The sequence below is a fragment of the Taudactylus pleione genome, unplaced genomic scaffold (genome assembly GCF_031769625.1).
Source record: "Taudactylus pleione unplaced genomic scaffold, aTauple2 ptg000040l, whole genome shotgun sequence".
Taxonomy (NCBI): Eukaryota; Metazoa; Chordata; class Amphibia; order Anura; family Myobatrachidae; genus Taudactylus; species Taudactylus pleione.
In genome coordinates this window covers 21,405,722-21,694,079 of record NW_028284442.1, presented here as the reverse complement: position 1 = coordinate 21,694,079, position 288,358 = coordinate 21,405,722, and the positions used below count along the sequence as shown (strand labels likewise).

The 288,358-nt window shown below is 44.5% G+C and overlaps 3 protein-coding genes across 3 annotated transcripts; 1 reads left to right on the top strand and 2 right to left on the bottom strand.

Annotated features, from left to right (window-relative positions):
• Positions 1-103,239: 103,239 nt before the first annotated feature.
• On the top strand, positions 103,240-139,113 carry ORAI2 (ORAI calcium release-activated calcium modulator 2). Its single transcript, XM_088454685.1, has 3 exons — positions 103,240-103,405; positions 124,157-124,395; positions 131,968-139,113. The coding sequence occupies exons 2-3, from the start codon at positions 124,171-124,173 to the stop codon at positions 132,514-132,516; spliced, it is 774 nt and encodes a 257-aa protein (XP_088310811.1). The 5' UTR covers positions 103,240-103,405; positions 124,157-124,170; the 3' UTR covers positions 132,517-139,113.
• Positions 139,114-156,954: 17,841 nt separating this feature from the next.
• LOC148538416 (3 beta-hydroxysteroid dehydrogenase type 7-like) lies at positions 156,955-236,673 on the bottom strand. The gene is made up of 6 exons (XM_088455530.1): positions 236,526-236,673; positions 234,173-234,328; positions 229,042-229,150; positions 213,044-213,143; positions 197,816-197,978; positions 156,955-157,373 (listed from the first exon to the last, which is right to left on the bottom strand). The coding sequence occupies exons 1-6, from the start codon at positions 236,671-236,673 to the stop codon at positions 156,955-156,957; spliced, it is 1,095 nt and encodes a 364-aa protein (XP_088311656.1).
• A 13,186-nt stretch (positions 236,674-249,859) lies between these two features.
• Positions 249,860-287,122, bottom strand: LOC148538415 (collagen alpha-1(XXVI) chain-like). The gene is made up of 11 exons (XM_088455513.1): positions 287,118-287,122; positions 281,048-281,097; positions 272,045-272,143; positions 270,466-270,618; positions 269,044-269,136; positions 268,099-268,151; positions 266,660-266,722; positions 265,696-265,740; positions 255,740-255,784; positions 254,836-254,920; positions 249,860-250,008 (listed from the first exon to the last, which is right to left on the bottom strand). Exons 1-11 carry the CDS (start codon positions 287,120-287,122, stop codon positions 249,860-249,862), a joined length of 840 nt encoding a protein of 279 aa, XP_088311639.1.
• Positions 287,123-288,358: the final 1,236 nt, after the last annotated feature.

Below are 288,358 nucleotides of genomic sequence, written 5' to 3'. Positions count from 1 at the left end.
CAGAATGTGGATCCCAGGTTTTACTATTTTGGCCTTGCCATTACAGGACTTAGGGCCTCATTCAGAGGCGGTCGGAGGATGCAAGCGGTCGCTCAGAAACTGGGCGGCCGCTTGCATCCTGACCGCCCACCTCTGTTGTGGTCGTTAGGCTGTGGGTTAACACCCACAGCTCTAATGACCGCTCCGGTGATGGTCCGCTCCGGTGACCATCGGGGCTTACGACGAGACCCTAGGGTAGGGTCTCCCTTGTCGTAAGCCCCGGAGAGCTTCTGGCTCTGTCTGAGCCGGAAGCTCTCCACTGACATCACCCAAGGGAACGCCTCCATTTGGGCTGGCACCCCCCCGGCCCACCTTCCAAATGGGGCGAGCTGTCAATCAACATCGACAGCTCGCCCCCTTTGGATCGAGACCCGCTATGACCAGTGCTGTCGGTCGTAGCGGGTCTCACGCATGTGCACGATGGTGCCGGTGCCGTCATGCGCATGCTCTGTGGGGGGCCATCGACCCGGTCCAAGTGCATCGGCGCTAATGACCGGGTCTGAATGACCCCCTTAGTCTCTTCCTCAAAGCCAGATCGTTTCATACACACAGAGGAATCAGAGCAGGCTTTCCTTAATCTTAAGGGTAGTCTGACAAGAGCACCTGCATTGGGAATACCTGATTATGAAAAACCTTTTGATTTGTATTGTACGGAAGCCGATGGTTGTGCAGCAGGTGTCCTCACACAAAAACATGGTGATGCCAGTAGGCCCGTAGCATACTACAGTGCACAATTGGACACTGTGGCAAGATCACTCCCAACGTGCTTAAGAAGTGTAGCAGCAACTGCTCTATTGGTCAGTAAGAGTGAGGATGTGGTACTAGGCCATGATATGATTGTCTATACCCCCCATGCTGTATCTGCTTTGCTAAACTCTGCCCAAACCAGACATTTCTCCTCAGCTAGGTTCACAAAATGGGAACTAGCCTTAATAGCACCTGCAAACATCACCATCTCCAATGACCCGGAAGTTGGGAGGTGACTGGAAATAATCAGACGATGACCTTCTCACAAAGAGCTGACTGTGAGCCTATGAATTATGAACTGTTATGCAAAATTAGGTCAGGTGGAAGACACTTCCGGTATAAAATACACTGAGTAACACCAAAGAAATGGTTGGTAGAATACCAGAAGGGTACTGTGCTAAGGTTATACAACCAGAAACATGTATTTGCCAGATGGGAGAACCTGAGATAGGATTATTTGTAAGGGAAATGTGTCTAATGATCATGATGCATACTATTCCTTATGTTCTCCCCGATGATTTATATTTTATATGTGGAAGGAAAGTGTATAAGTGGCTCTCTCCGAGTTCTGAAGGTTTGTGTTACCTGGGAAGAGTAGTCCCAGAGGTTATGACCCTCACACATGTTGAAATGCTTGGTATCCATAAAAACACACCATCACCATATCTTCACACACAATATGAACACAGAGGCAAAAGAAATATGATACCTGGTGATGTGCATAAAGCCACACAGTTAATTAGTGAGACAGCTGGCTTTCAAGTTTTGGTAGCACTGGATCCCACCTGGCTCGGGGTGCACAAAATTTTAGATATAGTGAAGATCTTGCTAAATTAATAGATAATATCACCGAGATGCATACAAGATGCATACAAGAAAGAACTCGTGCAACACAGACTAGTGTTGAATTATTTAACAGCTGTCACCAGAGGGTATTGCGTAACTTTGGCCACCCAATTTGGAGTAAAGTGTTGCACTTACATTACAAATGATACCAGCGATCCCAAGGAGGTGATAGACCACAAGATGGATGAAATTCTGCAGCTAAAATGGGAATTTCGAAAGAACCATAATGCTTCAGTGGCTGAAGTAGAGGAGAAGGTAGAGGAATGGGTTCATGGTTGAACCCAGTGAAATGGTTCTCAGGTCTAGGAGAGTGGGTCCAGGAAATGATTGCGAGCATAGGTAAACTCCTGATCCTTATACTGGGTGTCATCATAGTAATTGGCATATGTGTCAGGTGTGTTCCTACTGTGTTGGAATATGGAAAAATGGAAAGATAAAGTGAATCAAAGGAATTAAATCATGATGGTGGTCAGTGGTAACAATATGAATACTGAGGTAAATAAAGAACTGCATTACAACCCTGAACTAGGAAATACCATCGTATAATGTATTATATTTAGACATGCATAAAATGTATTATTAAAATGTTATTTTAACACATCTCCAATAATGTAAGTCCCTATTCCCCCTCAAGACTTCCTTTATAGGATTGGTGCATCCCCACATCTTTCCCATGATCTCCCAAGATCTGCGGTGTGTGTATAAGGGTAGTTTTATGTCCCCTCCTAGAGACACATTATTGATGGATTAAGAACCACCTTGCGCTATCCCATAATATAACATTAAATAATATGTCAAAATGAAAGCCTAAAATTAATTTTAAAATCAGAGTATGATAGCATGTTGTTTGCTATCAACGAGTGGACTGTCGAAGCCGAATAATTGGCTGAGACAGGATCGGTTTAAAATTTTGCGAATGGCAATGAGACGCCATTTTGCGACTGGCCGCCCAGCGCCATTTTAGTGAAACTCGCAATAATAAGTACATACGGCGATGCTATTTTTTAGCGTCATGCGATTCCAACGCAATAGAAAGAAGTTAAAAGTCCTCACCATGTAAATACAGACAGTAACTAAAACATATAAAATAATTATCCATGCAAAACACGCACCATAGTGTACTCCACAAAACATATAGTCGCACAACGCTAACTAGCGTCTTTTCCCAATTCCCCAATACTTACACACTGCACACTTACATGAAAGGTTCCCTAGTATTAAAGTGTAAAAGTCAAGGTTTATTCAGTGATTATTAATGTTGTGTAATAAAGGTTATTTGACATCTAAGGTCTAGTACATGGTACGCAGACCGTGTTTGGTGTTGTACTGTCTCCACAGATTTCCGATATCATCGGTGAGAAGATCGGAACATGCGTCTGCAAACTATGGACTATAGAGAGTTAAAACATTAAAATGTACTCTGTAATGTTAGCAGCTTAGATTAGCATGCAGCGGGAAAAAGGACACAAAGGGTGGTTGGAGGCTGTTTGTGTCCATTTGAAATTGTCCAATGAACTATCCTGTAACAGAAACACCTTTAAGAAGAACCAATGGTATCATGCCAAACTTGTCTATTGTATTGTCTATCCCTGTAAGAGTATATATGTGCGCTCTCTGAGCCCCGTCTTGAGTCTTCTTGCTGTGCTGTTGACGGAGGTTTCTAATGCAGATGCCGGTACCTGGGCCCAGAGCGCGTGCGTATATAACAACTGTACCCTGGGTCTGTATGATTTATTTGCGCTAATTGTCTTTAGATCACAGCGTGTAACCATCTGTTTTTATATTGAATAATAATTTTTTGTGCTTTGGAACCACATTCAAAGTCTGAAGGCATTTATTTACTGTGCGACTCATTACGCTAAATTGCGACAATTTTAGAAGGTATAGGCAGGATTTAGAAGCTATAGTTAGGATTGCATAGAGGTTTAAATTAGGTATCAATAGGGACCACATAGCTGGGAACCAGTAATAGGTACTGTACATCAGGACGCATTTAGGGATGAGGAAAGGGTACTGAAGTAGAGATTTGTGAAAATATAACAAAGTGGTACTTATGCAGAAACTGTAAGTTATTTAACTTTTAGGTTTGATGATCACCATTCCTACGGAGGTCCTGTACAATAAATACATTTCATTCTGTTTTTTTATTAATGTGTAACTTTGAATGTACAGTATATCTGACCATTTGGTGGAGCATATGTTATCTGTTTATTCATATTAGAATATTTGATTAAGGGTTGACCCAAGCCAGCCTTTACATCATCCATTCCTTTTAAAGCTTGGGTGGAGGCACTTCAGCTCATATACTGTCATAACCAGGTATCACAGAAGAAGGAAATAGTATTATCTAGGGCAGTGGTTCTCAGACTCGGTCCTCAGGACCCCACACAGTTCACGTTTTCCAGGTTACCAAGCAGGTGCACAGGTGTATTCATTATAGATTTGGAGTATGATTGGAATTTAGGGGATGGTGTGTGTCTCGGATACAAATTTAATTTATTTGTGATTGGCTGTCGAATTTGGTGAATTATTGTAATTTAGGGAAGAGGGGGGTGTCAGGTCTGGGATCTGATTTTAAACGGAAGGAATTTATTATTTAGTTTACCACTATTTTGCTAACGTTGTTGAGGTAGTTGATACAGTTTTTAAAATGCACACAGAGACACACGCACACGCACATATAAATCAGGAACAAAAATATAGTGCTATGGATTGTTTGAGGAAGGGCTGGCCCAAATCAGTGTCCTGCTGAGGGCCCTATGAGGTCTAAATCCACCTCTGGCTTGCACACAGTCTGCCATAAATCACAAGTATTAAAATTGCATTTCTGTTTTCCTCTCAAAATTATACAATTTTTCTATTGTTATGTATTTAGGGAGATAATGGCTGATAGTATAGGGGGTGTACACAGCCACATGGCACTGGTCACACCTCCTTCCTTTCTCAGAATAGGCCCCTTGATCATTTTTAGCACCAGGCTGATGTGGCTCCTAATCCGGCCCTGATGCCCACCCATATAACCCTGCACATTGTACTCACTAAGTTTATTCCTATAGGCTGTGTGGTGAGCGCACACTCACATACACACAAACGCACACGCACATACACAAACACACACATAAAATCATAATTGTTCTAATTATTTGAAGAAAATATTGTAGCAGGTTGCAAATAATAAAGTTTATTTGAACAGTTATGAGATATTGTATAACAAAAGTAAAAATTTCAAAAGCAATCTACACCTCAATAATATACTAGACTCATACAGTATAAATATCTGTAATTCTTACCACTACTATTATATTTTACTAATGTATTATATTGTATAAACTAGAAAAGTAGAACAAAAACCTAACAAAGAAAAACCATATATAACATACTCTCACATAGACAAAAACTATAACTTGAACAATAACTACATTTTCATATTATGGTTTAAAACAGGATTTGTACAACTTTAGATGTTGTGAGTCTGTTTCTTCTCTCTATAAGTATTTATACCTGATCTCACAGGGAACTAAAGAGGCCATAATACACAATCGCCGCTTTGCCAGTTGAAAAAGTCTTATTTTAATATATTTCTTTTCTCTTATTCCACCAAAGTAGTGGATGAGTTGTCCTCAGTAATATGGGTAGTTGCCTATATCTCTCCAGCTCTATAATTCCCACTGCCACTGGATTCTGTACTGCAATAACTTTGCTAAATTCTGTATAACAATCATCCTATAGGCACAAGCTTCTTCCACAGTTGCTGTTGGTATTTATTCTGCAATTCTCAACCCACATTCTTTGCTCTTCAGATTAGCATATGCCATGTGACATTTAGCTTCATCTGAAAATATGTACCTTTAAAACCATGGGTCCAAAGCTGTTGCCTGATTGTTAAGTTTGAATCTTCTAGCAAGTTGTTCCTTCAATGTTGTCACCACTGATATAATTTCTGATGGAATTGCATGATTATACAACAATGACTCTATTTTCATGTTCATTATTTTTACAAACAGGATCACTTTTGATCTGGCCACAGATTTTTTAGCACTGACTTCCACTAAACACAGTATACTATATTCCATCTTGAATGGTTAAAGGTTGCAATATCTTTTGATTCTACTAGATGGCGCTGTCGTACATGTTTAACGTAAAGACTGTAACGTAAGCTACAAATGTAAAAAATGTAATCCTTAAAAAAGAAGAATGTAAGTGGTTAGAAAAAGGTTGCTGCATTATTCTGTATAGATACTGAATTTGCATCTGTGGTGCTTCAATGTAAACAGCTATAACATATAATCTAACATACTCTATATTTGTCCTTCCTGCTTTCTACAATTTTGTCAGGACTGTGTGAAATTATTACAATGGTACCAAAGAGTGTCATCAAACCAGGGACAAGGTTGTATAGTAGTTCACTGGTTAGAACTCAAGCTGGATCCAGTGAGTATAACTGTCATTGCATCCCTGATAAAGTCCGTAGGTACTCTCTGAATGTGCTAAATTTGTTTCAATAAGAGGCTTAGTGCACGCATTCATATGTAGAGCAAGCTTATTTATTATTGAGTTTTTTACTGCCTAATAGGTGTGAACTGATTGCACTGGTGTGGGTCTGTATACGGTTACTGCTGCCTTAGTAGATGTTACAATCTAATGTAGATGCAGATGGTGTCTTTGTTGAGGTCAGCTGTGACAGTGTGGTGAACCTGATGGTTTTGGGAAAGGCTAGAAGCATTTGTGATAGATTGGAGGCAGTGTATTTAGTTGGTACTTACCTTAGGTGGAACTATGGATAAAAACCTGATCTCTTAGTGTGTGGTTTAGATGGTTCTTATATGAACAGGTTATTCCCCACAGTTACACCTAAGGTAAGTACATACTAAATTAATGCCCTCCAGTCTACCATATATGCTTCCAGCCTTTCCTATAGCTAATAGGATTACCACGTAGTCACACGGCACCTCAGTACGACAATACCCCCCATTGACTACATGGATTCAAGGCAGCAGTTAGCTTATTCAGATGTTATAGAAAGACCCACACCAGCGCAGAGTCACACCCATTCAACTGATGTCCTTAGCACATTCTTTTGTATGGCAGGTCACTTTGCCAATACCAATGTATCCATCTTCATCCTATAAAGAGAAGAGAAGCCTTGTAAGTGATAGAGGTATAGGGAGTCATGTACACAATTCAAAAGTTTTAGAAGGCCATAAATATATACATTATGAGGGTAAGACAGTGGTAAAACACTTGAATGTGCTTACATTTGTCTGACACTAACACTCATATCATAGAAATGTAAAAATGACAATTGCTACACTCTACTCTGAACACAGAAAAAAAGGAGATTTGCCCCCCAGCACACTGCAGCAAAAACAATACTTAAATCCTACATGATAATAGAGATTTAGAGGTATTAGTTACACACATTTGCAAATATATGAATAAGCGCCAGGCCAATCGTCAAGGCTCCTCTATACTGGCGTCCCTTACATTAAGGGGCTCACGTCCGAGAAGCAAGGCACCCCAAAAAAATTCCAGCCAAGGGCCATCCCCAGGGCATCACACGAAAAAGGGAAAAAGGTGATAGTGAAGTATAAAGAAAAGATGTGTAAAGATAAATCAATAAGTGTTAATGAAATGATAAAAAATTAAAACACATCTTTTATTTATACTTCATTATCACCTTTTTCCCTTTTTCGTGTGATGCCCTGGGGATGGCTCTTGGCTGGAATTTTTTTGGGGTGCCTTGCTTCTCGGACATGAGCCCCTTAATGTTAGGGACGCCAGTATAGAGGAGCCTTGACGATTGGCCTGGTGCTTATTCATATATTTGCAAATGTGTGTAACTAATACCTCTAAATCTCTATTATCATGTAGGATTTAAGTATTATTTTTGCTGCAGTGTGCTGGGGGGCAAATCTCCTTTTTTTCTGTGTTCAGTGCAAACCCCGCCCTTTACAAGCACCTGTGTTATGCAATTAAGCTGATCTGAGCAACTACCATTTTTTTTGCATATTTTTTTTCTACACTCTACTCTGCAAGAGATATGTGATCACATTCAGGACCATTGAGACAGCCACAAAGTCCAGGTACTGAAAATGGCATGGCCAAAACCGAGAGGTGTAAAGGAAAGGAAAATACTGTGCTCAGCACCGGAAAGCGGCACCTTGCACTGTAAAAAGGGTCCCCCTCAGCAGATGTCATATTGACAATTTTATTGGTAGGGGCTCACAAAAGTTAGTTGCCCTTGGGCCTCCACAAACCTTAATCCAGCCCTGTACATTTGTAAGTATAACTTGGGCACCCTGTGTCATACTGCATATCACTGATTCTCTAATTGAACAGAAGTTACCCGATCTCTGCAGGGTACAAGCTTAAACCTTACACAGAAAATACACAATGACTGTTTATTTTGAATTTGACGTTCATCCTTCCAGTTGATGCCATAATACATATGATTTTACTAAGGCTTCAAAACTTGATTGTCTCATTAAGGGCAAATTTATTAATTATAGGGTAGTACTTAAGGTTTGTGGGTAACCCCCAAAATGGGTGTTTTGGGGGCATATCTCACAACTATTTAATAAATATGCTCATATGCAAGGTGGAGACAATTCTGTTAAAATAATACTCTAACCCGTCTATCCTTTCCAGGGTGTTGTGTGAGAGTCATGTCCCTTGTGAGGTATGAGCTGTGTTATGCCTAGTGACAGGGACCAGAGTGGAGGCTGAGGGCTCCTAATGGATCTCTTTTCACAATCCGGAACTCATTCCTATAGGAAGGAACAGGGCTCAGCAGCTAACATCATCCTACCAGGGAGACAGTTCCTGCAATGAGGCTTGATGAATAGTCATCCCAGGGGCATTTTAAGAGTGGAGGGGGCTGGATGTGCAGCCTCCGTGTGGGCCCCTCCTTTCTGGCAGCGCAGTAGACTCTGGCTTTGTGCGAGAGACTACTGCGCAATCGCAGGTATCTGGGAGCATGGCGTCCATGCTATTTTACTTTGGGATGTTGGTGGTGCTGCAGCGCATTAGTAGGGGTACCTGATCCTATTTTTCAAGTTGACATGATAAGGGTTGGGTTACACGTGCTCCTTGGTGGTGTGTGTGGGGATATATGGAGGTGGGAGGGGGGGTGAAGGGCGGGAAGTGGGGGTGGTCAGTATGTGTGGTAACAGGTGTGTGTTGGTGAGGTGTAAAGAACACACGTTAGGCTGGCATGATGAGTGAGTGAATTGGTAGATATTTATTTGTGTTAATGAATTGTGTTAATTGTTGCTTACACAAAGTCCCTTCCTTCGTGTGGAGGCACAGTGCTTCTCGGGATTTCGTTGTCTCTTGATAGTTCATGGGGGTGTGCTGCCCGGTTGATGTGGAAGAGTGGGGGGGGGGTGAGCAGGTGCAATCCACAGTTGGGGGGCTCCTTTAGCATGCAGTCCTGACTACTGCATGTTCCCCTGGGATTGCACCTGCTAACTCTCTCTCAAATTACCATCCTATCACCCAGCTACCTTGCCCCTCCAAGCTACTGGAGAGACATAGAAACAGACAAATCTCAGGTGCACAACTCCAAATTATTGATAATATATAAATGCAATAAAATTTTGCAATCAATAGAGGTTTTTAGCATAATCATGCACAATTTTAATACTTTGTTTGTTTCATTATATTTGTATTCTCACCTTTCTATGCAGCCATAGCTGCTCTTACTTTTTTTACTTCACTTTTCTCACTATTGCAATGCCCTGGGGTGGCTCGGCTGCGCTGATTTGGGGGGCCTGCGCTCTGGATTTGAATCCTAGTATGCTAAAGATAATCCTAAAGAGGTTACCTTGGATATGGTGGGTAGGCCCATAACCTTGGCCATGATTATGCTAAAAACCTCTATTGATTGCAAAATTTTATTGCATTTATATATTATCAATAATTTGGAGTTGTGCACCTGAGATCTGTCTGTCTCTGTGCCTACAATTAGTCTCATCAGGTAGCACATCCCATTATATATATTCAGGTTGTGCAGTCTAGGAATCTTTCCTATATACTCCATTTAATGTGCTTTATTGCACACCTGAGGGAAAGGAGAGGCCCTCAGTCTGGATTAGCACCCCTCTTTTATTGGTTTAAAAGCATGGAGTCTGGTATAGTATATGCACACTATTAATAGGCACAATTTTAGGTAAGTCCTACAAGTTTGTATACTGTAGTGCAATTTTGGGTTGATTTTTGGGGCGTGGGTCCCCTGGATTGCTTTGGTTGGTCTGCTCCAGGGCATTGAATCATAACACATTCTTTCTTTTCTGCACAATTTTAATACTTTGTTTGTTTCATTATATTTGTATTCTCACCTTTCTATGCAGCCATAGCTGCTCTTACTTTTTTTACTTCACTTTTCTCACTATTGCAATGCCCTGGGGTGGCTAGGCTGCGCTGATTTGGGGGGCCTGTGCTCTGGATTTGAACCCTAGTATGTTAGGGACCTACCCTAAAGAGGTTACCTGGATATGGTGGGTAGGCCCATAACCTTGGCCATGATTATGCTAAAAACCTCAATTGATTGCAAAATGTTATTGCACTTACATATTATCAATAATTTGGAGTTGTGCACCTGAGATTTGTCTGTTTCTGTGCCTACAATTAGTCTCATCAGGTAGCACCTACCATTATATATAGTCAGGGTGTGCAGTCCAGGAATCTTTCCTACATACTGGAGAGACTTGCCTACACTCGCCTCACACACTTTCTTAACACCCACAATTTATTGGACCCACTACAGTCAGGCTTTCATTCCCAACACTACACTGAGACAGCACTGACTAAGGTAGTAAATGATCTGGTCACTGCCAATGCTAAAGGCCATTATTCACTTCTAATTCTTCTTGATCTCTCTGCTGCCTTTGACACTGTTGACCACTCTCTTCTCATACAAACACTACAATCCCTAGGTCTTCAAGACACAGCCCTTTCTTGGTTCTCATCCTACCTATCTAATTGTTCTTTCACTGTTCGCTTTTCTGATTCTACCTCCACTTCGCTACCTCTATCAGTTGGAGTACCACAAGGCTCAGTATTAGGTCCTCTACTTTTCTCAATCTATACCACCTCTCTTGGCAAACTAATTAGCTCTTTTGGTTTTCAGTATTATCTGTACGTGGATGATACTCAAATTTACCTATCCTCTCCAGATTTGTCACCATCTGTGCTGGTCTGTGTCACTGAATGTCATTTCATCTTGGATGTCATCTCGCCACCTCAAACTTACTATATCCAAAACAGAATTAATTATATTTCCACAGGCCTATAGTAGTTACCAACCTGATATCTCTATTACTGTTGACAACTCGACAATCAACCCCACCCCACAAGCTTGCTGCCTAGGTGTCATCCTTGACTCTGAACTGACTTTTGTTCCCCACATTCAATCTGTCTCTAAATCCTGTTACATACATCTAAAAAACATAGCCAAAATTTTACCATATCTTACGCAAGACACTGCAAAAACTCTAATACATGCACTCATTATTTCCCGCAATGACTATTGCAATAGTCTCCTTATTGGTCTTCCTAAAAACAGGCTCTCCCACTATTATCCATTTTGAATGCAGCTGTGAGGTTGATCTTTCTCACCAAACGTTCAGTGTCTGCTGATCCACTCTGTCACTCCCTCCATTGGCTGCCGGTCTTCTACCGTATTCAATTTAAAATACTTAAACTCACACATAAAGCTATTAACCAAACCACACCAACATACATCTCTTCACTTATCTCAAAATATCTTCCAACCCGACATCTCCGCTCTGCACAAGATCTGCGTCTCTCATCCCCATGCATTACTTGTTCCCATGCACGGTTACAGGACTTTTTTCGGGCTGCACCCACCCAGTGGAATGCCCTCCCACGCACAATAAGACTTTCCACTAGTTTCCAAACATTCAAGCGTTCTCTGAAAACTCACGTCTTCAGACAAGCTTATCAGATTCCAGAATCGCTCACCTAACCTTTTTTATAGCTTCCCTATCTAACTCTCTTCTCATAGTAAACACCTATCACATCTTCTCTTTCTTCAATTTTACATCCTCCTAACCCTAGGCCAACTTTCCAGTGTGATTGGATTATACAGCCCACCAAGAACATCTGCAATCGGGCTGGACCAATTTGCAATATGTAGCACCTATCCTTGTGTATCACACCTATTTCCCTATAGGTTGTAAGCAGGGCCCTCTTACCCTTAAGTATGACTTTTACGTATGTCTTGTATGTATGTATGTATGTATGTACGTATGTCTTATACAACCCAGTAAAATGTTAATGTTGATTCAAAATGTAAAGTGCAACAGAATTTTCTGCGCTATATATATATATTATATATATTTCTTATATATATAAGAAACTGTTAATAAATAAAATACTAAAGTACACCCACTTCCCTCAATGAGCGAACGGTGAGACGCCGCTACATAAGGGGGTACTATCGTGCACCATCGGACCCATTCACACTGCTAAGGTAGACCCAAGACTACTGCAGGCACTGCGAGAGCTGCTGACTGTCACGTGAATGCTGATGATGCGTGTTAATTATGGACACCCTTGAATTGGCGTTGATGCTCTGACACGCCAGTGTTCACTCAACCACTCCTACGTCAACACCCCTTAATGGCATCTAATGTCACTCAAGCTTGCAGGCCTTTGGTGTGCTACGAGCGAACGCTTCTCGATCACCGTGAAAGGTTTGCGCACGCGCACTGAGTACTTTAGGCATGCGCAGTACTTAAACATCGCCGGCTAGCGAGCGAACGCCCACTTGAGAATGTGTCTGAATCGCCCCCTTAGTCTCTAGATTTAAGTCGGTCTTAGGTATTAAATCCAAATTTAGAATTCAACACAAAAAAATGATCTTTACTATTTCATTACATTGCATGTTCACCAATCTATCCAACAACTTATGACATAACATACATGACACTATTCTTCAATATGCTATACAGAACAACTTCTATTAGTTGCCAGTGGAACCAAATAACGTTAATAATGTTTTTATACTGCAGTATAAACTATTTCAGTACAATGTCTCTAGGGTTCAAACTAGGGGTGAGCGGGTTCGGATTTCTGAAATCCGAACCCCCCCGAGCCCCCCCGATCCGAGTCCGATCCGAGTCAGGCTCGACTTTTCCCGCCTGACTCGGATCTGAAATCGAGGCAAAACGTCATCATCCCGCCTTCCGAGTCTCGCGGGTTTTGGATCCTATATAAGGTACCCGCGTCGGCGCCATTTTCTCACTCGGCTGTGGACAGTGAAGAGGGAGGGTGGGAGTTAGGGCTGTGTAGTGTAGTGTAGTGTAGTGTAGTGTAGTGCTGCTGTTGTCCACTGCTTCAAAGTCCATAGGGGCTGGCTGTGTTGTGCTGTGCTGCTGTTGTTAATAGGGGCTGTGTCCACTACTTCAAAGTCCATAGGGGCTGGCTGGACTGTGTTGTGCAGTCAGTTCTCCATAGGGGCTGTGTCCACTCCAAAGTCCTGTGCAGTGTCCCAGTCCTAAAGGGGTGCTGTAGTGTTGTCCAGGGGGTGCTCTGTCCATCAGGGGTGCTCCCCCCAAGTGCTAAAAAAATAATATATTTTCTGTGTTTGTGAATTGTGTGCGCAGTAGCCGCACGTGCATCAACAAAGTAGTGCCAAGCGTGCGCCTGTGTCATAAGTAAAGGGCCGGCTGGCTTGACCGTTAAAGGGTGCTGTAACCCCCGAAAGTACACTCCAGTCCAAACCAAAAAAAAAATAATTTTCTGTGTTTGTGAATTGTGTGCGCAGTAGCCGCACGTGCATCAACAAAGTAGTGCCAAGCGTGCGCCTGTGTCATAAGTAAAGGGCCGGCTGGCTTGACCGTTAAAGGGTGCTGTAACCCCCGAAAGTACACTCCAGTCCAAACCAAAAAAAAAATAATTTTCTGTGTGTGTGAATTGTGTGCGCAGTAGCCGCATGTGCATCAACAAAGTAGTGCCAAGCGTGCGCCTGTGTCATAAGTAAAGGGCCGGCTGGCTTGACCGTTAAAGGGTGCTGTAACCCCCAAAGTACACTCCAGTCCAAACCAAAAAAAAATTATTTTCTGTGTTTGTGAATTGTGTGCGCAGTAGCCGCACGTGCATCAACAAAGTAGTGCCAAGCGTGCGCCTGTGTCATAAGTAAAGGGCCGGCTGGCTTGACCATTAAAGGGTGCTGTAACCCCCGAAAGTACACTCCAGTCCAAACCAAAAAAAAAATTATTTTCTGTGTTTGTGAATTGTGTGCGCATTAGCCGCACGTGCATCAACAAAGTAGTGCCAAGCGTGCGCCTGTGTCATAAGTAAAGGGCCAGCTGGCTTGACCGTTAAAGGGTGCTGTAACCCCCGAAAGTACACTCCAGTCCAAACCAAAAAAAAATAATTTTCTGTGTTTGTGAATTGTGTGCGCAGTAGCCGCACGTGCATCAACAAAGTAGTACCAAGCGTGCGCCTGGGTCATAAGTAAAGGGCAGGCTGGCTTGACCGTTAAGGGTGCTGTAACCCCCGAAAGTACACTCCAGTCCAAACCAAGAAAAAAATTATTTTCTGTGTTTATGAATTGTGTGCGCAGTAGCCGCACGTGCATCAACAAAGTAGTGCCAAGCGTGCACCTGTGTCATAAGTAAAGGGCCGGCTGGCTTGACCGTTAAAGGGTGCTGTAATCCCCAAAGTACACTCCAGTCCAAACCAAAAAAAAAATTATTTTCTGTGTTTGTGAATTGTGTGCGCTGTGGCTGCACGTGCATCAACAAAGGAGCAGTGCCAAGCGTGCGCCTGTGTCATAAGTAAAGGGCCGGCTGGCTTGACCGTTAAAGGGTGCTGTAACCCCCAAAGTACACTCCAAACCAAAAAAAAAATTATTTTCTGTGTTTGTGAATTGTGTGCGCAGTAGCCGCACGTGCATCAACAAAGTAGTGCCAAGCGTGCGCCTGTGTCATAAGTAAAGGGCCGGCTGGCTTGACCGTTAAAGGGTGCTGTAACCCCCAAAGTACACTCCAGACCAAACCAAAAATAAAATTATTTTCTATGTTTGTGAATTGTGTGCGCTGTGGCTGCACGTGCATCAACAAAGGAGCAGCGCCAAGCGTGCGCCTGTGTCCCATAAGTAAAGAGCCGGCTAGCTCATTTCTTAAAGGGTGGTGTAACCCACAAAGTGCACTACTCTCCAGCAAAAATAAAAAAATATTTTCTGTGTTTGTGTGCGCTTTAGCCGCACGTATATATCAATATAACATAAATGGAGGACCAAACTTTCTCCGATAAAAATAAAATAGGGAAAGATCAAGAACCACTTCCTCCTAGTGCTGTTGCTGCTGCTGGCAGTTGTTCATCATCCCAGAGAGGAAGTAGGAACATCACTACTTTTACTAAACAATTGACCCTCCAACAGTCCCTAGCGATGAGGATGAAGTACGACAGCAGTCATCCTGAAGCAAAACGTATAACTGAGGCCTTGACTGCTATGTTGGTGTTAGACGTGCGTCCGGTATCCGCCATTAGTGCAGTGGGATTTAGACAATTGATGGAGGTAGTGTGTCCCTGGTTCCAAATCCCGTCTAGATTCCACCTGCATCCTCAAAGCAGCAGCAACAAGCATGCGTCTGTCTGTTAAAGGATGGTGTAACCCTCAAAGTGCGCTCCACAAGCAATAAAAATATTCTTCTTTTTTTTTCTGTCTTTGTGAAATGTGTGGGCTGTAGCCGCACCTGCATCCTTAAAGCAGCAGCGACAAGCGTGCGTCTGTCTGTTAAAGGGTGGTGACACCCTCAAAGTGTGCTACATAAACAATAAAAATATTGTTCTTTTTTTTTCTGTCTTTGTGAAATGTGTGGGCTGTAGCCGCACCTGCATCCTTAAAGCAGCAGCGACAAGCGTGCGTCTGTCTGTTAAAGGGTGGTGACACCCTCAAAGTGTGCTACACAAACAATAAAAATATTGTTCTTTTTTTTTCTGTCTTTGTGAAATGTGTGGGCTGTAGCTGCACCTGCATCCTTAAAGCAGCAGCGACAAGTGTGCGTCTGTCTGTTAAAGGGTGGTGACACCCTCAAAGTGTGCTACACAAACAATAAAAATATTGTTCTTTTTTTTTCTGTCTTTGTGAATTGTGTGGGCTGTAGCCGCACTTGCATCCTCAAAGCAGCAGCGACAAGCGTGCGTCTGTCTCTTAAAGGGTGGTGACACCCTCAAAGTGTGCTACACAAACAATAAAAATATTCTTCTTTTTTCTGTCTTTGTGAATTGTGTGGGCTGTAGTCGCACTTGCATCCTCAAAGCAGCAGCGACAAGCGTGCGTCTGTCTGTTAAAGGGTGGTGACACCCTCAAAGTGTGCTCCACAAACAATAAAAATATTCATCTTTTTTCTGTCTTTGTGAATTGTGTGGGCTGTAGCCGCACTTGCATCCTCAAAGCAGCAGCAACAAGCGTGCGTCTGTCTGTTAAAGGGTGGTGTAACCCTCAAAGTGCTCCAAAAAATAAAAAACTATTTTTTTAATGTGTTTGTGACTTGTGTGCGATGTAGCCGCACTTGCATCCTCAAAGCAGCAGCGACAAGCGTGCGTCTGTCTGTTAAAGGGTGGTGACACCCTCAAAGTGTGCTACACAAACAATAAAAATATTCTTCTTTTTTCTGTCTTTGTGAATTGTGTGGGCTGTAGCCGCACTTGCATCCTCAAAGCAGCAGCGACAAGCGTGCATCTGTCTGTTAAAGGGTGGTGACACCCTCAAAGTGTGCTACACAAACAATAAAAATATTCTTTTTTTTTCTGTCTTTGTGAATTGTGTGGGCTGTAGCTGCACTTGCATCCTCAAAGCAGCAGCGACAAGCGTGCATCTGTCTGTTAAAGGGTGGTGACACCCTCAAAGTGTGCTACACAAACAATAAAAATATTCTTCTTCTTTTTTCTGTCTTTGTGAATTGTGTGGGCTGTAGCCGCACTTGCATCCTCAAAGCAGCAGCGACAAGCGTGCATCTGTCTGTTAAAGGGTGGTGTAACCCTCAAAGTGCGCTCCACAAACAATAAAAATATTCTTCTTTTTTTTTCTGTCTTTGTGAATTGTGTGGGCTGTAGCCGCACTTGCATCCTCAAAGCAGCAGTGACAAGCGTGCGTCTGTCTGTTAAAGGATTACATCGGTGACAGCACCCAAGTAGGCATGTCAGACAGTCCGTACCTGTACTGGCAGGAAAAAGAAGCAATTGGAGGTCCCTGTACAAACTGGCTCTATTTTACCTGAGTTGCCCCCCCTCCAGTGTGTAGAACCTTGTCAGCCGGGAACCTTGTCAGCGAAAGGCGTAGGAGGTTGCTTCCACAAAATGTGGAGAAGATGATGTTCATAAAATGAATTATCAACTCTTCCAGGAAGACCAGCCTCCAGAACGTACAGAGGGACCTGTGGTTGTGGATTCCAGCGGGGACGAATTAATACTCTGTGAGGATGAGGATGTACACAACACTGAAGAGGGTGAGGAATCGGTGGATGAGGAGGATGAGGACGACATGTTGCCTCCATAGAGCCAGTTTGTGCAGGGACAGATTAATTGCCAGCTTGTTTTGTGGGGGCCCAAATGAACCAATAATTTCAGCCACAGTCGTGTGGCAGACCCTGGCGCTGAAATGTTTGGTTTGTTAAAGTGTGCATGTCCTGTTTATACAACATAAGGGTGGGTGGGAGGGCCCAAGGACAATTCCATCTTGCACCTCTTTTTTTTCTTTGCATTATGTATAGTTTGGGGCCTAGTTTTTCAAACTGCCATCCTGTCTGCCACTGCAGTGCCACTCCTAGATGGACCACGTGTTTGTGCCGCCCACTCGTATTTCTTAGCATAGTCATCCAGCTACCTCAGTGCAACCTTTTGGACATAAAAACACTATTGTGAGGTGTGAGGTGTTCAGAATAGACTGGAAATGAGTGGAAATTAAGGTTATTGAGGTTAATAATAGCATAGGAGTAGAAAAACCCACAAATTCTGTGATTTTAGCTGTTTTTATGCTTTTTTTCAAAAAAATACAGATCCAAAACACAAAACCCAGAACCCAAAACACGGAAGGGTGGTTTTGGCAAAACCAATCCAGATCCAAAACACGAAGAAAGATCCAGATCCAAAACCAAAACACGAAAAGTGGCCGGTGCACACCCCTAGTTGAAACCCAAATTATGATTTGGAAGGTGAACATACATCCCAGAGCCTCCAGGAGGTTGTCTAGTACTGTAGATAATGCTCCAGATTGGTTACATCTATATGATGTCACTGTGATTGCCAGTGTGAGAAGACAACCCTTTGTACTTTACTTTGCACATTTGTCAGTATATATGTAATGTATATATATATCTCTATTGTAGTCACTTTATTTAATGTCAGTTTCCAGGTAGGTATTATCTTCCCGGGTCCGGTGTGATCCTCACATATGGCTGTTACATATATTTATATTTTATCTCCTCAGTGTGCTTCACATATTGCTACGTACCAGTGCAGGTAGTGCCTTCATATGCTTTATATGCTATACACAGGGGCTGCAGCACTATAGCCGGCTCCCTGTCACATCAGTCTAAGACCAGTCTGCCCCCTTCCCCGCATCTCGGGTCTGTCTCTGGCATTTTACAGGCTGCCTCAGGGCTTTTCGCCTTTTGTCAGCCTGCCCCAACACTTAGGACCCCCTCCTGCTGCCTCTCCTGTCACTGCGCCTCCACCTCACACCGTCCGAGCTGTCTTAGGTAGGCAGAGCTGCACGGCATCCATCTTCCTCTCTGACCATCACCTTAGAGGCTCTCTGAGTAACCGCTGCTCACTTCCAGCTGTCACACGTCTGACCACCTGACACTAGTCATGTGACCTGCTGCTGACCTCCTCAGTAGCTGCAGAGACTGCTGGAAATTGTGGTCTGCCTGTGACATAGCTTCTACATGTGCTGTAGCGAACTGCACTGTGTAAGATGTAATAACTCACATAGTGGGGGGGGGAGAGAGAGAGATTCTGGTTGGAAAGCTGATAGATGTGTCCTGATTTCATTTATAGATTAAATTAGCAGTGAAAGTGCATAATAATCTATGACAGACTGTACTCCAGGATATGTATTGCTGCTGTGAAGTGGGTGGACAGGTTATCAGTGCTGTACACACATTGCAGCAATTACTGTTAATTTTGATGATGTAAAAATATAAGATCTTCTTAAGAGGCAAACAATTATTTAACACAGACCCCACCAACAAACATTATTAACTATTGTATGTCAGAGCCAGATGGCACAATCTCCCTTCTCTAGACTGATCTACAGATCTTTATTCATGTACCTTCATGCTTGGGATATATTCCTTATATTCTATGAGGAGGTTTTCTACTTCTGTAAATAAAATGCAAAAGAACAGTCACACTGGTGTCTTGGATTCTGCAGCTGCTCATTAATGGGCATTGTGGCTTATAGAATGTTGCTTCATACTACAATGTATATTACACACTATGGGGGGAATTCAATGAGCCACAATAACCCATTTATACAGGTTAGCACACCTAAATTAAACTTAACGGGACCGGGCACAAATTTGTTGCTATTCAGTTAGCCACACAAATTTAGCCGGGTTAACTCACTATGGGATTTAGCCCCTGAGCAGGTGAAAAGTTTGAGAAAATCCCTATTTTAAGGTAAAAATGTCTGAACTTGGGGCCTAATACAGCGGTGCACACAAGTGCACTTCTGATTGTAGATGCCCAATGATTGACAGGCAGAGGCGTTTACTGGGCGGTGCGGGGACAGCCTCAGGCTTACTCAGTTGGCCGGCGCCATCCAACATCGTGATGGATAGTTGCAGTGGTGATTCTTGGCTGCGACCTTAGTCAGTGCCCCCAGTAGTGTCCCTTACAGTGCCCCCAGTAGTGCCCCTTATACAGTACCCCTAGTAGTAGTCCCCGTACACATAAATAAACACACAGACACATGGCAGCGTGTTTGTTTTAGTGTGTAGTGCCACGGACCGCACTGCCCTGGACGGTGGTGCCCCCCACACCGCAGAGTCCGACAGCACCCAGGGCACGTGCCCCGCTCAACCCCCCTAGATACGCCACTGTTGATGGGACAGGTCTTTTTAGACTTACAGGTGGGAGTAACAGGTATTTTTTTTTTTTTTTAAATAGGCAAAAATGACATTAAGAAAATCTACCTATAGGCATTTTTTTCTCCTCAAATTTATCTAGAGCATACATTTGCTGAAAAACACTTGCTTTCGATTATTTTTCAATGTTATTAAATAATGCAAAAATCATAAAGTTCACACATTTTAAGAGCACTAATAACTTTGTTATACAATAAAAGTTTGCACTTTTTTGGGTGCAGGCTAATACATTTTTCCCCACACTTTACGCGGCTAACATCATAGAAAAAAAAGCTTGGCCATGCCTCAAAATTTCTACCTTCTGAGAGGTGTTGCAAAGGAAAGATCCTATAAGGGTATTTATCCAACTGTGCCTGTGGTTGGCACTATTACTGTACGTTTACCAATTCCAGCAACTCACATACACCAGCCTTCTGCATTTATGGGCTAATTCAGTTCTCTGCGATGCTGGGTCATGATGTACAGATGCACCAGTCTTGCCTACTCTCCCAGATCATCCGGGAGGCTCCCAAAAATCTGGTGGTACTCCTGGATGCCCGGGTGCTGCCGCCACACAGACGGTATAGTTGGCCAATGATGCGATATGCTTCATAATGCTGGAATTTGAGGCATTGTATTGCAGGTGGTGAGGCCATGATGACGTGATCGTGCCATCAGCTTTTGTCATGCCACGCCCTGCACACTGCAGACCTGGCAGGACCCTCGCGGAGGGGGCAGCCCAATGGTCAGCAAATGTGGGATGTGCCCATTATCATATATTACAGTAGTCCACCATGCATGACCTTCCTGCTCACCTCTATGGGATGCGAGGCAAAACGGTTTGCCATGTGCCACTCCGGCACACATTGCAGCCATTGCACATAATTGAACAGCAGCTACATCTGTTTCAGCTACTGTAAATATTGGAAAGATTTACCATCTCCCGTCCTTCAGAATATTATTAGCTAAATTTGTAGATGGGAGATAAATTGAATTCACTCAGGGAGCCCAGTATAGCTATGTGCAGCATTTTATATGGTCATTTCTATGTTAATATTTATTGGCCTTGTTAATATCACTTCTTGAATCTACACTCAGCTATTTATGTAGACAAAGCTATTGTTTGCAGTTTATCTGAGGAGCGGGCTCTTCTTTAACTTCCCTGTTACCCACCCAGGTGTTCCCTTTTTCTTTTTACTTCTTCCCTTTAACCAGTTTGTTCATCAAAAATGACAAATTTGCAGTGAAATTATTAAATAATGGTTTAGATTCATGTTACAAATCGTTTTGAATCATGCCCTACATATACCTAATTAAAGTATATCATCATTTTTAAATAAAAATATAAGAACATAGAGAATTACAGTAGAATGCTGATTACCCAAATGCCAATGATCTGAAGCGTCAACTAGCCAAACACAAGCTACGGAAACCACAAATTATATTTGTTGGAACATTGGGCCTGATTCAGACCCACTCGCGAGCGGCTGCCCGCTCGCAAGTGGGTCGATGTTATGGACTGAGCATGCGCACGACGGAGGGAGCTCCGTCGTGCGCATGCGCCAGACGCGACGAGCGAAGGAAAGTCCTTCGCTCGTTGTGTCCGATCAAAGGGGGCGTGCTGTCAATGTTGATTGACAGCACGTCCCCTTTGGTGGGCGTGCCGGGGGCGTGCCTCCCTGACGGGGGCGTTCCCACGGGAACGCCTCCCGTCAGAAGCCGGCCCACTGACATCACTAGTGATGTCAGTGGGAGTGATTTTGGCTCTGATAGAGCCAAAATCACTCCGGAGCTTGCGGTTGAAAACCTCAACCGCAGGCTCCAACTCGCAATTTCGATGGTCGCGATGGTCTCGACCATCGCGGCCATCACAATGCACGCTCGTATAGCCTGTGGGTGGTGACCCACAGCTATACGAGCGTCCAGGAGGACGCTCCATGAAAATGGAGCCCGGCCCTCATTCATCGCGACCATCGAAATTGCGAGCTGGAGCCTGCGGTTGAGGTTTTCAACCGCAAGCTCCGGTGTGATTTTGGCTCTATCAGAGTCAAAATCACTCCCACTGACATCACTAGTGATGTCAGTGGGCCGGCTTCTGATGGGAGGCGTTCCCGTGGGAACGCCCCCGTCAGGGAGGCACGCCCCCGGCACGCCCACCAAAGGGGGCGTGCTGTCAATCAACATTGACAGCACGCCCCCTTTGATCGGACACAACGAGCGAAGGACTTTCCTTCGTTCGTCGCGTCTGGCGCATGCGCACGACGGAGCTCCCTCCGTCGTGCGCATGCTCAGTCCATAACATCGACCCACTTGCGAGCGGACAGCCGCTCGCTAGTGGGTCTGAATCAGGCCCATAATCCCATAAAATTAAAATTGTGCAATAAAATTACTGGAGAAAAAAAAACAACATACATTCATAGTTTAATGAACATCAGTCCCAAATCAGCGTTCTACTGTATAGGGCGTTTGATTTCAGCGCAGAGCTTCTGAGAGCAAAGCAACATGTACTATTCAGTCAGGGGCATAACTAGATATTTGTGGGCCCCATAGCAACTATTTGTAATGTATTTCTTATGTACTGCCAAGTTATGAAAAAGCTACATACACATGGAACTTTAACAGGAAACATGGGCCCCTCTCAGATGTGGGCAGCACCCCTTGAACCTATGGTAGTTATGGCATTGTATTCAGTATCCGGAACTGCATGATTCCCCAAAGGTGTATGCTTTGTAAAAGTAATGAGCGGGTTCGGTTTTCTGAAATCTGAACTCACCCAAAGTTTGCATATCTGAGAGCTCAGGTTTTCTCCCCAGACTCAGCATACAAAATGTCAACTTCCCAAAGACGGATCTCGCATGTTTTGGATTCTATAAAAATCCCTCCCTCGTGAATGCGGGTGGCAGAGGGTTAGGGTGGGCTGTGGGCTGCAGCACTAAGGCCTTCATTCAGAGGCGGCCATACGGTCTACGACCACACGGCCGCCTCGATGTTTGTCAAGTGCGCATGTGCACGAGGGAGCCGGCTCCTTCGTGCGCATGCGTGAGACCCGCTACGACCGACAGCGCCGGTCGTAGCGGGTCTCTTTCCAAAGGGGACGAGCTGTCGATGTTGATTGACAGCTCGCCCCGTTTGGAAGGCGGGCCGGGGGGGTGGCAGCCCAAACGGAGGCGTTCCCATGGGAACGCCTACCGTTTGGGGGAGGCCCCACTGACATCACTAGTGATGTCAGTGGAGATCTTCTGGCTCTGACAGAGCCAGAAGCTCTCCGGGGCTTACGACAAGTGAGACCCTACCCTAGGGTCTCGTCGTAAGCCCCGATGGTCACGATGGTCTCTGACCATCGCGACCATCACCCTAGCGGTCGTTAGAGCTGTGGGTGTACACCCACAGCCTAACGACCGAAACAGAGGCGGGCGGTCAGGATGCAAGCGGCCGCCCAGTTTCTGAGCGACCGCTTGCATCCTCCGACCGCCTCTGAATGAGGCCCTAAGTCTTTGTCAGTAAAGGGCTGTGGGGTGCAGCACTAAGGACTGTGTGAGGGAAGGGCTGGGAGATAGATGCTGTGGCTGTATCAGAATGTGAAGGGCTGTGTTGTGCGGCACTAAGGACCGTGGGCCGGATTCAGAGCCGTTCGCAAGCGGGTCGATGGTCCCCCACTACGCATATGCCGCCTCTGGCGTGCGCATGTTCGAGACCCGTCCTGCGACGGTAGCTCCGTCGCAACAGGTCTTGCTAAAAGATAGGGGCGGCTGACGATGTTCATTTACAGCTCGCCGGTTTTGTAGGCGGGAGGGGTGGCTGCACAAACGCAGGCGTTTGTGGGTGGCCCTACTGACATCACTCTTCTGAAACCTCACTTGTGATGTCAGTAGTGGACTTCCTGCTCTATTACAGCAGGAAGCCCACTTCCTGCTCTATTACAGCAGGAAGCCCAGCCTACCACAGGTTCTCGTTGCAAGCCTGATGGTCGCGACCATCGCGACCATCGCCAGGCCGCTTGTAAAAGCTGTGGGTGGACACCCACAGCTTTGCGAACGGCCTGGAGGCGGAAAAAAATAAATAAAAAAACGCCCTGATTCAGAGTGAGCGCTTGCCAGCAGCGAGCAGCTCGGAATCAGACCCAGTGTCAAAACGTTTTTGTTTTATTTTAAAACTTGTGTGAGTTCAGGCAGTACACTGTGTTAAAAATAATGGCCCTCATTCAGAGCCACTCGCAAGCGGGCGCACGTACGCTAGGCGTACGTACAAAATTATTTAAATTCAATGGCTCGCTCGTATTTTCGTTCGCATCTAAAATTCCTCCCTAAAAAATTCCTCCCTCTAACTAACGAGCGTGCGAAATAGCGAGCATACATCCCCGAAATGGCTTGAAGGGAACGCACGCACAAGTGAAACCGGAAGTGGCCTTGTCAGATGTCGATTACCTGCTCCTTTTCTGCCTACCTCCCTCAATCGTATCATGCCAATCAATGTATCAATTAGCTTAATTGTTTTTTTTTTTTCAACACAATGCAAGAAACTTTACTCTTGTCCGTGTTTGTGTTTACCCGCAGAATACGTACGGATGGAACATTCGCTTTTATTGTTCAAAAAACATGTGAACCACAATTAAACAATTGTTCTCTTGCTGTGGATCCCCGCATATTTTCCGGGGTTCATTTCTTTATTTAAATTTGCAAACGCATGTCACTGCATCAAGCCTATCATAACTCTCCAGAGATTTCTGGCCCTGTTGAACACATGACTCATACACTAACCAATAAAATTGCTCCTGTTAATTTCCAAAATACATTAGCCAATCAGAAATTTTTGCCACACTTTATCAAAAATGTTTTGTATGAAAAACTCCATTGCCATCATGAGAGCCTCCGCATTCACCAGGCGCGAGCTGCTGGTGCTTACGGAGGTGATGGATAGGCGGATCACCAGCCAGCCTCCACCCATCACCAACCGGCAGAAGCGCTCCGCGTATGCGGAGGCACGGTCCCGCCTGCGGTCGTTGGGTTCACGCCGCAACATCAGGCAGCTTGAGCGCAGGTGGTCAGACCTGCAACGGCGAACGCCCCGCTTGCTGGCATGCTTTCGCATGCAGATCCTTGAAAGTAAGTGTTATGTATAGTGGTCTTCATGTTTGTGTTTGTGGGGCAAACTGCGTGTGCATGTTTTCCTGTCTGTCCTATTAATTATTTGTCCTCATATCTGCGTGTGCATGTTTTCCTGTCTGTCCTATTAATTATTTGTCCTCATATCTGCGTGTGCATGTTTTCCTGTCTGTCCTATGAATTATTTGTCCTCATATCAGCGTGTGCTTGTTTTCCCTCTATTTCTGTTTTTTTCATTCGACTCCTTTTTGCATGTTTTTTGTTGCTGGTTTTTTTTTTTTTATTTGGGCCCCGGATTTGCCCAGAAACTAACCTCAATTTGTTTGACATATTTTAGGAGGACAGCCAAGACTACGCCGTCACCGTCCGGCCAGACGGCGTTCCCGGCCACTATCCCCAACCCCCAGCCAACACTCCACCCCAAATATTTCCCCTATACCCCACTCCTCCCCAGCCTTCCCAGACCCTCTCCCGGAACTGTCGGGCCTCCTTCCCCTCCGTCCCACTTCCCCCTCTCCTCCACCCACCCCTCTTCCAATTACCCCCTCCCCGGAGTCCATCATTACCCCTCCCCGTTCTTTGGGGAATGAAGGCTCCTCCGAGGAGGAACATGGAGGGACTTCCGGAGCTCCCGTTTTGGCTCCCGGTATGTTTTTCTTTCTCATTTTTTTTAACCACAAACTGTTTGTATGTAATCATGTGTCGTGCCTTTATTCGTGCTTGTTTGGTTTACTTTTGGTGATTTAGCAGTTTGCCTTTACCTCTTCCTGCTGATTTCAACATACACATATCACACCTGTGTGAATTTGTACATAGGCCTTGTATTTTTGGCAGCACCCCCTTTTTGTTTTTGTTTTTTTTTTTTCGGTTTAGGAGTGATTTCGTTGTGTTTTTGTTTTTTTAATGTGGATTCCCTATTGTTTTATTAATCCACACACTTTTCTCACCCACAGAGGAACAGAGGCGTCGACAAGAGGTGGACGATTGTGTTGGCCAGATGCGCCAACATGTCATTGGCATTCTTGTGGCCCTTGACCGGCTGTCTGGCATCCTTCGCCAGTAGTTTTTTTTTTTTTTTTTCGTTTTGTAAATAAATTTTGTAGTTCTAATATACGTTCTGGCTCATTCTTTTTGTCAAAAACAAAAATAGTTTTCCCTGACATAAGTAGACTGTTCCTGCAAGGATTTCCCTTTTTTAAAAGTTAGATTGTATTTTGTATTTGCATGTTAAACAGCCACAAGAAACACATAACAGTAACAATGTCATTTCCCTTTTTGGGTGTAGTGTCAATTAGATATTTCGCCATTTTACAGGTTCCTAGTTGGTGTGCAAGCTGCTTAGGCCAATCTTCAAAATCCAAAGGTTTGGACAGGCTTCCTTTTGGTGTGGGTTGGGAACCTGCAAACATATTTCAGTTTACATCAACTGGTGTCAGTACTGGATTACCCCTTAGTCAAATGTAAGGTGTGTTAAACTGGTTACACTTGCTGTTAACGTCCAAAAAAAGGAAGACCATTTCACTCTCCAAACATTTATTCACAACATAAATGAGAAATCAAAGTGGTCAGTCCCAAAAAAAAAAAACAGTGATAATCTCAAATACAACACATACAAATAAAATATTTAATTTAAAAAAACAATCAAGAACTGGTTGACGAAGGACCATGCCAACATGATTCCACAAACATGGCGTTGCGATATGGGTTTCAGAATATATGGACAAAATCACCAGATCCAGGTTTGGTAAGGGTAGCAGGAAGTAGTGAGCGTTGGAGTGGCAAAGATTATGTGAACAAACTAGGGGTGAGCGGGTTCGGATTTCTGAAATCCGAACCCCCCCGAGCCCCCCCGATCCGAGTCCGATCCGAGTCAGGCTCGACTTTTCCCGCCTGACTCGGATCTGACATCGAGGCAAAACGTCATCATCCCGCCTTCCGAGTCTCGCGGGTTTTGGATCCTATATAAGGTACCCGCGTCGGCGCCATTTTCTCACTCGGCTGTGGACAGTGAAGAGGGAGGGTGGGAGTTAGTGCTGTGTAGTGTAGTGTAGTGTAGTGCTGCTGTTGTCCACTACTTCAAAGTCCATAGGGGCTGGCTGTGTTGTGCTGTGCTGCTGTTGTTAATAGGGGCTGTGTCCACTACTTCAAAGTCCATAGGGGCTGGCTGGACTGTGTTGTGCAGTCAGTTCCAAAGTCCTGTGCAGTGTCCCAGTCCTAAAGGGGTGCTGTAGTGTTGTCCAGGGGGTGCTCTGTCCATCAGGGGTGCTCCCCCCAAGTGCTAAAAAAATAATATATTTTCTGTGTTTGTGAATTGTGTGCGCAGTAGCCGCACGTGCATCAACAAAGTAGTGCCAAGCGTGCGCCTGTGTCATAAGTAAAGGGCCGGCTGGCTTGACCGTTAAGGGTGCTGTAACCCCCGAAAGTACACTCCAGTCCAAACCAAAAAAAAAATTATTTTCTGTGTTTGTGAATTGTGTGCGCAGTAGCCGCACGTGCATCAACAAAGTAGTGCCAAGCGTGCGCCTGTGTCATAAGTAAAGGGCCGGCTGGCTTGACCGTTAAGGGTGCTGTAACCCCCGAAAGTACACTCCAGTCCAAACCTAAAAAAAAATTATTTTCTGTGTTTGTGAATTGTGTGCGCAGTAGCCGCACGTGCATCAACAAAGTAGTGCCAAGCGTGCGCCTGTGTCATAAGTAAAGGGCCGGCTGGCTTGACCGTTAAAGGGTGCTGTAACCCCCGAAAGTACACTCCAGTCCAAACCAAAAAAAAATTATTTTCTGTGTTTGTGAATTGTGTGCGCAGTAGCCGCACGTGCATCAACAAAGTAGTGCCAAGCGTGCGCCTGTGTCATAAGTAAAGGGCCGGCTGGCTTGACCGTTAAGGGTGCTGTAACCCCCGAAAGTACACTCCAGTCCAAACCTAAAAAAAAATTATTTTCTGTGTTTGTGAATTGTGTGCGCAGTAGCCGCACGTGCATCAACAAAGTAGTGCCAAGAGTGCCCCTGTGTCATAAGTAAAGGGCCGGCTGGCTTGACCGTTAAAGGGTGCTGTAACCCCCGAAAGTACACTCCAGTCCAAACCAAAAAAAAATTATTTTCTGTGTTTGTGAATTGTGTGCGCAGTAGCCGCACGTGCATCAACAAAGTAGTGCCAAGCGTGCGCCTGTGTCATAAGTAAAGGGCCGGCTGGCTTGACCGTTAAAGGGTGCTGTAACCCCTGAAAGTACACTCCAGTCCAAACCAAAAAAAAATTATTTTCTGTGTTTGTGAATTGTGTGCGCAGTAGCCGCACGTGCATCAACAAAGTAGTGTCAAGCGTTCGCCTGTGTCATAAGTAAAGGGCCGGCTGGCTTGACCGTTAAGGGTGCTGTAACCCCCGAAAGTACACTCCAGTCCAAACCAAAAAAAAAATTATTTTCTGTGTTTGTGAATTGTGTGCGCAGTAGCCGCACGTGCATCAACAAAGTAGTGCCAAGCGTGCGCCTGTGTCATAAGTAAAGGGCCGGCTGGCTTGACCGTTAAGGGTGCTGTAACCCCCGAAAGTACACTCCAGTCCAAACCAAAAAAAAAATTATTTTCTGTGTTTGTGAATTGTGTGCGCAGTAGCCGCACGTGCATCAACAAAGTAGTGCCAAGCGTGCGCCTGTGTCATAAGTAAAGGGCCGGCTGGCTTGACCGTTAAGGGTGCTGTAACCCCCGAAAGTACACTCCAGTCCAAACCTAAAAAAAAATTATTTTCTGTGTTTGTGAATTGTGTGCGCAGTAGCCGCACGTGCATCAACAAAGTAGTGCCAAGCGTGCGCCTGTGTCATAAGTAAAGGGCCGGCTGGCTTGACCGTTAAAGGGTGCTGTAACCCCCGAAAGTACACTCCAGTCCAAACCAAAAAAAAATTATTTTCTGTGTTTGTGAATTGTGTGCGCAGTAGCCGCACGTGCATCAACAAAGTAGTGCCAAGCGTGCGCCTGTGTCATAAGTAAAGGGCCGGCTGGCTTGACCGTTAAGGGTGCTGTAACCCCCGAAAGTACACTCCAGTCCAAACCTAAAAAAAAATTATTTTCTGTGTTTGTGAATTGTGTGCGCAGTAGCCGCACGTGCATCAACAAAGTAGTGCCAAGAGTGCGCCTGTGTCATAAGTAAAGGGCCGGCTGGCTTGACCGTTAAAGGGTGCTGTAACCCCCGAAAGTACACTCCAGTCCAAACCAAAAAAAAATTATTTTCTGTGTTTGTGAATTGTGTGCGCAGTAGCCGCACGTGCATCAACAAAGTAGTGCCAAGCGTGCGCCTGTGTCATAAGTAAAGGGCCGGCTGGCTTGACCGTTAAAGGGTGCTGTAACCCCTGAAAGTACACTCCAGTCCAAACCAAAAAAAAATTATTTTCTGTGTTTGTGAATTGTGTGCGCAGTAGCCGCACGTGCATCAACAAAGTAGTGCCAAGCGTGCGCCTGTGTCATAAGTAAAGGGCCGGCTGGCTTGACCGTTAAGGGTGCTGTAACTCCCGAAAGTACACTCCAGTCCAAACCAAAAAAAAAATTATTTTCTGTGTTTGTGAATTGTGTGCGCAGTAGCCGCACGTGCATCAACAAAGTAGTGCCAAGCGTGCGCCTGTGTCATAAGTAAAGGGCCGGCTGGCTTGACCGTTAAGGGTGCTGTAACCCCCGAAAGTACACTCCAGTCCAAACCAAAAAAAAAATTATTTTCTGTGTTTGTGAATTGTGTGCGCAGTAGCCGCACGTGCATCAACAAAGTAGTGCCAAGCGTGCGCCTGTGTCATAAGTAAAGGGCCGGCTGGCTTGACCGTTAAAGGGTGCTGTAACCCCCGAAAGTACACTCCAGTCCAAACCTAAAAAAAAATTATTTTCTGTGTTTGTGAATTGTGTGCGCAGTAGCCGCACGTGCATCAACAAAGTAGTGCCAAGCGTGCGCCTGTGTCATAAGTAAAGGGCCGGCTGGCTTGACCGTTAAAGGGTGCTGTAACCCCCGAAAGTACACTCCAGTCCAAACCAAAAAAAAATTATTTTCTGTGTTTGTGAATTGTGTGCGCAGTAGCCGCACGTGCATCAACAAAGTAGTGCCAAGCGTGCGCCTGTGTCATAAGTAAAGGGCCGGCTGGCTTGACCGTTAAAGGGTGCTGTAACCCCCAAAGTACACTCCAGTCCAAACCAAAAAAAAATTATTTTCTGTGTTTGTGAATTGTGTGCGCAGTAGCCGCACGTGCATCAACAAAGTAGTGCCAAGAGTGCGCCTGTGTCATAAGTAAAGGGCCGGCTGGCTTGACCGTTAAAGGGTGCTGTAACCCACAAAGTACACTCCAGTCCGAACCAAAAAAAAATTTATTTTCTGTGTTTAGCCGCACGTATATATCAAATCGATATAACATAAATGGAGGACCAAACTTTCTCCGATAAAAATAAAATAGAGAAAGATCAAGAACCACTTCCTCCTAGTGCTGAAGCTGCTGCCACTAGTCATGACATAGACGATAACATGCCATCAACGTCGTCTGCCAAGGCCGATGCCCAATGTCATAGTAGAGGGCACATACAATCCCAAATGGCAAAGTTCAGGAAAATGACCTTGAAAAAGACATTTAAATCAGCTGAAGAGAAACGTAAACTTGCCAATATGCCATTTACGACACGGAGTGGCAAGGAACGGCTAAGGTCGATCCCTAGTATGTTCATGACTAATGGTTCAGCTTCACATGACGATGGAAGCACTCCTCCCACTAAAAAAATCAAAAGAGTTAAGCTGGCAAAAGCACAGCGAAGAACTGTGCTTTCTAAGAAGATATCACAAATCCCCAAAGAGAGTCCAAGTGTGGTGGTGGTTGCGATGCCTGACCTTCCCAGCACTGGACGGGAAGAGGTGGCTCTTTCCACCATTTGCACGCCCCCTGCAAGTGCTGAAAGGAGCACCCACAGTCCACTTGCTGATATGCAAATTGAAGATGTCACTGTTGAAGTACAACAGGATGAGGATACTGGTGTAGCTGGCGCTGAGGAGGAAGTTGGCGAGGAGGATTCTGATGGTGATGTGGTTTGTTTAAATCAGGCTCCGGGGGAGACAGTTGTTGTCCGTGGGATGAAAAAGCCCATCACGGTCATGCCTGGGCAGAAGACCAAACATTCCACCTCTTTGGTCTGGCAATATTTCTATCCAAATCCGGACAACAACTGTCTTGCCATATGTACCATATGTAAAGGTGAAATAAGTAGGGGTAGGGACGTCAACCACCTAGGAACATCCTCCCTTATACGGCACCTGCAGCGCGTTCATAAAAAGTTACTGTCAAGTTCAGAAACTTTGGCTCAGACCGTAAGCAGTCCAGGGACACCTAAATCCCGTTGTCCTGTTGTATCCAAGCGCCTGCAAACCACACCGTCAACTCCCTCCTCGTCAATTTCCTCCTTAGTCAGGATCGGAAGTAGTCCTGCAGGCCATATCACTGGCATGACTGACTCTCCTATCCGGGATTCCTCCGGAGGATCCTGCATTGCTACGCCTACTGCTGCCGCTGCTGCTGTTGCTGCTGCTGCTGGGAGTCGTTCATCATCCCAGAGAGGAAGTAGGAACACCACTACTTTTACTAAACAATTGACCCTCCAACAGTCCTTAGCGAGGAGGATGAAGTACGACAGCAGTCATCCTGAAGCAAAACGTATAACTGAGGCCTTGACTGCTATGTTGGTGTTAGACGTGCGTCCGGTATCCGCCATTAGTGCAGTGGGATTTAGACAATTGATGGAGGTAGTGTGTCCCCGGTTCCAAATCCCGTCTAGATTCCACTTCACTAGGCAGGCGATACCGAGACTGTACAGAAACGTCAGAAAAAGTGTCCTCAGTGTCCTGAAAAATGCCGTTGTACACAATGTCCACTTAACCACGGACATGTGGACAAGTGGAACAGGGCAGACTAAGGACTATATGACTGTGACAGCCCACTGGGTAGATGTATCACCTTACGCAGCAACAGCAGCAGCGTCACCAGTAGCAGCATCTCAGAAACGCCAGCTCGTTACAAGGCAGGCTACGCTGTGTATCACTGGTTTCAGTAAGAGGCACACCGCCGACAACCTCTTAGAGAAACTGAGGGAAATCATCGCCCAGTGGCTTACCCCACTTAGACTCTCCTGGGGATTTGTGATATCTGACAACGCCACCAATATTGTGCGGGCATTACATCTGGGCAAATTCCAGCACGTCCCATGTTTTGCTCACACAATAAACTTGGTGGTGCAGAATTTTCTGAAAAGCGACAGGGGCGTGCAGGAGACGCTTTGGGTGGCCCGAAAAATTTCTGGCCACTTTTGCCATTCAGCGACTGCGTGCCGAAGACTGGAGCGCCAGCAAACACTCTTGAACCTGCCCCGCCATCACCTGAAGCAAGAGGTTGTGACGCGGTGGAACTCAACCCTCTATATGCTTCAGAGGATGGAGGAGCAGCAAAAGGCCATACAAGCCTATACATCCACCTATGACATAGGCAAAGGAGGGGGTATGCACCTGACTCAAGCGCAGTGGAGAATGATTTCCGTGTTGTGCAAGGTTCTTCAGCCCTTCGAACTTGCCACACGTGAAGTCAGTTCAGACACTGCCAGCTTGAGTCAGGTCATTCCCCTCATCAGGCTTTTGCAGAAGCAGCTGGAGAAAGTGAAGGAGGAGCTAAGACGGAGCGATTCCGCTCGGCATGTGGGACTTGTGGATGAAGCCCTTCATTCGCTTTGCCAGGATTCCAGGGTGGTCAATCTGTTGAAATCAGACCACTACATTTTGGCCACCGTGCTCGATCCTAGGTTTAAAGCCTATGTGGTGTCTCTCTTTCCGGCCGACACAAGCCTGCAGAGGTGCAAAGACCTGCTGGTGAACACACTGTCAGCTGAAGCGGAACGTGACACGTCAACGGCTCCTTCTTCATTTTCTCCCGCAACTGGGGCTGCCAGGAAAAAACTTAGGTATCCTAAGCAACCCGCTGGCGGTGATGCAGGGCAGGCAGGACCAAGTTTGGACATCTGGTCCGGACTGAAGGACCTGGCAACAATTTCTGACATGTCTACTGTCACTGCATATGATACTGTCACCATTGACAGAATGGTGGAGGATTACATCGGTGACAGCATCCAAGTAGGCATGTCAGACAGTCCATACCTGTACTGGCAGGAAAAAGAGGCAATTTGGAGGCCCCTGTACAAACTGGCTCTATTTTACCTGAGTTGCCCCCCCTCCAGTGTGTACTCCGAAAGAGTGTTTAGTGCAGCCGGGAACCTTGTCAGCGAAAGGCGTAGGAGGTTGCTTCCACAGAATGTGGAGAAGATGATGTTCATCAAAATGAATTATCAGCTCTTCCAGGGAGACCAGCCTCCAGAAGGTACAGAGGGACCTGTGGTGGTGGATTCAAGTGGGGACGAGTTAATACTTTGTGAGGATGAGGATGTACACACTGAAGAGGGTGAGGAATCGGTGGATGAGGAGGATGAGGATGACATCTTGCCTCCGTAGAGCCAGTTTGTGCAGGGACACATTAATTGCCAGCTTGTTTTGTGGGGGCCCAAACGAACCAATCATTTCAGCCACAGTTGTGTGGCAGACCCTGGCGCTGAAATGATTGATTTGTTAAAGTGTGCATGTCCTGTTTATACAACATAAGGGTGGGTGGGAGGGCCCAAGGACAATTCCATCTTGCACCTCTTTTTTTCTTTGCATTATGTACAGTTTGGGGCCTAGTTTTTCTAACTGCCATCCTGCCTGCCACTGCAGTGTCACTCCTAGATGGGTCACGTGTTTGTGCCGCCCACTCGTGTCGCTTAGCATAGTCATCCAGCTACCTCGGTGCAACCTTTTGGACATAAAAACACTATTGTGAGGTGTGAGGTGTTCAGAATAGACTGGAAATGAGTGGAAATTAAGGTTATTGAGGTTAATAATAGCATAGGAGCAGAAAAACCTACAAATTCTGTGATTTTAGCTGTTTTTATGCTTTTTTTCAAAAAAATACAGATCCAAAACACAAAACCCAGAACCCAAAACACGGAAGGGTGGTTTTGGCAAAACCAATCCAGATCCAAAACACGAAGAAAGATCCAGATCCAAAACCAAAACACAAAACACGAAAAGTGGCCGGTGCACACCCCTAGAACAAACAGAAGATGTTGAAAAAAATAAAATAAATTAGATGTTCGCAAACAAACACAAACACATTAGGTATAAACACTGTAGTTTGGGTCAAACTTACCTAAAAAATCTGGCCACCACATCATCGCGTATGGCCCCCCCACATACTGACCTCCGACCAACCTCGGGGGGGCCATCCTCAGGTAAGGCATCCTCTGGCTGCATTGGGACACCACTCCTTATGGTGAAGTTGTGAAATATCCCACACAGGACCACAATTTTCGACACCATATCCGGCAAATACATGAGCTCGCCACCAGAGCGGTGGAGGCATTTGAATCGGCCTTTTAAAAGGCCGATACAGCGCTCCACCACTTGCCTGGTGGCTGTAAGTGCGGAATTATACTCACTTTGTGGGCCTGGTGTGGGAGCCAAATAAGGAGTGAGCAGCCAGGACATGCAAGGGTATCCACTGTCTCCTGTGAAAAATAAGAGACAACATCAGGAACACTGTGTATCAAGCTTAACATTGTTATGTACTAAAGGTCTCCACTTACCCAGAAGCCACGCATCACCAGCTTGTAGGTTGTTTAATTTCTGCCATATCCCTGATTGCCGGATGACGAAGGAGTCATGTGCACTTCCTGGTAACTTAGCATTCAGGGACAGGATCTGGAGGGAGGCATCACATACCACCATTACATTCAGGGAGTGATAGTGTTTCCCGTTTCTAAATATTGCCTCCAGCTGTGCTGGAGGCTGAAGTGGTATGTGAGTACCATCCACAACCCCTATGATGTGTGGGAAGCCAGCTATTTGGTAAAAATTGGCCTTGGCCACACTAAGGGCACCCATATCCAAAGGCATTTGAATAAAATGATGGAGGTGCTTGAAAAGTGCCTCCATCACTGCCCTCAGGATCCGGGAAAAGGAGGATTGGGAGATGCCCGCCACTATTCCCACCGTTGTTTGAAACGATCCTGAGGCACAGAAATGTAACACCGCCATAAATTGCGTCAGTGGTGGTATTGCTGTTGGACTGTCAATTTGCCGCTCAAGATCACTTTCTATTAATGAGAGAGTGTCTATGATGATTTTGGGAGGTAGACGGTAGCGTCTTAAAACCTCATCATCGGGCATTCCAAAAAGGGTGACACGTGTTCGAAATATCTGGGGCCTTGCATGCCTACGATGCCTACGCCTGGGATGAGATTGAGGTTGGTCGGCTTCCGGGAGCATGGCCAGAACAATCCGCCCCAGATCAACCTGAAATTCAAAAATTTCAAAGTAAGGCTTTTGACCCACCCCAAAACTATATTAAAAGAACTTAGCTTGATGATACCATCCATTGCTGCTTACATGCCGGGGTATTGTCATGATACATCCAAACTGAAAATAAACAACAAAATTACTTGACACATTTCACTCTGTGCATTTTTGTTGATACATTTTGTGCTAGACCAAAGTTCAAATATGCCAAACACCCATTTAGCAAAACCGCAAAGCGACATTTAACACAGTACATCAAAACGGGTCGAAATGTTGGCTCAAAAAGCGAAAGCTAAACCATCAAAAAGTTAGAATGATTATTAAGCTGTTTAAAATGCGCTAATTAGTTCGCTAATACAAGTCACAAGAGTAACTACTAAAAATGCGCTAATTAGTTCGCTAATACAAGTCACAAGAGTAACTACTAAAAATGCGCTAATTAGTTCGCTAATACAAGTCACAAGAGTAACTACTAAAAATGCGCTAATTAGTTCGCTAATACAAGTCACAAGAGTAACTACTAAAAATGCGCTAATTAGTTCGCTAATACAAGATAAAAAATGGACTTACCAAGAGCAAATATCTAAGATGCAAAATCAAAAGGTCTTTGGGGTCGAAAATAAACAAAATCTAAAATAGAATAAATTAGGTATCCAAAAATTACAAAATATACGAAACACAATGAAACAACAATTGAACAAAAGTTAGACTTCACAAAACTTACCAAATCAACAAACGAGGTCCCAAAAATATAAACCAACAAAGATAACGGAAAAAAAAACGCAAATCTAACCAACAAACGAATCTCCAACCTCCAACTCCTTTCTACGCAATCAATAAACTCCAGCCAAGATAACCTCCAACAATCCAAAAACGCCACCTCGACTTGAGACACACCAAGCCATAAATAGTGTTTAGTTTCCCGCACAAATTAAGGAGGGATCATAGGGCCGCACAATCAATGATGCGGCCGCAAAATAAGGACGCATGTATAAATACGTCACGAAAACACATTCAAATTCTGGTGTATTTCTTGTTTGGACCTCAGACATGGCGACAGACCAGGGAAAAAATGGCCAAGAGTCAGGCGGTAAGTCTTTCATGCATTTTCGATCAACGAATAATTTGAAACATAAGATTAGGCAAGTTGTGATTTTGTGAATTCTGTAAATTTACACAAATAGGTGAGGAGGATGACATGGAAGAGGCTGCTGGGCCCAGTATTCCGGCCAAAGCGGCCAAAAAAAAAAGGCAGCCACATTTCACAAGAAAGGAGATGGAGGTTTTGATCCAGAAGTGTGTGGAGATCCTGCCACAGGCAGACAGGAATTTGAGTCTAAGCCAGAAGTGGAGAATGTGGGAAGAGGTAGCCGTTGCTGTCAATAGGGTGGGTGATTATGTCCGTCTAGCCCGGGATGTCAAACGGCGGTAAGTAAACCCTTGCCCCCCCTAAAAACAAACCCCATTTTAAACCAAAGGATAATGGCTTCCATTTTTACCCACAGATGGGGCGACTTCAAATATCGCCTAAAGCAAAAACTGGCGGACAGGGCTAGGCATGCAAGGGGGACAGGTGGGGGTCCCACCCCTGTGTCATTGGAGTTGACGGATTTAGAAGAGCTGGCACAGTGGTGTGTGCAGCATGTGGAGGTGTTTGGCGTGTCCAACATGGATACGGACATGCCAGACTTTGCGGCTCCTCATGTTGGCCCAGGTTATTGTGATGTCACCAACTCTGAAATGCTATTGTGCCAATATGTAGATTCTAATGTGACTCTTTTCTCATTTTTCCAACAGAGACACAGGCGGATGAGTCTGCTCCAGAGGGAAGCCTTGGCCGCCGAATTTCTGCTGGCTCTGCAGGGGAGGAACCAGTACATCCGGCTGAGGACCCTGCAGAAGCCAGTCCAGGGTGTGCCCCCTCGCAGGCAGTGGGCCTCCTCACAGAACTCAATTTAAAATCGGATTTCCATACGGAGATTCTGCAGAGGATGGACGCCAGTCTGATACGGGTGGCTGAGGCCCTGGAGCAAAATGCTGCGGCCAACGTGACCATTGGTCAGGCCCTGGCGGAAAATACCAGGGCCAACATCCGCATCGCCGATGCCCTGGAGCAGCTCGTTCGCCAGCACATGGTGGAGCCGACCTCCCTTCCTGCCGGAACATCAGGATCCTCCACCTCTGGCACAACATCAGCCAATCCTCCAAATGTGCCTAGCCCTGTGCCTAGTCCAGAGGCCACAACATCTGCCTCTGGACAGGCCAGCCCGATGGCATCCCGGACCCGGTCTGGCGCCCACCCTCCCCCATCCAAACGGGCGAAAAAACGGTGACAGCAATGGCGACTTTTCCCACACTCCTTCTGTGCTTGGCTCATATTCCTTTCTGGTCAAAACTTCCCTCTCCTTTCTTGTGAAATGTTTTTAAGTTATTTTTGTACGTTTATGTTATCAGTTATTGATTATTTATTTGTGAAAAAAAGTATCTTTGGCAGAAAAAAAAATATATATATTATGCCAATTGGTTTGTGTTTAAACAATAAATTTATGAAAAAAATCTGACATTGTATTGTGACATTATTGTACAAATGGGTTACATTTAATCCTGGCCCTAAAGGCAAAAAAGGACACAAAAAACCATTTCATTTGTATAAAAAAAAGGCCTCTTGAAGGAACGTTTAAACAATCACATAACGATGCAAATTGCACATTAAAAAAAAAAAGGGGAGCTAATTAAAACATGATGACATTATTGTCACAATAGGCCATAAACAACAAATTGAGGCCAAAAAACCCCCCCAAAAATGTACGCCAATTGATTGTGTAATCCTGACATTAGCAGGTATGATTTCCACCTGCGTACGGTTTTGTGCTATCCCAATAAACTGCTTTCCAAACACATACCAAGCCGGTTTTCAATACAACACTAATTGCTTTTGTGACCACCCGCGATTAATCGCTGCAACATCATGGAGTCCCGGGACGGAGGAGAAGGCCATCGCCAATGTGGTCGAGTAATCCAGACCCTAAACTGTGCGAGCATTTTGAAGGGAAAGAGGATGTTCCAGTGACGTATGTGACGGTCCGAGCACATTTGACGTTCGCATCTGCTAATGTATGTACGCCCCAAAAACGCCTCGCCACGCCTGCGTTTTTCCATCTCCACCCCCGTCAACACCCAAAAACGCCCTGTTCTGTCAATCACATTTGACATGTCACTTCCTGTACGCTATTTTAGGAACGAGAGAAAAAAAGCTCGCAATCTGCCGTACGCACATGCGCAGTGTAACACCGACGCATGCGTGGTTAGTCAACATCGGAACGCAACGAGCGTACTGCTGTTTGCGAGTGGCTCTGAATGAGGGCCAATGTTCAGTAGGTGCCGTGCCACCATTAATAGAAGTACTGTGAGTTGCAGTGCGAACTTGTGTCATTTGTTAAAAAAAAAGAAAACTTTTCTTATTCTGTTCTAAAACTTGTGTGTGTGTTCATACAGGCCCTCATTCAGAGCCGCTCGTAAGCGGTCATACGCTCGTAGTCATCCGATGTTGTTAAACCACGCATGCGTTGGTGTAACAGTGCGCATGTGCATACGGCTGATTGCGATAATTTTTTCAGTCGTTCGTCGAATAGCGAACAGGAAGTGACATGTCAATGTGATTGACAGAACTGTCCATTTTGGGGCGGGGACGGGGGTGGAGATGGGAAAACGCAGGCGTGTCGAGGCGTTTTTTGGGCGTACATAAATTATATGATGCGAACGGCCAATGTGAACGGAACAAGTGTTACGTCACTGTCTGATCCACTTTCCATTCCAACTGCTCGCTCAGCTTGTGGTCTGGTATTCTCTACCGCAATGACAATGGTCTCTTCATTCTTCCTCTGGCTCATCGATGGTTTCCCGATTTATCAATTGAGGCCTCAAAAACAATCAGTTTTGAATTGCAAAAATGCTTGTAAGGTGTTTAGCAAATAGCCTTTTTTTAGTAGCAAAAAAACGTACGCAGGTGAACTACTCAGCTGATAATTTCTGGGTTAGACAATCAATTAGCTTACAATTTTATTTTACATTTGCGTGTTTTTGCCATATTAGTTTTTTTATTTTCCGGGCAACAATATTGTACGCAGGTTTGTTGTTTTTCTTCATTTTTTAGGGCCCAAGAAAACAATCGTCCTTTTGTTTTTTGCTAAGTGTTAATTAAAACTCATAAATTGTTTTTAACCCTTGGTTTATTTTTCCCTAAAAATTTTTTTAGATTTCCGTGGTATTGTTTGTAATGTTGTTTGCGGGATTACCTTTTAACCATTTTTTTAATAAATTAACGATAGAATTGTGCAGATTTTCAACAGTATTTTTTATTTTTTTGGTTTATTTCTCAAACAATTTTGGGGAAATAAAAAAAACTTGATAACATAAAAACACACAAACAAAATAAGTGGCATTTGAAATCCATAAACAAACACATTTAATAAAAAATTCACAAGAAAGGAGAGGGAGGTTTTGGGCATTAAGGAATATGGGGCAAACACTGAGAAGGTTTGTGGGAAAATTAGCCAGTGCTGTCATCGCCTTTTGGCCCGTTTGGCCGGGGTAGGGAGGGAGCCTGAACGGGTCCGGGATGTCCTTCTGCTGGCCTGGCCAGAGGCAGATGTTGTGGCCTCTGGACTAGGCATAGGGCTAGTCACATTTGGAGGGATGGCTGTTGTTGTGCCATAGGTGGAGGGTCCTGATGTTCCGGCAGGAAGGGAGGCCGGCTCCAACATGTGCTGGCGAACGAGCTGCTCCAGGGCATTTGCTATTCGCACGTTGGCCCCAGTATTTTCCGCCAGGGCCTTAGCAATGGTCACGTTGGCCGCAGCACTTTGCTCCAGGGCGTCCACCACCCGTAGCAGATTGGCGTCCATCCTCACCAGAATCTCGGTCTGCTGATCCGTTTTAATATTGAGATCAGTGAGGAGGCCCACTGCCTGCGAGGGGAAATGCCCTGGACTGTCTGCCACAGGGTCCATAGCCAGATCTACTGCTTCCTCCCCTGCAGAGCCAGCAGAAATTCTGCGGCCAAAGCTCCCCTCTGGAGCAGACTCATCCGCCTGTGTCTCTGTGCGAAAAAAGAGAAAAGAGTAACATTATAATCTAGATATTGTCCCAAACACATTTCTGAGTTGTTAACATTACAACATTTACCTGGGGCAACATGAGGAGCCGCAAAGTCGGGCATGTCAGTATCCAGCTCCTCCAAATCTGTGAGCTCCAGTGACACAGGGGTGGGACCCCCACCTGTCCCCCCTGCATGCCTAGCCCTATCAGCCAGTTTTTGCTTAAGACGATATTTGAAGTTGTTCCATCTGTGGGGTAAAAAGTTGACATTATTCCTGCAGTATTTGGACCTGTAAACACTTTTTACTAAAATGTAGTTTTTACGTACCGGCGTTTGACCTCCCGGGTTGAACGTTCACAATCACCCACCCTATTGTCATCCCACATTTTCCATTTCTTGCTTGCACCCATATTCCTTGGTGCCTGTGGCAGGTTGTCATTGCACATTTGCACCAAAACCTCCATCTCCTTTCTTGTGAATTGTGGCTGCCTTTTTTTTTTGGGTTTAGTTGGCCTACTAGGCCCAGCAGCCTCTTCCATGGCATCCTCAACACCTTTTTTTAAAAATGGGATTAAAATTTTAAATGTAAAATTTGGCCAAAATTATTGTTAAACAGTATCCTTTAGCCCAAAAAAGAGAAATACTTACCTGGCGCCTCTTGGCCAGTGCTTTGCTGCTCTGTAGTAATTTTGGACTTTCAGGTCTCACTACAGCAGACCGATTTGGCTTTTCAGTGACGTTTTTATACATGCGTCAGCATTATTCATCCGCATCATTGACTGTGCGCTCCTATTGTCCGTCCTTAATTTGAGCGGGAAAATAAAGACTATTTATGGCTTGGTGTGACTGGAGTCGATGTGGCATGTTGTTTGTTGGAGGTTTGGTGTAGGAGTATTTTTGAGGTTTTGCGGTTGACTGAGTAGAAGGAGGAAAATTTTGGGGGGGTTTTTTTGGTTTATTTCTAGCCTCTTTATTTTCCGTCGTTTTTTTTTTTTTTGTTTGGCTATTTTTTTGTGATTTTTTGAGTAAGTATTTTAATAAACCACCGTAAAAAAAAAAGTAAATAGTTTACAAATGTTTGTAATATTTTTTTATTTTGCTTTACAGTTATTTTGGCATTGGCCCAGTTAAGTTTTTGAACTTTGGGATATTTGTCTGTTTTTGGTAAGTGTTTTGGTTTTCATGATTTTACAAATTAGATGTGTTGTTCTTAGCATATGTTTCGCAAAGTAATGTTGTTTTTTTTCTGGTAATAATCATGTCTTACCACTAAATGTAGCGTACTATTTAGCGCACTAATGTCTCCTTATTTAACTGTAAAAGTAGCGTACTATTTAGCGAACTAATGTGTCTTGTTTTAACTGTAAAAGTAGAGTACTATTTAGCAAACTAATGTGTCTTGTTTTAACTGTAAAAGTAGCGTACTATTTAGCGAACTAATGTGTCTTGTTTTAACTGTAAAAGTAGAGTACTATTTAGCGAACTAATGTGTCTTGTTTTAAGTGTAAAAGTAGCGTACTATTTAGCGAACTAATGTGTCTTGTTTTAACTGTAAAAGTAGCGTACTATTTAGCGAACTAATGTGTCTTGTTTTAACTGTAAAAGTAGCGTACTATTTAGCGAACTAATGTGTTTTTTTTTTCAGTGTAAAATCATGTTTTACCACTAAATATATCGTGCGATTTTCCGAACTAATGTGTGCTCCTTTCTCTTTTTTTTTACCCTAAAAAATGTGTTTACAATCCAAGTTTACCCAAAAAAAACTACAAATATTTTCTACTTTTGAAATGTAGGTTGTTCTACTCATGACAAGACCCCGGCCTGTAAGCATCTTTGGATTTCTTAAAAAAGATAAGTATATTTTTCATTACACATTTGTCTAAAACAATAACTACCTGTATTACCATTTCAGGTTGATGTTGGTCGTATTATATTGGCCATGGTTCCAGAACCCGACCAACCTCAACTTCGTCCCAGGCATAGGCCTCGTATGCGTGCAAGGCCCCAGATATATAGAACACGTGTCACCCTTTTTGGAATGCCAGATGATGAGATATTAAGACGATACCGTCTTCCTCCACAAATCATCCTAGACACTCTCTCATTAATAGAGAGTGATCTTGAATGGCAAATTGACAGTCCTACAGCAATACCACCACTTATGCAATTAATGTCAGTGTTACATTTCTGTGCCTCAGGATCCTTTCAAACCACTGTGGGAATGGTTGCCGGAATCTCCCAATCCTCCTTTTCAAGGATCCTGAGGGCAGTAATGGAGGCCAGTTTTAAACACCTCCATCATTTTATTACAATGCCAGTGGATATGGGTTCCCTTAGTGTGGTGAAGGCCAATTTTTACCAAATAGCTGGCTTCCCACACATCATAGGGGTTGTAGATGGCACTCACATACCACTTCAGCCTCCAGCAAGGCTAGAGGCTATTTTTAGGAACCGGAAACACTTTCATTCACTGAATGTAATGGTGGTATGTGATGCCTCCCTCCAGATCCTGTCCCTGAATGCCAAATTCCCCGGGAGTGCACATGATTCCTTCGTCATCCGGCAATCAGGGATTTGGCACAAATTAGACAACCTACAAGCTGGTGATGCGTGGCTTCTGGGTAAGTTGACACCTTCTGTTGCAACCACTGCAAAGCTTGTTACACAATGGTCCTGACATTTGTTTTTTCACAGGAGACAGTGGTTACCCTTGCACGCCCTGGCTGCTCACTCCTTATTTGGCTCCCACACCAGGGCCACAAAGTGAGTATAATTCCGCACTTACAGCCACCAGGCAGGTGGTGGAGCGCTGTATCGGCCTTTTAAAAGGCCGATTCAGATGCCTCCATTGCTCTGGTGGCGAGCTCCTGTATTTGCCGGATATGGTTTCGAAAATTGTGGTCCTGTGTGGGATATTTCACAACATCGCCATAAGGAGTGGTGTCCCAATGCAGCCAGAGGATGCCTTGCCTGAGGATGGCCCCCCCGAGGTTGGTCGGAGGTCAGTATGTGGGGGGGCCATACACGATGATGTGGTGGCCAGATATTTTAGGTAATTATTTTCAAAAATTTAGTTAATTGACACAATGTAGACATGTAAGATTTTAATGGCCAATTTTAATTTTTTTTTTGTCTTTTATTCCATAAAATTACCCGAAAAAACTATGCCTACTACCTGATCCTAAAAATTGTCTACATGTGGCCACATTGGATATAACTTCTGGAACAGTTATTTCTTCGCCTCATTTGTGGATTCATGTTGGCCTGCTACTTCTTCAAACAGTTCTTGATTGTTGTTTTTTTTTTAATTTCTGGTGTTGGTTGTTTTTTGGAGTGTGTTTTCACTGTGTGAATTGAATGTCACAATTCACTTTGTGTTTATTATTTGTGTGGATTCAATTTTTGGATTACGTTAAAAAGACTTTTCCTTGGTAAATTACAAGCAAGTGTAACCTGGTCCAAAAAAGGCAAACTTTCTTAATGGCTAATCCTGTAATGTGTTTAATAGTAAAGTATTTTACCATGCTTTGTGGCTAAAAACAAACACCAAAGGTATTATGGTGAATCAGTATGTTTTCTAATCTAGGCCTAAGCAGGTTTGATTTAATATTTACATTACCCACCCAAAAAAAAAAAAAAAATTGCTGGTAATTCTACAAACCTATTGGTATTGTTAGGTGTTTAATGTGCCAGCTTACATACTTACTTTAGCTTTCTACAATCAAATTTACATTACTTCAAAAAACATGCTCCAATAGTCGATTTATGTAAGGTTAAACAATCTAATATTTACAGACAAGGAATGAGACTTTAATAAATCAAAATATATTTTATTTCTGTTAACATTTTTATGGAGGAAAAAAAAAAATTATTGGCGCAGGAGTGCCAACATGTGATCCAGGACCACGAGCATGCCTACAACATGGCCTCTCAGCCTGTGCAAGCCCTCCTGCATTTCTTGCATCCGCCTCTGGTCCTCTGTGGGTTAAAAAAAATGTGTGGATTACTAAACTGACACCTTAATTTAGTTGTTACCAAACAACTTAAAAATCAGACTATACTTTAAAAAAAGAGTAAAAATTAAAAAAAAAAACAAAGTAATGGCAAACGCAAAGATTGTATAAATAGAAAGTTTAAAAATTACACATAAAAAGACAACCAAAAAAAGGGAGAAGTATGCAAAAACACTACATTTGTTGGTACCGTAAACTAGAAAGACACAAGTATGAGTGTTTGGACATGTGTGATATGTGTAAGGGGAAAACATCCTCGACATTGTTTTGCAAAAATATATATCCAAAACATTAGAAATACTTTACAAATTGGAAATGCACAGGCAAAAGGACAACATCACCCAAAAACAAAAAAATGCAAAAGCAACCATAGTTTAAAAGGGAAACATACCGGTCATATTGATGACTGGTCCTGGAGCCCCGACATCGTCCTCCTCTGAGGTGGGCCAGTGCTGGTCCGATGGAAGAGGGGAGATTTGACTAGGTGTGGAGGGGGAGGAAAAGAGAGGGGTGGGTGGAGGGTGATGAAAAGAGAGGGGGGTGGAGGGGATGGTGAATTTTGAGGGATGGGAATATTAGGAGAGGGAGGGGCCTCATGGACTGGCCGGTCTGGGGTGGAGGGGGAATTTGGGGAAGGTTGGGGAGAGGAGGTTTGGGTGGGAGTGGGGGATAGGGGACGAGGCTGACGACGTTGTCGTATTAGACGTCGTAGTCTGCGCTCAGCCCCTAAATGATGGATAAAAAATTTTAAGGGTTTTTTTTTGGGTTTTGTTAAAAATTGACACACCCAAAAATTTTAATTGAAAAAAAAAAAAGGAAAACATGCACACGCAGGTATGTCCTATATAAACAAACAGGGCTAGACGGAAAACATACACACGCAGGTATGTCCTAAATAAACAAACAGGTCTAGATGGAAAACATGCACACGCAGGTATGTCCTAAATAAACAAACAGGGCTAGACGGAAAACATGCACACGCAGGTATGTCCTAAATAAACAAACAGGGCTAGACGGAAAACATGCACATGCAGGTATGTCCTAAATAAACAAAAAGGCTAGACGGAAAACATGCACACGCAGGTATGTCCTAAATAAACTAACAGGGCTAGACGGAAAACATGCACACGCAGGTATGCTTACATTTAAAATTTAAAAAAAACCCACTTTCGCTAATTTGCTGATGCAAATTGGCCAAAAGGCGTGGGGACCTGCGGTGGAGATCCGACCACCGCCTTTCAAGCTGGCCGATATTGCGGCGGAAGCCCAAATTACGCAGCCGGCGCCGCACCTCCGCATAGGCGAGCCGCTTGTGGAGGTTTGTGATGGGGGCCGGATGATCAGTGATTCTCCGGTCCATCACATCTGTGAGGACCAGGAGTTCTCTGCGTGTAAATGCTGCTGCTCTCATGATGGCAATGATTTTTTCAACAAAAAACAGTTTTAATAAAGGTCCCAGAAAAAATTTGATTGGCTAATGTACTTTGAAAAATAACAGAACGCATTCTATTGGTTATTGTATGAGTCATGTGACCTACACCCTCACAAATATAATTTGAATTATGATAGGCTTGATGCAGTGACATGCGTAAGCTAATTTAAATAATATTAATAAAGATGAAAAATCTGCATATAAACTAACGCAAAACAATAGTAGCATTCAAACAAACTTTAAAATTAGAAAAACCATCCCCTTGGTACAAACGTACGTATTCTGTGGAAGGAATGACACACACGAACAATAATAAAGTTTATTGACATTGCTAAAAAAAACGGATTGCAAAGATGTGAATACCAATTAAGCTAATGAATATACTGATTGCTATTAATCGATTCAAGTATGTGGGCAGAATGAAATAGCAGGCAATCGAAAACTGACAAGGCCACTTCCGGAATTGACTTGTGCGAGCGTTCCCTGCAACCAAAGAGGAGACGGACGGTTGGTATTTCGAATGTTCGCTAGCTAGAGGAGGGGTTGGGAGACTATGGGGCGGAAGATTAGCTGCGAACGAAAATCCGAGTGAGCGGTTTAATTTACATTTTCCTGCTCGTACGCCGTACGTGCGAACAGCCACTTGCGTCCGGGTCTGAATCAGGCCCACAGTGCACTGTGCTAAATAATAACATTCAGTAAGTGCAGTGCCAATGTAACTAGAAGTGATGTGAGTCAATATGGATCAAGATCAGTTGATAGAAGAGCAGAAGCAGCAACAAAGTATTAGTGCTGCAGCTGCTGCCAGGCAAGATGATATTAGTACTTCAACATCTACTAAAGCCAATGCTCAAGGGCACAAAGGGTTTAAGACAGTGCACCTGAAATCAAAACAATATTTCACAATGTTAAAGAAAAAAACATTGTCTCTAATAATAAATGGAAAGTTTACTCCCGAAAAACATTAAATTGCCATCATGCCATACACCACACACAGTGGCAAGGAAAGGCTCAGGCCTTGGCCTATATTTACAAGTGGCTGTTCTAAAACTGCTGTCAGTCAGGCATCTTCTTCTGAAACCTCACATGATGATGCAACACCTTCTTACTCTGGGGTATACTGTATTTACTAAAGTGCGTACTTTTAGAAGTGGAGATGTTGCCCATAGTAACCAGTTAGATTCTAGCTATTATCTTCTAGAAAGTGCTAGATAAATGGTAAGTAGAATCTGATTGGTTGCTATGGGTAACATCTCCACTTCTAAAAACCTGCATTTTAGTAAATATACCCTTCAGAGTCTAGAAGAGGTGTCAAATGTAAAACAGGCAAATCAGTGCAGAAAATAAACATCTATGGCCGTATTTCAATTTATCGCCACTGATGACGTCATTTTTGCCTCTTTGAATTATCCCCATATTCAATTACATTGACTTTTCGCCGGTGCGAAAAAGTCGCACCGGCGACTTTAAAACGGGGATAAGTTTTCACCAGCTTTTTGCTGGCAAAAAAAAGTGCAGAATTGGGGTTTAGGGGTGCAGGCTTACAAAAAATAGCCTGCACCCCTGGGAGTGTCATTTAAAACAAAACTGCGGCAAAAAAAGTTTAAAAATAATTGGGACACCCAAAAACAATTAAGTTTAATTTTCGGGGTTAAAAAAAATATAGGGGAACAAAGTGCCGTACTATTTAAATTAATTCAGGTCGAGTCCCCATGTATGCGGCAGGTGTTTTCTTCATTGCGGGGACAAACGGCAGGTGCATTTTTGCAGAATTTAAAACATAACTTTAGGGACTTAAAAAAATGCTTACCCCCATTTTCATGTACCCAAAATTTGATAGTTATTTTCCCTCCAAAAAAAATCTAAGTGCTATTCTTCACCACTTCTTCACAGCCGCAAAAATGCACCTGCAGTGGCTATTACAAACCCCGACTTCCTTCAGCATGCAAAAATGGGGGTACCCATAGTGATCCCCCATGTCTGGACATCTTTAGGGGGGGTCCCACGCATATTTCCCAAAAATTCCTGTTTTTTTCGTAGATGGTGCAAAAAGTCATTTTAAAAAAATAGGGATTTTTTTAATTACCTTTAGCAGGTGAAAAAAAGTGCAGATTTGGGGTTTAGAGGTGCAGGTTTTAAAAAAATAGCCTGCACTCTTGGGAATGCCCCCTTAAAATGAAATGTGCAAAAACAGTAAAAAAAAAAAAATCGGGACTTTTTTTGGGGGGGGTACAAAAAACAAAAAAACACTTCTAAAATACACAAATTAAATCCACAGGGGTTCCATTATATGCAGTAGGTGTTTTCTTCAATGCACAGAGTAGCGGCAGGTGCATTTTTGCCGAATTTTGTAAAAATTACTTTAGAGACTTAAAAATATGCTAGGACCCATTTTCAAGTACCCCAAATTTGATGGGACCACTATTAAAAACAAAAAGAAAAGCTAAGTGCTTTTCTGTATCACTTCTTCGTGTCGGGAAAAAAGCACCTGCAGTGGCTATTTAAAAACCCAACTTTCTTCTGTAGACAAAAAACGAGGGTACCCATAGTGATTCCACAGGTCTGGACATCTTTAGGGGGGTCCTACAATTATTTCCCCAAAAATCCCGTATTTATTTGCTGATCCAAGTTTCGCTTGTTCCCATTTTTGACTACTTTGGAATTGAATACGGGGAATAGCGGGCACGCGCGCGATACTTTACCGCCTGGAAAACAGACAAAGGAGGCGAAAAGTCCAGCAGGCGAAAAATCTGGACTTTTCACCTCAAATTGAATATGGGCCTAAAGCCTGTATTCAATTTGAGGCGAAAAGCCGGAATCGGCGAAAAAGTTTAACCGATGACGTCATTTCGCCAGGCGGAAAAGTATCGCCGTATTCAATTTGAAAGACTTTCCGCCTAGGTGGAAAGTCAATGCAATGTAATAGGCGGAAAAGTTTTGCCTATGAATAGCAAGCTGAAAAAAGTGTAGAATTGTGGTTTAGGGGTGCAACGTTGCGGGAACCACCGTGCAGCCTTCAGACAGTCCCCCAAAGGTAAACTGCGTTAAAAAAAAACTGAAGAACACCCCAAAAAATCACTTTGAATTTGGGGGCAAAAAAATAAAAATGTTGGGGGACAAAGTTCAAAACTAGCGAACTAGACTCCAGGGGGGTCCCCAAGTATGCCCCATGTGTTTTTTTCATTGCAGGTGCTTGCGGCAGGTGGATTTTTCATGATTTTTTAAACTTAGCTTTATCAACTTTTAAATATGCTGGCCCCCATTTTCAAGTACCCCAAATTTGCTGGGATAAGTTATTTTCTGCAAAAAAACCCCCTGAATACTATCCTGCACAACTTATACAACAACGCTATTTAGCAGCTATTGAGCCTGTTTAAAAACAACAAATACCTTCAGCAAGCCAAATCGGGGGTAACCATAGCTAACCCCCATGTCAGAGCATCTTTTGGGGGTGTCAGGTTGATTTCCCCAAATCTGACAGGACTTTCCACTTGTTTAAGTTTTGCCGGGTCCCATTTTCGTGTACTTTCAAATTGAATACGGCGATACGCGAGCATGCGCGCAATACTTTTCCACCTGCAAAACACGACATGTAGGCGAAAAGTCCGGAAGGCAGAAAAGTATCGCGGGTCTGCTCAAATTGAATACGGCTTTAAGGGGTAAATTTACTAAAGTGAGAGTTTTTAGATGTGAGTTTTAAAAGTGATGTTGCCCATGGCAACCAATCAGCTTCTAGCTATTATCTTCTAGAAGGTGCTAGTTAAATGTTAAGTAGAATCTGATTGGTTGATATGGGCAACATCACTTTTAAAACTCACTTCTAAAAACTCTCACTTTAGTAAATTTACCCCTAAGGCTGAAGAACAAACTGTCTTCAGAAATGTCACAAATCCTTGAGGAGAGTCTAAAGGTGTCCATGAGTGCTATGTGTGAGTCTGCCATTTTTGATAATGTACATGCAGAGAAGCTTCCTTCCGCCATTTTTGTGCCCTCTGCAAATGTGGGGAAGAGCAGCATAAGTAAAGATGGTGGCATAGAAATTGAGGACACTATTGTTGAAGTGCAATAGTATGACCGGATATATTTGTGTAGCTGACACCGTTAATGAGGATGTTGATGTTGAGGATGTCGTTTGTGTAAGTCAGGCACTAGTGACAGCAGTTCTTGCCCGTGATAAGAAGAAGGACATTCTCATGCCTAGGCATAAGACCAAAAAATCCACCTTTTAAGTTTGGAATTATTTTTATTCAAATCCTGACAACAATTGTCAAGCCATCTGGTGCATTTGTAAAGCCAAAGTAAGTAGAGGTAGAAACGTTAACCATCTACGAACCTCCTCCCTGTTATGTCATTTGCAGCGAGTTCTTGCAACCTTTTTGGAAAAAAGCTGATAAATCTGGTAAAAGTATAACAAGCAGTCCAGCATCAGTTAGCTCTCATCTCTCATCTCATCTCTCATCATCAATCTCCTGACTACTCCCCTATCCAGGATTCACCATAAGAATCCTTGCATGCTATGGCTGCTGCTGCTGCCGGGTGTGAATCTTCATTCCAGAATGGGACCAAGAAGACTAGTTTTAAACAACAATTGACTGTGAAACAATCCTTTGTAAAAGGAAGCAAGTATGAAAGCAGCCATCCAGTCACACAGCGCATCACTGAAGCCACTGAAGCTAATGCTAGCATTAGATCTGCATCCAGTATCCACCATCACTGCATCTGGTTTTAGACAGTTAATTGAGATCCTGTGTCCCTGTACCAAATTCCATCTCTATTCCATTTTACAAGAACAGCAATTACTTGATTGTACCAGGACGTTAAAAGAAAACAAGTTCTTGGCCTATCAAGTTCTTGACCTATCCACTATCCACTTAACCACAAATATAAGGACAAGCGGTACTGGTCAAACGTAAGATTACATGACTGTGACAGCCCACTGGGTGGGTGTATCGCCTTCAGCAGCAGCATCTAACACACAACGCCAGCTCATTCCTAGGCAGGCTACTCCCTGTATCATTCTCTTCACTAAGAGGCATACCAGAGTCAAGCAGTTAGAAAAACACAGATATGTATCGTAATATGTACCTTGCAAAATAAAAAAATAAAAAACACAGATATGTAATAGCGAAATGGTTTATTACCCTGCTAGAACTCTCCTCAGGATTTGTCATTTTGATAACGCATGTAACATTGTGAAAGCATTACAACTGGGTGAATTTGAACATGTCCCATGTTTTGCCCACGCAATAAACTTGGTAGTTCAACATTTTTTAATAGATGAAAGAGGTGTGCAGGAGATGCTGTCTGTGACCAGAAAAATTTCTGTCCATTTTCGGCATTCAGCAACCGCATGTAGAATATTGCACCGGCTGCAAGAACAAATCAATTTGCCATGCCATCAACTGAAGCAAGAGGTAGTAACCAGGTGGAATTCCACCCTTTATATGCTTCTGAACCAGTGAGCAACATCCAAACCTAAACAAGCCATGACATAGGGAGAGGAGGGGGAATGTACCTTAGTTCAGCACACTGGAGAATGCTCTCTGTTTTATGCAAGCTACTGAAACCATTTGACGTAGTAACTAGTGAAATGAGGGTTCGATTCAGACCCACTCGCTATATGCGTTCGCATCCAAAGTATGCAAATCCCATGATCGCACGGCAAGGCATTAGTACGCCCACTATGTCAAGGTGTGTGATCGCGGTGTGTATGTAGATGCTCACCAGCCTATCTTAAGGCACCCACATATACATGTCATCTCCAGGATGTGTATGCAACTGACCATACTCTACCACAAGCACTGCGAGTGCTTCAGTGTATAAATCAAACATGTGATGTGTACTATGACGCTGCATCTTAATTATGCACGCCTTTGAAATGGTGTTAAGACGTTCAGACACACCTGTGTTCGCACCACCACTCCCCCATTTCCATTGACCATCCCCTATCACCACCCACAAACGGCTTGTCCTGTCGAGGTGGCTATGCACAGCGAATGAATGCTTCGTGATCACATGGACTAGTTCGTGCACTGTGATGCATACGCATGTGCACATTGCAAACATTGGCAGGCTGCTCGCGAACGCAGCCTAGCAAGGGGGTCTGAATTGGGCCGTGAGTTCAGACACTGCCAGCTTGAGTCAGGTGATTTCCTTAATAAAACTACTGGAAAATCAGCTAGAGAAACTGAAGGAGGAGATGAAACAAAGTGATTCCGCTCAGTATGTTGGACTTGTAGATGAAGTTCTTTATTTGCTTCGACTGGGCCAAAGGGTTGTGAAGATCTTGCAATTGGATAACTACATTTTGGCAACCATGCTTGATACTAGGTTTAAGTTGTATGTAATGTCTTTCTTTCCAACTGACATAGGGCCCGATTAAGCAAGGAACGCACGCTAGCAGACACACGCACCCGTCAGCTGCGAGAATATGCTAATCAATGTACACGCACGGAGATTGCAGCACAAGATGCAGACGCCCAGCTCCATATTAAGCCGCTCATCTCCTTTTACTTACAGCCTGATCAATACAAAAGATAGCGTAAACATCAGTAACATCAAGACCATCGGACTCATATGCGCAATAGTGGTTGACCTGACCTGCCGCAGGATTTTGGCTGCTTCCTGTGTGGTGGCATACACAGCTTACGGTATGGCTGTGTATGCCGCCACACTGCTTTAATTATGCATGCCCCTATAACGGTGTTATAACGCCTGCATTTGCCTGACCACCCCCCATAATCACAAATGGCACTCCCTGTCAATCAATATCGGAAGAGTCTGCGTACACACTGCGTGTAGTCTGCGTACCATAACCCGATCGCACTGGCTAGTTCACTGATGACATCTTCCGAGTGTAGAGATGATTAGCCGCCTTAAGCCCATTGGTACTGTAGCTTGTTTTGTGGGGGCCCAAACAAATCAAGCACTTTAGCCACAAAAGTGGCATTCCCTGTCGCTAAACTGCTGGTTTGTTAAACTGAACATGTCCATTTTTAATACACAACAGAAGGATGGGTGGGAGGGCCCAAGGACAATTCCACCTTACACCGCTTTTATTTTCATTATAGGCTTTTTGGGGGCATGGATGGCAGTCTTTTTTGCATAGACAAACAATTTTATTGGTTATTGCTCAAACTCATAACTAATTTTCAACACATTTTTAAGCAGAAATAATTTGGTGCCTCACAAAATTTATAAAAAAAATAACAGAATTATGGAGCATATTTAGTATTATTTAGTAATATGAAAAAGAAGCTACAAGGCCACGTCACAATTTTATTTCTTTTATTAAATCAATCGATCAATCTATTTTACTTGCCATCCACTACATACTCAACCTGGCCAGCTTCTCTTGCAACTTTTGTCAGGAATCCTTGGCTATATTAACATTGTATTCTTTTATGGCCTTTGCTCTTCTTAGCTGCTGAAAAACAGATTTTGCAAAATTAAATTTTCTAAATCAAACCTTTACCTGCCTTCCAGTAAATACTCCACCTCCATTTTCCTGTACTACCCTCGGGACTCTGAGCTACAGTGGTTCCCCTCATACTCAGACTATCTGGTGCACCTCATAAATGTACCACAGGGGTAACCTAATTAGAAAGGAGCGAGGGTGGTAGTATGGCTTGCTTCTCTTGCAACCCTTGTCATAAATTCTTGGCTATATTAAGAACAACATTGTATTCTTTTAAGGCCTTTTCTCTTTTTAGTTACTAAAAAAAACAGATCTCACATAACTAAATTTTCTTAATCAATCAATCAATCAATCAATCAATCAATCAATCAATCCTTTACCTGACTTCAACTACATACTCCACCTCCATTTTCCTGTACTGCTCTCTGGAATCTGAGCTAGTTCCCCTCATACTCAGATACTCTGGTACACCTCATAAATGTATTACAGGGGTTGTTACCCAATTAGGAAGGGGGGAAGGGGGTAGTATGGACATTTTCCCTTGCAACCCTTGTCAGGAACAAACAACAAATAGCCCAGGCGCTGAAGGGTTGAGGAAGGCTTAGCAGATTCAATATGGCTGTGTGGGGTAGTCACTCCCACTGAACAGAAAGGTATATATAGAAAATAAAGCAACCATAGAATCTGAAAAGCACAAATATGGATCACTCAAACCAAAGCAGAAAGTGTATAATAAAGAAGATTATATGTTTATTACAATTAATAAGCCAATAAACCAATACAAAGGTCAATCAAAAAACATGTAACAAGTGTGATGGTCTATGAGAGTAAGCGGTCAAAAATTATTAAAAAGTCCCAAACCAGAAACATTAAAAAGTTAATGGCTAATGATAAGCCCTTTTGGAAGGACCTTGCTTATTGTATATCAATAATTAAGAGTATTAAACTCTGTGCATCATCCGGCAATTGGACACAGAGAACGGATAATAAACAGTCAATTGACAGCTGATACAATGTTACCTTCCAAGTAGACGGATCAAACACACATGTTGTTGTGGTGATCTAATGGTAGTAATGAGGAATGCTGCAACCTAGGACGGATGGTCTCCAGTGCTCAACCCAACTGTCGGTGGAGATGCAGAGGGGAGTGAGGTGGCCGCTCCAGAATTCCGTGTCCGGCAGGTGAAAATCAGAGAGCTCCGTGCTCTGGGCCTGATTCAGAGCCGGACGCTATTTGCGCTCGCTCGTTCAGAAAAAGGGGCCAGCTATTTAAATTGAGCGCTCGCTCTTTGCGGTCTGTTGACACCTCTATGTCTGAGCGAGCGAACGAAATATGCGCTCGCTATTTTGTAAAGACGCCCCCTGGCCGCTCGCATCCTACGTCATCTCCGCTATTTATTAGATAAATCGAGTACATCGAAAGGCATCTGAACTGCTCGCAGTGCTTGTGGTAGGATTTTTCTACCGCAATCATGCGCACAGTTCAGGCTAAGAAACAACCAAGTGACGTGGTCGATGACGCTGCTTTGTTAATTATGCACACCCTTAAAACGTCCGTTTTGACCGTTTGCCACGCCTGTGTTCGGATCTCCTCTCCCCGTTTTCAAGCACCTTCCCCTGTTACTACCCACAAACGCCTCATCCTGTCACTCAAATTAGCAGGCACTCGCAATTTTGCGAACACACATTTTCCGACCGCACTGACTGGTTGGCGCATGCGCATTACGACCCATACGCATGCGCAGATGTGTGCGAACATCGCTCAGAGCGAACGAGCGGCCGCTTACGAGCGTCTCTGAATCAGGCCCTCTGTGTGGTTGGAAGTAACAGCTCTGACCGGCAATTCCCTGAACTGCTTTCTGGCCTTTGATCTAGTTCTTGATATAATGGAAACATTCTTGGTTTCTATGGGGTCATATAGTTTATTAAACATGTAATCCTGTCTGCCACTGCTATGTGGCAATGTTTCATAGATGTTCTATATTCTTTTAAACTGCCGTGTGTCTGTGCCACTGCTGTTGCTTAGTTTAGCTAGTCAGCCTTTGGCCAATATTGGTGAGCAATATTGTGAGTAGTGAGGTGGTTAAAATTGACTGGAAATTTATGTAATTGAGGTTAATCATCCTGTATGGACAAAAAGAGGCCCAAACTACATGATTTTAGCTGTCTTTATCATTAAAAAAAAATACAGATCCAAAACCAAAACATGTGAGGGTGGTTTTGGCAAAACCAAAACTAAAATATGACAGTGAATTAGAACCAAAGCCAAAACACGGGAGTCCGTACAAATTTCTAGTTTATAATCAAAGAGAGGGTTCGCATAATTTCATAGCTTTATCTACTCTGCTTAATGAGAAGTGAGTGATCAATACTCCTGGCACAGACCATCAGGAAATTCTCCCTGTTCATTTTTAGTTCTTTTTTTGGTGCCATTTTTCGAGCTGTTGAGTGCAAAAAAAAAAAAATAATAATATATATCTATATATATAAAATAAATTTGTTTCTTGTTTTGTTTCTTGGCAAATATGTTCCACAGTTCTCAAGATAAAGCTGCCAAATCTTACATAGTTATTTAGTGTCAACATGCTTTTGCCCAGGTGCAAAATTACTTTTTTGCTTTACTCTCATCTTAGAATCAGGCCCTATGCAATCTTAATGTATGTTCTGCTTCTACGTAAGGCCCTGCAAAACCCTTGTGGCTCCATATGAATCTATATCTATGTTCTATCTATATCTATCTATACATCTTATAAATGTGACAGTATGTTTGTTTGTTTGTCTGACTGCGATAAAGTCCACAATCACTGAACTGATTGTGATGCGGTTTCACCATTTTGTAGGTAACTTTCCCAGACAGGTTTTAGGCTAAGTATCATCACAATCAGTCATTAGGGGGCTGTGGGCGGGACTCCGCGGGGTGGGGTCTCCTGCACTGCTCTCGGGAAGCCTCAATTATTTTCAGCCCTGTGAGCCTTCTGTAAAGAGGGCAGCTGCCACCTGAGGCTGGCCCGGCGACAGGTGGGGACAAAGGGGACACCAGTACCGGGCCCCGATGGTCAGAGGAAGCAGATACAGAAAAAAAATGGGTCTGCAACACCTGCAGTAGCTCCTCCCACCATTACATTTGTAAACCAGATTCCCTGCAGTCACTTTATACAAGTTCAGTAATTGCGCTGGTATATTATATATAACTACAGCGGGTAAAAGAAGTATTGAACACATCAACATATTTCTCAGTAAATACATTTGTAATGGGGCTATTGTAATGACATTTTCACCAAATGTCAGCAACAACCCATGTAATCCACACATGCGAAGAAATCAAACCATAGATGTCCATAAATGAAGTTATGTGTAATAATGTGAAATGACACAGGGAGAGAGTATTGAACACACTTACAGAAATTTATATAATACTTTGTACAAAAGCCTTTGTTGGTAATGACAGCTTCAGGATGCCTCCTGTATGGAGAAACTAGTCGCATACATTGCTCAGGTGTGAATTTGGCCCATTCTTCCACACAAACAGTCTTCAAATCTTGAAGTGTCCGTGGGCCTCTTCTATGAACTCTGGGCCTAATTCAGACCCGCTCGCTAGCGCTGAGCGCTCGCAAGCGGGTCGATGGTGCCCTAATGCGCATGCGCACGATGGAGGGAGCTTCGTCGTGTGCATGCGCGAGACCAGCATAGCGACAGTCGCTATGGGTCTCGCACCAAAGGGGGCGTGCTGGCGATGGTGAGTGACAGCACGCCCCCTTTGGTGGGCATGCCGGGGGCGTTGCTGCCCAGACGGAGGCGTTCCCATGGGAACGCCTACCGTCTGGGTACGGCCCCACTGACATCACTAGTGATGTCAGTGGGAGTGCTTTTGGCTCTGATGGGGCTTGCGGTAGCGAGACCCTACCGCAGGGTCTCGTCGCAAGCCCGATGACCATCGCGACCATCTTTTTGGCCGCTCGCATAAGCTGTGGGTGGTCACCCACAGCTATGCGAGCGGCCAGGAGGCCGCTCCATTTTTAGGTATGAGGGCCCTGATTCAGAGCGAGCGCTCTGGTCAGAGTGTCCGGCTCTGAATCAGGCCCTCTGATCTTTAGTTCTTTCCATAGATTTTAAATTGGATTCATGTCAGGTGATTGGCTGGGCCATTCTAGCAGCTCTATTTTCTTTCTCGGTGTTGAAAGTGCAGTGATATAGTGTAGGGAGGTAGTATAGTGATGTAGTATAGAGAAGGTATAACAGAGATGTAGTGTGGGGAGGTAGTGCAGGGATATAGTCAGGGGCGGATTGGGCCACCGGGAAGTCGGGACATTTCCCGCTGGGCCGTGCTGTCTGCTCCCCCTCCAGGGCCGATTTACTACTGCCTCCGATCGGGCAGCATTCAGAGCTGCTCATTGCAGGGAGGAATAACCGGCAGTACAGCTGGTTGCAAGTTCTGAAGGCACAGCTAAAACAAATGACCCAGTACTAGTGTCTGCCGACAGCCAGAGCCTTGCTTCTCTATGATCATTATCATGCTCAGTGGCTGGCCCCGCCTACCAGACTCAGTGGCCAGCCCAGCCCTCCTCTGCCTGCTGCTCCTCCTCTTTAACTGGACTGTCTGGCTCTGCCTGTACTGCGGCTGCCTCCTTTCATCACACATTCAGGGCCGGTAATATGGGGAAGGGAGGGGGCCTGTGTAATACAATCTAATATGGTGGTCCTGTGTGTACTGGAGGTAATATGGGGGAGGGGGCCTGTGCAATTTAATATGGTGATGTTGTGTGTGTGGAGGTAATATGGGGAGGGGGCCTGTGTATAATATGTAATATGGGTGCTTTGTGTACTAAGGGGTGACATATAGTGACATAACTATAATGGGGCGCAGGAGCTTAGTGGGCATAAAATGAACCGGTAGGAAAATAAAGGGTACTTGTGTACTTTACGGACTCATTACCTTATTATATAGAACTTTTGGTGAAAGTTGTTGCCTCGCGGGCTCGCTGCGCTCGCTATGCTTCAGGCTCGGTGGCTCTCTACGCTCGCCACATGGTTATATTCCCCCTCTATGCCCACTTGGATGGTAGGGAATGACGCTGGACACTGACTGATGAGGTGAGTCCGTAAAGGGAGGTAACAGGGATTGCGAGTAAAACGCAGGCATGTCGTGACTTTTTTGGGAACATGTCTCAGACTGTGAATTCGTCATCTTAGTGCCTATAGCCTTTCTGAGCACCCATCGTGTTTCTCAGAAGTTCAACGTCTGTCCATTGCTGTGTTTCTGTACACAAGAGGCGGGTTAGAGATGCTGTCAGGCAAATCTATAAATAATTATATATATTTATATTAGGGGTGAGCGGGTTCGGATTTCTGAAATCCGAACCCCCCCGAGCCCCCCCGATCCGAGTCCGATCCGAGTCAGGCTCGACTTTTCCCGCCTGACTCGGATCTGAAATCGAGGCAAAACGTCATCTTCCCGCCTTCCGAGTCTCGCGGGTTTTGGATCCTATATAAGGTACACACGTCGGCGCCATTTTCTCACTCGGCTGTGGACAGTGAAGAGGGAGGGTGGGAGTTAGGGCTGTGTAGTGTAGTGTAGTGTAGTGCTGCTGTTGTCCACTACTTCAAAGTCCATAGGGGCTGGCTGTGTTGTGCTGTGCTGCTGTTGTTAATAGGGGCTGTGTCCACTACTTCAAAGTCCATAGGGGCTGGCTGGACTGTGTTGTGCAGTCAGTTCTCCATAGGGGCTGTGTCCACTCCAAAGTCCTGTGCAGTGTCCCAGTCCTAAAGGAGTGCTGTAGTGTTGTCCAGGGGGTGCTCTGTCCATCAGGGGTGCTCCCCCCAAGTGCTAAAAAAATAATATATTTTCTGTGTTTGTGAATTGTGTGCGCAGTAGCCGCACGTGCATCAACAAAGTAGTGCCAAGCGTGCGCCTGTGTCATAAGTAAAGGGCCGGCTGGCTTGACCGTTAAGGGTGCTGTAACCCCCGAAAGTACACTCCAGTCCAAACCAAAAAAAAATTATTTTCTGTGTTTGTGAATTGTGTGCGCAGTAGCCGCACGTGCATCAACAAAGTAGTGCCAAGCGTGCGCCTGTGTCATAAGTAAAGGGCCGGCTGGCTTGACCGTTAAGGGTGCTGTAACCCCCGAAAGTACACTCCAGTCCAAACCAAAAAAAAAATTATTTTCTGTGTTTGTGAATTGTGTGCGCAGTAGCCGCACGTGCATCAACAAAGTAGTGCCAAGCGTGCGCCTGTGTCATAAGTAAAGGGCCGGCTGGCTTGACCGTTAAGGGTGCTGTAACCCCCGAAAGTACACTCCAGTCCAAACCAAAAAAAAAATTATTTTCTGTGTTTGTGAATTGTGTGCGCAGTAGCCGCACGTGCATCAACAAAGTAGTGCCAAGCGTGCGCCTGTGTCATAAGTAAAGGGCCGGCTGGCTTGACCGTTAAAGGGTGCTGTAACCCCCGAAAGTACACTCCAGTCCTAACCAAAAAAAAATTATTTTCTGTGTTTGTGAATTGTGTGCGCAGTAGCCGCACGTGCATCAACAAAGTAGTGCCAAGAGTGCGCCTGTGTCATAAGTAAAGGGCCGGCTGGCTTGACCGTTAAGGGTGCTGTAACCCCCGAAAGTACACTCCAGTCCAAACCAAAAAAAAAATTATTTTCTGTGTTTGTGAATTGTGTGCGCAGTAGCCGCACGTGCATCAACAAAGTAGTGCCAAGCGTGCGCCTGTGTCATAAGTAAAGGGCCGGCTGGCTTGACCGTTAAGGGTGCTGTAACCCCCGAAAGTACACTCCAGTCCAAACCAAAAAAAAAATTATTTTCTGTGTTTGTGAATTGTGTGCGCAGTAGCCGCACGTGCATCAACAAAGTAGTGCCAAGCGTGCGCCTGTGTCATAAGTAAAGGGCCGGCTGGCTTGACCGTTAAGGGTGCTGTAACCCCCGAAAGTACACTCCAGTCCAAACCAAAAAAAAAATTATTTTCTGTGTTTGTGAATTGTGTGCGCAGTAGCCGCACGTGCATCAACAAAGTAGTGCCAAGCGTGCGCCTGTGTCATAAGTAAAGGGCCGGCTGGCTTGACCGTTAAGGGTGCTGTAACCCCCGAAAGTACACTCCAGTCCAAACCAAAAAAAATATTATTTTCTGTGTTTGTGAATTGTGTGCGCAGTAGTCGCACGTGCATCAACAAAGTAGTGCCAAGCGTGCGCCTGTGTCATAAGTAAAGGGCCGGCTGGCTTGACCGTTAAAGGGTGCTGTAACCCCCAAAGTACACTCCAGTCCAAACCAAAAAAAAAATTATTTTCTGTGTTTGTGAATTGTGTGCGCAGTAGCCGCACGTGCATCAACAAAGTAGTGCCAAGCGTGCGCCTGTGTCATAAGTAAAGGGCCGGCTGGCTTGACCGTTAAGGGTGCTGTAACCCCCGAAAGTACACTCCAGTCCAAACCAAAAAAAAAATTATTTTCTGTGTTTGTGAATTGTGTGCGCAGTAGCCGCACATGCATCAACAAAGTAGTGCCAAGCGTGCGCCTGTGTCATAAGTAAAGGGCCGGCTGGCTTGACCGTTAAGGGTGCTGTAACCCCCGAAAGTACACTCCAGTCCAAACCAAAAAAAAATTATTTTCTGTGTTTGTGAATTGTGTGCGCAGTAGCCGCACGTGCATCAACAAAGTAGTGCCAAGCGTGCGCCTGTGTCATAAGTAAAGGGCCGGCTGGCTTGACCGTTAAGGGTGCTGTAACCCCCGAAAGTACACTCCAGTCCAAACCAAAAAAAAAATTATTTTCTGTGTTTGTGAATTGTGTGCGCAGTAGCCGCACGTGCATCAACAAAGTAGTGCCAAGCGTGCGCCTGTGTCATAAGTAAAGGGCCGGCTGGCTTGACCGTTAAGGGTGCTGTAACCCCCGAAAGTACACTCCAGTCCAAACCAAAAAAAAAATTATTTTCTGTGTTTGTGAATTGTGTGCGCAGTAGCCGCACGTGCATCAACAAAGTAGTGCCAAGCGTGCGCCTGTGTCATAAGTAAAGGGCCGGCTGGCTTGACCGTTAAAGGGTGCTGTAACCCCCGAAAGTACACTCCAGTCCTAACCAAAAAAAAATTATTTTCTGTGTTTGTGAATTGTGTGCGCAGTAGCCGCACGTGCATCAACAAAGTAGTGCCAAGAGTGCGCCTGTGTCATAAGTAAAGGGCCGGCTGGCTTGACCGTTAAGGGTGCTGTAACCCCCGAAAGTACACTCCAGTCCAAACCAAAAAAAAAATTATTTTCTGTGTTTGTGAATTGTGTGCGCAGTAGCCGCACGTGCATCAACAAAGTAGTGCCAAGCGTGCGCCTGTGTCATAAGTAAAGGGCCGGCTGGCTTGACCGTTAAGGGTGCTGTAACCCCCGAAAGTACACTCCAGTCCAAACCAAAAAAAAAATTATTTTCTGTGTTTGTGAATTGTGTGCGCAGTAGCCGCACGTGCATCAACAAAGTAGTGCCAAGCGTGCGCCTGTGTCATAAGTAAAGGGCCGGCTGGCTTGACCGTTAAGGGTGCTGTAACCCCCGAAAGTACACTCCAGTCCAAACCAAAAAAAAAATTATTTTCTGTGTTTGTGAATTGTGTGCGCAGTAGCCGCACGTGCATCAACAAAGTAGTGCCAAGCGTGCGCCTGTGTCATAAGTAAAGGGCCGGCTGGCTTGACCGTTAAGGGTGCTGTAACCCCCGAAAGTACACTCCAGTCCAAACCAAAAAAAATATTATTTTCTGTGTTTGTGAATTGTGTGCGCAGTAGTCGCACGTGCATCAACAAAGTAGTGCCAAGCGTGCGCCTGTGTCATAAGTAAAGGGCCGGCTGGCTTGACCGTTAAAGGGTGCTGTAACCCCCAAAGTACACTCCAGTCCAAACCAAAAAAAAAATTATTTTCTGTGTTTGTGAATTGTGTGCGCAGTAGCCGCACGTGCATCAACAAAGTAGTGCCAAGCGTGCGCCTGTGTCATAAGTAAAGGGCCGGCTGGCTTGACCGTTAAGGGTGCTGTAACCCCCGAAAGTACACTCCAGTCCAAACCAAAAAAAAAATTATTTTCTGTGTTTGTGAATTGTGTGCGCAGTAGCCGCACGTGCATCAACAAAGTAGTGCCAAGCGTGCGCCTGTGTCATAAGTAAAGGGCCGGCTGGCTTGACCGTTAAGGGTGCTGTAACCCCCGAAAGTACACTCCAGTCCAAACCTAAAAAAAAATTATTTTCTGTGTTTGTGAATTGTGTGCGCAGTAGCAGCACGTGCATCAACAAAGTAGTGCCAAGCGTGCGCCTGTGTCATAAGTAAAGGGCCGGCTGGCTTGACCGTTAAAGGGTGCTGTAACCCCCGAAAGTACACTCCAGTCCAAACCAAAAAAAAATTATTTTCTGTGTTTGTGAATTGTGTGCGCAGTAGCCGCACGTGCATCAACAAAGTAGTGCCAAGCGTGCGCCTGTGTCATAAGTAAAGGGCCGGCTGGCTTGACCGTTAAGGGTGCTGTAACCCCCGAAAGTACACTCCAGTCCAAACCTAAAAAAAAATTATTTTCTGTGTTTGTGAATTGTGTGCGCAGTAGCCGCACGTGCATCAACAAAGTAGTGCCAAGAGTGCGCCTGTGTCATAAGTAAAGGGCCGGCTGGCTTGACCGTTAAAGGGTGCTGTAACCCCCGAAAGTACACTCCAGTCCAAAGCCAAACCAAAAAAAAATTATTTTCTGTGTTTGTGAATTGTGTGCGCAGTAGCCGCACGTGCATCAACAAAGTAGTGCCAAGAGTGCGCCTGTGTCATAAGTAAAGGGCCGGCTGGCTTGACCGTTAAAGGGTGCTGTAACCCACAAAGTACACTCCAGTCCGAACCAAAAAAAAATTTATTTTCTGTGTTTAGCCGCACGTATATATCAAATCGATATAACATAAATGGAGGACCAAACTTTCTCCGATAAAAATAAAATAGAGAAAGATCAAGAACCACTTCCTCCTAGTGCTGAAGCTGCTGCCACTAGTCATGACATAGACGATAACATGCCATCAACGTCGTCTGCCAAGGCCGATGCCCAATGTCATAGTAGAGGGCACATACAATCCCAAATGGCAAAGTTCAGGAAAATGACCTTGAAAAAGACATTTAAATCAACTGAAGAGAAACGTAAACTTGCCAATATGCCATTTACGACACGGAGTGGCAAGGAACGGCTAAGGTCGATCCCTAGTATGTTCATGACTAGTGGTTCAGCTTCACATGACGATGGAAGCCCTCCTCCCACTAAAAAAATCAAAAGAGTTAAGCTGGCAAAAGCACAGCGAAGAACTGTGCTTTCTAAGAAGATATCACAAATCCCCAAAGAGAGTCCAAGTGTGGTGGTGGTTGCGATGCCTGACCTTCCCAGCACTGGACGGGAAGAGGTGGCTCTTTCCACCATTTGCACGCCCCCTGCAAGTGCTGAAAGGAGCACCCACAGTCCACTTGCTGATATGCAAATTGAAGATGTCACTGTTGAAGTACAACAGGATGAGGATACTGGTGTAGCTGGCGCTGAGGAGGAAGTTGGCGAGGAGGATTCTGATGGTGATGTGGTTTGTTTAAATCAGGCTCCGGGGGAGACAGTTGTTGTCCGTGGGATGAAAAAGCCCATCACGGTCATGCCTGGGCAGAAGACCAAACATTCCACCTCTTTGGTCTGGCAATATTTCTATCCAAATCCGGACAACAACTGTCTTGCCATATGTACCATATGTAAAGGTGAAATAAGTAGGGGTAGGGACGTCAACCACCTAGGAACATCCTCCCTTATACGGCACCTGCAGCGCGTTCATAAAAAGTTACTGTCAAGTTCAGAAACTTTGGCTCAGACCGTAAGCAGTCCAGGGACACCTAAATCCCGTTGTCCTGTTGTATCCAAGCGCCTGCAAACCACACCGTCAACTCCCTCCTCGTCAATTTCCTCCTTAGTCAGGATCGGAAGTAGTCCTGCAGGCCATATCACTGGCATGACTGACTCTCCTATCCGGGATTCCTCCGGAGGATCCTGCATTGCTACGCCTACTGCTGCCGCTGCTGCTGTTGCTGCTGCTGCTGGGAGTCGTTCATCATCCCAGAGAGGAAGTAGGAACACCACTACTTTTACTAAACAATTGACCCTCCAACAGTCCTTAGCGAGGAGGATGAAGTACGACAGCAGTCATCCTGAAGCAAAACGTATAACTGAGGCCTTGACTGCTATGTTGGTGTTAGACGTGCGTCCGGTATCCGCCATTAGTGCAGTGGGATTTAGACAATTGATGGAGGTAGTGTGTCCCCGGTTCCAAATCCCGTCTAGATTCCACTTCACTAGGCAGGCGATACCGAGACTGTACAGAAACGTCAGAAAAAGTGTCCTCAGTGTCCTGAAAAATGCCGTTGTACACAATGTCCACTTAACCACGGACATGTGGACAAGTGGAACAGGGCAGACTAAGGACTATATGACTGTGACAGCCCACTGGGTAGATGTATCACCTTACGCAGCAACAGCAGCAGCGTCACCAGTAGCAGCATCTCAGAAACGCCAGCTCGTTACAAGGCAGGCTACGCTGTGTATCACCGGTTTCAGTAAGAGGCACACCGCCGACAACCTCTTAGAGAAACTGAGGGAAATCATCGCCCAGTGGCTTACCCCACTTAGACTCTCCTGGGGATTTGTGATATCTGACAACGCCACCAATATTGTGCGGGCATTACATCTGGGCAAATTCCAGCACGTCCCATGTTTTGCTCACACAATAAACTTGGTGGTGCAGAATTTTCTGAAAAGCGACAGGGGCGTGCAGGAGACGCTTTGGGTGGCCCGAAAAATTTCTGGCCACTTTCGCCATTCAGCGACTGCGTGCCGAAGACTGGAGCGCCAGCAAACACTCTTGAACCTGCCCCGCCATCACCTGAAGCAAGAGGTTGTGACGCGGTGGAACTCAACCCTCTATATGCTTCAGAGGATGGAGGAGCAGCAAAAGGCCATACAAGCCTATACATCCACCTATGACATAGGCAAAGGAGGGGGTATGCACCTGACTCAAGCGCAGTGGAGAATGATTTCCGTGTTGTGCAAGGTTCTTCAGCCCTTCGAACTTGCCACACGTGAAGTCAGTTCAGACACTGCCAGCTTGAGTCAGGTCATTCCCCTCATCAGGCTTTTGCAGAAGCAGCTGGAGAAAGTGAAGGAGGAGCTAAGACGGAGCGATTCCGCTCGGCATGTGGGACTTGTGGATGAAGCCCTTCATTCGCTTTGCCAGGATTCCAGGGTGGTCAATCTGTTGAAATCAGACCACTACATTTTGGCCACCGTGCTCGATCCTAGGTTTAAAGCCTATGTGGTGTCTCTCTTTCCGGCCGACACAAGCCTGCAGAGGTGCAAAGACCTGCTGGTGAACACACTGTCAGCTGAAGCGGAACGTGACACGTCAACGGCTCCTTCTTCATTTTCTCCCGCAACTGGGGCTGCCAGGAAAAAACTTAGGTATCCTAAGCAACCCGCTGGCGGTGATGCAGGGCAGGCAGGACCAAGTTTGGACATCTGGTCCGGACTGAAGGACCTGGCAACAATTTCTGACATGTCTACTGTCACTGCATATGATACTGTCACCATTGACAGAATGGTGGAGGATTACATCGGTGACAGCATCCAAGTAGGCATGTCAGACAGTCCATACCTGTACTGGCAGGAAAAAGAGGCAATTTGGAGGCCCCTGTACAAACTGGCTCTATTTTACCTGAGTTGCCCCCCCTCCAGTGTGTACTCCGAAAGAGTGTTTAGTGCAGCCGGGAACCTTGTCAGCGAAAGGCGTAGGAGGTTGCTTCCACAGAATGTGGAGAAGATGATGTTCATCAAAATGAATTATCAGCTCTTCCAGGGAGACCAGCCTCCAGAAGGTACAGAGGGACCTGTGGTGGTGGATTCAAGTGGGGACGAGTTAATACTTTGTGAGGATGAGGATGTACACACTGAAGAGGGTGAGGAATCGGTGGATGAGGAGGATGAGGATGACATCTTGCCTCCGTAGAGCCAGTTTGTGCAGGGACACATTAATTGCCAGCTTGTTTTGTGGGGGCCCAAACGAACCAATCATTTCAGCCACAGTTGTGTGGCAGACCCTGGCGCTGAAATGATTGATTTGTTAAAGTGTGCATGTCCTGTTTATACAACATAAGGGTGGGTGGGAGGGCCCAAGGACAATTCCATCTTGCACCTCTTTTTTTCTTTGCATTATGTACAGTTTGGGGCCTAGTTTTTCTAACTGCCATCCTGCCTGCCACTGCAGTGTCACTCCTAGATGGGTCACGTGTTTGTGCCGCCCACTCGTGTCGCTTAGCATAGTCATCCAGCTACCTCGGTGCAACCTTTTGGACATAAAAACACTATTGTGAGGTGTGAGGTGTTCAGAATAGACTGGAAATGAGTGGAAATTAAGGTTATTGAGGTTAATAATAGCATAGGAGCAGAAAAACCTACAAATTCTGTGATTTTAGCTGTTTTTATGCTTTTTTTCAAAAAAATACAGATCCAAAACACAAAACCCAGAACCCAAAACACGGAAGGGTGGTTTTGGCAAAACCAATCCAGATCCAAAACACGAAGAAAGATCCAGATCCAAAACCAAAACACAAAACACGAAAAGTGGCCGGTGCACACCCCTAATTTATATCAAAGACAAAAATAAATAAGGGGTGCAGATAGTGTAGTATGTTAGAAGCACATGTACATCAGAAAAGTAAAAACTGGCATATCAGGGGCAAACAAGCATGTTGGTAGAAAGTGCTGTAGCTCAGTTTTCAAACCAGGAACCAGCTTCTGATATCCCCTGGACCCACTTTCTACTAACAGGCTTGCTTGCCCCTGATATGCCAGCTTTTAAGCACACGGCTTGTGCAATTTTCAGAGGTGCAACCAATGGTGGAGTATAAAGATGCACAAACGATGGCTGCAGCATCTGTAGATACTGACAGTGGGCGTCTCATTCCTTTTCTATTAGGAGGCATGGATGTGCACCAGGGAAGGGCTGTGTAGTGGCATTTGCATAAAGTCTCAGACACAACTGTAGCAACAGACGCAAGTAAGACCACGACTGCCTCCGACTCAGAATCAGGTACTATGCGGAATAAGTATTCGCCCCCTCCACAGACCCACCCCATTTAGGGCTGCATCCAGACATTTCCCGGGCTGGATTTCCATCACAATCCGCCCCTGGATATAGTGCGTAGATGTAGTGTAGGGAGGTAGTGTAATAGTGATATAGGACCTCATTCAGAGTCGGTCGTTGCGGCCGCACGGTCGTAAGGTAAAAGGGGCCGGATATGCAAATGAAGCGCTCGCAAGTTGCGTCGTTAAGATGGGATCGTTAGCTGGACGAGCGAGGGGAGGATGCGGCCGTAACACTAAAAATATGCCCCCTTCTCGTTCCCATTACACGTCATCTCCGGGCATATAAGGATTAATCGAGACCATCGGGAACCATCGGAGCTGGTCGTAGAGCTTAAGGTTGACCAAACCCTCTCTTAAGCACTACGATCAAGTCAGTGTAAAAACCGCCCATGTCACATGTACCATGATACTACTTAGTTAATTATGCACTCCCATAAAACGCCGTTTGCATGGTCAGGCACGCCTGCGTTTGGATCTCCACTCCCCCGTTCACAAGCACCTTCCCCTGTTACCACCCACAAACACCTCATCCTGTCACTCAAACTAACGACCTGCCCAAGTTGAAGGAGAGAGCAATTTCTGATCATAATAGCTAGTTTGCGCACGCGCATTGTGAATTTTACGCATGCGCAGTTTAGCGATCATCAATGGCGTATGACCGTGCGGCTGCAACAACCGACTCTGAATGAGGTCCATAGTGTGGAGATGTAGTGTGGGGAGGTAGTTCAGATATATATTGCAGAGATGTAGTGTGGTAATGTAGCATAGTGATGTAATATGGGAGGTAGTATAGGGATATAGTGCAGAGATGTAGTGCAGTAATATTGTGAATGGATATAGTGTGAAGAGGTAGACCAGTGATATAGTGCGGGGATGTAGTGTGGGCAGTTAGTTTATATAGTATGGAGATGTAGTGTAGTAGTGATATAGGCCCTCATTCAGAGGCGGTCGGAGTATGCAAGCGGTCGCTCAGAAACTGGGCGGCCGCTTGCATCCTGACCGGCCGCCTCTGTTTCGGTCGTTAGGCTGTGGGTTTACACCCACAGCTCTAACGACCGCTAGGGTGATGGTCGCGATGGTCATAGATCATCGCGACCATCGGGGCTTACGATGAGACCCTAGGGTAGGGTCTCACTTGTCATAAACCCCGGAGAGCTTCTGGCTGTCAGAGCCGGAAGCTCTCCACTGACATCACTAGTGATGTCAGTGGGGCCTCCCCCAAACGGCAGGCATTCCCATGGGAATGCCCGCCTTCCAAACGGTGCGAGCTGTCAATCAACATCGACAGCTCGCCCCCTTTGAAAAGAGACCCGCTACGACCGGCGCTGACGGTCGTAGCGGGTCTCACGCATGCGCACGAAGGAGCCGGCTCCCTCGTGCGCATGCACACTGGACAAACATCGAGGTGGCCGTGCGGTCATAGACCGTATGGCCGCCTCTGAATGAAGCCCATAGGGTGGAGGGGTTGGTACGGGATGCCGGCGCTCAGGATCCTGGCGGTCAGAATCCTGATGCCGGCATTCCGACAGGGTTAGAATACCGACACTTGTCGATAGGTATCCTAACCCTCCCTCCCTCCCGCATCCTAAACCTAACCCCACCTTAGCCTAACATCCGCCCTGCTGCCTAAATATAACCTTCCCCCTAGTGCATACCCTAACCCTCCCACTAGTGTCTAACCCTAACCCCCTAACTCCACTACTTACCGTTGGGATGCCGGTGGTTGGGATGCTGGCCATGGGATTCTGACTGGTGTCGGGATTCTGGTACCGGCATTCTGAGCGCCGGCATCCCGATTATGACTACTACCCAGTGTGGAGATAAAGGGTGTGAAAGTGGTGTAGTGATGTAGTGTGGGTAAGTAGTAGAGTGCCACCACACCCCCTGCCCACCCGGGAGAACTTCTCTGGAGCGCTGATCACATCCCCTCCGGCGTAACACAATAGGCCCAACATAAATTTCAGCTCGAGGCCATGTGGACCTTAATCTGGCACTGCATAAAAAAACACAATGATGATGGTTTAGACTTCAAAATTATTTATCTTTATTAATAAACTTTTAATTTTTTAAATTATATAAAAGGTAATGTACAGCTACAGTATATATAGTATACTGTACTGTAGCTTATTTTTACTCAACATTTTGCACAGATTTCTAAAGACAGTTTTATAGGATTGTGTCAAGGTGAGAAAGCAGAGTGGGGTTTATAGATGGTTGATTTTATAGTTCCTGTACAACACCATCTACACACTTTCAAAAGTACCCAGCTATTTTTGTGAGGCTTACTAAAATAACAGTGTTGACTTTGTACTAAAAATGAAGTTCTGTTCAGTGTTACAGCTGTTTATTACTTTATACTGACAAATTTTATTGGAAAATATATTATGTAAAAGACCTTTCTGAAAGTAAAGGAAATGAGGTGGTGAGACATTGATGTTAAATGTAAGGAATGTTTTTAATTTAGACATTACAACCATCTGGAGAATTGTGTTTTTTAGGTCACTTTACAGGCCTCATTCAGTAGTGTTTAGCTTGACCAACTGTGAGAAAATTCATTTTTAATACATATTTTTTATATTATTTTTACAGCTAAGCCAAATAGACAATGTCATATTTCAGTGCATAGTATTATATAATAGTATAGTTTTTTAAACTGTATCTGTAGACTAAAGGATGGCATTAAGTGTTAATTTATCACTTTGCCAGAACAATCTTTGTAGATACAAGACCCATCACTTTGTCAGAGTTATAGACCATTTGTCTTTTTAAATACTGATGTAAAATTATATGCAAAATGTATAGCGTACAGACTTAATCCTCTTCTCCTTCATTTAGTTTCTCATGATCGAGTTGGCTTTTATTTGGGCAGACGTCCTTCTATTCGTTACCAGCATTGAGCACGCCTTACCTCCCCTTCATAATATTCTAAGGAAATACTCTGCACTCTCTTACTACAAACTGAATACTTCCAAATTAGATGCTTTGGTATATAACATTGATCAATATGTACTTCATTCTCTTCAATCACGATACCCATATTGCTGGCAGACTTCCTCCATTACCTACCTTGGAATACAAATTATGACTTGTTACTACCAGCCTTTACTTACTGATTGGTTGGTACTTTATCTCCGTCCACTCTCTCTCTCTCCAAGACATAGGGGTCTATTTACCAAGCAGTGTTAGGAGACAGAGTGAAAAGTGATAAGAAAGTGGTAAGGTACCAGCCAATCAGCTCCCATCTGTCATTTTTCAAACACAGCCTGTGAGATGACAGTTGGGAGCTGATTGGCTGGCACCTTATCACTTTCTTATCACTTTTCATTCTGTCCCCTAACGCTGTTTAGTAAATAGACCCCTTAGTACCTAGATCCCTTAGTTTACTAATCTCACCATATTGTGGATAAACGACTGGATTTTGTGGTTGAAGTATCTGGATTCTGTTACGATGATGTTACGCTATCTTTTTCGTGCTATACCCTATTTAACTCCTGTGCATTTTACCTGATTATGGGCCCGATTCAGAGCCGCTCGCAAGTGCTGTGCGCTCGCAAGTGGCCCGATGGTTGCCCACTGCGCACACGCGGCACATCCGGCAGGCACGTGTGCGAGCCCCGCTGAGCGACAGAAGTTCAGTCGCTACGTGGCTCGCAACAAGAGAGGACGGCTGTCGATGTTGATTGACAGCTCGCCCCGTTTTGTGGGCGGGTAGGGGGGGTGACCGGACAAACGCAGGCGTTCCCTTAGGAACACCTGGCGTTTGTAGGAGGGCTGACTGACATCACTACTGATGTCAGTAGTGGACTTCCTGCTCTATTAGAGCAGGAAGTCCACTCGGGCTTGCGGCTGCTAGACCCTACCCCAGGGTCTTGTCGCAAGCCTGATGGTCGCAATAATCGCGACGGTCTCCAGCTTGCTCGCATAAGCTGTGGGTGGTCACCCACAGCTTTGCGAGCGGCCGGAGACCAAAAAAAAACAAAAACACCCACATTCAGAGCGAGCGCCCGCCAGCAGCGAGCGGCTCTGAATCAGGGCCTATGTCCACTATTATACGGAGGAACAAATATGTTGTCTCGGGTTCAACTGGTCCCTTCTAACGCTAAAGGTGGCCTTGCTACTCCTAATCTAGAAATGTATCAACATGCCTGTCTAGTAGACCAACTGAAAGACTGGTTCTCCTCTTCCTCACCTAAGCCTTGGATACAAAATGAATTGTCTGCCTGTTACCCTTTGCCTTGCAGGATCTAGTATGGACTGATTCTGCCCACAGACCTTCTCATTCCCTTAGACTTAAAAGTAAATCTGACTATTTGTTTGGGATAAATTGGTTAAATTTTATGGTTACTTCTTACTCCCATCTGCTAATATTTCTCTCTTTAAAGTTTCTAATCTGATCCCTAACCTTAATATAAGCACCTGGCATAAGAAAGGCATAGTCACAGTTCATAACCTAAATGAAAACAATCAGTTTATCTAACTTCTTCAAATTCAGATGCAGTTTTATAAATATTTACATCTGTCATTGGATTTCTTTCTACTCTACCAACATAGGGCCTCTGCCTTCCCCTCCTCCCTACATATCTTCCAACTTCTCTTCCCCATATCATAAGGGTGGTATCGCACTATGGCATAAAACCCAATATTTGAGGATACTAAATTATCTATCCAATCTCAATGGGATGAAGATGATTGGATTTTTTTATTTATAAATATTTTTAAAATGTCTAAATGTAGCAATCATTCTGAAATAATTTTTAAGATAATACACAGATTATACCACACTACAAATAAATTAAATAAATTAAGTCAGACTTTTCCAAATTTTGCTGGAAGAATTGTGGGGAGGTTGACTCTTTGAGCCACATTTTTTGGACGTGCCTATCATTTAACCCGTTATGGTCTGAAATTTTTGATTTAATGTCCCAGGTTAGCTCTGAGTCTCTCCCTCTACTCCCTAAAATAGACTTTTTGCACCATTTTCCCCTCTTGGTACAATCCCATAATAAATACGTATCCTCATTGCTATGAGGTCAAAGTTAGTTAAATATTGGAAAAATCTTGTAGCTCCTCTTAAATCTAAAATTATTGCTAGTATTCAATGTAGCTTTGAGATGGAGACCCTTGGTTTTAAATATTCCACTTCAACCTTTTCTCAAAAATACTCCACTTCAACCTGTTCTCAGTTGGTTAAATGGAGACTATGGCATGACTTCTATACTATTCCTGTTGCCACGGCAAGTACTGCTTCCTCCTCTAACTTGTTACCTAGCTAATTTCCTTGGGCATTATGATGTTCCCGATTTTATTTCCTTGGATTGTGTGTTTATAATTTTGCCTTAAGTATTGCATATACCTTACTGTTCTCTTCCCCATTTTGCCCTTTGTTCTTTCTTTTCTTCTCCCAACCCAGTTTATATACCCTGTTAAAATGTTATGCAAACATTATTTTTGTACTTGTTGTGGAATAAATCATTATAATTGTAAAAAAAAAAGATCCTATGTTTTTCTATGCATAGATGTTCTTTTGTGTTTCATGACTATATTTAATTTCACTCTTTAATCTTCTTGATATGCATAATCATTATTTTTGGGGGTTTCACAGAATATTATCACATCAAATCTCAAAATCAATTAAATGATGTCAATGCCCTGCTGCGGGGTTCCCTAATTTAATGATAGTAATAATTAAATACACAGGATAACAGATGTTACTATTGATTTTTTTTAATTAAACATTAACAAAGTCAACAGCATGGTACCGTATGTGAAGCTGGCACTTGTCTCACATTATATATAGCACATCTGTAATGAAGAGTGAGATAGGGTCTGCCAGAGGGGTCTTACAGTGTAGTGGAAGTGCAGGTATATAACACAACGTGTGTAATTCTATTAAGACTGGTGGTCCAGCTGTGTAACCATTCACACCTGTAAAAAAAAATCTAACACATAAGTGATTAGTTGAAACAAAAAACATTAATTGCACATTTTTCGTCTGCAAATAGTGGAATATTTCATGCTTTAAACTAAAGGAAGGACTGAGCACGTATAGGAATGAAATTGTGTTTTTTACATATATTATTGCTCTTCAGGGATAGGCATATGGGGCCTATTCACTGTTTGCTCTATAAAAACCTTGAATAGTGGTTCCTGTTCCAAGCCAATAACTTTGTTGCAGGAGTACATGTAGTTATGATAAATGGGAATAAAATTTGAGGTTATAGGGCAATACTTTATAAAGTATATTACTTAAATTAGTTGCTGTTTGCTATGGGTGGCTGCCTCGTCTATACATATATTTAGATGCAAATCAGTGGTCTACTGCAAACAGTATGCAATTTAGACATTGTGTGTCTTCATTTTGTGTTTTTTTATTATTTTGTTTTTATTTTCTAATTTTTTTTCCTGTTATTGTTGCCGTTTGTATTAAATATTCACTAATTTATTTTGCTTTCTCCAGTTTCTGGTGAGCATCAAGGTGCAAAAAAATAGCAAATCTATGAGCAAGGTTATTGCTTACATGAGTAAAGAAAATAACACAACACAAGAGATACAGGAATTATAGAAAACAGTCAGAAAGAAAGACAAAATGGTGCTCCTAACAATGACTGCAGCCCTAACTGCAAATGGTTAAACCCAAGAAGAACCTTAAGGCGGAAACAAAAAAAATATTATTGCAGTTAGATGGCGCTGTCAAAGGAAATACAAATACTGTACATAACAAATGATAACTTGGTAAACAAAATAAAATTTCCATCTTACAGCAGCCACCCCAGGGGTTTTAGCAGAGTGCCTGGCAGGCTCATAAGCAGCTCAGCACTCAATACATTCAGACTGTGGCCGGCAGCATTATCAATCCACAATCTTTGATCCTGGCAAATCTTATCATTACAGAGATTACAAATTGCAGGGGAGATTGATCGCAGCCACACAGTCCTGCTGCGTGCAGGCTCTCTTCTGTCCGGGAATGGGACTTCAGTCCCAGCATTCCCCCTCTGTTGGCAGCCCAGCTAGACATGGTCTTTAATGTTGATCTGCAGAGTGATTTCAGGGGGTGATTCAGCTGTGAATGCAGTGACAGGGATTAGGCAGATTCCAGATTATCAGGAATCTGTGCAAGCGCCTGACCCGTACTGTGCATGTGCAGTATGGGTCTGCGATCCCACACGCACTCCGGCTGCAGACTGTCAGTTTGCTGCAGTTTCTGGGCGGGGAGGGGGCGGCGATGGAAATTTCCTGGCCTCTTTTACTCATTTGCGGCGGCTGGCTTGCATGACCCCATGGTTACTCAGCCAATTGAAGGTATCGCAGATGATCCGATACTGAGTGCTTGGACACAGCTCAGATCAGTAATGCATGCAGGAGGCGTGACGCCTCCTGCTGCATTAACCATATTACAGCAATTGCAGCTGCTAACATGTTAGCAGCTGCGATAGCATATCCATCCGCAGCTGAGTCACCCCCTCTGTTCTGCAGTGATTTCTGAAACTGAAGTGATTTTGGAAGCTATACTGATATTTGTTCTATAAGTCAGTCTGCTCCTGATATACCCCATTCCAAACAGTATGAGTATATGCCTGCCTGCACCGTCATTTACTCCTAATTTGCATAGTTGTCCAGGTTGTAGACGACGGGTATCCAAGCTAGTATATAAAAATGTAATTACGTTGTTCTGCTTGGGAAACTCCTGTTTTCTGCTCTTCTCACTGCTGCAGAGCCTTCTCCACCACTGCCTGCATTTGTTCTGTGAGGGAAAACAAAGCAAAATACGGTGTTACAAAACTGATATAAAGAACTTATACTTACTGTATGCATTGTCTTGTACAGCTGATTAAAATAAATGTCATTCTGTGGAATATAGTGACAGTTGGATGAACTCTAACCCCTTCCCCATGTTTCATCTGGTATACAGACCTCTTCGGATAAGAATCTGTATTCCAGATGAAACGCATTGGAAACTCCATGGTCTTACCTTTATGAACTTGCATTGAACCTTAACCAGATAGGCCAATTACAGAACATTGAGTGTATCTATTAGAATTGTTTTTTTCTCTCTATGTCTTTATGATCATTAACTCTTATTTGACTGACATCATTTGCTGAGTACTACGTGGGTGCAGATTTGAGTCTATATTTTATTTAAATAAATTTCTTATTTAGTCTACATCTTTCTAGTGATTCTTTATTGCGTGAATATACTGTGGTATGGATACTTAGGGCAATTTTCTCCTCCCCCAGTTTGAAGCTCTTTATTGCTATTTGTCACTTTATGCACCTTGCACTTTTTGAAATTGTTTACATAACATAATGATTATTACTTTATATATGAGTTTACATATTTATTTATATTGTCTTTTTAAGCACTGTTGGCACTCTTTATCGATTCCATTTTTTACACTTTTTACATATATAGCAGACTGCCACTGCTATATTTCTATCGATTGAGCTGACACCCACATGTATTGAGGAGTGCAATTTTGAAGCTACTACACAATAGATTACTACTGTTATAATTTAATTGGTTCAGTAGACATTCACATTTTATGAGAGAATATATAGATATTTTTAGTCATTCTTTTCACAAACATGTGACATATATAATATGTATATAAACAGTATATATATATATATATATATATATACAGTCAGGTGCATAAATATTGGGACATATATATATGTAATACAAACAATGGGCACTCACCACAAATTCATGAAGAAAAAGAGGATTTATTTAACTCACAGTCATATTGTATTTCAACGTTTTGATCCGGCTGGACCTCCATCAAGACCAAAAAGCTAGAGACATCACAGCTATCATCAAGGACTCATGATTGCCCAAAGCCCATCCTAACATAAGGGCGCCCACTTCCCTTAATCACATGCATATACTAGGGGAACATAGCGAAACAATTGGTAACATCGAACCCATATGCACACTTGCACAAGCCCTGACCTTATAGCATATCATTAAGCTGATTGAGCAACTACCATATTTTTGGCTTGCAGTTTGGAGGCATGAAGGGAGTCAGTATTAGGAGGAGGTGCTGATCCTTATAGTGCCATGTGGAGGTTTTTTGGGGTACCTCCAAGGTAGGTTAGCTCTCAGCTCATACATGTACTGTTATTATGCAGTACATCAATTTGTAATTATATGACCCAGAGTGGGTGCTACTATTATGTAGCAATAATTATTTTGGGGTGAGCATTTGGGAGTGGGGCCCCTGGGGTTGTTCTGGCTGGACCTTTCTCATGGCATCACCACTTAATTCACATAGAATATTATTTCACTTCTCTGTTTGTTTGTATATTATTTATGTCATTTTAATTCTTTTACATTTCATTAACACTTATTGATTTATCTTTACACAGCTATCCTTTTACACTTCACTATCACCTTTTTTCCCCTTTTCGTGTGATGCCCTGGGGATGGTCCTTGGCTGGAATTTTTTGGGGTGCCTTGCTTCTCGCACGTGAACCCCTTAATGTTAGGAATGCTGGTATAGAGGAGCCTTGACGTTGGCCCAGCGCTTATTCATATATTTGCAAATGTATGTAAACCAATACCTCTGAATTTGTATTATCATGTAGGATTCAAGTATTTTTGATTTATCTGCAGTGTGCTGGAGGGCAATTTTCTTCTTTTTTCTGTGTTCAGTGCAAACCCCGCCCTTTACAAGAACCTGTAACATATCATTAAGCTGATTGAGCAACTACCATATTTTTTGCTTGCAGTTTGGAGGCATGAAGGGAGTCAGCATTAGGAGGAGGTGCTGATCCTTATAGTGCCATGTGGAGTTTTTTTGGGGTACCTCCAAGGTAAGTTAGCTCTCAGCTCATACATGTACTGTTATTATGCAGTACATCAATTTGTAATTATATGACCCAGAGTGGGTGCTACTATTATGTAGCAATAATTATTTTGGGGTGAGCGTTTGGGAGTGGGGCCCCCGGGGTTGTTCTGGCTGGACCTTTTCTCATGGCATCACCACTTAATTCACATAGAATATTATTTCACTTCTCTGTTTGTTTGTATATTATTTATGTCATTTTAATTCTTTTACATTTCATTAACACTTATTGATTTATCTTTACACAGCTATCCTTTTACACTTCACTATCACCTTTTTGTGTGATGCCCTGGGGATGGTCCTTGGCTGGAATTTTTTGGGGTGCCTTGCTTCTCGCACGTGAACCCCTTAATGTTAGGGGCGCTGGTATAGAGGAGCCTTGACGTTGGCCCAGCGCTTATTCATATATTTGCAAATGTATGTAAACCAATACCTCTGAATTTGTATTATCATGTAGGATTCAAGTATTTTTGATTTATCTGCAGTGTGCCGGAGGGCAATTTTCTTCTTTTTTCTTTGTTCAGTGCAAACCCCACCCTTTACAAGCACCTGTAGCATATCATTAAGCTGATTGAGCAACTACCATATTTTTTGCTTGCAGTTTGGAGGCATGAAGGGAGTCAGCATTAGGAGGAGGTGCTGATCCTTATAGTGCCATGTGGAGTTTTTTTGGGGTACCTCCAAGGTAAGTTAGCGCTCAGCTCATACATGTACTGTTATTATGCAGTACTTCAATTTGTAATTATATGACCCAGAGTGGGTGCTACTATTATGTAGCAATAATTATTTTGGGGTGAGCGTTTGGGAGTGGGGCCCCCGGGGTTGTTCTGGCTGGACCTTTTCTCATGGCATCACCACTTAATTCACATAGAATATTATTTCACTTCTCTGTTTGTTTGTATATTATTTATGTCATTTTAATTCTTTTACATTTCATTAACACTTATTGATTTATCTTTACACAGCTATCCTTTTACACTTCACTATCACCTTTTTGTGTGATGCCCTGGGGATGGTCCTTGGCTGGAATTTTTTGGGGTGCCTTGCTTCTCGCACGTGAACCCCTTAATGTTAGGGGCGCTGGTATAGAGGAGCCTTGACGTTGGCCCAGCGCTTATTCATATATTTGCAAATGTATGTAAACCAATACCTCTGAATTTGTATTATCATGTAGGATTCAAGTATTTTTGATTTATTTGCAGTGTGCTGGAGGGCAATTTTCTTCTTTTTTCTGTGTTTAAGCCCTGACCTTACTCAGAAATTGCTACCAGCCACGTACGCTATCAGTGCATATGCACGCCCCTGCAACGGCGTTGAAACTCACTGGCACGCCTACGTTCGGCCGACCCGCCCCCCCTTCCGCAACCACCCACAAGCGGCACTTCCTGTCAATCACTGTGCTCTTTGTCTGGGTAGCCTCAGCAAGTGCAGTTTCCATCGCAATTGCTAGTTCGCGCACGCACACTGCGATGCATACGCAGAGCACAAACATCGACTGATTGTGTGCCTATTAGCATCTGCGTTCCTTGCTGAATCAGGCCCACTGATCTGGGCAAAGTACTTGCAAGTAGGTTCGTTGGTGTATTGACTTCTATTTGTGTGTTCGGCCGTGTTTTGCAAATAGAATCATGTTTTTACAACTGTGTTTGCCTTTAGTAAAACTCTGTGTTTGAAATCAGGGGAAACCTCACAGGAATGAAATCTCGGCCAGAGCTCGGGCTCACGTAACTGAGACTGTGATTCACAGCAAGCTCACTGAATAGTCATTATCAGCATATCACCCCAATTGAACTTGTTTCAACTTTTTTTAAATCATAGTTTAGTATGTTAGTGCGTGTAATTAATAGCCGAGAAAATGTGCCTAATGGAGAAGCAATCAATGTAATTGTTCCTTACTAAAAATGATTTAACATCAAATTATTTAGAATCCACTGCACTGTTTGCTTTCCATTATCCTGCTCATCCTTGGAAATCACTTATGGACCCACAGGAGGTATGATTTAAACACTGGCAACTTATTGACTGTAACAATATATTTTCAATGAAAACGATATTGTTCCACTGGGGAAAAGCAGAAGGATCTGCAATAAATCACCAGAGAACAAAATGTTGTAACTAGTCAAAATATAACAAGTATGTTAGTTATAAGATAAGAAAGCCAAGAATTATAAATATTTAGCATTGAAACAAGATGCTTTCTGATCTCTTTTAATGTGGTTGACGTTTGTTAAAAAAATACTCTACATTTAACTATATCAGTGGTACTGTAGGCAACTTATGCATGATCTTGGCACTAGTGCCATCGGGTGGTAATCTAGTATGTGTTGAATGGCACCCATGGGGTCAGTCAGTGTGTTGCACTGCTCCTCCAGACTATAAATTATCAACCTAATCTCAGCAAGATAGGACAGGGAAACCAGTGACATTTTTAGTAAATGTCTACTAGTTTTGTAAATGTTTGTATATGTTGTAAGGGGGGTAGCACTCTGGAAAGTTTTGTGGCTTGAAATGTTGAATATCTGGCACCCAAAGAGCAAAATGTTGTCTACAAGTATTCTACCTAGATTCTACCTAACATTTTATACCATGCACTTGATAAATAATATCTAGAAGCTGATTGGTTGCTTTGGGCAACTTCTCCACTTGTCCTAATTTGAAGGTTTGATACATCTCCCCCATAGAAACAGGGTATAATAACAGTCAATAATTCCCAAAGTGTATTCTGGAACAAATAGAATCCCTCCAAGGGTAAAGAACTGAGCTTTACTGACATGTGGCAAAAGCCGATATTACCTTATAGTAGTGGACAGGAGGATGATAACACCCGGTGTATATGCCTTTGGCACAGTAAGGTCCTCAGCTGTAAGCAGGGGCATATCTATGATGGGTGCAGGGTGCTCAGTGCACATGGGTCCCTGGGTCCAGGGGGCCCACACCGCACACCCTGTACCCATATTTTGAATACTTACCTCTCTCGAGCCCATGCCGGTGATAGTAGCTCCATACAAATCACCTGGGAAATGGCCACCATGACCATTTTCCTGGTGTTTAGAGCATGCACAGTAGGGAAATCACTGGGGACAGACTAGTGCACAGAATCTACTGCTGTGCTCAGTGCATTGCCGGGCGCTGGGGAGAGAGGAGGGGGCCCTGGACTCGGAATGCACACAGGCCCCCTCCTCTCTTAATACGCCCCTGGCTGTAAGGGATCTGTCCACTTTATGTGGCTAACAGCCTCTGGTGCACCAGCTGCTAGGACGGTTCAGAATATCAATAACTACGGTGTAAATGCAAACTAAACAACAGCCTTTAGACCACATACACAATCTACCATTTACATTAATAATTAATTTGCAATGAGAAAAAAACTGAACTCAAATACTGTATGATACTGATGATTTAAAGCCTATGCCATAAAAATGTTCCTCTAATATCAGTTCCAAATAAATGGAGCCTTGGAAATCTGAAAACAATACACTCTTAATAGATTCTGTGTTAATCTTAAGAGGGACAATTAAAAGCATTGGGTTTGTGTTAGCCCTCATTCTGGCAAGGTGCTTGGAAAGTAATGACAGCACTGTATGTAAGTGTAAAACACCAAGTCAGGGAATACTAATAATTCATCTTTACATGAGTTTTTCCATTTACTATAGATGCTAATGCATTTCCATGTTTTCCATCAGAATTAGCCCTGTTCCCAAGTGTTTACAATGATAGCATTTAAATCTTTACTTTTTCTGACTACAGATCTGATATTAAGCTGATCCATGATTATGGTATTTTCTCAATTAATTACAGACCTTTCTCCCCAAAATTGGGTGGATAAAGGACTATTTTACTGAGCACATCTCCTTAAGGGGTCTATTTACTATGCCTTGGATGGAGATAAGTGAACAGAGATAAGGTACCAGCCAATCAGCTCCTAACTGCCATGTCTCAGGCTGTGTTTGAAAAATGGCAGGAGCTGGTTGGCTGGCACCTTATCTCCGTTGACTTTATCTCCATTCAAGGCTTAGTAAATAGACCCTTAAATCTTTTCTATGCCTCCAGAAACAATTGGTCAGATGGACTGAAATCCCACTTCCTCATGCAGATCCCTACATAAGGATTCTCTATAATTGGTCCCCATAAATTGAGTAAGATTTACACAACTGTTTCCTAAATTGTTGGAGTTGCAGGTCGAAATGAAACAATTTACCATATCTGGTGGAGCTATGTATGCCACCCTTTGAAGTTGAAGGTTATATTTAGTTTTGTTTATAAGGTCTGTAGCTACCCTCTTGTCCAAAGGGTTATATTTGGGCCCATATATTATTTTCATGTGCCATATATTTTTCACAGATAGATTGCTCCTTGCCAGGTTCTATAAGCAAATGTCACTCATATACTCTACTGTACTTCCCTTCTGCTTATATAGTCTGCTCTCCTGTTTTTTTACTAGGATCTCTATATGTATTTCTCTGGTCTACTGTCCTTACTATGCTGATCAATAATACAGACCATTATGGATTACTGTAGTCTGCAGACCATTATGGATTACTGTAGTCTGCCTTTCTTCAACCTTTGCACCCCAGACTGGATGCCAACAATCTAAATACATTTGTACTTAACAGACAGTCTTTTTGTAGCATTGACAACATATACAGCCCTAGGCTGCTGATTTCATATACGTGCAATTAATGCCACATTTTGTGACAGGTTCTTACAGTAAACTTTTTACTGATTCTGTGTGTTAATGCCTGTTAACACGTCAATTTAACGGGCGTTATCAAAAAGGGAGCCTAATTGAATAGCCTTCGATGATAAAGCCCAAAGCTACCTCCCTTTTTCACCCCCTTTAAGTTATCAGGGCTAATTGTAAAACGCCATTAGTAAATTTACCCCTTAGTTTCTCAGTCTCCTCTTATCATTGTCATTGGAGCACTGTATCATTTACAGCACTAATTTATTATCTTTTTATTAACAGTTACTTATATTCGCTTTCCTTTTTAAATAGAGTCCTATGTTCCCTACCATTCTCTAAGACAAAAAATATCCACTAAAAGAAAATATTTGATTTAAATATAGCATCTAAAATAGTAGCAAGTAGGTTATCCTCTCTATGTTTAACATTGATATTTCATCATTTACCATCATCATACCTATTTTACGCTGCCTTAAAACAGGGCTTGACAAATGCCAGGGGCCAGGTCGCCATGGCTACCAGATTTTGCTGCCTGACTACCAGATTTTGCAATGAGGGAGGAAGCAGATCCTCATCAGTCCCCGCGGAGATTCGTGCCTATAGTATTCATTTCATGCACAGGAGTACATGTGCTGAGTGAGGTCTGCTGTGACTGCTGTGCCTGTGTCCGTCCTGCACTGACTTCTCCTGTCCATCCCATCCTGCGCTGACTCCTCCTGTCCGTCCCATACTGTGCCGACGACTCTTCTCCATCCTGGCCTGCTCTGACCCATGCTGTCTGTCTCAGTCTACGCTGATCCTCCTGTACGTCCTGGCTGTCTACTGTCTGCTAACTCCGGCTGAATAGAGCTCCCCGGTAATAGGGTCTATGCGTGGCCAGGGATTGCGGAGCGGCTTCAGAGGGATAGTGGTGTGACCACGAGGGGAGGGGGGTTCTGTTGTACTTTCTGGCACCATTGTTTTATATGAAATGTGGTCCGTTATTACCTGAGGGTGGGGGGTGGAGTAGGGGAGCTGTGCAGAGCAGTGAGGGGGCCTCCATGTTACTATATCCATTCTACTGCGACCATTTTGTGGACTAGTATAGTGTGTATGATAGTTGCATAACACACAGAGCTGAACTCCTCACTCACTCCAGTGATCTGGCTCCTACACTTTCATCCTGGCTCCTAGATTTTAGAAAATTTTGTCAAGCCCTGCCTTAAAAATTAAAATTTTGAACAGTAAACACACAGGGGGTCATTCAGACCCACTCGCGAGCACAGGACGCTCGCAAGCGGGTCGATGTTCCCCCACTGCGCATGCGCACGACGGAGGGAGCTCCGTTGTGCGCATGCGCGAGACCCGGCGAGCGACGGGCTCTCCATTGCTCCGGGTCTCGCACCAAAGAGGGCGTGCTGTCGATGTTGATTGACAGCACGCCCCCTTTGGTGGGCGTGCCTGCCAGACGGAGGCGTTCCCATGGGAACGCCTACCGTCTGAAGCCGGCCCCACTGACATCACTAGTGATGTCAGTGGGAGTGATTTTGGCTCTGATAGAGCCAAAATCACTCCAGGGCTTGCGGCAGCGAGACCCTACCGCAGGGTCTCCGTCGCAAGCCCGATGGTCGCGATGGTCAAGACCATCGCGACCATCATCATGGACACTCGCATATGCTGTGGGTGGTCACCCACAGCTATGCGAGCGGCCAGGAGGCCGCTCCATTTTCATGGAGGAGGGCACTGATTCAGAGCGAGCGCTCTGGTCAGAGCGTTCGGCTCTGAATCAGGCCCACTGTTCCCAAATCATGAGTGAACTGAAATCAAGTTTGAGGCCATCAAATTTCCTTTTTTTTTTATTAAATCATTGTTTGATGTGCAAAAACCTATATCAATTTTCTGGAACAGAACAGAAATATAACATATGTGCAACACAGGTTATTCTATTTCACACATATGCATAGGAAACATGAATATATTAGATTAATTACTTGAAAAAAATTGATTATTTGTACCTATTTGTAAATAGTGTAACTAGCCACATGAAATGTGTCATTCATAGAAAGAAGGCTCATATGAAAGCTTTCTTATGAGCCTTCTTTCTTTGAATGACACATTTCATGTGGCAAATTACACTATTTACAAATAGGTACAAATAATCCAAATATGGATTATAAAAAGGATTTCTTGTGGCCATAGAAGTGTCTTCCCTACAGGAAATATACTTGGATGGCCCATAGCTATTACCTTTTGTGAAAGGTTAAACTATCTGGGGACTGTGCATTAATACCAATCTGACTGGTCATCTGTGACACTCCAGCATCTCTGTGTAAAAATTTCAGCTAGGTGACACACAGCAGATCTCTAGTAATAAATATTAGTATTACTTAATCACTGATTTACTTACACACAGGACAGATGCCCTGGGGACACCCTAGATAGGGGCCTCCCACTCAGAGATGGTACAATCCCTTGCATTTCTGCATTTCCCTACCATTCCCACTGCTTACTTTAGCAGACAGAAAGTGGGGATGCTTGGTGGTGATATAATAACCAATAGGCAACTGCTATGATACTGCTGACCCTGTTTATACACTGTGATTCATATTTTAAACATTTTTATTTATCATTTATAATCATGAAACTTGTATATAAGAATATGCTGCAAGCAGGGAGCCGGGAGATGAAGCCTTGGTGTTCACTGTTCCGGCGACCAAAGCGTTCGGGTGAGGAACCTGACCGGAGCCAGTCAGCACCCATCGCTTCATTATCTACATCTCATGCCAATGGTATGTGGCAGTGTGACCAGCATATGTGGTGGAAGGCAGCAGCCACTGCTGGGTGCATGTGCTGGTACCGCTGTGTCAAATCCGGATAATTGGCTGAGACAGGATCGGTTTAAAATTAGATCTGCGCTACGCCATTTTGCGAATGGCAATGAGATGCCATTTTGCGACTGGCCGCCCAGCGCCATTTTAGTGAAACTCGCCATTATAAGTACATACGGCGATGCTATTATTTAGCGTCGTGCTCACGCAATAGAAAGAAGTTAAAAGTCCTCACCATGTAAATACAGTCACTAAAACATATAAAATGATTATCCCTGCATAACACGTACCATAATGTACTCCACAAAACACAGTCGCACAGCGCATACTAGCGTCTTTTCCCTATTCCCCAATGCTTACACACTGCACACTTACATAAAAGATTCCCTAGTATTAAAGTGTAATATTCAAGGTTTATTCAGTAATTATTAATGTTGTGAAATAAAGATTATTTGATATCTAAGGTTTAGTACATGGTAAGCAGATCATGTTTGGTGTTGTACTGATCCACTGTGTCTCAACAGATTTCCAGTATCATCGGTGAGATCGCAACATGCGTCTGCAAGTTATGGATCATGAAGATATTAGGTGATAGAAATGTACTATGTATGTTAGTATTTACCTTTAGATTAGCATACCAAGAGCGGGAAAACCAAGAACAAAGCAGCAACAGAAGACCAAGACTAAGAAACTGTTAAATGCTACTAGATTGTGCTTATCACCATATAATATAGAATATATAAAAAATAAAAACAAATCCTTATACAACTAGAACCAAATATATATATATATATATATATATATATATATATATATATATATGTGTGTAATTCACATATTCCAGAGGGGATCAGGTCCCAGAACAAGTTTACATAGAAACCAGTGTATCAAAAGAGATGGCTAACTGAAACTACAATCTAATTAGCATTTGTTTACCAGAGGCCTGCTCTCATACTGTTGGGACAGGAGTTTCAAGGTGGAGGTGTGGGATGCCCTTTTATGGAAACGGCCTCACAGGTGAGGGGCAGGAGTATGGTATTCACACTGGGGACACACAGAGAAATAGGCTGAGAACACACATGATAGCAGACACACTTGGAGCAGGGAACTGGAAGAGAGAGGTCTTCCTCTCACAAGACAACCAAAAATGGGACTTTGTACTCCTGGAATATGGGTAAGTATATTGTAGTTAAACTGAACAGTAGTTAGTCTATTTGGGTATCTGTAGCTATTTGTGTGTTAATCTGTAATGTAGCTTATAAAGATTGTATGTAAGAAGTTTGTAGTTAAAGGAATTCATAAGTCAGTGTTAGCATATAGTGGATGATATAGTGTGATCTAGCCTGTAAGATTATCATCCACGCTGCAGTGTACAATTGTCTGTTTATGGCATTTTTGTAGTATGTGAAACAGAACTATGGTATTTGTAATGATTGGTGCTGGTTGATATAATTGTTTGAGATCCGCTGGTGAGCTGTGTTAGGGCCTGGAACCAAGTACTTGATTCATTGGAATGGTGAATTACTAGTAGTGTGATCATGGCAATAAGACTGGCATAGGTTTGGTGTTATTTCAGTGTTATGATAGAATTGTGTACTGTGAGTACTGGTATTTTGGCTATTATATGGTGCTTACTATCTGAATAAGTTTGTATAGTATCATGAATGTAATCATAGGCTGGTATCAGTGTTATATCATGGAAGTTTAATTAATAACAGCTTTGAATGGTATAAGTAATAACTGTGTGTAAGATAGAGACTGCAGTATTTGTTAAAGATGGTTACCAGCAAGTGGGTTAGTCAATGGCATTACATGTGATACTACCCTCCCCCCATTGAAACATGTGCTTGATTCATGGAAGTTGTGAATTAATAGTCTTGTGATTATAGTTATAATTCTACCCAGTTTTGTTGTTGTATAGTACAAATAGGCTGTTGTAGTTATTATAATTGTGATCATTAATGAATACATGATTTACAGAGTTACAACATAATGTGAGTTTTCTTACTTTCAAAATGGAGTGTATTATGTGAGTTTTCAAAATGGAGTTTGTCTAGAGATCATGCGGTTTGGACAATAGGGCATGTGTCATTCCCAACCCCCCCCACACACACACCCTCACCAGCCATCTTGGACATGTGCTCTCAGCAGACATTTTTCTCTCTCTCTCTCTCTCTCTCTCTTTCTCTCTCATGTGACTTAAGGGTGTGCAAGCAGCGCAAGCCATCGTTGCGGGCACAGTACAGGGAAACGCACACGCAATGCTAAATTGTGGTGCGGGCGCACCGCTGAATAGCAAAGTAGCGTTGTGGAAGGTAATGTCGGTGGTTCACGTGCACCACCACCGCCGTATGCGGATGGGGGTGTAGGTACAGTTGATGTAAAAAATTTTATTAAAAAAACTTAACAAGTAACTTGTACCCTCTCTTGAATAATCACAGGTAAAAAACATCCCAAGAAGAGAGAGACTCAGAGCGAGAAGCCAATGGCTGACAGTTTTCAAGCTCTTGAAACAGTGTCTACACAGCCACCAGACACCTACTCACCTGCGCAGCTACAAGCCCTCAATACATACCAATCTGCGCAGTCACAAACTGCTCAACCGTAACACACATATCACGTACGTCTGTAAAACACACTCCATACCCAGTCACAGTCTCCACATTCAACCCCTCAGCCAGTTCCGTTCCACACTCCCCAACCTACACAACAAATTTTTTTTTTTCCTTTTCAGATTGCATTTACATACAGGGGGGGTACTATACACATGGACACTGTTACCCCAGGGCTTCATAGACAGCCCCAGTATCTTCTAAATATTTGGGACACTGCCTAGCCCAGGGGCTACAACTATAGTACAGCTGTTCCAATAACAGGACAGACGAAGCTGCAAAAAAGGGGCAGCAGGTTTAAGAATAAATATGTCATACGGTTGATCAAAGGGTGGCTTTTCCAAACTGGTGATATGCAGGAATTAATTGAGATGCAAAATTTGTGTTCCATACAGGAAAAGTCAGTCTGGAGATAGGGATGTGAGCCGGAGTCCTCTGGGCTCTGGAGAGATGGACAAGGTAAGACAGTGGCTCCCAAGGCATATTACCCAAGCTCGGTTGAGGCAGCGCACGGTCTGACTCTGACCGGCTTGAGGAAAAACGTTGGGAAAGCAATACCACCCGAGCCATCACACATCCCTCCGATGGACAGACCATTTCAGGTAATGCAAATTTGAAGCATCTAATTACTACCCTACAGGAATCTTAAGTATGTATTAGTGTGCACTTATGTGTTTTCTAATTTGGTTGAGGCATATACAGCGCCACTAATACTGCTGGGTTCACTGCTAAGAAAATTGTTCAGGAGTTTTGTATGCAGACACGGTATCCCTAGAATTATTTAAGTGATAGGGGTACCCATTTCACAGATGTGGTCATCCAGAAGCATGTGTAAGTTGATGAGTAATAATAGCATCAGGACCACCCCCAGGCCCCCTCTCTATCTGTCCCCCGTTGAAATATTGTTTGGTAGACAACCTCATTTGATTATAAGTCCGCAGGAAGATCTGAAAGGTAACAACGAGGTAACTGTAAGGTATCTTATAACAATGGGTAAACAGCTGAAACAGCAACAGCAGAAACTAAAATTGTTGTCACATGATATGCCTGAAACAAACTGTCATATTGTTGAACCTGGAGAATTTGTTATTATCAGAAATTTCTTATGTTCAGGTTGTCTGACAGATTGGTGGGAAGGTCCATATTAGGTGTTTCTGACGAGTACGACTTCATTGAAGGTGGCAGAGAGAGATACCTGGGTCCATTCCACTCACTGTAAGAAGGTCAACCAACCAGTGGCGAGATAAGGTGGAATCGAAGCAGATAACACAGACCAGTCGATTGCAAACCTGTTCCAGGAAGGTTAAAGGTTACAGTGAGATACCTGAGCTAAAGAAATTTGTAGATCCTTGTTTTAGAAATGGCTTTGCCTGCTGCGGTTATCTTTTGTGTTTTCTCCCAGAGTTCTCATTATCTTGGGTTGTTTCAGGATCTTTGGTTTCTGTGACAGAGGACGGAGAGGGGAGCTGATGGTGATATCAATGGAGAAGAGTCGGGAGAAGGAGCGCTAAACCAACCGGGAGAGCTACTGACTGCAGTAGAAACACTTGAATGGGGAGAGTATAACAGACCACTAGGCCAACAATGGAGTGGCGGGTTGTGATTACTTTTGTGTTTCCTTCCAGGGTTCATCTCATGCTTGTTTCGGGATGTCCTATTTCTGTATCGGAGGGCAGATGGTGGGAAAAGAGGTCGATAGTGGTATCGATGGAGTGGAGTTAGGAGAAGGAGCCATACAGACACAAGGGCGGTATCTGACCAAACTCAGTATAGTAATTGTTTATGTTATTTGGGAAGAATACTTCCAGAGATTATGACCCTTACACATGGTGAAATGCTTGGTATCCATAAAAACACACTATTCCCATATCCACACACAGTGTGATAGTGTGGGAAATAAACAGATAAATTGAGGTTATGATAGTGGTAATTGATAGAGAATGAATACTGAGGTAAATGTAGAACTGCATTACAACCCTGAACTAGAAGGTACCATCGTATGATGTATAAGATTTAGACATGCATAAAATGTATTATTAAAATGTTATTTTAAACATTTCAAATAATGTAAGTCCCTATTCCCCCTCAAGACTTCCTTTATAGGATTGGTGCATCCCCACATCCTTTCCCATGATCTCCCAAGATCCGCGGTGTGCGTATAAAGGTAGTTTTATGTTCCCTCCTAGAGACACATTATTGATGGATTAAGAACCACCTTGTGCCATCCCATAATATAACATTAAAATGATGTCATAATGTAAGCCTAAATTAATTTTAAAATCAGAGTGTGATAGCATGTTGTTTGCTATCAAAGGGTGGACTGTCAAAGCCGGATAATTGGCTGAGACAGGATCGGTTTAAAATTAGATCTGCGCGATGCCATTTTGCGAATGGCAATGAGACGCCATTTTGCGACTGGCCGCCCAGCGCCATTTTAGTGAAACTCGCCATTATAAGTACATACGGCGATGGTATTATTTTGCGTCGTGCGATTCCCAAGCAAAAGAAAGAAGTTAAAAGTTCTCACCATGTAAATACAGTCACTAAAACATATAAAATGATTATCCCTGCATAACACGTACCATAATGTACTCCACAAAACACAGTCGCACAGCGCTAACTAGCGTCTTTTCCCTATTCCCCAATACTTACACACTGCACACTTACAAAAAAGGTTCCCTAGTATTAAAGTGAAATATTCAAGGTTTATTCAGTCATTATTAATGTTGTGAAATAAAGATTATTTGATATCTAAGGTTTAGTACATGGTAAGCAGACCGTGTTTGGTGTTGTACTGATCCACTGTGTCTCAACAGATTTCCGGTATCATCGGTGAGAAGATCGCAACATGCGTCTGCAAGATATGGATCATGAAGATATTAGGTGATAGAAATGTACTATGTATATTAGTATTTCCCTTTAGATTAGCATACCAAGAGCGGGAAAACCAAGAACAAAGCAGCAACAGAAGACCAAGATCAAGAAACTGTTGAATGCTACTAGATACAATATCACCATATAATATAGAATATATTAAGACCAATATATAATAAAAACAAATCCTCATACAACTAGAACCAAATATATATATATGTGTAATTCACATATTCCAGAGAGGGTCAGGTCCCAGAACAAGTTTACATAGAAACCAGCGTATCAAAAGAGATGGATAACTGAAACTACAATCTAATGAGCTGTGTTAGGGCCTGGAACCAAGTACTTGATTCATTGGAATGGTGAATTATTAGTAGTGTGATCATGGCAATAAGACTGGCATAGGTTTGGAGTTATTTCAGTGTTATGATAGAATTGTGTACTGTGAGTACTGGTATTTTGGCTATTATATGGTGCTTACTATCTGAACAAGTTTGTATAGTATCATGAATGTAATCATAGGCTGGTATCAGTGTTATATCATGGAAGTTTAATAACAGCTTTGAATGGTATAAGTAATAACTGTGTGTAAGATAGAGACTGCAGTATTTGTTAAAGATGGTTACCAGCAAGTGGGTTAGTCAATGGCATTACATGTGATACTCCCCTCCCCCCATTGAAACATGTGCTTGATTCATGGAAGTTGTGAATTAATAGTCTTGTGATTATAGTTATAATTCTACCCAGTTCTGTTGTTGTATAGTACAAATAGGTTGTTGTAGTTATTATAATTGTGATCATTAATGGATACATGATTTACAGAGTTACAACATAATGTGAGTTTTCTTACTTTCAAAATGGAGTGTATTATGTGAGTTTTCAAAATGGAGTTTGTCTAGAGATCATGCGGTTTGGACAATTGGGCATGTGTCATTCCCAACCCCCACACACACCCCCCCCCCCTCACCAGCCATCTTGGACATGTGCTCTCAGCAGACATTTTTTTCTCTCTCTCTCTTTGTATGGTTGTATTTTGAAGTTTAATCACTGTTTTATGCGTATGTACATCAACTGTACCTAATCATTGTATAAATTTATTTGCGCTTATTATATTAGATCACAGCATGTAACTATCTGTACTTTTCTTGAATAATAACTTTTGTGCGTTGGACCACAAGTGCCAAAGTCTGAGAGCATTTATTGGGGTGTGCGACTGGTCATAGCGCTATTTAGCGCCATCTATGTTTAGAGGTTTATAGGCAGGATTGTCTAGAGGTTTATAGGCAGGACTGTACCAAGGTTTAATCAGGATATAACAGATGCCAAGGACAGGTAGGGAGTAGGAGCTCCCTCATTTTCTTCAGCAAACTGACAGGTCAGGTCAGTCTATTGTGGTGGGCTGGGGCAATTAATGTGTGTTTTATTTTTTCCTGTGGTGCCAATGCGTGAGGTATTTTTCCTGTGGGGGTCAATGTGTTTTATTTTTTCCTGTGAGGGACATAAATTTCTTGCACAGGGTGCTAGTAGACCTGGGGTCCGCCATGTTGCTGGGTCACCCAGAGATACTTTAGTCACGGTAATGAAGCCTACACTATCTTTGCGAATAGACTGAAAGCTAAGCACACTTTCCAGGCCATTTATGCTATTAGAGACAAAACAAGAGATATGGTAAGAACTTACCTTTGTTATCTCTGTTTCTACGAAGTCCATAGGGTCCACAGGGTGACCTTGGGGTATAGCTGGATCCTGGATCCTCGGGCACCACGGAGTTAAAGCTTTCAGCTGCTCCCAGGATGCACTTGGGTCCAACCTCCCCTATACCCCGCCCCCGAGCCACAGGCACCTCAGTTGGTAAGCAGCCCAGGCCGGAGGAGGAGACGAAACAGAGAGAAGGAAGACTGGAACACACAAGAACCATACTCACAGAAATGGGAGACGGAAAACCGGTGACCAGTCACACAACCCATATGAAGCCAGGTGCGTCAGGGCGGGTGCCCTGTGGACCCTATGGACTTCGTAGAAACAGAGATAACAAAGGTAAGTTCTTACCATATCTCTTGTTTTCTACTTCAGGGTCCATAGGGGTCCACAGGGTGACCTTGGGGATGTCCCAAAGCAGTCCAACTAAGGGCGGGGACGCTCCTGTGCTGATAGGAGAACCCGGCGCCCAAAGGATGCATCCTGAGAGGCAAAGGTGTCAAACGCATAGAACCTCAAAAAGGTCTGAATGGAAGACCAGGTGGCTGCATTACAGAGCTGAACAGCAGAGGCGCCACGTCTAGCAGCCCAAGAGGGACCCACAGACCGAGTGGAATGAGCCTTAACAGAGGCTGGAACAGGTAAACCCTCCTGCATATAAGCCTCAATAATAACAGAACGAAGCCAACGGGCTAGAGTCTGTTGGCAGGCCAACCCCTCTTGTGAAAACCAAAGAGGATAAACAAAGAATCCGACTTCCTCATAGAACTAGTCCGGTCCACATAAACCTGGAGTGCACGGACAATGTCTAAGGAAGTCTCCCCAGCCGAAAGATCAGGCGACTGAAAGGCTGGTACAAAATTTCCTGATTAATGTGGAACCTGGAAACCACCTTAGGCAGGAAATCAGGACGAGTGCGAAGCACCGCTCTGTCCTGATGAAAAATCAGAAAAGGGGGACGACAATAAAGCGCCCCCAAATCTGAAACCCTCCTGGCAGAAGCAATTGCCAAGAGGAAAACAGTCTTAAAAGTTAGCCACTTGAGCTCCACTAACTCCAAGGGCTCAAAAGGCAGACCCTGTAAGGCCCGAAGAACCACCGCCAAATCCCACGGGGCCACAGGTGGCACAAAAGGAGGCTGGATTCTTAAAACTCCCTGGAAAAAGGTGTGTACGTCCGGCATAGCAGCGATCCTGCGCTGGAACCACACCGACAGAGCAGACACGTGCACCTTCAGTGAGGAAAGACGTAATCCTAAGTCCAAACCCGACTGAAGGAAAGCCAAAATACGCAAAACCCGGAACACCTGGGGATCATATTTTCTGGCCTCGCACCACTGAAAGTAAGTGTGCCACACTCTGTGATAGATCCTCGCGGAAGCAGGCTTGCGCGCCCTCAGCATGGTGGTAATAACGGAGCTAGAAAAGCCCAGAGACCTCAGGACGGCTGTCTCAAGAGCCACGCCGTCAAAGATAGTCGACCCAGATCCGGGTGAAGACAGGGCCCCTGAGACAACAGGTCCCGCCGTTGAGGTAGGAGGAACGGAGCGTCGATGGACAAGCTCCGCAGATTGGAGTACCACGGCCTTCTGGGCCACGCTGGGGCCACCAGGATCAGTGTGCCTCCGTCCTGTTTGAACTTGCGCAGGACCCGAAGCAGCAGAGATATCGGAGGGAACAAGTAAGCCAGTTGAAACAGCCATCTCACCGACAGCGCGTCTATCAGACTTGCGCCTGCGTCCCTTGTCCTTGACCTGTACACGGACAGCTTGTGATTGTGATGGGACACCATCAGGTCCAGCTCTGGCAGCCCCCACTTGTCCACGAGTAGTTGGAATACCTCTGGATGAAGCGACCATTCCCCGGGATGCACGTCGTAACGGCTGAGGAAGTCTGCCTCCCAATTGAGGACTCCTGGGATGAAAACTGCCGAGAGAGCTGGAAGATTGCGCTCCGCCCAAGCCAGGACGCGGGACACCTCCGACATCGCAGCTCGACTGCGAGTCCCTCCCTGGTGATTGATGTACGCCACCGTGGTGGCGTTGTCTGACTGCACCTGAACGGCCCTTCCGTGAAGAGCGGTGCCGGACGACTGCAGGGCTCTGTATACTGCCCTCAGTTTCAGGATGTTGATGGGAAGAATCGCTTCCTCCGCCGACTAACGACCCTGAAGTGACAAGGAGCCTGTCACCGCCCCCCAACCCCGGAGACTGGCATCTGTCGTGAGCAGAACCCATTCCGGGATCCAAAAGGGGCGCCCCTCTAGGAGATGAGCTGTCTGCAGCCACCAGGCTAGGGGCAGACGCACCTCCGAGGACAACACCAGCATCTGAGAGCGGATCCTGTGTGGCAATCCGTTCCATTCCGAAAGAATCAGCCCCTGCAGGGGCCTGGAATGGAACTGGGCAAACTCCACCATGTCGAATGCCGACACCATGGACCCCAAAACTCTCATCGCTGAGTGCACCGACACTCTGCCACTTCTCAGACAGCCGTGAATCCGCAGCTGTAAGGAGGAGACCTTCTCTGGAGTCAGAAAAATCCGTTGCTGACGAGAGTCCAGCAGGGCCCCCAAATGAACCATCCGCTGTGATGGGATGAGGGAGGACTTCTTCCAGTTGATCAACCAGCCGTGCGCCTGTAGACAAGCGACCGTCAGGTGGAGATGCTGGATCAGTACCTCCGGGGAGCTTGCCAGCAAGAGGAGGTCGTCTAGATACGGTAGCAACCGTATCCCCTGGCTCCGAAGGTGAGCCGCCATGACCGCCATCACCTTGGTAAATACCCTTGGTGCCGTGGAGAGACCAAAGGGTAGAGCCCTGAATTGGTAGTGGTTGTGGAGAATAGCAAACCGCAGAAACTGTTGGTGCGATGTTGCTATAGGCACATGGAGGTAGGCGTCCTGGATATCCAGGGAGACCATATAATCCCCCGGTTCCATCGCCAGAATGATGGAACGCAAAGTTTCCATCCTGAATTTGGGAACCCTGAGAAACCTGTTCAGGGACTTCAAATTGAGGATGGGGCGATGAGAGCCATTGGGTTTCTGCACCAGAAACAGCGTAGAGTAATACCCCATCCCACGTTGAGACTGTGGTACGGGTATAATGACCCCCGCCGTCAGCAAGGCCTCTATGGCTTCCTGAACCTGCAAGGCCTTGGTTTTGTCCTGAGAAGGACTTATGCAAAAAAACTGGCAAGGCGACCTGTGCCGAAAAGACAGGGCGTACCCCTGGGAGACCACTTCTCGCACCCAGGCATCCGTGGTGGTATTGTGCCAGCACTGGGCGAATTGAAGAAGTCGGCCTCCCACTCTGGGGTCAACCAGAGGGAGGCCCGTCCCATCACGCAGAAGGCTTTTCTTCTAGCTTGGAAGAAGGGCGCCTAGCACTCCAGGCTTGCTTCTTTGGCTTTGAGGCGGTCTTGGGTGCGGACTGCCTCGGAAAGGACTGACCCTTTGCCTTGCCCTGAGCCCGAAAGGCCGAGCTCCGGACCTTAGCAGGTGTAGTAGCTGAAGGGAGGAAGGCTGACTTGGATTTCGCCAGGGTATCTACTATTTTGTCCAGGTCCGGACCAAATAGTAATTCTCCATTAAAAGGTAAGGCCTCCAAGCCTTTCTTTGAATCCGCGTCTGCTCTCCAAGACCGCAACCACAAGGATCTACGAGCAGACACTGCTGCCGCCGAAACCCTAGAGGTCAACAGGCTAGCATCCAAAGATGCTTCTTCAATGTAGGAGGTGGCATCTCTCATCTGTCCTAACAACGCCCTCTGGACGTCCGGAGCTTCATCCGTAAACGCGTAATCCAAGGCGTTGACCCACCCCTCAATGGCCTTGGCCACCCACGAGATGGCCATGGACGGCCGGGCTACAGCCCCTGAGAGAGAATAAATAGACTTTAAACAAGTCTCCACCTTCCTGTCTGTAGGATCCTTCAGCGAGGATATAGACGGCAATGGCAAAGTAGCACTCCTGATGAGGCGTGTTACATGGGAATCGACTGCAGGCGGAGTTTCCCATTTCTTACAATGCGCCTCCGGGAATGGATAATTGGACGCCAAGCGTTTCTGTGTCAGGAAACGCTTACTGGGTGTCTGCCAGGCCACCGCCATGTGATCAGTCAACTGATCAGACAAGGGGAACGCTGCAGAAGTAACCTTAGCTCTTTTAAAACTAGGATACCTCGACTTGGGAGCGGGTGCCTCATCCTCAATCAGAAGAATGGCCCGCACCGCCTTAACCAGAGCCCGCACATTGATGGAAGACTTAGTGTCTACCTCCTGGACTGAGGCATCTGAGGCTGAGTCATCCTGCACCTCACCATCATCCGAGGACCCCTCAGAATCCGGAAGATGCGCAACCTGCGCCATGACTGAGCGTTTAGACGCCCTGGAGGGCACGTCACTGCGTAACATCGACTGAAAAGCCGAAGATGTTGCCGCCAAATCTTGGACAGTGTGGGAAAGCGCATCCACCCAGGGTGGAGGAGTTGCCACAGGAGCCTGAAACGGCACCACAGCCTGCTGTGCCACAGGGGTGGACTGAATATACATTGGCAACCCCGCATAGGGACCAACAGGCTGAGACCCCGGGGGTGTCTGCAATAATTGTGGGACACCCGGGGAATGGGGGATGGCAGGCTGGGGCAACGCCCTAGTAGGGGTGGCAGTCGGGACCGACAGACGGTCCGCGATGGACACCAGCACCTGGGAAAACATCGCCCATGGTGGCTCTTGCGACATGGGAGGTTTAGACATACCAGGGAGCGCCTGGCACCGTCCGCACAGGCCGTCCTGTGACAAATCCTCCCTATCCACTCCTGCAGAACAGCGCCTGCAGGAGAACAATACCGGAGCCCCGGAGTGCTCAATCTCCTCCTCGGACATGACGTTGGAAGAAAACGTGCGCACTCACCCGTGTGCTGGACAACAGCCCACAATATGGCACCGTGTAGCACACAACTGTATGTGACGGACCTCACAAATACGTGATCTATATAGGTGAGGTCAGTAGAAACACCCTTCCCCCGCACACCTGTAGGGCTTGTAGGAGAAGGAAAGGGATAGGTATAGGCTGACAGTAAGTAGAAAAAAGACACAGACAGGCAGCTCTAGCAAAAGTCACATACCATGTAGGAAGATATACTCACTGCACCTTTCCACTACAATCAACCTCCCAGATTCAGTGTCTGGGAGGGCTATAGCGCTGTGTACACTGTCCTTGTCGGGGGAGAGGTACATAGGGGGACCGGTCCGCGTGCTCCCTGAGAGTATCTGCGCTGCCACAGAGAAAATGGCCGCTGGAGACCTCAGAGGAGTGGCCGAGTAATCTGCAGCTCAGCGACGCCAGACTCCGTGCTGAAAGGCGCGCTGAGCTTAGAGGAGGAGCCGCTATACAGGGAAGGCTTCCTCCCCTGGCTAGCATATTAACCCCCGGCATCCCGCTTGCCGCGATATTAACCCTGGTGGTCTAGTGGTCTGGCGGGGTATGCCTCCGCTGGAGGGGGGGCCCGCCGCCACCGCTAGCGCCCCCGGTCTGTCCCCTAGACCGGGGGCATGGGACTGCATTTGAAAGGAACCCGCGCACCGCCGCTAATCAGCGGAGCGCGGCTTACCTGATCTCCCCGGCGTCTTCCGGCAGCAGTCCCGGGGAAAACCAAAGTCCGGCTTGTACAGACTCTGGCTTCCCCCGCCGCGATCCCCAGTTCAGTGCTGGCGTCGCGGCGCCAGCAGGGAGAAGGAGCGGCAGCGTGGGCGTCTGTACAGACAGCCCAGCGCAGCCGCTCTGGAGAAAAACTGTAGTAAAAAAGAAATAAATAAATTTAACTAAGTTAAATAAAAAATTAAAAGCTTTAGGGGGCTGCTCCTGCAGCCCACCCCGCAGGGTGACCCGACTCCGGCCGGGCACCATCTAAAACTGAGGTGCCTGTGGCTCGGGGGCGGGGTATAGGGAGGTTGGACCCAAGTGCATCCTGGGAGCAGCTGAAAGCTTTAACTCCGTGGTGCCCGAGGATCCAGGATCCAGCTATACCCCAAGGTCACCCTGTGGACCCCTATGGACCCTGAAGTAGAAACAGTGTATTTAGTCTATGACCCCTTGCGTATCAAACACCTCTTTTGATACTTGTATGAAAATGTATACAACTTGGAGAAGCCAAGGAACTCTGGGCCTGATACAGACCCGGTCGCAAGCACTGAGCGCTCGCAACCGGGTCGATGGTGGCCCACAGCGCATGCGCACGACGGAGCCGGCTCCTTCACGCGCATGCGCGAGACCTGGCTAGCGACGGGCAAAACGTCGCTCCAGGTCTCGCCCCAAAGGGGGCGAGCTGTCGATGTTGAGTGACAGCTCGCCCCCTTTGGTGGGCGGGCCGGTGGGGTGGCTGCCCAAACGGAGGCGTTCCCATGAGAACGCCTGCCATTTGGGGGCGGCCCCACTGACATCACAAGTGATGTCAGTGGAGTGATTCCGGCTCTGTTAGAGCCGAAATCTCTCTGGGGCTTGCGGCCACGAGACCCTACCACAAGGGTCTCGTCGCAAGCCCGATGGTCACGATGGTATTGATCATCATCATGGCCGCTCGCAATAGCTGTGGGTGGTCACCCACAGCTATGCGAGCGGCCAAGGGGCAGATCCAAAAAAAAGAAAGCCCGGGTGACCACCCACAGCTATAGCGAGTGGCCAGGAAGATGGTCGCGATGGACCATCATGACCATCGGGCTTGCGACGAGACTCTTGTGGTAGGGTCTCGTTGCAGCAAGCCCCAGAGAGATTTCGCCTCTAACAGAGCCGAAATCTCTCCCACTGACATCACTCCGTAGCGACGGAGTGCCCGTCGCTATCCGGGTCTCGCGCATGCGCATGACGGAGCCGGCTCCGTTGTGCACATGCGCACTGGCCCACCATCGACCCAGTTGCGAGCGCACAGCGCTTGCGACCGGGTCAGAATCAGGCCCTCAGTACAAATTACAACAGTGGAGCACTAGCCACCCAGCAGTTAAGCTGTATTACATGCCGTAGCATATCCTTAGTTGAAGAATACCACAATACGCCACAAGTCCAGCCTGTCTAAGGCAAGTTGCTCCATAAACTTTGGACTTGTGTGATCTCTCGGCTGCTGTGCACTACCGCCTACCCCAGGCGATGGCACCTGTTCCCCTAACCCTGTTACTATATAATTTGCATGAAAACAATCAGTTTTCTGAAACTGGTGCTTAGTAACCTCACATAACTGATAATGCTGGTAGGATAGCATTACAATGCCCATCTGAAGCAGAAACTGCCTCCTGAATAGCGCTTCTATTATTAAAACAAAACATTAGCATACCTCTCCAGGAGGGAAACAATGCTCTGTTCCTGGACTTCCCTGGTCATTTATGATTGCAGACACCTGGAAACTGGTGCGCAATGTAGTCTGTGTGAGAACTAGTTGTACTCCTGAGCTGCCACACTAAGTGGGGCCTGCCAGGGGCGGATTGGGAATTTAAAGTGGCCCTGGAAAAAACTCTGAAAGTGGCCCTATGTGCGCGTGCCGTAGGCGTACGGATGTAAAAACTAAGCGTGGCCTTGTGGCAAGGGGTGTGGCCTCACATCAAATGCCATGCCTGCAAGCCTCTCCCCACCGTTTTCGTCATGCTGGGGGCATGCTCACAGCTCGAGGACCTGATGTGCATGCCCACAGCCCCTCTCTCAAGTGAATAAACACAGCATGTGAATGAGTATTATCTTACCTATATGATTTCTGCAGAAATTGATCCTGGACAGGCAGCGGCTTGAGTTGTTATTCACTATTCATGCAGGAGATCATGTGGTATGGAAGCCGCCTGTTTGCGTAGCACTAAAGATAAAGTCACCATAATGCAACAGTAGTTCAACCAGATAATACTTAAGGGTCTATTCATCATCACTGAATTTCTACAAAAGCACGTGAAAATGCAGAAATAAAGTTATCGGGACATTCATCACGACGGTAAAGCAGGAGATAGCACAGATATCTCCTACTTACCTTCCTCTTGCAGAATGGCCCGCTGTCCCCATACACTAGTATAGGGACAGAATTCATCAAGCTCCAAAAATACAATAGTTTCGGAGCTTGACTGTAGGAGCATTTGCCATCTTCAGATGACGAATGCTCCCGTACTCGCTACTCACCCTGCTTGTGAAGAGGGATCCTTTTGGATCCCTCTGTCCCTGTCTGTTTCCTTCTGCCGGACGTCGGGGCTCTTGTGCGCATGTACACTTGTCCCTCTTGTCTGAGCAGTGAAACACTTCGAAACACTTCGGAGAGACAGCTGATTTTCGGATCAGCTGTCTTCGCATCGGCGCAAATATGAATTGCTCTGGTGCTCGCCATTTGGGCAGGACAAATGAGTTTCCCCTATCAAACAAATGTATATATTAATAAATATATTTGCTCATTTGGTACCATTTGCACTAGTAATATGATTTCAGTAGAATTTTTGTCTTACTGAAGATCACTTTCTCCCAGTCTTTTCTTCTAATAGTACCAGTGGTGCTACCATCCTCCATGTGTGTCTCCTGCACCGTCGTATTGGTGCATCTCCTGCCAATCCCCCCCAATGTGTCCCTTCAGTGCTTTCCCCCTGCGCCTCTCCAACACCATCGCCCTGCGTCTCCCCAACGCCATCATTCTGCATCTCCCAAGCGCCTTCAACCTGCGTATCTCCAGCATCATCATCCTGCGTATCTCTAGCACCATCATCCTGCGTATATCCAGCACCATCATCCTGCGTATCTCCAGCACCATCATCCTGCGTATCTCCAGCACCATCATCCTGCCCTAGCACATAATAGCCCACTCCACAGATAAATCATTTCCCCTTAGCACTAAATAACCCCCCTCCCCCCCAGACAGGTCATTTGCCCCTAGAACAGAATAACTCCCCTCCATCAAACGTATCATAATTTTCCCCCTAGTAGAGACTAGTCCCCCAGATAAAAATCCATCAGCCAGTGCAGCTCTGCAGGCAGCCTGTCAGTCTTTAAAAAAAATGTCCTGCAGCTTTGAGGACATTTTTTTTAAAGACTGACAGACTGGCTGCAGGAGGTGCGGATGACAGCTCTGGCCTGCAAATTGCAATCAGAGGGCCTGATTCAGAGCCGGACGCTCTGATAGAGTGCTCGCTCTGAATCAGGGCCGGCCTTCTTTTTTTTTAGAGCGGCCTCCTGGCCGCTCGCATAGCTGTGGGTGACCGATCTGTACTATGGGAGAGCCGAAAGCACTCCCACTGACATCACTCCTGATGTCAGTGGGGCCGGCCCCAGACGGTAGGCGTTCCCATGGGAACGCCTTCGTCTGGGCAGCCACGCCCCCGACCCGCCCACCAAAGGGGGCATGCTGTCACTCAACATCGACAGCATGCCCGCTTAGGTACGAGACCCGGAGCATAGCGCTCGCGAGCGGGTCTGAATCAGGCCCTGAGTCACTTAGGGACTCTTGCCCTGTCTGAGTCACCTGGCCACCCCCAACTATCTCCACTCCTGTCCCCTCCGAGTCCTCTGTACAATCCGGCTGGCAGGCAGCTGCTGGGGGCCTGGGAAGTGCAGTGCAGCCACTAGTTGCGCAGATGGAGACAGTAAGCGGGCTTTGTCAGCACTGCTGTCTCCCCCGTGGATGATGTGATTGCTCTGTGCCTACAGTTTATCAGGAAGATCTGCCTTACCTTTCCTGCAGCTGCCAGTCCCGGACCCGCTCTGCCTCCGAGGTGCGTGACGTCATTGGCCGGCGTTTGTGGCGCGCGTTGCTCTCTTTCAGCTGGGTGGGACTTGGAGACAGCAGGTTGTAGGTTATACTGAGATGATTGTATGCAGGGATCCATGTGATTTCAGATGATCATTTGCAATAGGTACAGGGCTGGTGCAACTGCGTGCTGACAGTGACTATCCCTATTATCACAGGCAGATGGCTGGGGGCAGTATGGCCACTTTTCACACTTGCGAACAAAATCCACAAACAATTCCATACACTTAATGTGACCCATTTTGCATTCAACTCTGAAATGGCTCCATAAACCGGACACAGCAAAGTAAATTTTAGGCTGTATGAAAGCAAAATACAGATTTATGGTTGTGCATGATTAAGATAGTTTTTGATACTTGTGTACTTTATGGACTCATTGCAGAGAGAACCCAATGAATGTTTTAAATGGTACTTGTGTACTTTACATACACAAGTACCGAAAGTTGTCCCCACCTAAAGTAGAAAGTTGTCCCTTCACAGGATCGCTGCGCTCGCCACACTTCGGGCTCGGTGGCTCGCTACACTCGCCACAAGGTTATATTCCCCCTCTATGCCCACTTGGATGGTAAGGAATGACGCTGGACACTGGGAATGACGCTGGACACTGGCTGATGACGTCAGGGTCCTCTCCGTGAAGGGGATTTAGACATTCCCTACCATCCAAGTGGGCATAGAGGGGGAATATAACCTTGTACCGAGCCCGAAGCGTGGCGAGCGCAGCAAGCCCGTGAGTGGACAACTTTCGGTACTTGTGTACGTAAAGTATACAAGTACCATTTAAAACATTCATTGGGTTCTCTCTGCAATGAGTCCGTAAAGTACACAAGTACCTGGTTTTTCCTTAAATATGCTAGCGTATAGATCCCTTCAGTAGATGTACCTGGAAGTGACGTGGAGTAAGGGCGGAATTGCAGTTCCATGGCCATAAAGGCCACCAAAAGAAGAAATTTGTCCCCTCACGGGCTCGCTTTGCTTGCCACGCTTCAGGCGCGATGGCTCACTTTGCACACCACAGGTTTATATTCCCCCTCTATGTCCACGTGGCCCATAGGGAATGACATTGGACAGTAACTGATGACGTCAGGGTACAAATACTGAAAGGGATCTATCCACTACCCTATAAATATGGTGTACAGCCCACACAATATAAAACGCTCTTTGTTCCAAAACTGCTGCAATTAAAAAAACACCTGAAGCTATATAAACGTACTGTATTAGTTATTCATGTTGTCACGGTGTGTTGGCTGCTGCATGCCTGTAAACAGTATCTTGTTTCAGCAGCCACATAGGACTCAACGTGAGAGGCAACAAGCATAATCCCCTCAGAGCAAAGTGACAAGCCTGTTTACCAGGTTAATTGTGCACAGTTCAATGGACAGGAGTCCCAGGTACAGACCATACAATTATAGACACCAGAGTGAGATACCAGAGAGACTTCAGTGTTATTTGATCTCAGACATGTTTAGATGCGGGGGAAGAAGAACACACAGACACTGAGCATGAAGCATCTCCCTGACTAATCAGAGCAAAGGATACAGTCAGCTGTGAGGAAGAGGCGACAGCAGCCAATCATCTTGCGGGTTACAGCACACATCCCTCGGACACTGCACAGCTGGAGATATGACTGTGTGCGCTCTGTCTGCCTGTCTCCTGGGCGTCAGGTGACCTGGTGTCTCTGGCATGGCTGGTGTCTCTGGCATGGCTTGGGTCTCTGGCATGGCTTGCACTGGTTGATGCTGCTGCTGCTGAGGTGTACCTGGAGAAGAAAGGGATTGTGTGCTCCCGTGTACCTGTCTCTGTCTGGGTAAGTCAATTCATTGTTAACAGGTCCTTGTATGATATTGGGGGAGCTCTCAAGGCAAGGGCTTTAATTAATAATAATTATATGAATGAATAAAAACAATAATACACATTATGCAGTGATAGTACTGTGACATTTCAGCAGCACACACATATTAGTATTCATATGCAGAGGTGGTTCCCAAACTTGGTCTTCAAGGCACCCTAATGATGACTTCATTAGGGGCATATTAAGCAAATAATAATGGTGAAATATTCCTCGAAAATTAAGTATTCCCCTGAATGTAGCCTATGGGCTACTAATTAGCAAATTCTTACATCGCCGCCCCCCCCTTCCCCCGGTGACACATGCACTGGGTGATGGCCACGGAAGCGCAGTCTGCGCAGCTACCCGAACCAGGAAGCATTGTGACAGCGTTCCGCCATTACACTGCTTCCAGCTCTTCGCCATGAGCCCTCCTCCTGGCAAGATAATGTTAGTAAATTCTCATGAAAATATTAATTTGCGTGAAAAATATTTATTCCATTCGCTTTAAGAATATGGATTGTGATAAATATGCCCCTAAATTCCTCATTTATTTTGATTATACTATCTGTGCTCAACCACCTATATGCTTACAACTATGGACTTGAGAACCAAGTTCGAGAACCATACCACAGAATATATTATACAGTATACATTGCTCACTATACAATTCTTGTTACATGTTTTCTGATAACATAATACAGTAAATGTTGCTGGCACAGTAACATTTTATACACTGTATGTTTGTATATGATTAAATGAATAAATACTTGAACAGTTGATCAATTTCTTCATCAACCGTTTCATAGCTGAATAGTTTTTATAATTGCACACTAGTTAAAGTGACGGACATCCACCAGTGTCGATTACATGATCAATATTATCGTGAATATACTGCAACGTTCACTTCTGAAGAATTATTATGTGATTTAAATAGACGAAATGGCATGACTGTAAGCAATGTTGTCATACTTTGGCTGTATCATGACTGGTACAGTAATACCCCTTTTACACCAAAGTCCCCGGGTCTGACCCGGGATTTGGAACACGTTTCCAACCTGGATCAGGTTTGGGACAACCCCCTTTTACACTGCGGCGCCGACCTGGGCTATGCCCGAGTCGGCACCATTCACACCTGACCCGGGTCAGCACTGACCCGACTGTCCGGCGAATGTGACCAGCGCTTTTTCCCCTCCCCCCCTCCGCGACCTACTTACCTTATCCTGCAGCGGTCCGGAGGCAGGGAGAGCAGGTGGGCTGCGCTGCTTCGTGCCGCTCGGGCAGGCGCTGCTTGCAGTGGCCGCTTGTAGATGATGTCATCTCCAAGCGCCACTGAAGCCGACCAATCAGGTGGCATACGGCGCGACCCGGGCCATCGTGAGCCGCGCCGCGCCGTTTACATTGCAGGGTGACGCGGGAACAACTCGTGCTCAACCCTGCAATCAAGCAGGGTCGGATCCCCGGGTCACTGGACCAGGGTTGATTCGTTTACACCGACTATAATCCCGGGGTTATGCGCGTTCACGTGTATCAACCCGGGATATTTCAGTCGGTGTAAAAGGGGTATAAGTTGATTACATGCTTTAGAATAAATAAGCACGGATGTCAAGACGAACAGGCCATAAATGCATGAATTTTGATTCATAACGAGGTATCTTTGCCACCAAAAACTTCCATCATCTGAACCTCACATCACTCCTCTGCATGTGTTGGAGAACCCTCACTATCAAAGCCCTGTATCTGTGGCTTCCTGCTGCCTCCATTTAACTCTGTCCTCACAAATGACACAAGTAGATAGCTCACTTCCTCTGACGAGCAGCACACTCTTCTAATACAGGACAGTAACTTTAATGAACACATTAAAAATTAAAAAAAAAATCAGTCATTATAGTCGTATATGAATTACCCTTGTATTTTTATTGTCTTCATTTTTAAAATTATAATAATAATGTTGTTATTTTTAATGAGTTCCCTAGCCTTTTAGTGTTGTGTGGGGGACACTTCTTTAAAACGATGAACTTTTCTTTTATTAGCTGGTGAGTACTTTGGTCTGCTTGCCAAGGAGAAGGGGTACTGTGATTGCAATGCTGTAGGGCCTACATAGAAACCCTGTTAATAATCAGTCACTTTCATGCTGCCTGCTCATTGCTAGTACAAACATCCTGCTTTTATATTTTCACAAGTGTGAGACTAACACACTGCCACTGCCACAATAACTTCTATAATTGTATTCTGAAGTTGCCACACATACAGCATTCCCTTTATCTGTGTACCCTCCACACATACAGTATTCCCTTTATCTGTGTACCCTCCACACATACAGTATTCCCTTTATCTGTGTACCCTCCACACATACAGTATTCCCTTTATCTGTGTACCCTCCACACATACAGTATTCCCTTTATCTGTGTACCCTCCACACATACAGTATTCTCTTTATCTGTGTACCCTCCACACATACAGTATTCCCTTTATCTGTGTACCCTCCACACATACAGTATTCCCTTTATCTATGTACCCTCCACACATACAGTATTCCCTTTATCTATGTACCCTCCACACATACAGTATTCCCTTTATCTGTGTACCCTCCACACATACAGTATTCCCTTTTATCTATGTACCCTCCACACATACAGTATTCCCTTTATCTATGTACCCTCCACACATACAGTATTCCCTTTATCTGTGTACCCTCCACACATACAGTATTCCCTTTATCTATGTACCCTCCACACATAAAGTATTCCCTTTATCTGTGTACCTTCCACACATACAGTATTCCCTTTATCTGTGTACCCTCCACACATACAGTATTCCCTTTATCTGTGTACCCTCCACACATACAGTATTCCCTTTATCTGTGTACCCTCCACACATACAGTATTCCCTTTATCTGTGTACCCTCCACACATACAGTATTCCCTTTATCTGTGTACCCTCCACACATACAGTATTCCCTTTATCTGTGTACCCTCCACACATACAGCATTCCCTTTATCTGTGTACCCTCCACACATACAGCATTCCCTTTATTTGTGTACCCTCCACACATACAGTATTCCCTTTATCTGTGTACCCTCCACACATACAGTATTCCCTTGATCTGTGTATTCCCCACACATACAGTATTCCCTTGATCTGTGTACCCTGCACACATACAGTATTCCCTTGATCTGTGTACCCTCCACACATACAGTATTCCCTTTATCTGTGTACCCTCCACACATACAGTATTCCCTTTATCTGTGTACCCTCCACACATACAGTATTCCCTTCATCTGTGTACCCTCCACACATACAGTATTCCCTTTATCTGTGTACCCTCCACACATACAGTATTCCCTTTATCTGTGTACCCTCCACACATACAGTATTCCCTTTATCTGTGTACCCTCCACACATACAGTATTCCCTCTATCTGTGTACTCTGGAGGGTATCCAGATGAAGGGTCAACAGACAAAATTTCGCCAATGTATAGGTCAACAAGAAAATAGACGACAGGCAATAGGTCGACAGGCACAAAAGGTCAACAGGTTCAAGTGACACACCAATGGTGGACACAAAAAAGATCGAAATGTTTTTTTTTTTTTGTCAACATTTTTAAGGTTAGGGCTAGGAATTTCGGGGGGGGGGGGGGGGGAGGTTAGGGTTAGGCTGCCGGAAGGGACGGTTAGGGTTAGGCACTTGGGGGAGGGTTAGAGTTAGGCTACAGTTAGGTTTAGGCACTTGGAAGAAGGTTAGGGTTAGAGACCAGGGGGTGGGGTGGGGGCTACAGTTAGGTTTAGGCACTTGGAAGAAGGTTAGGGTTAGAGACAAGGGGGTGGGGTGGGGGGGGTTAGGGTTAGGCACTAAGGGGAAGGTTAGTTATAGGCTTAAAATACAAAAAAATGCATAGACCATATGTGTGTTGACCTTTTACCATGTCGGCAATTTGTATCTGTCGCCCTTTTGTCCCTGTCGATCTTTTGGTGTCGACCTATGCTTTGTCGACCTTTTGTCTGTCACTTTTTAATACCACACCCACTCTGGAGATTAATGTGTTAAAAGCTTAATCTAATGAGGGCTCCAACGTGAAAAGCTGCATTGAGAATCTGTGCACAATGAAATAGGATACATGCTATGAGTATGTGGTCTACAGGTTGTTATCTAATTATTGCTGGGCTGTGTCCTCTACAAAAGTGGATGGGTTACAAGTTACTTTCTAATACCATTTTTTACATCAGGTGTAGGCAACCTGTGGCACTCCAGCTGCAGTGGAACAACAACTCCCAGCATGCCCCGCCACAGTTTTGCTGTTAGGGTACGCTAAACCTTTGGCTTGGAATGCTGGGATGTGTAGTTTCACAGAAGCTGGCGTTCCACAGGTTGCCTACCCCTGTTTTACATTATAAAGGAACTTTGTTTCCTACATTGTAAAAATTGTGTTAAAAGTGTGATAGAACTTTTTTTTTTACTTGAGACAACATCTGGTCCTTTATAACCCAATATTCTCTGTACATAGAGTGTGACCCTTCCTACCATGCACAGTCCCATATATACAGTACACATTTTGTTTAGCCCACAAAATAGCAGTGTCCTCTGGTCTTGGTTTGGTGGCAAAATCTGGAAAAGCAACACATGAAAACCCTAAAAACGCCACTTAAATAAAAATTGATTTGACTGATTTATGCCATAATGTAATCATGATTGTGAGGTTAAATCAGGAATGCCTACTATTGGATAAATGTATGGTGTAAAATCCATACTGTTAAAATGATAGAATGAGAAATTATTGCGGATATATCCAGGATTGGCCCTAAAAATGTGGCTTTACCATCCCTTTTATTTTATTTGTAAAATCTTGCTCTGCAAAATGAAATATTTGTAAATCGGTCCCACAGCATTTTTGTTACTTCACTCAGAACTAGCACACTGCCTCAGCGACTGTATGTCACTAGTTGCTGACTTGATAGTCTGGAGTCTCATGAATATGAGTGCAGTGCATGAAATGTTTGATTCCACTATATATAAGCGATAGGTGCTTTTTACAGGAAAGCTTATTTTATTTATAATCTGAAAACAGCACCCAGTGGGCTGAGTAGCTCCTGGATGCCAGGATTTAAACACAAAGTTTGTACAAAGGGCCTTATTCAGAACCACTCGCTAGATGCGATCGCTTGCACGATGTGTATTCAAATTGCGTAGGCAGTGCTACCGCACAACAATGCATTAGCACGCCCAGTATTTCTTAGAGAGCGATCACATAGTGTATGCAGACACCCACCAGCCTGATTTAAGACGCCCACTTGTGCACGTCATGTCCAGGAAGTATATGCAACCATTGTTACATCGGGTAACATCGGATGTGATCACAGCGCTTGAGGTTGACCATACCCTGCCACAAGCACTGCGAGCACTTTAGTGTAAAAACAAGCCAGGTGTTGTGTACTATGACGCTGTCTTTTAGTTATGCACACCTCTAAAACGCTGTTTAGATGCTCAGGCACGCTGCGTTTGTACCTCCACACTCCCGTTTTTAATAGCCAACCCCTGTTACCACCTGCAAACGGCTTCCCCTGTCACTCACTCTGCTGGGCTGTCTATGTGCTGTGAGCAAATTCATTGTGAACTTTCGCTAATGTATGTGCATGCACATTGCGATGCATACGCATGCGCACAATGCATACACAATGCCATCGGCAGCAACGAGAGTATGCATCTTAAGGTGGGTACACACTATACAGATATATCTGCAGATCGAGTGGTCTGCAGATTATGGTTGTTCGTACACACTGAACAACCATCATCGTGCCTGCCCGCAGGACCAGGGGGCGTGTCCTCCTCGCGGCTGCCGCTGTGTGTGTATGGGCGGTCTGCCGACCGCCCATACACACCTGCCGATGGACAGATATGTCTGCAGATATGTCTGCCGGGGTTTAGAATAGAATAGAAACCGCCGTCAAACTGCCGCTTAGTAAATTTTGCCCATTGTCTCAGTAAAAAAAAAAAAAAAGCAATTTAGAGATAACAGAATGAAAATAGCAGAATTTATAAGCGAGCTGGCATAGAGCAGCTGACCCAGTACAACTAATCTTCTGATCAGAACCCATTGTATGATGTAATACTTCTCTTCATGTATTAATGGTGAGAGATTTGAAGACTCTCACCATAAGGGTGAAGACTGTAAACTATAATCCAAATGGGCCTGGATATATGTTAATATGACCATGTCAGGGAAAGTCTGTTTATAAATCGCACAAAACAGTCTGTTGTACTTACCAATTTTTTTTATTTTTATTTTTTTACTGTGTGCTCCTAATATCCCATAACATTTTCTGAATAGCAAATGATCAGATTGTAAGACCACATACACTGGTGTAGCATTAGTGTTATTTAATGATAGTAAAGATGTATGACAAACACCTATATTTGTTGCAAGCACTTGGAGCTAACTGTAGACTTCCACGTTCATCCGCGATAAACGCATGCGGATAAAACAAGATCCGCTGTGAAAACCTGCACACTAAGGGGCCTATCTAGCAAGCATTTTGATACATACAATTATGCAAAAACTGCAGTTTCTGTATAACTTTATGTATTGCTCGCACACTGCAGGAGATTTCACAGAAATTAGCACTGCAGATTGCAGTCCCCATTATTATCAATGGGGACTACAATCTAACCCATATTACTAAACTCCAAAAAGTGAAGCTTTTCGGAGTTTAGCCCGGTAGTTTGTAAACTGCTTTGAGCCTATGGGGGCTCCAGGGGCAGGAGAGAGATCTTTCGATCTCCCTATCGTAGTCCCTGGCCGGTTCCAAATGCTGTGCACATGCTCAGTGTCAGTTTCAAATTGTGAAAGACTTCCACAATTTGGCGGGGATGTAACTCGCGGGGACAGCGGTTACCGCAACCGCAGTCCCTGCGAGTTCCCCTTTGTAAATAGCAGGGATGTTTTCATTAAAAATTAAAATATCCCCTGCGAGTTGGACCGATAATAATTGCGGCAGTACTACGATTATAAGTACATAGACCCCTAAAGCCGGGTACGGACCACATATCGTCCAGTTATGGTACAGCTATGTCATTGATGATGCGTGCTTCTGTGCATCATCAGCGACTTCGGGTGATATTATTCAGGGGGGCCATGCTGTCGAATGCAGCATGGCCCCCGCTGTCGCTCCCGGCATCGGCAACTGTGTACGTACTTGCCGATGCCGGGTCCCGTCGCTAACGAGGTCGGTACACACTAGACACTAGAAGGATTGTTACTGTCTGCTAGTAAAACACATCATTAATGCCATGGTATGAGGCCTAAGGATAAGTTTTGTGCAAGGTGAAACCTGTTGCAGTTGAGATGAAAAGACTGTAGATATTTAATTTTGAGTTTTAAAAAAAATCCATGCACAATTGTACAATTATAGACCCTTATGCTCCATAAATAATATGGATAGTAAATGACCTCAATAAGTGAGTACAGTGGTTTGGTTTGTAAAAGACACGGCTCTAATTGCTCACGGAACAAGATTATATGTTTAGTCACCTTTGTAATTAGTGTTAAAAAATGAAAGTTAAAATTTTTATGTTTACCTGCTAGTGGATTTATAGTCATACACCATAACAAAGCATCATAAGAAGGTCGTATCAGTCTCCCATTCAGCTAACAAAATTTTGGGAGGATTTTTTTTTTTAACTGAGCAAAGTATGTTATTTAAACCAGAGATAAACTACAGTATGTTATAATGGAATTTCCACAAGTGTAGGATGTTTATACTATTTTCTGTTACCTTCCGGATTATTTATCTTTGCACATATTTACTTTTCTACTTTTTTCCATTGCAAACTTACATTTAAGTTCTAACTTCTTTCCTTACTTATATCATACTTGCCTACTTTTGAAAAAACATTTCAGGAAGATTGTGAAAGCAATTATGAGCGTGGCGATAAAATGATGTGTACTGCTACATCTGAGAGGCACGCCATTCAAAATGTAAACGAGCCCCAAAGCTGTACACACTGGCCAACATATCGGCCTTTCTATTGAACAGCCGATATATCATGTGCCCGACGGCCAGTGTGTAAAAACTATGTCTGTGAACGACTTAGTTAACAGACATATCATGTCGACTTTGCAGCACAGCCGATAGCATATATATATCTGTTCATCGTGCTGTATGTACGGGCAGTCGGGCGATCAGCCATTCACTTGCTGCAGAGGCCGACAGGAGCTGGGTCGCGACGTGACCCACCCGCCAACGGGATCTCAGACGATGGTTGTTCAGTGTATATGAACAACCATCATCAGTCGATCTGGAGATATCTGTCAGGTGTGTACCCACCTTAAGATCTAAAATCTAGTTCCCCATTCAATTAGAGGAGAAAAGCCGCGATCGGTGAAAAAACTTCGCCGATGCGATGTTTTTGCCACATTCCTGCTTATCGCCCTATTCAATTCCGGAATGTTTTCGCTTGTAAAGAAAGATGTGCAAAATCTTTATTTTGTGCTTAAAAATATTGAAATACCCCCTAAAATGTAAAGTCAATTTTGGGGCGAAAATGTAAAAAGTGATGGAAAATATGTCTAAAGTAGTGGGTCAGGTATTTTGTGGGGCTGTATGGATGGGACAGGTGTTTTTGGCATTGCAGGGTGCAGCAGGTTTTTCTTTTTTTTTAAGTATTTTCATTTGCACTTTTTTTACACAAAAATATACTAATACCCATTTTAATGTACCCCAAATTTTACTACAACAATTATTTGTCACAAAATAATATACTTTTTCCACACTAATGCAAAAGTGCATATAACAGTCCTTTGACTCAGTTTAGGAACCCAAAATACTTTTAGGAGAGCTATTAATACACTTCTTTATTGATTACCAGGGTGAGTTTGGCGTTTTTTGGGGTACAGACTGATTTCCCATAATTATGCTGTCCTTTTCGCTAACAAGTCAACAATAAGTCCATCGAAGGAATCGTCCAACGTCCTCCGGTATAAATAATCAATGGAAAACACAATATAGTGTAATAATGTTACTGTATGATGTAGCCACCCGGGGATGTGATTATGAGGAGAATATGGTGGTCTATGAAGATCTTCTCCCGGCTTAGTATGGTCCCAACTCCGTAAGAATCACCCAGATGTGAATGAGGATAAGTCTCGTGTGGAGTTACTTACATGTATGCTTACTTGTAAGGGTGATGAATGAGCACATAAAGGTAGCTTTATCTTCAGAAACCTCGACCTGTGGTCCTTAACAGAATGTGGGGACTTTCAAGTTGTGATTGGACAAGGTAAAAGAAAAGACAGTCATCCAGTACCATAAAAAACAGCTATTTATTATAAATAAAAACATATAAAAAATGCAGCAGTAAGCCCATTCCATCAGGTGGTAATATTATGCAGATTCCTATTGCCCTGCAGAAGAAGGACCCGGGTCAATAAGGGCAAATGGGTAGCATATAGAATGGATGGGATACTGCATACAATAGGTGAAGCAACACTCTTCAACGCGTTTCAGTGCGCTGTGGTGCCTTTTTCAAGATGAGTGTCCTTTCACTTCCTGATGCAAGCTCTGTTTTTAGCACTGCGGTCTTTTCTTGTATCTTGTCCTATCACAACTTGAAAGTCCCCACATTCCGCTAAGGACCACAGATTGAGGTTTCTGAAGATAAAGATACCTTTACGTGCCCATACATTGCCCTTACAAGTAAGCATACACGTAAGAAACTCCACACAAGACTTATCCTCATTCACATTACGGGAGTTGGGACCATACTAAGCCGGGAAAAGATCTTCATAGACCACCATAATCTTCTCATAATCATACAGTGACATTATTACACTACAGTGCATCCGGAAATAATTCACAGAGCTTCACTTTTTCCACATTTTGTTATGTTACAGCCTTATTCCAAAATGGAATAAATTCATTTTTGTCCTCAAAATTCTACACACAATACCCCATAATGACGACGTGTAAAAAGTTTTTATGAGATTTTGGCAAATTTAGTAAAAAAAAAAAACGAATAAATCACATATACATAAGTATTCACAGCCTTTGCCATGAAGCTCAAAATTGAGCTCAGGTGCATCCTGTTTCCACTGATCATCCTTGAGATGTTCCTACAGCATAATTGGAGTCTACCTGTGGTAAATTCAGTTGTTTGGACATGATTTTGAAAGGCATCCACCTGTCTGTATAAGGTCCCACACTTGACAGTGCATGTCAGAACACAAACCAAGCATGAAGTCCAAGGAATAGTCTGTAGACCTCCGAGACAGGATTGTCTCGAGGCACAAATCTGGGGAAGGGTACAGAAAAATATCTGCTGCTTTGAAGGTCCCAATGAGCACAGTGGCCTCCATCATACGTAAATGGAAGAAGTTCGGAACCACCAGGACTCTTCCTAGAGTTGGCCAGCCGTTTAAACTGAGCCACTGTGGGAGAAGGGCCCTAGTCAGGGAGGTGACCAAGAACCCGATGATCACTATGTCAGAGCTAAAGCATTCCTCTGTGGAGAGAGGAGAACCTTCCAGAAGGACAACCATCTCTACAGCAATCCACCAATCAAGCCTGTAGGATAGAGTGGCCAGACAGAAGCCACTCCTTAGTAAAACGCACATGGCAGCCCTCCTGGAGTTTGCCAAAATGCACCTGAAGGACTCTCAGACCATGAGAAACAAAATTCTCTGGTCTAATGAGACAAAGATTGAACTCTTTGGCATCAATGCCAGGCGTTATGTTTGGAGGAAACCAGGCACCACTCATCACCAGGGCAATACCATCTCTACAGTGAAGCATGGTGGTAGCCGCATCATGCTGTGGGGATGTTTTTCAGCGGCAGGAACTGGGAGACTAGTCAGGATAGAGGGAAATATGAATGCAGCAATGTACAGAGACATCCTGGATGAAAACCTGCTCCAGAGTGCTCTTGACCTCAGACTGGGGTGATGGTTCATCTTTCAGGAGGATAACGACCCTAAGCACACAGCCAAGATATCAAATGAGTAGCTTCAGGACAACTCTGTGAATGTCCTTGAGTGGCCCAGCCAGAGCCCAGACTTGAATCCGATTGAACATCTCTGGAGAGATCTGAATATGGCTGTGCACCGACGCTTCCCATCCAACCTGATGGAGCTTGAGAGGTGCTGCAAAGAGGAATGGGCGAAACTGCCCAAAGATGGGTCTAGTATTCTGGGTTGTAAGGTTGGTACAGGTGTTTTTAGGATTGCAGGTGGCTGCAGCAATCAATTTTTAATTAATGCACTTTATAGTCACAAAAATATACTAGCGCCCATTTAAATGAACCCCCAAATTAACTACAGCATTTATTTTTCCCAAAAGAAATAGCTTTTTAACATTTTCCCCCACTTATGCAAATATGCATAAAACAGCCATTTGACACAATTTCTGAACTCCAGACACTTTCATTAGGGCTATTAGGACACTTCTATATTGATTTCCAGGGTCAGTTAGGCTTTTTATGGGGTACTGCTTCCCCAAAATAAACTGTCCTTTTCGCTAGTTTAGCCATTCGCTGCATTCACACATCTCCGTTTTCAGCTGTTTTGTAATCGAATAGGGCAAAAAGAGGGGGCCGCCCATTGTGAAAGTACGCGAAAACTTCACGTCCAAACAGGCGAATGAGGCGAAATTTTTTTTGCACCGGCAAATGCATTTAGCCGGCTGGGACTTTTCACCTCTAGTTGAATCCGCCCCATAAAGTTAAAAGACCTCATGATAAAGCACTAATGGCGTGGAGAGAGTGGTCATGTGGCCACACAAATGTAAAAGAAAATAATTTTGAACAGAGGTATATCAGGAAGAGTGGAGTGTGGCAACGTAGAGGTTGGAGATTAGAGTGAGATTAGAAGAGTGACCACTCAGTTTAAACTTGAGCACAACACCACAGTCCAGATACAGATATATATGATATTCTGGATAACCCTATATGAAGCAGCAGATATATTATCACATACAACTAGTCTTTCAAATGTAAGCAAAAATTCACAATAAGCATGTTATGTCCAATTAGAAATAATAGGAGTACCTATGTTGTATTAGGGGTGAGCTGCCCGCTGTGAGCATCAGTGCAGTGAATAGGATGTGAGTGATATTCTGTACCTGCAGGTAGGAACAAAGATACATAGGTAGCTAGTGTCAGGACAGTTCAGTGCAGGAGTCCCAGTGGTTATCTGTACCTGATGAGAATACCAGTGAAGAGGTAAGTTTAGTCTACCTCTACCTTCGCCTGGGAGAGAATAACAAATGTTGTGCCACAGACCATTTGCACAGCGGGCTACCCTAAGTAGACATACACGCGTTTCACCGGAGCTTGTTGTCTGTCAAAGGGAACAACTTCCAATAAAAATCACTTGTTCCCTGTATAGTGTTGTTTTCAGAAGTGAAAATGTTCATATTTTTACACATCAGCATTTTAAGTAAATATATTTCACCTGTTTTTCGTTGACTAACTGTGCTTTCCCAGCTATGCATATTTCACTATAGAGTAATGTATTGCTAAAACAGACAGGCACATTAGTGTGAGCATGTGGTGCTCTCACTAGATGGGGGGGGATTTATTTTCCATTTAGTAGAACTAACCTTTAAATAACTAATCATAAGGTAAAATAAGTATTGCATTCTTTCCAATATGCTGGCTCAAATTGATATTTTCATTGTCGGGTAACCAGCCATGTCTAATTGTCCAGTCCAAGCTGACAATGGTGTTTTTAAACTATCAAAGTAGGGATTGCTTAGTTTCCTGTTAAAGACCTAAAGGACCTGTTGTAATTACACTTTTATTCCTCTCATCAAAGTTTCAGTGATACAGTAGGAAGTAATTGCCTCTCTCTAAGCTACATGAATGTTATCGGAATGTATCTGTTCATGTTTCTTTGCATAGAATGTCATTGACATTGGCAAAATAAAGGTAGGACACACACGTACCGTACTACTAGTTAAATATTTCACAGAGCAACAATTTTTTTTAAAGGAGAACTAAACCTTCTTTATTTCTTCAGAAAACAACCCTTCCTCCCTGGGATAACATGGGATTCCCATGCCCTCACTTTCTGAGATAGTCACCTCTGCCTTATTTATTTATGGACATTGCCAGTCCCTGATATACTCACCCTCCCTCTGACACCCTAGGGAACTCTAAATCAGTCCAGCGATCACATCCAGAATTGGCTGTCAGACCAACATAATGGTGTTTTGTTGTTTATTTTCAGCTATAATTACATACTTTGCTACAATACACATTTTCTAGTGACGTGAGCACTGTTCTTACAGCATTCATAGAGCATGTGTGCATCTGTGTGACAGGCAATATGCTTACTTTATGCAGTCCATTAGGAAGGTAAGTGTCAGGCTCCATGGGTCTGACGTTTGCGAGAGCACTAATGTGCTAAAATCGCATTTAGAATGTTATTGCTTGCCAAGAATTCCATAACTTTTCTTGTTGTGCCAGTTATAATGAATGCACCCAATAGTGTGGATTCTGCCACTTAATATTAATGCTTGTTAGAGATCAAAAACAGCATATTACTGTTTCCACTGCATCATGTGGCACTTTTCCAGTGATCAGCATATTTTTAAGGTGTAAGCTGGGTACACACTGGAGCGATGTCAGACCGAGTTGCCACTTTGGAACGACAAATCGCCTACATCGCTCAATTTATACCGCGATATAGCGATATTGGGAATGGGTATGAAATACCGGCGGTTTAAAATCCCGACTCCAGAAGCCCGTCAGCACAAGATCCCGACTAAGCTGGTAAGTACCCTAACCCTCCCCTCTCCCCCCCCACCCGTTACCCTAACCCTCCTTTAGTGGTGCCTAGCCTTAAACCCCCCGGTGTGGTGCCTCACCCTAAGTCCTGTAGGGCCTAAATCTAACCCTTCCCGCACCCTAAACCTAACCCTAAACTCCCCCCCCTCCCCAGTGGCGCCTAACCCTAACCCCCACTCCCCCTAGTCTAACCCTAACCCTCCTCGGGGGGTGCCTAACTCTTAAGTCCTCCCGGGAGTCCATAAACCTAACACCCCCCCCCCCCCCGCGGCTAAGTGCTAAGACTCCCAGACTTACCTCGATATCCGTCCACCGGTATGTTCACTACATTCCCGATATTGCTAGCAACATGTGCATTGTTAATGAATGACATAATGGTCATCATTCCGTTGTTCATTAAAGTCGTTGTCAGAATGAATGCCCATCGCTCCAGCGTGTACCCAGCCTTAGTCCCACACAGTTTTCATCAGATGTTTGTTTTTATTGTGCTAATATGCAATATAGAGTGTGTTGAATTGTATGTTCCCAGTAACTTGTTTTGTATTGTCCTTTTTCCATTAGAACATGAGGTATTTTTAATTTGTTTTTGTATATTTTCCATTCTTGGAATTGAACAGGGTACTACTGGTTCATATGGATATTTAGAAAATACAATACCAAACACATAAATATGAATGAGCCTTTAGGGTGTTATCACACAGGCCAGCTATAAAAACTCTAACATTTATAGCCACCCAAACTGCTCTGTGCTGATACATTGAAGTGAGTAGGAAACATTATTCTCTATTCTCAAAAGAATAAAAATATACCTCTGAAGATGCTGCATGCAATATTTTTCTTTAACTTGAGGGGCCCATACATCTGCAATGTATCGCCCCAATATCCCGTTTTGTCGAGGCGGGGAATCAGGAAAATCCAATATGTGGGGTTCATACATCTGTGATGGATTGCGCCAATTCCCCATTCTGCCGGAGTCTGGGAATCAGTGAAAACCAACATGTTGGAAATCCTCTCTTCACTGATTCCGACTAAAAAATTATCAACATCGGCGAGACGAAGATTTTTAAAATGCTGTTTTTCCCAGCTAGGCAGATGGATCACCGATCATTAATATCATTGACTGATCGAATTGACAGAACGGGGAATCGGGGTGGTAGGTGCATAGCCAACATTAATCACTCCTGTGCTACAGGGGATGGGGATATGGACTATAGAGCTAGAGAATGTACCATTTTACTCTGTGTTCTTTGTGCGTTCTATGTGGAATAAAATGGATCAAACAAAGTAAACCACACAATAACCATGTGCAGCTCTAGTTATATCTGTCATGTTACCTTTTTTTCACTAACTTAAATTTTTTAAATCATTAAAAAACACTTTGGTGCAAGTTCTGTATTGCTGCAGCTTGCAGACAGCCCACCTTTTGGATGTAATACATTTGCCAGTTTATACATGTTTTATGGTAATTTGCAGTATCATTTTTGCTGATCTCTCATGCAGGCCAGGGCTAGGTGTGTGCCTCAGGAGTTGTGAAACTACATGCCCCAGCATGCTTTGCCAGATGGGGCAAAGCATGCTGGGGCATGCTTAATTGGAGACTTCCTCTATGCTGTTAAAGACTTTAGTATTTTAAACATTTGTCACAGATGTTTTTTCATTGCAGACTTCTCACTGACATCAATGGAAATTTCTCAGAATAGAGTAATTGTCAATGGCGATGCTGTAAGAGCAGAGTGGTAGTGGGATACAATGTGGCTGTGTCTGCATGAAGCTGCAGAAGCCTGTTTTACTTCTTTATGCTAATGCGAGTGTCCGTAAGGCTAATGTGGGGCTCCGAGCTGCTTCACGTGGGAAGCTGCTCCGCTCACTGTTTTTCCATCCACAGACGCAACCGTCATCATTAGTATCGGCACTTGTACCAACCCCATGTTAGGGGCAAGAGATCCTAATGAAACAGGCTACCCTTCTTCATATTGTGTCAAAAATAATACAGGGCGCTCTTGTATAAATGGTATATCCAACAGCTCTTCTCCGTATGCAGGACTGAGAAGAGCACGGACCTCTGGCTACGCTCCCATGAAACTGGCTTGACACTCCCACAAGACAACAGTTCAGTGCAATTCCATTGTCGCTACCAGTTCCCGACCCGAAATGCCAGTACCGCGCAAACTGAGATCCAGCCAAGATCAATCAGACTCCAAATAGGACAGAGAAGCACAAAAATGCGTAAACTCACTTCTACACTTGCGCTATATGCCTAAACTCGCCATTTGCGTCCGTACAAATAGATCCATTGCACTTAGAATCAGCCCCACAATAAATAATACTCTTAAGTTGACCTCAACATACTGAAATGCATTGACAATTTGGAGGTTTCCTATACATGATCTAAGAATCTTTGGTGGCAAGTTGGCAACCCTTCTCAGCTTTATCCACAAGTTACAGTACTTACTGTAAGAAGTTAGGTTTTAATATTTTCCTTTCAGAATGGAATTGATTATTTATTAGTAACTTCAGTGTTCTTACAAAGTGACATTTTTAAAAATAAGTTGTTGGAGGTACTGTAGCTAGAATTACTTAGCACATTTCTTAGCCAGTTACACTAGGCTGATTCTGTGCGCACCTTTATAGACTAAGGGCCAGATTCAGCAGTGCAGCACTGATGGTCGGGAATCTGCGCAGGCGCCTGACCCGTAATGCGGATGTGAATGTATGCAGATCGGCAGCAGACTGTCAGTGATGAACAGTCTGCTGCCATTTGGGGGTGGCAGCTGCCTCCATTACCCGAAATGGAGGCGCGTCGCCGCCGTTGGGGGGGGCAGAATTTCCGTCGGCAAAGCATCCCGAGACCATTTATGTGTGTGGTTGCTTCCCAGCCAAGGGAATGGGCTCACTCACAATTTTGCCTAAGAACACAGCCATAAATAAAGAATGGTACCAGAGCATCCTCCAAGAGCAACTTCTCCCAACCATCCAAGAGCCGGTTGGTGACGTACAATGCCTTTTCCAGCATGATGGAGGACCTTGCCATAATGCAAAAGTGATAACGAAGAGGCTCAGGGAATTAAGCATCGAAATTTTGGGTCCATGGCCAGGAAACTCCCCAGACCTAATCCCATTGAGAATTTGTGGTCAATTCTCAAGCGGCGGGTGGACAAACAAAAGCCCACAAATTCTGACAAACTCCAAGCATTGACTAGGCAAGAATGGGCGGCCATCAATCAGTATGTGGCCCAGAAGTTGATTGACAGCATGCCAGGGCGAATTGCAAAGGTCTTGAAAAAAAAGGGTCAACACTACAAATATTGACTCTTTGCTTAAATGTAATTTTTTTTTGCCTTGACAAAGCTGACTCACAGCGAAACGCGCGTTGGCACGCCCGCTGTGTGTACCATATGTGTTGTGAACTAAAGAAGTTATAATACCAATGTATGATGATATAATTAGTTTACACCATGTTATCCTATATTAATATGAGTCACGCGGTTATGTAGAAACTCTGTTGTCAATTGAAACCCACACCTGTCAAGATTGTATCCATGTGAAGAAATATTTGTAGCACAGCTACCATATCAGCAATTTATTCAATCACAGTACGATACAATCACTGTATGATTTGTATGCTAGCTCACCATATATTAGTAATAGATCTGAAGGGTACTCACAATGCGTAAGAGACCTTATGAATATACCTATGTTTGAGATGAGCTTAGCTTACAGTGGGATTTCACCCACATCGTGGTTAATTTGATGTCACTATTCTGCAAGAATATTGTGAATTAATTTCATTAAATCTCTACTTATTACAATTAATATTGCTCTCATGAGGTCTATAACCAATTAATAGACACAATATATAATTACATCAACAGTGGAGCGATTCACAGTGAATAACTATATAGTGACAATAAGCACACATGTTAAATAATATGCATTAATTGGATAAAATATTATGTTGAGATAGTAAGTGAATAATAAAATCTTCCATAATATAATAATTGAGATTTCTCAATTTGCCTGTACATCAGGACAAAGACATAAAGATTTTTTTCACTTACCTAATGTTCAATTAAAATTATTTACAATCAACACCTGCATGTATATGTGACATCTTGACTCTGAAGTTTCACCCATATAATGACTCAGGAATAATAATACAGTCACACAGCAAGGGATTTATTTAATTTTTATTTTTCACGTATTTCAGTTATCTTCACATTCTTTATATTATTATTTTTTCTACTTTTAACCTCTATTTCGCTGGCTATGTCCCATGTTGGGGCATTTTAATGTATATCCAATAAAGATTGATTTTTATTTTCTATATACATTTCTGTGCGCCATACTGTAGACAACTTTTTCTTTCCCCCTTCTTGGGGTTTTTTTAACTTAAATTTAATCTCCCTTATTGGTGCTCTGGAATTTATATATCTATATATATATATATATATATATATATATATATATATTTATTTATTTTTTGCAAGAAATAGCTGGAGGTTTGAACTGCACACAAAAAGCTGCTATCCTATACAGCAGTGTTTCCCAACCTTGCTTCTCAAGACACACTAACAGTCCAGGTTTTAATGATATCCATGCATGAACACAGGTGGTTAAATCAAAATAACTGAGGTACTAATTAAGACACCTGTGGTCAAGTATGGCTATCCTTAAAACCTGGTCTGTTAGTATGCCTTGGGGACCATGGTTGGGAACTCCTGCTATACGGTATAGTCACCCCGGTTTGGGTACGGGATCCCGGTAGTCATAATCCTGACATCGGCATCCAGACAGGTTTAGGATACCGACCCTTGTCGGTATCCTAATTCCCCCCCTTTCCCTACCCTAACCCTCCCTCTCCGGTGCCTAAACCTAACCCCCCACTATAGTGCCTAAACCTAACCACCCCCTCCCCCCTAGTGCTAAACCTAACCTCCCCCTGCTAGTGCCTAACGCTGACCCTTCCCCTAACCCCGCTACTTACCTTCGGGATCCCGGCGGTCAGAATTCCGATGCCAGCATCCTGATAGGGTTAGGATACTGACACCTGTTGGTCAGTATCGTAAACTCCTTTCCCTACCCTAACCTCCCCCTGCTAGTGCCTAAACCTAATCTCTCCCCCTAGTGCCTAAACCTAACCTCGCCCCCATGTGCCTAAACCTAACCCTCCCCCCTTAGTGCCAACTCCTAACGCTAACCCTCCCCCTAACCCCGCTACTTACCTTCGGGAAGCTGGCAATTGGAATTCCGGGCGCCGGGATTCTGGCAGGTGTCGGGAGTCTGGTGCCGGCATTCTGACTGTCGGAATCCCCGCGGTCGGTATTCTGACCGTATCCTGTCACCCCTACTGGATTACAGATACCAAACAGAGGGACAGCACAAAGCTGTGTGTAGTGGAAATTATGATAATGGTAAACTGCACTTGTGTAGTAGAAAGAAAATCTCCAGAAGAACTGATAAATGCATAAATACAAAATGATATAATATCTGGGTGAGAGTAAAATACATTTTAATATAACCTGCTGAGAGGTATATTTAAAAAAAATTGTATACATAATATAATACAATCAACCAAAATAAAAGGGGAAATCAAATAGTAATAAAAACAGATCATTATATCATTGTTATATTTATCCATTTACCGTTTCCACATGCAGATTTTCTCCTTACTGCTAGACTAGGGATAATGTGGTGGTTACAGCGCTAATGGGGGATGACGGGGATTTAAGGGAATGGCTCTGAAGTTGTAGTTGTACGTGTACTGAAAAAAAAGAACTTGAAAGCAGATATAAAACGTTTTATTGTAGACACAGTGCTACCATGTACAAGCAGGTATAGGTGTTGTCCTCTTTGCAGTGAACCAAGTACCTCTTGCTTCTTTGCCGCATCCACGAATGTTTATGCTCGCTGTATTTACACCCGCGACTCCATAGGATTGTATGGTGCGTACGCAGCTCACCCCCATGGAATACCGCGAGCGGCCACGGCTAATTGCATCGTGCGATGCGTGCGCAAGATTGCAGCGTGAGCAGCAAAGATGCAAGAGGACGCATCTGTATAATGGATGTGTTCTGTTGGAGCATCCTTTGCAGTGTGCGACATGAGACTGCTATGGTATCCAGTAGGATGAAGAAATGAGGGCTCCCTTAAGTATGCAGGTAGTTCCTTTAGGGAATTCCTTTAGTAAGGTAAAGTGTATGATGCTATACCCCTCTAGTGAGCCCTGTTATGTGTGTGATCCCACTGAGATTCACTAGGTCCATGTGTGAACTTAAGGGGTGATAAAGGAAAGCAGTGTCCGGCATATCCCTCCACCACTTGGTAGATTTGCAGTGCTGATATATGCATGATAAGCCGTGTCCTATATAGTGCTTCAGGGCAGTTTACTATAATCTATTATCATCATTTCCACTACACACAACTTTGTGCTGTTCCTTTGGCTTTTCTTTGGTATCTAGTTGAATGTCTATCCCCTACTCACACCAATGGGTTAATTTAATTAGGACCAAGAGGGATAAATTGCTGTTGCAACAGGGTGGAAACGCCAGTAACTGCACATCTCTTCGCCCCAATCTCACCCCTGTGAGCCTGCAAACAAATATCTGCCAGTTCGTAGCTGCCATAAGTGCGGCATGTGGCCGCACTTACTCTTGCGTGGAGCCGTCTCGCTCCTAATTGAATCGGCCCCCTATTGTCCACTGCATCTTCAGGCTGTTTTTCTTACAGCTGTGCACCTCTAGCTTATGTGTCGCTATGTGTCTGCAATCCGCAGAATATGCCTCCTATGTATTTTGTAAGTTCTTCAGGTTAAAGTCCTAATAAATGTAATCAGGGCAGTATTTTATATATGTGGTATTTCACTTGAGTTGAGAGAAAGCAAATGAGAAAAATAGCATAGTCATTCTCCATTTCTGGTCACTGATACACTATATTTACACTGTGTTTGTCTCTAGAGCTGAAATCCACTATGAGTAGTGAACTAAATATCCCAGTGGATCCCTCCACCCCTGCAACGTCGGAGCGGGGTAACAAAGGCATGGACTACAGAGACTGGGTCAGGCGCAGCTACCTGGAGCTGGTCACATCCAACCATCACTCTGTCCAAGCCCTATCCTGGAGAAAGCTGTATCTCAGCAGGGCCAAGTTGAAAGCATCCAGCAGGACCTCTGCTTTGCTTTCTGGATTCGCAATGGTAATTATAAAAGGACTTTAACCAGTTTATTTCTTTGTTTATTGTGACATTTCCTATTTGTATATTACAAAGTGTGTCATAATTCACATACAGTACATGACGAAATGTTCTTTGTGGCTAAAAAATGCACTTTGCTGCATAAAGAGTGAAATGTACACTTGCCGTCTTTATTTGTTTACATTGTCCTCACCTATAACCCCATCCCATTGATCCTGAAAAGGACCCCACTGTTTGTTAACAGTGGCGTAACTATCGTGGATTCAAGGGGTGCGGCTGCTCTGGTGCCCGAGCTGCCTCTGTGGCCCGCTGCACCCAGTCACGCACACAAGGTGGGCCATTCCAGTTAGTGCCGTCAAGGGGGGTCCGGGTGTCAGCGGAGTTGATTTGGTGCCGGCCTACCAGCTGATTACAGCTGGCGCACTAGCAGGCAGTCATGAAGAGACAGCGCCGACAGTCGCAAGGCAATCAGAGCTTGCGGACCGGCAGCCAATCATCATTGGAGGCTCCTAATTGACTGCCAGTCTGCAAGCTCCGATTGGCTCGCGACTGGAGACAGATTCAAGTTGCGCCGGTGCTGTCTGTCCATGTCTGCTGCTGCCTGCCGGTGCGCCAGCTGTAATTAGATGACGGCCTGGTCCCAAATCCACACTTGTTGGCTGCTGAAGGCACACAAGGGGAGGCAAGAGGCTGGGGTGGGCATAATGTGTAAGGGACACTACTATTGTGTGGAATAATGTGCTATATGGGGCACTACTACTATGTGGTATAATCCTTAAAGGTAACTAAATGATGGTGGGCTAATAAAAATGGTTAAACACACTAAAATAGGATTGATGGGGCAGAATTTAAACCAGGACGCCAATTTTTGCTCAATATATTTTATATCAATAACGAGTATCAAATGACAATATACATACATCAAACACACATAAAAAATATGTATAAAATATAGACCACAATTCGGATCCTCATATATCTATACTAGGACCTAATATTTAGTCCATAGTGCCACAATTCGATATTAGTATTATAAAACCATTTGACTCTCACCAGACTCGTAAATAAGGAAGTCCTTTTGATGGTCCCACGGACCAATTTTCTTCAGTTTAAATCAAAACGGGATATTCGCAATGATAGTCCTTTATAATATAGAACTTTTGATGTATACATTTCCGATCAGCCCGCATGCATAGTTAGGAAGCTCCGGTTTGAAGGTGCACAAAGGCTCCAATAACATCAGCCTGTGACCGCCTCTCTTTAGCCGCTTGCACACTCCGACTACTGGAGATTTACCTCCGTTGGATTTCCAAGTGATCGGCTTCAGTGATGTATAGAGGCACTAATTTAGTCAGCCTGTGACCGCCTCTCTCTTATCGCCCGTGTGCTGCTAGTCCTGGAAGTCCGTCTCAGTTAGCATATATGCGGCTCATTGTATCTATGCAGCAAAGTTTCCAAAGCTTCCAATCAAAGCACGATGATGTCTGGCAAGCAGTACCAACACAATAGTAGGTATCCTGACGCGTTTCGCTTCGGCCTATGGAAGCTTTATCAAAGAGTATGGATACTTATGGCTCCAGATTTTTCCTTTTTAAACCTACTTAATTGATTGATAATTGGCACAAATCTTTACACCTGCTTAAACAGGTGTCTCTAATGGTCATTAATCACATAGCAAAATCCCATAGAGGGTTTTAGAAAAATAAAAACAGCAATTTATTGGCGTCAAGGTTAATCATTTTATATTCAATTAAGTAGGTTTAAAAAGGAAAAAGCTCTGATTGCCTTGCGACTGTCGGCGCTGTCTCTTCATGACTGCCTGCTAGTGCGCCAGCTGTAATCAGCTGGTAGGCCGGCACCAAATCAACTCCGCTGACACCCGGACCCCCCTTGACGGCACTAACTGGAATGGCCCACCTTGTGTGCGTGACTGGGTGCAGCGGGCCACAGAGGCAGCTCGGGCACCAGAGCAGCCGCACCCCTTGAATCCACGATAGTTACGCCACTGTTAACAAACAGTGGGGTCCTTTTCAGGATCAATGGGATGGGGTTATAGGTGAGGACAATGTAAACAAATAAAGACGGCAAGTGTACATTTCACTCTTTAATGATACTTTCAGTACATATGTTGCCTTGGTAACAGCAAACCCGTTTTGATTTAAACTGAAGAAAATTGGTCCGTGGGACCATCAAAAGGACTTCCTTATTTACGAGTCTGGTGAGAGTCAAATGGTTTTATAATACTAATATCGAATTGTGGCACTATGGACTAAATATTAGGTCCTAGTATAGATATATGAGGATCAGAATTGTGGTCTATATTTTATACATATTTTTTATGTGTGTTTGATGTATGTATATTGTCATTTGACACTCGTTATTGATATAAAATATATTGAGCAAAAATTGGCGTCCTGGTTTAAATTCTGCCCTGTCAATCCTATTTTAGTGTGTTTAACCATTTTTATTAGCGCACCATCATTTAGTTATTTTTTGTGGTTATTGCAGATTTTCTTGGGAAAGTTTGTTTTTTAGTAGGTATACACAACCTACTGATGTGTGCTGCTGTATGGTGATATAGCAAGATCGTTTTTGATTAGCGCCCAGCTTTTTTGGTGTGTTGGGGTGGGATAATCCTTAAAGGGCATTACTGTGTGATATAATGTGTAAGGGGCATTAATGTGTGTGCACTACTACTGCATGGCATAATGTGTATAAGGGGTACTACTGTGTGGCATAACCTGAATGGGCTTTGTGTGGCATAACCTGAATGGGATCTGTGTGGCATAACACGATTGTTTATTTACGCCCTTGCATTCAAACACAGAAGCTGTGGATTTAATGTGGACTTGCATGAATCATCAAGTTTGCTCAGATTGAGGTTAAAAGGATACTTTTGTAGCTTTCACACGTTTTTGGTAGACTGCCAATTTCCACTGGAGCCAGCCCCGGAACCTGTGTAATTTAGGAGTGTACCCATTTTTAGCAATTGTATGTCAGTGTGTGGCCATGGCGAAGTTCAAACCTAGGCAAAAACCTAATCCTAGTCAAACTACCATAAAGGAAAAAAATACAGACAAACACGCTCGCTTATTATATAGATAATGGTACATGGAAAATGAAGATGAACTGGGTGGGGTTATCTTCAAATTAGAGATGGTTATTCACAATGCATGGGGTTAATGATAATAGGAAATTTAATTGTAAGGAAATGGAAATAGTAATAAAGGGGTCTAATTGTTCTACAGCTGTGTAATTGTGTAAATTCATGCCTGGTTATCACCTAATTGGCTATCATTAATGGCAAGATCTCATTGTAAGAAACCTGATGGCTAAGGTACAATAGTTGAAAAAAATCACTGTAAATATGAGACTATGAGGGGTATTCAATATGAAACGTTAACTTCACTGTCGAAGTTAACGTTTCATATCAGAGTTTTTACCTGCATTAAAGTATCGGGCGTGCTCCCGCTTATCCCCGTATTCAATATAAAATTAACGAAAACGGGAAACTCCGAAGTTAGATTTGCGTAAAGTTAGGAATTTTTCCTAAAAAAAATTGTAAGACCCCCCCTAAAGTTGTAAAAACATGGGGGATCACTATGGGTACCCCGTTTTAGCCTTTAATTGAAAGTCGGGGATTTAAATAGCCGCAGCAGGTGTTTTTTTTCCGACATTGAAGAAGTGATGCAGAAGAGCACTTAGGTATTTTTTTCGTTTTTTAAGTGATCCCATCAAATTTGGGGTACATGAAAATGGGTGCTAGCAAATTTTTATGTCCCTAAAGTGTTTTTAAAAATTCTGCATTTGTGCACCTGCCGCTATAAATCTATTCTAGAAAACACCTGCCGCATATTTGCAGAATAGCCCTGAACCTATTTCCCTATTGTTAAACAATTTTTTCCTATTTTTTTTTTTTCACCCCAATTTTTAAATAAATTTTTTCGGGTGTCCCTATTTTTTTTTTAAACTTTTTTTGACACAGTTCTTTTTTTAAATGTCATTCCCAGGGGTGCAGGCTATTTTTTTTAAGCCTGCACCCCTAAACCCCAATTCTGCACTTTTTTTCGACACCTATTCAATGGTGAAAAGTTATCCCCGTTTTTTATCAAAGACTTTTCAAAACTGCGATAAGTCTTTGAAATTGAATACGGTGTAAAAGTAAAACCCTTCGATAATGACGTCATACCTCCGATATTAACGCAAAAAACGATGTTTTCGCTCCCATATTGAATACCCCTGTATGATGGTTATCTATAAATGGTATGCTTTTCTGTTATTACACAGGAGACTTGGAACCATATATAATTCAATGAGAAATATTTAATAAACACATCAATATTAGACAGACCTAACAAGCAATATTAAAAGAATATATACAACATGCAGTAGATAAGTGTCATATGAAACCTATATCAGATGTGATGAAAACTCGAGCATATAAAGTTACTTATGTAACACTAAGAAACCAAGGTTCCACAACAAAAGCTGTTTGATATGTCATTAATATTGCAACACTGTTGCTGAGGGGCAATGATCAGAATCCCACGGACAAATGAACTGAGCAGCCAACCTCCGCTGCTAATGTTTACTGTTTCACTCCTGGCGTCCCAGGGTGAAACAGTGTCCAAACTGGTGCTGAATAAATGTAGGTGGGACAATGAAAAATAAACGACCTTTGATATGTGTCCGTATGAATGTCCATTCTGGTTCAGCCTGCCATATGCCATGAAGCCGTATGCTGTGAAGCCGCGGCTGAGCAAATGTAGATTCCCGTGGCTGTGGATGGTGAGCAGCTGCCGTGTACCAACTCGTGTAGTTGTCCGTACAAATATCCGTCCTGGTTCAGCCTATCATAGGCTAAGAAGCTGCGGCTGAGCAAAAGCCGATTCCCGTGGTTGTGGATGGTAAGCGGCTGTTGTATACCAGGTGGCGGCGGACTCCAAAGAGTAGCGGTCGTATACCAGGTGGCAGCGGACTTGCAACTGCAACAGCGCTCGCAGTTGGTCGATTGTTGCGTACTGTGCATGCATATGCATAGCAGTTGCGCGTGCGCGAAGACACCACTGCAATAAAGCAGACTATGCAGAGTGATTGACAGGCAGTAAGCATTTGGGGTTGGTGATGGGGGGTGGTGGTCGGAGAAACGCAGGCGTGTCTGTCCGTTTGCAGCAGACCTGCGTGTGATTACGGAGCTGCGATTGCAATAGTGATCCGTAATGAATCAGGCCCCTAGTACATTATCTTGTCATTTTCCTGAATAATATATATCAAAATACCATAGACATATGCACTTTATGGTGGGGTTGAGTACAGAATCTCGATGGTCAGGATGTCGAGGGTCTAAATATAAAGTATTTTAACCCAAATCTAAACCCTTACCATAACCACCCCTCCCGCAACCTAACCCTCGCCCTAGTGCCTAACCCTAATACTTACCATCGGAATCTGTCGGGATTGCCACCGTCAGGATACTGCTGTCAGTATTGTGACCGTCTACATCCTGACTGTCGGGATCCTGACTACATCCCCTTTATTAGAGACAGAAATAATTGTGGTTTTCAGACCTGGACTGGTAACAAAATCTGATGTCTGGGTTTGATTTTCCTCACTAAATAAGGACAATTATATTGTCTTGGAAATTTGTGTTTCAGTATTGAGAGAATGTGACAGAATCCACAAAGAATGTTTTAGATGATCAATTTAACATTGTGACAACCAGGAAGAAAATTGCAGAGAAACAGGTTTTTGTGCTACTGGACCAGCAAAATAATTTACAGTCACGTATTACATTAATAACAAAAGTAATGAGCCATGAAAGTCTTCATATAGGGATCTGTTCATCATTCCTTAATTTCTACAAAAGTAGGTGAATATTTACATTTTCGTCATTATAAAGGTAGCACAGGAGATATCACAGATACATCCTTCCTACCTATCAGTCCCGATTTGGCCCGCTGTCCCCATACACTAGTATGGCCACTTAAATTCATCAAGCTCCAAAAATACAACATTTTCGGAGCTTGACAGCGGGAGCATTCACAATCTTCACATGGCACTTGTTCCCACACCCTGATCCTTGATAAGGGATGGAGGTCCGGGGGTTGCGAAGAGGGATCCAAACAGATTCCCCCCTCCCTGTTCAACTCCTTCTGCCGAACGCAGGTTTCTTGTGTGAACCCCAGTTCACCGCCTGATATATCATTCACCTGCACCATTCACCTTCCTGGGGTTGGCAGCTGGGTCACTCCATCTGCTGTGCATGCCGCCCGTTGTCAGCGTGCGGGAGCGCGCATATTGCATACACACTAGCCAATCCGGACTATATGTTGGTCCAGTTCGTCATATCGTTTTGAGAAATCATCTAGTGTGTACCCAGCTTAAGTTTTCTGCTTTGTGAAATTCAGAGATGAAATTGTCTGTGTGACAGCCGCAGAGCAAGTTACATATACACTGATGTAGGCAAGATTTTGTCATACAGAGAACAAATTTACATCAGACATCAGTCATACAAACTCTTTGACATTGGGGTGGAATCAGATGACAACATCTTAAATGAGAACAAGATAAAAAATAAAAAAAATTCCAATAAAAAAACCCCCCATATTGAGCTGCAGTTTCTCATCTCTTCTTCTTATTGTTTTTGGAAGGAGCTGATCACCAACAGAATCTGCTACCGTCACTGGTGTGTTCACAGGGCTGCCTAGTTGCCTCCTCTTATTGCCTCCTCTTAATCTTTCTTGCTAGATATAGATAGATCTAAAATTAACCCCTCAACTACCAGGAGTATGACCTAAAATGACACCTTTTCTTTGATGTATGCCAGAAATACAGTTAATAACCATAAAAAAACCATGAAAATATATTTGTTGAATGAATGGCTTTAACTCAAATTAAGAACAGTCTAAATCAATACTTAGAGAAAAACTGGGAGAGGAAAAATAAAACATCGCAATGTAAAGTTATTTTTGGATCAGAAACTGGCAAGAGCCTGTATTTTATTTCTGGCTGTTTCAGACTTTATTTTCCTGGAACATAGTTCCATTTTAAGCAAACATACCAGTGTCACATAGTCCCTAGCCCTTATGCTTTCTGTCTAGTTTGCTTCTGCGTGTTATCCTGGCTTTTTCTCTAGAACTGTATAGAATAACAGATTACGTGTGATTTAAAAAAAAAAATAAAGTAATAGTTAATATAATAAGCCACGCTCAGGGTCTCATATAGCTCGCAAGATGCAGGCACAGCGTGATTGCGGCGAGTTAGTCCGTATTTGTAAAGCGCTATCACTTTGAACGGCAATACCAACCAATTTGCACCCATGCTTGCACCTCACAGGCCCAAGGTCTTGTTTTATTAGACCAAATTTTAAGTTCATAATTGGACTTCACTTTTACTTGGGATTAGATGTATATGGGAACCAAAATAGTAGATTAGATGTGTTTGTATGTATGTTAGTGTAAATTTCTCTTTGGGATGAGCCTTCTATTTTCTGTTGTTTGGTATAATAGACTAGATTTTATTTGTGCTTTTTGGCATTATACATTTTTTTAATACACTTTTTTTTTTATTGTCCAGGTAGCAATGGTGGAGGTCCAGCTGGAGATGAAATATGAATACCCACAGGCATTACTCATTGCCTTCAGTGCTTGCACCACAGTACTGGTGGCTGTTCACTTATTTGCACTTCTGATCAGCACGTGTATTCTTCCCAACGTGGAGGCTGTGAGTAATATCCATAACCTGAACTCTGTCAACGAGTCGCCCCATGACCGCATGCACCCTTATATCGAGCTAGCTTGGGGCTTCTCTACAGCTCTTGGAATCCTCCTGTTTCTTGCCGAGGTGGTACTTCTGTGCTGGATAAAATTCCTACCCATAGACTCTCCGCAAGTCCGCAACGAAACAGCCACCCCGCAGAAACAAAGCTCAAATGCTGGCTGGAACTCTGCACTCGTTTCCACCATCATCATGGTGCCCGTGGGGATTATCTTTGTCATATTCACAATTCACTTTTATCGCACACTTGTTAGGCACAAAACGGAGCGTCACCACCGGGAGATCGAGGAACTCCACAAGCTAAAAATACAGCTTGACGGCCATGACCGGGGGATAAACGTGGTGTGACATTAGAGGGGCTCGGGAAGGTTTCTCAGTGGCTGACATCGGTCAGTCAAAGTAGCTGGGCAGTTGTAATAGAACAGGCTGAGTTTGAGTCAGGTGGTTGAAAGGCCTATAGCTTGAATATTTCATTATTCCACGCTGCAGCTAATGTCTCTAACCCGACAACCGGATGAAAAAGAGTTATGGTCTTAAAGGGAAAACGTTAAAGTCGTTTAGAAATGGAAGATAAAGAACTTGGGAAAGATCTGAGGGCTCATGCTGCTACGCCATGATGCCCTGCATTAAAATAACTCATGTGTGTCATCATTGCTAAAACCGTGACGGTCTCTGTGCTCAGTGCATTTCAGGCAATGAATTAAGTGAGGTGTGATACACGCTGCAAACCTCAAAAAAATCTATTAACTGCATCTATTGTTCTATTTACGAAATATTGTCATGTATTGCCACCCACAATATTTAATTATCATGAATTAATTAAAACATTTGTAAAACAGATATTAAAAAAATATATCTAAGAGTACATAAGTCAATGGGGGGATTTCAACTGTTTTATCGCACCCTATCTCCTGTCTAAACTGATGGGAGATTGGAGTACGATATTCAATTGCTTTTGGACGCCCATGCATATCGCACATCTCGTGCTCAAATAGGGTTTAGGGTTTAGCTGTGCAAAACGGCTAAACCCGCCCGCAGTCCTGCTTTTAGCGCCCAAACTACCGACTTATCGCACATTTCTGCTTGCCTGTCAGGAGGGGAGGCTACAAGCAGAATTGTGTGCTCCTGCGGCTGTACGCTCCCGAAAAGGCACGTACAGCCGAAAATAATTGAATTCCCCCTATGTGTTCAAAAAACACATGGCATAAAATAATATATAATTTAAATATATGCATTACATAATTGCCAATTTTTACATATGCTTCGTTTAGCTAGTTATTCCCTAAATGTTTATTTCAAGCTTCTAGAAATGAGGTGGTCATTATGTCATGAGGTTAATGAAGGAACACCTGTAGGTTTGCCTTTGCTATTAACATGGTGCCTTTTGTTACAGTAGTAAATGGATTGCATTTTTAAATAATTAATTTTATGGCTTAGTTATTTTTTATATATTTGTATCCCATTCTTGTACATTTATTTGCGCCCTTTGGCTTTTAGTTGACTTACACAGACTTCTTGTAGGTTTGCAGTTGGTAAGAACTGCTATAGAATTGTTTTCTGGAAAATGTAATGGCAGCTTGTGTATCTTATTCCATTTAATATTGAAGCACATTCAGTATTTACATACTTTTTATATTCTACCTTCTTCATATTTTTATTACTGCTATTTAAATAATTAATCTTATGGAGTCTATATACCTGCTACATTTCAGCTGCTCATGTGCAATACTTTGCCAGTTCTTGTGACCAACGATTATGGTACTCATAAAACACTGGAAGTAATATTACATAAAGTACTTGTTTCCCCTTTTGTAGAATAGGTTCCATATTATAGATTGACTCCATAATAACTATTGTGAAATACCTCCATTACTGACCCATCTCCGCATGTAACTAATAGGGGGTTTCCCATGGAGCGAATAACTTAGCTCCATCATCAACACTGGCCACTGTCTGCTGCAAGGCAATCTCTTCTATCTCGCTCTGTTAGGTAAAGACAGACAGACAATATATAAGTGTGGTGATAGTTTAGATAAATGTACAGATGAACAATGTGCACAATTAAATTGATGCTTGTAGTGTAAAAGTGCATAATATGCTATGGATTGCACGGTTAGGTGTTGTTATAAAGGGCTGTCACTTACTATTTACGGCTGCTGTGTGCCTGTCTCATCAGCTGTTCATGCAGTAGTTTAAGGTCTTCAACTTTACGAAATATACTGGTACTGTATCTCCACCAGAAATCTATTACATCCCATGCCCGCACTGGAGAGTAATCCACTCAGTATGATATTTTACTAGAAATCTCCAATCCCCCAGCAACTTCTATAACAACGAGGGGCTCATGTCTAGATCAGAGATCTAATTTCCCATGGAAATGGGACGGCTGATGTCGTCTGTCAGAACATGTTATAGAGAATAATTAAAATTCAGAGCAACTTAATACAACAATCAAATGGTGAATGCAGATGGAGAGATACAAGGTCAAGAAGGCCATTAACCAATCTTTGTTTTGTCATTAAGTTTTGTTTTTTCATGTGTGTGTTTAGAGGAGACTATTCTTACACCTGAACTATCCCAAAAGATACATTAAGTCTTAATAATATTATTATGGCACAAATGCTTTGTTACACTGTATGTTAGAATGTACTGTACGTGTTTATTCCCGTTACCAAGAGGAACGGCGCACACTTTTATTTCTTTATTTAACTTTTGTTATATTCTTTTATATTGCAACTTGTAAATAACATACAGTACATACAGTACTAAATGCAGCATGCATTTGCATTTTGTTGATCTGATTATCTTAAACTGTCTTATGAGTCTCTCATTTATTTTATATTCATTTATTTTGTATATATTCATTTCAGTTGTTTCATGTTTTATCCCTATTTGTGAACTTACCAAATTATTGAATATCTCTTTGTTAAATTTAACTTTTATTAGACATGAGGAGAGGGCTAATGTAATAATGGCGTAATATGTAATTTCATATAAAGTTTTGCCAAAACAATGAAGAAATTAAATAACAGTTTAAATCTAGTTATATGTGGCTGGTATACGTTATCAAGCAAACCGAACTGGTGCTAATATTCTTACACCTAGGGATATATGCTCAAAGTCAATTTAAAATGGATCAAAATTGATGTTGTGTTTCTGGGGCTAAATCACACATTTACTAACAGACCATTTTTCATTTGTTTTTTAAGTATTAGTAAATGTGTGCTTTAACCCCAGAAACACAAAATCGATTAAAATTAACCTTTTGTAAATACAGCCATTAGAAAGGTGGTATAATCAAGGCTTGGACATTTGGCTCCACAACAAAATGTTGTTTTTGGAGTGAGGTTTTGAGGGATAACTTCTCTTCTACGCAGGGGCAGGTGCAGCAGAATGTTAGCTCCAATTTGTCTTTCTGTTCCTTCATGGAGCTGCACTGCCCATGCCCCAGTCCCCGTGCATGCTCATGGGAGCAGAGTGGGTACGATAGCAGCCATATTTGTTACCATGGTGGTAGTTAGCGCCCCTGGGTGTCATAGCTGCATTTTGGAGACTTTGTGTTGGTAAGAAAAGCAGCAGCTAATTCATATGATAAAGGTGTGTGTAATCTGCCCTTTGCTCACTGATTACAGAGCATCTAAAGGTGGGTACACACTATAGCGAAATATCTGCAGATGATGGTCATTCATACACACTGAACGACCATCATCTGCATGCTGCAGCGGGTCGGGCCGGCCTGGGAGCGGGTAGGGGGCGTGGCCTAATTGTGCCACTTGTGGCCACGCCCCCTTCGTGAAAAGAAGGAAAAAAACATTTGCTGCGCTGGGGAGGGGGGTGCTGTGTGCCCCAGCCCGGCGCACAGCCAATGGGGGGGTGCGATCAAAGTGATTGCTCCCCTTTTGGCATAGAAGACTCCTCTGGCTGCCTCGGACAGTCTCCCAGTGCAGCCCAGCACACAGCGGCATGTGCTGCTGTGAACCTAAGAGGGATGGGGAGCGGTGCCGGACCTGGGTAATTTTTACCCGCTCGCGGCTCCCCCCCCTCTCGGCGCCCCTGTGTATGGGCGATCAGCTGATTGCCCGTACACACTTGCCGATGGACAGATATGTCTGCAGACATATCTGTTCATCGGCAGTACAGCACAGCCAATGCAATGTGTCTGTGAACGACGTAATTCACAGACATATCGTCTGTACACACTGGCCGACGGGGGCACGATATATTGGCCGATCAATTGATCGGCCAGTGTGTACTCAGCACAGTCATGGACACTGCATGTACTGTCATTTTACACTTTGCAGACAAATAATGTTGCTAAAAGCAAGGTCCACTGGAATGAAAGTGAAATAATGTAATTGAGGTATGTTTTGAAAGCTGTATGTAGCACATTTATAAAAGCATTGTTCCCCATCAGTCAAAACAAAGTGAAAAGACTCTTAGTGGGCATATCAATTCTCAGTGAGTCCGGCTGCAGAGGGCCTTCATGACCATACCGGAAGCACATCACATAGATTTAAATTGCCTTTTTCAAATACTAGGCTTACCCGGGCTTTTGCACGCGCACCGAACCGGGTCTAGACTATAGGCCGTATTCAATTAGTTTCCCACCCGCGATACTTTTTCGCATGCCGGACTTTTCGCCTACATCATGTGTTTTGCATGCGGAAAAGTATCGGGCACGCTCCCGCTATTCGCCGTATTTAATTACAAGGACGCAAAAACAGCACCCAGCAAAACTGAAACAGGCAGAAAGTCCTGTCAGAATCAGCCTGACACCACCCAAAAGAAATACTAACATTGGGGATCACCATAGATGCCCCCGATTAGCCCTAATGAAGGTATTTGGGGTACTTAAGTTGTGCCAATTGCTGCCAATTAGCGCATTTACACAAATGGTGAAGAATAGCTTTAAGCAATATTTTTTGGAGAAAATAACTACTCCCAGCAAATTTAGGGTACATGAAAATGGGTGCCAGCATATATTGAAGTTCTTAAAGTGAAGTTTTAAATCACGTAAAAAATCCACCTGCCACAAGCACCTGCAATCAAACAAACACCTGCCCCATACTTGGGGACCCTCCTGTAGTCGATTTCACTAGTTTTTAAGTTTGACCCCCAAATTTGATCTTTTTCGCCCCCAAAATGAATGTACATTTTTGGGGTGTTCTAAAGTCTTTTTTTTTTTTAAATGTTGAATACAGTTTAACTTTGGGGGACCGTCCCGAGGGTGCAGGGGGGTTTCCCGAACTTTGCGCCCCAAAACCGCAATTCTCCACTTTTTTCACCAGGCAAAACTTTTCCGCTGATTACATTGCATTGAATACGGCGGAAACTTTCCGCCTGGTGAAATGACATCATCCGCGATACTTTTCCGTGGATTCGGACTTTTCGCCTCTAATTGAATACGGGCCTCAATGTAAAAGGGGCCGACCCGGGTCGGGGTCTCGGGTCCGAGACCCAGAAAATTCACTTTTGATAGATGTATTTCCCGGGTAACAGAATTATACTACTTTTCCATCTGTCTGCTGGATTGCACCCGGGATTATGTTCATGCCTATCCCAGGTGTGACCCAGCTGAGACCCCTTACAGACAGGAGGCCCAACTCTAATGCCGGGTTGATTACGTCATCTGGATCACTTGATGAGCCGTTGCTTGAAGATGATCTCATCTCCAAGCATCGGCTCTTCCCGTGCAGAGAACGGGACCTGTGTCGCATCGACCCGTGTTACCCGTTCACGGGTCACGAGCAGGGTTGAACAGGATACAGCGGAATCCCGCTGTTTAAATCCTGACACGGGTCTAAATCCAGACGCCTATTTTTAGCCCGACGAAGGCATCCCGACAGGACGGCTTCCCGAACTAGGGTAAGCGGGGACACTTAGTGGGTAGCCGCGGGAGGGGGGAAGTAATTCCATTACTTGTCTAAATTAAAGGTTTTCACTGTGAATTTATTTAATGCACTATAATATGTACTTTTTTGGGGTGAAAGAAACAAATAATCACCCCTTGTTTGGGATCAGCCTATTTATCACACAACATATACTCTGGTTGTGCCAAAGGCAGCTTGTCTTTTTGTGAAACCTGGTACTTTATTGTGGCAGAACCATAGCTAAATATACTAAGGTACATTTAAAAAATACCCCAGTATTTCCATACTCTACCTGGTCATTCCCTTCTTATTAATGTGTTTAACATTGCCCCTCACAGTGATTGTAGGAGCAAACTTAAGGCACTGATGCAGAGTTGAACTTGCGCCTCTTTAGCGTATCTGCACTAGCTGTGTAACCAAGTGTAGGCAACTACAGGCAATGCAGAGTCATACACATTTCAGTTGCATCTCCGCTTGTGACTGAAGGGGCATTACTGGGTTGCAACGTGCGTTCACATACAGGGGAGATTCACTGAGGACTTGTCGATGGCATTGTGCGCTGTGCAGAGTTGTGCGTACATGTAACTACACCTGTTTTCAGATTAATCTTTTACACCGAGCATAGGGCTGGTGCAAGTGTGCGCTGATGGTGACAGGGATCACACAATGGGGTATATTTACTATAGTGCGGATTTTTAGAAGTGGAGTTGTTGCCCATAGCAACCAATTAGATTCTAGCTATTATCTTCATCTCCACTTCTAAAAAACCCCAAGTGTGCAGATAGCTCCAGCCTCAGCATATGGGTGTCACATTGCTTTCATCTCTGCATCTCAGCCCCCCAGTGACTATGTATGTGTATGATTTTATTATAGAATACTAGGATTCATTCCTTTTTTAAAGTTTTCCTTCAGATTTTGAGATAACACACCTGTATATTTTTTACAGATCCTCTTAAGTTTACTAAATGTTACACTCAATTATGGCTCCAGTGAGCACTGTATAACTTGTAAATAAAATATTGGTTCCCTTTATACACTTTGAGAGGTATATTTACTAAAGTGAGAGTTTTTAGAAATGGAGATGTTGCCCATAGCAATCAATCCGATTCTAGCTATTATCTTCTAGATTCTAGAAGATAATAGCTAGAATCTGATTGGTTGCTATGGGCAACATCTCCATTTCTAAAAACTCTCACTTTAGTAAATATATACCCCTGGGTGTCTAAAATTAACCTGCATCACATTTGTTTTTACAGATCTATCAAATTAATTATTTTTTATGTATTGTTATCGCTATGACCAAATGTGTACTCGTCATTCCTGTTAGGTACAGTCGTACTGTATTCATCTTTAACTTCTCAATGTATTTATGAATTTGCACAGTTTATATTTTTTAAGCACAACAGTGAATATTAAATAATTTGCTTTGTTTTTATGTGCTTGTTTCCACATGTTTAATGTTATATAAAAGTTATCCAAAGAAAAATATATTGTATCTTTGCTGCTTTTTTTTAATGAGAGCATGTTCCATTTGTAATAAGAGAAATAAGGTGAACATGGTCCTGTCAGTTTACAATACAGGAAAGGAAACATTTAATCTTGACAGGCGTTGAAGTCCTAACTACAGTCAGCTGTTACTGTTACATCTATAGTGCGTATACTAATAACACATTTTAATGCAGTATCTAAGGTCTGACTTCATTCCATGGTGAGATCCTCAAACTCTTTTCAGGGCAGTAAGAATATTAACCAGTATTTAAATAGTGTTATGATGAGCTACTTTCAGATGCTCAGCTTCAGTGACTTCTCCTTGGCTATCTGCTTTCCTAGTATATGGAAATAGTCTATTTTGGTTGCTACTGAGAAGGTGAAGCGATGCCAGGAGGCAAAACATATTCAAATGTTGACATATATGCAAAACAATTTTGCCCATCTAAATTTTGTAAAAAAATAAATAAATGTAATCACACCAAGGCTGAACTTTTTGGCCTTTATTCTAAAAGATACACTGCTGATTAAAAGTTTTAGGTCACCCCCAGTTTTCCAGTTTTTATTGAAATGTAAGCAATTCAAATCCAGTGAATAACCTGAAATGGTTCAGAACTAAGCTATAAACTGCTAAGAAGTCCTCCGTATTTACCAAAATCAGCACCGGAGTCTTTTGTAGCGGGGGTGTAATGCCACAACCAGGGTATTTTTTCACCGGGTCCCCTGGCCAAAGCATTATATCTGACCACTAGTCAGCCCAGGCTGGAGATCCCTGGAGAGGGGGTCCCCACCTCCAAGGCACCCCAGGCATTAGCTGATAGCTTGGGGCTATCCCCAGCACCTCTGGCCAGTGGATGCCAGGTTGACTGTGTATAAAAATAGATTAAATAACATTGTCTTTTACAGGAGAACTAGGGTCCCAGCAAGCCTCCCCCGCATGCTGGTACTTTGAGAACCCCAAGTACCAGCATGTGAGGCATTAAGGGCCCACTGGAACCTCTAGTTCACCTGCAAAATAAATTCAATTAAACACAAAACACAACATAGAACTTTATTACACTCACCTACAATCCCTGTACATGTCTTCTTCTCCATGTAGGCATCCACGTCTTCATAAAACAAACGCAAAGTCTGGAGCCATAAGTACATCAATGGTGAGAACCACTAGGTAACCTTTAGTAACCTAGCGGTTTTCACGATTGAAGTCAATGGTGAGAACCGTTCATTGGCTGAAAGGCGGAGGCTCGCCTATTTCAGCCAATGAACACTCAACCCATGCATTTCTAAGTGAAATGCTGCGGCTGAGCTGTCATTAAGGAAGTATCATCCTTAGAGGACGGTACTTATTTGTTTAAGGAAGATGTGGATGCCTACATGGAGAAGACTTGTACAGGGATTGTAGGTGAGTATGTGGGTGTGTAATGAAGTTCTACTTTCACCGTGTGTGTCTTGTCTTGTGTTTATTTTAATATTTCTTTTGGAGGTGAACTAGATGTACCAGCAGGCCTTAATGCCTTGCATGCTGGCACTTGTGGTTCATTAAGTACCAGCAAGCGGAGGTGGCTTGCTATGAGCCCATGCCTGGTGTCCCTGGAGAGGGGGAACTCCTTTATTGGGGGGATAGCCACCTCCAGACCTTTGAAAGGATACCCTGGCTATGGCATTACACCCCTGCTAGATAGAGTCTGGTGCTGGTTTTGGAAAATACGGGTGACCCCCTACTTCTTTTGTCCACCATATTTTGAATTCCAGGACAGGCTCACTGGGCCCAGTGCTGGTTATGCAAAATATAGGGGACTCTGTCTTTTGTCCCCCATATTTTCACAACCAAGACTGGCTCAGAAAAGCTTGGTGCTGGTTGTGTTTTTTTGAGGGGACCCCACGTAATTTTTTTTAACACTTAACAACCTTTTTACACACAGAATCATGCACGGATCTCACTGATCTGTGCATGCATCTGTGTAATTCATACCTGCTCATGCTAAAATCGCCAGCATGAAGCAGGTCTATTATTTTGGGGATTGGAAGCTCGATTTTGAGTTCGATTTGGTGTTCCTTTTTAAATCGACTATTAAATCAGGGATTTGTATGTTGGTCTATGTAAAAGTACAGATGTTTTGCCGATGTGCGATTTTGAGTGTGAATCGGTTTTAAGTTCGATTTGATTTTGGGCCTGATTCAGACCCGCTCGCGAGCGCATAGTGCTCGCAAGCGGTTCGATGGCCAGGCAGTGCGCATGCGAGAGCGCCGTAGCGAGTGAATTTTCACTCGCTGCGGGACTCACTACAAGATGGGGCGGTTGTCGATTGTGATTGACAGCTCGCCCCATTTTGTAGGCGATGGCTGAAGGAATGCCTGCCGTTTGTGGGCGGCCCTACTGACATCACCAGTGATATCAATAGTGAACTTCCTGCTCTATTAGAGCAGGAAGTTCACTGGGGCTTGCGGTGGACGAGACCCTACCACAAGGGTCTCGTCGCAAGCCCGATGGTCGCGATAATCGCGACCATCGCCAGGCCGCCCGCAGCTTAGCGAGTGGCCTGGAGGCCGGCGAATAAAAAAAAAATGTCCCGCCCTGATTCAGAGCGAGCGCTCGCAAATAGCGAGCGCCTCTGAATCAGGGCCTTTGTCTTTAGTAAATCTTCAAAATCGAATGCAAGCTGAGTGGCAAATCACACAAAAAACAAAATTGAACTTTGATAAATATACCCCTAAGTGTCTGTTCCTGTGCTTTATTTATTGTCATGCTAAAGGAGACTCTTACCGGGAATTGGACTCATTTAAACTTAAAAGGAGAGTTATGGTAGACCTACCTTGGTTAACTCTCTTTCTTTGAAGTCAATAGGGTCCACAAGGAGACACTGGTGTGTAGGTGGTGGATAGGAGGACCGGACACCAATAGCAAAGCTTTTTACCAAGGTAAGTCTACCATAACTCTCCTTTTCTTCTTCAGGGTCCATAGGGTTCCACAATGAGGATGTCCCAAAGCAGTTCAAGGACGGTGATGCTCCTGAGCTGAGAATCTGGCATCTAAATGAAGCATCCTGAGAGGCAAAGGTAACAAAGGCTTAGAACTTAAGAAAGGTGTGGACAGAAGACCACGTGGCCGCCTTGCATAGTTGTTCAGTGGCGCCACGGCGGGCTGCCCACGAGGGACCCACAGAGTGAGTAGAGTGGGCAGATACGGTAGCCGACACAGGAAGGCTAGCCTGTGTATAAGCCTGTGAGATAGTCATGTGAAGCCATCTGGCCAGCATCTGTTAGCTGGCAAGCTTTTCTTGTGGAATCCATATAGGACAAAGAGGGAATCCGTTTTCCTGATGCAACTAGTATGGTCCACGTAGATCCTCAGAGCACGGGCCCATCCAAGGAGGCCTCACCAGCCGAGAGGTCTGGAGATTGAAAGGCTGGAACCACAATTTCCTCTTTAATATGGAAACGAGAGACTAACTTGGGAAGGAAGCCTGGGCAAGTTCAAAGAACAGCCCTGTCCTGATGAAAGATCAGAAATATATAGAGCAACAGGATAGCACCTCCAAGTCTGACACTCTACGGGCAGACGCAATAACCAGAAGAAAAAGTCTTTGCAGTGAGCCAATTGATGTCTACTGAGTCCAGGGGTTCAAGTGGAGGTCCCTGTAGTGCCTTGAGAACCACTGACAAATCCCACGGAGCCACAGGAGGGACAAAGGGAGGTTGCATACGGAGGACACCTTGAAGGAAGGTATGAACATCCGTCATTGGAGCAATTCTGCTCTGGAACTAGATGGATAGAGCAGAGACGTGTACTTTCAGAGAGGCCAGGCGGAGTCCGAGATCCAATCCAGCCTGAAGAAAGGCAAGGATCCAAGAAATCTGAAAAACCTGAGGTCATAACTTCTGGTAGCACACCATAAGAAGTATGTATGCCACACCCGGTGATATACTGTATGCGGGCAGAGGCCGGCTTACGCACTTTGAGCTTGGTCTGGACCACAATGAGAAAACCCTTTGGACCTTAGGAGGGATGTCTCAAGAGCCACGCTGTCAAAGACAGACGGGCCAGGTCCAGATATAGACAGGGACCCTGAGACAACAGGTCCAGCCATTGAGGAAGTGGGACAGGAGCGTCTATGGAGAGACTTTGAAGATCGGAGTACAAATGGCGTCTGGCCAAGCTGGAGCTACCAACAGAACCATGCCTCCTTCTTGCTTGAATTATCGATGGATCAGAGGAAGGGACACTGGCGGTAAGAGGTATGCCAAATGGAAGGTCCACTTCACTGACAAGGTGTATGCGAAGGCTGCTTCGGGGTCCCTTGTCCAAGACCCATACACTGGAAGCTTGTGGTTGTGTCTTGAGACCATGAGGTCCACGTCCAGTAGACCCATTTGTCCACCAGTAGCTGAAAAGTGTCTCGGTGTAGAGACCACTGCTCAGTATGCACATCGTGATGGCTGTGGAAATCCGCTCCCAATTGAGAACCCCCGGGCTGAACACTGCGGAGATAGCCGGGAGATGCCGCTCGGCCCATGTGAGAGTGCGTGACACCGACTTTGAGTGCTTCTTTGGTGATTGAGAGAGGCCACCGCCGTGGCGTTGTCGGACTGTACTTGTACTGGTCTGACCTGCAGAATGTCCTGAGCCAGAGTGAGAGCTCTGTAGATGGCTCGGAGTTCTAGGACGTTGATTTGGTAAGATCCCCTCGGCGGGAGTCCAGCGTCCCTGGAAAGAGTGCTGGCCTGTCACTGCACCCCACCCTCAGAAGCTTGCATCCAGGGTGAGGAGCACCCAATCTGAGATCCTGAAGGGGTGACCCTTGTTTAGGTGGGACGTCTGTAACCACCAGGAGAGTATACAGTCAGGTCCATAAATATTGGGACGTTGTCAGAATTTTCATATTTTGGCCTCTATTCACCACCACAATGGCTTTGAAATGAAACAAACAAGATGTGCTTAAACTGCAGACTTTCAGATTTAATTTGAGGGTAATTACATCCAAATCATGTGAACGGTGTAGGAATTACAACGGTTTCTATATGTGCCTCCCACTTTTTAAGGGGCCAAAAGTAATGGGACAAACTACACAATCCTAAATCTAACTTTCACTTTTTAATACTTTGTTGCAAATCCTCTACAGGCAATTACAGCCTGAAGTCTGGAATGCATAGACATCACCAGACGTTGGGTTTCTTCCCTGGTGATGCTCTGCCAGGCCTCTACTGCAAATGTCTTCAGTTCCTGCTTGTTCTTGGGGTATTTTCCCTTAAGTTTTGTCTTCATCAAGTGAAATGCATGCTCAATCGGATTCAGGTCAGGGGATTGACTTGGCCATTGCATAACATTCCACTTTTTAGCCTTAAAAACTCTTTGGTTGCTTTTGCAGTATGCTTCGGGTCATTGCCCATCTGCACTGTGAAGCGACGTCCAATGAGTTCTGAATCATTTGACTGAATATGAGCATATAATATTGCCCGAAACACTTCAGAATTCATTCTGCTTTTGTCAGCAGTCACATCATCAATAAATACAAGGGTTCCATTGGCAGCCATACATGCCCACGCAATGACACTACCACCACCATGCTTCACTGATGAGGTGGTATGTTTTGGATCATGAGCAGTTCCTTTCCTTCTCCATACTCTTTTCTTCCCATCACTCTGGTAAAAGTTGATCTATGTCTCATCTGTCCATAGGATGTTGTTCCAGAACTGTAATGGCTTTTTTAGATGTTGTTTGGCAAACTCTAATCTGGTCTTCCTATTTTTGAGGCTCACCAATGGTTTACATCTTGTGGTGAACCCTCTATATTCTCGCTTGTGAAGTCTTCGCTTGATTGTTGACTTTGACACATATACACCTACCTCCTGGAGAGTGTTCTTGATTTGGCCAACTGTTGTGAAGGGGTTTTTCTTCACCAGGGAAATAATTCTTCGGTCATCCACCACAGTTGTTTTCCGTGGTCTTCCGGGTCTTTTGGTGTTGCTGAGCTCTCCGGTGCGTTCTTTCTTTTTAAGAATGTTCCAACCAGTTGATTTGGCCACACCTAATGTTTTTCCTTTCTCTCTGATGGGTTTGTTTTGATTTCTCAGCCTAATGATGGCTTACTTCACTGATAGTGACAGCTCTTTGGATATCATATTGAGAGTCGACAGCAACTGATTCCAAATGCAAATGTCACACCTAGAATCAACTCCAGACCTTTTACCTGCTTAATTGATAATGAAATAACGAGGGAATAGCCCACACCTGTCCATGAAATAGCTTTTGAGTTGATAGTCCCATTACTTTTGGCCCCTTAAAAAGTGGGAGGCACATATAGAAACCATTGTAATTCCTACACCGTTCACCTGATTTCGATGTAAGTACCCTCAAATTAAATCTGAAAGTCTGCAGTTAAAGCACATCTTGTTTGTTTCATTTCAAAGCCATTTGTGGTGGTGAATAGAGGCCAAAATATGAAAATTCTGACAATGTCCCAATATTTATGGACCTGACTGTAGATGAACTTCCGGAGAAAGGACTATCGTCTGGGCTCTGATCAGATGGGGGAGCCCATTCCACCTAGAGCGGATTAGGTGTTGAAGAGGCCTGGAGTGGAACTGAGCGAATTCCACCATGTCGAAGGTGGATACCATGGACCTCAAGGTCTGCATTGCTGAGTGAATTGACACTGGGTGACTGTGTGGTAACCTACGCACTCATTGCTGCACTGCAGAGATTTTGTCTGCTGTCAGGAAGATTCTCTGAACTTGAGAATCCAGAAGGACCCCTAGATGAACCATCCTTTGAGAAGGGGTCAGGGAAGACTTTTTCCAGTTGATCAACCAGACGTGTTCCTGTAGAAAGGAAATGGTTATCTGAAGATGGTAGTAAAGGACCTCTGGAGAATGTGCTAACAGCAATAGGTTGTCCAGGAATGAAAGTATTCTCATCTCCTGACAATGAACTTTGGTCGCCATAACCGCCATGATCCTAGTAAAGACCCATGGAGCTGTAGAAAGCCCTAAAGGCAGATCCTGAAATTGGAAATGTTGCTGTAGGACAAACCGGAGATATCTCTGATGAGAGGACGCTATAGGTACATGTAGGTAAGCGTTCTGAATGTTCAGAGACACCATAAAGTCCTCAGGCTCCTTAGCTAGGACAATAGAGTGGAGGGTTTCCATATGAACCTGGATACCCTGATAAACTTGTTCAGAGACTTGAGGTTGAGGATAGGCCAATGAGACCCATTGGGCTTCTGAACTAAGAACAGCATGGAAAAAAAGTCCCACGCTTTACCCCTGAGTGCAGCAGGGACTGAATGGTTGTCTGGAGGAGCAGGGCTTTGCTCGGGTCGGATGGAGGGCCTGCATAAAATAACTTCTGGGGGCTGTCTAATGAGAGGGCGTACCTCTGAGAGACCACTTCTTGTACCCAGGCGTCTGTTGTAGTCTGACGCCAGAAATTGTCTAACTGAAGAAGTCGCTCTCCCACCGTGAGATATCCCAGGAGGAGGCCCGTCCCGTCAGGCTGAAGGTTTGTCCCCATATCTAGCAGCTGGACAACTAGTAACCCAGGCCTGCTTGTTCCTGGGCTTGGAGGCCTTTGTGGATGCCGACTGCCGAGGAAAGGACTGACCTTTCGCTTTTCCTTGGGGACGAAAGGCTCAAAAAGATGACATCCTAGGCCTTGATGCAGATGGCAGGAAAGCCATCTTAGAAGCTGCCAAGGTAGTAACAATTTTGTCTAACTCTGGGCCGAACAGGATCTCTCCAGTGTAGGGCAGTGATTCCAAGGCTTTCTTAGAATCTGTGTTGGCCTTCCATGAACGAAGCCAAATAATACTATGGGCTACTGCCGAAGTAGCAGATGCCTTGGAAGCTAAGAGGCCAGTATCCAGAGCTGCTTCTCCCAAATAGGAGGCTGCATCCCTGATGTGCGAGATGTAGGACAGCTGTTCCCGAGAAGCATCAGAGGGAAATGTGTCCTCCAGAGCATCTGCCCAGCTCTCAATGGCCTTTGCTACCCAGGCAGTGGCCATTGCTGGCCGAGTAATAGCTCCTGTAAGAGAATAAACAGACTTCAGGCAAGCTTCAATCCTTCTATCCATCATGTCCTTAAGGAAGCCGTAGGGATAGGTAAGGTAGAGCTTTTCACCAGCCGTGTCACGTGGGAATCCACCGCTGGGGGGAGTTCCCATTTAGAATGCTGAAATAGGGTAAAAAGAGACCAGGCGTTTTGGCACTGGAAACATTTTATTTGGCGTATGCCATGCCTCGCTTATGAGCTCAGAGAGCTGATCAGAGTGAGGAAATTCTGCTAACATCACTTTCTGTCGCTTAAAAAGGCTTTTTTGCTTTAGGAGCTGGCTCAGCATCTTCTATTTGAAGAATTGATTTTACAGCCCTTACTAGTGCAGGTACATTCACTTTGGACTGAAGCTCCTCCTCCGGGGTTAGCCTCGTTGAGCAGGATGTGCAGGAGATCAATGTACTGTAGGAGCAGCAGCCTTGCCTCTGCTAGACATACAGTAGCTGCAAGGGCACATAATATGGCACTGAGTAGTAGGCAACACAGTATGTGACAGCCTTCACAAATACAGGTAGATGTGAAGTACAATGAACCCCCTTTATACACCAGTATTACAGGGTTATTGTGAAAAAAGGGAAAGGTATAAGCTGACAGTATGAGAGGAAAAACAGGTAGCAGAGCACAAGTCACATAAAATGCAAGTATATATATTAAAATATAACTGCAATGGGCACTATATTCAACTACACAGACCACAGCGGCTGGTAGGAAATAGTGCTGTATAACCTGGCTCCTAGGAGAGGTATACAGGGAGACCGGGCCCAGCGTTCCCTGAGACCTGTGGCTGCAGTAAATGGCCGTCTTGTGCCTCTCTGAGGGGACGGGGAGAGGAAGAGCAGCTCAGGGACAGTAATACCGGAGTGAAATGGTGCCCTGAGCTGGGGGGAGGGGCTGCAGGGAGAGGGCTGACCTCTCCTATGCTGACATGAACCACCGGATCTCTGGCCTTTAGTTATGCCCTGCGCCAGCATATTATGTACCCTGGTGGGCTAGTGGAGACCCGGATGGAGCGGAGTCACATCACAGGGTCTACATCAGCACATCTGGTCTGTCTCCTGAGACCGGAGGTAAGACTGCATATAACCATACATCTCAACTGTCCCGCATTCCCGCCCGCGGGCTGTCCCACCCGCGGGCCGCAGTGTCCCGCGGTGGGGGGGAAGTTGGGGAATCATACACGCTGCTCTGCTATGCAGAGCAGCGTGTATGCAGAGGTGAGAGCAGCGTGTATGAGATGCGCATAGCATCTATTGAGAGTACGGGGGCAGCCCGGGGGCTGCCCAGCATCTTGGAGATGCGTGCCCAGCATCTCGGAGATGCTGGGCACGCCTCATTAGTGATGTAAACTATCATCTGAGCACGCCCCCTTTACGAGTAGGCCACGCCCCCTTTTTCGGACGTCCCGACTCCCAGCAAATTTTGGGAGGTATGATATAACCTCGGATTCCCGCGAGCGAGAACCCACCTTACCTTTCCCCTGAGTCCCAGCTGCAATCTGGGGACCCCCGTGGAGCAGGCCAGCAAGGTCCCCCGGAGCCCCGCCGTAAGTACCAAGCCTGGGGCTGGAGTTGCGGTGCCGTGGAGGGAGCAGCAGCACAGACATCCAGAGGACTATCTAGTGCTGCTTGCTCTGTCTTTAGTAAAATTCAAATAAAATAAATCATAAATGTAAAGCTCGGGCTGCTTAAAGCAGCCCAACTGTTCTAACGGTGACCAACTTCTGCCGGACACCAAAACAAACTGAATTGCTTCAGGCTGTGGGCGGGGTATAGGGAGGAATGACCTGAGCATCCTGGGATTGAATAGCTTTTCTGTTGGTGTCCGGTCCTACTATTCACCACCTACACCCCATTGTCTCCCTGTGGAGCCCAATGGACCCTGAAGAAGAAAGAATCGTTTTTCACATAAAAATAGAAACAGTAAAAAAGGGAAAAACTGAAATTTTGTAAACAGGGCTTGCAGAATTTTTTCTGGAGAAACGGGAATACTTATCAATGGTATAAAATAAAGTCTAACTTTGTGATATATATTTAACAGTTTAGGCAGCGTAAGCCATGAAAGTGCTGGGACATCCGTTTTTTCATGGAATTGCTTCATTGCTCGGCACCCTTTTGTCATACATTAATGCTCTATAGAATAGTGAAAACTGCATCAAAATCCGTCCCGTGGTACTCGAGATTAGCCCGAACAAACAGACAGACGCCTACCAGGGACTTTATTTTATACTATGTATAGGGGTTGGGTATGAGATATCAGCAGTTGGGATGCTGGCTCTCCAAAGACCGACAGCGGCATCCCGATGCTTGGTATCCCAACCGTGGTTAGGTAAGTATCCTAACCCTCTCCCCTTGACACTCTGGGCCTGATTCAGAGCCGCTCCTAAGCGGCCGCTCGTTCGCTCCGAGCGATGTTCGCACAACTGCGCATGCGTATGGGTTGTAATACCCATGCGCGAACCAGTCATTGCGGTTGGAAATTGTGTGCTCGCAAAATAGCGAATGCCTCCTAATTTGAGTGACAGAATGAGGCGTTTGTGGGTGGTAACGGGACGGTGCTTGAAATTGGGGAGTGGAGATCCGAACGCAGGCGTGCCAAAAGGTCAAAACGGGCGTTTTAATGGTGTGCATAATTAACAAAGCAGCGTCATCGACCACGTCACTTGGTTGTTTCTTAGCCTGAACTGTTCGCATGATTGCGGTAGGAAAATCCAACCACAAGCACTGCGAGCAGTTCAGATGCCTTTCGATGTACTCGATTAATCAAATAAATAGCGGAGATGATGTAGGATGCGAGCGGCCAGGGGGCGTCTTTACAAAATAGCGAGCGCATATTTCGTTCACTCGCTCAGACATAGAGGCGTCAACAGACCGCAAAGAGCGAGCGCTCAATTTAAATAGCCGGACCCTTTTTCTGAACGACCGTTCGCAAATAGTGTCCGGCTCTGAATCAGGCCCTCTATCCCTAACCCTCCTTTTCTGCATCCTAACCCTCCCTACCCCGCACCCTAACCCTCCCGGTTAGTGGCGAAACTTAGCCCTCCTCCCTTAGTGCCCAAAGCTAACCTCCCCCATAGTGCCTAACCCCCCCTCCCCGGTGGTGCCTAACCCTAATCCCCCTGTCCTCAGCCAAACCCTAACCTCTCCCCTCCCGCAGCCTAACCCCCCTGCGGCTAACAGTGCCCACTATACTTACGATCGGATGCCGGCTGTTAAGATAACGGCATTTGCATCTCCACTGATGTTGACGCTGGTCTTCTGTCCGCGCTTTGGGATTTCGGTAGATGGCATCCCAATGGTAGGTATAATAACTACATCCCATATTTGCAGTTAAAGAAAACAATGTCTCTCAAAGTAAATTGCAATAAATATGGATGTTTATTCACACAAATAGCAATGTTTTGGACCACCCCTGATCATTTCTTCTCTTTTCTTTTTTTGTTAGAAAGGATCAGTAATGATCCAAAACGTTACTATTTGGATGAACATCCTTGCAAATTACAATGGGGAAGATGTATGAAGCCCAGAAACGGTATCAGCGCACGTTATGTGCGCTGATATCGCATCTCCCCGTTAAGTGCCGCTATCATACATCTACCCCAATGATTGCCTGTTTTTGAGGTGGAGCACTCAACTCAGAGAGACAGATGAGGGGTGATAAATGTAATTGTAAATGCAGTGTAAAGGGACTGGAAGAAGGGCTCTCAAGGATACTCACCTCTGTTCCAGTCTTTGATATCACGGATTAGACTTGCACGGAACGGAAAAGGTCCTTCATCCAGTGGCGTAACTACCACCCACGCAGACCCCGCGGTGGCGTGGGGGCGCGGAGGCTTCTGGGGCATGGTGGCGGGGGGGAGGGGGCTGCAGATTCCATGCGGACTGGCCGTCCGTATGAAATCTGCTGAAAACGGCCCTACAAAAATGGCTGCCGCCTAGGAGGAGACATATGCTAGAGATCCTACTGGACATCTAGCATGTTAGTCATCCAAGCAGGGCGATAGTGTGGACCACACATAAGTATAACAAACACACAGCCGCCGGCGACAGCAGCTGTGTGTTTGTTTTAGCAGCCGATGAGAGTCAGTCAGACTCTCATCGGCTGCTTGCCTTGCGCCCCCACTGCTGGAGCCGGGCTGGAGCACACTTCCGGCTCCTGCAGTGTGTGATGGGAGAGACGTCATGACGTCTCTCCCATCATGCAGAGCGGGCCAGCCCGGGAGGACGGCAGACGGAGGAGCAGATGCCGGAGTGGGGAATGGGGATCAAGGTAAGTGGAGGTTTTTTTTGTGTGTCTGGCGGGGGGGTTGTTTACTACTACTACGGGGACAGCATAGAGGATTACTACTGGGGGGACTACTACTGGGGGCACTGCTGGGGGGGACTGCTACTAGGGGTACTCCTGGGGGGACTACTACTGGATGGGTGCACTACATAGGGGGAAGTTTACTGCTGGGGGGACTACTACTGGGGGCACTGCTGGGGACTACTGCTGGGGGCACTGCTGGGGGGGACTACTGCTGGGGGGGGACTATTACTGGGGGCACTGCTGGGGGGGACTACTACTGGGGGCACTGCTGGAAGGACTACTACTGGGGGCACTGTATAAGGGGCACTACCCCTTATACAGTGGCGTAACTAGGGTATTTGAAGCCCAGGGCAAATTTGAAAAGGGAGCCCCCCCGCCCCCCCCCCCCCGATGTGCGCGCGCGGCAAAAAAATGGGCGTGGTCACTTAAAAATGGGGCATGTCAACATGACGCACCCCTTTATTTTCACACTGAACATTCCTATCCATATGCACCTTAACCCCAGTAGTACCCCTTATACAGTACCCCCAGTATGCAGTTGTGGTCCCTCTTATGCAGGCCCATAGTAGTGCCCCTATACAGTATCCTCAGTAGTGGTCCCCTTTATACAGCCCCCAATTAGGTCCCCTTACTCAGTACCCCCAGTAATGGCCCCCCCAAATGCGGTGCCCCATGTAGTGTTCCCCCTTATGCAGTGTCCCCAGTAGCAGTCCCCACAATGCAGTGCGCCCAGTAGCGGTATCCCTTTATGCAGTGCCCTTTATATAGTGCCCCAGTAGTAGTCCCCCCCATGCAGTGCCCTTTATATAGTGCCCCCAGCAGTAGTCCCCCCCCCCATGCTGTTTTCCCAGTAGTGGTCCCCTTATGCAGGCACCCGTAAGTGATCCCCCCTATCCAGTGCCCGCTGTAGTGACCCTTCCTATTATTGCCCCCAGTAGTGGTCCCCCCAGTGCAGTGCCTCTAGTAGTAGGCCCCTTTTATAATGCCCCCAGTGGTAGTCCCCCCCCCAAGTAGTAGTCCCCAGTAGAGGTTCCCCCTCCTGATTAAGTGCCTCCAGTAGTAGCCCCCCCCAGTAGAGGTCCTCCCAATAATAGTGCCCCCAGTAGTAGCCACCCCTCACCCGTTGTGCCCCCACCCCCACCCCCAGCTTTTGCCCTTCTGCTCAACGGGAGGTTTCTGTCCTCCCTGAGCTCGCCTTAGGACACCTGCGTTACGGTTTGACAGGTTTTGCCCTTCTACGGTTTTGCCCTTCTGCTCAACGGGAGGTTTCTGTCCTCCCTGAGCTCGCCTTAGGACACCTGCGTTACGGTTTGACAGGTGTACCGCCCCAGTCAAACTCCCCACCAATAAGGTCCCCCCAGTAGTAGCCACCCCCCTCCCCCGCTGTGCCCCCAGTAGTGCAGACAGGTTTAAAAAATATATATATAAAAATATACTTACCTGAATCCACGCTGCTGCTGCACCGGGCAGCGACACCGCTCCCGCCGCCCGCCAGTCCTCCCGGGCTGGCGCGCTCAGCATTATGGGACAGACGTCATGATGTCATGACGTCTGTCCCATTACCCACTGCAGGAGCCGGACGGAAACCCGGCTCTTGCAGTGGATGCTGCAGCTGTCAATGAGAGTCTATCTGACTCTCATTGGCTGCTGTTTAACACACGCATTGCCGCCAGCGCTGGCGGCGATGCGTGTGTTATGCACAGCCTGAGCCGGCCTCCTAGTGCTATTGGGAAATCGCTCAGGGGGAGGGAACAGGCTCAGCTGTGCAGCACAGGACCGCCGCTGGAAGCCTAGCGCCGGTCCTGTGTAAATGTGTAGCGCCGACCGCACTCATTGCGGTCGGCGCTACACTGGCTAACTAGGGCGGGCGGGCCGCTACCGTGGCCGGCGGCACCCCACCTTGCCTCCGGTCCCACAGCACCCAGGGCACGCACCCCGCTCGCCCTGCCCTAGTTACGCCACTGCTGCGGGCACTGTATAAGGGGCACTGCATAAGGGCTTGTGTAGCTAGCCGAGGGGGGGAGGGTGCAAGTTGAAGAAATGCCTAGGGTGCCAAGAAACCTTGCACCGGCCCTGCACCCAGGGGCTCCCGTATGCGCTGTACTGTGCCAAGGAGACGGAGGAGTACAGCCACTTCCTGCTGTCTGACAGGTACTCACGCTGGCTCTCTCTCTCTCTTCCTCGGGGCTGTCAGACACCGGTGGGAGGAGCCGATGGGTCTGCAGTGGCCACAACCTGACAGCCCCCACACCCAGGCTGCTCAGGATGCTGGATGTGTACCAGATGCTGCTGTGTGCAGGCTGCAATGCTCTGTCTCTGTTTACTGGAACAATGCTCTGCTTTTTTGCTCTGTGTACGGCAGAGATGATCTTTGCAGGATGCTCATTATGATGATGATGATTGGTGCTCTGTGATACATTTTGTACTGTACATATAAATGCAGTGTGAGGGATGCTGGCGGTATAGGATGCTTTATACGACTGGGAGGGATGTGCTGTGACTTTTTGCCCTGTGACTAGCAGGGATGTGCTGTGAATTAGAAGGGATACCCTATGTCTAGAAGGAATGCCCTGTGACTAGGAGCGGTGCTCTGTGACTAGCAGGGATGCTCTGTGAATTCAAAGTAGCACCGGCGCCCCCATTTACATACACTCCCATATATATATATATATATATATATAACCACTGTCAACAAACGTAAAACCCCTGGCAAGGAGCATGGAGCCCCTGGCAACGGGTTTGGAGCACCTGACAACAAGCATGAAACCCCTGGCAACAAGCATGAAACCCGGATACCCCGTGCATCTAGCACGAAACCCCTGGTAATGAGCGTAAAACCCCTGACAATGAGCATGAGACCCCTAATGAGCAGGTAATTTAAAAGTAATTAGAAGCCTTACTATGGGGCATAAAATGGTGTCAGGGGGCAAATATGTCAGTGTCACCTTGATAATAGGCATTACAGTGTGTGGCATAATGTGTAATGGGCATTATGGTGTGTGGAATAATGTGTAAGGGGCATTACAGTGTGTGGCATAATGTGTAAGAGGCATTACTACAAGGAGGAAAAATACTGTAAACTGTCTAGGGGGGTGGGAGCACATTTTTAACTTTTGCACTGGGAGCCAAATTGTGTATAAAAGGCCCTGTAATTATTTTACCAAAATGCCGTGTGGGGTAGGCGGTGGTGACTGAAACATTTTTGGCAGGGGGGAGCAAAATTTATAGTTACGCCACTGCCTTCTTCCTATCGTCACTGCGGTTAACTGAACACTCCGTTCCTGCGGTTTCTAATATAAGATGCCGGGGTGGGGGGGGCATGTTACAGGGCCCGATGAAGCTGTGCTCTGCCCATGGTGTACTGCTAGATTTGACATTAAATTGGTGAAGGTAGTTATTTTAAAGTAGGTTTAGAAAATATCTAAAAATGTTTACAGTAAATGAAAAATGAACACGAGTCACACATTTTGTATATATCTAATATATATAATTCATTGGTCTGTTTGTCTATCTGGTTATGCATTTGGACACCCCTGCAAAAATTTGGATGAAACCAACATGAGGTGGTCCAGTTGGATCCTGGCCTGGTTTTAGGGGGAGGTGGGTGGTTAGGGTCCTAGCCAGACCTCCCATTGGTATACGCTGGGCAGAACTTTGACCCGGGGAGCCTTTCACTGGATGGATTTGGATGAAAACTTCGCAGAGGGGTGGAAATTGGTCTGGGATGCCTAACTTAATAACTTGAAGATTAAACTCAGACTACGCCGAGTACTTCTGCTAGTATAATAGTAAACAGGAGTCTAACACTAGAGATGATTAAAATGGGCTTGTCTGCAAAGTTTTGTATATTTCATTAGCAGATTTTGGTGTTAGGCAGTGGCGGCTCCAGAGGTGGGGCTGCAGCGCAGTTCAAAATTCAAATAGGGGAGCCACACCAACTGTCTTTTTTAAATGCTGCCAAACACAGATGGTTGGGACTCACTGGCAGTTGGTGTGACTCCCCTGTTTGAATTTTGGACGGTGCTGCAGCCCCACCCCTGGAGCCGCCACTGGTTGGGTGGTCCTAGTCATTCACTCGACCACATCCCACAGAAGAATGAATTGGCCATCACCATCCTAGTTGTAGTTATATGTTACATAAATTCTGCAGAACAAGACTCGGCAAAATGGCAAAGCAAGAGTGGCATGGAGATTGTAATTTTACTCATCTCTACTTGACACCATTTTCCTAATTAGTTTGTGTGCCTGTGATAGGGTTATTAGATTGCATTCTTCACTGGGTAGGGGAAGGATGTGCCTGAATAAAATTCTCGGCTTGTATACACTACAGTATATGCTGGTGTCACATAAATGAATATTAATGATAAAGGTAAAACTGCCAAATTACTAGGATTATTCATTTAATTTAAACATTGTTATTATTTGTCTTTGTGATGTGCATGATAACATGCTGCAGCCTTTGGAGGTCGTGCTGCCCCCATTTTCCAAAACGAACGAGGCCAGGGTCTGTGTCAGTGGCCTCGCAAGGGACCAGGACCTGGTAAGGCTCCGGTAAGCTTCAACTTCCGCAGTCTGGCCAAAAGATCAACGCCCCTCTTTTCTTTGGACCAAGTCACCGCCCCCGAACAGCCACAACATGTCATTTATTTTGCGGCTTGGAAGCACTGCGAGTGATCTCGCAGTCAGTGATCAGCTCATGCGCAGTACAAATCATTAAACATCGGAGTTGTACGCAAATCATCAGGTTTGGGTACAACTCTGAATCAGGCCAATGGACCTTAAAATTGTGTACTATTGAATGATCCAGACATGTAGATATTGAAACATGCTGGAGACTGGAATAGGGAGGAGATATAAATTCATAATCTGAGATCAAAGGTCACCAGAGTGGTTAGGTGAGCAAATGTTAATCAACAGGGTAATAACTTCTAAAAGCTAAAGTACATTACTAATACACTACTTTGCGAAGGTGCGGAGTGTTGAGAGCATGTTCCTAAAACACAGGCCATGAAAATCAGATGATGTTAAAATGTTGTCAAATGAACTACATATATGTTTAATAAAATTTTAGTCTTTCTGCTGACTGTGAATGACATGTTTCAACCATTTGCAAGTTAACTGTTTACTCTCCACCCAGCTGTAAAGGGGACTGTAGCCAAAGTGCCGGGAAGCTTTGTCTGTTTCGTAGTGACATGTAGTGGTTATTAATTTCAAAATAGGTAAAGTGAGGAATGGCTTTATGTGCCAAAAAGGTCTCACAAGAAATCTCATTAGGGTGTGAAAGGCAACAATCAACCATATCTTCCAGTAGGGGATGCGCACCCCGATTCGGATACTGGGGTCAATCTCAGTGAACAATTCATGGGTAAGCTTCACCCTCTGAGTAAATGGAGTGTCGTCATAAACATAGTACACTTGTCCGCCGAGGAGATCTGGTTTGAGTTGCATCTGCCGTGCTGCAAGAACATGCATCCAGGCAATGTTACCTGCAAATAAACAGTGTTTGAGTTATTATAATTATTTATGAAATGATTGCATCTAATAAAATCGCAGTGGCTGTCACTTATGTTTCCAGCAGTTCTATGTTATGTTAAAATGTTAAAGAAGATTGGGAGGCAGTGGCGTAAGTTTATCCCAGACGCCCAAAAGGCAAGTTATAATTTGGTGCCCCCCCCCTAAAGGAGAGGTGCCCCTTCAGTGCTGGCGGCAGGCGCCTCCATTGTCTCCCTTAGTTTTGCCCCTGTTGGGAGGGAAGCTGTGTATGGGAACTTAACCATTCGGTACTCGTGATCTAGTCTCTTACCTCTAATATCGTAAATACTTCCAGCACCACAAATGGTAAACTCATCGTAGAGGCTCCAGTTCACATTAAGCCCGACAGAAATCCCAGTTCACATTATTCCCCGTGCCCTTCCTGCTTGTGATATAGCCATGTGTGGGGGCCCCTAGGCACCAACCCCGGCCACCCTGTTATTAATCTGACCCTGGGGTTACATGTACCATATCACCTGGGGGAAGTTGGGAAGTTTGGCCAAAGGTAGTACCACTCCAATCAGGATGCCTCCACTGAGAGGGGGGAATGTTAGTTCCCATGTGGGTTAGTATTCAGGCTCCCACGGATAAAATGTGTTGTCCTGTTTGGGAGAATGAGACCGAATCTAAGAGGTGATGCTCTGGTCACAATATTTGTGCTAGTGAACAATGGGTGATCGGGGCTCTGGGCCTGATTCAGAGCCGCTCGTAAGCGGCCGCTCGTTCGCTCCCAGCGATGTTTGCCCAACTGCGCATGCATACGGATCGTTATACGCATGCGCGAACCAGTTAGTGCGGCCAAAATTTGTTTGTTCGCTAAACAGCGAATGCCTGCTATTTTGAGTGACAGGAGGAGGCGTATGTGGGTGGTAACAGGGGAAGGTGCTTGAAAACGGGGAGTGGAGATCCGAACGCAGGGGTGCTTAAAGGTCAAAACGGGCGTTTTATGGGTGTGCATAATTAATACAGCAGCGTCACTGACCACGTCACTGGGTTATTTTACAGACAGAACTGCTCGCAAGATTGTGGTAGCAAAAACCAATCACAATAATAGCGAGCAGTTCATACACTGGTCGATGTACTCGATTAATATAATAAATAGCGGACATGACGTAGGATGCGAGCGGCCAGGGGGCGTATTTTTCCAAAAAACGACCGCAAGTTTTGTTCGCTCGTTCAGACCTAGAGGCGTGAACAGACTGCAAAGAGCGAACGGTTCATTTGAATAACCACCCCTATTTTCTGGACGAGCGAGCGCTAATTGCGTCCGGCTCTGAATCAGGCTCTCTGCCCTGCCATTGGCTGGACTTAGTGCCCACCTGGTAACTGACACTTATGACTGTTTTGTTTATTGATGCCTGTGCTCCCATCGTGTACATAATGTTCTGAATAGATTTGTGTTGCATCTTGCTACTTGTAGGTAATGAATGTCTTCCTTTCGTCACTGCTTGCCTTCTTATAAAAATGTGCTCGAGTAGGAAAATACTTTTACTGTATGAATTAAAACAAATAGTCAATGTAACTGAGCGATAGGAACGCATTGCATAATTACATGATTTACCTGCATTGCTATATTTAGATGGTCCTACACTAAGTGGCCAAATTATTATGACACCAGTGCAGATAATGCTGACTTAGGATGTCTGAATAGGTATAAGAACAGAAAGTGAAGGTATGCAGAGACTAATGAAATGTATCACTCTTGAAATAATGGGTAAACAACGCGATCTGATGGACTTTGCAACAGTGGTGCGATCATTAGCAAAACAGTAGTTGGCAAAGTGTAAGAGGACCAGCAGACAAAAAACTGGGTCTGAGCGCAAGGTCTGTGGTCATAAACGGCTACTGGATGCACAAATACAACGGAGAGTGGGCAGGCTTGTTCAGTTCTACAGATGGGCAATAGTGCATCAAATTATGGATAATCAGAATCAGGGACCAATTCAAATGGCCTCTCAAGGAACTGCATCATATGGGCTACAGAAGCAGAACACCTGTCTATATGCCACTGATATCTACTGCAAACAGGGGAAACACCTCCAGTTTGCTCAGGAACACAGGAATTGGACAGTAAGATAGTGGAAACGTGCATTGCTGGCAAAATAAATCTTAGGCCCTGGTACAGCAATTTTACGGGGCCACCCTGAAGGGCGTGTGGCCACAATATATTGAGGGCACACCTACAAGTAATAAGTATCCGTCCTATATCTGCTGCAGTCTCCCATTTCGCTTGCAAAAGTAGCCCCATAGGTTTTTATGGGGGCTGCTTTTTAGCCAAATTTACCAATCTCCGGAATGTGATGCATTCAGGAAGATGGTGTTAGCCCATTGTAGGCTATGAATTAAATTTAGCAAATAGTATCAGGAGAGGAATCTGTAGGATCCTCTCCCTATACTCAGATACACGTGGTCAGCAGACTGCATATGTACAGTGGTGTGTTCAGCTCTCAAAAGATTTGCAATCCTTCACTACTTACATATCACAGGGACGTGCTACTTTTGGAGCACCTGTCCCTGTACGTGTATTTTTATACATTTGGGCTAATCATAATTTCTTATTGCCACAAATAGCAATGATAATACAATACAATTATCGGTTCTTAGACTTGATAATTAATATGCCCCTAAATAACATACAGTATAATTCCTCCTAAACAGAAAAATATTTGCATGTTCCCATTCATGAAGGGAGCAAGTATTTCTTTACAAAAATAATACAAATAGAGGTCTTCATTTAAGAAAATGCAGTTGATGCAATTACATTTTTCATGTCTATTTCCCTAAATTTGTTTTATGCAGCTTCCAGGGCCACAGGTTTAATAACATAGATACATATAGATTTGCAGAGCCAGATATCTAACTTATAGGCAGCTAAAAGCAGGCTTGCTGACATTCTGGCTTCCCCCTCCGGGAGGCAGCAGCTAGGTCAGCATAGCAGGAGGGCCTGGCCGGCATAGGGGGGCACGGCCGGACATATTACTCGGCATTTGCAGGCGGAGCAGGGGACGTGGTCACACGGTCACGTCATTTTGCCCCCGCCATACAATGCCGAGATGACCGGAATTGTAAAGCAGGGGGCAGAGTCATGATGACATGATTCAGCGTGCATCGCACCATCGGCCACCCCCGCTGTGGGGGTTTGTGTCGTAACTGCGGAGGGAAAGGAGGAGAGGCTTCCTGCTTCTCCAGGGGGATGGGAGCGGCACCTGTTTTTCAGGTGGCTCCAGGCCGATTTGGGAGGGTAGGCAAGTATGGCTAAAAGACAGCAATAATATCATGCAGAAATCACTGTTGTCCAGTTGAACTTATTTTATTAGAAATAGAAAGTATGATGCTACCTAACCCCAGGCTTGCCTACCCTCCCGATTTGGCCGGGAGCCTTCCAAATATTGGGTGCCGCTCCCGGCCTCCCAGAAAGGCAGACAAGCCTCCCTTGCAGCCGCTGACCCTCCGTACCCCTCCGCAGAGTAAACTAGAAGCCCTGCAGCGGAGGGATGGGCGGTGACGCGATTCAGGCTAAATTGCAGCAGCGTGGCCCCGTCCCTTGCTTCACAATGCCATTATTTCAGCATTGTGAAGAGGGGGCGGAGCTGCAATGACGCGATTGTGTGGCCCCACCCCCGCAGCATCATCATTACCTGGCCACGCCCTGTTGTGCGCAGACATTCAGCTCCCTCCCGGAAGGAGGGAGCTTAATTTCGGCAAGTATGCCTAACCCACAGAGTATGTGTGTGGGGGGAGGAGTACGGCAGAATGGTGGGGAGTTTGGCAGTATGGGCGGGGGAGATTCTGGTAGTATGACGGGGGACTGGCAGTAAGAGGGGTAAGTATGGCAGTATGGGGGGAGTCTGGGAGCATGGAGGGTGGTATGATTGATAATATTGCCACAGTATGGGTAGCAGCAAGAAAAGAGGTGTCTGGTAATAGGAAGAGGTTGAGTCTGGTAGGAGAGAGAGATGTACCGTCTGTGGTACTGGCAACAGGAGGGGGATGAGGGGTGTTCTGTTAGCAGAGAAAGAGGAAAGGGGCTGTCTGGAAGCAGGGAGGGAGTGAAGGGGGTGTCTGGAGGCAGGGAGGGGGGCTAGTGCTTCAAAAGTAGGATCTCTGGAAGCAGGGTAGGGTAGGTGGCTGGGATGGTGTATGAAGGTAGGGAGGGTGTGTGGGGGAGGTTCTTTTTAGGGGCAGAGGGGGTGAGGAGGTGTCTGGAGGTGGAACACACTCACCCACATACACCACAGTAAGGGCTAGCACAGACTGTAAGCATTACTGATTGCACTGACCATGTCTATCTGTATGTATAATGCTGGGGGGTCTCTTTGTCTGCTGCCTGGGACTATCGGATTGATGCATGGCACTACCTCAGACCTGCACTTTGCTCAGGGGGAGAATCAAGATGTCGACCACAGCCCTGGAACAGCAGTGAGGGCGGAGTGGCGAATCATTCCTGCTGCTCTGCCTCTGTATCAGCATCATTGTGTGGTTGCAGCAAGACACATGGTGGGCGGCTCCAGGCCCCTGTACTGGGAAATCAGGAAAGTAGAAGGGTGGGGAGAGGGGCCACAGTAGACTGTTACTCTGCACCTCCCTCCCACTCCCGAAGCCTGGAGAAAACAAAGACTTGTGAAATGATGATGTTATCATCTCACTAGATCAGTAGCTGCGCAGCAGCGCGGTGGATGTGTGGTATGCATTGCAGTAAAAAGGAATATAATAGATAACTCCCCTCCTACCTTCCTGCCCATAGCGGTATACTGAAAAATTATATAACACTTTGAAATTAATGTAAAAAACCCCAAAACCTTGAATCGGGTGCTGGTGTGCTCAGGGTTCCCTGGCATGTTCGGGTAAATAGTACCCACTCCCCCCCTCTCATCGCCTCTGAATTTGTGTCATGTGGTCTGACGAATCACATTTTCAGTTACACCATGCAGATGGTAAAGTGACTATATGGAGACAACAGCACAAAGGCATGTGCCCTTCTGGATCCGCTACCATCACACCTTCAGGATCTGGAAGATGATTTCATTGCATTAGAGCTAATATTCCCCATGAAACATACCGACAGTTAGTAGAATCTATGCCTAGAAGAATTCAAGCCATATTAAGGGCAAAAGGTGGTCCAACAAAGCACTAAGCCGGTGGTCATAATATGGCCACTCAGTGTAGAGTGCAGATTATTATTATTGTTTATTTATATAGCACCACCAATTTGCAGAGAATATTTGTCTCCTAGCCATTAATGAAACCTGGATTTCACCCTCTGACACCACTTATGCAGCTCTCTCCTCTGGGGGCCTCAAATTCTCCAACACCCCCAGACCTGGGGGTCGCCATGGTGGTGGTGTTGGAGTCCTTCTATGCCCCGGTTACTCATGCCAACTCATAACCTCTGAACCATCCCCTACATTCTCTACAGTTGAAGTTCATGTTATACGCCTGTTCCAACCAGTACACCTCCATGTACCTGTCATTTACCATTCCCCTGGCCCTCCTTCCAAGTTCCTTGACAACTTTGCTTCCTGGCTCCATCACTTTTTCTCCCCAGACCTTCCCTCTATTACTCCTCACCCTCACATCTTCATTTGGCCTCTCCCAATGGATTTCCATGTGAGTGGGCATTTGCTTGATCTGGTCTTCACTCACCAGTGTGGTATTTCTGATTACTCCAATTCCCCATTCCCCCTCTGTGACCATCAACTCTCTTTTAAACTATCCCTCTCTCCTTCCCCTCCTCTACCTCCTAAAACCACCATCACTAAGCGTAACATTGAGGCTATCGACACCATTTCCTTTTCTTGCCTGCTTGACTCACTTCTCTCCCCTATCCTTTATCTCTCCTGTCCTAAACAAGCTGATTCCCTATACAATGCCTCCCTTATTTCTGCTCTTGACTCTGTTGCTCTGGTGATCACTACTTACCCTCGCAGATCCACACCTCAACCCTGGCATTCCAAATGCACCAGATACCTGCAAAAGTGTTCACGAACCACCGAGTGACAGTGGAGAAGATCACGCTCTAAGGCAGATTTTCTCCATTTCAAATTTATGCTCTCATCCTACAGTGCTGTCCTTTCCCTCTCTAAACAGTCATATTTCAAGAACCTCATCTCCTCCCATCTCCTCCCATCTCCTCCCAGTCCTCAAATCCCCAGCGTCTCTCTTTTAAACTATCCCTCTCTCCTTCCCCTCCTCTACCTCCTAAAACCACCATCACTAAGCGTAACATTGAGGCTATCGACACCATTTCCTTTTCTTGCCTGCTTGACTCACTTCTCTCCCCTATCCTTTATCTCTCCTGTCCTAAACAAGCTGATTCCCTATACAATGCCTCCCTTATTTCTGCTCTTGACTCTGTTGCTCTGGTGATCACTACTTACCCTCGCAGATCCACACCTCAACCCTGGCATTCCAAATGCACCAGATACCTGCAAAAGTGTTCACGAACCACCGAGTGACAGTGGAGAAGATCACGCTCTAAGGCAGATTTTCTCCATTTCAAATTTATGCTCTCATCCTACAGTGCTGTCCTTTCCCTCTCTAAACAGTCATATTTCAAGAACCTTATCTCCTCCCAGTCCTCAAATCCCCAGCGTCTCTTCACCACCTTAAACTCTCTCCGCTGCCCACCCTCTTCTTGTCTCCCCTCCTCGCTCTCTGCCATTTACTTTTCTACCTACTTTACATCTAAAGTTGATTCCATACATCAGGACATCATATCCAACAAGTCCCCCAGCTCTCCACCTCCTCCTTTCCCGGATAACACTATAACCCTTGTCCATCCATTTTATCAACTTTGACAACCTTCTCCCCTGTATCTGGAGAGGAAGTCATGGTCCTCATCCGGTCCTCCCCCCTTCCACCTCCCCCTTGACCCTATCCCATCCTACCCAGAGAGACGAACAAGACAAGGAAAGGGGAGCTATGACTTGTGCTGAGTATAGACACAGAATTTTATATAATTTGCGGGTGGTCAGGGCACACGGATGATGAGAGTTGGCAACACTACTGAACCGCTTGTGATTGGCAAATGCACCACTGATGCTAATAAGTCAGTGGGGTAACTGTACATTTTGCTCCCCCCTGCCAAAAAAGTTTCTGGCTACGACCCCCCCCCCCGTCCAAAATCAAACAAACCCAAAGACAACATTTCTCAGCGCACACTTCTGGCACATGCACTCATGAAAAAGGTGTGTGGTTTTGTGATACAGTAATGTCCCTTACACATTATGCCACACTAAGTAGTGCCCCTTATAAAACATAATGCCACACCATAATGCCCTCGTAATAAATTATGCCACACCGTAATGCCCTCGTAATAAATTATGCCACACCATAATGCCCCTATAACTCATTATGCCACACCGTAATGCCCTTATAACAAATTATGCCACACCACAATGCCCCTATAACACATTATGCAACATCGTAATGTCCCTTACAACACTTGCCACACAGTAATGCCCCTTACACATTATGCCACACAATAATGCCCCTTATAACACAAAATGCCACACAGTAATGCCCTCTATAACACATCATGCCACACTAAGTAATACCCCTAATTGCACATTGTGCCACACAGTAAATGCCCCATACACATGATGCCACACGGTAATGCCCATTACATTCCACCCTGAAAGATCTACCTCACCAACCCTCCTCTCTGCTCCTGCCAGTCTGTCGACTCAGCTCAAGACAGGTTGCACAGTTTCTATGTCCGTGTAGAACCAGATTATTGGGAACATATTTTATAACCTGTAAACTGTGTGTATCAAGTTAGTGCCCCTTATGCAGTGTCCCCTGTAGTAGTGCTTCTTTAGTTGTGTCTATTATACAGTGCTTCTTGTAGTAGTGCCCATTATGCAATGCTTCCTGTAGTAGTGCCCATTATACAATGACCCCTGAAGTAGTGCCCCTTATGCAATGCGCCCATTATGTAGTGCCCCCTATAGTCATGCCCTTTATCCAGGGCCCCCTGTAGTTGTGCCCATATGCAGTGATTCTGTAGTTGTTCCCATATGCAGTGCCCCTGTAGTTGTGCCCATATATAGTGCCCCCTGTAGTTGAGCCCATATGCAGTACCCCCTGTAGTTGTGGCCCCTAATGCAGTGCCCCCTGTAGCTGTGACCCCCAATACTTACCTATCCTTGCTGGGCATCGCTGACTCCACACGGCCACCATCCGGGCTGTTGCTGCCGCGCTGAGTGGATCTAACTTGATCCAGCAGGTGCGGACACGCAGGCTCCTCACAATGCGGGTGACGTCATGGCATCAGCCGCGCACTGCATCACTAGGAACACTGGCCTCTGAAGCGACCAGAGGCCTTCCTTAGCCTCTATCGCTTCAGAGGCCAGTGATCACAGTTGCAGTGGCGTGGCAACGGCACCTGGCACACACAAGCCACCGCGAGGTCTGCGGGGGCCATTGTTACGCCACTGTGATTTCTACAGTATATTGTTGTTTTTTTAACATGAGATGGAGAGTTGTTCCTGTTGTATAAGAGTTTTATTGATGCTTTATAGCAAATGTGCATTTTACAAGCAAAACAAGTGGTTAAAAACAGTGTATGTGACATGTGCCTTGTTTAAACTTGGCACATATCTTGTGATGTGTATGCCTCAGCATACGATCTTAAATATGCTATTTTTATGTGTAGCTTTTTTAAGTGTGAATTGCATCCAGTTTGTGTCCAAATAATAATAATAACTGTCATTAATATTTTAACTGCAGTGTTCTGTCATCATTAACAGGAAGTAAAATGTATTTGCTCTCAAATCTTCATAATGCAAGAAATAGTCATACATTTTAGAAAAATAGTAAACCCATTACAATAAAAAGCCCACGGAAATAAAAATGTTATATATTGTGGTGAACATCGCCATCATGTGGCTCAAGTGATATTCAGCAGTTACAGTATAATTAACTTACTGATGCAATGGGGCATATTCAATTGGGTGCGAGAATATCAAAAAACCTGCACCTGCAAGGTTTTTCCTGCAGGTGCGGGTTTTACGCTATTCATTTAGGTACGTGTTTTTTGGGGGGGTTTTTACGGCGGGAGGTTTTTTTTCGCGCACCTCCAGAGCAAGCGTGATTTTTATCCTAAAATCGTTATTTTTAGGAATGATCAGTGGGACTTGCTCTGGCTCCCCCCCCTTAGGATGATTAAGCAATTGGAAGTTTCCAATTAGCTCAATTAGTCCTTAATTACTTACCTTCTGCAGCGCTGTCTTCTGCATCCAACGTTGCAAGCCGGCTCTTCTGCAACAGGGTGAGTATGTCAGTGTGTGTGGTGTTTGTAAGTGTGTATGAGTGAGTGTGTGTGTGTATGAGTGTGTGTGACCCCCCACTGCCAGTGTGCCTCCCCACAGTCCGTGTGGCCCCCGGAATGGGTGCTGGGAGAACTACCACCAGAGTAAGAGGTAAGTATATAAGTATATATATATATATTTTTTAATTTACGCAGAGCTGGATTTTCCGAGCTGAAAACCCTGCAATCACTATTCTTTTAATTGAATACCACGGGTATCGGGAGCGTGCATACCCGCTGTATTCCTAAATTGGGCGCGAGGGGCGCAGGGTTTTTTCCTCGCTAAATCTCGCGCCCAATTGTATATGCCCCATAGAATGTGGTTGTACAAAGCACACACAATCAATGTACACTGTATGACACCTTGGTTTTGCCCCAGTGAACCTTGATGATCTGTCCAGTACACATCAAGCTACGCACATGCTTAAAAGTGCACCTACATAGAGCAGTGGCTCCTGCCCTCTTACCTGAGGGGGGCTGTCGCTGCTGCAGTCCTAGTCTGACTCTGGCCGTGGCCTGCTGGGTCCCAGGGCCTGCCCAATTAATTTGGCAGGCGACGGGACTAGCGCATGCGCATGAACATAACACCGACTTCTGGGGACTGCATTGTTTGCAGCCCCGAGAAGCCCTCTAGGGAAGCCGCTCTCTGCTAATCGCAGTCCAGACTGGCAGCCCCATGTGGAGGAGACAAATCCCCCTGTGGCTGCCTGTCTTGTGCGTGACTGCCAGGTGGTGCTTTCAATGGGAAGCCATATCCAGCCACAGTGTAGCCAGTGCAGTCACAGAGGATTTTACTGGGGTGGGGGGGAGAGAGAGAGAGAGAGAGAGAGAGAGAGAGAGAGAGAGAGAGAGAACTATAATTGTGACATAGCAGTCCAAACCCTTTCAATAAAATAAATGTTTCCATTTTTTTCTCCTAAATCATTCCAGGTAGTCAGGATAAATATGGTGATTGTTGGAATGGGTGGACAATCCCCTAAAACCTGTAAAATTTGGAACTGTGGCCCTCATTCAGAGCCGCTCGCTATTTGCGGTCGTTCGTTTTCTAAAAAAGGGTGGCTATTCAAATGAACCGTTCGCACTTTGCGGTCTGTTCACGCCTCTAAGTCTGAACGAGCGAGCAAAACATGCGAACGTAAATTTGGAAAATAATCCCCCTGGCCGCTCGCACCATACGTCATGTCCGCTATTTATTAGATTAATCGAGTACATCGACCAGTGTATGAACTGCTCGCTATTATTGTGATTGCTTTCTGCTACCACAATCTTGCGAGCAGTTCTGTCTGTAAAATAACCCAGTGACGTGGTCAATGACGCTCCTGTATTAATTATGCACACCCATAAAACGCCCGTTTTGACCTTTAAGCACGCCTGCGTTCGGATTTCCACTCCCCGTTTTCAAGCACCTTCCCCTGTTACCACCCACATACGCCTCCTCCTGTCACTCAAAATAGCAGGCATTCGCTGTTTAGTGAACAAACGAATTTTGGCCGCACTAACTGGTTCGCGCATGCGTATAACGATCCGTATGCATGCGCAGTTGGGCAAACATTGCTCGGAGCGAACGAGCGGCCGCTTACGAGCGGCTCTGAATCAGGCCCAGAGCCCCGATCACCCATTGTTCACTAGCACAAATATTGTGACCAGAGCATCACCTCTTAGATTCGGTCTAACATTATTTTTACTAATATAAAGTGAAAAAGGGTGTTTTCACACCCATTTCACATTATTTTAGTATCACATAAATTTACTAAAGGGCAATTGGAGTAGAATTCGTAAAATTCTACTCCAAGCCCTAATTATCACATATTTTTAGTAAGCAGATCGCATTTCCCATAATTGTAATTAGAAATGTAATCTGGCCAGATTTACTAAAAATAAAATGTGAAAAAATATCGGGGCAAGTCCTGTGATACCACCTGGAGATGGCGTTATTTGGGGTTTCCCCCTGTTCCCGGACTCCTGTTCTGCTCTAACAGGTAGAGCAGAGCCGGGAGCCGGGCTCTAGTGATCAACTGTGTGGTCTAAATAGACCACAAGCTGATCACTGCAAAAAAAAAAACAAATAGTTAACAAAAAAAACAGTACCTGTAGTTTGCAGGAATCTATGACCTCCAAACTTTATTTTTTCTAGGGAATAGGATCGCCACCTAGCAACAGCTGGTGGGTGGATGAGCAAGCCACCTGAATATGGCTTAAACAGGGGCATATTTATAATGGGTGCAGGGTGTGCGGTGCACACAAGCCCTTGGGTCCAGGGGGGCCCACACCACACACCCTTCACCCATATTTTCTAATACTTACCTCTCTGAGTGGTATCTCAGCCCTGCACAAAACACCAGAAAATGGCCAGCGTTTTGCGCATGTGCAGTGAGAAAATTGATGCACAGTAGACTCTGGGTCTACTACTGCTGCAGTCAGCAGTCACTCTGCGCCCCTGCGCTGGAACAAGGTAAAGTGAAAAAATATCACTTACTGTATCTTGTCCCTACACAGGAGGGCGGAACCGAGCATCTGCTCTCTGACCTAAATGGTCATGTGACAGCTTGAGCCCGTCCTCAAAATGGTAAGACAGAGAGAATTATTTGATGTCTCTAGCAGTTGATGCCTGTGACTTCTCATGATGCTCTGGCCCACTCAGGAGAAAGAATAAAGTTATCAATCTCCTGGAGTAACTTTGGACAGAGCAACCAACAGACCTAGCAAGGTATAGAGTGGGTGCTGTTGCTAGGTGGCAATCCTATTCCCTAGGACAAAGAAAGTTTGCAGATCATAGATTCCTGCAAACTACTGTTTGTTCATCGGGAGGATTGCCACCTAGCAACAGCTGGTTGGCAGACCACTACATACCTGTGGTTGCTTGGAAGATCAGTTGGTCTCCAATAACGCTTGGCAAATGTATGCTCAGAGGACCAACGAGTGGTGTGCATTATGGAATGTACTGTAGGAACATAACTTTTGCTACTGCACTAGAGGTGGCAACACCCCAGATGTAGTTACCCTTAAAGGAGTTAACGGCAATTGATAAATAACCTTGAGCTTCACCTTTTAGTGGAGCAATAAGTTTCAATTATGAGATAAGTTACCAAACGAAAAATTGGATTTGTCCCATCTTTGATTATATCAAACTCAACTATACGATTTTCAAAGGAGGGTGTTTTGGATTGGTAATATAAATTAAGGTTAGCCCAGCATCCCTGGACCCTAAGGCTAAATCTAGTAATGCAAATTTTCTCAATAAAAGGACACTCTCTAAACTTGTGTCCAGAGCAGCTTAGAGGGTTAGAACAGGTTCTATATTCCAAGTACTAGAATACTGTGGATTAAAAGCCCTGGATAGGAAAGAACTCTGAGTAAGCGATGGTAAAATGTCTTCAGTTAGCCTTGGAGATAAAAGGCAAGAGCTGAACCATAATAGTAGATGGTGCCTGATGCAAGGCCTACATCATATTTGGCAGCCAGAAATCCAGGAAGTTGAGAAGCTGTTCTAGCTGTATTAGCAGTACTGTGCCATACATTAAATTCTCTAATCATGGTAGAATATCTAGTCCTTGAATGGTCTCAGTGAGGCAATGATAAGGACTACTGTAGAAGAGACAATCTTGAGTCTTGTTAGTAGCCCATTCATGCAATTCTCAATATGCATGGTGGCAACCTGTACAGGAGATCTGAAGAACCATGGAAGTAGTCTTTGGAGAGTTCCAGAGGAATTTTGGGCCCTTTGCACAACTAACTGATTAGAGGAAACAATACCCTGGATGGCCAGAGAGGATTAGCTAGTATTAAATGGGATACCTGGTGTGCAGTATCTTCAGTAAAAAGCAGGTGGTGGGAGAACATATTGGAGACTAAGGTCTGACGATGGGAAAGACATTACAGTACATCCCTCTTGAATGATCACTGTTTCCACACTCTGGACAAAAGGGTGGGAACCTGAACTTAAGAGTTGAAAAACAATATTTTCAAGGAACCCCTGAAGGTTTGAACTATTGGTAGACATATTAATTTAAGGCAACCTTGCCCAAAATCAGATGATATCAATGGAGAATTGTCCAGCTAGTTTCCCAGAATGCAATTGTTGTTAGGGGAGTAGCTTTTGAATGGCCCATTTCCTAATCCCTAGGGTTTTTGTGACAGGGAACAAGAGTCTGCCATCCTGTTCAGGTAAAATACCACAGTTGTTTTCCAGACAAATTTAAACTGCAAATCCCTGTAGGTGACTGGGATTTAAAGCTCTAAGGACTAACATGGCTGGCCTTAACTTGAGCAGATTGATATAATCCTACTGCTCCATTGTGTACCATTTGCCTCTCACTGCCTGGTTCTCCGTGAATGCTCCCCAACCATTAGAAATGCAAATCTCAGTAGGTTTTGTGATTGTTTGCAGAGTAAGGAAACATGGAAAAGCTAATTTTTCTAATAGCTTTGTCTAAGCCAGGGGTCTTCAACCTTTGGCCCTCCAGCTGCTGTAGAACTACACATCCCAGCATGCCCTGCCACTGTTTTGATATAACAGCATACTAAAACTGTGGCAGGGCATCCTGGGATCTGTAGTTCCACAGCGGCTGGAGGGCCAAAGGGGTGTGGTTGCGGTATCCGACGGCGGCACATTCTCCCTGTGTTTTTCTGAAAAATACAGGGACAAGTGTGCAGAAGGGATTCGCAGAGACAGAGCTTTATCACAAGCTTTATAACAATTGCTGTTATATTTCCTATATTAGCAATGCAAATTTAGTCAGAAATATCACACTACATCCATATTTTAAATGCGAATTGTTGTAAATAGGGCCCTTAGAACCTTTAGTAAATCTACATCTTACTGTAGAAGCATTCAGTTCTAAGTGCATCCAATATGTACTGATGCTCTAAAGCTACAAAACCAATTTAAAGTGACGCAAAATGAAAATGGGACTGATGTGGGGCAACACATATAGTACTATACTCATTTTCTTTTTGCAAATATGTTTTAAGTTGTTTATACCATAGTTGAAGTTTTCATATTTGCTCTTATAGTGTACAGTACAACACTCTCATTTATATTAAATTTGTGTAAGGAAAGGGAAGCAGTTGAAGGTCATAATAGGGGCACATGGGGCCGACAGCAGTAGGGGGGCCCATGACTTTGGCCCCACACATGGTGCCCACTTCATGTTTATTTTTTTATTTAATTCTACCCCCACTTTTGTAAATCCATTAGAGAGAGGGGTGCTGGGGCACTTGTATTACCAGGAGCCGGCACTGACTATGATGTAATTATTGATGGGCTGACAGACAATGTGTCCAGTCAACCAAAACAGGAGACTACTCTACTCCTCCATCCTTGATACTGTACCTGAAGAGATCACCACCCCACTCCCATTTCCATCTTTGTCTCCCTCTTCCTCTCTCCTCTACTGCTCCTGTACTGTTTCTCACTGGTCCTTCATTTGACTCCCCTCCCCTTATGCTGCTTCTCAATCTTTCTTAATTCTCACTATTCCCTCCTGACTCCTTCCCTTCTCTCTCTTCTGCTCCTCCTGCTCTATCTCCTCCATATTTCAGCACTACTCCTAGTCTTCCTATCACAGCACTCAAGTCCTGTTGTGATCATGGTGATGGAGGAGTGTAAATGTTATGTAGATGGCATATTAATGTAACATGGAAACTGTTATTGTATTTTAGGAGGTACTTATGTCATGTGAGGTCATTCATAAAATGTATTGGCAGTTGGGGGCAATTAAATTCATGTGGAGCCTAATTAAATGTGGCAGCTGTTAATGCAATGTGGAATTGATAGAGGCTATTGATATAATGTATGAAGTCACAATGCAGTGTGGGGTCTCTGCAGTAAATGTAGGGTCTAATGACTTGTTTAGCAGAGGGAAAGGAAACTTATTTATTACATTTGGGAGTTATTAGTTTAATGTTGGATCTGATTATGGGGGGGTAGAGTGTTCACTTGTTGCTTGACTTTTCCAAATTTCATGAACTGATCCTTTTTCCAAATAGGACCCCAACATTCTAATAACCGACCAAGTAGCAACAGAGTTTCAGACACCACTGTAGGTACTGAAATCTGCAAGATCTGTTAGGTGAAGAAAGAAAGATATATAGGTGCGCTCATCAAGCAGTTGTTATATTGGGTTATAAACTAGCGGCTCCCACAGCAGGATCTGCTACCTGCTAAAAAGGTCAAAGAACATAGATGGATGTAGAGCGCTGGTTTAAATAACCACACAATTATAAAAACAATATATTTATTAAAATAAAGTAACAAACATCAAACAAATAAAATATAAATATAAAAGATGATACAATCCAGTGCTGTGATCTGATCAAGCTCTATATTTAGTCTGGAGAATCCTTTCTTAAATAGATGGCTCAAAAAAATAACCAATTACTGACATGTGGGGATGGTAAGTGGTTTTGTATCTGTTCTTCAGTAAGCGCTTAGATAAGCATGTTAACCCCAGATGACAGACAAAAACCTTCGGTATGCCATGCAAAGTATTGGACTTGATCCACTTGTTACGTTGAAGATACAATGTGAAATAAGTGCTTTATATTGTGTACTCACTGATAGGAGTCTTATGCAGATGTGCTCTCGACCACTCATCAGCAGGAGTGCAGGCAGGCTTTTAAGTCCGCTTACCAATCCGGGGTGGTCCGGTGCAGTCACTCGTAGCACGGTGAGTGAGAGAGTAGCAGCGGGACCACTGATGTCTCCAGTGGAGTCACACTGAGCGAATTCAGTGTAAAACTGTCTCCGTCCAAGCAGTACCGAGATGTGGAAGCAGGTAAGTCTATGAGCAAGGTATTCTGGGGGGTAGGGGCTGATCAGGATCTCTGTCCTTGATGCGTTTCTCTGGTAATGGCAACCCCTGTTTCCTCAGAAGGCATGGGTCTCACTTGGCTGGTAGCAGCTATTTAAATTGCTTTAATTGCCTATTAAGTAGTGTGAATTTCCAACAGTTGGTTAAACAGGTTTCAGTGAGATTCCATAGCACTGCTCTACATATATAATTAGTATCTAACAAAAGATACTATATGTGCACAACTTAAATTGAAAATAAAATTAAAAATAAGATTAAAAGTAAAGAATCTTTGTGTTACTCAGCTCACAAAAATAGCATAAAATATTAGAAATATTTTTATTTCTCTATGTTGTTTGACGTATACCTATGCGATACTACACACTTTCTTGAGAAAATATCTAGGATAGAATGGAAAGCGGACTACCATATTATAACATGTGATGCCACTTTATACCAATATACCCTACGAGATGTGAAGCTCTAAGGTTGAGATGAGCCTTAGAGAAGACCCAGAGATATCAGTGGAACAATGGGAGTTCATTCTTCAATCTATTCACTTTATCCTCACACATAATTATTTTATATTTGATCATGTTTTTTTATCTTCAGACACTGGGCATGGCAATGGGGACCAGGTTCGCACCAAGTTATGCGAATATCTACATGGGCGCCTTCGAAATCGAATTTATATGGAATGGCCCATTTGGTGCAAACCTGGTCCTCTACACTAGATTTATAGATTATTTATTTTTAGTTTGGAAAGGGGATTCATTATCTATTACACAATTTGTTCAACACCTTAATGAGAACCACTTTAATCTTTTTTTCACGAGCACTTTTCACCAACACACAATTCATTTTTTAGATATTAATTTGGATGTTATTGATAATCAAATATACACTTCAACATTTCAGAAAGAGGTCAATTGCAACAACTATATTAGTTATAATAGTAATCATCAAAAAAGTTGGCTTAATAACATCCCGAAAGGACAACTGCGCAGATTAAGGCGCAATTGCACAGATACAGATACATTTATCACACAAGCCACCCCTCTATTGGATTAATTTAAAGAAAAACAATACCCTCAGAAATTATTAGATAAAGCATTGGAGGACACCCTGTCCCTCGATAGGACTACACTCCTCTCTGGTGAACAAGTGTCCACCAACAAGAAAGGAAAATTTGATGGTTCTATGGTGTTTGTGTCTAAGCACAACAGTTTATCTCATAAGATTACATCATGACAACCAACTTTCCTATTTTAAAGTTGGACCCTGTGCTCAATAATTAACTACAAGATATAGCCACTGTTGTATTCAAGAGAGCAGACAACTTACAAAGAAAACTAGTCTCTAGTCATTTTTCACAGAAAAATATGAAGACTAATGATCTTAGTACAATTCCATGTGCTACCAAACCAATTGGATGTTTTAAGTGTAACCATCAGAGATGCACTACATGCAAACACATAACCAATAAAGTCAAAACCTTTTGCTCAACCACCACTGGATTTTGCTTTGATATTAATTCATATGTTACATGTGAGTCGGACTACATAATCTATGTCTTGTCATGCCCTTGTAATATACAATACATCGGCCAGACCATTAGGAAATTTAAATTCCGGTTCTTAGAACATAGACGAAACATCATCAATCGCATGACTAGACATAGTGTAGCTTGACACTTTACACAGAAACATGAAGCAAATCTGGAATTACTTAGAGCTACTATAATTGAACAAATACCAATAACACAAAGGGCAGGGGATCGTTACAAGAGGCTCTGTATGAGGGAAGCCTATTGGATTCATTTGCTCCATACATTGCTTCCAGAAGGACTTAACAAAACTATTGAACTAGATTTCCATTAGAATTTAGGCTCATCTATTTGATCATACACATGGGTTTACTTATTATATTATTGTGGTACTTCCTTCTAGATGTAAGACATTAGGAGGTTAGTGTATTTCTTGACAGGAGTAGTGTTCACACTAAACTTTCGATATATGCACGTATACCACTTAGGATAAATCCTTCTGGAGTACAGGGAATGAAACATCAAGTGTTTATATATTTATTGTGACACTATGTGTGTGTTTCACCAATATTGAGGTAACACCGCCTGAAATTGCATATCCCAAATGGGGTGTCCCCTTTTCTTCTCTTTTGGTGGCTTGCTCCACATGAACAGAAGTAGAATAATATGCTGCAATGAAGTTTCATTTTGTGGTATTTTGTATAGGATTACATACTGGCTGTTCAATTTTAAAGTTATGCCACTGTAAATGATTATTACACATTTTCAAATGGTCTCTTTGTACAATCAGTGGCGTAACTACTGCCCCCGCAGCTCACTATTGGGATCAACTAGGTGCAACTACAGGGGGCTCACTACTGTGGGCAACTACAGGGGGCTCACTACTGTGGGCAACTACAGGGGGCTCACTACTGGGGGCAACTACTGGGGGCTCACTACTGGGGGCAACTACAGGGGGCTCACTACTGGCGGCAACCACAGGGGTCTCACTACAGGGGGCAACTACTGGGGCTCACTACTGGGGGCAACTACAAGGGGCAACTACTGGGTGCAACTACAGGGGGCTCACTACTGAGGGCAACTACAGGGAGCACTACTAAAATGGGCACAACTGCAGGGGGCACTACTAGAAGGGGCACAACTACAGGGGGCATTACTTGAAGGGGCACAACTACAAGGGGCACTGCATATGGGCATAACTACAGGGGGCACTACTTTAATGGGCACAATTACAGGGGGCCCTGTATAATGGGCACTACTACAGGGGGCATTGCATAAGGGGCACTATTACAGGGGGCATTGCATAAGGGGCACTAGTATAGGGGGCATTGCATTTTGGGGCACAACTACAGGGGGCACTGTATAAGGGGCACTAACTTGATACACAGTTTACAGGTTATAAACTATGTTCCCAATAATCTGGTTCTACACGGCATAAAAACAGTGCAACCTGTCTTGAGCTGAGGTGACAGACTGGCAGGAGCAGAGAGGAGGGTGGTGAAGTACATCTGTCAGGGTGGGATATAATGGGCATTACTGTGTGCACAATGTGCTATTAGGGGCATAACTGTGTGACATAATGTGTAAGGGGCATTCCTGTGTGGCATAATGTGTTGTATGTGGCATTACAGTGTGGCATAATGTGAAATAGGGGCATTACAGCATGGCATAAATTTGTTATAAGGGCTTTAGTGTATGTCATTATGTGTTATACGTGGCATTATTGTGTGGCATGTGTAAGGGGCATTGCTGTGTGGCATAATGTGTTGTAAGGGGCATTCTGGTGTGGCATAATGTGTTGTAAGGGGCATTCTGGTGTGGCATAATGTGTTGTAAGGGGCATTCCAGTGTGGCACACTGTGTTATAAGTGGCATTACTTAGTGTGTCATACTGTGTAGGGCACGTTGCTGTATCATGTAACCACACACCTTAAACGTCGTCTTTGGGTGTGTTTGATCTTTGGGCGGGGGGGGGCAGAAACTTTTTTGGCATGGGAGAACGAAATTTATAGTTACGCCACTGTGTACAATTTCAGATATGCATTAATGTATGAAATTAAGTTTTCTTTTACATGCAATGCCCATACGTTCATGTCTATATAATGTGTTTATTCTATATGGCATTTTTATATAAATCCAATATCTTTCATGCAAAATACATCTTACTCTTTTAAAATGAAATACAGTAAACATGTATTTTTTAGGTATTAGAGGATATATATAAGGGAGAAATAAATCTCATTAAATAAACTCAGAAGCGAAAGAAAATATATACATTATATTGAATGAGCTTCTATGGAGAATCACTAGAAAAATGTTAGAAAAATGCAACTTATTGTTATTATGATATATCTTTCTCTCCTTTTCTTTTTGTACTCTTTGTTGCTTCAACATATTTTAATCTTCTTATTTAAACGTGTTCTAAACATGCCCTTCTCTGTTTATCTTTTTATTTCTCTGTTTATCTTTTTATTTCTCTGTTTATCTTTTTATTTCTCTGTTTATCTTTTTATAAATAAATTGAGTAAATAATGAATTATGCATATTGCTTTAAATAACATTGATACCCTCATACGTATAACAACATAGAGAAATACAAATATTTCTAATATTTTATGCTATTTTAGTGAACTGAGTAACACAAAGACTCTATACTATTAATCTTATTTTTAATTTTATTTTCAATGTAAGTTGTGCTCATATAGGACATCATTCAGAGTCGGTCGAAGCGGCCGCACGGTAGTACGGGAAAAGGGGCCGGATATGCAAATGATTCCCTCGCAAATTGCGTCCCTAAGTTCAGATCGGTAGCTGGCCGACCAAGGGGAGGAAGCGGCCGGAATTCAAAAAAATACGCCCCCTTCTCGTACGCATTGCACGTCATCTCCGGGCATATAAGGATTAATCGAGACCATCGGGAACCATCGGAACTGGTCGTAGAGCTTAAGGTTGACCATACCCTCTCTTAAACTCTATGATCATGTCAGTGTAAAAACCTCCCATGTCACATGTGCCATGACGCTACTTTGTTAAATATGCACTCCCATAAACCGTATGCACTCCCATAAAACGCCGTTCGCATAATTAGGCACGGCTGCGTTCGGATCTCCACTCCCCCGTTTTCAAGCACCTTCCCCTGTTACCACCCACAAACGCCTCAATCTGTCACTCAAACTACCGACCTGGCTGTGTTCAAGGAGAGAGAAATTTCTGATTGTAGCGGCTAGTTTGCGCACGTGCATTGCGAACTTTACGCATGCGCGGTATAACGAACATCGGTGACATACGACCGTGCGGCCGCTTCGACCGACTCTGAATGAGGTCCTTAGTATGTTTTGTTAGTTACTAATTATATATGTAGAGCAGTGCTATGGAATCTCACTGAAACCTGTTTAACCAACTGTTGGACTTTCACACTAATTAATAGGCAATTAAAGCCATTTAAATAGCTGCTATCAGCCAAATGAGACCCATGCCTTCTGAGGAAAATGGGGTTGCCATTCCCGGAGAAACGCATCAAGGACAGAGATCCTGATCAGCCCCTACCCTCCAGAATACCTTGCTCATAGACTTACCTGCTTCCACAACTCGGTACTGCTTGGACGAAAACAGTTTTACACTGAATTCGCTCAGTATGACTCCACTGGAGCCATCAGTGGTCCCGCTGCTACTCTCTCACTCACCGTGCTACGAGTGACTGAACTGGACCACCCCAGATTGGTAAGCGGACTTAAAAGCCTGCCTGCACTCCTGCTGAGGAGCGGTCGAGAGCACATCTGCATAAGACTCCTATCAGTGAGTACACAATATAAAGCACTTATTTCACACTGTATCTTCAACATAACAAGTGGATCAAGTCCAATACATTGCATTGCATACCGAAGGTTTTTTACTGTCATCTGGGGTCAACATGCTTATCTAAGCGCTTACTGAAGAACAGGTACAAAATAACTTACCATCCCCACATGTCAGTAATTGGTTAGTTTTTGAGCCAACTATTTAAGAAAGGATTCTGGGGACTAAATATAGAGCTTGATCACATCACAGCAGTGGATTGTATCATCTTTTATATTTATATTTTATTTGTTTGATGTTTGTTACTTTATTTTAATAAATATACTGTTTTTAGATCTGTTAGGTGACAGGAGCTCCATCGGCCCACTTGTATCTGGACAGCAGCAAATTTCGGGGACTGCCCTGAGCATTGTTCCAACTATACTTTTGAAGGTATAGAGTTAATTAGAGTTAATACTGGAAAAGGCAAACTCTACTCACAATGTAACTAGATAATTATCCCAAGGGCAGTGGTTCACTGGGGTGCCGCGGTGGCCGGTGGCATAAAAAGGTCGTCCAGTGTATTTTTTCTTATTCAGATAACGAGTGCTCCCACTACCGGCTCCTTCTCTATGGGAAGGAGTCCCAGGTTGAGAAGAGGGATCCTTTCGGATCCCTCTGCCCCTGTCTGGCACCTTCCGCCGGACGTTGGGGCTCTTGTGACACTAGTATGCATGCGTGACCTACAGGTCATACATGCACACAAGAGCCCCGACATCCGGCGTTGAGTTAGAATGTTAATTATCGGGGTCCGTTCGTACCCCGATAATTAACATCATGAATAGAGTAGACCCCTTAAAGCTGTAAACTTTCTCATAACTGAAGTGGATGTTGTTCTTGAAACAAACACTAGGTGATGCAATTCACCTTTTCTCATATTTATGGATAGGACAAAGTTTGGAGACTATACAGTATACTACATTTATAAATGTATTGTAAAATTGACGATAAAAGCATAAATTACGTTACACCGCAGTTTATACTTATTGCACCCAACACTACACTTAGTACTTTAGTAATGATTATTGGGCGTTCTCAAGTCTAGAGAGGTACTGGTGTAACTGTTGTCCTCTTAACACTCCTAAATGTCCATAGCTTTGCTACATGACTAATGTTATTTTGGTATTTTTTTCTCTTTTTTTTCAGAACAATACTTAGTGCATGACCTCTCTGCCACATTTGTAGTACAGCCCATATTTTGCATGGACAAAACAGCATGGCAACTTTGTGACTAGAGATGTGTACAGAGTTACAGACCTTCGTGTTTTGGTTTGGTTTTGGTTTAGGATGTCTTTGAAAAATTATAACGAACAGCAAAATTCATGTAACTTGGACCTGTTTATGTTCCTATACTATTATTAACATCAATAAAATTCATATACAGTAAATTCCAGTAAATTGTGACCACCTCACAGCACCTAGAGGGAGGGACTTAAATACAATCCAAAGCACGTGAGATTCGGTTAATCAGATCCAAATTGCAAGAAGACCTATTCGACTTGGAACCATAAATTTCGGGGCTGTTTGGTCAGGGTCAAAACTAGGATTTTTGTCACCCGGGGCAGTCATATCTTCCTTCGCCCCGCCAAATCTATAGACTCTCAGAAAATGTTCAACCATGACAGATGGCCCCCTCTCCCCTGTAATGTGGTGGCATGTTGCATTTGAAAAGAAAAAAATTAAAAAATACACGCACCTCACTTATTGACAGCATTATATATCTGTGTCCTCCCCACACTGATTGCACCATATCCCCAGTAGCGCACGCAGGGGGGTTTCTGAGTACCCAGAAACCCCCCCGACAGACTGGCAACATGTTCTTAAGCCACGCCCCCTCGCAGCAATTTTGCCGTGATCTGCGGGTCAATATGGAGGAGGCGGAGCCAATATGACGCATTTTAATTAGATTTGAGTCATTTGGCCCAACCCCCCTCCTGACTGACTCGCAAATCGCAGAAATTTGCCGTGAGGGGGCAGGGCTTAAGAACATGGTGAGAGCCTGCTAGATCCTGTCCCTATCAGATCTGCTGCAAGGTAAGTTTATTGTAATGTATGTGATGTGTGTGTGTATACAGTAGTGGCCAAAATTGTGGAAACCTTTTGGAAAATGTGTGTTTTTAGGATTTAATTGCGTATAACTGCATTATTTTTAAAGAAAATCCTATGAAGATATATATCACTGGAAAGATAATGTTATACACAATATAATGCAGTTCACTGCAAAGAATTATCCTGTGTGGTGCTGGGCACATTCCCCAGTGATGGAAACGGGGGTACTGCGAGGCTCCACCCCCTTTCCTGACGTGGGTGTACCTAAGGCATGCCAAGGGTCCCGACCCACTGGCCACCAATGTTGGCAGGAATGTAATTGCAGCAAAAGGCTTCCAAACAAAGTACTAATGCCTATTGTGCAAAACTAAGAAATGTACTTTCCCACATTTCACTACGTATAACTGTTTTCAAAATGTAAAATTGTGTTATAAAGTTCATTGTATTATGTTGTATTATGTTCTAAATGAAATTACCATTGTAATGATGTATGCTCTTTGTTATAATACTAAAATATATTAGTGCTATAAGCTGTTGAACTTGCAAATTTTTTAAACGTTTTCCACAATTTTGGCCACTAGTGTATGTGTGTGTCTATATATACGTGTGTATATCATATATGTATGGGTGTGTCTATATATACGTGTGTATATCATATATGTATGGGTGTGTCTATATATACGTGTGTATATCATATATGTATGGGTGTGTCTATATATACGTGTGTATATCATATATGTATGTACTGTATGTGTATACATATATACAAATATATATACAGTGTGTGTGTATATATATATATATATATATATATATACACATATATATATATATATATATAGAACCCCCCCCAAAGAAAATCCTCCGTTTGCCACTGCATATCCCCCCATCCTCTCTAGTACACATTACACCCCTGCCTCACTCACTGACTGCAATATATATCTGTTGCCTACGGCCCCTAACTAGTTGTAGCAGGCGCCACTATATTACCCATTATTACAACCCTAAGCCATAGGCTGTATTATATATTAGTGCCCCCTCCCCCTCTCTCCCCTTCTCCCTCACTTATTATGATTATATAACCTCTATATATATATATATTGCTGTGCACAACAATTATACTATTTATTTTAAATCGTAATAGCAGCCAGCACGCACCTCTTCTCTTTTTTTTTTTTTGTCTGGATGCATCCTGGCTCCTCTCTCCCTGCTTCTGATGTCACGACGCGGCAGAACACGGAAGTGTGAGCCCCTGGATCCAGTAGGCTGTCAGCTATTAGACAGCTGCATCCGGAGTCCGACTAAAGCCATCGGACATCAGCGCCCTCTAATAAGCCCCCTCTTCAGTTGCTGCCCCAAACTTTGGTTTGCAGAAAAATCTAACCGCTCACCTTGTAACTGGGGTGTGGTTGGCCAGACTAGACAGTGGCTGGGGAAAATGTAGAGCATATATTCTGTGAAAATGTGGTGTGGTTGGTTGGAATCAACAGTAGCTTGGACAGATGGAGGATAAGACTACTGTGGGCAACTACAGGGGGCTCACTACTGTGGGCAACTACAGGGGGCTCACTACTGGGGGCAACTACTGGGGGCTCACTACTGGGGGCAACTAAAGGGGGCACACTACTGGCATCAACAAACAGGGGTCTCACTACAGGGGGCAACTACTGGGGCTCACTACTGGGGGCAACTACAAGGGGCAACTACTGGGTGCAACTACAGGGGGCTCACTACTGAGGGCAACTACAGGGAGCACTACTAAAATGGGCACAACTGCAGGGGGCACTACTAGAAGGGGCACAACTACAGGGGGCATTACTTGAAGGGGCACAACTACAAGGGGCACTGCATATGGGCATAACTACAGGGGGCACTACTTTAATGGGCACAATTACAGGGGGCCCTGTATAATGGGCACTACTACAGGGGGCATTGCATAAGGGGCACTATTACAGGGGGCATTGCATAAGGGGCACTAGTATAGGGGGCATTGCATTTTGGGGCACAACTACAGGGGGCACTGTATAAGGGGCACTAACTTGATACACAGTTTACAGGTTATAAACTATGTTCCCAATAATCTGGTTCTACACGGCATAAAAACAGTGCAACCTGTCTTGAGCTGAGGTGACAGACTGGCAGGAGCAGAGAGGAGGGTGGTGAAGTACATCTGTCAGGGTGGGATATAATGGGCATTACTGTGTGCACAATGTGCTATTAGGGGCATAACTGTGTGACATAATGTGTAAGGGGCATTCCTGTGTGGCATAATGTGTTGTATGTGGCATTACAGTGTGGCATAATGTGAAATAGGGGCATTACAGCATGGCATAAATTTGTTATAAGGGCTTTAGTGTATGTCATTATGTGTTATACGTGGCATTATTGTGTGGCATGTGTAAGGGGCATTGCTGTGTGGCATAATGTGTTGTAAGGGGCATTCTGGTGTGGCATAATGTGTTGTAAGGGGCATTCTGGTGTGGCATAATGTGTTGTAAGGGGCATTCCAGTGTGGCACACTGTGTTATAAGTGGCATTACTTAGTGTGTCATACTGTGTAGGGCACGTTGCTGTATCATGTAACCACACACCTTAAACGTCGTCTTTGGGTGTGTTTGATCTTTGGGCGGGGGGGGGCAGAAACTTTTTTGGCATGGGAGAACGAAATTTATAGTTACGCCACTGTGTACAATTTCAGATATGCATTAATGTATGAAATTAAGTTTTCTTTTACATGCAATGCCCATACGTTCATGTCTATATAATGTGTTTATTCTATATGGCATTTTTATATAAATCCAATATCTTTCATGCAAAATACATCTTACTCTTTTAAAATGAAATACAGTAAACATGTATTTTTTAGGTATTAGAGGATATATATAAGGGAGAAATAAATCTCATTAAATAAACTCAGAAGCGAAAGAAAATATATACATTATATTGAATGAGCTTCTATGGAGAATCACTAGAAAAATGTTAGAAAAATGCAACTTATTGTTATTATGATATATCTTTCTCTCCTTTTCTTTTTGTACTCTTTGTTGCTTCAACATATTTTAATCTTCTTATTTAAACGTGTTCTAAACATGCCCTTCTCTGTTTATCTTTTTATTTCTCTGTTTATCTTTTTATTTCTCTGTTTATCTTTTTATTTCTCTGTTTATCTTTTTATAAATAAATTGAGTAAATAATGAATTATGCATATTGCTTTAAATAACATTGATACCCTCATACGTATAACAACATAGAGAAATACAAATATTTCTAATATTTTATGCTATTTTAGTGAACTGAGTAACACAAAGACTCTATACTATTAATCTTATTTTTAATTTTATTTTCAATGTAAGTTGTGCTCATATAGGACATCATTCAGAGTCGGTCGAAGCGGCCGCACGGTAGTACGGGAAAAGGGGCCGGATATGCAAATGATTCCCTCGCAAATTGCGTCCCTAAGTTCAGATCGGTAGCTGGCCGACCAAGGGGAGGAAGCGGCCGGAATTCAAAAAAATACGCCCCCTTCTCGTACGCATTGCACGTCATCTCCGGGCATATAAGGATTAATCGAGACCATCGGGAACCATCGGAACTGGTCGTAGAGCTTAAGGTTGACCATACCCTCTCTTAAACTCTATGATCATGTCAGTGTAAAAACCTCCCATGTCACATGTGCCATGACGCTACTTTGTTAAATATGCACTCCCATAAACCGTATGCACTCCCATAAAACGCTGTTCGCATAATTAGGCACGGCTGCGTTCGGATCTCCACTCCCCCGTTTTCAAGCACCTTCCCCTGTTACCACCCACAAACGCCTCAATCTGTCACTCAAACTACCGACCTGGCTGTGTTCAAGGAGAGAGAAATTTCTGATTGTAGCGGCTAGTTTGCGCACGTGCATTGCGAACTTTACGCATGCGCGGTATAACGAACATCGGTGACATACGACCGTGCGGCCGCTTCGACCGACTCTGAATGAGGTCCTTAGTATGTTTTGTTAGTTACTAATTATATATGTAGAGCAGTGCTATGGAATCTCACTGAAACCTGTTTAACCAACTGTTGGACTTTCACACTAATTAATAGGCAATTAAAGCCATTTAAATAGCTGCTATCAGCCAAATGAGACCCATGCCTTCTGAGGAAAATGGGGTTGCCATTCCCGGAGAAACGCATCAAGGACAGAGATCCTGATCAGCCCCTACCCTCCAGAATACCTTGCTCATAGACTTACCTGCTTCCACAACTCGGTACTGCTTGGACGAAAACAGTTTTACACTGAATTCGCTCAGTATGACTCCACTGGAGCCATCAGTGGTCCCGCTGCTACTCTCTCACTCACCGTGCTACGAGTGACTGAACTGGACCACCCCAGATTGGTAAGCGGACTTAAAAGCCTGCCTGCACTCCTGCTGAGGAGCGGTCGAGAGCACATCTGCATAAGACTCCTATCAGTGAGTACACAATATAAAGCACTTATTTCACACTGTATCTTCAACATAACAAGTGGATCAAGTCCAATACATTGCATTGCATACCGAAGGTTTTTTACTGTCATCTGGGGTCAACATGCTTATCTAAGCGCTTACTGAAGAACAGGTACAAAATAACTTACCATCCCCACATGTCAGTAATTGGTTAGTTTTTGAGCCAACTATTTAAGAAAGGATTCTGGGGACTAAATATAGAGCTTGATCACATCACAGCAGTGGATTGTATCATCTTTTATATTTATATTTTATTTGTTTGATGTTTGTTACTTTATTTTAATAAATATACTGTTTTTAGATCTGTTAGGTGACAGGAGCTCCATCGGCCCACTTGTATCTGGACAGCAGCAAATTTCGGGGACTGCCCTGAGCATTGTTCCAACTATACTTTTGAAGGTATAGAGTTAATTAGAGTTAATACTGGAAAAGGCAAACTCTACTCACAATGTAACTAGATAATTATCCCAAGGGCAGTGGTTCACTGGGGTGCCGCGGTGGCCGGTGGCATAAAAAGGTCGTCCAGTGTATTTTTTCTTATTCAGATAACGAGTGCTCCCACTACCGGCTCCTTCTCTATGGGAAGGAGTCCCAGGTTGAGAAGAGGGATCCTTTCGGATCCCTCTGCCCCTGTCTGGCACCTTCCGCCGGACGTTGGGGCTCTTGTGACACTAGTATGCATGCGTGACCTACAGGTCATACATGCACACAAGAGCCCCGACATCCGGCGTTGAGTTAGAATGTTAATTATCGGGGTCCGTTCGTACCCCGATAATTAACATCATGAATAGAGTAGACCCCTTAAAGCTGTAAACTTTCTCATAACTGAAGTGGATGTTGTTCTTGAAACAAACACTAGGTGATGCAATTCACCTTTTCTCATATTTATGGATAGGACAAAGTTTGGAGACTATACAGTATACTACATTTATAAATGTATTGTAAAATTGACGATAAAAGCATAAATTACGTTACACCGCAGTTTATACTTATTGCACCCAACACTACACTTAGTACTTTAGTAATGATTATTGGGCGTTCTCAAGTCTAGAGAGGTACTGGTGTAACTGTTGTCCTCTTAACACTCCTAAATGTCCATAGCTTTGCTACATGACTAATGTTATTTTGGTATTTTTTTCTCTTTTTTTTCAGAACAATACTTAGTGCATGACCTCTCTGCCACATTTGTAGTACAGCCCATATTTTGCATGGACAAAACAGCATGGCAACTTTGTGACTAGAGATGTGTACAGAGTTACAGACCTTCGTGTTTTGGTTTGGTTTTGGTTTAGGATGTCTTTGAAAAATTATAACGAACAGCAAAATTCATGTAACTTGGACCTGTTTATGTTCCTATACTATTATTAACATCAATAAAATTCATATACAGTAAATTCCAGTAAATTGTGACCACCTCACAGCACCTAGAGGGAGGGACTTAAATACAATCCAAAGCACGTGAGATTCGGTTAATCAGATCCAAATTGCAAGAAGACCTATTCGACTTGGAACCATAAATTTCGGGGCTGTTTGGTCAGGGTCAAAACTAGGATTTTTGTCACCCGGGGCAGTCATATCTTCCTTCGCCCCGCCAAATCTATAGACTCTCAGAAAATGTTCAACCATGACAGATGGCCCCCTCTCCCCTGTAATGTGGTGGCATGTTGCATTTGAAAAGAAAAAAATTAAAAAATACACGCACCTCACTTATTGACAGCATTATATATCTGTGTCCTCCCCACACTGATTGCACCATATCCCCAGTAGCGCACGCAGGGGGGTTTCTGAGTACCCAGAAACCCCCCCGACAGACTGGCAACATGTTCTTAAGCCACGCCCCCTCGCAGCAATTTTGCCGTGATCTGCGGGTCAATATGGAGGAGGCGGAGCCAATATGACGCATTTTAATTAGATTTGAGTCATTTGGCCCAACCCCCCTCCCGACTGACTCGCAAATCGCAGAAATTTGCCGTGAGGGGGCAGGGCTTAAGAACATGGTGAGAGCCTGCTAGATCCTGTCCCTATCAGATCTGCTGCAAGGTAAGTTTATTGTAATGTATGTGATGTGTGTGTGTATACAGTAGTGGCCAAAATTGTGGAAACCTTTTGGAAAATGTGTGTTTTTAGGATTTAATTGCGTATAACTGCATTATTTTTAAAGAAAATCCTATGAAGATATATATCACTGGAAAGATAATGTTATACACAATATAATGCAGTTCACTGCAAAGAATTATCCTGTGTGGTGCTGGGCACATTCCCCAGTGATGGAAACGGGGGTACTGCGAGGCTCCACCCCCTTTCCTGACGTGGGTGTACCTAAGGCATGCCAAGGGTCCCGACCCACTGGCCACCAATGTTGGCAGGAATGTAATTGCAGCAAAAGGCTTCCAAACAAAGTACTAATGCCTATTGTGCAAAACTAAGAAATGTACTTTCCCACATTTCACTACGTATAACTGTTTTCAAAATGTAAAATTGTGTTATAAAGTTCATTGTATTATGTTGTATTATGTTCTAAATGAAATTACCATTGTAATGATGTATGCTCTTTGTTATAATACTAAAATATATTAGTGCTATAAGCTGTTGAACTTGCAAATTTTTGAAACGTTTTCCACAATTTTGGCCACTAGTGTATGTGTGTGTCTATATATACGTGTGTATATCATATATGTATGGGTGTGTCTATATATACGTGTGTATATCATATATGTATGGGTGTGTCTATATATACGTGTGTATATCATATATGTATGGGTGTGTCTATATATACGTGTGTATATCATATATGTATGTACTGTATGTGTATACATATATACAAATATATATACAGTGTGTGTGTATATATATATATATATATATATATACACACATATATATATATATATATAGAACCCCCCCCAAAGAAAATCCTCCGTTTGCCACTGCATATCCCCCCATCCTCTCTAGTACACATTACACCCCTGCCTCACTCACTGACTGCAATATATATCTGTTGCCTACGGCCCCTAACTAGTTGTAGCAGGCGCCACTATATTACCCATTATTACAACCCTAAGCCATAGGCTGTATTATATATTAGTGCCCCCTCCCCCTCTCTCCCCTTCTCCCTCACTTATTATGATTATATAACCTCTATATATATATATATTGCTGTGCACAACAATTATACTATTTATTTTAAATCGTAATAGCAGCCAGCACGCACCTCTTCTCTTTTTTTTTTTTTGTCTGGATGCATCCTGGCTCCTCTCTCCCTGCTTCTGATGTCACGACGCGGCAGAACACGGAAGTGTGAGCCCCTGGATCCAGTAGGCTGTCAGCTATTAGACAGCTGCATCCGGAGTCCGACTAAAGCCATCGGACATCAGCGCCCTCTAATAAGCCCCCTCTTCAGTTGCTGCCCCAAACTTTGGTTTGCAGAAAAATCTAACCGCTCACCTTGTAACTGGGGTGTGGTTGGCCAGACTAGACAGTGGCTGGGGAAAATGTAGAGCATATATTCTGTGAAAATGTGGTGTGGTTGGTTGGAATCAACAGTAGCTTGGACAGATGGAGGATAAGACCTCTGTATAACTGGGGTATGGTCGGTTTGATTAGACAGTTGCCTGAGTAGATAGAGGTGGTACTAGAGAAAAAGACAGGTCTGATACATTTGAAGGGGATATGATCAGTATCCTGGGAAAGGGGATGCCGACACTTAGAATACCGGCACCGGAATCCCGTCACCTGGCAGAATCCCAGCGCCAGCATCCCGAAGGTAAGTAGCGGGGCTGTGTGGAGAGTTAGGGTTAGGCACTAGGGGGAGGGTTAGGGTTAGGAACTAAGGGGGGAGGGTTAGGGTTCAGGCACCTGGGAGAGAAGGCTAAGGTAGGGAGAGGGTACGGGTTAGGATTCCTACCAATGGGTGTTGGTATCCTAACTCTGTCGAAATGCCGGTGTCAGGATTTTGACCGCCGGGATCTCGAGCGCCGGCATCCTGTACCCATCCCATATGAAGGTAGTGTGTATCAGAGTGGAGATCAGCACAGCAGTTTGGGTGTTCCATTGTGAGTCATATATATGGGAATAAGGTATGCTGTAATAAAGAAATGGGTTTTCAAAGAGCGTTTAAAGATTTGAAGACTGGGGGATGGACTGATCAGGTGTGCTAGGGCACAGGACTCAAACTCGGTCCTCAGGATCCCAAACAGTGCATGTTTTCCAGGTCTCCCAACAGAATCACAAATGAGAGAATAACCTCCACCTGTGGATCTTTTAAAATGTGTCAGTGAGTAATGAATACACCTGTACACCTGCTGGGTGACCTGAGGACCAAGTTTAAGAAACACTGTGCTAGGGAACAGAGGCGGATTTAAGCCTTGTGGGGCCCTAAGCAAGCTATCAGTTTGGTGCCCCCCTCCCTCAACTGCATGCAATTTTACACACATTATCCCCATAGCCGCACACACACAACTTGCCCCCATAGCCGCAAACACATATTCCCCCCATAGCCGCAAACACATATTCCCCCCATAGCCGCAAACACATATTCCCCCCATAGCCGCACACACATATTGCCCCATAACCTCATACACACACACTGCATCACACACACACACTGTCCCCATAATCGTACACACACATGGACCCCATAGGTCACACACACACAGCCCCCATAGCCGCCGCACACACACAGCCCCCATAGCCGCCGCGCACACACGGCCCCCATAGCCGCACACACATATTGCCCCCATAACCACATACACACACCCGAACCCCATAGCCGCACACACATATTGCCCCCATAACCGCATACACAGACACGAACTCCAAAGCCGCACACACACACACGGCCCCCATAGCAGCACACACACAGACCCCATAGCCGCACACACACACACACACATTCACGTGGCCCCCATAGCTGCACACACACACACTGCCCCCATACATGCATTGCCCCCTACAGTAGCTGCATGCACACACACACCTTACTGACACAGACCCCTTACTCAGGCCCGCCAAGAGCCGCACTGGGCATGCGTAAAAGGGGTCGTGGTCTAATCGCGGGAGACATGGGGGGCGATGTCAGCCCCCTCAGACAAACACATAGCCAGTGGGGGGCGCAACCAGCTTGATCGCTACCCCCACAGGCATAGGAGCCTGCTGTGGTTGCTTCTTAGCAGCCGTGAGCAGTCTCCCAGTGCAGCCCATCACACAGCAGCGTGTGCTGGGCTACTGTGATGTAAGACGGGGGGGAGCAGTGCTGAACCTGGGCCCCCGTCGGGCCCCTCCAGCAAGTCCGGGCCCGGTTAATTAGTACCCGCTCCACCCCCCTCTCAGCGCCCCTGCCCTGACTGACACTGATACAGACACACTTACTGCAACATACAAAGTTACTGACACACCTTTCTAACACATACTCACTGACAAAGACACCACTTACTGACACAAACATACTTACTGACAGACACCACTTGCAGACATACCTACACAGACACCTCTTACTGACACAGACACCCCTTAGTGACAGATAACATTTAGTGACAAATACACATTGATTCAAACACTGACACACACACACACTTATTGACACAGATACCACATACTGAAAGATACCCCTGATGACACCGATTGGCACATTAAAATACAAACATACTTACTGACATTCACCCCTTACTGACACAGATACCCCTTTACAGACACAAACACAAACTGAAACAGATACCACTTACTGATACAGACACCACTTCCTGACCAATAACCCTTACTGGCACACACACTTACTGGCACACACAATTACTGACACCACTTATACCACTTTCAGACAAAAAATTGCTAAAAAGCTGGCTTTTACCTGGGATTTGCGTGCCAGGTTGTTTCGCAGGTCCCAGCCTAAACCCATGTTCAGACAGAAGAGCAAATTACCTGGTCAAACATTTCAACCCGGTAATTTTTTGCTGATTAACATGGGTATTTCTTCTCTCGGAAGGGTCAACCAAGGTCAAAATTCCCAGGTCTCCGGCCCTGGTAAATTTCTGGGTCGTAGTCCCAGTAATTTAGACCCGAGTTGACCCTTTCAGACAGAGAAAGGACCCGTGTTGATCAGCAAATTACCGGGTAGAAATGTTTGACCCAATAATTTGTTTTTCTGTCTGAAAGGGGTATTACTGACATGCACTTATTGACACTGACACCAACTACTGACACACACACCACTGACACCACTTACTGACACAGACGTATTAATTTATTATACATTCACATAGCACAAGAAGACGCAATCTTCATATGCTTGAAGCAGACAAACCCCATCCCCTCCCAGCAGCCCCACTCCTCATATCCCCCATAGGAGCAGGTGGGTGATGAAATTTCAACAGACAGTTTGAGCCTGCTTATCCTATACTGAACCTGGTTATACTATACAGTGTATAATCCATACATGCCGACTTTCAGTGCCCTTCTTCCGGGATGTCTGTGCACAGCGGGGGGGCAATGACGTGGATTTAGGGGAGGAGCCACACGATTGCGTCATTGTGACTCTGCCCCCTCTTCACAATGCCGAAAATATTGGCATTGTGAAGCAGGGGGCGGAGCCACGATGACGCGATTCAGCGCGAATCGCGTCATTGGGCCCCCCGCTGCGGGGGTTTCTTGTAGTAGTTGGGGGGGGGGTCAGGCAGTAGCCAGGAGGCTTCCCTGCTTTTCCGGGGGGTCGGGAGTGGTACCCGATATTCGGGAGGCTGCCGACCAAATCGGGAGGGTAGGCAAGCCTGGTATAGTCATATATTGGCACAAGTGTCAAAATGCTAATAAATCTGCACCTACGTCACTGTTACTATTAGAGAAAACATTAGCATTGCAGACACTTCCCATCTCCCCAGTCCCCTCCAGACAACCCCCCACCCACCTTCCCCTTTTTCTGGAGACGCCTGTAGCACTAAAACTAACCTCAGCTCCTGTGCGCTCATCAGCTCCTCACTCTTCTGCTCCTCTCTGCTCCCCAGTATCTCCTATCAGTGGCCCTGGACTGTTATAAGGACAGCGCTGTGGCAATACCGACGTTTAGAGGCGCGGGAAGGCCGTGCTGGAAGCCCTGTATCTCATCACTGTAATTGCAGTGTCTTTAATTACTCTGGTTCTCACTTCACTGCTGGTGCTGGGCTGAGCCTGGGCTTGTGTACCGAGAGTGCAAAAAAGTGGGGCAGGGCAATGTGACGTCAGTATGTCGCACGGTGCTCCTCTGGGACATGTTTTGCAGAGGCACAGTAACGGAGCCTCTGCAAAAAACATTACAAAAAGAAGAAGAGAAGCCTGCATTTCTGATAGTCAGGGCGGAATTTCAGGCCCCTGACACAGGCCCCTTCGGACCCAGCGGGTCCTAGGCGGATGCCTAGGTTGCCTAGCGGTAAATCCGCCCCTGCTAGGGATTACTTTGGGTGATAGCACTATCAGTAGCAAGATGTAGTTCCCTTAATAAATATAGATTGCCAAGAAATATTGTGTAAAAAAAATAAATAAAAAAAAAAGATCACCTGCAGCAGTTATTATAGAGCAATCTGCTCCCCTATACCCTTGGATACTGCTGTGGAAGAAGCTACCTATGTCACAGATACTGTAGTTGCATAAAAAGGCAGCACAGAAAAGAGATAGTTAAGGCAGTGGTTCCCAAACTTTTTTGAACTGTGGCGCCCAAGAGTATCAGAATTGTTTTCACGGCACCTGTAAGCCAAAAGTAATTGAGAAATTCTGAAAAAAATGTAAAGTAGTAAAATGAAATGAATTGTGTTTACCTGTCATCCTTATGATGCGTACATGCGGTGCGATAAAAATGAACGATAACGATATCGTTCATATCGCTATCGTTCAGATCGTTCATTTTTTGTGCCTTCCAACCCTCAAATGGCCAGCGATGCGCGGGCACGTATGGATGATGTTATCGTCCATCGGCCATGTACGCAGGCCAACCTGGGCGATATTGTCCAGGTTACATAGGGTCGCTGGCCCGTCATTAGTGGTGTGCTGGATGATCGATATTGATCATCCAGCACACCAGGAAGGTGCAGGGAGATCAGTCAGCAATATTGTTATTGCTGACTGATCGTACCGTGTGTACGCACCATTAGGGTTAGTTATGTGGTAGTGCACAGGTTTGCACTTCTGTTTGTCCACATATTTATATTACAGTGACCAAAAATAATTTGATTTGGTGCTGGACCACCAACCTGAGGCACCCCTGCAAGTGTCCCAAGGCACCCCACGGTGGCATGGCGCACAGTTTGGGTTAAGGAAAGTATAGAGACCAACTGTATCTCTATTATCCCCCCACAGTTCTTAAACGTATAATAATTCCTTACCAGTTAGCTATAACCTTAGTGTGTATGGAGCACAGTTCTACAAAGAGACCTAATAAACATACCAATAGTGTCTTAGACAGTGTTTTCAATCTTATAAGAGCTGTATGATGAGTTATTCGCCTTTATAATTGTACAGTTCCTAAGGATTATGGTGATGAAAATATCCATTGAAGCATTGGTACTCAAATTTAGCTATTATAACATGTACAGTTAGGTCCATATATATTTGGACACTGACACAATTTTCCTAATTTTGTCTCTGTACACCACAACAATGGATTTGAAATTAAACAATACAGATTTAATTGTAGTGCAGACTTTCATCTTTAGTTCAAGGGGTTGAACAAAAGTACTGTATGAAGCGTTCAGCCATTGCAAACAATTTTATACACAGTCTCCTAATTTTTAGTAGCTCATATGTAATTGCACAAATTAACAATCATAAATAAAATGTTCATTTTGTTATTACTATGCTGAGAATCTTGTGCAGGCAAGGACTGCCTGAAATCTGGAACCCCTGGACATCACCAAATGCCAGTTTTCCTCCTTTGTTATGCTTTGCCAGTGTCATGCCTGAGGTTTGGATTTGGTCGCAACCGGTGTGGAAGGCTGGAGAGGAGACTTGGGAGGTGTGGATGAAACTGGGTGGCTTGAGCCAGGACTTCCTCATGTATGACAGGAGGAGTTATATGAACTGTAGAGAATGATGTGCCCAAAGGCGAGGACAGTAAAGTAAATGTATTTATTCAACAGCAGGTTGAAATGGGAGCTGGATATATGTTACTGAAGAGATGGACAGAATCGGATTAGGACCGATGATGCTGGATTGAGAGCTGGATCGATTTGCGACTGATATTGATTATTTGAAGAACTTGATCCGTTTGAGACCGATGTCGATGAATTGAAGAACTTGATCGGTTTGAGAGCCCGATGTTGATGAATTGAAGAACTTGATTGGTTTGAGAATCCGATGTTGATGAATTGAAGAACTTGATTGGTTTGAGACAGATGTTGATGAATTGAAGAACTTGATCGATTCAAATCCGATGTTTGATATATCAAATGGAACTGGCATTTGGAGATATCGGATGGGTCCAATGTTTGGAGATATCGGATGGGACCAATGTTTGGAGATATTGGCTAGGAACGATGGAGGCAGATAGAAACAAGTCTATGTGGTAAAACCAGACTAGAGTGTTAGATGGAATGGAAACTTGTAAGCAGACTGGAGTGTTAGATGGAATGGAGACATTTAATCAGACTTAGAACAGGAATCACACAGACTGGAACCTTTCAGATACAGAGTACCTGGGAGCTCTGCACAGAGCTGCGATGTTGTACTGGCAGCAGAGGCCAGTTAGGAAATTAAATTTATAGGGGAGGATCCCCAGGGATTGCATGCTGCGATCAGCTGGTCTGGGAGCAGCACACTAAACTGAGGAGCAGCATCAGGTGACAGAGTCCAAAATGGGCGCGCCCATACTGTGGTTTAGGAGGGAACTCTAGCGTGAAGCTTGCATGCCATCATGTTGGGAAGGCACATTGTGAGCAAGGGACTGCGGAGAGCCATCTCCATGCTCAGCGACAGAACACTGGGCCTGATTCAGCAAGGATCGCAATTGTAAAGCTGCAAGCAGGCAGCTTTGCATTTGCGATCCTTGCTATTATGTAAATGCAGCAGGAGGTGTAGGACACCCCCTGCTGCATTTGCGATCCCAGCAATGTGACGGAGGTCGATGGTCGTGATAGTGGACTGCGACGGGCTGCCAGCTGAGTAAGCCTCAGCTTACTCAGGCTGGCCAGCTTGAGAGCCCAGGACACTGCGTTGATCAACGCAGATCTTGGGCTGGACACTCCTGAATTTATTTGTCTGCTTCTGTCTTCTCTCACATCATCAATAAACAATGACACAGGGGGAGATGTACCAAGCCTTGGAGAGTGTTAAAGAGGAGAGAGATAAAGTATCAGCCAATCATCTCCTAACTGTCACTTTATAGGCTGTGTATAAAACATGACCGTTAAGAACTGATTGGCTATTACTTTATCTCAGTCCACTTATCACTCTCCAAGGCTTAGTACATGTGCCCCACAGTGCCAGTGGAATCCATGCATGCCTATGCTATCACACTGCCTCCACCGTGTGTTACAGATGCTTCGGATCATAAGCCATTCCAAGCCTTCTCCATACTTTTTTCCTCCCTACATTCTGATACAGGTTGATCTTAGTTTCATCTGTCCAAAGAATGCTGTTCCAGAAGTGGGCTGGCTTTTTGAGATATACAGGCCAGAAGTCTAATCTAGCCTTTTTATTCTTGAAGGCTTATGAATGTGTTGTACCTTGCAGTATTTGCTCTTCTGCAGTCTTTGTGGTAAATGTAATAAGCTGCAACTTTGAGACATCGGCGAGTTCTATGCAAGACTGCCCAATGTAAAGTAGCAGTCTTTTAATATATGCAAAACCAACCTGGCTTTCCCTACTAAAAGACTGCTACTTAAAAACAGCGGTCAGTCACGCACGGGACTCACAGATGTCTCAAAAGTGCAGCCTATTACATTTACCCCTTTATGTTAGACTTGGATAATTATATGCCTACCTCCTGGAGAGTGTTCTTCCCTTGGCTGGATGTTCTGAAGGGGTTTTTCTTTGCCATGGAAAGTATCATGCGATCATCCACCACTGCTGTCTTCCGTGGACGTCTAGGCCTTTTTGTGTTGCCGAGCTCGCCAGTGCGTTTTTTCTCCGGATGTACCAAACTGTTGATTTGGCCACTACTAATGTTCCAGCTATCTCTGATGATTTTGTTTTGTTCTTTCAGCCTAAGGATGGCTTGTGTTACTTGTATTCAGAGTTCTTTGAATGCATGTTGTGGGTTCACAGCAAGAGCTTCCAAATGCAAATGCCACACTTACTATGGGCAACATCACCACTTCTAAAAACCCGCACTTTAGTAAATATACCCCCTAGAATCAACTCCAGACCTTTTGCCTGCTTAATTGATAATTTCCTGTCCATGAAACAGTTTTTGAGTTAATTGTCCAATTATTTTTGGTCCCTTGAAAAATAGGGACTATATATGAAACAGCTGTAATTCCTAAACCCTTCCTCCTATTTGGATGTAAATACCCTCAAATTATAGTTTATAGTCTGCACTTTAAAACCATTTTCATTATATAACTGTAGCTTGAATATGTTTTGCTAAAATAACAAAAATTGTGTCAGTGTATAATACAGTATATATGGACCTAACTGTATGTTATGTTTAAGACTTTAATTCACTTACTGTTTCAGTGTGTGAGGCCTATTTTCCCCAAGGTTTGAAATATTTTGCTATACAAACAAGGTTTTTTTTTAGATTTTATCGATGAATTTTACTACTGTAAGTTTTAATCAATCTACAAGTCAGTACCAGTAACTTTACAATAATGTGAGATCTTCTGCAAGATATATTATTATACTGTATATCAGTCATATGGAAATAATCAGAGCAGATCTCTACAGAGGTTAGCATGGGCGCCGAGAGGGTGGGGGAGGGTCCTCTTTACCTGGGCCTGTGCTTGCTGACTCCCACCTCTGGTAACTGGCAGTGGCACATAAAGAGGGAGAGAGAGGAGACTGCTGCTGCTGTTTAGCGGCAGTCAGTCCTCTCTCTCCCTGTATGATGTGCAGGGGGAAGGTAGCGATCACTGATCTCCCAAAATCTGCTCCTGGCTGAGCAGCCCCCGCCCGGTGACCCCTTTTCACATTTATTTTTGGGATAGTGGGCATGGCCACGCCTCCCCTGGATTTGGCAACACCCCCAGTACTCAGGCTTGTCACCTCTCTAGACGGCACCGGAGGTTAGAATATCATTTTTGCCAATATGTATAAAGACTAATTAGAGGGCTCTGCAAAGAGTAGACTATGGGATTTTGGATATAAATTGTTCAATACCTATTGTATAATGAAACAAATCTACAGTAGTCGCCTCCATTATAGTATTTGAGCACAAATAACACACTGGTGACAACGTAATGTTTGATTTCGTCATCCTTACCAACATATGCAAAGTTCTTCTCTACATTTTCAAGTTCAAAGTAGTTTATCTGATTATTCTTAGATTTTGCAGATTGGAAACTATCCAGCAAGTTTTGCACCTTTATACCATAGACGTTACTTGGTCGAATGACACATGTGACGAGTTTATCTCCTTTGCTGGTCTGGAAAAAAATGACAGAAAATGAATTGATTGTTGAAGTGTGCACTATATACTGTATATAATATATATATGTAATGTATTGTTTATTCCTTGCAACAAAGACAGGTTACCTGTATCTCACAGTGTGCGGTATGACACGTCAACGTTCAGAGTGTCAAATCTCAGAATGTTAACACCAGAATGTCAACATGGTCTACATGTCATCATTCAGGATGTCGATATGGTCACCTTGTCAACACTGACATCATTTCAACATGTTCGTAATATCAAAATTATACATGTCGGCAGCACTGATGTTGACAGTACTAGTTTACCCTAACCACAGCCCAACACTAACCGTAGCTTAACCCTAAACCCTGGCATGTTCATAATGTAGACATGCATCATTTCGACATTATGAACCTGTCTACATTATGATTGAATATGTCAACATTTTAAACATCAACATTCTGGACCTATCAACATAGGAACTAAATACCTTTTTTTGCAAATTCTCTATAGTTCAATACTGAATAGGTTACTTTGGAACTTTCATTTAGGCAATGTACATATATACACGAGTTTTATATTTGCATGCTTGGATTGGCCCCTCTAATTTTTATTTCTTGTGATACTCTGTAGCAGAGAAGGACCAGACTACAGGTGCTCACCGCTTCTATACTAATTACTAACAAATCATGTGTTGTTGATACAGTCATATTTTTACTATTATTGCACAAAAACTGCTGTTTTTGAAGATTACTAGTTATTTCTCAGAAACTTATAAGAGGCATATACATCAGCGGGCAATGCGTTATTTAAGTGGTCCTATATAAACACAAATGTGTATTATATTATAACAGGAGAACCTCATCCTGTACTTTGCTCTATTTTACCTTTCCTATCAGCAACTAATATTGGATCAGTAGTTGTCTTATTGGCTGTTCAATGCCTTATGGTATGACAGTCAAAAGTAGAAAAGAACAGCTGATGACATATGCTGATATTGCCTGTTGTTTCTTACGATAAACTGTGATTATAGGTCTCTCAGTCACCGGTCACTGCTTCATAGCAAACGGTGAGCAGCAGAAACTAGAAAACAGGCTATTTTTCCTAAAGATTCTTTACCTTACAGTACCAGACATCATGTGTTACCTTAATAGTGAATAACACTTAAAGGGGCAGAGTTATTGGATTTAATATTTCCTACAACGAATTTGTACAAGAAATGAATATGTGTATGTCAATGTTAAGCCAACCATCTGGTTACATTACCTTTACTGAAATATGGTACATTTTAATTTTATATTTGTGTATTTTTATGTTTTCTTGTGTAGTACCTTTCTGTCAATACTTCACCGCTCATAGGAACAAGGGAAATAATGTCCCATATTCCTATCCCCCACACTCCAGCACCATATTTTTTGAGATTTAATGTAAGTCCATTATATTTATTTTATATTATCACATTAAATGTTGTGTTTCATGAAAACCTTATCTTAAAAGGGCCCTACGATCAGAGTCTTCTCTTTCCAAACTATATTTTGCCATTCTGTTATGCTAAGGAGCACCACCACTAGTATAAACTATTCTGTTTTCAACAGTCTGACTATTGTATAGTGGTAGTTTTACTACCAACTTGTGCAGTAGATCAAAATCCCCACAACCCCTCCAATCTTCTTACACATGTATACCTGATAACAGTCCTGATTTACCTGTCCTTATTCTCACGGTTAGATAGAGAAGGAACTAAACATGTAGGAATTATGTTCCCAGCAAATGAGGTAGTGGGTTCAGTTGTTCAGGAGCGTGGTCAATTTTATCCCAATGTTATGTTTTGGAATGTTGGCAGTCAAACATTCTATTAGGTTTTTATTTTATAAATGACAAGTTTATAGAGTATCATTTATAGAGAAGGTAAACACTATGCTGAAATTGAACCCACTGAATAAATATCAATGGTTGGCTCCAGTCACCTTAAAAAGGGCATTCTGCATATTATAACCTAGCTTAATGGTTTATGCTGTATTAGAAATTGCCTTATATGCATCTGAAAGTAGAGAGAGGGATTTAGGGGTCTATTTACTAAGCAGTGTTAGGAGACAGAGTGAAAAGTGAAAAGGTGTCAGCCAATCAGCTCCCAACTGTCATCTCACAGGCTGTGTTTGAAAAATGACAGTTGGGAGCTGATTGGCTGGCACCTTATCACTTTTCACTCTGTCTCCTAACACTGTTTAGTAAATAGACCCCTTAGTGTCAATGAATATATTAAATGTCTCACTACTTGAAATGATGATCCCTGGTATGTGGATATATAAGACTGCTGGAACACAGTTTGTTTTAAATGTGCTCCTGTGAGGAGATCAACAAACCTCCAGATCCCCCTAAGGAGAGCCCCTTGCTGAGTAGCATAGACCTAGTTTTGTATTATGACCAAGCTGCCAGTATACCTGCTATAGTGCCACCAGCCCTGGCTGACAGAACAAGAACTGGTTAAGCAATATCAAAGGGACCCCACACTTTTTGTTCCCCCAATTTCGCCACTAGCATCTCTAGTGCTGGTTGGAATTTTAGGTAATGCAAGATTTTCATCCTCAGAAAGGATCTTGCACCAGGGTAGAGGCAACCATAACGGAAAAGCCTCATACACTGAAACGGCCGTAAGGCGCGAGAACACACCCTTACAGTATCTGTATTCGGTCTAGATCAGCAACCCCAGTTTCACCTCGCTAAAAACAGAGGAGGAAACAGGGATATGTGGCATACTCCATTCTGCTTCACAAAATTTCACAAAATATGTTCACGGTTCCCGCAATATTAGTGTGCAATCGTTGAATGAATGAATTAAGGCACAGTTTGCAATGTTCTGGTTAGAGCTACTATTATTTTTTGTTTTCCACCTCATTTGTTGACCATTTTTGTGTCTACCTTTTTTCATGTCGACCGTTTGACCCTGTCGACCATTTGTACCTGTCGACCTTCTTACATGTCGACCTTTAGTGTGTCAACCTTTTGTCCCTGTCGACCTATTAACTATCTAACATCTGTTGTCTATCTAGACATTGTCTACCTTTTTACTGTAGATCTTTAGACCAGATCCCGCTGAAGATGCGCAAATATATCTCTCCTCCCCTGACCTCTATAACTTAATGCTCCCTTGTGTCTCTTCCTACTTCTCTGTAATCTCGCCCTAGATATTTCAGTGCTTGCGTAAAGTAAGCATAGCCAAATAGAACTTATTGTCCTCATCCTACCTAATATGTAATTTTTTTGTTGTATGTTTTACCTAGATATGTAAATTTACACTACATTGTACTTATGATATGTCAAGTTAAACTGCTACTATGAGGGGTATTCAATATGGGAGCGAAAAGTCCGTGCTGGACTTTTCGCTCCACATCTGAGATTTTCCTGGGATAAAGTATCGGGCGCGCGCCCGCTTTATCCCCGTATTCAATTTAAAAGCTACGAAAACGGGACCCGGCGAAGTAGGATCGGCGAAAATAATGAAATTTACCTGGAATAAATTGTAGGACCCCCCTAAAGCTGTAAAAACATGGGGGATCACTATGGGTACCCTCGTTTTAGCCTGCAAATGAAAGTCGGGTTTTAAATAGCCACGGCAGGTGTTTTTTTCCTGACATAGAAGAAGTGTTGCAGAAGAGCACTTAGGTTTTTTTTTTCATTTTTTAAGTGGTCCCATCAAATTTGGGGTACATGAAAATGGGTACTAGCACATTTTTATGTCCCTAAAGTAATTTTTAAAAATTCTGCAAATATGCACCTGCCGCTAATAGCCTATTCTAGAATACACCTGCCGCATATTTGCAAAATAGCCCTGAACCTATTTCCCTATTTTTAAACACTTTTTTCCCATTTTTTTTTTCACCCCAAATTTGAAATAATTTTTTTGGGGTGTCCCTATTTTTTTTAAACTTTTTTTGACACAGTTTATTTTAAAATGACATTCCCAGGGATGCAGGCTATTTTTTTTAAGCCTGCATCCCTAAACCCCAATTCTGCACTTTTTTTCGCCACCTATTCAGTGGTGAAAAGTTATTCCCGTGCTTTTTCAAAGACTTTTCGAACCTGCGAAAAGTCTTTGAAATAGAATACGGGGATAATTGAAATCGTCGAAAATGACGTAATCGGCGATAATTTATTGCCGATTCCGACCTTTTCGCTCCAAATTGAATACCCCTATATGTGTATTCCTTGTACAGCGCTGTAGAAACTTTGTGGCAATTTACACTCCAGTCCAAACCAAAAAAAAAATTATTTTCTGTGTTTGTGAATTGTGTGCGCAGTAGCCGCACGTGCATCAACAAAGTAGTGCCAAGCGTGCGCCTGTGTCATAAGTAAAGGGCCGGCTGGCTTGACCGTTAAGGGTGCTGTAACCCCCGAAAGTACACTCCAGTCCAAACCAAAAAAAAAATTATTTTCTGTGTTTGTGAATTGTGTGCGCAGTAGCCGCACGTGCATCAACAAAGTAGTGCCAAGCGTGCGCCTGTGTCATAAGTAAAGGGCCGGCTGGCTTGACCGTTAAGGGTGCTGTAACCCCCGAAAGTACACTCCAGTCCAAACCAAAAAAAAAATAATTTTCTGTGTTTGTGAATTGTGTGCGCAGTAGCCGCACGTGCATCAACAAAGTAGTGCCAAGCGTGCGCCTGTATCATAAGTAAAGGGCCGGCTGGCTTGACCGTTAAAGGGTGCTGTAACCCCCAAAGTACACTCCAGTCCAAACCAAAAAAAAAATTATTTTCTGTGTTTGTGAATTGTGTGCGCAGTAGCCGCACGTGCATCAACAAAGTAGTGCCAAGCGTGCGCCTGTGTCATAAGTAAAGGGCCGGCTGGCTTGACCGTTAAAGGGTGCTGTAACCCCCAAAGTACACTCCCGTCCAAACCAAAAAAAAAAATAATTTTCTGTGTCTGTGAATTGTGTGCGCAGTAGCCGCACGTGCATCAACAAAGTAGTGCCAAGCGTGCGCCTGTGTCATAAGTAAAGGGCCGGCTGGCTTGACCGTTAAGGGTGCTGTAACCCCCGAAAGTACACTCTAGTCCAAACCAAAAAAAAAATTATTTTCTGTGTTTGTGAATTGTGTGCGCAGTAGCCGCACGTGCATCAACAAAGTAGTGCCAAGCGTGCGCCTGTGTCATAAGTAAAGGGCCGGCTGGCTTGACCGTTAAAGGGTGCTGTAACCCCCGAAAGTACACTCCAGTCCAAACCAAAAAAAAAATTATTTTCTGTGTTTAGCCGCACGTATATATCAAATTGATATAACATAAATGGAGGACCAAACTTTCTCCGATAAAAATAAAATAGAGAAAGATCAAGAACCACTTCCTCCTAGTGCTGAAGCTGCTGCCACTAGTCATGACATAGACAATAACATGCCATCAACGTCGTCTGCCAAGGCCGATGCCCAATGTCATAGTAGAGGGCACATACAATCCCAAATGGCAAAGTTCAGGAAAATGACCTTGAAAAAGACATTTAAATCAGCTGAAGAGAAACGTAAACTTGCCAATATGCCATTTACGACACGGAGTGGTAAGGAAAGGCTAAGGTCGATCCCTAGTATGTTCATGACTAGTGGTTCAGCTTCACATGACGATGGAAGCCCTCCTCCCACTAAAAAAATCAAAAGAGTTAAGCTGGCAAAAGCACAGCGAAGAACTGTGCTTTCTAAGAAGATATCACAAATCCCCAAGGAGAGTCCAAGTGTGGTGGTGGTTGCGATGCCTGACCTTCCCAGCACTGGACGGGAAGAGGTGGCTCTTTCCACCATTTGCACGCCCCCTGCAAGTGCTGAAAGGAGCACCCACAGTCCACTTGCTGATATGCAAATTGAAGATGTCACTGTTGAAGTACAACAGGATGAGGATACTGGTGTAGCTGGCGCTGAGGAGGAAGTTGGCGAGGAGGATTCTGATGGTGATGTGGTTTGTTTAAATCAGGCTCCGGGGGAGACAGTTGTTGTCCGTGGGATGAAAAAGCCCATCACGGTCATGCCTGGGCAGAAGACCAAACATTCCACCTGTTTGGTCTGGCAATATTTCTATCCAAATCCGGACAACAACTGTCTTGCCATATGTACCACATGTAAAGGTGAAATAAGTAGGGGTAGGGACGTCAACCACCTAGGAACATCCTCCCTTATACGGCACCTGCAGCGCGTTCATAAAAAGTTACTGTCAAGTTCAGAAACTTTGGCTAAGACCGTAAGCAGTCCAGGGACACCTAAATCCCGTTGTCCTGTTGTATCCAAGCGCCTGCAAACCACACCGTCAACTCCCTCCTCGTCAATTTCCTCCTTAGTCAGGATCGGAAGTAGTCCTGCAGGCCATGTCACTGGCATGACTGACTCTCCTATCCGGGATTCCTCCGGAGGATCCTGCATTGCTACGCCTACTGCTGCCGCTGCTGCTGTTGCTGCTGCTGGGAGTCGTTCATCATCCCAGAGAGGAAGTAGGAACACCACTACTTTTACTAAACAATTGACCCTCCAACAGTCCTTAGCGAGGAGGATGAAGTACGACAGCAGTCATCCTGAAGCAAAACGTATAACTGAGGCCTTGACTGCTATGTTGGTGTTAGACGTGCATCCGGTATCCGCCATTAGTGCAGTGGGATTTAGACAATTGATGGAGGTAGTGTGTCCCCGGTTCCAAATCCCGTCTAGATTCCACTTCACTAGGCAGGCGATACCGAGACTGTACAGAAACGTCAGAAAAAGTGTCCTCAGTGTCCTGAAAAATGCCGTTGTACACAATGTCCACTTAACCACGGACATGTGGACAAGTGGAACAGGGCAGACTAAGGACTATATGACTGTGACAGCCCACTGGGTAGATGTATCACCTTACGCAGCAACAGCAGCAGCATCACCAGTAGCAGCATCTCAGAAACGCCAGCTCGTTACAAGGCAGGCTACGCTGTGTATCACCGGTTTCAGTAAGAGGCACACCGCCGACAACCTCTTTGAGAAACTGAGGGAAATCATCGCCCAGTGGCTTACCCCACTTAGACTCTCCTGGGGATTTGTGATATCTGACAACGCCACCAATATTGTGCGGGCATTACATCTGGGCAAATTCCAGCACGTCCCATGTTTTGCTCACACAATAAACTTGGTGGTGCAGAATTTTCTGAAAAGCGACAGGGGCGTGCAGGAGACGCTTTGGGTGGCCCGAAAAATTTCAGGCCACTTTCACCATTCAGCAACTGCGTGCCGAAGACTGGAGCGCCAGCAAACACTCTTGAACCTGCCCCGCCATCACCTGAAGCAAGAGGTTGTGACGCGGTGGAACTCAACCCTCTATATGCTTCAGAGGATGGAGGAGCAGCAAAAGGCCATACAAGCCTATACATCCACCTATGACATAGGCAAAGGAGGGGGTATGCACCTGACTCAAGCGCAGTGGAGAATGATTTCCGTGTTGTGCAAGGTTCTCCAGCCCTTCGAACTTGCCACACGTGAAGTCAGTTCAGACACTGCCAGCTTGAGTCAGGTCATTCCCCTCATCAGGCTTTTCCAGAAGCAGCTGGAGAAAGTGAAGGAGGAGCTAAGACGGAGCGATTCCGCTCGGCATGTGGGACTTGTGGATGAAGCCCTTCATTCACTTTGCCAGGATTCCAGGGTGGTCAATCTGTTGAAATCAGACCACTACATTTTGGCCACCGTGCTCGATCCTAGGTTTAAAGCCTATGTAGTGTCTCTCTTTCCGGCCGACACAAGCCTGCAGAGGTGCAAAGACCTGCAGGTGAACACACTGTCAGCTGAAGCGGAACGTGACACGTCAACGGCTCCTTCTTCATTTTCTCCCGCAACTGGGGCTGCCAGGAAAAAACTTAGGTATCCTAAGCAACCCGCTGGCGGTGATGCAGGGCAGGCAGGACCAAGTTTGGACATCTGGTCCGGACTGAAGGACCTGGCAACAATTTCTGACATGTCTACTGTCACTGCATATGATACTGTCACCATTGACAGAATGGTGGAGGATTACATCGGTGACAGCATCCAAGTAGGCATGTCAGACAGTCCATACCTGTACTGGCAGGAAAAAGAGGCAATTTGGAGGCCCCTGTACAAACTGGCTCTATTTTACCTGAGTTGCCCCCCCTCCAGTGTGTACTCCGAAAGAGTGTTTAGTGCAGCCGGGAACCTTGTCAGCGAAAGGCGTAGGAGGTTGCTTCCACAGAATGTGGAGAAGATGATGTTCATCAAAATGAATTATCAGCTCTTCCAGGGAGACCAGCCTCCAGAAGGTACAGAGGGACCTGTGGTGGTGGATTCAAGTGGGGACGAGTTAATACTTTGTGAGGATGAGGATGTACACACTGAAGAGGGTGAGGAATCGGTGGATGAGGAGGATGAGGATGACATCTTGCCTCCGTAGAGCCAGTTTGTGCAGGGACAGATTAATTGCCAGCTTGTTTTGTGGGGGCCCAAACGAACCAATCATTTCAGCCACAGTTGTGTGGCAGACCCTGGCGCTGAAATGATTGATTTGTTAAAGTGTGCATGTCCTGTTTATACAACATAAGGGTGGGTGGGAGGGCCCAAGGACAATTCCATCTTGCACCTCTTTTTTTTCTTTGCATTATGTACAGTTTGGGGCCTAGTTTTTCTAACTGCCATCCTGTCTGCCACTGCAGTGTCACTCCTAGATGGGTCACGTGTTTGTGCCGCCCACTCGTGTCGCTTAGCATAGTCATCCAGCTACCTCGGTGCAACCTTTTGGACATAAAAACACTATTGTGAGGTGTGAGGTGTTCAGAATAGACTGGAAATGAGTGGAAATTAAGGTTATTGAGGTTAATAATAGCATAGGAGCAGAAAAACCTACAAATTCTGTGATTTTAGCTGTTTTTATGCTTTTTTTCAAAAAAATACAGATCCAAAACACAAAACCCAGAACCCAAAACACGGAAGGGTGGTTTTGGCAAAACCAATCCAGATCCAAAACACGAAGAAAGATCCAGATCCAAAACCAAAACACAAAACACGAAAAGTGGCCGGTGCACACCCCTAGTATATATATATATATATATATATATATATATCTATATATATACATATATATATATATATATATATATATTATTTAGAAACAAAGGCACTGTAAAGGAACTTAAAACTAGTAGACATGTGCACCGATTCCTGTGTTTTGGTTTTGGATCTGGATCTCCCCTGGTTTTGGATCTGAATCTGGTTTTGGATTTTTTTCCTCCGTGTTTTGTTTTCATGTTTTGGTTTTGGATCTGGATTTTTTTCTTAAAAAATCATAAAAACAGCTAAAACCACATAATTTGGGCCTGTTTTTGTTCCTACAGTATTATTAACCTTATTAACAATGATTTTCAGGCATTTTTAACCACCTCACAGCTCACAATATTGATTTCACTATTAATCGCCACTATAGGTCAAAGGCTGCAGCGAGCTGGGTGGCTAAAGTAAGCAACAGAGCAGCAGCACAAACGCACAGCAGTTTAAAAAAATATCAGACATCTATGAAACATTGCCACACAGCAGTGGCAGACAGGATGGCAGTTTAATAAACTATAATAATGTCAGTCGGCATTGCCCCAAATTGTGCCAAATGTAAAGGAAAGAGGTGCAAGATGGAATTGTCCCTCCCACCCACTCTTATGTGGGATATTAAAAAGGACATGCACAGTTTAACAAACCACTTTAGCGACTAGGACTGACACTTTCGTGGCTGAACTCCTTGGTTTGTTTGGGCCCCACAAAACATTTTTTGGAAGGACTACCTTCAATTATTAAGGAGGAGGTTGATGATGAGGGTGTTGGTGGTGGAGATTGCATGTTATGGTCCAAACTGCTGGTAGCTGATACTGGACTGCTTGTTATTAATTTACAAATTATAATTTTGTTAAACAAATTGCATGAACTTGCTGCAAATGACGTAACAGGGAGGAGGTGCCTAGATGGTTAACGTCCCTTCTTTTGCTAACTTTGGCTTTACAAATAGAACAGTTGCCTTCACAACTGTTAGATTAAAATAATTCCAAACCCAAGACGTTGCTTTTCTGGCTTTCTTTTTATCATTAGCAAGAACTGCTGCCACTGGCGGCTGATTTACGCAAACCACATCCTTATCATCAACATCCACATTAGCATCAGATAGGACACAAATTTCAACCTCATCCTCATTTTGCAGTTCCTCCACACTATCATCCTCATTTTCTATTATTTCACCATCTAATACTAGCACAGCTGTCATGGCGTCAGTAATCCGCTGTGAAACTGGGTGACAGCTGTTATACTTACTTCCTCTATCAAAGGACTGTTTAATAGTCAATTGTTTTTTTAAATTACTTCCGATCACGAATGAGGATGTAGGTGATGATGCAGGTGTTGGTGTTGGAGATCGAAGGCGCTTGGATCCCACAGAGAGGGAGCAGGTAGGTGACACTGGACTTGTTACATTTTGAGTTTTGGAACTTGGCGACATACACTTTGATATCTGATGAATGCGCTCCAAGTGACGTAAGAAGGAGCAGGTTCCTAGGTGGTTTAGGTCCCTCCTTCTACTCACTCTTGCATGGCAACAGGCACATATGGCTTGACAACTGTTGTCAGGATCGGGATGGAAATAATTTCACACGTGAGAAGTAGATTTTTTTTACTTTTGCCCCAGCATGACAACAATGGGCTTTGGCTTTTTCAAACCTTGGGCAACACCTGTTGCCTTACTTACACAAAGGACATCCTCGGCATCAAGATCCTCATCACCAACATCTTCATCATCAACATCCTCATCATCCTTAGCGTCTTCAACTACCAAAATATCCTCCTCCTCCATGTGCAATTCCACAGAAGCATCCTCAATGACTACATGTGCAAGATGTTGACTGCCCTTCCCCACATTTACAGAGGGCACACAAATGTTGGAACTTGGAGGATCCTCCAGTACACTAGTATTTAGATCGGGCTCACACATGGCAACCGCGGACACACTTGCACTCTCCTCGAGGATTTGTGATTTCGATTTCTCAGGGCACACAGTTGGTTTTCCCGGAGCTGTCTTAACAACTTTCACATTTTTAATTGGACCACCACCACTACTACTACAAGCAGAAGGGCTATCAGCAGTCTTCATAAAGAAAGGCCAAGGCCTTATCCTTTCCTTTCCACTTCGTGTAGTGAATGGCATATTGCCAATTTTTTGTTTATCTAAAGGCAAATATCCTTTCAATTGTTTTTCTTAACTTCAGTAAAACTTGCTTTACCATATCGATGGCGTGACTTAAGCCCTGGGGCATGGGCCTTCCTAGAGGACGAGGAAGTTGATGGCCTTGCACTGCTGGCGGAAGCTACAACATGTGGTTCTTGGCCTTGCTCTCCTGTCATGTGACAGCCCTCCATATTTTCTGCAGTCTTGAAGCAGTGTCACAATCACCAATGTGCGCCAAGGTGCGGTTACAAAATTAACACACGTGCAGTCGTGCGCACACACAAAAATATTAGAAAAAACGACAAATGATTTATATTTTTTTCAGCTCCAGCAGAACTTGGGCCCAGAGCACCAATGGATCACGACTGGAGTCGGACAGCACAAGGTTGTTGCAACCTGCATTGCTGGCTGGCTCTTATGCGCTACTGCAGTTAAGCCTAACACCCACGAGCACACACAGAAGAAAAAATATAAGACACTTTTATTGTTTTTTTTTTTAGCACGACTGTAGTCGGGCAGCACAAGGTTGCAACGTGCGTTGCTGGCTTGCTCTTGTTCGCTACTGTGGTTAAGCCTCACATGCACGTGCACACAGAAAAATATAAAAGACACTTTATATTTTTTTATTTTTTTTACTTTTTTTTTTGTAGTCCAGAATTTGGGTCCAGAGATGGACACAGCACAAGCCCAGGACACAGCAGACAGCCCAGATGGATCAGCAGACAGCACAGTGACAGCACTGTGACCAGAGACCAGAATGGATGATCACAAACAGCACAGTGATAGTGACAGCACCGTGACCAGAGACCAGAATGGATCAGCAGACAGCACAGTGACAGTGACAGCACTGTGACCAGAGACCAGAATGGATCAGCAGACAGCACAGTGACAGTGACAGCACCGTGACCAGAGACCAGAATGGATCAGCACCAGCACAGGACACAGCAGATAGCACCAGCACCTCTCCTAGCCCTACACTACCCACCCACCCTGTTCAGTCTCCACAGCTGAAGTGAAATGGCGTCCGTCGCGTTGTCCCTTATATACTACATTGATCATAGAGACGAAAACTCGCAAACTGCGAGATTTCAGACTCTATCGTTTTGCCTCGGTTTCGAGATCCGAGTAAGGCGGGAACCTCCGAGCCTGCTTGGATCCGACTCGGTTATGCTAAATTCGGGTGGGTTCGGAACTCTTGAATCCGAACCCGCTCATCCCTACTTAAAACTAAAACTTATCTTATGGAAAATACATTTTGGCCCAGGACATTATGTCATAATTAATGAGAGGTTCAGTAATTTTACACTGAAGCGCTCGCAGTGCTTGCGGTAGGGTATGGTCAACCACAAGTGCTGCATATGCATCCGATGGTACTCGATGTTACCGATGGTTGCATATACTTCCTGGAGATGACATGCGTAAGTGGACGTCTAAAGACAGGCTGTGGACATCTGCATACACAATGCCATCACACGCTAAGACATAGTGGGCGTGATAATGCCTTGCCATGCGATCGCCTGCCTTGCTGTTAGTTAGCTGAATTTGCATACGTATCTAGTGAGCGAACGCATCTAGCGAGCGGGTCTGAATCGAGCCCTGAGTTCCTGCTTGTTCCTGCTAAAAAATAGCACTGATTATTAATATTATTATTATTAATAATAACAAAAATAATAATAGAGTAGAACAACTATATCAACTTATAACAGTCCAAGAAGATAAAAATTATTTTTATTTTTAAAAGTATTCAATTGGATTTGGATAAAATAATGAATGAAAGCAGTGAGGGAGTCAAACACAAAAAGTAGCCTAACATAGCGGTTTATTTATCAACAGCAAAAACACCAAAAATCCTGTGGAAACTGGAGTTTTACATGATTTAGGGCTTCTTCCTAATTATGAAAGCCCCATCCTGGTGATAACTATTGCCAATGGTAGTCTTCACCGGGGTCCACCTAGGGGCATACAGAGTTACTGATTACTTGGGCCGGGGTCAGCTGCTGACAAATGTATCATTTTGCAGCTTGTAGGCCTACTTCCTGGCGCCGTGCAGAGTATTTCAATGCTTTATTGTTATGGAGGGGTGTGGCCACACCTCCCGGATTTATTCACACCTCCCAGGAGCCAGGCCCCGTTCAGCCCTCGGCTACCCTGGGTCCACCTGCAAATGCTTCCCCATGCAATGCGTAAGGAAGCCTATTTATTATGGACAGTCGTGGTACAAGTAATGGATGGTGTTAGCTGAGTATTTGTTTTGTCATTTATTTTCTATTTAAGTTTACTTTTTATTAAACAAAGTTTTTATTTTCATGAAAGCGTGCAGCATCTGGGAAGTCAGTTCACACTTAGGGCTCTATTTACTACAATCCGCATATTGAATGCAGATTGTAGCGTGATATTATTGACTGAATTTGCATTGCGAATTCAGGCAATATCACAGGGATTTACTACAAATCCCTTGCAAGGATAGAGCTTGCGATAAAGCTCTGTCACTGCGAATCCCAACGCACACTAGTCCCGGTATTTTCACAAAAAATACCGTGACAAAGTGCCCGTGCATGCGCCGACCAGCCGCCGCTGCTACCACCTGGCGCTAAGCCCTGCCCCCGGCACTAAGCCCTGCCCCCGCGATTGCGTAAGTGAATATGTATTAAAATAATAAAACTTTCGCTGTGTGTCTTGTGTTTTTTTTTATATTTTTTCCACAGTGGGGCTACCGGTGCCAGCAACCTGCTGGCATTTTTAGTTCCAAGCTGGTACCTCTAGTACCACTGTGAAAAACAATATTAACCCTTTACTACTACTATTACCTCTGCATCCACCACCAACAGGAATGCAGGGCTGGTTGATGCTCGAAAGGGGAACCCCATTGTTTTTGTGGGGTCCCACTTTCCGGGGATTGCCAGCCCTGGGCTGACCAGACCAGGCTGAAAGGTCAAGGGCCGGTTATGGATTTAGGAAGGGACCCTATGCCATTTTTTCTTTAACTATTTAGGTGCTTTTAACCCTAAGTAGCATGCACAGATCAGAGGGATCTGTGCTGTGCTTCTCCCAAAATTCCAAACAGGTATATTTATTTTGGGATTTGATTGTCGGTTTTGAAGTAAATTTTCATCTATGTTAGTAAATTAGGGGATCCTATGTGAAAGTATTGATGTTTAGTCGATGTTCGGTTTTTGTCGAGATTCAATTTTATATTCGATTTTATAGTTGATTTTGGTTTTAGTAAATCTCTGAGTTGCAAAATCGAATGAAAATTACCTACAAATACACCAAAGACACCAAAATCGACCAAAATAGAACTTTAGTAAATTTAACAATAGTGTGGAAAGGATAATGCTGAATACACACTGTACGATATATCGTTTGTACAGCCAACTAACAATATATCATTCAGTACATCTGTAGGTATGTAATATCGTTCACAGTTACATCACTTCGGCCATGCAGCATGGCAAATGCGATAAATCGTACAGATATAATGTGCGTATCTGCTAGTGTATATGGACGACAAAACTGACATATGCTGGCTGCAGGAACCGCCGGCATTGACACTGGTTCCTCCCTGCCAGACATATTGGTCGGCCAATTGGTAAGTGTGTATGCACAGGCACATACTTACCAAATCGGTCAGTCAGTCGGTTGTCAGGTCGAACAAACGACCGATCCCTCGGCCAAGTGTCTACCCCACATAAGTTTACTAAAAAAATATTTTTCATCCTGTAGTCACTATTAATTAAGAGGTGAACGACACAGAATAATAAATATGCACCTTTTCATGCAATATTATTTCCTTACCATTGGAAATAAAAGCAAGGATTTAACCATTGCAGAGTTATGTAAATATTATATTAGCATATATTATATTACATTATATTATTATATTACCTGCTGGCCATTTCCCAAGCGGATCAATTTTTCTGCACGAGCCTTGGTTTTTCCATATGAAAGCGAAAGTTCACCCTCAAATATAGTTTCTTCTGTGAATCTTAAAATCAAATAAACAGGATATATTTAATAATTATGGTTAATCACTGCTGGTAACTATCAGAAATCCTGAGACCTAGTTCCAGCAAAGGGACCATCTGTCCTACTGAGACATGGGCAGGATAAAATTCAGTCAACATTTCTGTAGACAGCAATGAAGGAACCTGTGCTGAGTAAAATAATTGTTTAGAGAATCAGTATTCTTATTGCTTAGAGGGCCTGATTCAATACTGAACGGAATTGCAAAGCTGCATGCAAGCAGCTTTGCAATTCTGTTTTTGCAGATATGGTAATGCAGCAGGAGGCATCACTCTTCCTGCTGCATAACCTATCGGAGCTGCGTTGTCCAATGCAGCATCGGATAATCTACGGGAACATCGGGCGGCTAAGTGACCCATGGGGTCACAGAAGTCGGACACCGCAGATGAGAGGAAGAGGCCAGGAAATCTCCGTCAGTCGATGGAGATCCTGGCCTCTTCCCTCCCCGCCAACGGCAGTGAAACGCCTCTGTTTCGGGAAACGGAGGCCGTCGCTGCCCCCAAACGACAGTCAAGCGCCTGTGCAGATTCCCGACCATAGGGAATCTGTGTTCAGCAGTGCACTCAGGGACGGAACTACTGGAGATAACTGAGGCACGCGCCTCTGGGCGCCAGCCCTGAAAGGGGCACCTTCCTCCACAATATATTCGCCCCTCTAACAATGGCGCCTGAGCACACCGTCACAGCCCCTCTTCCCGGCATGATATGACTTGATCATTACTATCTGGTATCTGTCCCAGACTCAGACCTGTCTTGAGACAGAGGGGGTGCAGTGAGCGGTGCTATAAGCAGCTGGCAGATGATTGGAGGGGAGGGAGTGTGTGGTTGGAGCGGAGCCGCGGGACCCAATGGCGCCAGGGGGAAAGAAGGAAGTTGGTGGCAAGGCACTTGTACTCGAGTCGCACCGCTCACTGACCAACAGGAGACCAGTTGTGACCGTGGGAGACCCTGGCCATGGATAACACACAGGAACACTAAATAGGTTGCGTTTGCAGCTGGACTATAGGAGCAGGTAAGCCTAACAAAGTGAAAGGAAGCTGCAATTTAACTGAGTAGGTGATGTAAGGTAAGTGGGGGAGGGAGGGGGGCATGGTGAGACAGTACAAAGAGTTGGTGAAATATAGAAAGATGAGTCCAGAAAGGGAAACCTGGCCGAAGGGGGGGAAACTGGCACATGAGGGCACAGACAGAGGTGTAAAGGGACACAGATAGAGGTAAAAGGACTCAAGGAGTCACAGAGGCACAAGGGGACACAGAGAGGCAGGAGCAGGCCCAGAGAGGCATAAAGGGGCACATATAGAAGCACGGGCAGACAGAAGGGGCACATATAGAAGCACGGACAGACAGAAGGGGCACATATAGAAGCACAGACAGACAGATGGGGCACATATAGAAGCACAGACAGACAGAAGGGGCACATATAGAAGCACAGACAGACAGAAGGGGCACATATAGAAGCACGGACAGACAGAAGGGGCACATATAGAAGCACGGACAGACAGAAGGGGCACATATAGAAGCACGGACAGACAGAAGGGGCACATATAGAAGCATGGATAGACAGGAGGGGCAGAGATAGAGGGAAATGTGTCATTGAATGGTTTAGGTCACAGGTTCTCAAACTCTGTCCTCAGGACCCCAAACAGTGCATATTTTCCAGGTCTCCTCACAGGACCACAAGTGATATAATTAGCTCCACCAGTGGAACTTTTAAAATGTGCCAGTGAGTAATGAATACACCTGCGCACCTACTGGGAGACCAGGAAAACTTGACCTATGTGGGGTCCTGAGGACCGAGTTTGAGAACCTCTGGTTTAGGTAACAATAAACAATTTGTTGCAGACAGGTCACTAGACTGATTTTTTTTTATAAATAAAAAATGGCGTACAGGCAAGTGAGCCTGGATTCAGAGGGTGAGGTTGAATGTCCGCCAGATATACTGACAAGCCGCACCAATAGGGTTAAAGGCAGTAAAAGGACATACAGTAGATAGGCCCAGCTATACTTACAGTGCAGCAGTGGCAGTCCTTCATGCTGCACTGTCTCTAATAATTCAGTACATCTGAGCCTTGGGACGGTATTCTCCCTGTGTATGCATATATACATATTGTGTGAGTATATATATAATTTTTTCCATTTATAATGGAGAAGGTGCTTTTTAGACTTCATCTCCATTTTATCAAAAATATTTTTTGCAGGATTGGATCAAAGATGAAGGTGCCCTGAATCTATAACCTGCCTAGCAGCCCATGATATGATAATCCAGCTCTGCTATTGTTATCAGAGGAGCCATCTAGTAGCAGAGAAGAGATGGAGAGGGAACAAGAAGCTGTCCTAAGGTACAGTAAGTGAAAAGTGAAGGGGTGAGCCCATAGCGGAACACAGAGTCGGGGAGAGAGAGGTACATTTAAGATGGGAGGAGAGAGTATATGGAGCCCAATAAAGAACACGGGGAAGTGGTGTCAGTGTCAGTTTATACAGTACAGGGCGAGAGTTGGGATGAGGAGCCCAACAAATAAAATACAGACACGATGCACAGGAGAGAGCACATAGAAAAGGGTGAGCAAAGCACAGAACATATGAGGGGTAGGTGACAATAAAGAACCTATGGGGACTGCTTTTACAGGCGAAAACAGGGCACTGCAGCAGATATCTCTGGCATTTGCTGTGGTCCCCCCTAGATATATTCAGGGGATACTGTAAATTTTCGGATGTCTCCTGAAAAACGGTGTTTTCAGGGGAAATATTGCAAATATTTATTGCAAATAGTGAATAGGTACAATAGAAACATATTCACAATTTCATATATTATATTTTAGTGTGTTTGTTTGCGTGTGTGTAGATAGATAGATAGATAGATACATTTTCACCATATTTATATTCCCTTTTTTCTGGGGGGGGCGAGGGAGGGGCGTAACCAAACTCTAACTTGCCCCCGGGGGACTGGGATCAACATACGTCACTGGGTGCAGTAGCGTACGCTGCTGAATTAGGTTCAGAGGGCCTGATTCAGACCCGGTCACAAGCGCTGAGCGCTTGCAACCGGGTCGATGTTTGCCCACTGGGCATGCGCACGACGGAGCTGGCTCCGTCGTGCGCATGCGCGAGACTCGGCTAACGACGGGTGCTCCGTCGCTCCGGGTCTCGCACCAAAGGGGGCGAGCTGTCGATGGCGATTGGCGATTGACAGCTCGCCCCGTTTGGTAGGCGTGGCCGGGAGGTGGCTTCACGAACGGAGGCGTTCCCAAGCGAACGCCTGCCATTTGTGGGTGGCCCCACTGACATCACCAGTAATGTCAGTGGGAGAGCTTCCGGCTCTATTAGAGCCAGAAGCTCTCTGGGGCTTGCGGCCACGAGACCCTACCACAAGGGTCTCGTCGCAAGCCCGATGGTCGTGATGGTCTGAATCTGGGCGTTTTGGGGTTTTTTTTGTGCGGCCTCCTGGCCGCTCGCTTATCACCCACAGCTATTGCGAGCGGCCAGGAGGCCGCACAAAAAAACCCCAAAACGCCCAGATTCAGAGCGAGCGCTCTTTCAGAGCGTCCAGCTCTGAATCAGGGCCAGAGTCTCTCTGCATTTTCTTTTTGCTGCATAGCACTACAAGAGGTATATTTACTAAACTGAGAGTTTTTAGAAGTGAAGATGTTGCCAAGAGCAACCAATTAGATTCTTGCTTTTATCTTCTAGAAGGTGTTAATTAAATGTTAAGTTGAATCTGATTGGTTGCTAATACTATTATGCATCTCAATTTCTAAAAACTCTCACCTTCGTAAATATACCCCCAAGTCTTGGCATGTTAGCACCTCTTATTATGTTTAAAATTAGGGTGCGCAGTTCAACCTAGCCCCCCCCCCAACCCCGCTCACCCCCCCCCCCCCCCAGATAGTTAGCAGCTGGCAGCTGCATTTTGTATCAGCTTGTACCAGTTGCAAGCAGTGTAATTCCCAGGTAGATTGCATTTCAATAGTCCATAAGTTCCCAAACGCAGGGCATGAGGGCCTGATTCAGAGCCGGGCGCTATTTGCGCTCGCTCAGAAAAAAGGGGTGGCTATTCAAATGAACCGTTCGCTCTTTGCGGTCTGTTCACGCCTCTACGTCTGAACGAGCAAACAAAACTTGCGGTCGTTTTTTGGAAAACTACGCCCCCTGGATGCTCGCATCCTACGTCATGTCCGCTATTTATTAGATTAATCAAGTACATCGACCAGCGTATGAACTGCTCGCTATTCTTGTGGTTGGTTTTTCCTACCACAATCTTGCGAGCAGTTCTGGTCAATGACGCTGCTGTATTAATTATGCACACCCATAAAACGCCCGTTTTGACCTTTAAGCACGCCTGCGTTCGGATCTTCACTCCCCGTTTTCAAGCACCTTCCCCTGTTACCACCCACATACGCCTCCTCCTGTCACTCAAAATAGCAGGCATTCGCTATTTAGCGAACAAACGATTTTCGGCCACACTGACTAGTTCGCGCATGCGTATTACGATCCGTATGCATGAGCAGTTGGGCAAACATCGCTCGGAACGAATCAGGCCCAGAGCGGCTCTGAATCAGGCCCAGAGTCAGAGATGGACAGAGTTGCACAGGCGCACACAAGCGGCTGTGCAATTCCAGACATTTGAAATGCGAATGTCGAAGGAGGTGTCACACACCTTCTTGCTGCATTTGCGTGATCACAGCGTTGTGACCCTGGTCGCAGCCTAGGGTCACCATCGTTCACCATCGAAATAATCGTGACCAATGGGTGTGATTGTTGTCAATGTTCCATTGGCCAGGCTGCGGGAGCTAAAGCTTCCCGCAGCCTGGACGGGTCCCTGCGAGGCCAGGAAGTCTGTGTGCATCCACACAGACCATGGCCTCATCCCTCCAGGAAAGCGGCGGCAACACGCCCACGTTTCCGGGAACCCTGCCAGGGGACACCCCCGCTCTGTCTCCCAAACGCCACAGCCTGTCAATCAGGCTGCAGCTGGGACAGACTGCAAGGCGGCTCCCAGTCAGAGGACACCTGCTGCGCATGTTCAGTCCTCCAAACATCGGAGATGTGCGCTAACCATTGGGTTAGCGTACATCTCTGAATCAGGCCCTCAGTCCTCAGGACCCCAAACAGTGCTTCCAGGTCTCCTCACAGAATCACAAGTGAAATAATTAGCTCCACCTGTGGTTCTTTTGAAATGTGTCAGTGAGTAATGAATACACCAGTGCACCTGCTGGGTGACCTGGAAAAATGTGACCTGTGTGGGGTCCTGAGGACGGAGTTTGAGAACTACTGCTTTAGGCAGATATTCAGAGGGAATTAAGTGCTTGATGCTGGCAATAAGAATTTGTTATTTATTTATCACATTTCTCTTGCCAGGACAGCGTCTGTGATGCCTCACAGCAGCTTATCTCAGATGGCTTTGCCTCCCTGGCAGGGTTCTTCCCCTCCTTCTGTTAGCACTGGGGCTCATTACAACACCCAGGGGATATTTCTTGCAGCATTTGCAGTGAACTCCATGCTATAAGGTAACCAGTCCAACTATGAGAGCTGGTGCGTGGTTCACTTTTGTTTTTTTTTTTTTAAATGAAATGCACTTTATTTTTATATAAAATTCTATCAACATGACCCTGCCCCGCAACATGAACCTGCCCCTCAACATGGCCTTGCCCCGCAACATGGCCCTGCCCCGCAACATGAACCTGCCCCTCAACATGGCCTTGCCCCGCAACATGGCCCTGCCCCACAACATGGCCCTGCCCCTCAACATGACCCTGCCCCTCAACATGGCCTTGCCCCGCAACATGGCCCTGCCCCTCAACATGGCCTTGCCCCGCAACATGGCCTTGCCCCGCAACATGGCCCTGCCCCGCAACATGGCCCTGCCCCTCAACATGGCCCTGCCCCTCAACATGACCCTGCCCCTCAACATGGCCCTGCCCCGCAACATGGCCCTGCCCCGCAACATGAACCTGCCCCGCAACATGGCCCTGCCCCTCAACATGACCCTGCCCCTCAACATGGCCCTGCCCCGCAACATGGCCCTGCCCCTCAACATGGCCTTGCCCCGCAACATGGCCCTGCCCCGCAACATGAACCTGCCCTGCAACATGGCCCTGCCCCTCAACATGGCCCTGCCCCTCAACATGACCCTGCCCCTCAACATGGCCCTGCCCCGCAACATGAACCTGCCCCTCAACATGGCCCTGCCCCGCAACATGACCCTGCCCCTCAACATGACCCTGCCCCTCAACATGGCCCTGCCCCTCAACATGACCCTGCCCCTCAACATGACCCTGCCCCGCAACATGACCCTGCCCCTCAACATGACCCTGCCCCTCAACATGACCCTGCTCCGCAACATGACCCTGCCCCTCAACATGACCCTGCCCCTCAACATAGCCCTACCTGTATCATGTCATTACACATAACGGACCAGGTATATTGACATAATATAAATCTGCCCCCCTACGTTCCCTCCGGGAGGCAAGTTTGAAATTACTATGGGGAATTAAACTGACAACAATGAGAGGCTAATTCTGCCCACATCCATAGGCTGCATGTAGAATCAGTCTTTTGTGAGCTAACGAGTCATTGGAACCCGTTACGGTGGCTTCAACGCTTAATTGGATCTGCCCTGATAAGTAATAAGAGTAATTCATATTTAATATACGCCAACAAAACAATACATATCTACAGAAAATGACACAGCGTTCAATAACATTGGCAAACTAATCCAAGCACAATCCAGTGATAGCAAATGAATGTACAATATCTTGTCATGAGCTGAGATCATTGAACTCTTGTAGTGGGGAGGAGGTCAGTAATATAAATAGATGTAAAGAGCTGATTTTTTTTTTTATTGCAGTGAAATGACTTTTGCCCTCATTTTAAAAACAGTTAAACATTTTTTTTTTAGCTTGTAAGCTGTTTCAGTAACAGTAGTATGATCGTTCCTGATTTATCTTGCATGCTCAGTGGTTACTGTGTTTATTTTCCCTGCACGTTGCCAGTAGAGATGAGCACCACTGGGGTGACATTTTACACAAAGCACCATATTTGCCTTTCTGCTGAAAGCCATTGGGACCAGATGCAGAGGTGGACGCACTGCCGATGTTGGACAAAGTCGATTTTTTTTGCTACTGTGCAATTGTCTAAGTCACACCGCACATGTGTCCAGATTGTGTCCGTGCAGAGTCACAATTGTAATTTCAGGTGCACAAGGGAGGAGTGTATTGAAATTGTAGTGAGCATTCTTAGCAGAGCCGTAACTAGATTTTTTGGTGCCCTGTGCCAGAGATAGCATTGGTGCCCCCCTATATGTTTTAAATAGGGACATAAGATAGTACACCTGTAAAAAGGGACATGGCCTCATGGGGAAGGGCCAGGGAAGAGATGGGGAGGCCAGGAGAAGAGGAAGCTACAAGTGAGAATGATAATAAACAGGAAAATTAACAGGCCCAAACAGCGCCCCCTGCCCTGCTGTGCCCTGTGCCATGGCACTGGTTGCACTACCTTAGTTACGGCTCTGATTCCTGGGCAGTGACTGGGAGGTGTCTTAGTGCACTCACGGAGATGGTCGTCTTATGGGGGTGTAAGGAGCTTGTTGGTGAAAGTGGATGTGTACACAGATGCTGACTGCTCACACAGGAGGCTATACTTGAACAGAGAAACTGCAGCTGCCATAAGGTTGATGCAAGTTTTGATGGTGCGGCCTATAATGCATTTAAAGACGCACCAATTGGTATTTCAGTGTCTACAGGCGCTGGCAGTGGGCACAGTCCTTGCACATTCGGACGCATGGATGTACACAAGAGAAAGACATTGTAGTAGCATTTGCATGAATTGCCAATAGACGCAGCTGTGTGCACTTCTGCATGAGACTCAGAATCAGGCCCATTGTTCACTGTATTTGTAAATTCACATTTCCTGGAATGATAAGAGATTTGATGGCAAGTAAATTCATTCTGTTGTCGGGTGTTTTTGGTTTAGACATATTACTGCTATTTACATGCAGTAACCTCTTGACAAGTGATTAATACACTTTTCGCGTATATGCAGTAGCAAATAATCACGCAAATGAGCAAACATAAACACTGCATCAACCTCTGAATCAGGCACACTATATCACCTTACATTTAGGTGCCTGTCTCTTTTTGCTGGCAGCTGCTCTCTGGTCCAGTGCACTGATTGAACGATCACATACACAGCAGACTTGGCAGGATAAGCCGGTGCCAAAGGGCATGTGCAGCTACTCCTTTCTGTTCCTTATACTTCATGTTGTGGCCACAACTCCAGTAAAATTGTATTATATACTACTGATATTTTGGTCATGATTAAGCCACTAGTCAGGGATGAGGGGGTTCCGGGCAACTTGCCTAGGACATACAGGGGCTGTTTCAAAGATGGACACTGAGTCTGGTTCTTTTTCCACAGCCATGTCTGTAACGTTATACTAATGCACAGGTGCGCTGAGAGCCGCAGCGGGGCCTGGGTAAAGGGGGCATGGCCTAACTGAGGGAGGCGTGGCTACGCCCTCTTATGATAAAAATAAATAAAAAATTACTTTTGCAGTGGCGCATGGGGAGGGGGACACTGTGAGCCCCTCAGCCTGGCGCAAAGCCAGGGGGGGGCATGATCCATGTGATCAACCCCCCCCACAGGTATAGGAGACTGCTGCAGCTGCTGCTCAGCAGCCACGAGCAGTCTCCCACTACAGCCTAGCACACACAGCGTGTGCTGGGCTGCTGTGAGGTAAGAGGGAGGGGGCAGCACCAGACCCGGGCTCCTCCAGCAGGCCCGGGTAATTAGTACCTGGTCCCCCCCCCTCTCGGCGCCCCTGCTAGTGCAGTGGATGATTTTTGCACATTGAGACGTTCTCTTGCAATCGTGAAAACCCATCTAGCTGAGGAAAGTCATGAGCATTCCTAGGAGGTGACTGGGATCGTGCACCACTAAAATCCACACTCTTTGGTTGCTATGGGCAACAACTCCACTTCTAAAAATCCGCCCTTTAGAAAATATACCCCCTTGCATCTAAATTTGTTCTACATCTCCCTGTGGTAACCATGGGGACGCATGCACAGTTCGACACAGATACAAGCGCAGACTTAAAACATCGGCCAACTGCGTGCGACATCAACACTGCATCCACCTCTGAATGAGGCCCACAGTATGCACAAGGACATTTACAGTTGGTGCTGCCATAGGGAATAGTCCTCAAATAAGTACTTAGTGCCTGCAGACCCCAATCCCTCCAGCACTGCTACATTTTTATTACAACAAAGATAGGAATAGATGGTTGGTAAAAGTTTGTTAAGGTGCGCTCTCTATTGGTGTGGGAATGTGTGGTGTTGGTATGTGTGCAGTGTAATGTGTAACAGAGAGACTGAGGCAGTGGTGTTGGGTCAATAGCTTTATTAGTAGGCACAATGCTGCTATGACAATCAACCCAGGGGTGGGTGGGGTGTAACAGGATGGTAGCACGGGGAGGAAGGTGGGTGGAGCCTTTTAGGGGGCTCCTTACCGTGCGGTTCTGGAACAGCACGTTGTCCCTGCTGGACCTTTGGTCGACAGTCTTATGACCCGGTAAAAGTGTGGTGGAAGTCTCTGGGGGTATGAGTGGGTGGCGGCGTCCTGCACTGGTGCAACTTACCTGCCGGCAGGATGCCTGGGTTGGCGTTGCGATATGGGAGGGTGGTGGTGATGATAGGCAGTCTCTTAGTGTGGCTCTGGTCGCCTGATGTCTGTGCTTGCTGACCGCTTCTGGGTGACTCCGGCTCCTGGTGTGGAGCTAGCCATGGGTGCAATGCTTCTGGCACTCTGCGGTGTAGGCGGTCAGACTGATGGTGTTTGGACCGATGGTGCAGCCGGACCCAGACTGGGTCTGTGGATCAGGTGGCTGTCGGGGGCTGTCGGCAGCGCGGTAGGGTGCCTGCGTGCCATGGGTAGCCTCTGTGTGCCACGTGGGATGGCAGGTCGGCCGGAAAGGATGTGTGTCCAAGGTGGGGGTGCCGCTCACTGATGGTGCTGGCGGCTCCTTGGAACACAATGTGTGATCACTGGAAGTGGGTGCAAGCACGCGGGATGGAGGCCGGGAGTGCTGGGGTCACAAGGTGGGGATGCCGCTCGCCGGAGCTGCTGGCGGCTCCTTGTACCAGGCAGACTCTGGTGCCGGTTGGGCGGAGGTGTGTGCAGGCATGCGGGCGGAGGGCTCCGGATCGGGGATCTGGTGGTGGCGGATCCGGTCTTGATGAGGGCTGTGTAGCGGTGGCTGGGGATGTGTTTGTCTCCAATGCATTTCGGCTATGACTTAATCATGGAGATTACTGATGTGAGGTTTTGTTCTGTCTTTTGAACTCGTGGGTGGGTGGGCGTGTGTGGCGTGATAGAAAATGGGACTCAGATACGTGTTTGAGAAGCGAGTGTGGGAGTGGTTGGGTGGGATGGTGTCTGTGTAGGGAGGCTGGGTGGGGCTGTGAGGTGGACAGCCAATGATAGTGTACGGGGAGTGGCTAGACGGGGAAACGATTGACTGGTGTGAAAAAGGCTGGGGACCATAAGAGTGAGTTAGAAAGGTGACTAAGGAAATGGATGGGGTTGGGGGGGATGAGCGGGCAGCATGGAGGGGTTGTAGGGAGTGTGTTATAGGTTGTGTGCGGAGGTGGGCGTAGTAGGGGATGTGGTGTGTAACGTGTCTCCGCAGTGGATGCCTGGAAGCGTGACGTAATGTCAAACACTTACTGGGTGGTGATAGATTGGGAAATTGCGTGTAACTGTGGCGTGGGTAGGATATGTGGTGTGGTGCAAGTCGTTGTGTGTTGTGAGGGGACAGGGTCCTGGCGGATAAGGGGCGATGGGGCTGGTGGGCGTGGGGGGGTTGATGTGCAGGTGGCGGCCGTGTCTGTTGGGTCCGCGGACACCTGGTGTGTGCAAGCTAAGTGGGAGTGATAAGGTAAGCTGGTGTAGGTAAGCTGGTGTGGGGAAGGGGAAGCTGGGGGGTTAATGTATGTGGGTGGGAGTTGGCTCTGGTGATGGGGGGAGCAGGGGGAAGTGTGTGTGGCAGGCAAGGTTGTGGGATGTGGGGATTGGAGCAGGTAGAGGTGGAGAGGTTTGATAAGAGATGGTGTAGGGTGGATAGGGCTTGGCTGGGTGGTCCGGGGATTATTTGGGTGTAGAGTCTGTATGAGGTGGGCAGTAGGTGTTTGACGGGGTAATGTGGCGGGGTGGTGGGGGGGGCTGAGGGCGTGGTATTGGGGCTGCATATTGTGAGACTGTAGGTGGCGAGGTTATGTGTTGTGTGGTACGTGTGTGTATGTATAGACTGGTTGTCATGGTGTTTGGCTGGCTAGTCGTGCTGTGGGTGTGGTTGATGCAGTGTGGGAGAGGGTTGTGGTGGGATGTTTCTGGGGTGGAGTGTGTAAATAATGGATGGCAGGAAGGAGTATTCGGTACGTGGTGAGGGGGTGGTTACTTGGTGATGACTGACTTGATCTGGTTATCAATGTTCAAACCCTTTGGTGTGAGGGTCTGGAGTGTGACTATCCATTTGAGTTCTTCCTTATTAAGGATTCTCGTGTGGTCCCCCCCTCTCCAATTTTTCTGCATGTGTCTGATCCCTATGAATTGGAGATCTGCGGTGCTGTTTTGGTGATGTTCGAGGAAATGTATTGGTATGTTGTAGCTGTCAGACTTGTTGGTGATGTTTCTGAGATGTTCTTTAATCCTGGTTTGCAGTGGTCTGGTAGTTCTTCCTACGTATTGTTTGCGGCATGGGTTTGATGATGAGGTCACGGTTGTGTTTCAGAGTGTTGAGTGAGGCTAGCTCTTTTGTGGTGAGGTTGTTATTGAGGTGTTTGATGGGGGTGTTGAGTTTGTTGATGTCTTCCATCACTAAGTGCTCAAAGGTGTGTATTAGATGTCCCTTTAGATGGCTCGGGAAGAATTTGGACGGTGGTTTCAATGTGGTGTGTTTGAAATGGTCTGGCGTGGTTTAATGTGTGAGGGGGTTGCCTATGAAGAATTTCTTTAGGGTGAGTTTGCGGACAAATCTATTAAGGTCTAAGTAGGTTTTGAATTTATTAAGTTTGTTATGGGGGGCGAATTTGAGGCCTTTGTTGAGAAGTGTCATGTCGCTCTCTGAAGCGTGTGTCTGCTTAAATTGAAGATACCTTTGGTGTTAACAGGGGTGGTGTGTGAGACGGGGGGGGTTTGGGTTTGGTTGTCTGTCCTCCTCTATATCCTCGTCTCGTTGGTCTAGTTTTCTTTTTAGTCGTGTTGTGCTGATTTGTGTTGATGGTGGGCAGGTGCGGCTGCCTGCCTCCAATTCTAAAAAATGGAGTGCCCATTCGTCCTCTCGGTTGATTGGTGTGGTGTTGGTATCTAAAGGTGCGTGTCTTGTGGTAGATGCAGTGTTATGTTGTTGGACTGTTGGTGTGGGGGTGATGTGTGTTGATCCTCTGTGTGTATTGACCCAACCCTGTTCCAGTGAGTGTCTGGCAAGGTTCTCGTAGTTTTCTGTGTCTGATGGATAGTAAACAAGCACTGGCACCTACTACAAAAGGACGAATTACTCTCAGACCTATTGCCGGCCAAAGGTCATTTACAGGAAAGCACCGAATATACACAACAAGTTAGTCGTCAATCATATCCCCCCACCAACAAGCACATAAACCACAATAGACAGAAGCAATATCAAAGGGGTTTTTTACCACTGCGGGACATGCTCCAACTGCATATGCCTACACTACAGAAGTACTAAATCCACCACATCTTTTACTTCCACACAGATGGGCATTACCTACAAACCAGATCAAGTCAGTCATCACCAAGTAACCACCCCCTCACCACGTACCCAATACTCCTTCCTGCCATCCATTATTTACACACTCCACCCCAGAAACATCCCACCACAACCCCCTCCCACACTGCATCAACCACACCCACAGCACGACTAGCCAGCCAAACACCATGACAACCAGTCTATACATACACACACGTACCACACAACACATAACCTCGCCACCTACAGTCACACAATACGCAGCCCCAATACCACGGCCTCAGCCCCCCCCACCACATTACCCCGTCAAACACCTACTACCCACCCCACACAGACTCTACACCCAAATAATCCCCGGACCACCCAGCCCAGCCCTATCCACCCTACACCATCTCTTATCACACCTCTCCACCTCTACCTGCTCCAATCCCAACATCCCACACCCTTGCCCGCCACACACACTTCCCCCTGCTCCCCCCATCACCAGAGCCAACTCCCACCCACATACATTAACCCCCCCAGCTTCCCCTTCCCCACGCACCTACCTACACCAGCTTAACTTATCACTCCCACTTAGCTTGCACACACCAGGTGTCCGCGGACCCAACAGACATGACCGCCACCTGCACATCAACCCCCCCACGCCCACCAGCCCCATCGCCCCTTATCCGCCAGGACCCTGTCCCCTCACAACACACAACGACTTGCACCACTCCACATATCATATCCTACCCACATCACAGTTACACGCAATTTCCCAATCTGTCACCACCCAGTAAGTGTTTGACATTATGTCACGGTTCCAGGCATCCACTGCGGAGACACGTTACACACCACATCCCCTACTACGCCCACCTCCGCACACAACCTATAACACACTCCCTACAACCCCTCCATGCTGCCCGCTCATCCCCCCCAACCCCATCCATTTCTTTAGTCACCTTTCTAACTCACTCTTATGGTCCCCAGCCTTTTTCACACCAGTCAATCGTTTCCCCGTCTGGCCACTCCCTGCACACTGGCCCTGATTCAGAGCCGGACGCTCTGACAGAGCGCTCGCTCTGAATCAGGGCCGTCCCTGCTCCTTTTTGGAGCGGCCTCCTAGCCGCTCACATAGCTGTGGGTGACCACCCACAGCTACAGCAAGTGGCCAAAATGATGGTCACGATGGTCAAGACCATTGCGACCATCGGGCTTGCAACAAGACCCTGCGGTAGGGTCTCACTGCCGCAAGCCCAGGAGTGCTTTTGGCTCTATGAGAGCCAAAAGCACTCCCACTGACATCACTAGTGATGTCAGTGGGGCCGGCCCCAGATGGTAGGCGTTCCCATGGGAACGCCTCCGTCTGGGCAGCCACGCCCCCGGCACGCCCACCAAAGGGGGCGTGCTGTCAATCAACATCGACAGCATGCCCCCTTTGGTGCGAGACCCATAACGACGGCTTGGCCGTCGTTATTCGGGTCTCGCGCATGCGCACGATGGACCCAGGTCCGTCGTGCGCATGCGCAATGGGCCAACATCGACCCACTTGCGAGCGCTCAGCGGTCGCGAGCGGGTCTGAATCAGGCCCACTATCCATTGGCTGTCCACCTCACAGCCCCACCCGGCCTCCCTACACAGACACCATCCCGCCCAACCACTCCCACACTCGCTTCACAAACACGTATCTGATTCCCATTGGCTATCACGCCACACACGCCCACCCACGAGTTCAAAATACAGAACCAAACCTCACATCAGTAATCTTCATGATTAAGGCATAGCCGAAATGTGTTGGAGACAAACACCATCCCCAGCCACCTCTACACAGCCCTAATCAAGACCAGATCCGCCACCACCAGATCCCCGATCCGGAGCCCTCCGCCCCTGTGCCTGCACGCACCTCCGCCCAGCCGGCACCAGAATCTGCCTGGTACAAGGAGCCGCCAGCACCTCCGGCGAGCGGCATCCCCACCTTGTGACCCCAGCACTCCCGGCCTCCATCCCGCAGGCTTGCGCCCACTTCCGGTAACCACACATAGTGTTCCAAGGACCCGCCAGCACCATCAGTGAGCGGCACCCCCACCTTGGACACACATCCCTTCCGGCCGTCCCGCCATCCCACGCGGCACACAGAGGCTACCCACGGCACGCAGGCACCCTACCGCACCGCCGACATCTCGCGACAGCCACCAGCCTCCCGATCCACAGACCCAGTCTGGGTCCGGCTGCACCACCGGTCCAAACACCATCAGTCTGACCGCCTACACCGCGGAGTGCCAGAAGCATTGCACCCACGGCTAGCTCCACACCAGGAGCCGGAGTCACCCAGAAGCGGTCAGCAAGCACAGACATCAGGCAACCAGAGCCACACTAAGAGACTGCCTATCATCACCACCACCCTCCCATATCGCAACGCCAACCCAGGCATCCTACCTGCAGGTAAGTTAAACCAGTGCGGGACGCCGCCACCCACTCATACCCCCAAAGACTTCCACCACACTTTTGCCGGGTCATAAGACTGTCGACCAAAGGTCCAGCAGTGACAACGTGCTGTTCCAGAACCGCACGGTAAGGAGCCCCCTAAAAGGGTCCACCCACCTTCCCCCCTGTGCTACCATCCTGTTCCACCCCACCCACCCCTGGGTCGATTGTCATAGCAGCATTGTGCCTACTAATAAAGTTATTGACCCAACACCACTGCCTCAGTCTCCCTGTTACACATTACACTGCACACATACCAACACCACACATTCCCACACCAATAGAGAGCGCACCTTAGCAAACCTTTACCAGTCCTAATCTCAGGTAGGAACAGGTACTCCTACCTTAGGTGCAGCACTCTCACACTCCCCACCCCCAGCACTTCAGATACATGGACATAACCATACCCAGACGACTTTCCCCCTAGTCTCCTCCACCTCCACCCCCCCCTCCTCTCCCTGCAGAAACACCATTGAGCGCGGTTCATCCACCTTTCACAGGAATAGATGGTTGTTAAAGAACAAGAAAAAGAAAAACAGTAAATTGAAAGGGAAAAAAACAAGTGCATTTAACAGAAATTTTACATAAAAGCATTTGTCATTTGAAATGAACGCTAACAAGGATGCAGCTTTAACTCTTACCTCACCATAGGATCTGAATTTGTATTTGGTCCAATAGCTGCTATTGAGCTTGTGTAGAGCAGGTAGGGGACCCCCATGGCCAGACAGGCTTTAAGAACATTTTCTGTCCCTATGCAGAAAACATAATATTATTTAAGCTTGGTTTTGATGGCAATGGGCCTGATTCAGGTCCGCACGCATTCTGATATTTCCACTTTGAGCGATTGTTAGTTATTGTGCAGGAGTGAAAGCTGTGATTGTTTTGCAATCACACACACACACACAGAGTACTTACTCGCACAATGAGTGACAGGTGGTCAGCGTTTGGGGGAGGTAACGGGGGTTGTTAGATAATTGCTGGCATGTCGGACCATTAAACACTGTTTTCAGGGTGTGCATAAATTAGCCACTGTGTCCTTGCTCGCAGCAGGAGAACCCTCTGTGTGTCTGGAGACCCGATATGCCTGCTGCAACTTATACTTACTCAGAAGGCTGATGGCACTAGATCTGCGTTCAATGTTTTCGATGGTTTTGGTTTTGTGCATGAGCGGCGGATGTGAGATGCTGTCTGTGTGTGTCTCTAAACACTGGACGGCGGGTGAGTCATTACCAGATTTTCACAATTGTGATCCGTGGGATATCGTAGCTGCGATGGCATTTGCGCGTGTATCTGAATCAAGCCCAATATACATAAATACATAATATACATAATATACATAAATACACATATCAGTTAGTTGACCAGCCCAATAAAATGTATTTTCCTTCAGAAAATCTCTGTCCTGCTAGGTGTCTCCATCCCGACAGCCATCTCTCCCACTGGGAAACTAATGTAAGTGGAAGATGGGTTGGGTGAATGCTTATAAGTTATTGTGTTTTGCTGTTGTTTTTCCTCCTCATGTATTATCTTTGTAAGTATAAACCTAGGGCTGCAAAATTAGTGTATTTTACTCAAACATAGAGTATATGCAAGTAAATGTGCAAATGTGAGTATAGCATGATGATATGGTGATACACTAGTCATGATCGTCATTTTTATGATGATGACTGTTGTTGCAATGTAGATTTAAAAATCCTCTGCCCTCTCCTTCCCTGAGTGGGCAAATGAATGTGGAGCATACTCACAGAGGTAAATGGGAACACCATTCCTGGAAATGAGTACAAAAGTCCTGGCTATGAGAATAACAGCACGGTCACGCTTTGGCAGGGTGCAGCTGATAAACTTTTTATAGAATCCAACAGTGTCAGTTATCTGGCATGGGGAGCACTTCACAAAGATCATAGCTAAGTACATCCAATTCTGTATTTACACAGGCTGCACTACCTGGTGTGCACCTGTGCAGAGCCTCCACCTTCACCACTTCCCCTCCATTCTCCTCCGCATGGCTTCCTTTACAGAGTCCCGAACTAGGCTTTATTTCAGAACTTCAATGTAAGTAGGGTTTCCTCCACACTTTCACTGCCCCCCGTCTCATTACATCACCCCCTCATATTTGTCCCATTTTCTGTCTATGTCTCTGCTGCCCCTCTGGGTCTGTCACCATCTTCATGTGATATCCCTGGCATAAAATCCTATGGACGTTGTAGTGCTGGATGCTTACACTGGTGACACTATGGAGCGTAGGAGAGACATGCCGGTAAAAGGTAAGAGACTTTGTAGTTGAAAATACACAGTGGAGATTGACATATGCAGAGGATCGGAGCTTGAAAGTGGGCTGAGGTGCCGCAGGTCTGAATGAGAGGACTGGGTAAGTGATGATGTTGAAGTGGTGCCAAGTGCCAGGGCCACCGAGTACCCACTGAATAGAGTGTTGGGGACTGCAGCAGGATCCATAGAGGCTGACAGTGAGTTGGGCTGAGCAAGGGAGACGGCTTTATTGTAAGTGAGATACAATCTAAAAGTGATACATATGCTGACAGTGTGATACATGTGCTGACTGAGGGCCTGATTCAGACCCGCTCGCGAGCGCTGAGTGCTCGCAAGCAGGTCGATGGTGCCCTAGTGTGCATGCGCACGACAGAGGGAGCTCCGTCGTGCGCATGCGCGAGACCCGCATAGTGACGGCCAACCCGTCGTTATGGGTCTCTCACCAAAGGGGGCGTGCTGTCGATGGTGAGTGACAGCACGCCCCATTTGGTGGGCGTGCCAGGGGCGTTGCTGCCCAGACGGAGGCGTTCCCATGGGAACGCCTACCGTCTGGGGCCGGCCCCACTGACATCACTATCAGAGCCAAAAGCACTCCTGGGCTTGCGGCAGCGAGACCCTACCGCAGGGTCTCGTCGCAAGCCCGATGGTCGCGATAGTCTTGACCATTGCGACCATCTTTTTGGTCGCTCACATAAGCTGTGGGTGGTAACCCACAGCTATGCGAGCGGCCAGGAGGCCGCTCCAATTTTAAGTAGGAGGACCCTAATTCAGAGCGAGCGCTCTGGTCAGAGCGTCCGGCTCTGAATCAGGCCCTGAGTTATGCTGAAGCCAAATGACTGAGGGACTGATTTATCACAGATCGCAATTGCAACCGCGTACGCAGATCAGCCGATGGTGCATACTGCACATGCGTATGCACCGCAGTGCCCGTGCGCAGGACAGCATTGTGATCGTACTGTGATCACGCACACAGATAGAAAGCCATCACAGAGTGAGTGACGGGACATCAGCGTTTGGGATTGGTGACGGGGGAGTGGTCGGTGAAACGCAGGCGTGCCTGTCCTTTTGAACACTGTTGCATGGGCGTGCATAAATTAGCCACTGCGACGGCATACGCAGATTGAGTACTCATTGCGTGCGACGAGACTTGCAATTTCTGAGACAGTTCAGAGCTGCTGTAATTCTGCGTTAGAGTCTGATGTTACTAATGTAAATGCAGGACTGCGAGGTCTTAATGATGTAAGAAAGCGGTAGTAGGCGTCTCTATGCTGGCTGAGCGGTTGCAAACAATGTTTTTGCAGCAGAACTGCGTGCATAATCGCAGCTGCGATCGCAATAGCGATCCGTGCTGAATCAGACCTGAGTTTGCTAATCTGTGAAGAGAAAGACTTTTATAAAGACAAGTGCACTAAGGACTGATATAATTATTACCAAGAGATGAAAATAATTGTGCTAATAAAGAATGTGCTTTACAGTATATACATTATTACTGGAGAGCTGTATCTGTTGTTTTCTCTGAATCAAGGATGATCAAGCATTAGATGATAACTTTACCTAACAATGTCTATTGTGGATTCCCTATTGATATTTAAATACATGTATGTAACAGGACAATGACCACCTAAATAAGAGAGAATTCTGTGTTCATATACAAGTAAATGACTGATCATTGTGGGGTATTTATAGTCTGTTGTGTGATAATATATTTTGCTATTTTATTATAAGTGCTTATGTGAATGACCCTAATCAAATTCAGAGTATAACATGTTGAAGTAATTGAACAATTGCATTTTGTATTTAGTAATAGCCAAGAGGTGCTGCAGCATCTAAAGTTAACAGTGTGTTTAATGGAGAGAGAAACTCAGGGCCTGATTCAGAGCAACTCGTAAGCGGCAGCTCGTTCGCTCCGAGCGATGTTTGCCCAACTGCGCATGCGTACGGATCGTTATACGCATGCGCGAAGCAGTCAGTGCGGCCGAAATTCATGTGCTCGCAAAATAGCGAATGCCTGCTAATTTGAGTGACAGGATGAGGCGTATGTGGGTGGTAACAGGGGAAGGTGCTTGAAAGCGGGGAGTGGAGATCCGATCGCAGGCATGCTTAAAGGTCAAAACGGGCGTTTTATGGGTGTGCATAATTAATACAGCAGCGTCATTGACCACGTCACTGGGTTATTTTTTAGCCAGAACTGCACGCAAAATTGAGGTAGCAAAAACCAACCACAAGAATAGCGAGCAGTTCATACCCTGTTCGATGTACTCGATTAATCTAATAAATAGCGGACATGACGTAGGATGCGAGCGGCCAGGGGGCGTAGTTTCCCAAAAAACGACCGCAAGTTTTGTTCACTCGTTCAGACCTACAGGCGTGAACAGACCGCAAACAGCGAACGGTTCATTTGAATAGCCACCCCTATTTTCTGGACGAGCGAGCGCTTATTGCGTCCGGCTCTGAATCAGGCCCATAGTTTGTTGGTTACTCATTACAATATTGATAAGGGAAATAATTATAAGGGAATTAATGCATAGTTTTGCCATCTCATTTCTCCGGTATTGATTGTCCTTTTACTCCCCTTTAATGCTAGGTTGTCACTTTAACTCATTTTCCTACGTGTAGGTCTAGCCTCTCTGCTACAGCCTGAGAAGGACAAGCTTGTGGAGTTGCTGCTAAAGAGAGAAAAGGGAAGATCCACTGGAGCTGCTGACTCTACTGCAAGGTACTATGACCTAACTTATCTGGGCCCACACCAATACCCAGAATAGCACATTTACTTTATTTGTTCTGTCACTAAACTGTATGTGTATTGTCTCCCCTTTCCATCTGTTCCCCCTCCTTTTTCTCCCATCTGTCCACTTACCCCACACTTCTGCCCCATCTTCTACTTCTCCCTTTTGAAGTGGGTGACAGAATTATAAAAGCAGATAGTTTTATTTTTAAGTGGCCTAATATTAGAGTCTCAAGTGGTAACAAGATTGTTAAAAAAATATTTAAACTCAATTTCACTCAAATCACACAATCCCTAAAGTTTATGGGGCCCCAGGCAGCCCACAGACCACCGGACATTCCTTAAACTTTCCATTTCACAACAGTGTGTGAGCACATGGAATTCATGGCTATCATATTGATGTTCTGAGTTGCTCCCACACTTCCCTAATGTGTGTTCCTCAGGGGTGCCATTTTCTTATTTGCCATCAACCCTAGTTACACCTATGCTTGGCAGCAATAAAAGTACCAGGACCTAGTCCTGACCTGTCCCTATCCTCAGTCCAAAAACACTTATAGTCTTATCCCTTAGAGCTCCCCCTTCCCACTCACTCATCTCTTTTTATGTTATGTGAAGAAATTTGAAACCTAATGTTTGAGGGAAGCCGATAAGAGGAGTCATGTACTTATCTTATTAGCATATTATACTGCCAGCAGTAAGGGTTCAGGGGAATATCTGCAGGTAACGAATGAGAATATAAAGCATACATATAAATAGTATTAGTTTCCCTTTAAACTCACCTCCAACATTTATAGCTTCCAGTTTCTTTAAAGGAAATATGTCCAAATAGTCCACAAGGGCAGCAGTGTGTATGACAACATGGACGCCTTTGACAGCTGCCAGAATCTGGTTAAAACTGGTGATATCTCCTTTAATAAAAGTTATAGTGGTAGAAGCTAAAGATACAAAAGAAAGAAAATGAGCATGTTTGCCAGTGTTGCCCCTATACCGTACACATTAACAGTCCCTATTGGTGGTACTTATAGGGTAGAGCTAACAAAGTGGGGTTAGGGCAGAGCAGGGGACTAAGGTGTGTGACCGGCTTAGTCCCAATTTTGGACTTTGAATACACAACCTAACCCTCCCATGTGGTATTCCTTTCAGCACAGCATAGACTATTGGGCTCATTCACAGTTGGATGAAAGTCCATCTTTTTGGAGTAAAAGCAGCAATTATGTGGACCCATACATCTGTATTAAGGTATTTTCATAAACCCTGACATAAGTCTCCTTACACCTGGAGAACCAGAAAGTGGGAAGGAAATGTTGTGCATAGGCAGAATACAGTAACACACTGTTATTGCAAACCAATTAGAGGTGGTTGCATCTGCAGATATGCTTAATAAATAGCAGGCGTTCTTCTTGTGGCTACTCCACCCCCGGAGCAAAGATCATGAACTTCATTGTATCAATGAGTATAAAATGTATCATGGAAACTCATTGATACAAGGAAGTTCAATGAGACTCTACATGTGTTCTCTAGCTGCAACTGACCAATCTCCAATTTCTTTGCGGAACTGATTCCCCTATGGTATTCAGCCCTGCACTAAACAAGTTGCGTCTGTGTCCCACTATGACAATAGGGCCACACAGTGTGTGTCATAGCATGGTGCTGTCTGTGTTTATTGCGGTAGACCTCTTACTATTTGTCCCCTTACATCTGTAGGGACCTAGGCAATGAGAGATACAGGTTTTTCAATTAAGAAGATTTTTTTTCCTTTTTATTTAGTCATTATCATCAAGTTGATGATGTGCGGCAGCTCTTTCCCGTGGCCGTTTCATGATAAGCTTATTGCGTATGCTGATGCACATTAAACCTATCTTAAAGCAGACATATTCAACATTCAGCCCTATTTTGAATTTCACGTATCTTAAGATAATAATAATAATCATTTAAATGATAGAGGTTATGACATGAAATACACCACTACTTTCTGTTTTCATGTCACTGTATGCAATTTGTCTATAAAGGAAAACTTTGTTGTATTAATAATTTTTTTATTTTGATTTAATGTAGGTGCCAGGATGACTATTGGTGGAGTGAATGAAGTGGAACAACTACACAGGAAAGGAATGGAGAATGGCAGAATATGATATCAGGTATGAAGAACAGATACAAGATTTCCACCTTCTCTGCATCAGCTCCAAAAATAGTGACTGTCAAAAAGGTGCAGATAAAGGAAATATAATTTGTATACAAGAAACTGATGATTATAATCCATAATAATATTATGCTTCTGGTTTATACTGTAGTCTGCCATTTGTTTACTTTTGGCAGCTACTTACATATTTGCCAGCAGTACTCAGGGCCGCCAAGAGCCAAGGCGGGCCCCGGTAATAGGGGTGTGGCCTAATCTTGGGAGGCGTGGCCACGCTCCCTTGGCGAAAAAAAATAAAATAAAAAAGATTTGCAGCGCCGCGAAGCGGGGCACTCTGAGCCCCCTCAGCCCGGCGCAAAGCCAGCGGGGGCGCGATCAGTGTGATCGCTCCCCCGCACAGGCATAGGAGGCTGCTGTGGCTGCTGCTCAGCAGCCACGAGCAGTCTCCAACTGCAGCTCAGCACACGCTGTGTGCTGGGCTGCTGTGAGGGAGGGGGGGGCGGCGTCGGACCCGGGCCCCTGCCGGGCCCCTCAGGAAGGGGCCCCCGCCCGCTCCCCCCATCTCGGCGCCCCTGGCAGTACTAGAACCCCCAGTAAAATCCACAACCCTCAGTGAGCTAGTAAATCCCTGCTCTGGCTTCACTGGCAGTTGGTTCCCATTGGAAGCGCTCCCTGCTAATCACACACAGGACATGCAGTTCTAGGGGGCGGTGTTTTCTCCCCTGGGACTCCCAGTCCGTGCTGCGATTATCAGAGAGAGTTCTTCCAATAGAAAGCCACTCCTCTGCCTTTCCGACAGCACTACTCTTCTTCTAGGGTCAAATGCAGTGCCTATAAGCCAGTGTTTATGCGCATGTGCTAAGTCCCACTGCTGCTTGTGTGCATGCGCCAGTCCTGGTGCTTGTCAGATCCATTGTGCTGGCACCAGGACTGGCTCTGTACTGCAGCAAAGGCAGCGCCCCTTACTCAGGAGGTTAGGAGCCACCACTGTTTACCTGTGCTCCAATGTTTCATGGATTCGTTTTCACTGATGTCAAAAATGATCACCTCCTTCACATAATTTTCTTTCACCAAAAGCTGCACTATATGTTCCCCAATTAAACCGCATCCACCTGTGACCAGGTACACCAGATTCTTTGCCATATTAATAAAATGTGTGGGAACTATGGAAAGACAGAGACAAAATAACACAATAAATTAAGCCAATGTAGTGAGATAACATTCCTTAAAGAAGACACGGGACCTGTTAGTTACTTTCTGAAAGTTTCCATAAAGGGTTTTGTCACAGTGTGATTATGGCACATTGGGCCTGATTCATTACGGATTACGCACGCAATTGTCCGATTGTTGTGATCTGTGCATACGTAAGCATCGCAGTGCGCGAACTAGCCATTGCGATTGGGACTGTGATCGCAGAGACTACGCAGACCCATCACAGAGTGATTGACATGAAGTGCCGTTTGGGGGTGGTGATGGGAGAGTGCAGGCGTGCCAGTTTGTTCGAACACTGTTGCAGGGGCATGCATAAATTAGGCACTGTGATTCCATACGCAGCTCGAGCACTCAGTACGTGCGATGAGGCTAGCAATTCCTGAGTAAGGTCAGAGCTTGTGCAAGTGTGCATGAGGCTGCGATGGTTTTCCAGTCTTGCTAAAGATTATGTATGTGTGTAAGGTAAGGTGGGCATCCTTTTGGGATCAGTATGAAATACCGCCGGACCCACATCCGGCAGATCAAATCCCTTATGTGCAGCTCTGCAATTCCGTCCATCTCTGAATCAGGCCCTTTGGCCAGTATTGGTGAAAACAATATTGTGCGCTGTCAGGTGGTCAAACTTGACTGCAAATGACTGTAAATGAATGTTATTGGTGTTAAACGGGTCCAAATGACATGATTTTACCTGTTTTTCAATTTTTTAATAAATAAGATCCCGAACCAAAACACTTGAGGGTGGATTTTTCAAATCCAAAACCAAAACACGACGATGATATGGAACCAAAACCAAAATATGGGGTTCTGTGCACATTTTTAAAATCAATCCTCTGCCTATTAGGACTGTAAACGTTTGCTTATGAACTTATGAACAGCTGGCAGAGTTTGGTATTCGAAGAATTGTCTTAAAAAATATTTAATAAATAACGATTTCTTCGGCCACTTACATTGTCAGTTAGGGATATCCAGTTGCAAAACAATTAAATGCATTCAGACAGTTTCACCTAAAGCCACCGATTGTAAATAACCTCGGCTGTGGTAGAAGGTCATTTTTCGTTTTATCGTTAAACAGTAAAAAGTAAAACTGATGAATAATAAAATATATTTGTGCAGTCAGATTACAATTCTATACTCTATATTTACACATAAATACAATATATTTGTTATTCCCAAGGAAATGTTTGTCTATGGAAATGCCTGAATACTGACTGACTCAGCTCATCAATATTACTGTACTCTGTGGTCTTTATATGTCAGTATTTATTTAAGTGGAATATTTAAAAATGCTAAATGATAACTATAGCTATATTGAGTAAACATTCATGGATTAGCAGTGCATCAAGGTCACCTCAAGCTGATACCCATGAGCAATGTGTCCCTTAAATATTGGTAATTGCAGTATGTGTTACTGTCTCTCTAATGCGGGCCATACATGGTGCAATAGGCACCTTGCGACGCGATGGGGGATCCGACGTCTGACATATCGGGTGGTCCCCACATGATGCAATCGGGTGGCCGACCGTCTGATATGCCGCCACCCCCTCCCCTACCCGCATAGCGCTGCATGAGATCGCACATCGCATCCCCTGATCAACTAAACCTGCAGTAAGATCAGGGGGTGCGATGTATGACCCCACGGGTGCGTGCTCAGTCCGACATCAGGGCCATACACGGTGCGATATAGCAGCCAAATCGTGCCAATCTGTCGGATCTGCTGCTTTATCGCACCGTGTAGGGCCCTGATGTCGGACTGAGTGCTGCAGTGCAATTCATATAAGATGCATGATATACTGTACGTGTGATTGTCTTACCTTTCACCAAGCAGCTGTTTGCTGTGTTGGGCTGGTATAGTATATTTCACAGCTAAGATGTTCGCTGAATTTACTGCAGTTCAAAGGTAAATTCCTTCACAAGTTTGTATGTTATGCACCTTCAAACCTGCTGGGCAGCAAACCTGTGCTGTATTATTCCTTGCTGACAGCTATCCTGATTTTGCTTCTGTCTTCATTGAATTGTATGTTTCTTATTAATACTAGAGACACTGCGAGACACTTTCTTGTATGCTCTGCGAGGCACTTTCTTGTATGCTCTGCGAGACACTTTCTTGTATGCTCTGCGAGACACTTTCTTGTATGCTCTGTGAGACACTTTCTTGTATGCTCTGCGAGACACTTTCTTGTATGCTCTGCAAGACACTTCCTTGTATGCTCTGCGAGACACTTTCTTGTATGCTCTTCGAGACACTTTCTTGTATGCTCTGCAAGACACTTCCTTGTAGGCTCTGCGAGACACTTTCTTGTATGCTCTGCGAGACACTTTCTTGTATGCTCTTCGAGACACTTTCTTGTATGCTCTGCGAGACACTTTCTTGTATGCTCTGCCAGACACTTTCTTGTAGGCTCTGCGAGACACTTTCTTGTATGCTCTGCGAGACACTTTCTTGTATGCTCTGCGAGACACTTTCTTGTATGCTCTGCAAGACACTTTCTTGTAGGCTCTGCGAGACACTTTCTTGTAGGCTCTGCGAGACACTTTCTTGTATGCTCTGCGAGACACTTTCTTGTATGCTCTACGAGACACTTTCTTGTATGCTCTGCAAGACACTTTCTTGTATGCTCTTGCTCTTTAGCTGAAAGCCATTAGGTATATGACACTATATAATTCTTTGCTGCCTACTTGTGTAAATAGGTGATTTTCCCGTGACACCCTTATGGAGCATATATTGAACTATAGCATACAATGAAAACTAACTCTAACTAATTCTGCTCTATCACAACCATTATGAATGTCTGCACATAAATGGCCCTAGTCACAGTCAGTCACATCGGGAATTATAAAAATCCCATCCGCATTTTTTCAGCCGATTAAGCCGCATACGTAAACATCGAGCTGCGATTCCTACCCCTTGTTTGCGTCTCGCTTCCCTTGTCGAACCTGGCTGAGATGAGAGTGGGTTGTGGATTGAGGTGTGGTTTCTGTGTGCATTCACAAAATGTATAACATAACAGTACACAATACAATCGCTGTGCAGTTACCAGCCAGGCTGAGCAGGTAATAAGTACCCGAGCGGATGGATCCTCTAACATATGAATAGTAGAAATACTGTACTTACATAGGAATTTGTATTTCTTTTAATGATACTTTTGAATATATTTGCAGGCTTCTCAATCCCCAATTGGGTATCAATCACTATTTATATGAGCAAAATGAGTGTGTATTGCAGATTAGAATCACTTTTATTATCAGTTTTGGAGGTTTTGCTGAAATATTTGTGTTTTCATAATTTGCGTCAAATCATACGCAGTCATTGCTGCCAACTTTACACTTACCAAGGTCAGACTTAGAATACACGCAACCAAAACCCCTTTAGAGGGATGAATTAGCAATTGCACGCCCACACATTGCCCTTGCTGTACTTTCGCTATGACTGCATACGCACTGCGATCAAACTCACCCCACTTCCCGTGACTCCTTGCCCATGCCAACATTTGTTTCATAGCAAAAAAAAAGTATTTGTTATTAAGGGGTCTATTTACTAAGCAGTGTTAGGAGACAGTGTGAAAAGTGATAAGAAAGTGATAAGGTGCCAGCCAATCAGCTCCCAACTGTCATCTCACAGGCTCTGTTTGAAAAATGACAGTTGGGAGCTGATTGGCTGGCACCTTATCATTTTCTTATCACTTTTCACTCTGTTTCCTAACACTGCTTAATTTAATAGACCCCTAAGCCTGATTTAAATAGAAACCTTCTATGATACATATAGCAAATACAAGTTTCTTCTCCTTTGTGAAAGTAGCACAATAATTAATAATTATTTTTAAAATTAATACGATAAATAATATATGCACGTTTTTCTAGGATCATACCGGATTTGGATTCTGTGTTCCGGTATCCCAATGAACAGTCTTTGGGACGCCCAAACATCCCGGTTGCATTGGAGGGCAGCTGCTGTCATTGAGAATGGAAGAGGCTGTATTGGAGCATAAGATGCTCCTGCATTGCCTGATGGTTCCCGGCACCCAGACACAATGTCCAGGCATGCCCCCCCAAAAAAACACATTCACCAGTGAAGACAAAGCCTACAGCAGCCTGGAGCTGGAAGCAACCAGCATTCTTTCAAAGACATGCAGACAAGAGTGGATTTGCTGTAGGGCTCACCTGTCTACAGGACAGGACCCAGCCACATACCTCCTGTCAGGGAAAGCGGGGTGCAGCAGCACCAATACTCCTACCTACCAACCAGAGACCCTAACCTGCAGACCAGCTACATTGAGGGAGTGGGTAGAGAGTTTACAAATGCTCTCTCCATTACACTGCAGCACACATCCCACACCGGCTGTATCCTCCCACAGCTAGACTCGCCGGTCAACAGGGCATCACAGAATACTTTTGAGCACACCAGCTCCAGTACCGTGGACTGTGAATATTACACCGCTGGGCACCTGTCAGTAAGTACTTATTAACTGCAAGCTAGAATCCACCATCTCCCATATTGTATTTTGTTTTAACTGATTCAAATCAATGTATCAATACAAGTTGCTGTGAAGAAAAAAAAAAAATTTTTTGTGAAAAATGTGTCCTGATTTTTATTTTTTAAATATAGCAACCTTAACCTATCAGCATCAGAGGTGAATCCACAATCAGCCAATCAGAAGCTAGTACAGTTAGCTATTACTAACAGCTATCAGCATCATCATAAATGTGTATATGTACCAGCCCTCAGGCACTCACAAGATACAGTTACTGGCAGGCATATAATAGGTCATGTGCAGGTCTCTCTTTTTGCAGTCTGACTGTACTTCCCTTCCCTGTTCCACCTGTCTAAGAATAAGGAGGCCCAAGTGTCTGCATACCGGCATAAGTAGACATTTATTTGAAGGCATGCATAGTGCATAGCAAACAAGCATTACCCCATTTTAATTGAGCATCATCCCTTATGTCCCTAAGTTGTTTCCCTGGCTGAGTCAACTGTTACTATATCTCTGGCCTCAGTCAATAATGCCGATATAAAGCACTAGTTGCTCTGCAATGCAAAACCCCATGTTGGAAGCAGGGGCGTAGAGAGCCTGGCCGGGCCCAGGTGAAGGGGGATGGGGCATGGCCTAATTGCGGGAGGCGTGGCCACGCCCCCTTGAGCTAAGGAAAAAAAACACTTTTGTGGGGAGGGGGGCACTGTGAGCCCCTCAGGCCGGCGCAAAGCCAGAGGGGAGCGCGATCAGTGTGATCGCTCCCCCACAGTCATAGGAGACTGCTGCGGCTGCTGCTCACATGCTGTGTGCTGGGCTGCTGTGTGGGTGGGAGGAGGGAGGAAGGGGGAAAGCGACGTTGGGCCCCTCTAGCAAGCCCAGGCCCAGGTAAATAATACCCGCTTCCCTCCTCTCGGCATCCCTTGTCGTTGCTTGTGGATTGACAGATTGAGCAGCATGTAGGCCATACTTACCTACTCTCCCGGGACTGTCGGGAGCCTCCCGAAAATCGGGTGCTGCTCCCGGCACCCAGCAAGAATAGGCAAGTCCCCCGCATTCTCCGCCGGCCCCCCTGTGCACGCACCTGAATCGTGTCATCATAGCCCCGCCCCCTGCTTTGTAATGCCGGTAATATAAAGTGAGGGGTGGGGCCATGATGATGGAATTGCGTGGACACGCCCCCACTCCAGCCGCCCCCACCCTCCCTGCTGCACCGACCTGGCAGTCGGTAAGTATGATGTAGGCTCGATCTGTTGATGCGATGAACGACCCCGCGGGAGCACGCATGGTCACTCATAGTGGGTACACACTTGCCAATGTGGATGATATGTCCGAATCGGATGACATATCGTCTAATGTGTACAGTTGGGCCTGATTCAGAGACGCTCGTAAGCGGCCGCTCGTTCGCTCTGAGCGATGTTCGCACAACTGCACATGCATATGGGTAGTAATGCGCATGCACAAAACAGTCATTGCGGTCGGAAATCGTGCACTCGTAAAACAGCGAGGGGCTGCTAATTTGATTGACAGAATGTACCGTTTGTGGGTGGTAACAGGGGAAGGTGCTTGAAAACGGGGGAGTGGAGATCCGAATGCAGGCGTGCCTAACGGTCAAAAGGGCGTTTAATGGGAGTGCATAATTAGTAAAGGAGCGTCATCGACCACGTCACTTGGTTGTCTCTTAGCCTGAACTGCTCGCAGTGATAGCGGTAAGAAAATCCTACCACAAGCACTGCGAGCAGTTCAGATGCCTTTCGATGTTCCTGATTGATCTAATAAATACCGGAGATTACGTGTGATGCGAACGGCAAAGGGGCGTCTTTACAAAACAGCGAGCACATTTTTCGGACGCTCGCTCAGACATAGAGGCGTCAACACACCGCAAAGAGCGAGCGCTCAATTTAAATATATCCGGCCCCTTTTTTAGAACGACCGTCCGCAAATAGCGTCCGGCTCTGAATCAGGCCCAGTGTACCAACCTTAACTGAATTTCAGTTAAGTGCTTTCTTTAGGTGACTTAAAAGTTTAAACAAAGCCTATTCTTTAATATACCGGTATCTTTTTCTCCATGTACATCTACACATAAACTTCATTGTCACAGTCTTTACAAATATCTTCCCGCTAGACAGCTCATAAACAGGTTTATATATTCGTAGACTTCTTTTAATTTTATATATTTCCTAAATATTTATATACTTTCTATATTCTATTTTCATGAATAATTTGAATGCATGTGTATTCTCTGTTAGTAGCGCTAGTCTGGTGATTTCTCATTGGGTGGATGAATTGAAAAAGTCTATCTAATTAGCAGAGATTGTTCAAATCGGATAAATACATTTAGTAGACATTAGTGCTGACAACATCAAAATGTAAACAGCGTAATATCGACGGAACAATGCAGGCTCTGTAGAATTGCTATTTACCTCATGTTAACTGCTGTAAATAACTTTAAACTTGATTGTAAAGGATGTCGTTTAAAGTTATAATGCCGACACAACACAACTATTTCTGTAAATAGCATTTCCACTGTATCGACACCTGGGCTGATTCAGACCCGCTCGCGAGCGCAGGATGCTCGCAAGCGGGTCGATGGTGCCGAATTGCGCATGCGCACGACGGAGGGAGCTCCGTCGTGCGCATGCGCGAGACACAAATAACGACGGCCAAGCCGTCGTTATGGGTCTCGCACCAAAGGGGGCTTGCTGTCGATGGTGAGTGACAGCACGCCCCCTTTGGTGGGCGTGCCAGGTGCGTGGCTGCCAGACAGAGGCGTTCCCATGGGAACGCCCACCGTCTGAGTCCGGCCCCACTGACATCACTAGTGATGTCAGTGGGAGTGATTTTGGCTCTGATAGAGCCAAAATCACACCAGGGCTTGCGGTCACCGAGACCCTACCGCAGGGTCTCGTCGCAGGCCCGATGGTCGCGATGGTCTTGACCATCGCGACCATCATCATGGACGCTCACTATAGCTGTGGGTGGTAACCCACAGCTATGCGAGCGTCCATGAGGCCACTCCAAGTTGAGGGAGGAGGGCCCTGATTCAGAGCGAGCGCTCTGGTCAGAGCGTTCGGCTCTGAATCAGGCCCACTGTCCCATCAACATGACGCTGTCAACAGTGATAATGTCTATCATTTAACTACCTCCTATTCAATCTTGAACAAACCCTTTAATGTAATCTTTATTATGCTGTGGAGAGAGACGTATAATGTAATGGATCTCATTTCTCTTAGTGTTTCACCAATAAAGTTGTTAAATAACAGTAGGGACAAGTTTTAAGTTACAGTACATTTATTTTTCAGTGCATTATAAAAAATAAGTCCATCATACTTGTGGATTGCATGTGGGCGTCCCCACCAAATTCATAGGAAAATAAACAAAGACAAATTAAACACCCCACAGTGTTTATATATAAACGATACTGTAATTCAAGCAATTGCAGCAAATAGGATACAATGAAAACATAACATACAAAGGTTAAAATGAATTGTGCACATCAGTTTTGTTAAGAATGAAACTCTGAATAGTCTTGTGCATTACACATCCTGTGCTTAGCAAAATGTTTAATTGCAAACCAAGATTTAGATTTACTAAAGCTTCTAAAAATAAAAACAGGAAGTGTTGCCCATAGCAACCAATCAGAGTCTATCATTTTCTAGCGATGCAATAGAGAAATGATAGACAGAATCTGATTGGTTGCTATAGATAACATCATTTTAGAAGCTTTAGTAAATCTACCCCTAATGCCAATAATTGTGTACCATACTGATTAACAAACATTATATTACTTATTGTCATTGTCATAGACCATAGTGGATTTCTGATTTACAAGAATCCAAACCAAATGTTGTCTCCATTTGACGAAGTTGTTCCATTCATCTAAAGAAGCATGGTCTTCAGAAAAATGGCACTGACATGAAAAATACTGCATAGAAAGTAAGTAATATATAATAAATGAGACTTCAAAGAGTAGGCACCCTCATTTGACTATATGATAGCATAACATACTGTAATCAAGTGCATGGAGTTTTTGCAATTTAACAGGAATGCAGTGCTGTATATTAGGATTACCAAATATAAAGTAAACATGGGTTAAAAGTCATTTCAAGTTACCCATTAAATCAAATTTTTAATATTCTGATGCTTTCGAAAAAAATATTTTACAAAATGTTGTGCTGTCTATCTCGCATGAACTCCTTAAGAATCAAGACTGCATGTAACTAATTATCAGGTTAATAATTGGTAGTATTTATACAGTACATAAAGTTTTGCAGCAAATATAGAGCGTTGCCTTTGGTAAGAAAACTAGTATTAAAGTAGACTGGTATTTCTGCTATCAAATAGAATGATAAACTGTAACTAGGAAATGTAATACATGGTACACAGTGAACACAGGAATATAAATATGATAAATGCTGATTAGCGAGTTAACAATACAATGCTATTTGTCCCTGGATAAATGTGCCTTCGTTATATAATGCAATATTTTCATGAAAAGCAATTACATAAAACTAGTATAAAAATATGATTATTATCACACAGCATTTGCTCAGAGAAATCACACTACTGTAACTATATGATGTCATAATTGCTTGAATTTCCCATGTTGAGGAGCATTATAAAGGAAGGTCATAATTGTTTATTGCAGTGTAACATATCTTGGTAATTAAAGAGTTACACGTTTAATCTCATGGGAACTCTTCCTTAAAATTCTGCATTGAGAACCTGCAGTTCATCTCCCTATGATGTCGTTCTTATGAACAGTTTAGCACTATCATTTCCAGATTGCTTATATGTTATTGTGTCTGAATCACAAATGTTGATTAGTTACACGTTTTAATTACATTAGGAACCAAGACCATGATATGTCAGTTAATTTGTACATAAAAGATACATCAGTATATTCCAAATCATGTACATATCTAAGATTGAAATTAAAATTAGAGCACAGTCTTCCCCAACACAGGTTAGTGAATGTATTTATTAATTAGTCTTATGGGACAAATCCATTTTCAGACCGTTAAAAGACTGCACGATTATGACATTGTAATTGTGCAGGCATTTCACAGTCTGTGCTGTGCCTACACTGAATGTAGGCACCCTCCCTTATCCCCGAACTTGGCCAATCTGTCGTTATCGGCAGATTTACCAGCATGTTCGGGCGATGATAAATGTCAAAAACGACCAGCGGGAGCGCGCATCGCTGGTCGTTTTTGACATTAAGCTGCCCGATTTGTGCCTGATTAACAAACGATTTAACGGTAACGATGTCGTTATCGTTCAATCGCTCTGTTTAATCGGGTAGTGGATACCCGCCTTTAGAATCTGTACAGACAGACTATTGCGTAGAGTAGTGTGTTTCGTCTCTATAGCTGAAATTATTTATACATTACATACATTATTTTAATGGAACCTACAGAAATTACTGGGTGCTTTACAAAACCGGTTTAACTGTAAAAAAATAGTTGTGACCATCAAGGCCACACTTATTGTATTTCCATAAATATAGACTCATACAAATACATATTTAAAAGGGATTTCCACTTCCAGACTATTTTAATTAATTGGCTTGTACATGCCCTCAAACAACCTTTTTAAATACATTGCTCAATATTCCCTGCATTTTTCTATGTTATAAACAAAGGCAATTATATTATCCAGACATATTTGTTTATTTGATTTGTCTTTGGATATAATACAATGAGCTGAATTGTGTTGGATAGAAACAAAATAAAACATAAAGCAACTTTGCTTGAATAAAATAACTTTTTTGGTTTAAAAACAAAAAATGTCAAAAAATCCTGGAAGGTAAAGCAATTAATTTAGAAATGGTTACAGGATGGCATATATCAAATATGAAATAATCCTGTTCAATGGTGGAAAATCCCTTTAAAATAGGCTCAGCCACTCAGTGGTCCATGCTGGACAGTAGTAAGTGAATCGCTGCTCAATAACAAAAATAAAGTCCATGTTATATAACAAATTGCTTAAAATCAGAGCATTATATCAAATAATAATTGATTATACATTGACTATATTTGTTATGCTATCAATTATGGGTAGAAATTTAACCATTTGCATAATTATTTAGCAACTGCATTATTAACGGCTATTCTGTTGTATAAATTATCAGCTAAGGAGACAAGTTTTAATGGCAGTAATATATTAGTGACTATGTACTGTATAATATGTTGTACATAGGGCTCGTTCAGCAGCGTATGTAATTGCAACTATGTACGCAATTGTTCAATACTGCACATGCATCGCACTGCGATCACACACGCACATAGGAATCCATTGCAGAATGAGTGACAGGCTGTGAGCGTTTGAGGGTGGTGACGGGGGAGTGGTTGGAGAAACGCAGTCGTGTCTGTCCGTTTGAACGCCATTGCATAAATTAGCCACTATGATTGCATATGCAGCTTGAATACTCATGGCGTGCGACGAGACTTGCAGTTTCTGCGACGGGTCAGACCTGCTGTAATTGTTGGTGACGGGCCGATGTGCTTTGATGGTACCGTCGTATACGCAAGACTGCGAGGTAGTACGGATGTAAGAAAGCAGCAGTGGGCGTCTCTATGCTGGCTGAGCTGTGGCAGGCATTAGCATATTTTCGCAGCTTCATTGCGTGCGATTACACATCTGCGATCGCAATTGCGATCCGTTCTGAATCAGGCCCATAAAACGATATTGAGGTGTTTCAAATATTAGGTGCTTTGTACTTAAGAGGAAAAAGTATGGAATTAGAAAAACTGGATTCACTGTACGTTGGCAGATAAACTTAGTAGCAATGATCATAGTGGACTAAGCTATATGTTATGCTTTGTCATGTTTTACTGTGCAATGTTCATTTCTAGATTTATATATTTTAAGGGAAAATGCTGTGTTTTCTGTAAAACTGGTTATATTTGTTCTAAAGACTAAATACAACCACTGGCAAACAATGATTTAATGAAAATTTACTGAGGCATCTCTCCATGTATAATTTCTAATAAACTGACATCACTGTAATGAATGTGTGTATTGCCAAGGGGGATATTTATTAGCAAAGTGCAATTGTGCCATAGCCCACAATAACCAATCAGCTTTCATCTGTCTAGTGCAGGTCAGACACATAAGCAAATATTTGATTGGTTGCTATGGGAACTGTGCATTTGTACTTCTTTTGAGTATACAACAGGCAATGATTTTTAAGTTGGCTTTTATTAAATGTTATTTCATGCAGCCAAAACAGTTGTGTTTATAAAGCAATAATGATATATTTTGACAGTGCAGGCATCTATTTATTTTTAAAGGTTAATTACGGTATACACTATGTTTTCCACTTGAAATCTTTAAATTGTAACTAGATTAGAGAATTATGGTTCAACTAAATCAATAGGATAAATAATTGCAGGTTTATATAACTGATTTTTCCATCAAAAAGGAAGAATGCACTTATTTTTACCATTTGTGAAAGGCATGTAAAGTGGGTTTTCTTTAGGTCAGTTATTCTCTTGCATTTAGACAAGAAAACAGAATGATGCCTAATTAATTCTAGTTATGATGGTAAATACAGTGGGGAGATTACTGTTATTGGCCTGTACATGGTCATCTTCTGTCCGCACTAACACACGACATTATCTGCTCGGTCCATGTACTGATTGGCAGGATCTCATCCAACTTCCCACCTATGTGTTTGGCCAAATTGGACACTGGTACCGTCAATCATTGCACAGCCTGAGTAGCCCAACCTGCCTTTCAGTGGTCACCTTAAATCTATAGCTAGAAAGATAATGAAAAAACATATACTGTATATATTTTTTTTTACGAATTGGGTTGCTTTTTTAAACAAGATTGAGATATTTTTTAGACAATTTTTTTCATATTTACATAACAAACTGGAGTACAAGTGCCTGGAGAGGGTCCAGACCTCTTATGTTTACTTAGTAAAAATATTCATTGTTGATAAGAGATGACTATGAAAAATGGGATTCTAGCGTTCCTGATTACATAACATTTTAGCACATTTATCGACTTATGATTTGTAGTTCAGAGACGGACCTCCTGCAATAAGGGAATTAGACATACCATAAATTATTTTGAGTATGCAACTGTATAAAACGTTTCCAAATTAGTGCTGTAACACATAAAGATGAGAAATTTATATTTTATCAGTGATTTGTTAGAGAAATTGCATCTGGAACCGTTCAGGATCCATATTGTTTTGATTTTGAGGACACATGGCATAAATAAAAAAAAAATATATATATATATATGCATTATAAGGTCACTGGTCATGTGACTTGGGACTTGGGGTCTTCAAACAAACATATTATCTTACACAAATTATAACCAAGACATTCATATATATTACACAACAAAGCTGGTGGGCAAACATACATTTGACTCATCCGGTAAAAATCTGCACAAATAATGTTACCAATAACATTTTCAAGAAGACTTGATTTGCAAATAGTACATTGATTCAAACTATAATTAAGAATCTTGAAGTAAATGAAAGTATCTGGTTCCCATTATAATTTCTTGCTCTGATATGCCGTTATATTTTTAAAGCTCTTGCAATTCATCTTTCTGCAGTAAAGAAAAAGTTTTTTTTTCTGTGGGCTGGAGATTTCGGAATTCACAATAACGCAATGAGGTCCGTGTTATCAGTTCTGACTTGATTCACTGTCATCCAGCAGTGATGAGAAGATGTCAAACGTCTGATATCTCTTTTGCTGTCCCCGCTTCTGTCTTATGTTTTTAGTGATAATAGTGCCCAAAGCGTCCTGGCCAGAGCCTGGCTCCACAAGTGTATCTGGAAGTAGAGGAAATGTAAAAGTTAAGACATACAGAGTAAGTGGCTTTGAAAGATTTAAATAGATTTACTGTAGGTAGATTGACCGATGTAACATAATTGTCAAAATAAAATAGATAAAATCAAACCACCCCAAAACAGGCAAACTGAAAGAGGAAAAACAGGTACAATTACATTATAATAACATAACATGTAAATTAGTTTAATAAAGATAGAATTGTACTAGTTCCGGTTTCAAACTCGGTGCCGCAGAGTTAACATAGAATGCAAGTGGTTCCAATTATACCTTCAGGTGGTGACTTGAACTCAACGCAAATATGGTGTACAGAGTATGCAAACTACTAAGAAAAAAATGAACGGAACGAGAAATAACTAACTGTAACCGTAACAAAGTGCAGTGACTTTATTTACTTACTGCCATAATTTAACACAGGAATCTATATGAGATGACGAGTATAACTTTCATTACATTCAGGGCCTCATGTAACAGTAGACTGGATCTCTGTGGCTTGAGACTAAGAATAAAACAACGCTTGAAAATTTCGATCTTGTGTGTGTAAGTTAAATTAAAGTTTAAGGGCCTCATTCAGACCCACTCGCAAGCGGCTGTCCGCTCGCAAGTGGGTCGATGGTGTGCACTGCGCATGTGCACGACGGAGGGAGCTCCGTCGTGCGCATGCGCCAGACGCGACGAGCGAAGGACTTTCCTTCACTCGTTGTGTCTGATCAAAGGGGGCATGCTGTCGATGTTGATTGACAGCACGCCCCCTTTGGTGGGCGTGCCTCCCAGACGGGGGCGTTCCCAAGGGAACGCCTACCGTCAGAAGCCGGCCCACTGACATCACTAGTGATGTCAGTTCGAGTGATTTTGGCTCTGATAGAGCCAAAATCACTCCGGGCCTTGCGGTTGAGAAACTCAACCGCAGGCTCCAGCTCGCAGTGGCGATGGTCGCAATGGTCAAGACCATCGCGGCCATCAACCTGCATGCTCGTATAGGCTGTGGGTGGTGACCCACAGCTATACGAGCATCCAGGAGGACGCTCCATAATTATGGAGGTGGGCCCTGATTCAGAGCGAGCGCTCTGGTCAGAGCGTCCGGTTCTGAATCAGGGCCTAAGTTAATACAGAGTGCAGGTGAGCTACGTAATCTCTTGATGGAGCAAAGATACGCTAGTCATCATTATAAATTAATATCATAGTCCACAACTTGTTGATAACATCAAATAAATCAAAAATTAAATCCAGCTACACACTGTTGAACATAATCTTTATGAAACTGAGGATGGCCGTTATAGACTGATGGTATAGAATGTCACAAACTCTAGATCCATCATTTGTACATGATCTAGAACCTTTCTCATTTTATGGGCTCTATTTATTAGCATTATTTTTACTAAAATAAAGTGAAAAAGGGTGTTTTCACACCCTTTTCACATTATTTTAGTATCACCTATAGTTATTACAGGGCAATTGGAGTAGAATTCGTAAAATTCTACTCCAACCCCTAAGTATCACTTATTTTTAGTAAGCAGATCGCATTTCCCATAATTGTAATGGGAAATGTGATCCGACCAAAGTTACTAAAACTAAATTGTAAAAAAATACCGGGGAAAGCCCTGTGATAATAAATACCACCTGGAGATGGCGTTATCCAGGGCCACCCCCGGTTACCGGACTCCTACTCTGCTCTAAAAGGCAGAGCAGAGCCCGGAGCCGGTCCCAGTGATCAGCTGTGTGGTCTAAACAGACCACAAGCTGATCTCTGCTAAAAAATTAAAAAAAAATTCACTTACCTGACTCCATGGACCAGTGATCGGGGCTCCGGTGATGACTCCCATCCGGTCAGCTGGTCTCCCATGGTGCACTGGGGCCCGATCATCAGGTGATCGGGTCCCAGTGCAGTATGGGATATCAGTTGACCGAAGGCATGGAAGACATCACCGGAGCACCGATGACTGCAGGTAAGTGCTATTAAGGGAGGGAGGTCACGGGGGGTCCACGATCGTGGGGGCGGGGCTTAGCGATGGGGGCGGGTAGCAGCGATGGCCTGTCGGCGCATGCGCGGGCACTTTGTCATGGTATTTTTTTGCGAAAATACCGTGACTAGTGTGCGGAGGGGATTCACAGGGACAGAGCTTTCTCGCAAGCTCTGTCCCTGCAAGGGATTTGTAGTAAATCCCTGTGATATTGCCTGAATTCGCAATGTGAATTCAGTCGATAATATCACACTACAATCTGCATTACAAATGCGGATTGTAGTAAATAGAGCCCTATGTGAGAGACATGAATTTGAATCACCATTGCATCTATAGGATAATTAATATTAAGTAGCTGCAATTTTCTTAATTGACTGTACCTTTACTAAGCCATGAAGGAATGAACGGCTTACCACTGATTGGCTGGAAAGTGGGAAACCACTCTAAATGGTTGTTTGAAGAATTGACCACTCATGGTCAGAACTTGAAGTAGCTCCAGTGCCTGGCATTACTGGGTGCCGCTATTGCCGATTGACCCAGTTATTATTGTTTATAATAACACAGTAAAGCTACATGCTGCTGGTAATACTGATCACCATGTACAACCTTCATGAACCGCAAAAGATACACATCCTACGAGGCATTTCTAAGAAGCGTGCACACTTCTGTTGTAAGTAATTTGTGTTTGCACGCCCCCAATCAGCCTCTTCAAGTGTAGGGGCCACAGATGTAAGTCACACTTATTTCACACTCTGCTTTGTTTTACTGTGTATGCGTGGCAAGATAAAGTGGAGGCTTGCTGCCCGCAGTTGGACTTACTCCCTTCTAAATGAGGGTATAACTATGACGAGTGGGTGGGTCATATCTCAGTAAATGTCTAAAGGTCAACAGAGCTGTAACCTTTTAAGAAAAAGATGTTGGAAATGCTTTCTAGCCTGTACCTAGGAAACACAGAATTACAGGAGCAGCCGGCTGAATTCTGCTACATCAAGTGATTACATTTGCTCTACATACAATGGCCCTGATTCAGAGCCGGACGCTCTGACCAGAGCGCTCGCTCTGAATCAGGGCCCACCTCCATTAAAATGGAGCGTCCTCCTGGACGCTCGTATAGCTGTGGGTCACCACCCACAGCATATACGAGCGTCCAACAAGATGACCATCGGACTTGCGAGTGAAACCCTGTGGTCGGGTTTCTCAACCGCAAGGCCAGGAGTGATTTTGGCTCTATCAGAGCCAAAATCACTCCCACTGACATCACTAGTGATGTCAGTGGGGCCGGCTTCAGACGGTAGGCGTTCCCATAGGAACGCCTCCGTCTGGCGGGCACGCCCCCGGAACGCCCACCAAAGGGGGCGTGCTGTCAATCAACATCGACAGCACGCCCCCTTTGGTGCGAGACCCGGAGCGATGGAAAGTCCTTCGCTCGCCGGGTCTCGCGCAAGCGCACGACGGAGCTCCATCCGTCGTGCGCATGCGCAGTGGGGAACATCGACCCACTTGCGAGCGTACTGCCGCTCGCGAGTGGATCTGAATGACCCCCTATATGCCAAACAGCATAAAATATAAATATTCATTTTAACTAGTTGCCTGGCATCACTGCATGCTGCTGTATGTAACACGCTCTGCTGCGCTCTGCATATATGGGAGGGGGAACCACAAACCGGAAGATAATATTTGGCCTTTGGGGTAGTGGGGATAAGGTGTATAAATGGATCTATAACAACCACTGGTGCTGTGTGTGTGTGGGCGGGATTATGTAACATAGGCATCTATGGCCTGCTAATCAATCCCTTTTAGGATTTTTTTTTTTTTTACTAGAATTTTTTAAAATATGTTCTTACATTGATGTTTTTAGACAACTTTGAAATAAAAAATGACAATTTCTAAGGCAATTTTTGAAAAAAAAAATAGTTAAGTGATTAATGTAAACACATTTTTCTTATACGCAAAACACTTGGGACCTTTTGGAAGTGATAAAGTTTTGCTGCAATAGAAGACATAGTGCAGTGTCATTGCTGAGATTGGGGTCCGACTTCTATTATAGCACATTGGTAGGAGCTGGTGATGAGGATACTAGTCTTTTTATAGTAATTATTATTATTACTATTATTATTATTTTTATTATAATCCTTTATTATTATTATTATTATCCACAGTGCCTTCAGTGTCAGACTGGGGCATAAAGGGCCCACCGGGGGAATGCAGTAGTAAGGGCACAAGCCTACAGGGTGTGGCCAGCCACCACATTTGTTTGGCTAACCATTAGGCAAATATTGGTGTAGTTTCTATAAAAGAAAAAGAACCAATGTTTTTCAGTGGTCCTATTCCACAAGGTGACTGACCCTCAACAATATACAATTAACAATGTAACAATGTACAATTCAGTGCATAGTCTGGAACAAGATCCCTAGAGGAGGGGTGTGGCCCTCCTGGGAGTTCCCATGTACCCCTGTCGGCCAGTCCGACCCTGAGTGCCTTACAAAGTACAGAAACAGTATGAACAAAACAAGAAAAAAGTGACCTACAGTACAGAGCATTGCAAAACATGGTTTATAAACATTGCTGCATCAGCAGTCATAATATCCAAATACACAGCAGGGCGGCAGAACCCAAGGGATAGATGCCGTTGTAGGCAGTGGGGAGTAGATGGTGGTATAAGTGAGGGAAGGAGAAGAACATGAGGGAAGAGGGCCCTGCTCATGAGAGCTTACAGTCTAAAGATCATATAATCTTTGACAGCAAACAGTCTGCAGATTAGATGAATTTACAAAATTAAAAGCTAGGATAAACCATATTGTGCTGTGTCTCCCTGGTGTTATAAGTACGAGTATACACATGAATACTCACCATGTATTCCTATCATGTGCTCCAAAATTAATACTCTCTCTGCTAAAATTTTCAGAGCTTCTTTGAGCTGCTGGACGGAATCTCCCTGTAAGAGTAATTCCCGTGTTAGTACATCAGGGTCTGGAGGGAAAGTATGCAATAGAAGAGGAACACAGGGAAGACGCAACACAACAACTTTAAGAGATTTTCAAGCAGCCAGATGTGAGGAGCTCTTCTGCTGTGACATAGAGCTTCTAAGATGTTTGCCTGTATCACCAACAGGTCACTCCCATTATAGCATTGTACTGATGATAATGATGATGATAATGATGATGATAATGATAAAAATACCAGCAGGACACATACATAGTTTTTGCTCCTCTATCATTCATGCTTATGTCATTTGCTTGAGTTTAGCATCAGTCATTGCTATTCTCTGTGCAAATGGCCCTACATGCGGCTGTCTGTACATTCCCAGTGGACAATTCTGGGGAATAAAAATGTTATCAGGCCCTAAGAAGTTATAATAGTCAAATGAATTATGAACACATTGTATTGTGCATCTTTACAGTTAAATAAATCAGTTCAAAAAACATATTATTCTAGTTAACCCATATGCACTAAGAAAACTCAGATTTACCCTTGTAATGACCTACATGATAATACCTGAATCATTTATGTATTACATTTCTTTGAGAGAAACAATCACACTGCTCACTTCTTATTGCCCCACAGTGTAACTATAGAGGGAATGGAATTAGGGGACAACCTGCATGTCTCTCACAGTTTGGGAGTTGTTGAACTATGTTATTAGAAAAAACAAAATGAACGCAATTTGCAATGCATCTGATTTACATGTTATAATGGACCATTTTACTGGTCTGCACTAAGCTGAGATTTAGTAACAATTATATATTTATCTTACTTCTTCTCCTTTATGCCCTTCTTCTCCTTTCATACCAGGTTCCCCCTAGTGAAAGAAACACCAATATGATTTAAGAAACCTGCAAACATCATATATTTTTTTTTATTATTTAAAGACAATCAATACCTATTGTTATCTATTTGGCCCCACCCACTGGCAGTATCATATGGTTCCATAGTGCTATACACAACCAAAATGGTAAAAGAAAACAAGATATGTTTTTGGAAGACTCATAACTTGATTACTCGTCCAAGAGACTCTCAAATTTGGGGAGTCCCTCCAACTTCTGTGAGAGCAGGTCATCCACCTACATTCTGCCCCCTTCCGAGTGAAATGCAGCAGTGGAACTCCTGGAGGCAACAAAAGCATTGTCCTGCAGATGCCAGCTGTCAGGGGAGTGCAGATAAATCCATCTATAACCACTGCCTACAACCTGCTGATCACTGAAACTGTGCAGTCAGCGGTTATAGATGGATCTATCTGTCCAGGGAGCCACTGAAATTTGCCGGTGGCTGCCTGGTACAATAAAGGTTTTTTTATTGAGACACGGCACTGTGACGTCATGCCGTGCTGCACAGAGGAGTTATGGTGTGAAGAGGAGTAGCATCAGCCAGACAACACAGAAGATAGGCTGAAGGTGGAGGTATGCTGAGGCTGGCAGGAGAGACACTGAAGGGCTGGAGATAGAATGGGGCTGGCTGGAGATACACTGGGAGGCTGGAGACAGAAGGGGGCTAGCTAGAGATTCACTGGGGGCTGGCTAGAGAAACAGAAGGGGGCTGATTGGAGAGAGACTGCAGGGCTGGAGACAGAACATGGCTGGCTAGAGAGACACTGAGTGGGCTGGAGAGACACTGCAGGGCTAGAGGCAGAATATGGCTGGCTGGAGAGACACTGGGGGGCTGAAGAGACACTTGGAATCTTGAGAGACAATGCAGGCTAAAGACAGAAGGGGGCTGGATGGAGATACACTGGGGGGGAGGTTGGAGCGACAAAAGATGGCTGGCTGCAGGGCTGGAGACAACATGTTTGGCTAAATAGACCCTGGGGAGCTGAAGACAAAAGGTGGCTGACTTGAAAGGCACTTGGGGGCTGAAGAGACAGAAGGAGAGGAGGCTGGCTGGAGAGAGACTTGGGGGCTGAAGAGACAGAAGGGGGCTGGCTGGAGAGACACTTGGGGGGCTGGAGACAGAAGGGGGCTTGCTGGAAAGACACTTGGGGCTGGCGACAGCAGGGGATTGGCAGGAGAGACACTGAGGATCCTAGTAACAGATTATGGCTGGTAGAAGAGGCACTTGGGGCCTGGAGACAATAGGGGACTGGCTGGATGGACAATGGGAGGCTGGAGACAGAAGGAGGCTGGTTGTAAAGACACTGGGGGAGCTGGCTGAGAGACACTTTGGGGGCAGGAGACAGAAGGGGGATGGCTGGAGAGACACTGGGGGATAAGAGAGAGAAGAGGCCTGGCTGGAACTGGAGAGACACTGCAGGGCAAGAGCTGCAGAAACACGGGGGAATGAGGCTTGAGAGACACAAGGGGGGATGAGGCTGAAGAAAACTGTGGGGAAATAGCTGGAGATTATCCACAACTGGCAGGATTTGTGGTACATTAGTTCTCCTCTGCCCCCTCAGCTGTATTATTTAGCATGCAGCAGGGGGGAGTACCTCCTTCTATTTTGCCTCTAGGTATGAACTTAGGGCCTTATTCAGGTTGGTTCGCAAGGCTGCGTTTGCACGCAGCCAGCCGATGTTTGCATTCTGTGCATGCATATGCATCTCAGTGCAGGTACGCAAACCGGCCACTGTGATTGGTGAACCGCTCATAGAAGGAACGCAGTCCCATTGCACAGTGATTGACAGGTAGTATCCGTTTTGGAGTGGTCGGGGAAACACAGACGTGCCAGTGTGCGTTCAAGCGCCGTTACAGGGGTGTGCATAATTAAGCCCCAGTGATGGCATATGCAGCCAGAGCACTACTGGCGACAGGAAGCATCTCAGGTTATGAGGCATGTCAAGCTCAACCACAACTCTGCGTATGGGTCCGATGTTACCGATGTTTTCGCTGACTTGCAGATATATGTAATGGGACGTGGGCGGCTTTATAAGCTGATGGGCATCTTGGTATAGTGCTGCGGTTGCCATGCGATCGCATTCATATTTTCGCAGCGGCGGGTGCGTGCGATCCGTGCTGAATTAGGTCCTTACTCCCCAGGTGAAATGGGTGGATTTGGGGGCGTCATTAAATGATACAGAGCAATTAGCATCATCGTGGCCCCACACCTCTGCGTAGGGTCATGTTTAACATCTGTGCACTGTGGAGGTGGGGCGTTAATGACACAATTCACACCACCCCACCTCCCACAGTTGAGAGTGCCCGGAGGGGAGAAGTAAGAAGTTGGTCCCAAACGCAGTCTTCAAGGCACCCTAAAAGTCCAGGCTTTAAGGATATCCATGCTTGAGCACAGGTGCTTAAATTAAGTTGACTGAGGTACTAATTAAGTCACCTGTGCTCAAGCACAGTTGGCCTTAAATCTGGACTGTTAGGGTGCCTTGTGGACCGAGCTTGGGAACCACTGCATTAAAGTATCAGAACAGTAACAAATATCTCTTACGATATTCATCTTTGCGGAGTAGAAAAAATTGTATGCCCTTCAGTGGCGTAAATTCATCCCAGACGCCCGTAGGCAAGTTAAAATTTGGTGCCCCCCGTCACAGCTGCTGACATTGTAATATAGCATGTTGCATGCAGATACACCCACAGTTTTACACAGAATATAGGTATGCTGCATATCATTTTAATCAGCAGAAGCTGCTTGTGCTCCCTATTCACATCACTGTGCGAATAAGACGCATTTGAATGGAAATATTTGTATGAAAAGATGCTCAGAACTACCGAGTGACTCTGCGCTCACACGTTAAGTGTAATGCAACTTGTAGCGCACAGAGGGCCTGATTCAGAGCCGCTCGTAAGCGGCCGCTCATTCGCTCTGAGCGATGTTCGCACAACTGCGCATGCGTATGGGTCATAATGCGCATGCGCAAACCAGTCATTGTGGTCGGAAATTGTGCGCTCGCAAAACAGCGAGGAGCTGCTAATTTGATTGACAGAATGTACCGTTTGTGGGTGGTAACAGGGGAAGGCGTGCCTAACGGTCAAAAGGGCGTTTAATGGGAGTGCATAATTGGTAAAGGAGCGTCATCGACCACGTCACTTGGTTGTCTTTTAGCCTGAACTGCTTGCAGTGATAGCGGTAAGAAAAACCTACCACAAGCACTGCAAGCAGTTCAGATGCCTTTCGATGTACCCGATTAATCTAATAAATACTGGAGATGACGTGTGATGCGAACGGCAAAGGGGCGTCTTTACAAAATAGCAAGCGCATTTTTCGTTCGCTCACTCAGACATAGAGGCGTCAACAAACCGCAAAGAGCGAGCGCTCAATTTAAATAGCCCTTTTTTGAAACAACCGTCCGCAAATAGCGTCCGGCTCTGAATCAGGCCCAGAGTATAGTTGTATGGGGAAACATCTGTATGTATTAGTCACAGATAGCGACCTCTATACTGCAATTAGCATGAGGCTCAGAGGTCCTCCTGGCGAAAGCCACCTGATGTGGGGTGGGGAGCAATCCTTATACCCCTAATGGAAGGGTAAACCACCTTATGTGGAGGCTTTGAAGACTGAGTTTAAGTCAAGATACTGTAAGACTGCCACTGTGGTGGGACTACAAATCACAAAATGCCCAGTCTACTGCCGATTGCATCACATGCCGGGAAGTTGCTCCACCTAAGATCTGTCCCACAGACTCAGTTGCTGGTGCCCCAGGCCCCCGCCTCCCATGTCCTCTTACCCGCAGCTCCATTCAGTGCATCCTTGTTGACATCCAGCTCCTGTAAGAAGATCTGCAGCCGCACTTATGCTCAGACCAGCCACTCAGGACTCACGGCTCCGTGATTAGAACTGCTGTCAGGGAGGAGTGGAACAGGGAGTTGTGGGTGAGGGGGTTCACCATGACTGTTGCACGGGTCCATGGCTAGGGCTGCCACCAGGAAGGAGTGGGATGGGGATTGTGGGTAAGGGGGGCGCCAGGACTGCTGCATGGGTCCACTGCTAGGGGTGTCGCCAGGGAGGAGTGGGACAGGGATTTGTGGGTGAGAGGGGCGCCGGGACTGCTGCATGGGTCCACTGTTGCCAGGGAGGAGTGAGATGGAGAGGTGTGGGTGAGGGGGGCATCGGACGTGTCACACTGACATTAGAAGCTGCTGAGGAGCAGCAACACCAATGAGTAGGGACAGGCCATAGATAGATGGAAGCATCAACTGATGGTCTAACACGGAGCTCTCCACTAGGATATAATGGCTTCTCAGGTGCCGGGAAGGGGTGCCATGTATTGGGCGGCCATGACGGTATACTCTGGGTACATAGTTACAGCCATAAGTGGAGTGAATATATTGTGGACAATGGAGGAGGTACCCCTTCAGTGCTGGCGCCTGGCGGCAGGCGCCTCGATTGTCTCCCATAGTTCTGCCCCTTGTGCCCTTCCACAGGAGGATTCACTGACATATGCAACCTCTCAAACCTTTTATTTAATGACATCTAGTATTTACTTACAAATTTAAATTTCCTTTTTGCACTGTCCTGTATGGAGGAGCCTACAACTGTATATACTTAGTAAGGAATATCTTTAATCCACCTCTATTGGATAGTGCAAACTTCTCATTCTTCAAAATCACCACCATCTTTCTCTGAAAACTTAGAGGTAGAATTCTAGAGGCACCAGCACAAATAGATTCACACTGAATCGTCATATGGGAAATTCGCATTGCGCCATTCCGATTCTGTGCTTCCTAATGTAGGCGCACAGGGCCAGCTATATACTGTAACTGCAATTGATGAAGGGTGCTATGGTTACCAGTCCTAATAAGGCAACATATCACTCGCCAGGGCTGCTGAGACATATGGGCGGCCCAGGTGCTAGAAGAGGCGTGGCCCAACACTTTGCCGTGGCCGCACCAACTTGTTAAAACATCGACTTAAAATAACATGCTTTGTGATGTCATGCTCCTAGAAGAAGGTCTTTCCACCTCATCCATGGCTGGCCTGGGCACCCTCTAGGCCCCCCTAGACGAGTCTGAGCCTGGGTAATCAGTACCTAACCCACTCCCTTCGCGGCGCTCCTGTTGCTCACTTATATCTTGTGTTATTATATTCTCCCCTTTTTTTTGTTTTATAATACACAAGACATCAATATGTACATATGTTATGTGAAATACATCCCTATTATTGGTGAATAGTAATGTCATTTATATTTGGACAATTGTGATATCACTCCTGTAAAATACAACCTTCTATTAGGTGAGCATCGATGTCACTTGTCTCCCCTACTCACTTATAAAGTGTTCCCTGATGGAAAGATTAAATTGTCGATAAGATTACTTCTTAAAAGCAACTGGTTTTGTTTTCCATTGAAACTCGCATATTATAAGTAATTTTGTACTCCTTACTGTAAAATATATGGGACATTGGTGGGGTGAATTACTAAACTGTTATCAACTTATCATATGATTTAATGTGGAGTTTGCCTATCTGTGCAATATATCAAATTCAAACCGCACTTTAAATTACTGCATCATAAGTCATCAGGTCACAAACTCCAATGCTGGATTTAAGACCTGCCAAAGAAACAACACATGCAATTTATGAAGCGATGGTTTCTCAAACAGCTGGATAAAATCAAATATTTAGAACTTGTCTGGGCTTGTAGCCTCTGTGTTGTTGGTGATACACTTTTGTATGGCCCTCCTATTCCATAGAGGCTACACCCATGACCTAACCTTGGTATTCCATGCTCGAGAGTGTGCTTATTGTACTTAGAACTGGTCTATTAGGTCTATTTAGTTAATATCTTCTGAAAATCCTTATTTTGGACTCTGGCAGCAGTGCCATGATTGGCGGATCCCAAACTGGACATATTCTCGAGATAATGTGGGTTTAGTGTAGACAGATCTGGATCATACTTGCTAACTCTCCCTCATGGTCAGGGAGACTCCCTGAAATAGTAGCAATCTCCCTGAAGAGTCTAGCAATCTCTCCCATTTCATCCTTACCCCCATTATGAAGCTGTTTTATTAAAAAACAGAGAGATATATACATTCCAATGGGATCATTAGTGTCATTTCCTTGCATTGCTTATTATAAGGCACAATGATTCCTATGAATTTATGAAAAGTATTAGTGTGTTTTCATCAACAAACAGATCTTACTAACTGCTTTTGGGCTGGTTTACATTTGGATGTAAGTCAGGTTTATGACACGCCTCTCAGATTTATCAGTACACGCCCACTGTAACACACGCTCATAGGTGCTGCTTTCACAATCTCCCTGAAATGCTTTTTCAAAAATAGGCAAGTATGGTCTGGATGTGGCTCGGTGGGTGTAGACGTGGTTTGTGCTGATCTTGGGAGTGACTTATTGTTCCCTATTTTAATATATGCAATGTTGGGAGCTGGGTATATATTTTTTGGGCAAGTACACAGTCTGAGATTTAAATTATTTATTTTTAAAAATATGATTTTACCATGCATACTAGTTTATGTTATCAGATCACCAGACATCCATACTAAGGGTGTGCACCGACCAAAACCACCCTTCCGTGTTTTGGGTTCTGGATTTTGTGTACCTATTATTAACCTCAATAACATTCATTTCCACTCATTTCCAGTCTATTCTGAACACCTCACACCTCACAATATCGTTTTTAGGCAAAATGGTTGCACCGAGGTAGCTAGATGACTATGCTAAAGCGACACGAGTGGGTTGCACAAACACGTGGTCCATCTAGGAGTGGCACTGCAGTGGCAGACAGGATGGCAGTTTGAAAAACTAGTACATACTTGGCGCTGCTTTGTTGATGCATGTGCGGCTAACGCGCACTCAAACACAGAAAAATAAACACTTTTTAAACGTTTAATTTTTTTGGCCACTTTGTGGGTTACACCACCCTTCAACAGACCAGCCGGCCCTTAACTTATGACACAGGCGCACGCTTGGCGTTGCTACTTTGTTGATACACGTGCGGCTAACGCACACACAAACACAGAAAAATAAACACTTTTTAAATATTTTAATTTTTGGGGGCACTTTGGGGGTTACACCACCCTTCAACAGACCAGCTGGCCTTTGAATTATGACACAGGTGCATGCTTGGCGCTGCTACTTTGTTGATGCACGTGCGGCTAACGTGCACACAAACAGAAAGAAATATTTTTATTTTTTTTTGCACTTGGGGGGAGCACCCATGATGGACAGAGCCCCTCCTGGACAACACTACTGCACCCCTTTAGGACTACAGTGACACAGGAGCCACTGAAGCCCTCCCCCCCCCTTCTGTCTGCACACAGCTCCTATGGACAACACAGCCTTTATGGGACAACAGCACTGCACAGCACAGCCCAGCCAGCCCCTATGAACAACACAGGCTTTATGGGACAACAGCAGTGCACAACACAGCCCAGCCAGCCCCTATGGACAACACAGCCTTTATGGGACAACAGCACTGCACAACACAGCCCAGCCAGCTCCTATGGACAACACAGGCTTTATGGGACAACAGCAGTGCACAACACAGCCCAGCCAGCTCCTATGGACAACACAGCCTTTATGGGACAACAGCAGTGCACAACACAGCCCAGCCAGCTCCTATGGACAACACAGACTTTATGGGACAACAGCACTGCACAACACAGCCCAGCCAGCCCCTATGGACTTTGGACACAGCCCTTATGGACAACAGCAGCACCAGCACAGCAACCCTCACCCTCCCTCTTCACTGTCCACAGCCGGAGCGGAAAATGGCGCCGACTCGGAGACCTTTTATAGAATCCAAAACCCGTGAGAATCTGACAGTGCAAGGATGGCGTTTTGCTTCGTTCCGGGAACCAAGTCTGTCGGGAAAACCCGAGCCGGACTCAGTTCCCGGCTCGGATCAGGGAGGTTCGTATTTCTAATATCCGAACCCGCTCATGCCTAATCCATACCATGCAAATCAGATGGTTTTTAAAAAATAATACATTCCAACCTGAAGCTTAACAAATCTCCACTAGAATTTACCCTGCAGTTCTGTGACCTGTTACGTATAAAAGAGCTATTGGCCATAATGGCTTCTTATATCCTTATAACTGAGTGCAGATGGTATGTTATTCTCTAAATCACATCTTTTACTATTCTATGCCACTCCGTGATAATAGAAGCTATTTATTGGTGTCTGGCAGGGCCGAAACTAGGATTTTTGACACCCGGGGCAAGGCCATAATTTGGCGCCCCCCCAAAAAAATGCAACATAGAGGACGAAAAGGGAGTGTGGTTTTGTGACATAGTAATGTCCCTTATAACACATTATGCCACACATTAATGACCCTTATAACACATTATGCCACAGTAATGTCCCTTACAACATATTATGCAACACAGTAATGCCCCTTACAACACATTCTGCCACAGTAATGCCCCTTACAACACATTATGCCACAGTAATGCCCCTTATTCATTAAGCCACAGTAATGCCCATATTCATTAAGCCACAATAATGCCCCTTATACATTTATGCCACAGTATGCCCCATATACATTATGCCACAGTAAGGCCCCATATACATTATGCCACAGTAAGGCCCCATATACATTATGCCACAGTAAGGCTCCTTACACATTAAGCCACAGTAAGGCCTCTTTTACAATAAACCACAGTAAGGCCCCATCTCCCTTCTCTTACCTGCCAGGGCCATGCGGTGGGTGATCTCGGGGTGGCGCAGGACGGGGCTGCCACACGCTGGAGAACTGTCAATACTGCCGTCATTGTAATGTGGCACCGCTCGTGAACCAATTGGAGCTCACTGACTGGTAGCCTCTGCTGCTTGGCTGCCGGTCCGCGAGCACTTATTGGCTTGTGACCGGTACCACATTAGACTGACGGTGTCTCTGTGCCTCTCAAGGTGGGGATGCAGCACCAAACCCACAAGAGCAGCAACCTAGCCTTCCGGCTGCATCTCCCCGGCACCCCCTCAAGTCAGGCACCCAGGTCACGTGCCCCCTTAGCCCCCCCCCTAGTTGCGGCACTGCTGGCACCACTTAATTATGAGTTTTGTACTGGAGCTCAGTAACATATAGGACCTCATTCAGAGTCTCTCGCAAGCGCTGTGCGCTCGCATGCGGCCGATGGTTTGCCAACGCGCATGCGCATGCTTCGTTCTGCGTATGCGCAAACTACTCTGTGCGAGCGCAGCCCGCTCGCCCAACAAAGACAACCCAGTGAAATGAGTGACAGGAGAGGCCGTTTGTGGGTAGTAACAGGGGCAGGACACTAATAATGGGGGAGTGGAGGTGTGAACGCAGGCGTGCCTGAGTGTTTCAACGCCGTTTTTAAGGCGTGCATAATTAACAGGCAGCATCATAGTACACGTCACATGCTTGTTTTTTACACTGAAGTCGTCGCAGTGCTTGCGGCAGGGTAAGGCAACCACAAGCGCTGCGATCGCTACCGATGGTGCTCAATGTACCAATGTTTTAATACACTTCCTGGAGATGACGTGCGCAAATGGGCATCTCAACGTAAGCTAATGGTGTCAGCATACACAGAGCGATCGCTCGCACAGCCAAAGTGGGTTGCTTATGGCTTGGTGAGCAATCGCTTCCCATGGCATCACTTTGAAAAATTTGCATACGCTGGATGCGAGTGAGCGGCCGCTTGCGAGAGACTCTGAATGAGGTCCATAGTTTTGTGCTTTAACAAAAGGCAATTAGGACCAATAAATATTAGATTAATTTTCTAGTGCAGTTTGCTATGGATGACACCATCTTTTCCCTTTGGGCCACTATATATAAATGTAGCTCATTGTTTTCATAATAATGCCTCTTTTAGCAAATGCTTTGGACAAAATTCACAAACTGATTCTATACTTACAGGAGGGCCCTTCAGGCCTTGCGCTCCCTGTAGGCCTTGTTCACCCTGGTGACAATAACAGGAGGTAAAATGTTACATACATACAGTACAGAGGGGTATTTATTCACCTTAATGTTTTTCACGTGTTGCATAACTATATGACTCAATCTTGAATGGTAGCCTATAGGAAAAATAATGTTATGTATTTATATATGATATTATTTTTAGTACCCAGTTGTGATTAAGGAGCCTCATCATCATTACAGTTTCACCTGCAATTGTAGAAATTAAGTATTCGGGCCATTCAGCAAGAAGGTAAAGCAGGAGATATCACAGTTATCGCCTACTTACCTTCCTTTTGTGGAAGTATGGGAACAGAATGCATCAATCTCCGAAAATACAGTATTTTTGGAGCTTGTCTGCAGGACCATTTGCCTTCTTCTGATGGCGTTTGCTCCCGCTTGTGTATCGCAACCCACTTCTTCCCTATGGGAAGGAGGTCCTGGTTGTGAAGAGGGATCCTTTTGGATCCCTCCGCCCCTGTCCGGTTCCTTCCACCGGACGTTAGGGCTCTTGTGTGTATGCGGGACCTATAGGTCATGTATGCGCTCTTGTCTCACTGCAATGAAAGGAGCAGTGAAACACTTCGGGGAAACAGATATTTTTCGGATCAGCTGTCTCCTTGCGCTCGCGGCGAGATAGAATGTTAATTATCGGGGTCCATTCAGACCCTGATAATTAACAAAATGAATAGGCCTCTTAGTATTAAATACTATCCCCGTTATTACAAAAAAAACATTTAAATGAGTTGGTATGCTATAAAACAAAATTATTATTAGTAATAACAATAACAAATAAAAGTGTTTGTCATCACATTTGAGAAAAGTGCATCTTGAACATCATAAACCAAGTTATTTGACTATGAAGCAAAACTGATTCTAGCAGAATAATGAATCCAAGTATGAACTGCACTCAGTACACTCACTCTGTCTCCTTGGTCACCTTTCTGACCATTTACTCCTGGTTGGCCGGGAAGTCCTATCTTACCCTATAAAATGAATAATAAAGAGAAAAGTAACTGGTAACTGGGCTACAGAGAATTTGCATGGAATCCACTGTCATGGCAGCATAGAGATCCAATGTTATACCTTCCAATATATTATTTGTTGTAGTATAAGGCAGTTATTCACTTACTGTTCTAAGGCAACTGAAAGTAATATGATTTAAACACATTCTTCCTAGTCAATGGTTTACAAACAACATTTATACACATCTGCTTCCCTGCATCTTACAGAGGCAATTATCTTGCTCAGTGCATATATATTTCAAAAGCAACAACAAAAAAGAGAACTAAAAATAATTGTGCAGGGAGAAACGCGTCAGCCCTCAGACAGGGCCCTGGCATAAAAAGCACACCATCAATATTAGTGCACATATGGCCTGATACAGCAGTGCATGTTCAAACAGGCCATATGTTCTGATGGTCGGGAATCTCCGCAGGTACCTGAACCGTATTGCACATGTGCAGTATGGGTCCTGGGTAATCGCACGCAGATCAGCAGCAGTCTGTCAGTGATTGACAGTATGCTGCCATTTGTGGGCGGGGAAGGGGCGGCAACAGCCTCCGTTTTCTGAAAAGGAGGCATGTCGCCACCTTGGGGGGAGGGAAGAGGCCAGGATCTCTGTCGGCTGACGGAGATTTTCTAGCTTCTTTCTCTCATCTGTGACAGCTGGCTTGCATGACCCCATGGGTCACTTAGATGGCCGATGTTCTTGCGGATTATCTGATGCTGCATTGTACAATGATAAGTAATGCATGCAGGAAGCGTGATGACTCCTGCTGCATTACCATAATTGCAAGGATGGAATTGCAAAGCTACTTGCGTGCAGCTTAGCAGTTCCGTCCTAAGTTGAATCAAGCCCATAGTTCATTAGTGACTGTCACTCAAGACTACAGTGTCTTATTAAAAGCAGGGAGATACTGTAGACTAGGGGTGGGCAATAAGCAGCCCCATAGCTGTTGCAGGACTACACATCTCAGCATGCCCTGCCACAGTTTTGCTATTTGGCCATGCTGAAATATGTAGTTCAACAACAGCTGGAGGGCGGCTTATTGCCCACCCCTGCTGTAGACAGTGGCTGTTAAGCTAGTTTAACAAATGTCTTAGGGGGAACGCAAACAATCTGAGGCATGCCATCCATACTGACAAATGCTAGAATTGTTATCTTACCAGTATCGGCCTGAACTCAGACTACTATCTTTTCAAACTGAACTGATATATGTCAGCTGATACCTCCAGTCCAATGGAATAAAGATTACACATTTTTAAATCATCATAATTTGAATACCAGGTTACTGTGTTATGTACTTTGAGTGGAATTTCCTTTGATCACCCACATTCACACAACATTAGTAACACCTACCTGAGTTCCTGAAAGACCCATTGGGCCAGCAGGTCCTTTTGGTCCTGGAAGTCCTAAATCAGAACACCACTAGTTATCTGCATGTCTTCATACTTATTGCATTTTACAGGATTGTCATTGAATGTACTAAGTAACCAATCTTTATGTTTTTCAGCTGTATTATAGAATAAGTAATGTAGCTCAGGCTCCTTATCTGTCCACAGCCATAAGTAGGTTTACAGATACGCCTAGCACCATGGAGCATAGTATAGTTAGCATTTCCATAAGTTTTTGATTGTGTAATCTAAGCATCCTGCTGCAGACAGACTATTGGTGCTGTTACCCATAATGCAGTCACCAGCATATAGTCAAATACAATCTTACCTAAACAGCCTTACAGACACAAACTATTGTTTGATTGTCATGAAACTCTTGTATGATTGTTATAATCCTAGAATATACTTTTTGCTTTGAATAGTCCATTATTATCCTAGCAGAAAAGTATATTTTTTTCCTCCTTTTCTTCACTAAATGGATTGCACGATGAAGAGATGGATGGAAATCGGGCTATTGGTTTTCAATAGGTGCACTTCCCCTACCCTGTACTAGGTGCAAAATACAGTATACAGTATGTCTAGGAACAGGCATATTTACTCTTACTCCCAGGTCTGCATAGACTGCAGTTCCGTTATCAGGCACTTAATGTACTTTGCCTATGTGAACACCCCCTGTTACCGCCCGAGCTACACCTCCTCATATGTAAGTGTACAGTAGATGTGATTGAAATGTACACAACTCTGATTTGCCTGTCCCTGTATGTCAGATATAGAGCATGCACTGTACAAACACACACAAGATAAGCTCTGCCAACAGGCGTACACTCAACTCTGCATCAGCCCAAAATGTTTAATCACAAAGGTAAAGTTAGCCATACATGCTGTTTTGGTTGTTATTATGTTACTTTACCAGGGGGTCCAATAGGGCCAGGAGGGCCACGAGGTCCAGGAAATCCAGACATTACCGTGTCTGTAATAGTAGATACTAAATGCGGTTCCCCATCTATAAGAGAAAATATTATGAAACTTAAAGGTGCACTAGCCATATAATGAGATCTTCATTGAGTAAAGGTTGAGACTAGAGATTAATTAAATCTGTGTTAGTAGAATCTCATTGCAGAACAACGGAGTTCCCATTAGGTAATATTCGTGTTCCACTTTTGCTTCACAGCCCTGCACTGTATTTCCCATTTTAAGGGATGATTAGACCGGGGACAATGTAGGATTGGGAACACTTAAATACACATTTCACCTCTGACACATACAGCCCATGTGTGGAACTGGCCAAAGGTTTCACAAAACTATTTTCATTCCTCTTTAGTTGACACCAAAGATCTCTCAAATCCTAAAACCTCAACCTCAACATCTGAAGCCTCTTTGGGAGCATTTGTAATACGCATGAACACTGAACTTTTCTTTTTCTATTTTTCTTTTTGGTGAAATATAGCACCCCGCTAGCCAGATGAGGCTAGCAGAAAAAATCTCAGAGGGCCAGACCAAATGGTTCCGGGGGCCTTATACAGCTCCAGGGCCTGAGGTTCCCCATCCCTGCTCTAGACAGACAGAAGTTAATTGTTCAGGAGATATATTGAAGTGGGGGCTTCCTGCTGCCGCTTTGCTCAGGGGATGCCAGTGCTTCATCAATTGTCTGCATGTTTCTATCAGATCCCCTACAAGAAAAACATCACCAATACACCGCTACACTTAGGGTCTACTGGCAGTCACTCTACGAGTAAGGCAGAGCTGCAGACAATAACTTTAAGTCTTTAGCTCTACCTTTTTCCATGTGTCAAACGTTGTCAAACAAACACTGCAGACCACACTGTTCCACAAACACTAGTGCATCCTCATGATAGAGCCCAGGAGTCAGGGGTCTCTGCAGTAACCTCTTGAATTATAGGCCTGCACACAGTGATGTACTTGTATGGTTGGAGCTGGGCACTGATCTAGTCGGCCCTGGCATTGGGGTCCATCCTGGAGGCATGCCCCTCCTAATGGACCACATATCTACTTCCCTAATGCCAACTATATTTTCTTATTTTACAGACTAATAAAAAATATATTTACTGCAATATTCTACCTAATGAAAGTCTTATATCTCCCAAGAAATCCAAAATAAAATAGATGCAACCCAAACCTGGTCATGAAGAGGGAAAACCCCACCAGTGATAAAGTAATTCATAATGTAATTTCTGCGCCTTAGGGTTCTCTTGCATGATGCACCTATTGGCTGAGGGAGCAGCTCTGTTCTTAGTAGCAGGAAGAGTACAAGTGTGTGCCATATAATACTTATACAAGATGGAAAGCATCATGAAATCGAGCAACTACTCACTTTCCCTCTCTGAGTTAGGCTGTAAAGAGTACAAAACTCCCTCTGGAAAAGAGATTGGAATGGCAGGTGGTCCAGGTGGCCCTGGGGGGCCTGGTGGTCCTTGTATTCCAGTTTCTCCAGGAGCTCCTTTCGGCCCTCGAGGTCCCATAGGTCCTGGTGTGAAAAATATATATTCAAAATAAATTAAATTGGCAGAGAGATTTTGCAATGTCTTCATCCTCCAAATCATGGAAAAAATTATATTTATGGCTCCTACCAAAGCTATCATATATATTGCAATGCAAGAAATCCTCAATGTGTTATGCAGTAATTTTAACTTCAATCAAATATAATGGGGTCACACTAAACCAGAGGTTTCCAAACTCGGTCATCAAGCCACCCTAAGTCCAGGTTTTCAGGTTTATCTCTAAATCCTGAACTGTTGGGGTGCCTTGATGACAGTGTTTGGGAACCTCTGCACTAAACCATTAATATAGCAGTGATACTAGGTCTGTGCTTATAATGTATGTAGATAGGTTCAGATATAAATTAATAGAGAAGGTAAGTGTTGGGCAACAGGCAGTCTGGCAGCTGCATGGAACCATTACAGGGGTCACATGTGGCCCTCGTAACCAAAATAATTTGCCTCTTTGTTCATTTTACCAATGTTTCTTATGTCACATGTGAGTACAGAATGTTCGCACGGTCTACAGTATGTAGCAGATTAGTCTGTAATATTTCTGTGATTGGAAGGTCTTTCACTGGATGACAATAGCCATCCATACTTTAGGTCATGTCATCCTACAGCTGGACCATGAAAACAATGCTGTCATCATCTCATAATGGGATATAATGCTTCTCCTTACATAACTTGTAGTCCTCTTCTGATACCAATGGCTACTTGAAAAGCATTTAAAAATATAATTTTGCCCACTAACACAATTTTCAGTTGTAATTGTGGTATATACTGTACAGTAGAGATGAATTTGACTCACTCCTTCCTGCCAATCTTCTAGGAAAGCTACGATCTTGCATATTTTGGAATATATGCGAAAACATGCGAGATTCTAATTCTCTTGGAAAATACCATTATGATTAATTTTCAGATATGAACTTGGTGGGAAGAACTGAATTGTTCATCTCTACATTATACAAAAGGTAGGCTTACATTCTAGATTGTAATATGGAAGATAATTTCACTTTTAGAGTAAGCACCAGAATAAGGTAATTACCTGTAGTGTGGCTAGGGAAGAACAGAGAAGTTGTATAAATAGTTAAAATGTGTCCCTGTCACCTATATACATTCAGCTCAGCCATTTTGTAGGCTTTGTGCCTCAGTAATGTTACTGTCAATTGTAAATTGATAGACTGCATTCTCATGGCTACTCGTTCAGTCAACAAAATCTAAATTGTGGGCTGATGAAGTGTGTATTACAGGGAAATAAAAAATACGCTATAGAAGGGCGAAATAATGTAAAACTGTGTCTAGAATAGCTGTTTATAGTATATGGTAAAATGTGTTAGAAAATGATATCCTTATTTCTTTTCAGGGACACAAATTCAAAGTAACAAAAACATCAACAATTTGATTGTCCGGTACCTTGGGGACCAGCAGGTCCAGCTTCTCCCGGGGCTCCTTTTGATCCAGGTAAACCAACAGATCCAGTTGATCCAGGTAGCCCTGGGATTCCTGGCAACCCTGTAAATTAGAGAGGAGACATTAAATAACTTTCTAAAATATTTATAACTGATTGGGTTCCATTTATCATTGTAGGAAAATGTACAGGCAGAGAAAAATATTTTTTTTTTATTGTATCATTGTCAATTGTCCCTAACTGTGTACCAAAAGACCTCCATGGGCATAGCAACATGACTTCCCCAAGCTTCTGATTTTATTATTCATTTAAAAAGCTTTTACCATCACTGAAACTTGCAGTGACAAAAAAAAAACTGACCAGCATTTGTGGGCTACATGCAAAAGCAGCCAGTATTTACTCCACATGCAAAACAATGCTTGTACAGTATTTGCATCCCTTGTATTGCAAAATGGTTTGTCCAGGTACACAGAAGTACTTGCTGTATCTTACTCTCTATCCAAGTCTGAATCAGGCCCAAAAGCTATTCAGTTACAAATAAAATCATATTGTTTTTTTAAGAAAACAACTATAATATTTATTCAGTGTCAATAGAAAGTCACAAGCTTGATGTAATTTATAAATATAGTATATTAATTTACCATGTATAAACACTGAGAGCCGGATTCAGAGATACAGTCAGGTGCATAAATATTGGGACATTGACAGAATTTTCATATTTTGGCCTCTGTTCACCACCACAATGGCTTTGAAATGAAACAAACAAGATGTGCTTTAACTGCAGACTTTCAGATTTAATTTGAGGGTAATTACATCCAAATCAGGTGAACGGTGTAGGAATTACAACGGTTTCTATATGTGCCTCCCACTTTTTAAGGGGCCAAAAGTAATGGGACTATCAACTCAAAAGCTATTTCATGGACAGGTGTGGACTAATCCCTCGTTATTTCATTATCAATTAAGCAGGTAAAAGGTCTGGAGTTGATTCTAAGTGTGACATTTACATTTGGAATCAATTGCTGTTGACTCTCAATATGAGATCCAAAGAGCTGTAACTATCAGTGAAGCAAGCCATCATTAGGCTGAAAAATCAAAACAAACCCATCAGAGAGATAGCAAAAACTTTAGGTATGGCCAAATCAACTGTTTGGAACATTCTTAAAAAGAAAGAACGCACCGGAGAGCTCAGCAGCACCAAAAGACCCGGAAGACCACGGAAAACAACTGTGGTGAATGACAGAAGAATTATTTTCCTGGTGAAGAAAAACCCCTTCACAACAGTTGGCCAAATCAAGAACACTCTCCAGGAGGTAGGTGTATATGTGTCAAAGTCAACAATCAAGAGAAGACTTCACAAGAGTGAATATAGAGGGTTCACCACAAGATGTAAACCATTGGTGAGCCTCAAAAAAAGGAAGACCAGATTAGAGTTTGCCAAACAACATCTAAAAAGCCATTACAGTTCTGGAACAACATCCTATGGACAGATGAGACAAAGATCAACTTGTACCAGAGTGATGGGAAGAGAAGAGTATGGAGAAGGAAAGGAACTGCTCATGATCCAAAACATACCACCTCATCAGTGAAGTATGGTGGTGGTAGTGTCATGGCGTGGGCATGTATGGCTGCCAATGGAACTGGTTCCCTTGTATTTATTGATGATGTGACTGCTGACAAAAGGAGCAGAATGAATTCTGAAGTGTTTCTGGCAATATTATATGCTCATATTCAGTCAAATGCTTCAGAACTCATTGGACGGCGCTTCACAGTGCAGATGGACAATGACCCAAAGCATACTGCAAAAGTAACCAAAGAGTTTTTTAAGGCTAAAAAGTGGAATGTTATGCAATGGCAAAGTCAATCCCCTGACCTGAATCCGATTGAGCATGCATTTCACTTGATGAAGACAAAACTGAAGGGAAAATGCCCCGAAGAACAAGCAGGAACTGAAGACATTTGCAGTAGAGGCCTGGCAGAGCATCACCAGGGATTTAACTCAGCGTCTGGTGATGTCTATGCATTCCAGACTTCAGGCTGTAATTGCCTGCAAAGGATTTGCAACAAAGTATTAAAAAGTGAAAGTTAGATTTAGGATTGTTTAGTTTGTCCCATTACTTTTGGTCCCTTGAAAAGTGGGAGGTACATATAGAAACCATTGTAATTCCTACACCGTTCACCTGATTTGGATGTAATTACCCTCAAATTAATCTGAAAGTCTGCAGTTAAAGCACATCTTATTTGTTTCATTTCAAAGCCATTGTGTTGGTGAATAGAGGACAAAATCTGAAAATTCTGTCAATGTCTCAATATTTATGCACCTGACTGTATATAGCCATGTAAATAAATATATATACAAAACATACATACATTGTACACAGCGGCCAAACTATACACTGACCTGTGGAATGTGACATGCTGGGCTGCAGTGCCTTCCCTCCTGAACTAGGCGATTGGTCTGGTGCACAGTCACAGGACACAGCATTGCAGTAGGATGTACAGGAAGCGGAGCTTAAGGCACATAGGGGTGGAGCATGGGCGGGAAGTGGTGGGCGGGGCTTAGGTCGAGCAGCCAAGAGGAGGGGTCGGGGGGTGGCAATGGGCTCAGCTTCGGGCGGCCAGTAAGTGAGTGAGCGGAGGTGAGTGAGCCGATAAGTGAGTCAGCTGGGCTGTCGGTGGTGACAGGAAAAAAAAAAAAAACTTTTTTTTTTCCTGTCTGCACTGCAGTCCGTGTATCCTGTGGGCCTATTTTCAATGGGAGGCCTGCAGCTGTAGCTCCATCCGCCTCATTGTTAATCCGGCCCTGCCTATGACTGAGGAATAGGTAACTCCTTTAAAACATTAAGGTGCTGATTCTGAATTGTACAGAAATCAGGTGCACGTGCTCCTGTATAGCATGCACAGAAATAAATGCGTATATTCACCCATATGTAAAGGCACACACATCCTGCTGTGCACCCACACCCTATCTGTACGCTTGGTTTGCTACTAGTCATCATCAGGGCTCACTTGCACTAGTCAAGACTAGGTACAAAAGATACATATGAAAGCATGCTTATGTACGCTCATGTCCAACTATGCATAGCATGTAGCTTTGTCAACACAAATTCCCTGAACTTTGCCTAGGTGAGTACAACCTCTTCCAGTCCAGTTACCCCTCTTTGGTTGTGAGTGTAGATGCAACTGAAATGTGTATGACTCTGCATTGCCATATGCTTGGCTCTGAAGCATGAACACTCCAAAACACGCAAGATCTGCTCTGCCGATATGTGCACGTCCATCTTAGCACCTGGCACTAAGGTTCTGCATGGTACTTTGTTCTGGGGGTCGGTTGGAGTGGAACCTTAGCTAAACCTGAGGGGACACAGATGGCTATCTAGTTTAGTGTGCATGTTATTACTTTTGATACAATTCATCAGGTCTATTGCGTGTACATAGTATTAAGTACATGTACAAGGAATATCAACCCAGAATATCACAGTTACTAAAATACAGACCACTAATACCCCTTTCAAATTGCTAATGGTGGGTCGCACCCAGTATTTGTGCACGCGTCGATCCCGGGTGCAACCCCTTTCAGACTGGCGGACGTCACAGACATCGCTGCTGAGCCGGCGCTTGGAGATGAGATCATCTCCAAGCGCCGGGTCTCCATATGCAGTGAACGGGATCCAGGTCACCTCAACCAGGCCTACCCGTTCACACCATACTGCGAGCCGGGTTGAACTTGTGTTCAACCATGCTCGCTACCCCAGTTGAAATGCTGGCTCGACCTGGGTTATTTCAACTGACCCCTTTTCACATTGCACAGCAACCTGGGTTGCCTTGTGCTCATGTGCAGTAAACCGGGTTATTTTAGGACAGTGTGAAAGGGGTATTACACACACACACACACACAGGGCCTGATTCATAGGTGCACATAATGTCGGTGCCACACACAAGCATCTGAAGTTTTCAGTCTGTGCATGCATCCCAATGGTTACCACAGGGAGCAGCAGGACGAATTTAGACGCAAGAGCTGGGACTTTCAGTGTGCATTTCTGTGGGGTAACGGTGGGGGGGGCTAAAAAGTTGCAGGCATGTCGCGGTCAGTGATTGCGTCTATAGGTGCAGTTGCAGTGGGCATGTTCAGATGGATAATCTGCACCTCCATATGCCTGGTGCAATCTATGGTGGTGCGACCAGTGGAAGATTAGCGGAGCTGTCGATAAGTGTGTCTGTATGAATACCATTGGCCGCGTCATTAGAATAAAGACACACTCACACTGCGGCAGAAGATGCCCACAACGGACACATTTGCAAAATACATACAATTGAATTAGAAAATAGTTTGATCAGTAATCCTTAGATTGTTATTGAATGAATCAGATGGGATCCTTGCGTAAGAAGTGAGATATCATTGTCATATGTTTAAAATATTTTTATTTCTAAATTTTGTTTTATCATTTTCAAATTTTAGGTTTAATTAAATCGCATTATGCTGATGAAATCATATCAGGTATCTAACTATGTTCTCAACAATGCAGCATTTTCCTAAGATATTATCAAAGGTCCAGCTGGTCAGAGCACATCAAGGAGCTGAAGCTATGGAGGAGAACTACCAAAAAGAAAGATCTTGACTGAAAGCATCCGGCATGAATTAAATGTAAAATACAAAGCATCTGGAACCCCAGCAAATAAACATTAAGTAACGCGCTATCTCCAGAAAAGATCAATAAAATGTAATAAGCATGCTGAGAAAAGTAATGAAAATTCAAGACAGTGAAATCAAAACATCTCAAGTGCATTAACATATTTTCTTATTTGTTTCTACTTCAATACAAGTGAGCAGACCACATGTAACAGGAGAGATTGTCTTTTACTGTTGTTTTCAATTAAGAAGGATTCTGGTATTTCAAAAACCTGTGTTTTTATTAAATGACCAGCTAGTGCTGCAGAGCAGTGAAGTATTACATTCCTGCATGTTAAAGGTGAAGTGTTCTGCAGGAGTTCTTTTTTGCAAAAGTAAGAAAGTAACTAGCAATCCGTTCACCTCAGGAGCTGGATTTTCGGCCTGGAAGAAGGGTACATTATTGAAAATAGAAAATTCTGGAATTTTCTTCTAATGTCAGATCTGTGTGCTAAGAGTCACCAACCTGGACTTCTGTCAACTCTCCTTTCAGTACACAGTGTTCACTGAGTCATTTGTAAATAAGTGCTGCTTGATCATAACACCTCCACAAACTGCAATAGCACCACCTACTGTAGGTTATCACAACAACAACTATAATTGGCAAAAGCTTATTCAAAACTGTTATTCTTCATATCAGATATAAAAGCTCTTTAATTCTCATATACAGCAAAAGCTCTACAGATTTATACAAATAAGTAAAAATATAATACATTCACTCTCTTATGTATTTCCGTTTGTAAACTGGGAACATTTTCATTAAAGTAAAACCTACCCTGTTTTATATATTGTATTTAGTTATAATATAGTTATATTGTGCCAGCATAGCCTGTAGTGAAATGGCAGAAAAACAATCCAGTGATGTGAGCCAGCACAGATGGTGAAAGATCTGGAGAGGAGAAATACATTAGGGCAGAGGATCCCAAATTCGGTCCTCAAGGTACCCTAACAATCCAGATATTAAGGATAACCATGCTTGGGCACAGGTGACTTAATTAGTACCTCATTTGCTTTAACCATCTGTGCTCAATCATGGATATCCTTAAAACTTGGACCGTTAGGGTGAGTTGAGAAACGAGTTTGGGAACCTCTGCTTTAAGATGTTAACTTCATAGCGGTCATACTGAAATCCAAAGGAGTTTATTTGTTTGGAGGATCCAAAGGAAAAAAAAAACGCTGCAGGAGCAGTTTTATAAGTAAGATGATGGGATAGGAGTCCGACAGTCTGTTTGACAATTGGACAACTACAGTACAGAGTTCAATTTCAATTTATAAGCTATAAAATGACAGACCTTATTAGTTAGTGCAGTCTCTGAAATGTTGGGAATGGAAGCCTGACTGAAGTTGTGTGAGGAGAATGTAAGTGAGCCTCTAACGAAAATTGGAGGATGGGACAGTAATCTGAGAGAATTTGGGTCAGTTGGTTCTGTCAGAATAACAGCATGCTTGAATAGTGATGGAAAGATACCAGTGGAGAGGAATCAAGTACAAATAATAGTTAAGGCTAAGATGAGCACCGAAAAAAACAGATTGACTGATCTGGTGAGATGATAGGTTCAGTAGGTGGCATGGTTTGAGAAGAGGGATAGACTTCATTTGTGAGATTAAATGAACAGGTGTCAGGAAAGGAATTAGGGTGAAGTAGGAAACAAAATCGTGGAAGTGATGGTGGTGAACCGTGTTAAAATAGGAGGGCTTAGAAGATATTTAAATGTACTAGAGGCGCATTTGTGGATGGGAAGCCTGAGTGGAAAAGAAATATGAATCATACTTGTTTGGTTGTGTCCAGAGCACTTCGGTAGGAGTGGTAGATAGCAGTTTAATTCAGGAAGTCATGAAAACCTACATTATACTTGGGTAAGCCAATGATTTACAGGACAGTTTTCATGGAATGAAGGGGGCATCTGTAACACTACTGGTTTATACTTAAAAAAAAGGAGATGTAGCTGGAGCTACTAGAAGAGAATCAATTTCTTTTAATTGGTACATAGCAAGGAGAAATTAGATAATGAGGGGTACTCAGATTTTGTCCAATGCTTTTTCAACTGTGTTGCATGTTTGTGATTTCCCATTATTTGGTAACAAAAATCACCCCTAGAAGATGATGTATTCCTCAGACTCTTACTTTAACACTTGTATAACATTTGTTAATGAGAATGCTAGTCTTCAATCAGAAGGTTCATGGTGATTTTCTATTAAAATGTAGCAAAACTATAATGAACACTGTAAATTAACACATTTTATTATCTCAAAGGTTCAATACCAAAGGACATCACCTTCAGCAAGGAAACCTTAAATAAAAGCAGTGTGCAATACAATGCTATATTGTAGTTGTCTAACAAACATGATCGGAAGCGAATAGCTAGAGCGGTTTGGTACAGATATGTCCACATAACACCTATTCTCAAATTGCACCAAATAGCGCTGTCTACCTAGTACACTGTGGGCCCGATTCCAAATGTACAGTATTGCACAGCCACAGGGAAGCAATACCATACAACTAATATTCTAATGCCTGCAGGAGAAAGCGTCTGAGGGAAAAAAAACACCTCCAGCCGGCATTGCAGAGTCAAATGCTGCCTCCAAAAACACGGCATCGGATCAATATAGCTACAATTGGTTGTGATGTTTCCATCATTGCCATCTGAATAAGCTGATGCTTGCGAGGCCAGGAAATCTGTGTCCTCCAATGCAGACCTTGGCCTTGTCACTCCCAGGAAATACTGTTGACATGCCCGTTTCTGGGAAAACAGGCCAGCACCACCCACTCCTCGCCCCCAAACAGGTGCAGCATGTCAGTCATGCTGTGGCTTGGGGCACTGCATGCAATCATGCAGGACTCGTTAAGCACAAACGCAGAATGGGTCCTGCAAGTGCGCAGGCACGCCATCATCAGAAATGTAGGTAAACAATGGAGGAAAAAATACACAATACAGGTCTGATACGAGTAATCTGCGCAATGCATCCTTATGTTTTATATGCAAATTTAAACCAATTCCTTTGCGGCAAAAAACTAATCCTAAAATAAGTAACTAGTACACTATTTGCGTACTAAGACACAAAATTAAAGAAAAAGTATGCAGTACTTAGCACAAAATAAATAGTTGTATGAGAAGACATCTGTATATGCAGTGGTAAATATTTGCAAAAAGCTTTACAACAGTCAGTGCACACAGTCCTATTGTGGAGAGCTAGTCACATCTGTACTGCTTGTATTGTTAGGAATATAAAAAATAAAAAAAAACAATACATTGACCTGGCAATACAGTGTATATATAAAAGTATCATATGTTTTCAACAAAATGTAAAAGGTTGCAGGTGCTGCTTCGCATGTGGATACTAATTTGAATGAGGAAAGTCTTAACTGTGTAAGCAACCACTTCAGCAAGGCAACATATAAAAAAAAACATTCAAAACACATGAAAGATATACTGTAGATCATAAAAGTGATAGTGCTAAATATGAAGAACATAAAACAATCATTATTTATTTGAAACAAAATATTAATTTCTGATATTAATATATGTATTTGTAGAAATATGATATACTACGTAGGGGTGTTTTAAACAATTCCATTGATATTATCCCCATATTTAAAGCAGAATATATGTTTTTTAAAAATATGCAGATCATATAAATACCCAGGAAGTGCAGAAACCAGAAATAGTATAGATAGAAGTCAATACATTTAGTGAGACTGTCTGTCATGCACAGAAAAGCGATCACTAAGTGCCACATCTTGCAGTCACTTAGCATGATGCATAGCTGGTCAAAAATTGGGAGCATTAGAAATATTCCTATGTATATTCTCGCTCAGCATTCACAGATATTTAAAAAAAAAAATAATCTTATTTGCTTGTATGCAGATTTGTATATACCTTGCAGTTCTACCCACCAGTTCGCAATTGCACCATCCTATACTGGGTGCAAATGATGCACCTGGTGTATTCCTGCTTACATCCAACATTGCATATCTCTCAATTATAAGTGTAGATGCAATTGAAATGCATAAGCTCAGTTCCGGAGCTAGATACGCTTTGCCAACAGATGTACAATTGACTCTGCATCAGACCTACTGTGGAGTATTGATCAATGCTCCCTCATCCTTTTGGCCTCTATTTGTCTGTATGCATTCCTTCACCCTCACCGCCCCCCAATCCCCTCAGTGTGTCTATATCCCCTTTTTGTAGGTCTGTCGTTCCCGCCTCCCTTTCAGTTTACCTGTATTTTTCTATTTATTCCCCACGCACTTCTTCTATTTGTCCCCTATATTGTTCTTTCCCCTGTGCCCCTTGCAACCCAATTTTGCTCTTGACCTGCACCTTCTCTCATCACTACTTACCACTCCTTTGCTGAAGTTGCAGGTTGCCAATCAGATGCGTTATGGACAACCTGGAAGATAAGCACAAAAATGAGAGTTATGGTAAAACTTACCGTTGTTAACTCTCTTTCTTCAAAGTCCATGGTGTCCACAGGGAGATCTTGGGGTGTAGGTGGTGGTTGAGGACTGGGCATTACGCAGTTAAAGCTTTCAGCTCCCAGGATGCATTGGTTCATCCCCCTATACTCCACCCCCGAGTCAGAGGCACCTCAGTTTGTGATAAGCCAAAGACCGGAGGAGGAGGAGAAGAGAGAAGGAACACTGGTACATACAAGAATCACATTCTAACAAAGGAGATGGGAAACCGGTGACCAGAAACATAGCCCATATGAAGCCAGGTGCGTCAGAGTGGGTGCCCTGTGGACCCTATGGACTTCGAAGAAAGAGTTAACAAAAGGTAAGTTTTACCATAACTCTCATTTTCTTCTTCAGGGTCCATAGGGCTCCACAGGGAGACCTTGGGGATGTCCCAAAGCAGTTATTTAATGGTGGGGACACTCCTGTGCTGAGAGGAGAATCTTAAGGGGCAACTGTATCAAAGGCATAAAACCTCAGAAATGTATGGACAGAGGACCACATGGCCGCCTTACAAAGCTGCTCAGCCGAAGCCACGGCGAGCTGCCCACGAAGGACCCACAGAGCGAGTAGAGTGAGCAGTAACAGTAGCCGGTACAGAAAAGCTTGCCTGCATGTAAGCCTGTGAGATAGTCATGCAAAGCCATCTAGCCAATGTCTGTTTGTTGGCTGGCCATCCCTTCTTTTGGAATCCATAGAGCACAAATAAGGAGTCTGATCTCCGAATGGAACTGGTACGGTCCACGTATATCCTGAAGACACGGACCACATCCAAGGAGGCCTCACCTGCCGATAGGTCTGGTGATTGAAAGGCTGGGACTACAATTTCCTCATTAATGTGGAAACTAGTAACAACTTTTGGAAGGAAACCAGGTCGACTCCGAAGTACAGCTCTGTCCTGATGGAATATCAGAAATGGGGAGCTACAGGAGAGTGTCCCTAAATCTGACACCCTTCTGGCGGATGCCATAGCCAGATGTGAGAGAGTCTTCGCTGTGAGCCACTTGAATTCCACAGAATCCAGGGGTTCAAACGGAGGACCCTGGAGGGCATGAAGCACTACAGACAAATCCCATGGAGCCATTGGAGGACAAAGGGAGGTTGTATACGGAGGACACCCTGGAGGAAGGTGTGGACATCTGGAAGTGGAGCAAGACTACGCTGGAAACAAATGGATAGAGCAGAAACATGCACTTTCATTGAGGCAGGCGGAGTCCAAGGTCCAATCCAGCTTGAAGGAAGGCCAGGACTCTGGAAATCCTAAACACTTGGGGGTCCATAGCTTCTGGTACGACACCATTAAAAATATGTATGCCACACTCTGTGGTAGATCCGAGCAGAGTCTGGCTTACGTGCTCTGAGCATAGTTTTGACTACAGAGCTAGAGAATCCTTTGGACCTGAGAAGAGATGTCTCAAAAGCCACAAAGAGTCAAAGACAGACGGCCCAGGTCCATGTAAAGGCAAGGAACCTGAAACAACAGGTCTGGTCGTTAAGGCAGCAGGAACAAAGTGTCGATGAGAGAGACTCTGAAGATCTAAGTACCAATGACGTCTGTGGAAGTCTGCTTCCCAATTGAGAACTCCCGAAATGAACACTGCAGAGATGGCCGGGAGGTAACCCTCAGCCCATGTCAGAATGCGTGACACTTCTGTCATTGCTGCCCGACTTAGAGTGCCTCCTTGATGGTTGATGTAAGACACTGTTGTGGCATTGTCGGACTGTACCTGTACAGGTTTTCCGTGAAGTATGTTCTGGGCCAGTATGAGGGCCCTGTAGACAGCTCGAGTGTTCCAATATATTGATTGGCAGGGTTGATCCGACCAATGTCCAGCGGCCATGAAAGAAGTGTGGACCAGTCACTGCGCTCCAACCCCGGAGACTGGCGTCTGTTGTTAGGAGTACCCAGTACGGGATCCAAAAGGGGCGACCCTTGGTTAGATGAGATGTCTGTAGCCACCAAGAGAGGGACAGACCACCTCCAGAGAGAGTACCATTGTCTGAGCTTTAATCCGGGGTAACCTGTTCCGCCTGGAGTGGAAGTGAGCATACTCCACCATGTCAAAGGTGGACACCAAGGATCCCAGAACGTGCATTGCTGAGTGGATTGACACCCGGCGACTGTGGAGACATCTGCGCACTTGTAGTTGAAGTGTGGAGACCTTGTATAATGAAAGACATATTTTCTGATCCTGAGAATCCAGCAGGGCTCCCAGGTGAATCATTCTCTGTGAGGGATTCAGGGAGGACTTTTTCCAGTTGATTAACCATCCGTGCTTGTGAAGGAAAGCAATGGTTAGCCACAGATTACGGTGAAGCCCTTCTGGGGATCATGCTAGGAGCAGGGGGTCATCCAGATATGGTAACAGTTTTACACCCTAACCACGCAGATGGGCCGCCATGATAGCCATCATTTTGGTATGATGTGAGGGCGCTATAGGCACATCCTGAACCTGGGTACCCTGAGATATTTGTTCAGGGATTTGAGGTTGAGGATTGGCCGATGAGACCCATTCGGCTTCTGAACCAGAAAGAGTAGAATAATAACCAGTTGCCCGCTGAGATAGTGGGACTGGCACAATTACCCTGCCTGCAGCAAGGACTGTATGGCTTTCTGGATCTGTAGGGCCTTGTTCAGGTCTGAAGGAGGGCCTGTGTAGAAAAACTGGTGGGGAGGCCATCGAAGAAATGAGAGGGCGTACCCGTGAGAGACCACTCCTCTTACCCAAGCATCCGTGGTGGTTTGACACCAGCACTGGGCAAACTGAAGAAATCGGCCTCCCACTCTGGGATCCCCCAGAGGGAGGTCCGTCCTGTCACACTGAGGGCTTATCCTCGGATTTTGAAGCAGGGCGTCTGGTGGTCCAGGCCTGCTTGGTCCTGGGCTTGGTGGCCCTAGTGGAAGCAGACTGCCTAGGCAAGGATTGACCTTTAGACTTTCCGGGAGGCCGAAACGACCTAAAAGATGTAGTCCGAGGCTTTGTAGCAGTAGTTGCTGAAGGCAGAAATGCAGTTTGTGATGCCACCAACGTAGTTACAATCTTGTCAAGGTCTGGGCCAAACAAGATCTCCCCATTGTAGGGTAACACTACTAGGCCCTTCTTGAAATCCGCATCTGCCTTCCATGAGCGTAGCCACAGGGTACGGCGGGCAAACAACGCTGCGGCCAAGACTCTGGAGTTTAGGAGACTCCAATATAGGAAGCTGCATCTCGTATGTGAGCGACGAAAGACATCTGATCCCCAGAAGCATCAGAGGGAAAAAGAGTCTTCAAGTGCATCAGCCCAGCTCTCTATAGCTTTAGCCACCCATGCAATAGCCATGGTTGGGCGGGCAACAGCCCCTGAAAGAGTATATCGATTTAAGACAAGATTCTACCTTTCTATCCATAGGATCCTTCATAGAGGTTACTGTAGGGATAGGTAAAGTGGCGCTTTTAATTAAACGCGTAACATGTGAATCTACAGCAGGGGGTGTCCCCCATTTTAAACAATGAGCCACAGGAAATGGATAAGAGGAGGTCAGACGTTTTTGGGGCTGAAACCTCTTACCAGGCGTCTGCCAGGCTGCAGCCATGTGTTCAGCTAGTTGATCCGATAGAGGGAATTCTGCTGAAGCCACTTTGTCGTTTAAACAGTGGGTGCTTATATTTAGGGGCTGGCTCATCATCTTCTATGAGTAAGATGGATCTAACAGCTCGCACCAAGGCAGGAATATTAATTTTAGACTGACTCTCATCCTCCCCCAGAGGGGAGTCAGTGTTAGAGAGATCAGCATCTTCTGCCTCCTCAGATTACACTTCAGAATCTGAGATCTGCGTGGACTGTGAAGATAACACAGGACGCTTAGAAGGCTTACTGGGTAGGGGCTTCTCACTCTGCAACATACTTTGAAAGGCTGTAGAGGTAGCTACCAGATTCTATACTGAGCTAGAGAGTAGGTCAAACCATGGAGGGGGCACAGGAGGTACCTGTATCACCTGAACTTGTTGTGGCAACCCCATAGGGTGAATTAAAGCCTGTTGTGGCAACCCCGCTAGGCGGTCCGCAATAGTAGCCAGCACCTGAGAAAAGGAAGCCCAGGGGGGCTCTCATGCAGGAGCTGGGGGTACTGATGGACCTGGTGGAGTATACACTTAACACACAACCCACCTGGTATGAAATCCTCCTCACTTAAGCCTGCAGCACATAATTTGCATGATAGCAGTATGGATGCACATGCTTGCTTGCTACTCTTGCCTTTGCTAGACATAGCTGTAGAGCAGTATAGCACACAATATGACACTGGGTATAATGCAACCACTGGGTATGTAGGATACAAGTAGGAATGCAAAATACTTATCCTGTCTTGGGCAAGCTGCACAGCTCAAATATGGCACTGTGCAGTAAGCAACAACCATCACCAGTACATTTATTGCAGAGATGTGAGGAACTGGAAAAAAACATGAATACACCTGTATGTTAGGGCATAGTCTGAAAAATAGGGAAAGATATATACTGACAATATAGAGAAATAAACAGACAGGCAGTGCTAGCATAAGTCACATACAATGCAGAAATTCCATATAACTGCAGAAGGGCACTACAATCAACTACACAGATTCTGTGGTCAGTGACTCAACATCTGATAGGCTATAGCCCTACATAACCTGACTCCATGGAGAGGTCTGTAGGTGGACCGGACCCTGCGTTTCCCCAAGAGCTTTGGCTGAGCCTAGAAAATGGCCACCGGAGACCTCTTAGGGGGCGTGGTCGGAGGAGGAGAGCAGTTCAGGGAATCGAGACCTCAGAGGAATGGAGCCCTGAGCGGAGGGGCCGCTCTAATGGGGAAAGCTGGGAGCGAGCGGGTCTGAATCAGATACCACCGTTTGCGAAGCCTCCACTATAGAAACCTTCAAAAACAGAAGCAAAACTTACCTGTTTAACCAGGCATTTAGTTAATGCCCCTTTTAGTGTCTAAAAATATATAAAAATTCAACCAAATGCTTAGCTCTTCTTCCCGTAGTCTATTAATACTTAAGTTTATCTTAGATCTTGTGGTTTGTATGGTTTTTTTTTTTTCAATTCAAATGTAAAGCACGTTGGGTGTTATTATGTCGATATGATAATGTCGACAAAGTATTATGTAATTCTGTCCCTAACAGAAATGTTGACATTTCCTATGTCGAACTTCTGTGAATGTTCATTGTGATTGGAGACATAGTGCCATATTCAATTTGGAGCGCAAAGTCCGTTACCGGACTTTTCGCCCTCATCGGAGGTTTTGCCATCGAAAACTTATCGGGCGCGTATCCCCGTATTCAATTCCAAAATTGTGGAAACAGGACACGGCAAAAATTCCGGTCATTTTTGGGAAAATCAGCCTGACACCCCCAAACGATGCTCTGACATGGGGAGTTCACTATGGGTACCGTAAAAGGTATTTGGGGTCTTTGAATAGTCTCAATAGGTGCTATTTAGCGTCTATGGGACAGTGGTGAAGAATAGCATTTAGCATCTTTTTTTGGCAAAAATAAGTAGCCCATCAAATTTGGGGGTACTTGAAAATGGGTGCAAGCCTATGTAAAAATCAATAAAGTGAAGCAATAAAAAGCTCCAAAACGCACCTTCTGCAATCAAAAATAAACCTCCCCCATACTTGCAGACCTACCCCCCCCCCCCAAAAGGCTATTTCCCTAGTTTTTGAAGTTGTACCCCCACTTTGAAATTTTTTGCCCACTTTTTCAAAGTGCTTTTTTGGGGTGACCTTTGTGGGGGGTTTTTAGCGTCTGACGGTTAGCGTCAAGGGGGGTGTACAAAGGGTGCAGAGTGGTTTCTGCACCCTAAAACCCCAATTCTGCACTTTTTCCGCCAGGTATTCATAGGCGAAAATTTTTCGTCTATTAAATTGCATTTTCGCACCAGTGAAAAGACACTAAAATTGAATACGGGGATAAGTTAAAGGCAGCGAAAATTACGTCATCGTCGAAAACACCTTTTCGCCACTAATTGAATATGGCCCATAGTAACTGTATAACATCTGAGTCCTATTGGGAATAAAGTACTTTATAAATTTGCTTTTAATAATTTTTGCACCATCACCCTCCTGTGCTATTGCCGGTGATAACCCTGGCAATGGTAAGACTCACCAGAGAAGGCTTCCCAATACAAATTGCACAAGTATTATGGCATTACTTTTATCTATATTATTAAATTAGTTAACTAAGATTTAAAAAAAAAAAAAAAAAAAAAGCTGTATTCCTTACATAAAGGATTTTAAATGTCTTTTTTTAACTACATATTAAAAAAACAGTATATAGGAAATGAAGCTGAAATGTGGCAGGATGGCTTGAAGATTGGCCTGGCAAAGTGGTAAGTTAACCCTTACCTTTTTCAGGCAGTATCACCCATGCAGCCATGATCATGGTGCTGCCCTGGCAATTTTTTGTTAATAAATTCTGACAATAAAGATTTTTTTTTAATGGTACATATAACCTTGAAGGTGGTGTTCATAAAAAGCATCTATCTATTTTAAACTGAATCAGTTGAAATAATGTAACTATAAAAACACAAATGTAAAAAAGTTTTTAAAATGTAGTTCTTGTGACAGGTTTTTTTTTCTTTTAAGTGTACATGGAGACCTTAAAATATCACACTTGCAAATACATAACATTTACTTTCTATAGAGATGAAAGCTTCCCACATGGATGGACTCTGCTCCCCTGCATTGACCTGAAAAAAGCTAGAGGCGAAGCAGAGCAATCTGAATACAAGCTGTAAAGGTAAGTGACACATATCAGTGCTTCTGGCTCTTTCGCATTTTAAAAGTACAAAGCACAGCATGCCATGCTATTAAGGGCAAGCTGATACTTTCAGTTCAAAAATAGCTGGAGAGCCAAAGGTTGCAATGATTAAGAGCCAGCCTCATTATACAGCCTCCACAAATGCAGGCGAATTGCATGAGTTTTTTTTATTTCGTCTACACTTACAACGGAAAAGGCAGGACGGGGTAGTGATGGAGTGTTCTTATACAAGCAAAGCTCAGTAAGGGCATGTTCTTGCAACTGCGGGATAGACAGAGCTGGCTTTAAGTGATGCTACTTCTGTTTGGAGGGGTATCTTTGCAAATAGTAGAGGACACATAACTGCACACTAATGATGATGAGGACTAGTAGTAAAGCAAAGGCAGTCTGATATGGGCAAATAAATGCATGTTTTT

Excerpts from the sequence above, each read along its gene's own strand:
- LOC148538415 (XM_088455513.1), bottom strand. Across the intron at positions 266,723-268,098 it reads TGGGTCTTTCAGGAACTCAG|GGTAAGATAGGACTTCCCGG; the intron begins GTAGGTGTTACT and ends TTCATTTTATAG. Across the intron at positions 250,009-254,835 it reads GCACATGATAGGAATACATG|ATACACTTGTGGAGCCAGGC; the intron begins GTGAGTATTCAT and ends CTCTACTTCCAG.
- ORAI2 (XM_088454685.1), top strand. The coding sequence starts at position 124,171 with ATGAGTAGTGAACTAAATATCCCAGTGGATCCCTCCACCCCTGCAACG. Across the intron at positions 124,396-131,967 it reads TGCTTTCTGGATTCGCAATG|GTAGCAATGGTGGAGGTCCA; the intron begins GTAATTATAAAA and ends TTTATTGTCCAG.
- LOC148538416 (XM_088455530.1), bottom strand. The coding sequence starts at position 236,673 with ATGGCAAAGAATCTGGTGTACCTGGTCACAGGTGGATGCGGTTTAATT. Across the intron at positions 234,329-236,525 it reads CATGAAACATTGGAGCACAG|CTTCTACCACTATAACTTTT; the intron begins GTAAACAGTGGT and ends TTGTATCTTTAG. Across the intron at positions 213,144-229,041 it reads AATTCAGATCCTATGGTGAG|ATTCACAGAAGAAACTATAT; the intron begins GTAAGAGTTAAA and ends TTTGATTTTAAG.